The following is a 288358-nucleotide window of genomic DNA, read 5'->3' as shown; positions in this document are numbered from 1 at the left end:
CAATAGAACACAAGTTGATACAAAGGTCTATCACAACATTACATGATAATATGTGTGTTACTATGGATTTATTACAAGTTATAATGCAACGGTCATTTTTGACCAGGAACACAAAACTAGGAAACATAAACGAGCACAATAGGAGGGTTAAGATAAATTGAGTTGTTGGGCTCACACAGAAACACTGAATTATGTGTCATTAGTTCTTAATGTTACACTGACATTCAGTTGAACTATAATTGCCCTTCTACACACACACACACACACACACACACACACACACACACACACACACACACACACAGGCATATTGCTGACCTTGCCTGGACCTTGCTTTGCAGTTCCTCTCCAAATTGAAGAATGGGGTAGATAGATGTGTCTCTTCATATTAGTGTCCTTCTCTCCTCCCCAGAGAAGATGAGACCCCTTTCTATCTCCTGCAGCATGCAAATATACCTGCACAATTAGATATGCACACACCTCTCATACACACACCTCTCTTACAGACCCCTTTCTATCTCCTGCAGCATGCAAAAATACCTGCACAATTATATATGCACACACCTCTTTTACACACACCTCTCTTACAGACCTCTTTCTATCTCCTGCAGCATGCAAATATACAGTACGTGCACAATTAGATATGCACATGTGACAAGTGTAACACAGGTAACAGGGCTTAGGCCCAGACAAGTAGCAGACTACGCCATGATGGGACTTGCACCCAAAGAATTAGTTATTTTATTCAAGCAAGGCACTCAGGTTCGTTGATGGATTAGCCAGAGACAGTAGTCCAGTACAAAAATATAGATTTTTTTATTTTTAAAAACCCAGGGAGCACACACAGTAACTCACTCAACATGCGTTTGGACTTCACAGAAACATATGGGAATTCACAGCAACCAATTGCACTGCACACCAAATCAAACAAGGCACAAACACATAAACAACGTGCACAGACGCACACACAGAAGGGAGAGGGAGAATAGGACTGAAGCTTACCGGTGGGAGGCTAGTGGCCCAAGCAATGAGCATCCATGGAAAGCACCCCACTCACACGTGCCAAGTTCACACACAAACCACCAGGGAGACAGTCACACTTGGTGAACACACAGCCACTGCACACCAAAGGGGACCCACCACCGCAAGGCCACTGCTCCCACAGGCAACCCTCAGGACCTAAACAGAAAGGGAACAGGTGAAAGTCATGCACAGATGTTCGTACACACACACACACACACACACACACACACACACAATAGACCACCCGTTCTAGAGTCCAGGGTACAGGGTTAACAAGAGGTGAACGATCAAACAATAAACCAAAATAAACATAAATAGACAATACACAATAATAAACAAAGAGACGAAACTGCCACACTGGATCAGCAACCTCTAAGGTCTCCTGTCAGTGTGGATAAATCAGGGCAACACAAGATTTCAAACAAATGGTAAAAATCACAAAACAAACAGGCCAATCTCCTTGGATATCAACAGCCTAAAAACGGCCTCCAGACAAGGGTTCAGAGAAATAACACAAACAAGGAAAACATACATATAACAAAACAGAAGAGAACGAAACAAATACAGTGGTGACAGTCCATCAAACACACTACATGCAAACACCCATTTACAAATACAGAGTTGGGGCAAGCATGGGTCAGACAGATCACAGATCCCGTGGGAAAGAGCAGCCGAGCACAACGAAGCCACCCGTAGACGAACTGAAGCGTGGAACGAGTCCAAGCAAAGCAGCAGCCGTTCAGCACCGATGTAGCCAACTAGCGGTCGCACCACGGCTAAATAGCACTCCCTGAAATACATAAAATGTCTACTTTAAAATGTGCCTTACATTAATCATTTAACTGATACGTGGAGTGGCAACATACCTCAGTAACAGCATTGAGTCACAGGCCCTAAACTCTGATTGCTGATTAGCAGGACACACACTCAGCTAGTGAAAGGGCTGCTGCAGCACAGGGGAGTCTACAACACGAAATAATTCCTATAAGCCCAAGTAACAAAGTCAAATGGGTGGAAGGAGAAACGGAGCTAGTCATACCTGCGGTGCTAAGGTGGAACGGATAACTAAGGCCGACGTCGGATCACTGGACAGGTAAACAAAACACTCATGCGTGCCAGTCACAGTCACAAAGAAGTCCCAGTTAATAAAGGGGCTTGGCCATCGCGGTTGGCTCACAGTTAACTGCTACACACACACACCTCTCTTACACACACCTCTCTTACAGACCTCTTTCTATCTCCTGCAGCATGCAAATATACATGCCCAATTAAATATGCACGGTATATCAGCCTAATATCATATCAGTCTGTGATCTGTGTGAATCTGTTTGCTCACACATCTAATAGAGGTGTGTGTGTGTGTGTCTGTCTGTCTGTATCTGTGAGTGTGTCCTTGTGATCAGTAAATAAATGCACTTCAACTGTGAGTTGTTGTGGGCTGTGTAGGCACTGTCAGGGTTGTACCACATATTCAGAGTTTGTGTTGGGCTGAGATGAGGACAAACACAGACTCCCAGGAGGAGGTCAGTTTGTGTGTGTGTGTGTGTGAGAGAGAGAGAGAGAGAGAGAGAGACAGAGAGAGAGAGAGAGTTCTATACCTCGTAGGCAGAGTTAATATGTTGGGCTGAGATGAAGCCAAACACAAGCTCCCAGGGTGAGGCCAGAGTGTGTGTGTGTGTGTGTGTGTGTGTGTGTGTGTGTGTGTGTGTGTGTGAGTGTGAGAGAGAGTTATATATCTCATATGCAGTTCCCAGGGTGAGGCCAGAGTGTGTGTGTGTGTGTGTGAGAGAGAGAGAGAGTGTGTGTGTGTGTGTGAAAGAGAGATGCAGAGCTAGGGTGAGGCCAAAGTGTGTGTGTCTGGCAGTGCAAGCCGACAAACAGCCTCTTAACAAAGCTCAACCAGAAGGAACACAGAGCCGTTCTTCTGCATGAGTAGAGTCTAGACAGGACAGGACAGGACACAGCTACAGAAGATTAAAAGAACAAGCCAACTCTTGGGGAAATGAGCTTACTTGCTGTCTAGCCCACAGTTAGATAGGTAGGATACACACCCTCTCTGTGTGCACAATATTATTATATTATGTAGATATTACTGTACGCTTAGAGAAGAGAAGTGAGTGTATCCTCTTATTTAACTGGGGTAGACGGTAAATGAGATCATTTCCCAAAAGTTGCCGTGTTCCTTCAAGCTTAAGAATCAAAGTGGTCTAGTTTTCAGAAATACACATTTATTCTACCTGCTTTAGTAAGTTACAGGCATAGGATTAATCAAGGATATAAACAGGTTGGTTTGATATATTGTGTCGATCCCGCAACAGCTACAGACATTAACGTTTGTTTGGAATGGGATTTACAACTGAATAAGTGTTTTAAAAAGTATGTGATTAATAAGATATTATTGGTCATGCTGGTCATCCGAATATAATCTGAGCTGAATATAATGAAAGATGGCAATTATAGGGTGAAAGGTAAAGGACAGGTCAAGAGCAGTGGATGAGTTGTTGAAAAAAAATCAGAGGATTAAGCAATTGCATGTATTATTATCATTAATCCATGAAGGTAATAGATTTGGATGGCAATTCCTCTCATCTTGATCCTTGGTGGTGCCCGGTTGCATTGCATCAGGGATTGCCATCCAAATCCTGAGATTTGCCTGAGATCTAAGAGCTTTGGCTGACCTGGCTGCACAGGCTTCATGACAGGTGGTGAGAGGGTCTGGATCTCTGGGCCTGTAAGCACATGGACATAAATATGGATCTCACAATCCTCTTTCTCTGCTCAGGGCGAACCTCACGCCTTGCCTACAGAAAGCCAAGTGTGAAATTAACCCATTTCACACATTAACTCAACAACAAATGCAAGACAGAGGATTTACACATGAATTTCTAAGCCCAAGGTTAACATTATCAAAAAGAGCCTATTATTTTAAGTGAACACTAAAGACTAACGAAACATGCATAAAAATGTGAACACTGTGTGTGTGTGTGTGTGTGTGTGTGTGTGTGCAGCATAAAAATGTTAAGATTAACACTATTCATTCAGCTCTGGTCCAGGGTTAGTTTGCCCCAGGATAATTACAGGGAAACACCTGATTGATGTTGCTGTAAAAAGGTCGGTGAGTCCAGGGCTAATTTGGTCTCTATCAGCCCAAAGATAAGTGAAGTGTGACAAGCCCAAAACACAAAAGTCTCCGAGAGAAGAGTAAAGGGGACGTCAGTGCACTGTGTGGACACATTCCTTTGTGGTGGTGCTACACATGGGAACCGTGTACCCGTGTATTTGTGTGTGTTTGAGTGTGTGTGTGTGTGCACTCGTGTACTGTATCCGTTTGATGAATTAAATGCTCACTTTTTAACCATTTGTTCAGTGGATGCCTCTTGCCCCACAGTAATGTGATGAGACTCTCCAGACTCAGATGTCACCAGCAGGTGGGCTCTGGGCCAGAGAGGATGCTGGGATGCCACTGGAGGACTGAGCTCCATAAAGTACATGGTTCTCAGCGCAGCGTCTAAGAAGACAGTGATGGTAGCACAAGGCAGTGGTGTTTACACATATGAAAATAAACTCATATTTACTGAACATTACAGATTCTTATGCAAATGGTACTATATAGGTGTGTATGTATCTGTTTGTGCTCAATGTGCATGCTCGTGTTTATTTGAATTAAATGTGTAAGTCATTTGTTTGTGTTATGTTGAGAGTCCATGAATGTGTGTGTGTGTGTGTGTGTGTGTGTGTGTGTGTGTGTGTGTGTGAATATGTCCTATCATGTCTCAGACAGTGACGAGGCATGAGATGAGCTGCCAGGTGGCGGGAGTTGTAATGGTGTATTCAGGGCACTTCGGAATGACAAGGACCACCCTCATGGCTACTTTGTTTTTCTGACAGCAAGTGTTCATGTGCTTTGCCGTCGGAATGTGTGACAAACACGGATGCCACAACAAAGGTTAAAACATACACTCACTAATCCTAAACAAACAACTGTATTTGCTTAAAAGACGCTTGTGAAAGAAAGATATGCAGCTTTCAAGTGACAAAACGGCAAATTCCCAAGTTCACATTAAAACGGTTGGACATGAAAGGCCACATGGACTACAAACGAACTACAACATGACAACAAAACTGATGACGACCCCCTAACTCTGTTAGCAAAATCTAGCCCCAGTTTCCGACCTCTGACTCACACATTACGTGACATGAATGACGCGGAATGATGATGTTTTCACTCGGAAAAAGGTTTTTCCGAAGCCCATGAACGCTAGGTAACTGACTGCTGAGCACACGATGACATCATCAGCGCTGGACCTGACCGCATCTGCCCAGGGCTCTGCATGCGCACACACAGAACCACAGCCTCCTCACCTCGGCTCTCACACACACACACACACAGCACCACAGCCTCTTCACCTCGGCTCTCACACACACACACACAGCACAACAGGCTCCTCACCTCGCTCTCACACACACACACAGCACCACAGCCTCCTCACCTCGGCTCTCACACACACACACAAAGCACCACAGCCTCCTCACCTCGGCTCTCACACACACACACACAGCACCACAGCCTCCTCACCTCGGCTCTCACACACACACACACAGCACCACAGGCTCCTCACCTCGGCTCTCACACACACACACACAGCACCACAGCCTCCTCACCTCAGCTCTCACACACACACACACACAGCACCACAGGCTTCTCACCTCGGCTCTCACACACACACACACAGCACCACAGGCTCCTCACCTTGGCTCTCACACACATACACACAGCACCACAGGCTCCTCACCTCGGCTCTCACACAGCACACAATCCTACTGCTCTCTGCTCCAGAACGCACACACACAGTCAGTTTCATCTATACTGCACCAGTTACAGCTCTAGTGTCAGGTTTGTACGCTGCCATTGCCTCAGCAGCCTTGGAATAATATGTGCTGTATCTTTCCCAATTGGTTTTATACCACTGCTTTCAAATGTTGTTTATTATTGCTGTTCTCCTTAATGTAGTCTTACCAACTTTTTAAATTGGACAAGGATTATGAGAGAATATGGCACGCTTGAGAGATCCACTTACTGTAATTCAGTGTCAGAAGTTTTACTTTAAGTTTTACTAGAGCCCTCTGGTGCCCAAAAGGAATTACTACATTATGACAAAAATATACTATCCACTGTGGATGGGAGGCCTTCACAGCCCATCTAACATTAAATAAATACATTTGCATCCACAATTAAACACATGCAAACAGATCCACACACACACACACACACGTCAAGTCAAGTCAAGTCAAGTTTATTTATATAGCACATTTCATACACAGAGGTCATTCAATGTGCTTTACATAAACAAAACCAAACGATAATAACAAATAAAAGCATAGAAGGGCAATATAGTCAAAGAATAGTTAAAAGGTAAAGATCATAATAAAAAAGAAAACATAAAACACAAGGTAAAATCATTTAAAAAATAAAGAATAATTAGTAAGCAAAAACAAAGGCAAAAGTAGTAAAAAAGTAATAAAAAGACAAAGTAGAATAATTATCGAGGCAGATTCAGAATTTGTAACTCGGCACAGTTAGCAGAAAGCGTCTGAGAACAGTTTGGTCTTAAGTCTAGATTTAAAACTGGCTACAGTTGGGACCTTTTTAATGTCATCCGAAAGTTGGTTCCACAGCTGAGCCGCATAGCAGCTAAAAGCTGCTTCACCATGTTTAGTTCTAACTGTAGGTTTTACTAGCAGGTTTTTCACCTGGGACCTGAGAGGACGAGAAGGTGTGTACTGCTGAAGCATGTCTGACAAGTATTTAGGTCCTGCTCCATTTACTGATTTATAAACAAGCAATAGTGCTTTAAAGTCAATTCTGTGACTTACTGGAAGCCAGTGCAAGGACTTAAGAATTGGAGTAATGTGGTAATTTCTTTTAGTTTTTGTTAGAGTCCTAGCTGCTGCATTTTGTATCACCTGAAGCTGTTTAATAGTCTTTTTAGGAAGGCCTGTGAACAGTCCATTGCAGTAATCAACCCTGCTGGAGATAAATGCATGAATGAGTTTTTCTAAGTCATGTTTTGACATCAGCCCTCTGAGTTTGACAATATTTTTGAGGTGGTAAAAGCTGATTTAGTTATCGCTTTCATGTGGCTGTTGAAATTTAGATCACTGTCAATTAATACACCAAGATTTTTAACAGTATCCTTTGCCTTCAACCCTTTTGTGTCAAGGAGAGTGGCAACCCTAAGTCTTTCCTCATTTTTACCAAATATAATTACTTCAGTTTTTCTTTGTTCAGCTGAAGAAAATTTTGAGACATCCAGGTGTTGATTTGTTCTATACACTGACACATAGATTCAAGAGGACCATAGTTGTTTGGTGATAGAGCTAAGTAAATTTGTGTGTCATCTGCATAGCTATGATATGAAATCAAATTATTTTGAATGATTTGTCCAAGTGGTAGCATATAGAGGTTGAATAATAGTGGCCCCAAGATCGACCCCTGGGGAACACCACAGGTCAAGGACGTTGGTGTTGAGGTACAGTTTCCGATGGCAACAAAGAAGCTCCTTTCTTGTAGATATGATTTTAGCCAGCTGATAACTATGCCTGTAAATCCAACCCAGTGTTCAAGTCTGTGTAGTAAAATATTGTGATCAACAGTGTCAAATGCTGCACTAAGGTCCAGTAGCACTAGGACTGAGGTTTTTCCCTTAATGAGAGCTGTTTCAGTGCTGTGATTTGCCCGAAAACCAGACTGAAAGTAATCAAAATACCCATTTGATGTTAGGAAGGTGGTTAATTGATTAAAGACTACTTTTTCAATAATTTTGCCAATAAAAGGTAGATTGGATATGGGCCTGTAATTGTTTAGCATGGAGGCATCCAGGTTATTCTTCTTGAGAAGTGGCTTTACAACAGCTGTTTTCAGTGACTTAGGAAAAGTGCCAGACAGCAATGATACATTTACAATTTGAAGGACATCCGCCGCTATGAGGTGAAAAACAGTTTTGAAGAAATTGGTAGGCAGAGTGTCTAAGACACATGTGGAAGGGCTGAGATTCTGTACCGTTTTTCAAGTGTTTCAGTAGTCTATCAAGCTGAACTCTGACATCAAGTTTAGTTTCCCTCTGTTTGTTGCTGGAATTGTTGCTGGAAGTTCAGGTTGTTGAATTTGTAATTGAGCAGATATGTTGAGTCTGATTTTGTCAATTTTACCTTTAAAAAAAGATGAAAACTCATTGCATTTATTAGTTGAGAGAAGTTCAGGCGCTAATTGTGAGGGGGGATTTGTTAACTTATCAACAGTTGAAAATAGAATACGAGTGTTATTTGAACTTCTATTGATAATGTTAGAAAAGAAAGACTGTCTTGCTTTGCATATTTCAGAGTTATATGTGCGGAGCATCTCTTTATGGATTTCATAGTGGATCTGAAGTTTGTATTTACGCCATTTTCTTTCAGTCTTCCTACACTCCTACACTTCAGTCTTCCATTTTGCCTCCATGGTGCTTTCTGTTTGTCCTTAACTTTCTTGAATTGTAATGGAGCAATGTCATCCATAATGTTTGCCATTTTGCATTAAAGTGATCAAATAAGTCTTCAGAGTCTGACAGTTGACTTGGTTTTTAGTGAAAGTGCTTGCTCAAAGAGAGCACTTGTCTGATCATTTATGATTCTCCTTTTACCATCATAGCTGTGTTTTGAGTGTGTGGGGACATAGACACATCAAAGAACACTTAAAAAATGATCAGATAAGGCCAGGTCTTTAACAGCTGTAGAGACATCGGAGACCCTTTGTGATAACAAGGTCGAGGGTATGGCCGAGAGAGTGTGTTGGCCCTGTACATGCTGTGTTAGGGAGAAAGTATCGATTAGTGCAATGAATTCCTTGGCATAATTGTTTTCAGGATTATCCACATGCAAGTTTAGATCCCTGATATAATAAGACAGTCATACTCTATGCAAACAACTGATAGCAGTTCACCTAGCTCTTCAAGAAAAACTTTAGCTGAATGTTTTGGAGGCCTGTAAATGGTCAGTAATAAAATCTGAGGAGAAGACTTAATGCATGCACACAGATATTCAAATGAAGTAAAGTCACCGAATGACGACTGATTGCACTGAAAAGACGCCTTGAAAATTGTGGCTATCCCCCACCTCTTTTATTTGCCCTGGTAGCACTCAAGAAACTGAAGTTTGGGGGAGCTGATTCGATGAGAGTAGCAGCACTGTTTGCTTGATCTAACCATGTCTCAGTTAAAAGTAAAAAATCAAGGTTGTGTGTGCAAATTAGATCATGAATTAAGAATGATTTGTTTGAAAGAGATCTGATATTTAGGAGTGCTAGTTTTGTTAGTTTAAGTGTTGGGGAAATATGATCCATGGGGAAATCTGAGGTTGATGTGGTACGGTAGGAGATTGGACTGGTTTACCCTATAAGCTCGATGCATTTGTGTTCTATTTCTTGTCAATACAGGAATAGAGAATGTCATGGGCTTACTGGGTCCCGGCATGTTCTCAAAACTACTGTTTTGAGAACATGCCGGCATGCCGGCACAACATATGCTTCCACAATGAAACACATGCAAACAGATCCACACACACACACACACACACATATGCTTCCACAATTAAACACATGCAAATAGATCTACATAAAACCACTTTTATCCTTGTCTTGAGTAACGGATGGGATTAGGTGGTCCTCCATTACACCCCATTTACATGGGATTAGGTGGCATTAGACCCCATTTACACGTAGGCTAGGAAAAACGCTATTATTTTCATGCGGTTTGGCCTTTCATTTACATGAAAACGGAGGTTTTATCACTGAAAACGATCATTTCTGACATGCACAGCCAAAGTGGAGATTTGGGGAAACTCCAGCTCCATGTTAGCATGTAAACAGGGGTAAACATAATTTTTGCATTGTGAGGTGATGTTCCCTCGTTTGTTTGAAATATCTGATTGGCCACCTGTTTGCTCGACGTATTTGCGACACCCTTCTCCCGCTGTTTTTATCATAGGTGTGAACGGAATTATTTTTTAAAACGAAAGAGGAATATCCGTTTTTCAGAATACCCTGCTATGTATAAACGTGGTCTAGACCAGAAGTAACCCAATCAATTAATCAATCAATCAATCAATCAACTCCAATAAACCAATCAATTTATCAATCAATTGACACTCACCTTCTGGAGGCTTCAGTTCATCTGGCTGGGGCACTTCAAAAAGGAAGTGGTCTGTGGTTAGGGTGGTAAGGGAATCTTCTTTGCTTATTTGCCTCCTTGTAGTCCACATGTAAGGATCTGTTCCAGTTTTGTTCTCCCAGTGTGTTTTTGTATTCCATTGTCTCCATTGTTTACCTCCTGTGCCATGTGATCCTGTGTTTACTTCCTGTCCCTGTGTTTTAGTTCCTGTCAGCCATGTGCTCCTTTGTTTGTCTTGCCATGTCTCAGTTCCCTGTGCCTGTGTCTCCGCCCCTCACCTGTTCCTCATGAGTCTGCTAGTTTAACTAGACTGCATTTCCGGCGGGAACTGCGTAAGTGTGCTTGCCCTGGTCCGGTCAGCAATGTCAGCAGACAGTGGCATACGCTATGCTGAACCTGGCTTGATCCAAGCATTTTAACAGTGCCTTTCAGTGTTGGAGCAGTGGCAATATCTCAAAGGTTCTAGGAGAGGGCTATTCAACTATTGGCTTGCGGGGTGAATGCGGTTCATTGGATTTTACCTGTGGCCTGCCTTCGAATTTAGCTTCTATGACTAAGATCAAATCAATAAAATAAAACGACAAAAATAAATAATGTCACGCGTTTTGCCTCTCAAACTGGGCTATCAGGTAACCTACAGAAGAACTGAAATTATGAAATATGACCAAGGCATTAAAATGCTGCTTGTCTGTCAGGATACTTTTTCACTGATTTATTTAAAAAATATATGAGCTATGAGTGTGAATGTTATATATTCCATCCCCTAATTATGTTTTACTGGTTAATTTGACAAATAATCTATATGGATTTGCTCTAAAAAGACATTGGGCTGTATTTTGCACACCAGCGCATGGCGTAAAACTCGTTTTTTCACCCGCGCAAAGTTTAATTCGGTATTTTGCACGTTTGTTTTTTAAACATTGCGCCCAGGGGTGTGGCAATTAACAACCTAGGGAGGGGCCTGGCGCGTTGTCTAAAAATCGCTATCGTACACCACCTAAAACTGGTCAGAAGTCAATGGCGAGTTGTTCATAGGCTATTTTAAGAGCACATGTCAACAGTCATATTGGCAGGTGCACGCACCATCCTTCTATCATTCATGAACGCACACCAGCGCAAGTCCATGCAAAGCATTACAAATTGCACGATTACAATGGGAAACATAATTAGAATAAAGATATTACGAAATACTGTACATCTCATGATGAGTAGTTATTCACCATCATTTGAAAATGGATAATGACGGTTAAAAGTGATTAGGGGAGAGGCTAGAGACACGTGGAGCACAGCTGAAGACGCACTGTCACGAGATATACTGTAAGCAACTCCTCTGCAGGATAAATGTTGTTTTATTCAGTCATTTGAGCAATATTAGGGTAAGTGTTGCTTTTTCCAGCCTATGTTTTCGATGGTAACCCATTGTCAGTCAATAGTGAAAGTAACTGCATATAACTGTCTTCGTTGACTGACACCTTGGTGAAGTTAGTTTCACTTTGCTAATGAGTTCAAATAAAAGACGAGTGCAAATGCGTTAAGGCTATGCTATGTTTTAGTAATTAAAGCATGGTTTATGAATGACTATTCCATACGGTCTTGCAAGCAGCCTCCTTCAAATGCGCCGTTGAATGCCAAAATACTGATGCATTTATTTGACATATCGCGCGTTGCGCCGTTAAAGGGAATGACAGATGTCATTCTCATTGGTTTAAAATGATGTTACGCTACGTTAAAGTCTATTCAAATTTAGTAGGATGTCCAGTTCACATTGGGAGGGGTTTCATTATCAAAAGTGGAGCGCATGGAGTAACAAGGTGTTCCTAGGTCTTTTAATCAGCCATATGGGTGTGTTTGGGGCGTAACATCATTTTAAACCAGTGTGCGGTACTACTACAGTTGGAAAGTGGTGAATGGGTACTTGCAGCATGCGCAGGACATGCATGACATTGACCATTACTACATGGAATCCTCCGGTGAATTAATTCAACTTTTTTTCTTATTCAACAGTTGCATGTCCTCTAGGAGATAGAACTGTACATTAAAATTTAGAGTACATCTGTACACATCTGTTTATGTATAGAAGCCTATGTTACATACAGGGCATAATGTATGAAAGATGAAGAATTGGGAAATACGGTCCTGATATGAGTAGGAAAATGGCAGTAAAATGGGCAAGCATGATGATATACTTACTTGCTTGCTTGCTTTCCCAAATTGTAGAGCCCTATATCTGGGTTGCGGAGATCGGAAGGACAGTGGTTGGACTGGTTGCAGGCCACTGTCTTCAGGATGTCAATATGGAGCTGGACCGCATGTCTGTGGACCGGCGCTTTCGGCGCCAGCGGGTTGGGGTTGCACCAGGAGTATTCCCGGTGGGCCGCTTCACTTTTGGGCCGGTCGAGGAAAAAAATGTTGACATTTGTCACGTTAGTCTATAAGTAGGCTACACGTTCCGCATTCTGTGCATTCCCGTTGCCTCTGCATGGGTTGTAGCCTATCATGTGAGGGAGTTCTCCCCTCCCAAAAAGAGTTGGTTGGGTCCATATAGCCCGTCTTTTCCAAAAGGTTTTCTCAGCCGGGCCGGCCCTACAGTAGCCATAAGCGTCAGGAAGGATGGATGGTAGAAAGAGGCCAGGAGGGACTTAAACGGCCAGGTAGAATGCTGCTAAATGTGCATAGCTTCCAGATTACAGACAAAAGTGGCAACTGGTAAAGAGAGATAGTCTATAGGCAATGATTATTAGCAATGCAATTATTGGGCTGGACGTTGTAGCGTTGTCAAGCTATTCGTAAGCAACATATTAAATTACTTAAAATATAGCCTTTTGTATCCGATTCATAGACTTTGCAGTATGCAAATAACAAAACTGAAGCTTGATCTGTGTAGGCCTTTGCGGTAAAAATTGTAGCCTCTGAACAGCAGATCAACCAGTCGACCATTGAAAATGATGAGCCCTAAATTAGTGATGAGGAGGCCATGACTACAGGGACAAGTAGAGAGGATAAATTAAAGTTATTTAATGTAAGAAAGTGCAATTATGCTACATGATAAACCTATATGCCTTGTTTGCTCAGAAGAGGGTGTAGTAAAGGAGTAGCCTAGGCTAAATCACCAAACAATATAGCCTACCCATGCAAAAAAGCATGTAGCCTAAACATTAGTTCAATATGCCTCTTTGTGGAAGCGTGGGATAGGCTACATTTCAAAGGCTTTCTTTCTTTCTTTCTGTTTTTGTTAACTTGTGGAATAGTGGAATATTTTTTGTTAACTTCTCAGTTGAAGTGAATTATTATATAACCTTTACACATTTGTTGAACCATACTAATAAAAACGACATTAATTTATCCAATTTCCACCACTATGGAAAAATTGGGCCGGTCTTGGGCCTGAAACTCCCGGGCTGAAAAGTGGCCCCACTCCGGCCCTGGTAACCTGTCTTGGGCATTGTGAATAAAGCTTTGAACTCTGCTGTATGGTCGGCTTGCCTGTGTGTTACTTTTTGCCTCTTTTGTGGATAAATACCTATTTTCTACCACAGCTCTACAGAAAGAATTGTAAATAGCCAGGTAATTACACTCAGAACTCCTTGTTTGCGGCATCAGCTATCAATATGTAATTTATATATAAAATCAAATGTAACATTCTGAGAACCAAGAAGAAAAGGTATCCTCCAATTTTTTTTTGTTGTGATTTCCTATTAGATTAGATTAGATTCAACTTTATTGTCATTGTGCAGAGGCAGATGGGTCAGGTCCTTGAGTCGTGGGTCTGCTTGAGGTTTCTTCATATATGTATCTCCAATTCTAGGGAGTTTTTCCTCGCCCCTGTTACCCATGGGCCTTCTCTTCTTTTCTCTGATTGTCTAACACTCTGTAAAGCACCATGAGACGTTTAATGTTTTGGTGCTCTATAAATAAAATTTAATTGAAATTGAAATTATTAATACCATATTAACTGACCCTGTGTATTAACCTTAGCCTAGAAATCTAGACGCACCCTAGCGGCAGCAAATTAATTTGCTCAGCCTGTACGTCTAGTAGCAAACCATAGGAATTTCTATTGGCTATCACCGTGGATGTTATCCAATCACAGCGCTCTATTTTGTTAGAGAGTCTTAGGGAGGGCTTAACAGGATAACGACAGTCCTGCGATGGTGAACAACAAGGAAGGTGGCTATGGCGAACGAAGAGCGTTTATTTGAATCGGCGTTGGCATCAACTTTGGAGGAGTTGGACTTGTGCTTTTCTTTGAAAGTTGAGCAACACAATGCACTTAAGTCATTCCTTTCGAAGAAGGATGTATTTGCCATTTTGCCGACCGGATACGGATATGGTCGTAGCGCTGGCCTATTGCATGCCTAGGCAGTTTGAAAGACAATTCTCTGCCCGCCCCTTGGATTACGCGAGGCTCGATTCCAGACTATACATTTCAATGATATAGGATGGCCCACCAGGCTATATTAAACTCATAGCTGAAGAAAATTTGTAAAATCAATGTATAAGGTGCGGCTTATAGTTGGGAAGTTAGGTAACGAAACAGCATCTGCATTACTTATCCAAACAATGCCAAACTTGACACTGCACTTACTCATGCCCGTAGCATGACACCTTAGCCTGGAGATTCCAGACCCAAATCCGAAAGATTAGGTCTGTCCATGGGGCAGGCACGAGGGGCGGCACCAAGCATGCATTTGAAAATCTCACTGCACTCAATGGGATAACACTATATGACCAATGTTTACTGACTGATTCCGGACTTCAACGCAATTGGATAACACTATGACTGTCATCTGTTTAGCTCGCCTCTGGTCCGCCTATATCAGATACACTGATGTGATTGGTGACTGTCATCTGTTTCAAATTGTGCTCCCGCAAGAACTCTGGACTCTCTGCCACGTTTGAAATCAATCGGAGGAACGGTTCAAGAGATATGCGAATAACAGCCAGACAGACGTTCCTGTAATTTATATATCTCAAATATCTACAAGTGACTTGTTTAGGACTAAAAACAAATAAGGACTTGGCCTTGGTAAGACTAGACTTGGACTTTCTTGAGACTTACTTGAGACTTGGACTTGGCCAGTGACTTTGCATATCAAATATTTGTTTGATTTGTTTGATTTTCCTTGATTACACAAAATGTTCTCTATCAGAATGTTGGTGGCCTTAGAATTCTATCTCAGCTAGGCCCCTTCTGGTATGGTGGGGAAATGATGGCACAGACAGAAATTCACATCCAGAGCTAGTCCTAGGTGGCACTTCCATGGTTTAGTCATTTGGACTGACTACATAGACCTGCACAATGAGAGCTCAGACAGAAAAGTTATATTGGAACTATTTTTTTTTCTTCTGAATTTGTACTGCTGATTGGAATTGATCTCAGTGTGTTGGCCCAACATGCTGAAATGAGATGGATTTCCAAGACGAAAATACTAAACTACATCAAAAATTAGCACTTACTAACTCATCAATACATGGCAATGGGAGAAGCAGAAGCCTCACATTGAGGACATCACAAGGCTGTGATTGGTTAAAGAGTGGTTGGTCCAGGACCGTCTTTAGAATGTTGGTCCAGGAACAACTCTTACTTGAACAAATCACGGTCACCCACAGGCCAATGCCATTGTTTGGGTATTGCTGATGACAAACTGTTTTGCTTATGTGCAAAAAGGCCTCCATACTCAGCAGTGTAACAAAGGGCACATGGTTATTATCTACTATCAAGCTATACCCCAAAGAGAAGCATTTATGTATACCTTTTAAATCATTGCTTCTTATTCTTCTTTTTATATATTTTTCATCATTCCTAACTTTGCAGCTGTTGTTTCACTCTGACTTAGTTTTCTTCTATGTGAATTAGGGCTGAGTCGTTGGCAAAGTCGAGATCGTCCAGCTGTTCTGTCAGGGTCCATTGAATGCCATTTTGCCTTCCCTCTGTTGTCTCTTTCATCACCCAGTCTATCGCCAGCAGGAAAAGAAAGGGGGAGAGCAGACTGCACATTACACTAGAGAGATTGGAGGGGAGGTTAGATGTCTCTGGTTAGTGGAATTCTCCTGCATTTTTATTCCTTTATCTTCCAGATGTGCAGCACATGGGATTGGAGAGTACAGTGTACATGGTATGAGTATTTGAGAAATCCTGACTGGAAACACTATTACTACTAATTGAGTAGCAATTGGCTACTTGTTGAGTATAGAATAAAGTTGATGTGCATAATAGTGTCAAATGAGTGGGTGTTTTTCACCTACATGTCTGTGTTTTCTATATGATGTCAGTATTAGGTGGACATTGTTTATAAACATTTTTGTACTGGCAAGCCCATGCCATATAATTTTTGGAATTAACATTTTAATGTGACTTTGTTGTCACATTTGAGTCACTTGCTCAACCCCGTTAATGCTGTTGCAGTTCTATCCATATGAGGATGTTATTTATAATGCTAAACAAGCTGGACGCTATGGGTCTGTTTGAAATGGAAGACAGCTGGCAGTGTGGGTTTTATCAGCTACACTCGCTACCTATAGCCGCCCACATCAAATTAAAATGACTAATGCTTGCCTACTAAGTTGTCTCCGGTTCTGCACCCACTTACTTGAATGCCCTCATATAGGCATAATATGTTACCTCCCGACTGTTGCGCTCCTCAGATGAATGACGTCTGGTTCTCCCACCCGTATGCTCAGGGCAATCTAAACGTTTCTCATCTGTCGTTCCCCATTGGTGGAATGCACTACCAGTTAGGCTACTACCAGAGCAGGGGCGCCCCTCTCTACCTTCAAAATATCCCTGAAGACCCAGCTCTTCAGAGAGTATCTTCTCTTGTAGCACTACCTACAACTAGACTTACCACCTGACTAGAACTGACACTTGACTGTATAGAAGTAGCACTTACTGTACTGCTGCACTAACTTGTCCATATCTCTATCTTGATTGTTTCCCTTGTTGGATGTCGCTTTGGTCAAGCGTTAGCCAAATGTAATGTAATGTAAAATCATGTCATGTTAAATCCTCCAATTTACTTTTAACATAATCAATTTATCTGTGAAATTTATACACTTTAACAATATCTTCCATACAATTTAATTTATAAATGAATAATTTATTTGGTTCAAAATGGTTCAGTGGTGACATGGATTGAACATCTTTCAACCTATGATTTATTTAACCCATTTCTTTAATTTGAAACCATTTCTGATTTAGGGGTGTGTTGTGTTTCTTTTGTGCCTGAGTTTGATGCTTGCTGTTGACTTCTGAGAGACTGAGGCTATGGAGGCTGTGTGAACAACCCCAGTGGGGCTGACCTGTTACAGTAGTGTTGTATCTGAGAGAACAACCCCAGTGGGGCTGACCTGTTACAGTAGTGTTGTATCTGTGTGAACAACAGTGGGGCTGACCTGTTACAGTAGTGTTGTCTCTGTGTGAACAACAGTGGGGCTGACCTGTTACAGTAGTGTTGTATCTGTGTGAACAACAGTGGGGCTGACCTGTTGCAGTAGTGTTATATCTGTGTGAACAACAGTGGGGCTGACCTGTTGCAGTAGTGTTATATCTGACCTGTTACAGTAGTGTTGTATCTGACCTGTTACAGTAGTGTTGTATCTGAGAGAACAACCCCAGTTGACTGCAGGTATCTGAGAGAACAAGCCAGTGGGGTGGCTCCGGGCCAGAGGGGTTCGGATTAAGCCACCCTTGAGATTCGATTGGCCACCCTAGGTGCCACCCCCAAATCCTAGTCTATGATTTGCCATTAACATGGTCTAAGGTGGGACCTTTCTTGATGCACTTGCAGCAGTTTGAAGTGTCAGACGTCAGAAATGTAAGTGGCAAACACGCTTGCCTTTATTGGCCTACAGGCTATTGTTTGTGCTAACACTCAAAGATATCTATTTATTGCATCTGCCAGTGCCTATTCATCTAATCACACACTTAAGTCGCTGACATTTGCTAGGTCATTAAATGTTAACTGTAGGCTATCCTATATTTTGTAAAAGTGTTTAATGACAATAATGTCCTAATGTAAAGACAACTTTCATTTATGGTTCATCAAGCTTACTCATAAACACTCGTTGCATCTAGGCTACAGGTAGCGATGTTCTGATGACATGTATATGACCATTCAACCAGTCAAGCATTTGTTGTAAAATATTGAAATTATGAGAAGTTTACATAGCTCAGGCTAAACTGTATGTTTCTTTCGTCCCCCATGCCTGTTTTATTCGTCCCGATCAGGAGGGATAAATGAAACATTGCACACGTTCCACTTTCGCTTAAATAATTCCTGAACGCAGGGCTGGACTGGCGGAGGATAAATGAAACATTGCACACGCTCCTTAAATAATTCCAAATAACTCCTGAACGAGGGCTAATGTAAAGAAAACTTTTCATTTATGGTTCATCAAGCTTACTCATAAACACTTTCGTTGCATCTAGGCTACAGGTAGCGATGTTCTGATGACATGTATATGACCATTGATCAGGAGGGATAAATGAAACATTGCGCCATCTGGCATACTTTTTTAATTTTTGGCTGAGCCGGTCTTCATAAAGTAAATTTTCCATAGTAGTGCGTGACAACAAAATCATGCCTTCTTTGCCTTCTTAATCATGCTTTCTCTCTCTATGATCTGCAGCGTTTCTCAAATTATGAGCCTCCTCGGCAAGTAGATTGCTGGTCTACAGAGCCATGTATTTAAAATACAAAATAGTATGTTGTCATTTGTATTTTATTTAGTTGGAAAAAAATGGCATCATATTTTGTATCAAAATACTTTATAGGTTTGTAGTTTAAAAATACTGCCAAATATTTTTGGTAAAACCAATAACCCACTTGGTGATGTGATTATAAAAGTGCAAAACAATGAATGCAGCACTGGTGCTGACTTGAAATTTGCCCAGAGTTGTTGTGATCAGAATATTGAGATTCAGGCAGATAAGTAACATGTAGGTTGCTCACACACACAATACACTCCACCAACCTCAAGTTTCTTGAGAACTTAAGTCATCCAATTCGAACACATGGAACCATGTGGTTGCCCTGCAACAAGTTGCCCCATGTATTGCCTAAAGCAAAACGTTTTATTTAATTAATAATTTGCCCAGACTTGCTCACACACAATACAATCCCTCATACCAGCCTCAAGTTTCTTGATAATTTTAATGATCAGTTTCTTGAGAACTTTAATCATCCAATCGGAACACATGGAACTAGTTATGTGGTTGCTCTGCAACATTGTTCAATCTGGGCATGTATCAACAATGTCAGAGACTTGTCTCCACTTTGTACCGCTTGACAAGTTCAGTTGTGACTTTTAGAGTGCATCTCTGATACAGTATTTAGGCGATGAGATGTAGCAAGCAGGTCAGCATAATTGATCTGTTGACTGTTTGCAGGTTATGGCATGTCTCGTAGGCAGAGAAAAACGAAAAAACCTCAAACACTGTCCACTTAATCAACAGAGTCAGTGTACTGATGAAGGAATAGATTAGATAGATATGGAAGGTTTGCAAAGTGATATCATGCTCCTTTTAAAGAGTATTTTTGGTACTTTCAAAATAGAAAAATACAGTTGATACATGGTGTGGCTATGTATTTTATAGTTTATTGTGATACATTTAAAATTAGGGTATTTGATATTTTATTTTAAAATACATTGATGTATTTTTGCCCATCCCTGCCAACAGCTAGAGTAGCCAGGCAGCTACAGTGCTACACTCTATTGGCTGTAGTGCTACCTAGGGCTGGCCCTGATGCAGGGTACTGTCAAGTAGTGAAGTGATATGCAGGTACAGTAGCCAATGTTTAAGTCACCTAGCTGAGTTAGGCGAGCCCTGCTTGTTCTGTTTAGGTATTTCTGTCCCTCCCAAACTGCGTTAAAATGGGATGTTTAACAGCACCCCTGAACCCTCATAGGCCAATATAATCCTCAATATTAATCAAAATAGTAATAATAACAATAATATCAATAGAATATTAAATAATAAAGAAATAAACAAATAGACAAAAAAGTTGGTCAAAATATTTTAACAGCTAAAAATAGATAGCCATAGATAGTATAAGTTATTGTGGGGGAAAATGTTTTGGATGAGTATATTTGTTTCATTTAACAGAATAGAATAGATGGAATATATTTTAATATCCCCATGATGGAATTTGTTTTAGCACAGCATAGCCCAGTGACAGATAATTAACTTTAATATGTTTGGTTATTTGTATTCAAATACAAAGAAATTTTATGTGAGCGCAAGGTATTTGTGTTTTTTGTCCTTCAATTTATGAGTATGGTGTTTGGTGCCTGGTTTTCCTAATGTATTTGTGCTAATTTCACATCTTGAGCCTGTTTATCAGGATGTTTTGCCTCATGCCACCCTTGAATTAATCAGTGCCCCACTAGTGCCACCCTTGTTAAAAATGTCTAGAATCGCCACTGCTGACCTGTTACAGTAGTGTTGTATCTGACCTGTTACAGTAGTGTTATATCTGACCTGTTACAGTAGTGTTACCGGTATATCTGTGTGAACAACAGTGGGGCTGACCTGTTGCAGTAGTGTTATATCTGTGTGAACAACAGTGGGGCTGACCTGATACAAGCCATTTCTATGTTGGATCTTCTTTTGGGGTTGCATGGAAATCAGCAAACACTACATACACTTTTCATTTTACATAACACTCTGCATACTCAATACTTTTTCAGGCAACTGACTATTTTACATGGTGCTGTGTAAGCTATTATACTAGTATGTGTGTTACTGACATGAACTTGATTGCCTAAAGACTTGAGTCGATGGAGCTGAAATGCAGTCCTGAAGTTGAAGTTTAAAACCTTATAGCTGCATTGGCTCCAGACAGTCTGTCAATCTGAATGGGCAAGTTAAAAAGAAGGTAAGACATTTTTGTCTTTCATTTCAATTAGAATTTCATAATATTTTAATCTGTAAGATGTCCTGTTAATGGCATCAGGCAAATGCAGATCTAATCAAGTATCCTTCTTGGCAATAATCCTTCATTCCCATGTAATTAACTGGTCTAAAAACATCCTTAGCTGTAGGAGTTGATAGGTGTGTGATTTACACTGCTGCTGGACATCTGAGGATCGGTGGTATGCTCACAGTTTTCACACCTGTCAGACAGTCCCACATCTTCAGTCTGACCAGTAAACACACTCAGTACAGACAAGAACAGGTGGAGGTACAGAGGGGTCTCAGGGATCACTCATCACAGACACTCCCCTGTGGTCCTTCCATCTCCTGCCTTTCTGTCTTTTTGTCCTTTGTCCGCACTCAGATTCAGACATATTCACAAACCCAAGAAAATCTCTGACAATCACTTATTGGAAGAAAACATCTAAAATGTTCATCATCACACTGTATGTGTGTATATAATCACCCATCTAAAAAGGAAAAATATTCATTAGATTATTTCAGACTAAATTATGCAGTTGTATATGTGTTGTATGTGTTATGTGCTGTGTAGGTCTTTGAGGAATTAATGTGGAAATATTGTGGGGGCATTTCTGAATAATGGACAGGGGAGGGGTAAGATGGGATGCCAGCAGACAACAAAGCCCATTGGCCTGAGCCAGAAGCTGCTGCCTTATAGAGAGATGGACTTTGGCTCGGACATCTGAGAGCACTATATATACTCAGATCGAGTACTGTCCATCGCTTGTCCATCTCACTGATCCTCCCCACATCAGATCCAATCTGGTCATCCTTCCCTCGGGCTGATAGGTGAGATCTCTCCGTTCCTTCGAGGTCACTGCTTGTACCTTCTCAACTGGACTCTAGGGGTGGTGTGCAGTAATATGGATTTGGAGACTGGGGCGTTGAGTCCCAAGAATTTGATGGTTTAGTCTATGGAGATTGAATGTATGCCACGTAGGTGGCTTATCAGCGTTGAAGTCTGAAAGGGAGATAATGAGGGATAGGTGACTGTAAAACACATATTTAGCTATTCTGAGTGTGACTGACATAATAGCCTATACTTTCCTTGTGCTTGTTGTTTTCTGAAAATGTAGGCTACATTAGAGAGGAACATCTAGCCTACAAGGCATCTGTCATAGAACCTCCCCTGAAATTTGTTGGATTCAGGATGCTGAGTTGAGACTAGAGCAATATTTTTGAGAAACGGTCCTCAATGCTATAAATAGAACTTAATGCTTTGTCAATCTTCCCTGAATAAATAATGGTTAGTTCAGTAGAAACATACTGGAAGTGACGTGTTTTAACTGATAGATGTACATACAGTAGGAAAGAAAACTGAGTCTGTAACTAGAAGTTTGGTACTGTCACTGTGATATATCTATGAACATTCTTGATATGTGTGTATGTTAAACTTTGATCAAAAAGTATAACAAAGTGATTTGCAGCAGTAACCAGGCCGGTAATTGTCTCCCAGAGGCAATATGGAGGCTTGGAGAATACGAAAACATGGAGATTTTGCTTGATGTCTCAGCATAGTTGAGGAAATTCTTTTCTAGGCAGGGCCAGTCTCAGCTGTTGTTGACCTTTTGTTTTGGAACACTCCATAGGGCTGTGAAGACAACTGGTCCCCCTCTACCAGGCCCATTTTAGACATGAGAACTTCCACTCATACTTTGCTTTTGAGAGAGATTAGACTCTGTGGCACCAAAGACAATTTTTGTTTCAGATGGGTTTAAAAAGGAAGAATTGTTTTCAATTCACAGGTTCTTGTAACAACAATCCAGCAAGATGTCTGAGTAAGTGTTTACATCTATATACTTACGTATATGAAACATATTATCTTCTGTGAAATATTAAAAATTGTTGCATTGTATGTTTAATTTGATAGATATTTCTACAATTTTCATTGACTTGGGATATTTATTTTCTAAACTCAAAAGGAAAAAGATGACATCAAGCCGTCGGCATCACCTGAAGGTAAACAAAGAGTGGCAAGTTCATTGAAGAAAACGAGAAATACTGACATCTGATTGCATATACAGCAACACAGCAAAAGTAATGCTTGGTCTTCAAAATGATCTGACAAAACTCGCTTCCAAACTGTCCATCCCTGTAGAGCATGATGCTCCAGAGAGGTCAGCAACTGCTGGAGGCAGATGCCAAGCAGGCCGAAGTAGACAAAGAGAGATACATGGAGGAGAACTGTATTTCTCTTGACCTCCCAACATGTATGCAAGGACTACAGGTACAGAATGAAATGGGCTGCGTTCCTCATAATACTGGGGAACTATTTGATGATGCTGTATACATATTGTTCTTATACACAAGCTGTAGCTTTTAGTAAAACCACTGATTTCCTTGAATTCCCCCTTGGGGATCAATAAAGTATCTATCTATCTATCCATCTATCTATCTATCTGGGGGCAGCCGTGGCCTACTGGTTAGCGCTTTGGACTTGTTACCGGAGGGTTGCCGGTTCGAACCCCGACCAGTAGGCACAGCTGAAGTGCCCTTGAGCAAGGCACCTAACCCCTCACTGCTCCCCGAGCGCCGCTGTTGCAGGCAGCTCACTGCGCCTGGATTAGTGTGTGCTTTACCTCACTGTGTGTTTACTGTGTGCTGAGTGTGTTTCACTAATTCATGGATTGGGATAAATGCAGAGACCAAATTTCCCTCACAGGATCAAAAGAGTATATAATACTTATACATACTATCTATCTATTATCTATCTATCTATCTGATGTTGTTGTTTCCATAATCTGCTCCAGGACCTGTGTAAGAAGCTACACCAGCAGATCGACGCTGTGGATGAGCAGAGATATGACATTGAAAGCAAAGTCGCCAAAGCTAACAAAGAGGTGCTGAAGACAACCCATTAGATATGCCACATCACAGACAACCCTAAACTAAGCAAACATATGCATCCAGCCTCACAGACAACGCACTACATATGCCCACAGCACATTACTGTACATGTAATCCTGCATCACTGATTACTCACTACATGACAGAAAACATAATTCTGAACAACAACAGTTGTGGCACAGGACCAATTTGTGAGGAATGAATGTGTTGTCAGATAGGCCAGGCCGCCAAGGTGACAGGCAGGACACATTTGCAACTCTTGGGGGCAGTTTCCTACACATGGATTAAGCCTATTAGACTAAAAACTTAGTCTAGATTTTTACTTTTACTGCTATTTTCAGTCTAGGACTAGGCTTAGTCCATGTATAAAGTTTACAATGTCTGTTATCAGCGCCTGGCAGACAGTTTGGGTAATCCCTAGTAGTGAGAGCAGTGTCTTAGAATTGACCACTGGATGACCTGTCTGTAAGATGGCCTACAGATCCTCCTGTGGCCACAGCAGTGAAATGATTTGAGCTGTGGCCTTTGTGCTTAGGTTGAGGATCTGAAAATAAAAGTGCAGGACCTGAAGGGCAAGTTCAAGAAGCCGGCCCTGAAGAAAGTGCGCATGTCGGCAGATGCCATGCTCCAGGCCCTGCTGGGCTCCAAACACAAAGTGTCCATGGACCTGAGGGCTAACCTGAAACAAGTCAAGAAGGAGGTGAAAGAAGAGGTGGGTTCATGCCTCCTCCAGTATCTCTTGGTACTGACTTAAGCAATAAGCCCCGAGAGGCCGTAGGTTACACTGATTCTACAGCTAAGGGGCGTTGTTAGGCACGAGTCAGTGTAACCTACGGACTCGAGTGGCTTATTGCTTTTCTAAAACTGTTACTATAAATACCCGGCAAAGTTTCATAAAGTAAAGGCACAGCAACTAGAAATATAACGAGTTATTCCTAGATAATCATTCTTCCTCTATCTGAATGGTTGCCAAGCAACGTCGAGACGCAGCTACTTTAACTTTTGTATCAAGTTATGGTAGCGCAGTAATATAGAACGAAATGCGGTCAAGGTGTATATTTATGCTGCATTTTACACCGGCATCGAACGTGATTCAGCCAATCACAGTCAAGGACCGGAACTATCAGTTTTAGAAATGTTTTTTAGGTTAAGTTGTAGCCTATTCAATCATTCATGTCTGGTCTTCACACAAACAAATTAACAAATACATAACGCAATTAAAGACCAATTACTAAAGAGAGTTCAACATTGAAAATGTATGCCCATGCTAACCAGCTGAATGAATAGTTAAATGGCACTATGAATTAACTGAGCGATGACCCTGCTGTTCAGTTTGTGAATGTTTATAGGGTACTGACAGTAATGACACACCTCATTCCTTAACCACACTGCAACACATGTTTCTCTTATACTAACTGATTCATACTTGAGCAATGTGGACAGCTGGTGCTTGATGCCTCACAGCTGATGACTCACCTTTTTCACCGTCTTGTTTTACACACCCCCTGCCATGTGCCCCCCACAGGAGAAAGAGTCTGTTGGCGACTGGCGCAAGAACATTGAAGACAAGGCTGGCATGGACGGCAGGAAGAAGATGTTTGAGTCTGAGGCGTAAAGTCATTTTGTGCCACCAATCTTCATAGAATACATCATTTTTGTCTAGGTTATGCTGCAGCTGCATGTATCTCATCTCTATATTCACACACTTGGTATGACCCAAGTAAATATGCCAAAACAATCATGCAATTACCCACACTTGGTATGACTGTAGTTGGCCATTGTTAACATTCACTCTGTAACTTTCATATATTCTACATTTAACTAATTGGTAGGTGGCCTTTGTAAATAAACTCTGTATCCGATGACAACTCTCACGTTTCATATCTCTGTCATAGCATGCATTTTCTTTCATGTTCAAAACACTGTTTTTTATTAGACAAGTTTATACATTTATTTGCTTGTAGGTAATGCCATAGAACGGCATTGCTGCAACATTCTTAAAATCATTAGAATTGGCCTTTCCACTTCCACTTGTTCACATACTTATACATCCAGGACTACACGCTAACACTGTTTAAATATTATAATGGCTCTCTCCGTGTAGTTACTGTATAATTGCATCACTTTATATTTTGATTCTAATTGCCCTACTCAAACATACTGTACCTCCAGAGATTGTTTTAACAGACTGATGTAGTGACTTTCTGTACCAGAAGGGGGCGTCTGTTCCTTCAGTTTATTGTGCAACCCATCATCTACATTACACTAAAAGATAAAAATAGAGCAGGAGAAGTGACTTTAGTTGCATCAGGGACAAACATGCAACAGCAATGACCTAAACCAAAACCACAAGCCTTCATCCTGCAGCCTCATACTGTGCCTTTATGAAAACAGTCAAGGTTACAAAGAGTGATGCTTTCAGCTGTGAGCTACTAAAGCAGTTACAGATGTTCAGTTAACAGAATTAGTACTCAAAGACTCAAAGACTCTAATAAGTTTGGCCACTGATCAGTTTCATAATAGCTGTGGTACAGGGCAGAAGGAGCATGTGTGCTGTTCAGCGGATAGACCGCCAGGCTGCGCTATACATATGTGCTGCAGGCATGTGAACTATTTAAGCACATAAACACTGTTTATGCGGGAACGCCTGGCTGGCTTCTCTGTTACCATAGTGGCTTCACAAACAGGACGCGGCCAGTCACCCTTTGCATGTGTAGATTTATGTGTCCTGAGCTAGGAGAGCTGAAAATGCATGTCTAGTATGAGGCCAGATGTGAGACAAGGACTTCTTTCAAGGAAAGACGAAAAGAATGTCCACACGGTGACTCACAGAGTTTGACCTGTCCAAAGCAGATCTTTTATTTGTATCTCATGCAGCATGAAATATTTTACAAATACAAATGCTGAACAGAAAGTAAAATATCTCCCAACTATAGTCTTAATTGTACCTTATAACTAATATATTTTAGTACTGCTTATTATTGATATTAAAGCTGTGGCAAAATTAGATTTTACAATATACTATTTGTTTGTGGTTTATCAGGAGATGAAGCGTGTCTATCCTTACCACAGCAAGGTGTCATGTGGAAACCTGAAAACCTTTCTGAAGCTTTCTAGAGTTTCTCCCTGAGTCACCATAACGGTTATGATGAACTAGGACACTGCCAAGCTAACGACCAACGAAATATGAGTCGGAATTAGCAGTGTGCCAGAAACCACACTGAGTTTTATTGCAGGAAGATGGATGGATTGTTCTGTTTAGGAAGAGTGTATCCTTTCCTGTTTTAAAACAACAGTCGTAAATAAAGGATGGCATATTTACCTTTACTTATAAGGTAATTTGACATTTGATTCTCTATAAGGCAATCATTTAAACTTAATTATGAGAAGCTGATCTTAGTTGAATTTTAGATATTTCTTTCTGTCAACCACAAGGTGGCAGTGCAGATTTTAATCTTGGTAATATATCATCTACTGGACAGCTGAATTAGTGTTTTGGCAAAAGTTAAATCATGCAGTAGTAAAACTTGAAAATGAAAAAGTATACAGCACACAAAATATGTTACAAAAGTCCAGTATCATTCAGGTTGATGCAAGTCCTGGTCTGGTTGTATATGTTTTTTAAAAGGTCTCTGACAGACTGATGGACATCATCATGTGTTTACCCTGCAGGTCACATTTTAATTACATGTATTAAACTATGAACTCCCTACCAGAGCACCCCTCCACTCCTGTCCTCTTCTCTCCTCTCCTCCTCTCCCCTCTCCCTCTCCTCTCCTCTCCTCCTCTCCCCTGTCCTCTCCTCTCCTCCTCTCTCCTCTCCTCATCTCCCACAGTCTTTAGCAGAAGCAGTGTTGACAGGTCACATGTCACTCTGATGAAGATTAAGGTGCTGCTTTGCCCTCCTCTTTGCCAGTATCCTGCCTCGTCCATGGGTGTCCTCTGTTGTCCTTCTACGGTCATTCGACATTTGACTCCCCCCCCAGAAGCCCCCTCCCAACTTCCAAGGCTCCTCCGTGCCCCCCTCCTGCATCTTAAGTTACCACAAGCAGCGCAGATGCATGGCACCAAGGAGAGGTCTTCCTAAGTATAACTGCTGAGAGAGCAGTGGCTAATGCAAGGGCGGATTCCTCGCAGCTAACTTTGGAGTGACTCACTCACATCATCCCTAGCAGACTATTAATGGCAGACTGATTATTTCCTTTAACCAGCAGCATTGTACATTAATCCCTCTGGTTAGATTTGGCTGTGAGTACTGTACTGAGTGCTTGCATATGTGCTCAATGCAAATACTGAAAGGCTGGTCTCCGTTAGTTGGTGTACACTCTCGTTCTACAGTTATAACTTATCTCCACCAAAGAGGTGATGTTTTAATATCAGTTTGATTGTCTGTGGTCCAATGAAGAACTCATTAGGATCAAGGGACGGATCCAGGACCCCCCACACACACACACACACACACACACACTCGCTTTTTTTTTTACATTTCTTTCCCATTTCACCTTTTTTTCACTTTCACTGTACACTGAAATAAAAATGTCCCATACATTAACATTACATTTTAATATTTCATCAATTTTGCTCAAAATACACAACAAATGCATCTTATCTAAATAATCAGCTGCAACTGTCTGGACTGGTAGAGCAAAACATGCCAAAGGAAGTCATTTTTTGTGTGAACCCATAGGAGGTGCAGTCTTAACATCTGATACCATTGGAGCTGGATTAATGCTTAATTTTCATGGGCCATTGGCCATGCAGTTGAGTCAACACCTTATAAATAACTCATATTTACATGTATTGAAAAATTACATCAGGGTTTTTTAAACGTTCTAAAGTAATAATTTTCAACTACAACCTAAAATGAACCCTACCCTAACCTCTCGCAGGGTCAACGGAAAGTTTGTTGATGGTGGCCATCCAAATAAAGAAGGGTCGGGGTTGGTTTGATACAGTAGCTGCTATTTTAAAGCTGTCACCAAGAAACTATATGATCACTTGATACTCCTACTGAACTTGAGTTATAGAGTAAAAAGCCAACGGTACCCTCATCAACAAAACATCGGAACAGTATTGATGTACTGCACCCCACTCTTCCTGTGGCATTCACCTTGTCTGATACAGTGCAACCCAGAGACTGAAGCCAATGCGCTAACAGACACACAACAGACATAGCTAACCATTACTTGAATTTTTATGCAAAATGTATGAAAGGATCCTTATATTTTCAATGAATGTACCCGTTTGGCACATCACATCTTTCTCTACACTTTTGGAATGAGCATTTATGTGGCGTGGTTAAAACTATCCGTTGCAATCTGTAACTCCCTCTCCGGGATGATTTTTTAAAAGTCTTAATTATAGTGATACCTCATCCAGAAAGAGGGAGGTCCACTGAGACTCTGCCCATACACAATAGGCTTGTTATATTTAAATGCTTCCATGTGACTTATTCCCAGTCAATTCATCATGCTCTCGGCTTGTCCATCTAAGATTAGGCTTCCCATCAAAATGGGCTATGGGCAATTCGTTTTTGAAGTAAACCATCAAAGATTTTCCACTCGACTTAATTAGTGACCAACCCTTTCAAATCATATATGTTTTTATTGAGGCATTTGTCTTACATAAATCATGTTTTACAATATGGTGACTGTCATTTTCAACCATAAACAACTACAATGAGCCAGTTAATGCACTGGAATCAGCATTGGTGGAATGTAACACATCCTAACTGAAAGCACCTGCCTGCAACTCCTCTCCTGTAAACTACATACAGTAATCAGTATATATTTTTTTAAATATGAATAGCAGTGTGTAAATAGAAAAGTAGTGTGTAAATAGCAATATGATCCCCATGAGTTCCTAGACATTCTTCAGAGCTGAAATCTGCTGTGAGTCATTGACCAGACGGGGAATTATTGTCTGTACATCTGTCTGAAATAAGGCACTTGTGTTGGTGCCCATCATCTAGGAAGTGATGTCCACATGGTTTCAAACAATGGCTGGAACTTTACTAGCACCCCCACCCCCACACACACACACACACACCAATAACATAAAGACTGATGATGTCGCAGAGTGTCATCTTCACACAAGCCAGTGACTCCCAAGGCAACTGAGTTTTAAAGCTTTCCACTACATTGAGGTAATACTTTGAGGTCACTGTTTCTGATATTCAGAGGTCTTGCCAGAACGATCAATCCATCCACTGCACTAAGAGTACAGTGGCGCAGTCAGATTTATCTTAATGCCTCTCTCAGCACTTCATTTCAATCCAACTGAACAGAGCATGTGTGCAACAGAGGAATGTTTGGGCTGTTGCTCTTCTCACAGTAAATGAGACGAGACATTGACCATGCTTTCTACTGTTGCCATTTCAGGGGTCAAGGATGGCCTGTGTTGCCACTGTTCATGTTTTTTTGCATTGGGTCATTGTAAAACTGCTACAGGGAACGGGATACAATTAACAGGCTTTCTCACCAAGCCTTGGACATCAGGCCATGCCCATGCTGCGTGAGAGAGGCCTGTGAGGAATAGTTAAATATGGTTTCATACTCACCCCTTTCATCCAGCAGCTGCTAAACTATTCCATACTTCATGCATTATCTGCCAGACTGCTGGCACTGCTAGACCGAGCCGTAAACACAGTTTAGGGCTTTAGCTTTATTCTAATGCATGACTGTTAAATAAACCCTGTTGCCAAACATCATTTTTTTTACATAGAACAAATGGGTATTGACTTCAATACTGAACCGGAGTTGGGAAGAAATTGAAAATGAATAAAAAAAATATTGTTTTCACCATGCTTGTCTCCACGAAAGTGAAAGCACAGGTTTCACTGCTTGGATGGCTGGGAAGTGATCCCATTGAATGTGCTTTGGCCATCTTAAGGCCTCTCAGTTGGGTAAGCACCACTTAAACTCTGCAATGTTTTTTTATTTTTTTTATTTTCTATATAGACTGGCCTCCCTTAGCAGTTTTTTCGGTCCACAAATGGCCTGCAACGAGGTGTTAACAGAGACAGAGGGGGAATGGGTGGCTGCCTCTGTCATCCAGAATCAAAGGAGATTTCACACTTCTGCAAACTGGAGCTACATGTTTTAACATTTTCTTTCAGGAACTGCTGCTGTTGTTTCTGTGGATTTGCTTTCATTTATGTCTCCCAGATCGGGGACAAACTTGCAGCTTGAGTCAGAACCGTAAAGTAAAAGAGTAGCTTCATCTGAATGTTTTGCCTTTTTGCCATGGCAACAGACTTGTTGCAGGCTGTGCTCATGTGGGAGAGGGAGGTGTGTGGGAGAGTGTGTTGAGGGGAGTGACAATGTGTGTGTGTGTGTGTGTGTGTGTGTGTGTGTAAGAGAGAGAGAGAGAGAGAGAGAGAAAGAGAGAGAGTGTGTGAGTGTGCACGCGTGTGTTTCAGGGGTAAAGACAAGGGAGGGCACAGATTTAATGGTGTCTTTGAAGTCTTTAAACTGAGTGTTGGTCTGTACATCCAGGCTCAGAATGAACACTTTAGTTTTCATGAAAAGCTCCTATTCTATTCTATGCTTGAGTGATGAAAGACGAAACAGAAAGAGAAAGAGAGAGAGAGAGAGCAAGAGAGAGAGAGAGAGAGAGACAGAGATGTAATGTTATCTGCCCATTGACCACCTGGATCTGCAGGCATTGTGCCTTCAGAGAATGAAATATTGACATGACAGATATAATGATCTCTCGTTCACATGTGGGAGGCCAACTTCATGGCATGCTACAGTATGTACATTTCATTAGGCGAGGCACAATGCCAAGAAATCTAGAAACTGATTTGTTATGGCTGTGCCTAATCTTTGTGAAAAGCTGAATATGTGTATAATGTTCCCTTGTGTGAATTATAGGATGTTTAGGAATTGGATGGCATTGGTATATCTCTCTAGGTAATTGCTGATTGCTCTCATCCTGTTTTTTTTTTTCACAGTATGAGTTTACAGGGTGTGATTTTCCACCTTACAGTTCCAAGATAAATTAAAGGTGCAGTCAGCGATTTTATGCGATTTCAAGCATTTGTCAACATTCAACAATCATCTCCTCACGACCACTAGCTGCCCATTCCGTGAGTACACTGTAAAAGAAAACTCTGAACATGGGAAACAAACAAAGTGGCGGCAGCCTGCCCTCCAAATATTTCTCTGCTATTTCTCTGGTGTGTTTCATTTGGTCCTTGGTTAAAATATAATGTACATTGTTTTAGGAAAAAGCATCTGCTAAAAAAATTAAATATAAAAATAAACAAACGTAATAAATATATAATATAAACATAAACAAACTTAATAAATATAAAATATAAACATAATTTTAAGATATAAACATAAACAGACATCCTGGGCAATTGCTGACTGCACCTTTAAGTCTCTTTATTCAGTACCAGTCCAACATGCTTCTAATATATGGCACTCTTATGTGATAGTAAAGGCTTTTAAACATAATGCCCTGCCTGTCCTATACCTAGACAACAAAAGTGAAGACAACTCAACCAGTGGCCTACTGACTCTACACAGTGTGTCCACACAACCCCAGATTTTCTTTCTCAGTGAGGTGATTCTCATAAGGACTATGAGAAATTTGGGGACTTTCAAACAAGTATAACTTCATAAGTATGCCACTGTTGTATGGTACTGGTCAGATGATGAACGAACAAGTGTGTCTGTGTCTGTGTGTGTGTGTGTGTGTGTGTGTGTGTGTGTGTGTGTGTGTGTGTGTGTGTGTGTGTGTGTGTGTGTGTGTGTGTGTGTTTGTGTGTGTGTGTGTTTGTGCATGCAAGAATGTGATTTATGAGTGCATGTATTAACAAATGCTGAATTGTTGTGGGAGATAGAAGCCATGCTAAAGTATTGAGGGGATATAATCAAATGGTGAAGTATAGTGTGGATATCATCTTACATTCCTCAAGGGAGCAGTCACATGACCCTTGCAGTGTCCTGCCGATTGCAGAATGAGTTGTTGGTGGTGTGTGTGTGTGTGTGTGTGTGTGTGTGTTGGCAGAGGGGGTGGCAATAGGGCCAGGCTTTCATAACTCTCAATAAGAACCACATGCAGGTCTTAGAAAAAAGGGGTGAGGGGGGGAGGAAGGAGAGAGAGGAGAAACAGGGAGGAGGGAGGCTGAGGGGAGGAGGAAATGCATGATGACTAAAGCCTCTCTGGCTGTAAAGAGAGAGCTCTGGGAGAGAACCCTGCCATTCCCAAACCACAGCAAACAGGAGGAGAGGAAACCCTGTGTTTTTGTGTGAAGGGAGAGAGAGAGAGAGAGAGAGAGAGGGAGGAATCACAAAGAAACATCCTTCCTGGAGACTCCACACCTCCTCAGTGGCTGATAGGGGCTTTACATTTCACAGTGTGCTCAAGAGTGTGCTCACCGGGGTGAACGTTTTGTTTCCAGCCCATCTCCTCACAGCTGAGCAGTCGACCGGCAGACAGACTGAAGCCATGTCCAGCTCAATCCTGAGAAGAAATTCCAGCAAACAAGGATTACAGAATCTCCAGAGGTTAGTGAAAAATATAACCAAAGTTATGTCACCTCAGTAATTTGGGGTTATAACACACACCCATAGTAAATGATCAGGTCTCAGGTGTGTTTGCATTTTCAGCTGAGTGTAGTATGTCATGACTTCAAATTGAACAGCCAGATGCTGTCCTTTGTTCAGAATGTTGGCAACATGAGACCACAGGTAACTCCCTAGTGGGATGCATGTTTGGCATTTAAAAGAAATGGCCACATGCCGTCAATAAAGATGAGAATTTCCACAGAATACTCTGCCACTTCAATATAACCAGAAACACCAACCACCTCTGATGTCAACAGTTGTACACTATTCCTCCACTGTGTCTCTTTTGCCTTTAAAGCTTGTTGTTATTGGATGGAGATTCAGGGAGTGTCTCGGAGACTGCTGAGGCTGTGGAGTTATGTGGGTCAGGGGGGCAGCCCCTTGCGTCGGCCCCATTGTTCTAGGACTAATCTGTAGGTGTTTGATTTAGATCTGGGGAGATTACTGTTATTTTTCCAAGGCAGATTATCACCAGCTTTCATCATGTCGGACAGTTGCTATTGACGGTCCATTTTCTGTCATGATTTCCAGAACGGGAGAGGCTGCATTGTGTTGTGTTGTTGGCTGTATCTATCTTGCCATCCACCCCTTCCTCCATGAGCACTTTTTTGTGGTTTCTCTGTGAGTTAAGATAAGGTCTCCTCCTATATATGTGGGAGAGAATATGTGTGTCTTTGTGTAGGCTTTGTATCCCTGCCCCTCATGATTGAGAGCCTTGAGATTGCTCAGCCTCTCAGGGTGTCTTTGGGGTTGACTCAAGGTAGCTCCCCTCTGTAGGGTGGAGTGATCAGTTTGCAGTGCCCTCTGAGCTGCCTCCATCCTGCAGTACTACTGAGGTCAAAGGCCACTGAGACGCAATGTAAACCATGAGCTTTGAAGTGCCTATAGGGTTCAAAGGATCACCGCTGTGTTTCTGTCTTTTAAAATAACAATTTGGACAGAGCAGATATCACCATTTGTCTTTGTTGCAGCTTTTGTTAGGAGAATCTGGATTACATTATAAACTTTAACAACATTAACATTGAACAAAAACAAATAGTTGAACAAGACAATAGTTCTGTAACTGAGCCAGCACTTGAAAAAATGTAGTGGTCTCATTAATTAAACCACAATATATTTATAAGCCACTCTTGGAGGAGACGCTTGTCTTTTATTTTGTGGATAAACATTTTAAAATGTCAGACCTCAAAAACTCTCTGTTGTTGGCATTGCTCTGCTTCAGTTAGGAAACATAAATGACATCATTCATAAACACCTCCCACCAAAAGCTTTCTCAGCATGTGATCCTATTGATGTTCCCATTGGACTGTGTGTGTGTGTGTTAATGTTTTGTGTGTGTGCCTGTGTGTGGTCTTCTTCATGCTGCCCGCCCCATATATTTCTGTAAAGACAGGGTCCTTCTTGCTATCCCTTATGAACCCTCTGTGGTCCAGCACTGTAAAGCCAGTTCTGACCGTCACAGACCACGGCCACCAAACTTCAGGACCCTATGATGCACAGCTGTGCAGACCTGCTGAGCTGCTTAGCCGTCTGATATGTCGGAATAATATGTTCTACTCCAAATGCAACCCTTCTGCTGATAGATATAGGCATACTGCGCCATGCTGTAGCCTACCAGGCTTTCCCAGTCAGTTTCGTCTCATTCCTCTGTCTCTACTGCTTGCCAGAGGTGCCAGCGCAAGGTGTCAGCCCCAGAGAGGCTTTGCACTTTATGATCTATTAGACACGTTGTGTGCTAATCATTACAAGGAGGCCCTGGTTCAAATCAACACTTCGGAAAGACTGCCCCGTGCGCCCTCCCGTTGAGCTTTAAAAATTAAATTGCGGGGGTGATGTAAAAGAAGTGGAATGTGAGTGCTGGCGTGCTTTTGGTTCACGTGGGAGAATGGAGAGTGTTTAACGTTAGCCTATTCTGCCCCAGTATTTAGCCCTGGTTGTGGCCAAGCACATTGAGTTACTCCAGGCTAAGCTACTTATCCCTGGTCTGTCTTGTACAGAAGCCCCATCTAAACCCCCACCTAAAGCAGCGTGATAAGATGAGGGGAGAATGCAGTAAACCAGTACACAAACAAGCTGACAAACTCGGAGAAAGCCCTTTATCTGCTCTTTATCTTGTGCATCAGGGCCTGGGGCAGGTTAAAGGGCAGAGGCTCAGGAAGCGAGGGCTGTTTGCACTCCTATGCTACGTCGCCCTAATGAGAAGCTAATGTGGTGAATTTTTCTCTATTTAACTGCACTGAGAGGCATTGTGAATACCAGCGTCTCACTGGCAAACACGCTCGCGAAAATATCTACATTCTGCTCGGTCAGAGTTATTACCGAGGTCACTGAGGACTCGTGTGTAAAGTTTGCGAGCAGAATCGGCCCCATTATTCCTAGGAGTCAATGGTTTTGCCCCACAGACTCCAAGCGGCCACATGAGCTGTGGTTTCTTTGCAAGCCTGTTGGTGTGTCGCTTTATGACATCATGAAAATGATATTTAGTGTGTCTCAATGGTTTCCTTTATTGCTGAAACCTCCCTAATGGCAATGACTTCATCTAGTCGAGTCCCCCTCCTCCTCCTTCTCTTCCTCACCCCCCCCACACACCCCCCACCCCTCTGTATCTGTGTCACAGGCCTCAGCTGCCTCCTCGCAGGAGTGGAAAATATGAGGGCGATCAGATCAAGCCAAGCCCTCACCACAGAGAGACATACTGCACGTTCGTATCATCAGACCAGCCAGGGATACGTGGAGAGGGGTAGGATAGGGTGATGGTGGTGGATATCATCACTGCCATGCAAAGCAGGCATCTGAGAAAATAAGGCACTCTGTTATTTCCTCCTGAGGATAACCTCTGACATCCCTTGTCAGTGATATGAAAAAGTGTTGTGAATGCACAGGGGCACTTCAGAACAGCATTCTCAAAACAGCACATCACAGAAGAGCTATTTAATGTTGTTTTGAGCTAAATGATCAACTGTTAAGGGAACTAATACTGGCTAATTGGAAAAGGGCAGCACAGATGGGTTCAATTTCCTCTCCCCTTAATATCTAAATTTGATTCACTCGGCTTAAGTACCTCTGATCACTGGAATGGTTGGGTCTCTGTGGTGTGCGAGAACGACCACGATTTAGCCCATAGCTGAAAGTAAACACACAAGAGATCTGATTTTATGAAGGACATTGTGTCTGTTGATTCGGTTTAATGAGGACAATTAGCCCTGGCTGTTTCAGCTCTAAGCCCTAGCTCTAGTCTCAGAACACAACGTCAACAACAGGAAAACAGAGAAAACCTGTATCCTGTCCAGTCATTAGCTGTTGAATGCTGTCAGCTTGGCGGTGCAAGAGATTATGGGCTCATATTGAACTCCAGGTTTGGTGACATGCTAATTAGTTCACACACAACCCTGAAATGAATGCAAGTCACAGATGCATGCATAAAGAGATTAACAGGTTTTAATAAGCACCTGATTGTTGATCAGAGGCTGTGTGGTGGACTAGCCTCTGACGGCTGCCGTTGTGCTCCTGCTTGAACCGGAGGTTCGGAGCGGTGACCTATTTTCCTGTCCAGGAGTTCCTGGACATCGGTCAGCCTCCATCTCCCCCCAGATTTTCCAGTGGAATCTCTAGCAATTAAACGCCCCACCTCAGCTAGAGTTATGCGGTAGTATAGTTGTATTTCCTTTAAAAACTGAAAGACTGACTGTTCACTGCTGAAAACAGTGAGGTTAATATTCATCACCAAGATCTATAAGACCTCTTAAAGCAAACAAATGTGACCCTTTGTACAGACTTAAATAACACTCAAAAGATGCGCAAATGTGACCCTTTGTAAATAACACTCAAAAGATGCAGAGTTGCTTGAGGTGTTGTTTCAAAAAGCTGAACTCCCAACAGCTCCCAAGCTAAAGTTTTGGTCAATTGCTTGGACTTTCATGGGGCTCTAGAGGAAAGTTCTCTGCTCTTTGCCAAACAATTACATGGGATAAGAGGGTGTTTGGCTGGGACAGACTCTCATTTACACAGATGTTTAAACAGAAACAAGGGCCGTTTATTGTTATAGTGCATTTGAGTCAATCAAAAGTACATCCACTGCCATCTTGCAGTTACGTTATGTGTACCTCAGGTAAAACATGTGGCACAAAAAGTCATTTGACCAAAACAGAGAAAGTATGGGTACTTTCCATGATATATGGGTCATCTCTGTCGATTCACAGGAAGTCACGGGGAAGTTTCCTGTAAATGTGATATCTTTGTCAGAGAGCAAGGCAGGACACAGCCGCTTTCCTGGCCAAAGGGACTTCTCTTCCTCCCCTAAAACGTGACCGCCTTCCATTGGCCTACTAAATGGTGAACCGCTGCCTCGCTTGCCGTGGTGACCGAACCCTCTTTCCTCCTTTTTTACGCGCACTGGCGCAGCCAAGGCAATGAGCTAATTCAGTGGCAAGAGCACAGGAAAAAGAGATGAGCAGTAATCAAAATGCAAAGCGCGGCTGGTGACTTTGGACTAAAGGGGCTATATTGAAGCGCACTGTATGTAGGGCAAAAAACAATCAGGGTGACAGTGATCGGGATATTGTGTCGGTGGGTGTTTATGGTCGACAGCGTCACCCCAATAAAAACATGGCAGAAACACTAAAGCAAGCCGGCAGCACGGAGCAGAAATACGATCCACAAACACCATAGCAGATGTCTGATAAATAGCAGCTGTAATCTGATACACTGAGCCCGCTGAGAGCTGTAAGCCCACTGAGGACTCTCACACCTCAGATCCGCTTCAGACCTCTCCCTCTCTCACCCCATTCCTTTAGCCTTTGAGCTGATTTCTCCATTTGACCCGGAGGGTTTGTTTCGCACAGGGTATCGGGTTTCGGAGGAATTGTTATCTGTAATGGTTGCTCAAACAAATGATTTCATCAAGCCCACTGGACTGGCTCCCACTAGTTTAGCTAAACGACAGCACTAGTGCACTGGTGCACTGATCGTGGAAACACAACAAATGCCCAAGGAGTGCAGTTTGGGTAAGATGAGGTGACGTCTTTCACACTTCACCGACCGTGACTTAGGTCCATGAAAACTCCTCGTTTTGGCCCCTCTTCTGCTGCTGAAAGATAAATTGTTGATTTACAGCTCCTGTGTCAGCAGAACATTAAGTTGTTGGACTCCTGTACCCCGAGACACATAAATGATACTTCAGCATGGCCCAGACGCAAGTATGCTCACCAGTCCCTAAATATAGAGCTCCTTGAATGTCACTGGAGTCTCTTGATGTCCAGGTCTTAAGACAGCCATGTAGATGCACTTTGACATCACCAGTATTTCTTGTCCCCCCACATGCATGACTGCTTGACACATACTGTATGCAATGACACCACAGAAGCTACGGTACACTATGCTGTAGCCCCTGCAATTCCCAGTGCTGACACATATGATTTACAGTGAACATCTACTTAGCTCTTGCATGGTACTTTGCAAGGTAAAGTTTGTACGGGATATACACATGGTTGCACTAAGCATCTCATCTCCATAACTAAGCATCTCATGATTTCCGCATGTGTCACTACTTGTAAGATATCCCAAAGGTTTTTAACCCATCACAAAACAAGCAGAGACAGATATAATGAACTAAGTTTGTCCTTCCCTTTTGTAGGATAACGGCCCAGAGGAGTGTTGAGGATGCAGAGGAGATTGAACGCGAGCGGAGACGAAGGGCCAGGCAGAGGTTTGGGGCCCAGAATGGCTCAGCAGGGTCTGGGGAGACCCAGCACAGCGGTGGATATACACTGGAGGACGACGTGTAGGTATCAAGGGTTTTACTGGACCAAGGCTGATGCTGTATGCTTCACTGATCTTGTTACTGATGGCTTGTGGTTGAGCTTTTGGTGCAGGATAACTCAACAAGTATAGGCTGTTGTTAACCCTGTTAGTTTTCATTTCTCTGAAATGCCCCTATGCAATAATTATGAACTTACAAAGAAACAAGGATTACTTCCTATCTTCCCATCAACCTTCATCCCAAATGATTTGGTGAAGTCAGAGATTGATATGGAGATAGAGGAAACACCATACCACAATGAGGTAACCTGACATTTGTGGTTGAATTGCATAATCCCTCAACTTACCACACATCTTTTTTGAGCTCTTCTTGTTTAACACAATGTCCTGATGAGCAAACGCTATGAATGCGGCTGGCACCATTTCACTAGCTGCCCACCGATCACGTCACTGTTAATAAAGTAAAGTTTGAAAATGTCATTATTTAAATGATGACCCACACTAAGATAAGATTGTTTTCTAGGTAAACCAAGAAGGGAAACCACACTGAGTCATTGTGCTGCCTCTGTTCCTAAGTCAAAAAGCAAACACTCCAAGCATCTCTGTGGACATGGCAGAGTATGTGCTCTCTAGGTGGCACTCTGTAAAGGATCCAAATGACTTAATGCTCATTTCAACAGTTTTTGTGCTCATTCTTTAATTTCCCTTTTTAATCATCAAGTGATGAGTGTCCACACTGACCTGGGCTCTCTCTCTCTAGCCAGACGCAAAGGAAAATACAGCCAAGTTGTATGGAGTGTTCAGTCAGCCTGTGTCAGTGAGCAGTGCTGACTACATCTCCCAGATGGAGAGAGTGCATAGTTAGCTTCTTCAGTGGAATATTCTTAATGAAGCATGTAACATGCTTTCATCAGCACTCCAAAGACAACACTACGTATGCTCAGAATAGAAGCACTTTGCTTCATCTGTAATATAATGATCATATGATTTAATTCACATTTTGTTTTGTTGTGGCGTCACACGCACAACTCTGAGACGGAGAAACATTTGTTGGCAGATTTCCCCCCCAAATGACTTATTGCTAAGTGTTTGCTGTAAGCCCAAAATAAAACGTTCTGTTGTTGAGGTAATAACAAGCTAATGATCCATTGGCGGCCGAGTGGCAAGAAAGCAAGATGTTTGGCCTAAATCTGTGGCTCCACTGCAGCTGCAGAACGCTCTTCCTTTGTTACACTTCCAAAAGTATTTGGAGTTTTATATGGGGGAGGGAGGGGAGAGTACTTTTTATATGGGAGCAAAGATACAGTACAGTTGACAATGAAGAGCACAAAGGGTTTTCAGTGTGAGTCCTCAGGGGACAGCCTCTGCAAACTGCTGGCTGAACGAACGGCAGCCCTTTTTTCGGATAAAACGGGCATCAAACAGGAAACACATTTTCCCCTCTCGGTTTGTGTGTATTTCCATGTTCGCTCAGCTTGTTTCCATGGTATCCCAGTGCCTGGCGCACACCTGTTGCTGGCCCCGGCTCTTGACTGCGTGGCACAGCCCTCTGGTTAAATAAACAGTGCCCCAGTGGTGCTCCGTGCCGACTGGCACAGGTGTCGCTTTGTTGGGCACAGTGGGACAGACGTCTGATCACAGTATGGCTGCTGGCTGACCTTCACACATGCAGGGCTTTGTCTATGGCCCTCTGTTTAAACACCATGCTGTCTGCAGCTCATCCGTCAGTGCTTTGTGCCTGCTTGAAGTTGCTTTGGTGATCCACAATAGCGATACCCTGTGCGATTTTAAACAAATTGTATGTTTTTTGGTGGACTGAGAAAAGCTACGTAGGTTTGGTGTATGCTTTCCTATTGTAGATAATAGGAAACACATGGCATATATACTTACACATATGTAAACGGGGCTGAGGATTATAAGTTAGGCAATACTGAAATGTATGGACCCTTTCAAGAGAGTTCCATTATCAGCATCATAGTTGGCCCCACAAGACTTCCTTTTTAACATTCCATATGTTATCTTAATGCAGAGGAAGTAGATTGGGGCCCAAATAGAATGTTCAACCATTGTTTACCTTGTTGAAAGGGTCTATAGAGGTGGAATGTTACAGAATGCTGTAAGTAAACCAATTGGGTAATAGTTTGTATTTAAAACCAGACCCTCGGACACACAGGTTAATTATGCATTGAATTCCGACCATTTTGTCTAATTTTCTCTGTAGCTCTGAGAGTGACTTCAAGCCCTCTCACCAGTCAGCCATGGAGGAGGACGAGGGCTTCAGCGACTGGACCCAGAGGCTGGAGAAGCGTCGACAGAAGCGCATGGAGGAGCACGCTAGTTCGACGGAGGAGGACAGAACGGTACCGGCGCCACCCAGACAGAACAGCACCACCAGACACACCAGCACGAGCGTTTCCATCCTGAAGTCCACCACACACAGACCACTGCAGAACGGAGCAGGAGGAGGGCCACAGGAGGAGGAGGGCTGGAGCTGGAGAAGACACAAGGAGCAGGAGGACACGGGTCACAGAGACTGGGAGGGAGAGGAGGACATCAGGAAAACAGGAGCAAAGGCCAAGGTACAATGCAACAATCAAGTATCAAATAAGACCTACAGAACTGAAGTTCCACCGACTCTCAAATAAGCACATATTTCCTTCTTGCAGGCAGACAAAAAGCCGCTGATAATTTCATACACGTCCAAGCTGGTCCTGCAGCACGATGTGAGGTACATGAACGGCAATGGAGTGACAGACGGAGGGGATGTGACATCACACATGACCACATCCAAGATCATACCAGGGTAAGAGACCATTATAGGCTAAAATGGGCTTCATAATTTCATGTAATTTCAGCCTGTGTCAAGTCATCTCCACTGGTTTTAGCTCAGTCATGTTGCCTTTCATCACTGTTGAACATTATTCTAAAGCACCGGACTGAGCTAATAGTTTCTTTTACAGTCAGGAACAGTAGATATTAGCAGTCAAAATAGGTGACCACATGTAGCCTACCTGTTTTCAACATAATTCCTAGTGAAGGTATAGGCTTTACATGCTCAGACAAACAGATGCAAATATTCTAACATTCCACAGAAAGTTACACATGAGTTGAACACATATTGAGAAATCACACAAATTGGAGTAACTTTCTTGACTTCCTCAAATTTGACATCCTTCCAGTTCCTGTTCAGCTTAGTGTAAACTGAACAGGAACACATAATTATACACAGTCAGTCATGACAGATAGAAGACGATCATCCTCCTCCTCCAGCTACCACAGAGTCAGGTAAACCACTTGGCCACAATTATATCATTTTGGAAATCTAGCCAGATGGAAATTTTAGCCCAAGTGTTGTTGCTTTCTGATTTATGATTTTAAGACTTTTAGAACTATGAAAGTCTCTGCTATGACTGTGTAATGTGGTGTGCAACCTATAGAACAAAACTAGCTCATGCAAATCCGCAGTGAATACACTCATATTTAAACCCTATTAAATACGTAATATTCGTTGTTTTTATATGACCAGCTCACTATTCTCACTCAATTTGCTGTCACCACAGGGCTGAGAGTCTTGCAGAGGATGATGAGGCATTTGAGGCTGCCCAGGAGCGGGAGGCCAAACTGCAGAGCATCCGACTAAGCCACCAGCAGAAGGAGCAGCAGGAATTAGACGAGCTGAGGCAGAAGGGCATGGATGCCCAGCAGGAGCTCGAGGATCTCAACATGAGGAGAGAGGAGCGCCGGCGCGCCCGCGAGGAGGAGGAAAGACGGCGGGAAGAAGAAGAGCAGCTGCGCAAAGCCAGAGAGGAGGTCAAATGAACGCAGCCCGCCCTTGCACAACACACAGACATATCAGGCATATCAAGTTCACACATAAGCTCTTACATAATGCAGGTTTTTTAGGGAACTAGTTTCTATAACATCCTAAAACAGTCAAATCCATTTAAAAAAGATAAACACAACTGTCGTAGCCTACAAACTAGCTAGGCCTACACTAATCTGAGTAGGCCTACCCAGAAGGCCTACACTAATGTGGCTAACATTAGCACGCTAGTTAGTTAGTTAGTTAGTTAGTTAGCTTCTGCTTAGTTGCATCTTCAATGCATCTCATCACACAACGTATGAGTTCTTATGTGAATGCTTTATTTGGTCCATCAGGAGGAGAGGCAGAGGATGCGAGAGGAGATCGAGCGGAGGAGGATGGAGGCCACGGAGAGGAGGATGAAACGCCTGAGCACCTCCAGCGCCGAGGAGGAGCCCTTCAGTCCCCTCAGTCCGAGGAGCCCATCTTTTAAGGTAGGCTAGGCTACAGGCATGACTGATAGCACTTATCATGTAGCCTGATGTCTATTCATACTGTAGCCTACATGCTGAATGCTTATTAAAAAGCTTCCCAATATCTCATTACTACTGGTGGCATTTATGTTCTGTTTTTCATGCATCACATTCAGAAGCTTCTCATTCAGTTCTATCCAGTAAGTTTGATGTGATGATGTAAATGTGGTGGTGAGGTGGTTAGGTGTTTGATCTGTGAAATGCTGTATAATCACAATAAGTAATTGTGTATAATCACAATAAGTAATTGTGTATAATCACAATAAGTAATTGATTTCAGACCTGAGTATTTGGTGTGAAGCAGTGTTGCACATGCTCATCTGTCGTACCCGTTTTGTCCTCCTGACTTGTTGCCGCTTCCCCTTTCATTGCATGTTGACATATCCTCTGTTTCCTTTGCAACATTAGGACATAACAGAATTGGATCAACTGTTCACTGCATGTGTTTGCTGTGCTCTTGCCTTGACTATAGATGATATCTAAACATCTACACTCTCCGGACATAGGTGTAGTCCTATCTAACACTGCATGTGTGCAACCTTTCAGAGACCTACCAGTCTGACAAAGCTATTAGTCGGACAAAAAAGAGATGCTATCTATCTCTCACGCTGACTAATCAAGACTGGCTAAACGTTCTCTGTGACATGGGTTCAGTTTTTTTCCTCCACAACATTTCTAAAATTGTAAAAAAAAAAAAATCCTATTGTGCAGTGTGTCCCTGTGCAAAGTATGTGTGTCTGTCTGCAGCAAGTGTGGTGTCTGCCTTTTTTATGCTTGAATCATTCTTGCTGCCAATGTGCTTCTGCCTGTGTAATTTCAGAATGAGAATGAAGAGAGGGTGACTGCAGAAAGCACATGCTCGGTGAGTTTCTCACTCACTAACCACTGGTTCAGGTGTCATGGTCCCAAGGTGCAGTGGGAAAGAACCAAAACTGTTGTTTGAATGTGGGTGTGACAGGCATCTGCCAGCTCTTTGTGTGCTGCTCTGGATGTGTTGTGCTTTTGTGTCCCTTCAGTCTCTGCAGTAACTTTTTTGAATAGTCGTTTATTTCATAATAATAAAAGTTGTCTTTCAAAAAAGCATATGGTCAACAACAGTGTGAAGCACTTGAAAGTATGTTAAGCACTTTAAAGACTATTTACTGTAGGAGTACTCTCAGAGAAGGGTGAAATGACTGGGATAAGCACTATGTTAGCTTGATGATGACAGCTATCTGACAGATGACAGCACCTGAACTGTGTGATCAGCATGAAGGCATCCTGCCAGTTTCCCTCAGTTACTATGCACATGCCAAGTGGTGATCTGACAGTGAATCCAATCCATTTCTCTCTCCTCAGATTACAGAGAGAACAGAGTCTTTGAAATGCTCGCTTAAGAAAAGGTGAGTTCACTTACATAACCCAATTGTCCTCTTGAATAGGAAGTATACACACTAGGTGACACGGGTGTGGAAACTAGGGATGTGGTCATAAACCTTTTTTTTCTGCCGGTGATAAAAGCGCTAGTTGTGTCTTTGACCGTATCCACATTTGGCTAAATGGATAGTGTTGTGTGACAGTAAAGTTGACAGGAGCCCGGCAATTGGGTGCGACTTTTCCTTTTATTGCGTTACTTTTGTTCAACATGATTTATGGCACAACTAATCCACTCCAGATGTTGCCCTGGTGTTTGCATTTGGTGGTTGGTAAGATATGCACTCACAACCATTGTCAGGCTCCACACTGTCTGAGCCTGTTCACTATCAGTGCTAAACAGCTTGCTGCCACACAGAGATATGTGCAGTAGGATGCTGCCTGGCAGATGTCTTGAAAGTGAATCAGACAGTCACAGTCACAGAGTTAAGATATGTTAAGATCAAGGTTTTAGATGAAGGAAAGGAGAATCCTTGTCTGTATGTCACACGTTTGACATCCAATTGGGCCAACTTAGCTGGCTGAGGGGGGCTCCACTTTGCCATCGGTGTGCAGAGCATCCTTTCATTGTTTGCTGAGATGCCAGCGGCAACGGGTGAGAGGAAGCATCTCACTTCGCTGATGTAAACATGACGGAAGACATCCTGCCTCAGGTCCTGCCGCTGCCGGCGCCACTTAACCCCTCTCCAGTAAAGAGAGCATGACATCATCGGGTCTTATCCAAACACCTTCCCTCACTGTTCATTCATCTCTGTCTCTCCTTAGGACAGCCTCGGTTAAGATTCCCAAATCTTTTTCTAATCACTGCAGCATGATCTCATCCAAGACGGCTGGAGAAGATTCAAAGAGCACATAAAAATGAATACCGGAAAGGAAAAGAAATACAAACCTATCATTTCACCTCCTTTCTTGTGCTCTGTAATTATAGTACACTATTTTTTGCCTGGCACAGATATCAGCTATATAATATGGATGTACTCCTCTGTCTGCAAGCATGATACACATACTTAATGAGTTAGAAGGCAGACTCGTTAGTTTGTATGATTGCTCAAAGTCCTCGATATGAAACAAAGCACCATTGTGAAACCATTGGGAGGTTAAATCCAGTCCTTGGACATTAGTTTGGCAAACAGTACTAAATACAGTTATCATCTCCAAGTCATGAATGGATGACATGTAATATACTTTAGCTGTTATTTTCAAATAATATTTTCCTCCCCCCCCTCTTAAAAACAGCAACAGCCTGAAGAGCGCTCAACCTCCTGTACCAATTGCCAAGATTGACGACAGACTGGAACAGTACAATCAGGCCATTGAGGTAAGCTGTTCTCCGTTTGCTTATGGCGGTTCATGAGGGTCAGATACTAAACACCAGCATGAGTCAAACTTCAAAAAAAAAAGTGCATTTCTCAACGCGTAATTTTCACCTTGCACAGGACCTGTTTCCCAGACACTGTGAAGTGTTCATGCTCTGACATGTTCAATCCAAGCCATGCTCTCATACATGAACTGACGTAATCTGCGTCTCTATCTAACAAATCATCTTGCGTTTCCCCTTGTCAGTGAGAATGAACTAGGAGGCCCTTTGAGCCTTTGAGGTGTTGTCTCGTCTCAGAGTTACAACACGTCATACCTGGGCTGGCAGATTTAACTGCAGGGTGGGGGTGGTACACAAATACCCCGTTTGCCTACCACCCCCCTCAGTTATGGGAAAGCAGATGTGCGGGACTGATTGAGTCACTATCCTCTGTAGCACTGTGATGTGAAGAAATGTCACCACACTGACTCAGAACCAGTAGTCATTCACAAGTTCCTCACCATGTCCCAACATCATTACCTGGAGCAAAACCAGGTCTTACACACTGAACACAGCCCAGTGTAACCACCTGCTCATGTTTTTCACCATGTGCCAGCAGCATCCTCATTTGGAACAAAGTCAGATACACCTGCAAGAATGACAGACCAAAAGTAATATTGTTAGTCATACAATTTTTTAAGCTAATGTCTAGCCGTATGGCTCTTGGGATCCACACCCAGATGAACCGTCTCTGACTGAACATGTGCCAGTACCAATTGTGAAAAATTGTAAAAGAAATCACTTAGACATGCCTGTGTAGCATATGGCCCAAAATAAGTAATTCTATCTCCAATGCCCTTGGCCGTCTTTGGCAAACGCAAAGAAATGTGTGTGCTGTTTTCAAACAACCGCAAGAGTCAGCAAAATGGCATGAATACAAAACATGTTTCATCTCAAACAAAGCCTGTCAGGCCCCAAAATTTATAACACCCCCACTTGTGCTTACAGATTTCCTCAAAGGAAGCCAAAGCAGCCAAGCAAGCTTTGATGGAGATCCCCAGCCCCCCTGAGCCCGTGGCCTCAAAGAAGAGCCTGTTTGAAGCAGGAGATGCCTGGAACCAGAATGCCTCAAAGACCACTCCATCCAAAGTACAGTAGTTTACTAATCCATGGACATATGTACATAAGATATCTGATTTGTTCTGTTACAGAGAGATGTTCTGTTATCTGCCCTGTACATTTAGTGGAGAGGACAGAAATGGTCATGGAATAATATATATGTTGAATACATTAAAAGAACATTTACAGCACAGCCATTTACATTAAAATCTACTAATGTAATATAATTATAATAACACCGTGTTCAATGTCTGTGCCTTAGGATGCAGAGGAGTTGAAGGTGGGTGTGGCTGACCTTATCACCAAATGGGCACAGGGCAGCTCAGACGGGAGTGTGAAGACCTCGCCCTCGAAGGCAGCGGTGAGATGATCTATGAGAGTTATACTTAACAGCAAAAAAAAGTGCAGTTGCTGTGACTGAGATCTGCCACAGTTTTTCATTCATGTGTATGGCTCCGTAACCATAAGAGTGAGTAGTTTATGTGAAGATGACAGCATTTATGTCACTAAGGTAAACACACAATCTAAAATAGCTTGGACAGCAGTTATATGTCTCTTGGCAGGCATGCTAAACCCTTGATCTTGAAACATTACCCAACATTAATAAATACTAGCTAAAGATGACCTCTCCTTCGAAAGTAGTTGCTAGGTATAAATACTAAGACTTGGTAACTGTAAATGAACTTCATTGGTCTATAGCAAGACACTCACTGCATGTAATCTGACATTAATGCACATTTCCGCTTTGATAACATGTAAATTAAATTTGTGTCTTTAGCAGGCATTGAAAACTCAGGTATAACGGATGTATAATACATGTTTTGTTAAACATGTTGCAAAAACAGCTCTTGGGTCATTCTGAATTGTTCAAACTTGCTAGCTCTTCTGCATCTATCTCTCCCCTATTCTCTTCTTCTACTCCCTCAGTCTTCTTATTTCAACTCCCCTGTCTGGTGTTCTACTTACCATTTCCTTCTCAAAGGTAACTGAAACTTTCTTTTTCCACTACATGTATTTCTCCATCTTAAACTTTCTCCATCTGCCATCTCTTTTGCCATAGCTTTTATTGATCTGAACAAGGCCGAACACAAAGTCCAAGTCAGACAGTGCTGCTATTAAACTGAATGAGCACACCAGCTCTGGTTGAACGTTCACAGCTGAGGGAGTCTCTCAACAGATAATCCAGTTTGCTCGGTGGCTGTTATCTGTGAAATTCTGCCCCCTACTGTTCAAATTTTCAATGAACATTATTTGGATGAGACGGGTTGTCATGTCATCAATCAATCACTTAACTAGGCTGCTCTATTCAAATGTCTTCAGAAGGTGTTCACATTTAGAGGTCAGGTTTTGGTTTAATACATTGATGCTCCTTCCTCTATAACAGGAAGTGAAGCCTGGTGATGTATTAAACAAGAAGAACCTCTGGGAAAATCTAGGAGACTCACCTGGAAACTCTGGACCCGGAGCAAAAGTATTGAATTGCTCTTTAAATCAGAATTTTATGTAATCTCAGTCACTTGACTTTTTTCAAAAATAAGACAGAAATATGCTTATTGTGAGATTCTCTTAATGGATATTAGATGCATTAATTGGCATAACGTGTAGATTTGAGTAATAAAACATCTGAATTAATTATTAATGTTATGATTATCTTGACTAGATAATGATTCAGCAAAGTCAATTTAGATATACAGCATTTTCACCATAAGTGTAATTGTTTACTTCATTACAGGGCACTCCTTGTGGCAAGAAGTATAAATTTGTCAAGACCCGGCATGGAAAATATGAAAAGATTGCAGTTGATGATGAATACACATTTGAGAAATCAGGTACGTTCCTTCTCATGTTTTGTTTTTAAATACATTTTTTGATACACCTATCTTACAGTAAATTAACTCATATGACATTACATATCTTTACAATACATGCTTTTCTTGAACATATTATATCAATTTAAATTAATAAAACAGGATTTTTGTAACAATTCCCATTTGAGGTGTCAACAAAAGCATCTACTGTTTCATGACCAAGATAATATCTTTTGCCATTGTCATACTTTGTCATTTGACGAGCCACTTTGTATGTGAAACTAATTTGAATAAATCAGACAGTTGTCATGTTGTGCTGACTTTGATCCTCACACCATGGGCTACTTATCATCACCTTTAATAGGAGAGGTCTGTCACAGCCCCACGCACATCTCTTCCATTAAAAGGGCATGCCAGTGTCTTGTCTGGTTCCCTATACATGTGGATGGGCATTAGAGAGGTTTGCTAATCCCCTGTGACTTTGTGAGGGGAGGGTAGCCAGGTGTGGAGAGCGGAGTATTTAAGCACACTGGGCAAGACTGTCAGGAAGCAGGAACTAGGATTATGTGTGCCTTGACACAAGTAGTACTGTCCTGTCTTTGTGATTATTCACATGCCTGACCAGGATTCTACAGTACCTAGTGCAGGTCACGCCTGCCATTCAAAGACCCACTTAAATTAGGGTTAACTTTAACTTTAATGTATGGTTATAAATTATGAACAAATGTTTGTGGAACAATTGGTGTGGGACAGACTGTAAGCATTTACCGTGTACACTGAATACATTAGCCAAAGTAGAAAGGTTATGAATATTTAAAAATCTAAACCGACAGGACTTTTCAGAAACATTTTCTGCTAACAACACACACAAGCCAAATCTGTACACAACTACAAAACCATACCTGTGATGGAGCCATACTTTATGGTGGTAAATAAGTATTTGTAGAGACTATTGAAACAAGCCTTGCATGCGTAGTCTGGGTCTCTAGATTTTAATTAGTGTAAATTTAAAGTAGTATATATGAAACTGTACTGTACTGTACAAACATGTACTGTACAAACATGGCAAAACACAAAATTAAGACGTTTAGAATGGTTGAAACAAGTATGTGAAATTACTTTAATCAATCCATCAAAAAGCAAATATACTCATTGAAATACAAAACTTTTGCACTTTATTCTTTACTATTCTTAAAATATTGAACATGCAAGTAAAAACAACCATAGATAAAACGTAGAACATCCAAAATTACCCTCCCCTCGAATAAAAATATACTGTACTGCTATTAATGACATGGACAACATTGTAAGACAGTGTCTTCAAAGCCATAGAAAGGATTCCCACAGAAGGCACCTGCATTAAGGCATCCCCTAAATACACTTAAGCCATTCCGTACCCTCAGAGCATCCAAGGTTTTTCTCTCATCTTCTAATAACAACATGCCATCTATGCACAGGATACTTAGAGGACCCTGATCCACTTTACTTGCTCATGTCAAACTACATTGGCTAGTTATCCAATAAACCCTCTGTCACATTCTATGACCCAACTCCATTCCAAATCTAAAACATTTCCACTAAGTCCCTCGTCAAAACATATTTCCCGAGACAACATGATCAACTACTGTACATTTTAAAGTTTGTCCAATTTGCAATCATTTATTAATTTATTGTGCACCTCCGGAAACTGTTTCATGAAAAACCAACAGATTTTACTGTTATACTCAATATACATACTTTAAATATAGCACCCCAGGCCTGGCCTCCAGCCTCCCTCCCCCTGTGCTTATGAAGTCACTGCCTCACACAGCTGTGCTTGTCCGTCTTATACTGTCCTTCCACACTGTCAATCCAGGAATGTACAAGCTCTATTTTCACACAGAAACACCCGCAGTGCCGGGCCCAGTACGGTAGATACTCTGCCACACCCATGCTCAGGTTAAAAGCAATTAGTAAAAAAAAACTGGACATTCTCAAGCATGTACTATGTGTACAGTGTAGCTAAAGCTAAAAGTTTGTAAACGCCTGCTAGCAAATCCTTCTTGAAATGATAGCTTGTCTTTTCTCTTCTTGGTAAACTGATCTGAGTTGGATACATTTAGAAGGTTTAAAAATAAACATCTGAAAAATCCATTGCTCTCAGACATCAGTTGTTTTGGACTTTGATATACCGAATCCTCTCGCTGTTCTGTTAAAGTCCTTGGGTTCCTCTTCTTGAGTTTTGCGTTGTATTAGACCTCTCTCAAACATCGTAGCAATTTTGTTCAGTGGTTTTTCAGCAGCCTCCCTTAGCTTCCTAGCATCAAAACGTGGACTATAAAGAAGGACAGGCAAATGATACATAAACGAAGGGATGTCAACCTGGCTTTCTTTTGAGGGGTTTTTATCCTCTTCCCCACTTTTATTGGCATTCACATGCTTCAAGATTTTGTCTTTGGTGGAGAACATTTGAAAGAGAACTGCATCCCACATCTTCATAGCCCTGGGGGGTGCCTCCTTCTTAGCAATCTCCTGTCCTGTGGGTTTATCTTTGGCACCAGCAGTATTTCCATCTTTGCCCTCACCCGCCTTCTTTCTGTCATCCTCTGCCTCCTTGATCTCTGGATCCTGTTCAGGAAACTTGGGCTCCTCAGGTTCAACCACCATGTGCTTCTTTAGTCTACCCCAGCCGCTCAGCTTGGCCTTTAGTCCTTTGGGTTTCAGTGATGCTTTGGCCTTAGTGTCTGCCTTTGGGGCAGCATTTGATACCTCATCCACCTTCTTCTGTGTTGCTGAAGGTGTAGTTGAGGAGGCAGACTGTTTATGGTTTGTTGTTGCAGTTGAGACCTTGTCCTCGGTGGTATCACCACAATCAGCTGGTGGCACTGTTTGTGCCACTTCCACTATAGGTTGTGTCTGAGATATTGAAACTGGAGGTCGTGTTTTCTCTGTGGATGAGGCTTCTGTTTGCGTTGTTGTGAATAGGTTTTGTGGTTGTGGTGCTGTGGCGGTAACTTCAGATTGTGCTTGAGGAAGGGATTGAGGTTGTGTATTTGTTGTGACTGTAGCTTGTGTTTCCACTGTTGAGCCTGGTGGTTTTGTGGTGGTGACTGTGGTTAAAACTTGTGGCTGTATTGTCACTGGAGATTTGGTTTGATTTTTTGGGAGTGGCGGTTGGGATTGGGCTGTTGTGATTGTAGGTGTTTGCCTATCTATGGCTGCAAGAGATGTCTTCCTTGAATTTGGAGCCTCTGTTTGCATTGTTTTAATGGGGGCATGTGATTGTGGTGTTATGACAGATACTTGCGCCTGTTCTATGGTTATTGAGGTTGGGTGTTTAGAATCAGAACTCACTTCAGTTGGTACCTTTGAGTCCATTGTAGACTTTGAGTCAGATGAAGTGATTGTTGTATCATTTTTGATCTTGTGGGGTGGCATAAGGCCTGTACTTGTTTGTACGAAGGGCTTGTTGTCTTTTGTAAGCTTCAAAGAAAACTTGGTTGATAGATCGAAGTTTTTTTCAACTATGTCTGTGACTTTAACATCAGACATACTGGTGGAAGTAGCATTTTCATCTGTACTCTGATTTGGTTTGTTTTCTAATGAATGGCTGACATTACCATCTCCAGAAGAATTTGTGGAAGAGCCAGTCGCAAGTATGGATTTGTTCTCTAATCTAGGTGAAAGATATTGTCTTGTGTTCATCATTTGTTTAGTGTCAGCAGTCATCACAGAGGCCCTAATGTCCATGGTGGACTTTGCAGATAATCCATTGTCTGCAAAAAGCATGTCAGAGGACCTAATCTCACTGTCAGATTTGATGGACTGCCTGATATCCATGGTTGATTTTGCATAAAGCTTATTTTCTGTAGACAGTGTTGTGTAAGATTTTCTGTCCATAGTTGGAGTTGTTGACAAAGTTGGAGTAGTTACATTTCTCCTGACCATGGTTGGAGTTGTGGATGTTTTCCTGTCCATGATTGAAGTTAAAGGGGTTCTTCTGTCCATAGTTGGAGTTGATGAGGTTCTCCTGTCCATGATAGGAGTTAATAAAGTTCTTCTGTCCATGGTTGGAGTTGATAAGATTCTTCTGTCCATGGTTGGAGTTGAAGAGGTTCTCCTTTCCATAGTTGGAGTTGAAGATGTTCTCCTGTCCACAATTGGAGTTGAAGTGGTTCTCCTGTCCATAGTTGGATTTGAAGTGTTTTTTCTATCCATGGTTGGAGTTGATAAGATGTTCCTGTCCATGGTTGGAGTTGATGAGACTCTCCTGTCCATGATTGGAGTTGAAGTGGTTCTCCTGTCTATGGTTGGATTTGAAGTGGTTCTGTTGTCCACAGTTGGAGTTGAAGTGGGCCTCCTTTCCATGGTTGGGGTTGATAAAGTTCTCCTGGCCATTGTTGGAGTTGTTCCTATGTTTGTTGTAGAGTTAGCTGATTGTTTGACAGCTGTGGTGAGGTCATTAAAAGGATTTGTTAGTGCTCTGGAGTAGATAACTGATTTTGTTAAAGTGTCAGCTTTAGTGTCTGAAGCTGGAGTTTCAGTTCCTGTTTTGACCATGCTAGGAAGTCCAGTCTCTTTGTTATCTGGTTTTGTAGGTGGATGTAAGGGAACTGCACTGGTACTACTGAATGGATTAACATATTTTGATACGTCTGGGGAGTTAATGCTGTCAGCAAGCTTTTTTGATAACTGACTATCACTAGTAGGGATAACCAAAGAATTTAAATCTGTTGCCAAATTGATGGCAGAAGGCATGACTCCAGGGAGTGTTTTGGATGGTTCTGAATTGATCGTTTTTGAAGTGGTTTTAGTATTTGTTTCTATTGTAGATGTGCCTGTAATAGTTTTAGAGACTGTGGTCTCTACACTTGACTTTGTAGTAGCTGCATTTGAGGTAGCAAAAATGCTATGAGAGTTTGTATCAGTGGTCTTTGTCAATTTCTTGGTCTCTGTGGATATATCTGACTGGACTTTTGACAAAGTAGAATTATTTAGAAGAGGTTGTGAAGTTGAATTTGATGACAGTTTGCTGACTATAACTTGCTGTTTAGATGTGGATTCTTGAATGCACAAAGTTGATTGAGGCATTTGTTGTGCCATTTGTTTCACTGGCATTTCTGCAGCATGTGAACTTTCATTGTTAATGTTTGTTTTGAGCAAAGGGTAAATAGGCATACTTTGTCCATGGGTTAGGACCGAAGTTGTCAGTGTTCTTTTGTCTTTCACTGAAGATGACTTCAAATCTTCTCTCACAGTACACCCATTTGCCATAACTGATTCAGTTATTTGTTCAATGGGCTCCTTTGAGCTCGCCAGAACTGCCTGTCTGCCTGAACTTTGCACCATATCTTTTTGTTGGGATGATACCGGTGCATTTAGTCTTGACACACCTTCTGTTGGTGTTTCCTGAGCCTGTCTAGCTAATACAGATGTATCAGGGATTTTCTCATCAGATACTGGTGTTTGTAACTGATTCACAGTGTTGTCAGATGATGTAGTCACTTCTGAAGAGTTCTGAGATGTAGACAGATGGATCATGGAGGTGCTCAGCTTAGTTCCACTCTGTGCCTCACTTTGCAGTTTTGTAGTTCCTTCAAGTTGCTGTGAGTTTTCCTCAGGTTTATTCATAGCATTTGAGGAATTTATATCATGTGTTGCTGAATTGACTGTTCTTGAAGATGACAAATCATCTAGACAACTTTTGGGTGCATCACCTGACTGTGTCTTATTTGCAGAGGGACCATAATAAGTCTTGATTCCCCCGTAAGCAGCATATTCAACAGGAGTCAGTCCGTAATAGGTTGATTTCACCCTAGGTTTGTGGAGCTCACTTGTCGATGCATTCAGTCTTTGATTTCCAAGTAATCGTGATGGAGGTCTTGGTGACCAGTGTACTGGGGTGATCGGGGTCTGATAGGGTGTGATGGGGTTTTGATAGCTCTGAGGGGGAGGTGCAGGGACTGGAAGGCCCTGGCTCACAGATCTTGGTATGGTAAATTCATTTGAGGGTGTCGCTGGTGCAACTGCCTCATATGTCTGAGCCCTGGAAATCTGATACTCCTGTGGGGCCATAGTAGGTACAGGCTCCACACTTACTGTAGCATTTAGCTGAGAGGCCTCTGTCGGTTTTGTTCTCAATAAAGAAACGTCCGATGGTAACTTAGGTATTGACTGGGCCTCAGCGATAACTTTAGCTGCTAGAGTAACTTCTTTTTGAGGCTCGTTTAAGTCAATGCCATTTTGAATTTGAGCTTTGTTTATTTCCTGTGGCACAGAAGGTTTTAGAGGATTAGGGGGTATAGCAGATATTTCGCTTCTGGTGATGATAGACAATGTGGGTCCCTGAACCTCTTTTTTAACTGCATGGTGGACATCCCTTGTGGAGGAAAAGGTAGGAGGTGCAGCAAAGAGCAGTGGGTTGGCTTTAGATATTTCTAAAACTGGAGTTTTAGCCCTAGAGACCTGAAAAGCAGGAGTCTTTGGTCGCCCTGATGGGGTTTTTCTTCCTGTAGGATCATAGGAAGAAGTCACACTCTTCTTCACCTCAGAGGTAGGTGTTTTCTCCCTGTGTATGGTTGAAAGAGATGCTCCATTGTAGGATGTGTTAAGTCCAGTTATGTCTTGAAGAGATGGAGGCTTAGATAACTCATAAAATGTGGCTTTAGATGTATATACTTTCAAGTGTTTTTTCATGGCAGATAACTCTCCAGAAACCATGTGAGGGGCAGAGCCCTGTGAATACATTTCAGGCTCTGGCTTATGGTTTGTGACTGATACTGACGCCAGGACTGGCACATGAGGTTGACTTGGGGTCTGGGCAAAGACAGGAAGTTGTGGAGGAGCAAGAGGTTCTGGAGAGCTTTGAAACGGTACAGGGAGCATTTGTTCTTGAGATGGTCTTGGTGGAGGCATAACCACAGTGGGTCCATATGGGCCTTGTGTTGATTGGTTTGGGAAACTAGAAGCTTGAGTAGCCACAGTGGGTCCATATGGGCCTTGTGTTGATTGGTTTGGGAAACTAGAAGCTTGAGTAGTCACAGTGGGTCCATACGGGCCTTGTGTTGATTGGTTTGGGAAACTAGAAGCTTGAGTAGTCACAGTGGGTCGATATGGGCATTGCGATTGTTGGTTTGGGAAACTAGGAAATTGAGCAGCCGCAGTGGGTCCATAAGGGCCTGCTGAGAGTTGGTTTGCGATACTAGGAGGTTGAGCACTTCCAAATGTTTGTATTGGTTGAGGGGCTGAGGGGGCCATTGGAGCTAGCTGTTGTCCTGGTGGTTGATTGGATAGTGGGATTGACATTTTGTGCCCATAGGATCCTGGTATGGACGTCTGATTGAAAGTACTAGAAACAGGTGGTGGCACTTGGGGTAGACTAGATCCAAGTGTTAGAGTTGAAGTTGACAAATGTCTTTGTAAAGAACCAGAACTCTGTTGTCCGGGCGCTGCTTTTGGAAAAGGGGTAGCCTCAGTGGAGCCATAGGGGCCTTTTGTGAAGGGCTGGGGTAAGGCACTTGAGATGGGGCCTTGGAGTTGAGGTTGAGGTTGAGGGGGGGCTGTGTAGGCTTGGGTTGGAACTGTTGCAGTCAAAGAACTTGGCACAGGTGCTTGGGATTGCTGTTGTAAGGTTGGTGGTGCTGGACAGACCCCAGCCGGTCTCGGTCCATACGGGCCTGGTGTGATTGTTTGACCAGCGGCTGGCTCAGGTGCTTTGGCTGTGGGTTCTGTGATTGACAGCTCAGTGATGGGGGTGGCATCATCAAACAGAAATGAGGAACATGCATACAGGGGTGCGATGTGACACTCAGGCACAGGAGTCAAATTTGACAATGACTGCGTAGATGCAGCCTCAGATCCATGAAAAGGAGAGTTACGTCGGTATGACAAGGGTGTGGGTGACTGCTGGTAGAAGGGTCTGGCTGAGTAGCCGTTCAGGTTGAGGGAATTGCCATAGAGCGGGACATCTGGTGTTCTTGGTGGTGTTGAGGTGTCACTAAATTCTAAGTCACTGATCTCATTAACTGGAGAGAGATTCGAGCGGAAAGGGATGGGTGTTTGGGAACAGGAGGAAGACTTCTTCTTGGCTGACTTCTTGATGAGTTTCTGCAGGCGGGCATTATCCTTGCCTGGCTTGGGAAGCAGTGGGGGAGGGTACTGGGAGGGCTCCAGGTCAGGAAGGGGTCCATTGCTAAAACTGACCGCCATCACCATTTCAACCCCCTGGAAAATAAAAAGGAATATAAAGGAAAATGTTACTTAAGAGTTAAGAGACTTTAAAAGAAATTATGACATACAAATGGTTTTGATGCTGCAACTATGCTTCAGTCCTCCTTTGTAAATTAAACTAATTCAATCTTCTGTCAATTTTTCAGGTGAAGACTTATGAAAGACCAGCTGAGAAGCAGATTCAGAGCATTCAGAGACATTGTGACAATTCTCTCACATTCACCTAGGATATTAGACATTAGATCCCCCTTTTTCAACATGTAATATTTTCCATGGTCATTCGTTATCATTTCAGTATTTCCTATGTACCCTATGATAATGCCAATCTATTCTATCCTTTAAATATGTTTTGCTTTGTTGTCAATATATTTGTTTTGTATTTATGATTACCGTGTTATCATTTTTTTTTGTTATTGACCCAGTTCCAATTTCAGTAATTCCATATGTTATTAAAACACTGAAGAGACTGTTGTTGTTTTAAGTCCCGCAGTTTCTTCAGAAATAGGTATAGAAACAGAATCAGGAGCAATAAACTGGGAATAAGCATGGATTGTTCTTCAGTACGTACTTGTCTGTCTGAATGCCTGCAATGTTTTATTAATGTGAATCGACTGCTAGCTGCGTTTATTTTCTATTCATTTTGCACTGCATGTGGCTTTCAGGAACATAGACTGAGGTTCTGTCACAATGATAAAGACTTGCTTTGACTGCCTAAGCATTTTTAATGTGTCAAACATTCAAAACCACCTTCAAGATATACAAAACATTGTAGTGAAGTGGTTTTAAATAACAGAGTGGAGAAAGTATGCTAGAGCTAAGAAATAAGTCATCATCATGAAAGCCAAGTGAAATTAACCTTGTGTATTTATAGAGGGTTTTTACTTGGCTAAATAAATATGTAGTCCTATTATTAAGTTTACACAGGCTGGCATTGCTAAACATAATTGACCCTACTTGTTGATCATTGTATTACAGACATTCATTTCCTTTTCTTTTTTCGTTTTCATATAAAGCTAGAAGATGCTGGAAAAAAGTTGTGGATTGGGATCAATGATGAAAATAGCACATAGATGATGTTTAATACAATTTGCTTATTGTTTTTCTTTCCTGTGAAAGTTACAAGTGTGGATGAACAATTGCATATGTATAATATGTATACTTTCAGTCAGTCCCCTTTTTCACCCAAGCACTAGGCATAAAACATGACAGGGCAATAAGGACCCTGTCATTTCTGACCTAATTTTAACTTGATCCTTAGAGAGCAGCATAAGTAACTAGCACTAGTAAAATTACCTAACAATAGTATTAATCTTACCAGTATAGATTTCAAGGTTCACTTGAAACACTTAAAGAACTCCAAAATACTTGTGTTTGATCAGTTAGTGGGCTTGGTAAGTACTCAAAGTTGAGGAGCAGCTCAACTTTGTAGGCCTCACCAGAGAGTGCTGGCATAATGTCAGGTTGCAGGACTCATTCTGCATTTGGCATTAACTACAACAGCAGATGTTTCTGACCACAAATGATAAAACATCAACCATTACATATACTGTACTGTATCATGAGTGTGTTGATGATTTGAAATGTGAGGTGTTCAGCCAGTGTCTTCCAAAGCCTCCACGGAAGGATTACATTTGAAAATGAGTTTAACACACAACCAGACACAAGACCCAGACGGACACATGAGTAGAGGTCATCCATTTAAGGCACTGGATATATGGGGCACCACTACCATACATGCTTGAGAGGGGGCAGTATAATAATAGTGGCCATAAACAACAAACAACAACTTGCACAATTCCTTTGCGAAGAAATTGATCGTACAAAGTACAGAATTTGAAAGTATAAGTTGACTAATCTCTTTGGTACATTGATTTATGTATGAGGCCATCAAATAAGGGATGGAAAAAGATCACGTTCTCATATGACTTACCAGGGCTTGATGATGGATGACGACGACCCTTGATCCGTCTGTTGGAGAGAGATTACACTGGTTTAAGGGTTTTAAATGTAGGGTGCTAAGACTCCCAAAGTTCTTACTATTACTCATATCATTGTATTGACAATAATGAATTACATATTACTGCTGTAGAAATAAAGTGCTTGATAGCATATATCGTTCACAAAATTCTTAACATTCTTCAAGGTACAAGTGCAAGATACTACGTATAGCATTCTTTAGCCAACATAAGCAGTGCATGCTATACAATGCAACATGCAAAAAAAAGTTCCCTAAAGGATAAAGCACTTGATATTAGGGCCCAAACCAGTCCCTGGGGGCAAAAGCCCCAGAAACCCATGGGCTCAATACATTCCATTGCCAATTATCTTTCACTGAAACACAGCTTTGAATATATAGATGATTCTTGCATTTTTTCTATTCGGTTTACCTGTGTGAGTGTTGCTTTAGGGGGAAACTGACTGCTCCCTGCAAATCCCAGCCTGGAGTGTCAGAGGGGACAACACAGGACCTCACCCTGCCTACCCATGGGAGAGCAACTACTCCAAAAATAAAACCCTTGCCCTAAATTCATGTTCTACTTTGACAACACGCAGGCAGCAGTAACCAGGCAGGCAGGCGGGCAGGGGGCTTTCCACTTCACCTGAGATATATGGTGGTGTCACTGGCCCCTGCGATACCTCCTCACTCCTTGGCCTGCATGGAGCTACCCCTGCAGGCCACAGGGAGCATTCTGGTGCCTCTCTCTGTGCGTGTGTCTGTCTGTTGAGGAGTCCTTCAACTGGCTGCTACTACATCCAGACTCTCACCACACCCTTTCCCTAAATGAATTAGAAAGGAAGCCCCCGGCGAGATGTTAGGGGCTACATCAGTGGGAGTGTCTTTCAACCATTCAGCTCGTGAATCACTGCCCGGTGGTGTGGATTTTATCTGTTGAGACGGTAAACAGCGAGACGTCAGAGTCACATAATTTAATGACCACAGCATAATTATGAGATAACAAGGTCTATTTGGTGACTGCAATTAGTAGTGAGAATAATTCTATTTTTAACAATGCCTTAATGTATCCCTATATCCCCATATTGTCTACACTTGTTCAGTAAATATATTTGTTTATTATTAATGGACATAATTTGAACTAAAAAACTATGGACTAGAATGAAAGTCAAATCATTCAAATAGTTTGACACACTACAGTACATGAATCAGATGTATTATGTTGACTGGCACTAGGTTATAGTAGCTATTTACATGTGAATAACAATTGGTGTGCATTAATGGGAAACAATTTAAATAAAGTACATTTTACATGCACACAGTTTGATCCCCTTAATCTGTGTTCATGTCAAATGATTCTACAGTGACTTCACTGTGATTATTCCTTAGTAATCTTGCTTTGTAAAATTGTCCCCGAAGAGTACGCATCGGGAAAAAAGCGTGGAATAATTTACCGTACATTTCAGAGATTGTAAATCACTGTTAACAGATTTGAACTTGACCTCAGAGAATTTGATCTCTGGTCATAGGGTAACCTTTAAGCTGCCTCATTATAATGTTATTTTCAACAGTTGAATGACATTGACGACAGTAGACATAACCCCCTATCACAATCTTTTTAGCTTTAGATGTCTTTTACTTCAAGTGATTACACATTGACAACTTCTATCATTGTACCATACAGCATAATTATCTCTTGTTTGCTCTGGAACGATATGTTAGTACAAGTGCTGCCAATCATTAAAACTGTCATGGATCAACACCTATGAAAAAAACTGGTGACAAAATATGAATTGTGAGCTACACTTTGATTCTTTCAGTGAAGACAGTGTCACACATATTCCTGGCCTCATGCATCAGTGATTTTGTTTTACTTGTTGAGAATGCAGTTCATGTATTTTTGATCATACAGTATAGAATATTGCCTGTGTACAAACTGTGTACCAACCTGGTCTATATGTATACAATGCAATACAACGCAAGCCATCACCTGTGTATATACCAACTTGGTTTATATGTGTTATACAATACAAGCCATTTCAAACATCATATCTGCCTGAAAATATTTTTTACAAATTTTTACGTGTATAACACATCTAAGAAACAGCAACCCACAGGTCTATTTACACTATCAGTATCCAGTATCAATCGATTTATGCCTAGTTGTCTGCATTGACCAGGTCCATGTCCTTACGGCCTCTTGGCTAAAATAAACAGAGGCATTATTCAAATGCCAACCTCATGTGTAGCAGTATATTGCTGCCTGTCTGTCTCAAACATCATTTGCTTGAGTACCCCTTGGACTAATTTTTGCTTGCCTTGTATTGCGACAAATATAGCCACTGGCCATCTCGCCTTTCCAAACTTGAGCCTCCTTCCATCCAGCACATTCTACCCATCTCCTTATTCAGTGCCAGAGGAGAAGATGTCTCCTACCCCCCCTGTGCACACCCTCACTCACTCACACCCTCAGCCAATAAGGCTCCTCAGCATATCAAGTATCAGTATAACAGAAGGACTTATTCGCTGTGGGAAGTTTGCAGAACCTTACAGCCAGTCTGCGCCACCAGGACGCTCAACTTCTTTTCGGCTTTTCTGAGGTAAGAGGGGGAAAAAGAGAAAGAACCGGAATAACTCACCTGAGAGAGCTTCAGCAGGTCCATGGATAGTTAAAATACAGTAATTGGTGTTACTGTATCAGATTCTTCTTCTTTTTTTCTTCAAAGAAGCTGGTGGGTAAAATCCCTTTGCCTCACCTGCTGCCAGGTCTATTGCTCTGGCACAAGTGGCATGTTGAAAAGAGAGTAGAAGGACACATAAATCTTTTTATGAGGCGGAATTTATTAGTGCTTGGACAACTACTATTAAGTGTGATACGTTTGTAGGCAATCTGAGCCTGTTGCCTTGGACGGATTTGAAGAGGATTCAATTCTGAATTGGACATATTTCAGACATGAGTTATTGTACTGTTTGGATAGCTATTTCTGGCAGTGTCATCATTACTATTCTGCATGAAATATTAAGATACACAAAAGTTGGAAGTCTGTGAGTGGGAGCTTGGAATACTCTGATACTAAGGCATAGTTTTTTGTGCTGATGAAGAATGAACTGGACTGTTGAGTGGTTTTGGCAACGTGTTTCCGAAGAGCTGCCACAATGTATTTCAAGCTGTGGATTTACAAACAGCCACTTTGAAATCATTGCATTGTTGGGTATGACAATAGAGGCTTATCGAAGCATAGCTGATAATGACTGTAAGAGCCGCATATCCGTAGATGAGCCAATGGGGGATTGAAACAATTGGCAGGTGCCTCAGACAGTCCTAGCAATGAATCTCTCATATAATGCCACTTCACTTCCTTTTCTTGTAGTCTATAGTATCAATGGTAAATTAAAGCCATACCTGTCACTTAAAAGACAAGGAATCAAACATCTAGCACTTCTGGCCTCTCAAAAGTGTCTAAGGCAAAGTTCTTTTTTTCAGACAATTGTATAAAGAATCTCAACTCCGTAGTCCCTCGTAGAGACCGTTACATGTGTGGAGCCAATTTTATGAAAAGTTATTATCACTAGCTTCCAATTATATTATTTTCGTGGCTGCTATGACCACATACGGAAGCGTAATGGTAATTATGACAGCTATTCGGACAAAAAGGGCGTCCGCTGATGCTGAGAAATACGATCCCTAGTTAATCCTCTACAGCTGTGCTCGAGCGCTTATGGCGGGAGTCATCCGGCGGTGGCTTTTCCAACGCAGGCATCAGCCAAGCGCAATGGCGTGTCAGAAGAAACATAGGCCCTATAACAATATAAATCTTCATTTCGCTGTTTAACTTGTTTGATAAAATGGCACACAAGAAGATGTTATTACCGTGTCACCTGTGAGCACCATAGGCTGGCTACTGATAAGAAGTGGCCAAAATCACATCCTCTTGAATGTTGACAGAAACTGAAGTGTTGAAAGCACTTGAAGAACAGGTGTCCTCAGCAAAGTGCATGCGACCTTAACGAGCTCTTGAAAAGATTTCTTCTTTTTTGTGTCCTTCGCTCGTGCTTTTTCAAGATGCAGAAACCGACTTTGAAGTTGTGAAGGTTGGGAGAAGATAAACTAAGCCCATAGGCCTGCGATCTAAAAATATTATGTGATATAATTGCCTGGTTATAAACGTTGTCACATAATCATAGCCTGATGTTAATACTTTGTCATACACAGGTGTAAAGTCTTCCGTCATCATGTCTGATACTGAAGTGTAAGTATATTAATTGTCTGTTTTTCTGCTAATTGATGCATTAATTCGTCGATATGTTAATTTGTCTGTCATGGGTTTAGACAAGTAGGCCTAGGCTATTTTACATTGTTGGCCTGCGTATTGTGTAGGCTATTGATTACATTGTACAGTAAAAACTTTCTTAGACTATATTTTGCTATTATAACTAGGCCTAATTGTTTATGTCTCTGCTTTTCCCTACAGAGATCAGGTCGAGGGTAAGTTGTTTCCAGACAGTTAAACAGAGCATAATATTTGTTCATTTCTTACTGGTATATAAAACATAATTTGTATGATTTTCAACCAATTGCGTTTCCACACCACTCTGTAAACGGCTCTAGATATACGGCGTTACATCCCCCTCTACCGACGGATGTGATACACTGCAACTATGATATCTTAGCCTTTGCATTTCTGCCTTCCTACAAATCGGATACCTCCATCTGTATGCTACATTTAGTTGTAGTGGGTGTTTATGAAAATCTTTTTGGCATCACATTTTCGTCAGCCTGACTTGAATGAAGATGTGTGCCTCTTTGCTACTGTCTGTAGCAATGCAGACACTTGCGCTGATGATATCAGGAATGTATTGTAAAGGTTTTCCTGATGCATAGTCACAGGACACAGATAGGCTGTTACATATATATTTTAAAATCAATAGGCTATTGTTGATAATTCCTGGACACATATTTTGAACGCATGTATTATAATTATAGCCATTCAACATTTCTTAAGGTAACATTCAATTATGTTTAATCTGTTGTCCTGCAACTATGTCTAATAATGTTATGCTCTGCTATTATACTGCCCTCCTTAAACTGAATATGGTATGACTTGTCTTGTGGCCTAAAATTCAATGTTCTGATGCCCTTAAATGATTAAATATCAGTTTTGGAGGCCAGCATATGTGTATGCTCAGCATGACAGCATTGATACATTGTTTTTAAATCATATTATTATTAGTAGTAGTTATTTCATAGCCATAAATATTATTTAATCTTATGCATTTATTGCTCTCTTTTCGGAAATGAAGATTACGAGGGGGAAGGTAAAATCCACAGATGATTAGATCACATTAAATGTCCATACTAATTGTTGTACCACCATCCCACCCTTAATTTCAGATGTGTTTGACACTTTCTAAAATCAGTCATTGTGCTTTCATAGCATTAACACGTCTTCACTATATTCACTGTCCTGTCTGTAATGTGCATAAAGCCAATATGCAAACATACATACTCAAATAATAACAGAATAAAATGAAATATAGCCTACTTAATAAGATTAACATATCTAGCAATAGGCAAAAGCAAATGGCCTTTGATGCAGAGACAAGGTCGTCATCTCAGTGGCTGGGGTCCTATACGTACGTGCATATACGTATCCATGCTACTGAGCCCGTCTCTGGGATGATGGATATTTCTTATCAATCAAAGGCATGCTTCAGCTTCATTAACAGGGCACTTAAGTACACAGCAGGTACACACATCTCCTCATCACACCAGGACACTAGTGGTGCTTGAGACCTGCTCACCGTTTCACAGCCAAAAACACTGAGTTTCCCCCCATTTGTCAGTCCCTGGTGTTGTTTACTGTTTATGTTGTTTATGTGTCGTCACTGTGCACAATGCGTGTCGCCAACTGACATAATCTGCATGTCTGTCAGTTGCATTGCATTGCCTGTCAAACACACTAATTAAGGGTGACATATGCTTGAATGACTGGATGACTTTCTGAAACTCAAACCCTGAGGTCAAATGTAATCGGGCAATGATGAGTTAACCGTGTAAAAAACCCCACTAAAACCCAGGTATCTCCGGTATCTAGAGTATCACTTGTTCATCTAATCAACATCTTGCTTTTCTCCATGTTTGTGTGTGTTTCATTGACTCATCTTTCTTTCTCTCTCTGATGATTACTGCCAGCTGTATTGTTTCAGCAGAGCTGTTTGTGGGCCTTCCCCTTCCCCTAATCTCTCCTCTATGCTCCTCCTCTCCTCTTCTCCTCCTCCTGCTCTCCCTCTACTTACCCTTTTTCTTCTCTCCCTCCTCCTCATCGCTGACCAGTAATCTCTCTTATACTCTAATGCTTTTGCCTCTCCCTTTGGCCAGTCCCTAATATAAACCTTCCTCTCCCTGGTTGCTCGCTGCATGATGCTCTTTAGCCGAAGAGGTAGTGGAGGTAGAAGTAGCTCCCGAGGCAGAGCCAGAGCCTGAGCCTGAGCCAGAACCCGAGGTAGAACCAGAACCTGAGCCAGAACCAGAACCAGAGGTAGAACCAGAACCTGAGCCAGAGCCTGAGCCTGAGCCTGAGCCAGAGGTGCAGGAAGGTATGTGGCATGGATATTCATTCATCCTTCCCCAAAACTGTATTAAGAGGTGCAAAAAAAACAAACAAAAAAAAACAAAAAAATAGATTAACAAATGAATTAAACAAATTAAAAGACAATAATACTTGAAGACTTGTAGTGAACTGTTGTGTACCAACCTTGTAGCATCAACTACCTTGTAGCATCAACTCCCCACCCCCTGAAGTCACTAACAAACACTGGAGGTACCTCCTCTTCATAACTGCCCAGTATGAAGGAGACCTGGTGATATCTTGTACCGGGAGAATTCTCTCTGTTTGAAATGACATTGCTATTCACACCTACCATGCTCCCACAGACTGCTTCTTAGCAGCTTGTCACCAATTGTTTCTGTTTAGTGCCATGAAGATGGTGCCCAGAGTGCCTATGGTTCCTCTGAGGAAGACCACCACTAATACTGTAATTTATTCCCATTTCTAATATTACCATTGAAGCTTAATAGTTCTTAGTGTGCTTGTGACCAAGCTAAAACTCTTCCTGCTTACCCCCACACTTACAAAACAGAGAGCAGTCCTCGCGCTGTTGTCCAGCGAAGCACTGCTCTCTTCAGTTGCATTTGAAGAAAGCCAACTGCTTGTACAGACGTGTAGTTGCATGTGTTGGTGTACTCTTTGCTCTGCAGTAGACCTGAGGGTTTTAAAGCCTCTATGGGATGCTTTGGTGTTAAATGTCAGTGGTGCACATTACATGGTTACAAGCCAGTTCTGGTTTGTTTTCAATTCCTCAAAGGGACAAAGAACGGATCTGTGCATCTCCTTTTTTAGGATGTCCTCTTAAAATGTACCTGCTCAACATGCAAGATCCGTGGTGATCACCGATCACCTTAGGCCTTTACACAGAAGGGTGTCTTGTGTTCCTCCATGACCGCTCTTTACAGCATCTCAGAAGTCACCATCCCGTCATATTTCGCCCAGAGGCATCTATACGTAGCATAGCTCCAAAACGAGATCTGTGTGATTGATGCGGTATGGAGAGAATCCTGGCCATTGTAAAGACTTATTTGTCCCTCTTGAAAGTCTCCAAGCGTTACACTCCTGTCCTTTCTCTCATTACAAGAATGAAATATCTTCTTGAGAGTCGATGAGTGATATTTGAGAAGTTTATGACGTATGAAATGGACTGCCTTTTTTTTAAAAATAATTAAAAAAATGCTTTTCCTATTGAGGTGTCTTAGAGTGTGACTTGTCATAATTCATCATTAATCCATATTCAATTACGACAAATAAACCACCCTTTTCCCCCTATAGACACCTCAATATGGATTTTTAAAGCCGAGCTGAGCACTTGCAGAAGTGCCCGTCATAGCAAGTTGTATGTGAGGTAGTGGCTGTAATCACCTGTTTGAATTGCTAATGTTTTCTATTCTGCTCTTGCTTTGGACGCTTGCTGCATGCAGAGGCCTATGAAGAGGAAGGTATGTTGACACATTTCTTATGTGTGTAATATCTTATTAGCTAGAGGGGCTGTATGCCAGTCGTAGTGTGTGGGGAGGTCGAAGCCACCCCTGAGCTGGTAGATGCCTGCGTCTTCCACCGAGCAAGGTGCACTGCAAATAAAAAAAACAAAAACAAAACAACAATTCAATCAATCAATCAATCAATTGGCTGGTGTCAGATGATGATGTGCCAACATGGAGAAAGGGTGAAAGAATATAAAATGCTCACATTCTGCTTTGACCCGCGCAGTGACTTCACTGCTCATGTACTGTGTGCTTTGCTTCTCTCTTTGCATGACGCGCCAAACCAGTCGAGGAGGGAGAACAAGATGGTAGTTTGTATTTTCCTGCAAAGAACTTTTTTAAAAAAAAAAAAACAAACACTTGGTGTCGCCTTGCTTGTGTCTAGTTTTCTGTGTTGTTTTTCTTTGTTTTGTTTCTGTTTTGTTTTGTTGTTTGGTGGGTGAGGGATGGGTCAACCCAAAATGTATTCTAGTCATCATTGTGATTCTCCAATCACACCCGCATTTTTAATTTCATTGAACCAGGTTATGGTTAACATTAACATTTACATACATGAGAGCTAGGGACAAATAACTAGGTAACACACGATTCATAAAACCCTAACTGTTGCTTCAGCTTCCCTTGTTCTCTTAGTACTCAATGGAGTTGATGCTTTGATATTTGTGCACTTGTATACTGATCCACTTTTGTATAATTTGTTCATGTCTGTGTTTCAATCTATGTGCACTTTGCGTTTTTTATTTACCTCTTAACTGACTTTTGTATATTAACAGCACACAGCTGAAAGTAATACTTTACTTTCTCCATAGATTCTGTTTTAAGAGAACAGTTCCAGTACAATAAGATAACCTGAAATAACAGTCGTTGTCATCATTAACATAACACCCATCGGTAGTTGCCTGAAGGCTACACAAATTCCATTGAATGTGTGACTCTAACACTGTAACATGTCCTTCTCCCTTTTTTATTTTATTATTGATCAGAGGAGAAGCCAAAGTTCAAGTGAGTATCAAATACCAGTGGTGTAAGCAATACATTATTAGATGAAGCTGCTTAAAATTTAGGACAGTGAGTGCTTGTATGCTGTTCACACTGTCTGTCCTATTATATGCTTTAACTGAATTTATGAGTAGAGTTTGATTCATATAATACTGTATGTAGTTTAGGATAATCTCAAATGTGTAGGTGATTTGGCATTATTTAAATGTTATTTAAATGTTTCTAGGCCCAGTGCCCCCAAAATCCCTGATGGCGACAAAGTTGACTTTGATGTAAGTCAGCATTAGTTCTCCTAATGTATACGCTGAATTTAAGATGTGGATATTACACACTACAGTGGGTTGCATAAATGTGACCTTTGCCCTCTCTCTGGCACCACAGGACATCCAGAAGAAGCGTCAGAATAAGGATCTTATTGAGCTGCAGGGTCTGATCGATAATCACTTTGAGCAGAGAAAGAAGGAGGAGGAGGAGCTCATTGCTCTCAAAGAAAGAATTGTGAGGAATGACTTCTGTCGTACTCCACATGTCTTAGGAGCTTGTATGATCAGATTGGTTTCCTAATTCACTGTACTGTGTGTGTGTGTGTGCGTGTGCGTGTGTGTGTGCGTTCCTGTGTGCGTGCATGTGTGTGTGCGCGTGCGTGTGTGTGTGTGTGTGTGTGTGTGTGTGCCGGCGTGTCCAAACCCACAGGAGAAACGTAGGGCTGAGAGGGCTGAGCAGCAGAGGATTCGTGCCGAGAAGGACAAAGAGCGTCAGGCGAGACGTGAGGTGTGTGTGTGGACAACTCGCTCTGACAGACCACTCACCTGTGTACATTTATACACACACACACACACACACACACACACACACACACACATTTCTGATAGACTGCACCCTAATTGCCTTGCAGGAGGAGAGGCTGAAGAGGGAGGAGGCAGATCAAAAGAAGAAGGCTGATGAGGAGGCCAAGAAGAAGTCCGCCCTGTCCAGCATGGGCTCAAGCTACAGCAGCCATCTGCAGAAGGTCAGCCCTCGGACACTCCACTGTCCACTGTACAGACTTCACTCTCTGCATCGTCCCTTGACTTTACTGTTTACTTAGGCCTCTCTATGTTCGTGTATGTATTTTAGATAGAGATAGGTCCACCGCATAACATTAAGAGCTGGTTTCCCATACATGGATTACATCTAGTCCTAGACTAAAAGAAAATGTAAAAGAAGGATTGGATTGCATGGATTACGTATAGTCTTAGACTAAAAGAAAATCTCCATTGAAGTTAGATGAGGAGTCTAGGTTTGATCTATGTGTGGGAGGCCCATTGGGCTCTGTATGTGCCTGTATGGTTTTAGATAGAGATGTGTGGTTTTCTATATTGCTGGTATGGTTTTAGATAGAGATGTGTGGTTTTCTATATTGCTGGTATGGTTTTAGATAGAGATGTGTGGTTATCTATATTGCTGGTATGGTTTTAGATAGAGATGTGTGGTTATCTATATTGCTGGTATGGTTTTAGATAGAGATGTGTGGTTATCTATAACTGCAGGCTGAAGGAAAGAGAGGCAAGAAGCAGACAGAGAGAGAGAAGAAGAAGAAGATCCTGGCTGACAGGCGCAAGGCTCTCAACATTGATCATCTGAATGAGGACAAACTGAAGTAAGTCATTCACCTCAGCGATGATGGCTCACAGTGTTGGCACAGCTGCACAAATTACATTGGAATCAAATTACAGACATTATAGTCAGAGTATATATGATGTAATCAACAGACCATTATTTAAAAAGTATAAGTATATATAAGTATATATTCTCTTTTGATCCCGTGAGGGAAATTTGGTCTCTGCATTTATCCCAATCCTTGAATTAGTGAAACACACACAGCGCACAGTGAGGGGTTAGGTGCCTTGCTCAAGGGCACTTCAGCCGTGTCTACTGGTCGGAATTTGAACCAGCAACCCTCCGGTTACAGGTCCGCAGTGCTAACCAGTAGGCCACGGCTGCCCCACATCTAAGCTATTGCTTCAGATGGTGTTATGCTGTTGTATGCTGGTTCCCCTTGCTGAGTTTGGTTGGTGTTTGAACTGACAGGGAGAAGGCTAAGGAGCTGTGGGACTGGATGCACCAGCTGGAGTCTGAGAAGTTCGACCACATGGAGAAGCTGAAGAGGCAGAAGTATGAGGTGGGTACCCCCTACTCAGGAACACAGGAGAAGAAATGGAGCCATCAATAGTAATCAATTCCATGACATGTTATCTTATTTCAATATGAGCTGTAAATTGATGCTGTTTCCACAGCATTTTGCTCTGATGACAGATGCCGATTGATGAGTTGTGGAAATCCACTACATAGTACCCTTTGCCATCCGTACTATGGGTAGATTTACAAATGTAAACATGATGATGAAAACAAGCATCATGACACATAGAACACAATGAAAAATGCTTTTCAATATTCCTTCATAACAGCATCACGTTGGACGTTTCGGAAACACCACTCTAGTCAACAGCGAAAACTGAGTTTAAATCATTCCTTTAAATTGCAACAAGCTTAAATTTAAGTCCACTTCACAAGAATGTCCACGTATACAGATAGCGTGTATGGCGTACAACCCAAATGTATTCCTGATAACATGTACTGAAGTCCTGGTTGCAAAGGGTTCCTCTCCTAAGGCAGAGCCCCCCCACACACACACACAGCATTGAATGCAGCTGTGCTTTGATCCCCTTCAGGTTACAACACTACGTAAGAGAGTGGAGGAGCTCAGTAAATTGTAAGTAACAGAGCTCAGGTAGCTGAGCACAAGCAGGCGCATCGCTCTGTCCAGACAGCATGGCTGCCTGCATGGGATACTCTCTCAGAAGGAGAGAGCCTTGGACATGGGGGCAACAGGTCATCAAATGACGGGTGGCAGGTTCAATCCAATATAGAAACAGCTGGAGAAGCAGATTATGGCCTCACTGAAGAGTGACTATGCCTTTAAGAAAAAATTGCCACGTTGGCTCATAAAGCAAATGTGCAAATAAGGCACCTGTCTCTCAGTATAAGTTTGTAAAATACCGTAAAAAAAAAAAAACTCTCTGGGCTGGTGCCCAAGGTTTGGTGAGAACAGCCTTTTGCCCCTACAGGTAGGTGGGTGTGTACAGAGTCAGAGCGGCTAAGAATGCTTCATCAGTGCTGAGAGTATGATCCCCTTGTATGCGTATGAGCGGCACAAACAGGTTTGATGGTTCCTCCAAAGATGTGCTCGGCCATTTTTGTGAGCTGGAGAAACAAGCCAAACATACACAGTCTCCCCTGCCTCTTGCTGTTATTTGGGAGTGAGAAAGAGAACACATTAATGTTCCAAGAGAACTCCTCAGCCGAAACCACAAATCTGTGTCAGAGTTTACGCAAGGGCAGCTCGACATAGTGTGTGTGTGTGTGTGGGTTTTAGTTTCATCCAGTCTCTCAAATGTGACCCAGTTCCCAGCTGAAAGGTAGGAGCCCCCTTCAGAAGTGAAGGTGAGCAGTTCGCTGCTGTCGCACCGCACAGCCTGTGTTTATTTAAAGACTGCACTGTGAATGTGTTGCTTTCAGGTCGTCTCTCTGCGAAACCGCATTGATGAGCTGCAGAAACAGTAAGTAATGCTTCCCATCAGATCCCACACCAACTCTCCAGACGCATGGTAGACTAATGCATTTCCACAATTCTGAGAAACGCTACTGCTGCCTCTCCTGAGAAATGCATACATCATCCCTATCTAATAACTTCTGACCAGAAATAGTACTAGTCACTAGACTCACTCTCATGCACAACCACCGACCCCACCCGGACACACACACGCACACACACACCACACAACACACACACACACACACTTATGCAACATGTCAGACATAACCGCACCACACTCGCTGTGGTGAGTCTGTCATTTGCACTAAGGCCATACAAACAATGTCCTAAAGCAGCCAAAGTGAAACACTGCACCTGGAGCCAGTGGTCCATAGTCACAGCACAGACAGACCGTAAGTATTTAGGACATTTTTGTAAAAGGCATGGAAGATGTGGGTGAGACTTAGCGTACTGGCAAACCGTAGGCACTCATTCTTCTGCCGTCTACTGAACCTGGTATCCAATGCCAGGGGAGTGAGTGAATAACCTGGTTACTGTTGCCACAGCAACAGAAAGGTACTTAGAGTGCTGTCCTCATCATTACTACTTGTACCTGCTGTAATGTCAAACGGTCCTTGTGGGACATTACGGCTATCATGCTTTTGGTCCATTCCTGCTCTGTTGCCTTCCATCTGGTAAGGATCGCTCTGAAGGCAAAGAAAATTAAGCTCATAATTTGTACAAAACAAACATTTAGTACGTGTATCATGAATATAGTCTCACAACTGTTGTCATGATGAAGTAAGATGGGGTGCTGGGTAATTCGGTTGGGAAAAAAACTAAATTCTGCTCTGAGCTTGTAATTTTCTTTGCCACCTGATAGTATTATTGTGGTGTGTTAATTATTGTGATTGTGAGTAGTGCTGAGGTCTGTATCCATCTAGCTCAAATGTCCTATCCTCTCCATGACCCTTTCATTGCCCATCTCGTGTGATGAGTGATGAAAGTGTTTTGTTTTTACTTCACTAAGGAATGATGGTAAGTTTTGCATGGTATGACTGCATGACACCATGTGAGGTAACCCTGCACCATCACAGGCTCAACGTGTTCACTAATCAGAGGTTGATATACATATTGTTAGAAGCCATGTGTTTCATCAGGACATGTAGTAGGATCTCTACAGGAGCCATTGACCATAGCCATAGTTTGTGTAAGAAAGGGACAAAAACATATTGCAAAGCAAATGTTAATGGCTATTGAGATGCTTTTTAAAGTCTCTGTCAAGCATTATATTTAGATGCTTTTTAAAGTCTCTGTCAAGCATTATATTTAGATGCTTTTAAAGTCTGTCAAGCATTGTATTTAGATGCTTTTAAAGTCTCTGTCAAGACAATTTGCACACTATTATATTGCAGCATTTTTTATTTCCATCATCAATATATCAGATACTGTAGTTATAATGGATCATTGAGATAGGCAGTGTCTCTCATATTGTGTAGTGATACGATTCCATGTGACAGTGTCCAGCCCACTGCATGACACTAGAGGTCAGTGTGAGGAGCAGGACTCCCTCTGGGCCCCACTCATGGGTGTGTGTCCTCCCCCGGCTTTTCTCACTGTGTGCTCTTCTCTTGCCAAACCGTAGCAGCAAGAAGGGAGCTGCCACCCGCCGCAGAAAGTAGACTGCCAGCTCAGGAGGATGAGGCGCCGGCACGTGACCACCATGCCAGCCGGATCTCTGACCCGCCCCTCGTAGCGGCCCAGAATGCACCTCGACCCATAGCACAGAAACGACCGGCATCGGATGCCTTGGCATCTCTTTTGTGTTGTGTGAAATCCCTCCTACAGGCCTCAATCTGGAATTATAGTAGTAGTCGCCTCTGACCTGCCTCACCCAGGACTGCTGTTAGGTTCTCAAGGTGTTTTTTGTAAATAACGTTTTACTCTTCAGCTATGTCTGTTGCCCTGCTGCTGTTCGCAGTACAATAAAATCCTTCTTCTTAAAACCATGAACTTGACAGTCTTTATGTTCATATTATCTTGAACATGAAACCAAACAATATACAGGTAGGGAGTGTCTGCACTGTGGACATTGTTTAAATATTCCCATGGGAGCACACCAGAGAGTAACAATTAGCCAGAGAACAAGTAAACTGTCCATATTGCCACTACAATAAATTATATATTTTTTTCATCAAATTCTGTTCTTAATGTTTTGTTTCACTTTTCACTTGTTGAATCTAAAACCATAGCTCCATACTGGCTTACTATCTTTCTGTCAGTGCAAACTGGTGAAAGAATACTAGTGGCAAAAGATCATATTCACTTCCTATAATATTCAAGAAATACTGCTCAAAAAATTAGGGGAACACTTACAGTTTTCCACAATTGTTCAAACACATTTTTTTTAAACCTTCCACCCTTTTCTCCATTCTCAAACTACATTCACAGAATGTCTAACAGTTCTTGCAAAATAAAACACTCGCCTCAAAAGTTTTACTTGTGCTCAGAACCAAACAGTGTCAGAGTACCGATACAGTGTATGGTTGAAGTGTTCCCTTAGTTTTTTTTAAACAGTATTAGCCTACAAAAGGTTCACACGCAAAACCCTGTAAACGCCTGTAAAAAATAAGATAACGATGTTGAGTGAATGCTCTCCACACAGTATACGTTAATCAAACAATTTCGCTTCAAAAACCACTAAATACCTCTCTGTTCCTGGTCGGAAATATTGATTTGTGGGCCAAAACCTATAGGAGCCAGACAAAATGATCATTTAAAAGAAAAGTGATCAGACGGATTTAAAGGGTTTTGTATTTGAACTATTACATATTTCATATATGTCATATATTTATATTGTATGTTTATGTTCTCTGGTGATTTCTGGTTATCTCTTTGTCTGTTGTCTGATTTATCAAACACTGTTATCATTGTAGCTAGGTTGTGCTAGGTATTTTTAAATATAATGTTGATTTTATATTCTAATAATATGGTCACGATGAATAATTCTGATTGGCTGTTGATTAAAAATCCAGATGCCTGATTTAAAAGAGGAAGAGCCAATCGAAAGGGTCTCTTGATAAGGTCTACAGTAGGCTACTGGGCTAATATGCAATCTTGTAAACTCCAGAATGTTTCCTAGTATTCAGGTGAAGTGAAGTAGGCCTAGGTTTTTATTATTTAATAGATAATCTTTAAAAAGATAATAGGAGAAACCGTCTATCAAAATGTGTGTGTTGTCTCGACAAATCTGTTAGACCAAGACCGATTATATGATCTGACAGGCCTACAATTTTATAGAACTCAGAGTGAAGTCCTAGCCGTCTGTAGCTATAGCAAATGCACAATTGGTCATGTCCACAATCATCTCCAGGTTCAATCAGCTTTTGAGAGTGATTAATGCATCAATAAAACGAAAATGTAAACTAATCTGTATAAATATTTATTTTGTAAAATGTTGACATACACTCATTTCTTATAAATATAAAGTTTAACATTTGGCACAACAATACAAGCGTTTTTCAACAGGCAACATTAAATAAGTAAAGATTTTGTTTGATTTTCAGCAGTGCTCTTATTTACAAAATCTACAAAAATGGTCCTCGTGTTCCATTCATTATCGTGAGAAATCTTTGTCAAACGGAGGAATCGAAAGATGACATTAATGTTGAAAAAATATTCATTGGTCATCAGCGGGGGTAGTCAGAAGTAAATTCCTCTCGTAGGTTTCAATTATTTCTCTCAACTGCAGGGTAGGCCTAACTGTCAAACATTTACTTCATCTAATCGATTTAGTGCCACCTAGTTTTTAGTCTTCCACAGGGTCGAACATTGACACAGTGCATTCATACACACACTGACAAAGACCTATCATTGCTGAAGACTAAACAGGAATAGTGTTCATTTAAGATATTGGACACAGACTTGCTAAAGGCCGACATGAAACTGAACGCAATCATTCATTTATCTCAACTCATCTCAAAGGCAAGTCTATAACGATAAGTATATAGGCAATTGTCAATAACAATTATGTGAAAAGGAATAAGTTCGTTCTGAAGAATGTAAAGTCAGTTCGTTCATTGGCTTCTCAAACGCTGATATCCTCACAGCACTTGATAAGTTGGGTTGGGGTCGTGCGAAGCAGGGATACAGCTGGTCGGTGACGGGACGGTCGCAACGGGCTCAGACAGCACAGATCCCTCCTGGGGGGAGCAGGGGCTACCCTCAGAGCCCTCCTGAACAGCCGGACACTGAGAGGTATCTGTGGTGATCCTCTCCACAATGCTCGATAGACAGTCCAGACTGGAAATAACTGAGTTTTTGTTGTTTCTGGAATCTGAAAGGAAACAGGTTATATGTTAAAACGATATTCACATTTGGTGACCACTGCCTTCAAGGTATCTCAGTTGTCTTTGCCCATTTAATCTCCATATGTCAGCTTGACTTCACTCTTACCATTTGGTGTTTCGTTGAAGTAAGCGCTGTCATAATTGTTCCTTCTCCTTGAAGTGCAAGCTGGCCCACTGAAGTCAGCCTAAACAGGAGAGAGTAAAATTGTCAGATAAACTGATGCAAGTATACTACAACCCGAGAGAAGACTTATCAAAGCGCACACTGCACACATTTATTTGTCAGAACGGTGTGAATAACATACCATGCCATCAGAGCAGTTGGACCTCGGACTGGATGCGTCAGAGTCGCCACTGTAGTCGAGCACTGGGTAGTAGCTTTCCTCCTGGCCTCCTCCTGCCCTCAGCAATGTCTGTAAGGATTCGATGTAGCTGATGGCATTTCTGAGAATCTCCACCTTTGGCAGCCTCTGGTTCGGGTTTGTGGACGTGCATCTCTTCAGCGTCTCAAACGCATCATTGACTTTCGACAGTCGCCTCCTCTCACGCATAGTTGCGGCTTTCCTGCGATCTGCGTTGGTTGTTTTCCTTTTGCAAGCTTTGCATGCCCACAATAGGCATCTTCCAGCCTGGTGGTGCCCACTTGGTGCGCGGATGTGTTCGTCTTCATTCTGCTGGTGTTCGTCTGGCTTCAGCAGACCAACGTGTACCAACCTGGGATCCAAATCCTCAAAGAACTGCATGTCACTGGTGTTGAAACATGGGTCATCGTAAAAGTCGTCTGCGGAGGTGATTGGGAAAGAGATATCCAACTCCATGGTCCTTATCTGTTTATTTCCAAAGAACTGAAAGGATTTCCGCTGATGTGTCTCTCACTGCCACTGGCGGCACAGAGAATATTTTATCCACACCAGTTGTATGTATTGACACCTATCAGGAATCAGAAGTGTGGGCGTGCATTAGCTGGGGAACCCTCAACTTTCGTACCGCTATGGAAGTTTGGCTCGGATTTATACTGACCAGTTGTTCCAGGGGGCGCGTCCAAACCACACGACAAGCCAATGGCTATGGCTGAGGGGCGTCTTTAACTTAATGACAGAAAGCTTAATGTGCGTAATGCAAATGGTGGTATCGAAATGTCTGTCATGTAATGGCAAAAGGGAATTTATCTTTAAGTTATGAATTGTGGAGATTGTTGTCCACGTTGTCTTCAAGTGACACTGGGTGATTATTTGGTATGGTTTGGACGGTTAATTGAAAATGGAAGCAATCAGAAAAATTAAAAACACTGAGAGAAGATGTTTAATTTACTATACAAATAAGTCGAATGGCCAAAAACGAATGTGTTATCATTATTAGGCCTATTATTATTATTATTATTATTATTATTATTATTATTATTATTATTATTTCACATCAAGTGGCTACGGGATGACTTAAATAAATAACTGAACTGAATAATAGCCTAACTTAATGTTCTGCTCTTTAAAAAGATGGTAAAATGTGGATTATATTAGTAACTGGTTGAGTATATAACCGTGTGTTAAAATTATAGTTGTACGGAGATAGTACATTTCTCCACAGCTAAAATGTCTGACTCATTCCTGCCTTTAGGTTATTGGATATATCAAGTCACTTCTTTACAGATACATTTCCAATGATATTTTCAAGGGCTTAAAGTTGGTCTTCATAAACACTCTCAAGAACAGTCTTATTGTAGTAAACGTCTAATAGATGTAGTTTGTTATATCGGTTAATTACAACAGGTGACGCTGTAGAGCCAAAGCGCAAGTGTAGGCCAGCTCACTGAGTCATGGGTAGATCAATTTGCGCACGGAGGACTACATGCTGCTCACTATTATGAGGTCATTAGTCATGGGTAATTGGAAGACATTATATGAAAGCTTATTTAAGGAAAATGAGAAGATGAAAACCAAAAATATAACGGGTTGCAGTAAACATACACAACCCAGATACTGGGTTACTCTCTGATAAATATGAAAAAGACATATCGTAATGATTGAATAATAATAATTATAGTATTGTTTGATTATATTCTTCTTTTTCTTCTTCTTTGTCTTCTTCTTCTTCTTCTTCTTCTTCTTCTTCTTGTTATTATTATTAATAATAATATTTGGCTGGAATGGTTCATCATATTTTATTCGTGTTCCCTGAAATAGATTATTATTTTTGTATTTTTTTATGAAATGGCTGGTGAAAACTCTCCAAACTTAACCAATTAAAGCCCTAAAGAGAAATTCATATTTTTTAAAACAAAAATTCCCGACACAGTGAAGCATCAGGTATCATACATGACGTATTTCATAGTTGTCTCTCTGAAACTCAATGTAGAAAACATTGCATCCGTGCATCTGATCTCCGCGGTTGTCCAGATTTAAGATGTAATGTACACCGTGCCCAGAGTTAAATCCTCAGGCCGACTAAGCCTGGGCTTTACATGCATCTCTTCCTCCCTCTCAACTCGCAGTCTGAACGTGAGCTTTCATGTTTGTATTTCAGGGTGGGGGGAGGCGGCTGCTGATATGATGAACTCCTCTGCTGACTTTTGGCATTCAGATATGGCACTGCATGGCTTCTCGGGAAAATAAGAAAACTAAACAATACATTTGAACACCTAAAACAATTGGTTTAGACATAGCTCAATATGCAGATCCATTGATAAGGCATGACATACCCAGAAAATGCATTTATTTATTTCAAAGATATATAAAATAAGATAACTATCATATAATATAATAATAGACCTACATTAGATATATAATTATAATATGATAAATATATACAATAATATATATTTACAATTATATATACAATAAAAAATATAATTTGGAGAGACAATTGTTATTCCTTATACTGTAACATTTGCATTTCATTTTTATAAATGCAATGCATCTACAAACCATGCAAGATGTAGGACTTGGGTAGAGTCTGTGTGCTGTAAATGAATAATAACACCAAAATCATGAACACAAACGCCTTATAAATTATAAATCCTTTCTTTCACTCACCACTCAGATCACTCATCTGGTTATTCAGTTAAGACAGAAATAGTGAGATGTGAGTGAAGTGCTTTGTATTTATCAATTAGGCCTAAACACACAACGTTATTATGTGACAGTCATGAACTTTCCATTTAAATTATTGACATATTTTGACAGGTTTCATTTATTTGTTCATGTTAATATTAATACTAATACTGTATAATATTAATACTAATACTGTATAATGCACGAATGTAAAAAAACCCAGAAAAACAGAAAGGCAGGAGGAGAGGAGAAAGGGAAAGGGGAGGGGAGGGGAGGGGTTGGAGCAATCAGCAACAGCCCTGGAGCTTCTCTTCACACCTGCTGTGCTGCGTAACCAGCGCGGGCTGCTCCCCCCGACTCGCTGAACACAGGCATTGTGACCGGCCACAGATTGCGTTACAGCCATCCTACAGCTGGGCTTTCTCCACACTCTGCGCCGCATACTGGGGGATTGTGGCCACGGGCACGAGATGGCCAACGGGTCTTGTGCCACTGCAGCTCGAGGATTAGGGCCAAATCCCTGCTGGCGTACGGACACCCTGCAGACGGAGTCATGACCCGCTCCAAAACAGAGGAAGAGTTCTGTGTCATGCAGCCTGCTTCTGATGCATCTTAGACATTGCTTATACAACAGCATACACATAAATACATTTTGAAAAATATATATGATTTTCAATAAATAGTGTTTATTTTTTAAATGCATTTATTATTATGGTTATGAATCCAACTAATAATCACAACAAAGTATTTTAGTTTTTAAACATTGAGCCAATATAATATATATATATATATATATATATATATATATATATATATATATATATATATATGAATTATATATATATATATATATATATATATATATATATATATATATATATATATATATATATAATGGCCTGTTGCTAAGCATACTATGATGTCACTCTATGTATTATATGGTGTATATCAGTGAAAGGATTGCATGGGTGCAGATGGACCTTTGAAACACATTTTAGGTTTTGCAAGTGCAAAACAATCCTCCCTCTCTGCTGAGATGGTCTTGTGTCATGTTGTGAGCATCTGAAGGCGATTATCATCTTTCTGGAGGGTGTAGGCCTACACTCTGCAGCTGCCTTTGAATGAAGTGTCAGCATGCTCACGCCTGGGCCACAGATACGTTTGCAGGTCTCTCCAACACTTACTCAGCTGAGGATGAGCCACGTTCTTAAAAATGACAAGGGAACATGCTGGAACATCCATGACCGTCGGAGTATCACATGCACTGATTCTCATAATGGCAAGTGGCTGAAGGCTTTTCTCGAAAGTGATCAACAGTGCTTCCTTTTAGGTAAACATAAATGGTCATTAGTAGCTGTGAACAGTTACTAATGACTAGTTTGTACACTATTATGACGGTTGTTGTCCACTATCATATGGTGCACTAAGAGGCAGGAAAGGGTCATTTTAAATTAAGAAAATAATAAGGAATAATGTCTGTAGTAAAATTAGGCTACTGAGACAAGAATTTTCCCTTGGATAGAACTCAGTCAGAGAGTGTCTATAAGAGCCCTCTGCCACCCTCCCAAACCTCCATTTTACAAGTCTCGCAACACAAACATGAAAACACTGAGGCCTCATGGTAGGCCACCCATGAGCCAGAAGTAGCACGCATCACACAGCCGCTGTTTATATTTTGTCTACAAATATTTGCTCTTTGCCTCTCCATGTGTAGTGAGACAAGAGAAGGACAAATCAAACAAACAAAAAATAACAAATCACAGAAACTAAAAATCAGAAAAAGAAAATTCAAAAAGTAACCCCCTACTTTGATATGTTTTCTGCTCATGCTGCTTCTGTTGAAGTTGGAGGAGAGATAGAAAACAAGTAAAAAAATAGCCCGTTATGTTTTGAAGCAGATCCGGATTGAGGGCTGGATCCAGGATTTTATTTTCACTTTCCCTAACATTGTTGTGACATATTAGCTTTGGTGGAGGTCTGCAACTCTGCATTTTCTGAGTCCTTCCAGCTCACCAATCTAGTCTAGAAGCTACTGAGAAGAGTAAGAGAGAACATGCTTATCTGTCCTGGGATTGTATGGAGTAAGGATTGAAGATAGTTTGGCCTGAATTGGTTTACATGGCGTTTTATAGTCAGAAGTTCAAACTCAAACTCTGTTTAAACTCTATTTGGAGACTTCAATTAGTATAATTCTGTTTGTTTTCCAGTGTGATACGGGTGAGTCTAAGGTCTGCTTTTTAGCGACGGTCAAATTGTTTGCTTCTCCTGTGTGGTCTCCATCCTCCCACCCCATCTCCACACTGCAAGCTCATGTGGGTGGTGAATGGGCCCAAATGGAATAATGGTACAGGCCAGGGCAACATTCATCACTTACAGCTCTTTAATTGGTTAATAAGGGACCTCCAGAGCTGGGACATTTGTGTTGAGTTTGATCAGTTCAGCTGTGAGTTAAGCCTGCGTTGTTGGTTATCCATCCTTCTCCGTTTTCAGTTCTGTTGTTGGTCTTTTAGCACTAACCCATTAACTGCTTCTGCTTTCAGTGTTCACAATTAGCTTTAGTGAGAGATTTACATGCAAACAACTGGAGATCACTCTCAGCCAAACAATGGGACATATTTTTGTTTTAATCTCATTCATGTGTACATTATATTGATACATGGAGGACTGAATTTATAAATTGGATTCCAGACATTATATTATATTCTGTTTTTATAAGTTTTTTAAGTCCTACATTGGACAACACAATCATTGTGTGATGATTAGATAAGTATGTAGAGGTTTTCCATCATTTGTTGACAAAAACAAGCAATACTAATTTTCAAAAGCCCAGTAAACTTCAGTGCGTTTCCCATGAAGCGAGTCTAGATCCCAGGGACACTGCATGTCGGCTCCACAGGGGTCCTTGTTTGTTGTCTGAGTGGTGGGCATCCCAACCCCTAAGCATAACAAATTCCCCCCACAGGACTGTGCAGACCGTCCCTGGCCTGGGACAGTGCCGCAGCAGGTGTGAACGCGATGCTGGGGCCACTGCGGCTGTGCCAAATTTAGCTCAGGTGCCTAATGGTGGGGCTTTGGCAGGTACTTACCACGTCTCAATCCTGGGTGGTATAGCCTCCGCTCCTCACCCACAGGGTGGTCTAGTTTGCAACATTTTTGGCATGTGCAAATGGTTTAAATAATCAGGGATCATTGTTTTGGATGGTGACACTCTGAAGGAATGCCATTTGAAGCTCCGAGTTGGAGCAACACTCACGGGTGAGAATGCCACCACAAAGACAATAACAATGCTTACTGTCTCTTTTAAGGAGCTGACAGGGGAGATGCTGGGGGATGCTCTGGGATGGGGATGGGGAGTAGCATGGAATACTCTTCACATTCAATCTATTAGCCACACAGTGAGTTGTGCACCTAGTCGTTTATTTATTAACTTGTGAACCCCAGCATTGGAGCTTAATGCTCAGGCAGTCGTTTGGGTACAAAACAACTGTTGAGGATGATGATTTGTTTCATACATCAAACATTATTGGATGCTATGTGTGGAGTTAAGATTAAGTCAAGTCAAGTCACATTTATTTATATAGCACACTTAAACGCAATGTAATAGATTAGTAGGGAAGGTTTATATGGCGTACATCATTACTGAAAAATAGTTGTGTGAGGGAGCAGGATCTTGTGCATCACAAGATGTAATGTGACTCTCAGTGCTGGTGAGTGTGTAACAGTGGATGTGAAGGTCACTCTGAAGGAGCTGTCCTCCGCCTTTTCATCTTCATACTGATTGGACTCGCTGGTCCGTGCCTGTTGAGTGCAGACCACACCATGCCAGTCCCCAGGGCTACAGCCATAATGGGCTGGATAATTAGAGCATACCTTTCACTTTCTCTGCATTAGAGAATCACAACGCTATTTCAGTTTTTACTGGGTAAAAAAATAGAGATCTTACAAGTAGCACTACTGTATGTGCCCAATTCATGCGTCATCATCTATTTTGATAATCTGACCACTCATACGTTAATGTTGCATCAAAGACATGCCACTAGATGCTTCACGGCTAAATAAAGTTCAATGATGCCCACTTTCAAAATGCTGACACGATCATCCATGTGTTGCTTTGCGTGTAAGCCACATGTCAGAGTATGTGCACTGTTTCCTGGTGTTGTATTTAAGACACACATGCTGGTCTTAGCTGGGAATTACGGCACCCTGAGCAAATGATCCGCTGGCACACAGTGATGTAAAACATTAAAAATTGTTTTAAGTATGTGAGGCGCCATCCAGCCTGCATGGTGCTTACTGCGGGCAGCCCTCCAGGCCCTTTATGGGCAGCGTGCTCATAAAAACAGAGCATGTCCACTCCGGGGGAACAAAGCGCCAGCGGGACGATCAGTCTCCTCTGGTGAAAGACATGGAGAGGCTGGGACAGGCCGGCCATCTGGTGGTCCTCAGCTCGCAGTGACCTGCTGAAGACCAACCACTCACACTGGCCCCCCAAAACAACCAGGTCTCCATCAGCTCATTACAGAGACAGACATCCATAGGCATATGATTAATGCACATGGCAGGTATGCAGTATTTGACCTAATATTTCTTAATGCACATGTCTGTCATAAGGTTATGTGCAGCCTGAGTAAATATTGACACCATCTTACAATTTGGTTTTCTGGAGAGATTTGGTGAATGCAGTGAGAACAGTATCATTGTATTATTTGATGATGAAATTTAGCCTACTGTAGGATCCATCCTCATTTGATGAATTGATTATAGTAATGAATGTGATGTCTGCTTTACATTGGTTGATTACTTAAGAAAACCCTTCCATTAATTGAATAACTTGACTAAGAGCTTCAGTAATTATAAGGTAAACAACTAAGAATTTGTATCACATTAAAATACTTTTTTATAGTTCTAATTCTAATCTAATGGGCAGCCATGGCCTACTGGTTAGCACTTCGGCCCTGTAACCGGAGGGTTGCCGGTTCAAACCCCGACCAGTAGGCACGGCTGAAGTGCCCTTGTGCAAGGCACCTAACCCCTCACTGCTCCCCGAGCGCCGCTGTTGATGCAGGCAGCTCACTGCGCCGGGATTAGTGTGTGCTTCACCTTACTGTGTGTGCGGTGTGTGTGTTTCACTAATTCACGGATTGGGATAAATGCAGAGACCAAATTTCCCTCATGGGATCATAAGAGTATATATACTTATACTAATTCTTTCATAAGCAAATTTCCATTACTACCGCATGTGCTATGTGACAGCACAAGTGACTTCACATTCTGATTCTATTTAGCAACCCTTCTCCTCAAATAGGACATTTCTTATTGGCTAAAATGCTCCTCAGAACTCAAACCCATTTGTTCCTGACTTTCACACTCCTGACCAATCCTCAGTAATTATGTCACCTCGTAGTGGCTTGGAGGTGTTTTCTGACTTCCTGAATGAAGCAGTTCTACACCTTGTTGGAGATAATTGAGGTGTTACAGCACTACCCTCACCTAAAGATACCACCAGCTCCATAAATGTTCCTTTACTCATGGAAGTCAGAGATGGCTATTGTCATCAAATCACACCAGTAAAAACGTTCGCATAGAATGGAAACATTGCAAATATTCTAAAGATTTTTTTTTTTGCCATAGTAATAGATTTATGCATAATACAGTATATGTTCTGCCACAAAGTACTACTTTAACCTTGACACTAAATTCCATTAATGTCCATAGGCTTCACTTTATTCTGACACAATAATAGGACAACTTTAAAAAAAAAAAAGGAAAAATACCCACAGCGAGAAATATAAACTGCAGACATGGATTAAGCCTGGTCTCATTTTGGATGCAGCACGTCCATGGGCCTAGTACAGGGATCAGATTTAATGTTGTTGTGTAGGAGCGTCCCCGGCCTGGGCCTCCAGAGCCAGGCCAATCTGCTGAGGCTCCAGCTCCGGTGGAACCTGAGAGACTGTGAATAATCGCCCGCAGAGCTCAGGTACATTTTTCCGGGGTGGTGGACGCCACCGAGCGAGGACGCCATGCCTCCCTCCCTCCATCCTGGCACCTAGCGGGTCTTAAACACCTCCGGTACAGAGCCTATAGCATACAGACTTCTTACACAGGGCCCAGCTGGCTACCTAGCACAAACACACACACACACACACACACACACACACACACACACACACACACACACACACACACACACATTTTAATACCTTTATTTGTGTTCACACACACACAGAGACACACATGCATGCACACACACACACGCACACACACACACAGAGACATACATGCACACACACACACACACACACACATTTTAATACCTTTATTTGTGTTCACACACACACATAGACACATATGCATGCACACAGAGACACGCATGCACACACACACACACAGACACACATGCACGCACACACACACACACACACACACACACACACACACACACACAAACACACCCTTGCCCCCTTTACCTACCATCAAAAACAGTCTGAGAGCAGTGGTGAGAGGAAGGAGACAGTTGTGAAATACATTTCACTTCAGAGCATCCAGTAAGAGCTTTCTCAGGTCTCAAGTTCAACACTGGCTGCTTTCCCACCGGCCCAGACCCGGGTAGCAGAGTGGGGTGAAGCTCACCAGCATGGATCTCTTTACCTTGCCTCGCTGTTCCAGCCGTTTTAGACATTCATAAAAAGTCCTAATCTGAAGCTTATTTCCATTTTCGCACGAGCGTGATAATTTGGATGTTCTGTCTACAGTTTCACTCTGCTGAGGGACTTTTCACATTAGGGTTTTATGGAGTCTCTCAATATGGAGAATATAGAATTTCTGACATCTTCCTTGTATATTTTATTAGCTCTTTCATGGATTAGATTTGCAGTCTGTATCATAATCACTTTTTCATACATCTTAAACATATTTTTTCATCAGCATAAATTTCAGACATTTTGGTAGCCTTGGCATAATTAAGTTTAATGCTGCATGTAAACATACTGAGAGTAAGCGTTTGGTATTTTTATGATCTTCAGCATTCAATATGTGGTGTTCTGTCATCTTTGGGATGCATATAAAACAGACAAATGTTTTGTGTTGAATATGTTTTCCCCTTCCAATGAGAACGCTCATTGGCAATTCATGATTTCAAAACAGCATGATGAAAATATTTACTCTCAGATGTCATAATTGTCATCCTGGCAAATCAATTTGGCCATCATTGCCAGCTAGATGGATCTGAGAAACTCGGTCAGTAGCCCTTTACATCCTCACTGTCTTGATCTGGGCTCATCTGTAGCAGACGTCCTGCTGAGCGCACCGTAATGCCTTGTTTTGATTCCCACACGTACAAAAACAAACAAACAAACAAGAGCTGCAGGAGACCCCCCCCAGTCCCCCATCACCAGCCACTCAGATGACTTAACCATCACGTCCATGGCCTGGGCTTTGCTATAGGGCTTTGCCATTACAACATGTGGCCACGCAGAGCCAAGTTGTGCCGAGCTGACTCACATCTCTATTACTGCATTACTGTAACTGTGCTGCCCCGTGCTCGTTTTGACCCTTTCCTGACCAGGTCCAAATACCAGGCTGGGGCAGGGCAGGGGAAACTCAGGGCCTCGGAAATGGACAGGAAGACCGTGGCGGGCATGTCGGGACATGCTGTTCCCGCTGCAGGGCTAAACGGGTCCCTCTATGTCCCCAGCGGCCTGGCTCCCAGCAGGGGAGGCTGGATGTGGATTCCAGATGGAGCACTGGCTCCCTGGGACCAGGACCAGGCCCCTGCTGAGACACACACAGGTTTAATGACCCCTAGTTAGTTAGGGACACAGTAGCAGTCCAGCCCCACTGCTGGCCAAACCTGCCTGCTATCAGACAGTATCAGGGACCTAATCACTATCTGTCTATCAAGTCGACACAGTGATTCAAAGTTTTATTTTAGCAGTCCTTTGCTGTTATGTCCTGAATACTGAATTACTGTAATTGGATAGCACAGTATATTTCCTACGCAGAGACAGTAGGGTAGATGGCAGGGGTTACAATTAGGATTAGGATTTATGTTTAGGGTTGAGATCAAAAAAAGAATGCAGTGATGCATGGTGGGTGTGATGAATTTTTATTTATTTACTATAATGCAACAAGTAAGAATAATAGAAATAATACCAACATTTCCGCTGTTCATGAAACCTACAGTATTATTGAGCTCACAGAAATTTACAGTAACTCTTGATTTCAGATTTATCTGAATTTCATTTGAATATTCATTTTATGCAGATTACATTTTAAAAACAATTTGCATAATACCATTGAAGATCAACACAACTTGTTTTCAGTGTAGATAGTCTCACGTCTAATTACAGTTTTTCTCAGTCGCTTTGGTGCTTTTCTCACATCACTATTAACATTTGCACAGCAATAACCTGCAAAAGCACGTCACTTGCTCAAAATAGATAGTCCATGCCTCAAAAACAGGTATCTATGTCAATGAAACTGCCAGTGTCACCAAAATGAGAAGTCTTGACACCATCGTTTATGAACAAGATAGTCAAATGGCTTTGTCATTTTTTCATTACGACAGTTTATGCTCTCAGTGTTTTCCCATGCAAATAAAGGTCAGAACTCGGTGACACTACCTGAAAATGCTCAAGACAGCACTATACAGTACTTGCAGCCATTTGAAAACTAAAGTTACAAATTGCTGTAGTTAGGGGAGTAAGTGAGTACAAGACATTGAATATGTATGTTTCACAGTTTTACTGTATATGCTCTTTGCAATTACAGCATTGTGACAGAATTTGATAAATAAAATTGATAAAACCAATTTTGTATGTAATGACTCAAGCAATGAAATGAAGACTATTAGTTTTATTGGGAACGACTATTCAGCATTCATAAGTATAGTTCATTTTGACTGACATGACAAAGCAACTGATACATGTTCAAAAGCATTTGCAATTTATTCAGAGGAAGGAGAAATTGCTACTATGATGTGCACAAATGACTAAATGTTGTGGAGGTTGAACTAATTACACATTAGGCTACTGTGAAATGTAAAATATTTTCTTATCGCAGCATGTTCTGTGATTTATTTGGACACTTCTAGGAGTGGGTTGAAGACAGCACCGCCAATAAGGGTTCAGGGAGTGAAATCAGATAAGTGATGAGAAGAGAAGTGGTGAGTAAGTCACACAGAAAGGAGGATTGGTTTATTTACTGCCACAACCCTCACGCTTAAACATTTCCCACACTTCTTCAATTACATCATTTGCTTTACTTTTGTAATCAGCCTTCCAGTATCTTTTAGTTGATTTCCTGGGATTACTTGAAACCTGACTTACAACATACATTTTCTGTGTGTTCATTGGTCTAAATGTTACTTTTCCACTTGAGGCTAATAGAAAAACAGATCTGCAACAAGTATGCAAGGCCTTTTTCAAATGATACAACCTCTCGGTAAAAATATTGTTACAGTTACATGCTGTGTAGCCTCCATGTTAAATCATGGGATTCCAGCCTGTCTGAAATTCCCTTTCCCAAACATGGACATGTCCTTTGACCTTTTCCTGCCATGCATCGTATCATATTGTTAATCATACAGTATTTATTTTGATCTCACAGTGTCAAGAGAATGATCACCAACGGAGATCACATTCAGTGTTCTTACAGCAGTTTTTGAATTTAGAGTTTAGAGTTAGAGTTTTTTGATAAATAGATAGATAGATAGATAGATAGATAGATAGATAGAAGGGCAGTTCAATTAAACTAAAAAAGTAAAATTCAAGTTCGGTCAACTTTCACACCTGAATGACATACAGTACATACATGCAGTACATGCTAAGTGACATACAGTATATGCAGTTCATGCTAAGTGACACAGTACATGCAGTACATGCTAAGTGACATACAGTACATACATGCAGTACATGCTAAGTTGTGATTGGAAATGGTTGTGACCTTAATTTAAAAGCTCATTGAACTGTGTGATGATGAGCTTGTGTCACTCAGCCTGATTTATGAATCAGATCCTACTGGACACTCACTCAACCCCTGTGCTTCCAGTAGAGCTATACTTAGCTGGCATGTGGGCGATGCACCGCTCTGCTGGTAATGCACACTCAGAGCTGAGATTTTCATAGTGGGCTTACTGGATTACTGTTACCCGGAGTTATTTTCTGCTGGTCCAAAGTCATGCCCTGTGCATTCTTGCCCACTCTGATGGCCCCTTTTCTGTTGCTCTGTTCGACCCCATCTCTCCTGTGACTGTGCTGATTGCCCCCACCATGGCCCTGATGTCTCTGCATTAACTGATGGCTGGTTTTATGGGTTTCTTCTATTACAGGGTTATGGTCAAGAAGTGTGAGATGCGTAGGAAGCAGATTTTTGGCCTCTGTTTACTTGGGCTGTTATGTGTGTATTCGGCTTCTACTAAAAAAGAATGACAATTTCTAACACAATAATTGTAAAGTAACTGGTAAACAGTCCATTCAGTAGGCCTACAACACTTAGCCTATAGCTCTCCCACTCCTCCATAACATTTGTATAAGCTGTGGTTAGCACACTGGACAAAGAGGAGGGTCATTTCATGGGAGTGAGATTTAGGCAATAGTTAAGTAACACCCTTATTGGATGACAAAGCCTTTATTGCAACACATCCATTAAACAGTTCCTCCTCAACGTTTACTGTTTTGGCACTGGTAAATCTGATGTTGGTTGTCAAACATCCGTCCTAAAAACAGCATGTTTTTTAAAGGAAGTGGCAGCTCAAAATATTTGTTAAAGGAGCGAGAGTGAATACTACAATTACAAATAAATCTGTGTGTGTGTGTCCCTTTGAGGAAACCATGGACAGTTATACTTACAGTGTATGTGATGATATGCAATGTCATCATTAAATGTTTACTTTGGTTGTTGAGAGGTTTATTTACTGTAGATCACAGTTCCATCATTCTACACGTATTCAGAACAGTGTAATGAGCCATTAGCCACTCTTAGTTTATGCTGTGAGATTTCGTGCGCAGGGATATTAAGTTACTTTGTTTAGCTATTGAATCATTAGGGCCATAACATCAGTCCAGATGTGTGCAAGAGTAGGCCTACAGTCTGAAATTCTTCCATTGTTGTTCTATTGCCACATAGAACATTTACTGTACATTTTCATAGGGCATTTTTTATGATTCATTCACTCCATCAAATAGCATGTAGGATTAAGATTACATGGTATTTATACATTTCATTGAGTTCAGGGAGTTTGTGAATGGCATTACAGAGAGTGTGCACCAAACACACAAAACAGCCTCTGTCCATAATGACTAAATAAGGCTTCTATCCAAAAGGCTTGATCTTTCATTTCCTATACGCAACTGCGTCCCACCCCCTATCAGTGTCAAAACAATTACACTTAAAAGCAGTGAGAAGATAATGTGTTCCCAATACCACTCACACGCTAATTAGTTTTACGCCTCAATGACTATCTGCTAACTTTATTAGAAACTTTATGTGTTTTTAGCTTACAATATAATGTCTCCATGCTTTACTACAGTAATTTCCTGTGTATTAGCCACATTGTGTATAAGCCACAAGATAGTGTTTTATGCTAGTTGAAAGAAACAAAACCATATTAATACCATATTAACTGCCCCCCTATACTAACCTCATAGCGGAAGAAATGTTTCAAAATCAATGTATAAGCCGGGGCTAATAGTTATGGTAGTCTTTTTGATACATTTTCCATCTTCTCAACAGTTTTGGTGTAAAATCTGAATTAGAGTTGGTCATGTGTATTGTCCATGCTAATGAATCCCAGGGGTCTTGTAAATAGATTAATAGGTAGCCCTGTCCACACTTGAGAACATTTAAGTCCCCCTACTGGCAAGGCCAAAGGTTAAGTCAATGATAACGGTTAAAACAAAGAGTCCTACTCTTGTGCCTGTGCCTCAATGTAAAAGAGGGTCACTGGTGACTTCCTGAAAGGAGGGTCCGGGGGACAAATGTCATAGACTCTCTCACTGATGTCAGATGGCCAATCACTTATCCACCACAATCAAGCCCCTCTCTCTAGGCCGGTCCTACAGGCCCTGTGAGCCGTTCACATACGTATCTGGCCTTGTCGTTGTCACCACAGACGCCAATCCATTCGTATGATTCTGACATCAGGATGTTTTCCCAAACCGCCCCCCGGATATAAATTACCCATCCGAGTACCCAGAATGCACTGCTGTCCCCATCTTTGAAAGTGGCTCTCGACAACGGCCCAGCCGATTGAAGTCCCTGTGGTGCTGACAGCTTTTACGAACATGGCGACCTGCACAGGAAGCCAGCGCGTCGTAAACGAGTCCAAAACACAAACTGACATCAGCAAGAGCATTTCAACATGTGAGCAAGAAGCGTCACGGCCCATTCCCACACTGCACTACCATACTACTTCTAAGAACTCATATTTACACTACAGCTTCTCACCATGGATCATATCAGCGTTACTGTCCCAAGTGATTAATCATGGAGTGGTTTTGATGTTAGTCCCTAAGCACGTAAGTATCTCAGGCTATGCTCTGTCCAACGGCTCGGTGGTGTGCATGGACAGGTGGATGGGAGATTTATGGGGCTGTGTTTGTGTTCAGCACCCCCACGGCCAGCTGCTGCGTTCCCATGAGAACAGGGGGCAGGACTGTGGGCCGCGGCCACTCAGGCCCTAAAGCCACCCGAGCTCTCCAGACAGAGCAGGTGACCCTGAACTTACGGAGGCCAGAGAACAGTATAAACATTTACATCAAAAAATGAACCAAGACAATACTATGTCTCCTATAGAGCCCATATAGAGCCCATATAGAACACATATACAGTAGAGCACATATTTACAGCACATATAAACATTTACATCAAAAAATGAACCAAGACAATACTATGTCTCCTCTAGAGCCCATACAGAATAGAGCACATATTTAGAATGTACACACATGTAGAAAATTGCTCAGTCCAAAATTAGTTTGACATTAGTGGATATAAGTGAATGCTGTAGAAACAGATCCAGCCCAATATGCTCTTTGTGACATACCAAAAAGAGCAAGGTGCAAAAGCAGCAATTTGGGATGTTTTTCAATCTCATCGGTTCAAAGCAATCTTTTGTGAATGTGAAGATATTCTAGGTGAATCAATGGCAGTGTTAGTTATAACCGAGGCAGCAAGTACTATTTTAACGGTGGAAGGGGCTACTATTATTGTGCCAATGATGGAAAATATACCACTTCAATGAGAGCCTTAAAGCAGCAGTTAGGAGTTTTGGTCAAAAGTAACAATTCAACATCGACCTCTCAAAGGTTTGCAAAATCCTTACAAAACACCAACAAAAGCACAGTGGGTACAGATAAAAGTTTTGCTATCATGGCAAGTCCCGTCTTTTGGTGATATACAGTGCCCTCCACATTTATTGGAACCCCTGGTAGATGAGTAAAAAATCAACTTTTGATTTTTCATGTTAGTTTCACAATGAAAACAATAAGGAAAAAAATAATTATAAAGAATTAAATATAAACAAAATAATACATAAAAAACAAACAAATTAATAAATGAAGTTGTATCAGCCTCAACTGTAAAACACTTAGGGTCAACACCTAAGTATAAGTATATATACTCTTTTTATCCCGTGAGGGAAATTTGTTCTCTGCATTTATCCCAATCTGTGAATTAGTGAAACACACTGCACACAGTGAACAGAAGCACACACTAATCCCGGCGCAGTGAGCTGCCTGCAACAACATCGGCACTCGGGGAGCCTACTGGTCAGGGTTCGAACCTGCAACCCTCTGGTTACAAGTCCGAAGCGCTAACCAGTAGGCCACGGCTGCCCCACCTGTTGTTTTAAATGTGCAATAGAACTTGCCATATAAACAAAATGTAACTGAAACTTCTTTAAGGTAATTAAAGTGTGCATGACCTTTCAAGCAGTAATCCATGATTTTCCATTGTGAAACTAAGATAAAACACCAAAAGATTATTTTCATTGTGAAACTAAGATAAACCACCAACCGATGATTTTCATTGTGAAACTACTGTAAGATAACAAAAGATGATTTTCATTGTGAAACTAAGATAAAACACCAATAGATGATTTTTTTTATACCTTTTTACTCATGTTTACCTTGGGTGGAAATAAATGTGGAAGGCGGTGTAGTTGCACTGTAAAAATCCTTTTTAACATTTCAGTGGGGTGGCAAGACCCAGACCCCAGAACTGCAGAGTGTATAATCTTGTCGAAAAGACACGTGCGTTTATCTGTCCTTCATGTGGCCATATACTGCGGATATTCATTTGAAGATGAAAGTTGCTAGTAAAAGGGGCAAATTGTTTTTGTTATTGTGGCATATTATCTCTTTAAGTTGTGTATATGAATACTCCCTGAGTGAGAAACAGAAACAGGATGTCAAACTCTAGCCACCTCAAAAGCATTGTTTATCTTGTGTTTTATCTCACTGGTCTTAAAGTAGAAGAATAAGTATGTATTTACAGAGGTTTTCTGAGCCCAAAACATTCTCTCACTGTTTCAGTATTGGTGTCATTCCTCTGGCCTTCCAGAAATGCCAGTCACTTTCACTGCTGTCATCTTTTCATAGCCAACAACTTGGTGTGAAGTCCAGTTGGTCTCTCTCTTTCTCTCTCTCTCAATCATCTTCCTTCCCTATGCTTGCAGAACACCTGCTGTCGGCCCTTCAAGGTCAGTGACAATGGACTCTTCACAGATGAGACCTACAGTGACCCCATAATGCTTTGCACCAAGTACATTTAGAATAGTTTTGTACACTTCAAAAAGTCCAGCTAATGCTCTGCACCAAGTACATTTAGAATAGTTTTGTACACTTCAAAAAGTCCAGCTAATGCTGGTTGAAAACAGGCCCTCAGGATAATCATTCTGCAACTTATTATTAAGAGGTTTAGGTTTGTTTTATATTTAGGTAAAAACTTAACAATAGTTCCTATTTCCAGCTTTTAAGATTTATGTACGTAAATTAGGGCTGTCAAAATAACTGATTAATTTTGATTAATTCATTTGAGAAAAAATAACTGATTAAAAAAATTAGTGCAGATTAATCGATTCCATATGACCTTTGACCCCGAGCCGTTCTAGTCAGTAAAAATTAGACTTTAAAATGAAGAAGAGAAGAAAACATGCTGCCTGGATCATTGATTGGAACATTTACTTTTAAAAAATGGCCTGATGATGTTGGTAAAAATAAAGTGTTGAAAATAAAGTCCTTTGCAATGTCTGCAGCAAGGAATTTGCATATCACCGGAGTTCATCAACTCTGTAGTCGCACATCAATGCAAAGAAATAAGTATTGACATTGAGGGGAGTATTAATTTATTTTCATTGTGTCCTCTAGGATATATCTGTGGCCTGAAATGCCTTGTATGTAAAAAAACTTCTTCCCGGAGACCTTTTGAATTTATTTCCACAGCATATTAGATCATATCATAGATTATTATGGCCATTATTTGAACAGTGAAAATAATAATAAAGAGTTTTTGAACTTTAATGTCACTAATGCTGATTATTCAATGATTCATTTGAATTTAAATATTTAAAATACTTTCACAGCAAAAATATATATGCGATTAATTTAGATTAATTAATCACAGAGTATGTAATTAATTAGAATAGTTTTTATGGCAGCCCTAACGTAAATACATCTGACATAAAAATCTTGCATGAACAAAATGTACTTTATTTTTGGGCAACCTACTTCTAAAACATTTGAAGTCTGTATACCTCTTGACTGAAGCATCTGATCCATGCCTGTCTGTCATATAAACTATTATTGTCCACTCAAATCATTACTATTTATGTATCTCAAATTCATTCAGTACGTGACACTTTGGTAGTGTCACTGTAATAGGTAAGTGCCGCTTAATATCCCCTCCATCTGTAAAGATGATAGGGTTCACGCTATGTGTGTTTATGCTGATGAATGAGGATGCACTGAGGCTGTGTGTGTGTTGGACTGTCCAGGTCTTCCAGTAACTTTATCCTGGGCGGCCACGTTAAGCCTGAGTGCCAACCTCTCGGCTCTGGCTCCGTTCCCCATTGGCTGGCGTGCTCACGCAGACAGCAGCTGTCTCTGGGATGAAGCAGTGACTACACGGGTGCCAGTCAGTCTGCCCTGCTGCAACAGAAGACTTCCAGCATCCCTAGTGGCTATCGCAACAAAACAGACTTGATGACCAGCAAAGGTTGTGGACAGTTGCTGGAAGCACCTGACATGTTGCTATGCTAAACATCTTACATCACGTATGTTTTAATCACTATAAAGTGGTCATGTAATAAAAACAAACTTCAACTTAAAAAAAGAAGTCCAATAATACGTTTTCAGCTTCTGCAAAATGGCTTACTATGAAACATAATTACAAAACATAATTTCCAGAAGAAAAATTCAGATTATAAAGGCAATGAGGCCTCAGGTCTAGTCAACTCTCAATATAAGAAGATTTTAAGAAAAACCCAAGCCAAACACCCAATGCCACTGAGGCAGCCATAGCAGACAGGTTCCCCATTTGACAGACAATAACGGCTTGACCAGGAGAGGAGAGGGGTGTCCCAGCCTGGCCGGGCCCGTGTTGGTTTGGTGTGTCACTTCAGTACCCCAACGCACCTGCTGCACAGTTGCAGAGCAGATGGACACGAGGATCTTTTTAAAGGCCAACGCCACGGTGACCATGCCACTCAGACAGCCCGGTAACCTGGGACCGCTCGGCAGGGACGAACGGCTCTTTGTCGTCCAGAGGACTCCAAGTGCGTGAATTAAAACGGAGGGGGTTACCTGACGTCCGTCCGTATCTAGAAGGAGCAGACATGCGGAGGTGCATTCACAAGCTTGGGTAACTTAAGCCTTAACCTGTCACTGTCGCCTGCTGTGAGCCAACGCTTTGTTTGTTGGGAACATGTACAGTACCATGGGCAAGGGTACGGGACTCTGGCCTGCACGTGGTAAAGGTCTGGCAGCAGTAGGATGGCCCTGCTCTCTGCGGGAGCCAGAGAGGGGGTCTGACTCAGTGGTTCATCTATGGGGGATCTTCTCTTCTCATGTGGCTTATAAACTGTACTTGCTTATTGTTGTGTGGGACAGCTTTTTTCCATTTACACTTTTGTTTGTTTGTTTGTTTCTTTGTTTGTATTATTGGTGTTTTGTTGTCTTGTGCTGCTATATATACTTAATTGACTAAGTCATTTATTTTGCTATGTTTCTTTTAAATTCCAAAAGTTAAGATTTTAAAATATGTTGGTTGTTTCTGAAAAGATTTTAAGCAAATTACTTTTAAATAGGGTTCACATAGACTGGGTAAGAGCTCTCTGAGCAGGCTGTTGGTAGGAAACAGCACACAGCATGAGTGTGTTGGTACTATAGGTCTTGTACAAGACAGTATTGGCTCAGCTCATGTCAAAGCTATGTTTTATTCCTTGTGACTTTCTTGCATCTGTCACACACAACAGCTGGCCTTTATAACCAGCCTGTTTTAAGGGGGCAAAAATGTCATACAACCGCCACTCAACATAAAGCCTATCCAACCTGCTGCTGCACACGCACGGCCATAAATGCACGCGAATACTCATACATGCAAAGGTACACGTGCATGCACACACATACACTTTCACACATACTTTTACACACACACACACACACACAAGCATTGCATGCACACCCACCTTCATGACACACATGTGCACACACCCACCCACATACATACACACAGCACACACACACACTCTCACTCATCTACAGCATTCCAGATGGAAAGGCACAATTTAAGTGGCTAATCAAACCCAGGCAGAGCGTGCTCTGTGTGTGTGTGTGTGTGTGTGTGTGTGTGTGTGTGCAGCAGTTGTTGGGCGCCGGCTGCTGTACTGTAGCTCTGCATTAGGGCTCCAGAGGCTCTTTCAGTGCCTCGTCCTAACACAGAAGCCAGGTGGCCTACAGATAGAGTCTGGCTTCAGCCGAGGGAATTAATGACGCTTATCGGCAAGAGCAGCGCGATGAAGGGCCGGATCACAGGGCAGACACCGACTCCAGCTACTGTGGACTGTAGGGCCATACTGGCACGCACACGGCTGGAGCTCCCAGTAAACAAAGTAAATAAATCAGGGTTGGTGTTGGTGTAAGAAAGGGGTAGGGTTGGGTCTTGGGTGGTTCATAACATTGGCTGGCACTGGTGCGCAGAAACATGTATGTCACACTAAACCCATAGCTGTATGTGTGTATGCAATATGATAAAATGTTTACATTACAATACTGTATGTAATACATATACATTTACATATGTAATACATGTTTACATTATGAAAGGATTAGGATTTTTTATTCAACAGTTGTACTTAAAAACCAAAAATCTTCACAGCATTAAAGACTCTGGGCTGGCCAGTGTTCCCGTGCTGGTCAGTTTCTGGAGGTTTCTGGAGGTTTCTGTTTGCGAGTAAAAGTGAAACAGTTACTAAGCTGGCGGTGCCTCGGAGTAACAGCTGCAGGGATTGAGAGGCCTTTCTTCTAAAATAACTCCTAAGCCAGCCGGCCTCAAAACACTCTGTGTGAGAGGAAATCTCATTTATACTCTACATGAGCAGATAAACCTTGCTAATATTCCTGACTGATAGCACTTACAAAACACCCTATGCCTCCTCACCAAGGAGAAATGTCAAGAGATGACTCCTCTCTACACTTCAGTGACACACTGCGGGCGTCATACATGTCCCCCACAGACCTGCTATAATTTGTCGGCTTGCGGCTAAAGAGAGAACGTGTTTGCGGCGTGGTTGAGTTGTGCCACGTCAAGGCTTCTGTCGTGCGCCTCCGCCGGGTCTTCGGTGACATTTAAAACCATTCCGTGAGAGGCACACACAGTCCCTAAACACTGTGCCCAGGCCCAAAATAGACCTGGCATCAGCTTTCACACCATCCAAAAGGGTGGAGCGGCCCATCAATCAATCACAGGGCTGGCTCTCAAAACTGGACAGAACATGTGACCTGGGCAGCCCCCAACTTTATACGCACACAGTATATCTTCCACGTTCATACATGAGATATGCCTGTGAGAGGCCACATGGAAAAGTGGCCATTGACTGAGATAGTATAGGCAGTAAATGGAGGGTGTGCCTCAGTCCACTGGGACAGGCTGAGTGACAACGGGAACAGGTGGAGCGGAGTGTGGGGTTGTGCTCAGAAGCCCCTAAACTGTCCACCTGTTAGTGGCTCGCTCCCATTCGTCTTTGACTTGTTGACCAACTTCCTGTCCCTCCTGGGCTCGGCAAGACCCCTTCGGCGGCCCATCCTACTCCTAGCAACTGCTGTCATTCATAAATAACTCCATCGGTGGCAGTCCTTACCTGACCCTTGCCTGAGCCACCCAGGTTACCCCCTTGTGCCTTTTTCTGGGCAGCGGGGGGCAGGGGGCAGACATGCCGCGGTATACGTGACCCCCAACAAAGCGTCCACAGGGGCCCCTTGCAGTCACCCCATCCTCTGGCCACACCAGCTTACTGCGCTTGTTTAAAGGTTAGCCAGCAGGAGTGAAAAATGAGCCAGTAATAGGAAGGAGAAATGACCAGAAGGTCTTACATCATAATGACAGTTTTATATTAAAGGTCCAGTATGTAGGAAATAATGGAAAATAAACTGTAATCATTCCAAAAATTATCACCATATGTTGTCAGAGAGTAAGGAAACACGATGAATTGAAGTAATGGCTTATTTGACAACATTACTCTAACCCCTAAAACCCATGAAAAAAAATGAGTTACCGGGCGGAATCTCTTGGAATTTTCATTTATGTTTTGAACGATTAATTCTAGAATAGCGTATTAATAATGGGCTAGCGCGTCCTCCTATTTGGGTTGCCAAATTAGCAAAGGCCAACTGTCAACAGCTGTCAGTTGTAGTCATGAACGCCTACGAGAGGCAGGCAAATTTCCAAATTTAAAACAAGAAACAAATTAAGTGGACATCGGAGGAGCTTCCTGAGATGGTGACGTCTTCGTCAAACGAAGAATATCAAGTCTGACGCAGAGCTGGCCATATTTCTCAACAACAGGTAGCCTAGGCTAAACTTTATCTGCATCGCTAACTTCAGCTAAATATGTTACGTTGGTTGGAGAGGTATTTTTTTGTTTTCACTGTTTCCGTAATGTGTAGTTGGGTCATGGTTGGAGAAACGTTAAAGCAGCTGCAGGTCAACTAACGTTAGCTAAGTCTTCATTACATCTGGCAACCCAGAAGAGGCTCACGTCTGGTAGTCTTGAGAACGTTCACCAGTGTTTTGATTTTGGCCTACAGAACGTTCGGTAACAATCCTACAAATCGCTAGCCTAGAAATCTAGACGCACCCTAGCGGCGGCAAATTAATTTGCTCAGCCTGTACGTCTAGTATCAAACCATAGGGATTTCTATTGGCTGACGCCGTGGACTTCATCCAATCACAGCGCTCTATTTTGTTAGAGAGTCTTAAAGCGGGCTTAACAGGATAACGACAGTCCTGTGACGGTGAACAACAAGGAAGGTGGCTATGGCTAACGAAGAGCGGTTGTTTGAATCGGCGTTGGCGTCAACTTTGGAGGAGTTGGACTTGTGCTTTTCTTTGAAAGTTGAGCAACACAATGCACTTAAGTAATTCCTTCGAAGAAGGATGTATTTGCCGTTTTGCCGACCCGGATACCGGATATGGTCGTGGCGGCGCTGGCCTATTGCATGCCTAGGCAGTTTGAAAGACAATTCTCTGCCCGCCCCTTGGATTAAGCGAGGTAAATGGTTCGATTCCAGACTATACATTTCAATGATATAGGATGGCCCGCCAGGCTAACAAATCGCACCTTTAAGGGACATTTACAAGTATATGTTCATCAAATGTAATTATGCTTGCATCAATTAGCCGTATGGATTTGTATTGGCATATGGTTTAAAATACTGTCAAAGTACAACATGTCCTGGCAACAGCCATAGAGTTGTATTTTGTGGTCAAATGTGAGTGAATTATAATAGCTGGCCTTGATAGCTGTGTGGGGCCCTTTGGCTGTTGTGTGGCATTTAGCTGTAATGTTCTTGGCTGCAGTTCAACTTTGCACCCCAGTTTTATTTTCCCTCTGAAATGTTATCTGTAACTGAGAATGAAGTTGGAGCTTAGGTTCCCTATTTATCTGCCCAGTGCATGTCCATGCATCTGTGTGTGTGTGTGTGTGTGTGTGTGTGTGTGTGTGTGTTGTGGGGTCTTTGCATATGTGTGACAGTGTGTACTTGTGTGTATGTGTGTGTACAGTACACATGTGTGTGCATATGTGTGTGTGTGTATGTGTGTCTCTCTCTGTGTGTGTGTGTGTGTGTGTGTATGTGTGTCTCTGTGTGTGTGTGTGTGTGTGTGTGTGTGTGTGGGGGTCTTTGCATATGTGTGTCAGTGTGTGTAAGTGTGTGTAAGTGTGTGTATGTGTGTATGTGTGTGTGTGTGTGTGTGTGTGTGTGCAAGCAGGCGTGCGTGTGGGAGAGAGAGTGAGACAATGTTTAAAATTAGTTAATATCTGAATTCCCTAAAGCTGTCATGGGGTCAAGCAGCACATTAATTTGCTCTATACCAGCATGTCAATTGAATTCTCAAGTCGATGTACATTCCTGAAGGACCACTGTAGTAGATTTTCTGGTTTCTTTTTTCGAAAGTGATCTAAATACATGTTATGCTTCTGTGACTCATAGAGGAAGTAGGAACTGTTTATGTTATTTAATGGTGATCCACTCAAGTACATGACTGCATCATTCTCGCTAAAATACCATTACAGGGGATATTTTGGCTAATTTAGCAGTAGCATGTAATATGCTGTTGTATTATTGCAAATGACATGCAATATAATATTATACTTTGTCATACAGATGTGATTATGTGCCTACTAACTGGCTTTTTTGTCCTAACATACTGACTGTGGCTAAAAAGTATTGCCGTGGCTTGTCACTGCAGCATTAGCGATCCCTCTTGATGTCTCTGTAGTCTGACTCCCACAACAAGCATTAACAAAAAGACAATGTTACAAATGTACATGACTTATCTTGGACACTTCAAAGAACTATTGTTACAAAATATTCAGCATCTCTAGAGGTTCTAGAAAGGAGAGTACAGGCTGCCTCGTATCAAGAACTGCCACTAAACTCTGCCAAATCACTGGACCATCTGGTGGCCATCACAGGGAGCAGGTTTTTTTCTTCCTATTCTCTTTCAACTTTCTCAAAACTTCCCAGTTCAGCCTCAGTAGCTTGCCTTTCAAAAGCAACCAGTATTAGATCTTTTGGAAAAGCGTGCAGTTCCGTATGATACAGCTGGCTCTGAGGACATGACTTTGAAATCAGAGATGACCACAAAGCAATTTGGGGCTCTGATTTTTTGGTTAGCAGCAATAGTAAAAAAAAGAATCTAGACAAGAGGTGATAAACCACTTCAACTTTAAACACCAGTTGTTCACACACTATGTATGATTGCATTACTCAAATTTAAGAAAAAATATAAACAGAAAGACAAATTTACACCAGCTGCTATGTCCTCTATCATGTCTGCACGTATGATATGTCCTGACAATGCCCGGTCCATCTATGCACTGCCCTGTGCATCAGAAACTCGCATGCAGATACAACATGTGCTGAATCTTTGGTATTCCACTGTTGTCCTGGCCGGGGAGGTTTACGCTTCCTCGAGTTCCCCTCTGAGGCGGTCACCCTGATTTGCCACTCCGACCGAGTGACTGACGGGAGGGCAGGAAGGCCGAGCGAGCAGCTGTGTTAACCGCAGGAGCCGTGATCGTGTCACAGCGCTACGCTAAGGTCGGACGTATTTTCGCTTCAGAGGCTGGCCTTAAAATACACGTGTGTGAGTGTGTGTGTGTGTGTGAGATAATGGCCTGGGCCCAGTCAGTGAGTCTGTACATGCATCTGTCTTATTTAGAGTGTGCTCCCCAGAGATGCTGACCTGTAGACCCGTCAGTTAGCGGATTCGGGTTCTGCCCCTTCCTCACATTTTTTAAGCTTGAAGATTTTTTCAGCATAAGGTTATGTGTGTGAATTGAATTGAGTATGTTTGAGTTTGTGTGTGCGCGTGCTCATATTGGAATACTTGTGTGAGTGTGTGTGTGCATATGTGTGTATGTATTTGTGTGTGTGTGTGTGTGTGTGTGTGTGTGTGTGTGTGTGTGTGTGTGTGTGTGTGTGTGTGTGTGTGTGTGCATGTGTACACGCATGAGTGTGTGTGTATCATGTTTTCTGGTAATGTGTAAAAAGCAAGTTTTCTTTTACTCTCTTATCTGATCACTTGAAAGGCTGAAATGGCAAAGCAGAATTTGTCATAATGTTGTACCCCAGTGAACCCCATTCCCCAGGGAACCCCATTCCCTTGTTATCCTGGGCAGATGTTTGCCCTGGGTCTCCCTTTCTGGTGGTCTTGGACATTGATATCATAACCAGTGCAGGAGAGCTTTAATCCATCCTCACACTCTTGGACATAATTGATATCATAACCAGTGCAGGAGAGCTTTAATCCATCCTTACACTCTCCGGTTGCAGGCATATATTAAACAGACCAAGGTAACGGGATACCTGATAATACAGAGCCATAGTCACAATCTGGATTTAAAACTTGTGTGATGTGGACACAGGTCACTTAAAGCCCGCATCCAGCCATATTATTTCTTCATTAGCTTTGGAGAGTAATTCAGAAACATACAGAAAATTTCTCCAGTTCACAGAGCCTCTATCAGTCATCAGCGATGTGAAATACTGGTGTGGTGTTAATAAATCTGAGGATTGAAATGGTCTGACATTTGAAATGGATCCTGAGAGGGAATTATGCTGGAGTGATTGGGGAAATTGGGAGATTAGGAGAAAAGACCGGGCTGAGAGTGTGATGTAGAGGATGGAATGTCAACAGAGGGTTTTGGCATCTGTCTGATGTTTGGGCCAGATTACAAATTTTTATTTGATAGTTATTTCTTTTTTTTAAGTATATTTTTTTGGCCTTTTTATGCCTTTAATGATAGTGACAGTGGAGAGTGACAGGAAGCGAATGGGAGAGAGAGAGTCGGGGTGGGATGCGGAAAGGACCACGGGGCGGGAATCGAACCCGGGTCGCCGGCGTACGGTGCAGGTGCCCCAGCCAGTTGATTGTTATTTCTTAAGTACACAGCTCATCCTAATATATGATTAAGAGGCCTGTTTTGAAAACAGATGGATGATACCACTGTGAAAATTCAGTAGTAGCCTACCCCAGAAATTCCAGTCTTTTTTAGATTTTTTACAATCACATTAATTAATATTTATTGAAGCATTGTTTTGACATAAGTCCCAACTTTCACGTTTTATCTCGCTAATAACTAGTCAGGAGGAGAGTCAGAGAGACTAATAACGTACATGACAAAGACTTAAGTTTAATGTGTCACATGTATTTATATTTGTATATATTTATACAGTATATATATATATATATATATATATATATATATATATATATATATATCTATTATATATAAATATATAAGTCTCTATTTAAGAATGTCAATGTTGATTAATGTTTGGTCCATAAACAAGCTAGACTGAAGACCTTTAACTCATAGCCCATGGGTGTGGTGGTTGCGTTGGGTCCAAAGGGTTCTGGTTGGCTCCGCTGAGTCGCCCACCTTGACCCAGTTGTGCTGACGCGTTACTAAGTGGGGCGACTCCAGTTCCCTGCGTCGCTGTGATAACAGACGCTCATATCTGAGCCAGCAAAGCTATGCGACCTTTCCCTTGCGGTGTCTTCCACACAGAGTGGGGGTGGGCAGCGGGGGTCGCATTTAAACCATCGGCTAAAGCACAAAGTGACGTAGCTTGGAAAAACACTCAATCACAGCCGCAACTATGACGCAGTTGGACAGAGAACTATGTCATGATTCATAGCGCTTCCCTTAGCGGATGATACTGAGCGGCAGAAATGTACGCAATGCAACTACCACCCGGCTGCACTCTCATGAACTCTGATCAGTCCTCTCTGAACTTCTATAGGACACAAAATAAGTACATATGAGAAGATACTGAACTGGAAGGGCAATGATTTGCTATCAGACTGTATCTGCATCTGTGTATCTGATAACCTGACCCAGGAAAAAAACTGTCTGGCCACTAGATGGCACTGATATAAAATTCCTCTTCTGCTGCCAAATGTTTGGCCAAGACTAACGAAAAGTTCATGATGTTTTTAACATACATATTCTGATGTTTACCATTTAATGTATGTTATTCATACATCTAAGTATTGTGTCCTCACTTGTGCAAAAGTCCCTTTTTTACCATAGTTAGTCCATAATGTGCCACTGATGTGAACATACAGTAGGCACTCCTTTCTGAGCGCTGCACAGAGCAGTGGTCGCCATGGCAGGAGGTTTACTAGGGTGGCGTGACACAGAGGCCCAGAGTGTGGCTGCCTGTGTCAACACGCTGAGCCCTCAGAAGCCCCGTGCACCTGTAAGGGTCGGGCTGCGTGGGCCTGCAGCATGGCGGCTAACCGGCGTGTAATCTGGCGCGCTCGGCAGCACACAATGGGCACAGTATCGGTGATAAGTCAGCCCACATCTAGCAGAAGGCTGTGCCCGCGTGCAAGCCACAACTCTGACACGCTCCGCACACTTGGCGGTAATCCATCATTGCTGTACCCTGAGCACGCCAACCTCCTCCTATTTCTCCTCCTCCTTCGCCCCTCCTCCACCACCACCTCCTCCTCAAATGCTGCTGGCAACCACATCCTCCACCACCATCTCCTTCTTCTCATCTGCCACTACTGCTTCCACCTACTCCTCCATGACCTCCTCCTCCACCACCTACTCCTCCATGACCACCACCTCCTTCTCCTCCACCACCATCACCACCACCTCCTCTTTTTCCACCACCAACTCCCCACCACTAACTCATTCTCCTCCTTCGCCTCCACCCCCACCTCCTCCTTTTCCCTCTCCACCACCTCCTCCTGCTCCTCCTCAGTAGCACAGCCAGCAGAGGCACCTTCAGCTAATTCTCTGGGTCCTCCAGCAGTGCAGTGGTGGAAGAGTGTCCTTGCCACTGATCTCTCCACCACAGAGAGGGCAGTCTGTCCTGCCCAGCAGCCCTTGTTGGTGGACATCTTGTTTTCTCATCTGCCTTTGGGGACATTTGTTTTGTGGCTTGACATGTGCAGGACAATTTCTCAGTGTTTCAGGGGAGGACAGCTGCTGCCCACATTACACTGAATCCGTGGCAGAGAGAGCAGTATGGGGATTTCTGTGTCACAATGTGTGTGTGTGTATGTATGTGAATGTGTATGTATGTGAATGTGTGTGTGTATGTATGTGAATGTATGTGAATGTGTGTGTGTGTGTGTGTGTGTGTGTGTGTGTGTGTGTGTGTGTGTGTGTCTTGTGATATATGTGTGTGTGTGAGTGCTTATTATACATGTGTTTGTGCATGTGTATGTGTGTGTGTGTGTGTGTGTGTGTGTGTGTGTGTGTGTGTGTGTGTGTGTGTGTGTGTGTGTGTGTGTGTGTGTGTGTGTGTGTGTGTGTGTGTGTGTGTGTGTGTGTGTGTGTGCTAATGTGTGTATGTGTGGTGTGCATGTGTTCATATGTGCATGTGTCATGTGTGCTGTGGCTACAGGGCCCAGTTAACCCTCTGTGGGCCTCGTGGCTACCAGGGGGAGCTGTTAGTGTGTTAGAGCCACGGTGACTAAACTCGTCTCGAGGATCGAAGGGAATCGACAGGTGGCGTATGAGCATCCTGCACGCTCAAGACTCCTCAATCACTCAAGCCCCTATCGTCGTGTCCAGTCAGTGAGTCAAACAGAGCCTCTGGGGCCTCTAGCTTTATAGTATTACCAGCACGCACACAAGAATGAATGAATCGAATCAGAGCCATTAGCTAATTACACGGAGAATACGATTTCTAGGAAACCATTTGGACCGGAAAGCACGACTCGGTAATAATCTCTTGGAGGAAAAATAATTGTGAATTGTTCTACGGGTACGCTGCGGATTTGATCCGCCACTGGCCCTGTCTACTGTTACATGTGCCGCGTTGAAATGTGATTTTTCAAGTGTGGGTCTCCAGGGAGCTTTCCTCGCTCTCTCTCCACCTTGACATCTGTCCTATTAGTGGTAGGCCACAGAGTCCCTTTCAAAGGTAGATGCAGCAAAGCGTCAGGGGATCAGAAATATTTCAGAACTAGGAGGAGAGGGCCAGGGTAGGCCTGGAGACAGCTGCAGCCTCAGGGTAAACATGAGCACTGCCAGGGCCTTGAAGAGCTGAAGTGTGTGCATGTAAGGTAACAGTGGAAGCCCCTTCAAAAATCAACAAAGAATGAGTTGGTGCAGGAAACATCAAAACAGAGCAATGATTGTTGCAAGTACGAAGATGTTTAAGGTTTTGTGTAAGGTCATTTATTTAATGATAAATTCATATTTTTACTTTATTATTTGTGTTATACGTTATAAGTTAAACGTGTAGGTATATTTGTAAGATATTTGTGAAGAAACTTACAAAATATCACATACAAGCATTAGTATTTTCTAAGGAAATATTTATTGAAATGCAAATATTCATGTAATATGGTACACATATTTTACTATGGGTGTTGCTTTCAAAATTTGTGACAATTACCAAATTCAATGCACATACATATACGCATACACACACAAACATACAAACAAACACACACACACAAATCATGACAAAGCGCTTGTACAGTATGGTGTACATGATGTGAAAGAAATACTGTATTTGTTATGGAAGAGAATTTTTCATTATGGGTGTGAATGTAATGTGATATTAATATTCTTGTCAGCGTATTTTTACAATCTCTGACATTCATTTAAAGTTTGTAAAAAGCTGTGGAGATAAAAGGTTTGAGCCGAAAATAAATGTATGCACGGTTGTAGTTTGAGAATTATTGCTCTATGATGCCAGTAAATAAATAAATAAAGTGCTCAAAATACAGCTTTGATTTGAATTTAACAAAATGTTCCTAATTTGGTTATAAAGCCTCTTAAATCATTAATATACAGTGCATTGAGGTATTATTATAGCTAAGGTTAAAAACATAACATAGTTCATAATATGTCAATGTAGAAATTATTTGAATGGGAACAAAATCCAGTACATTAGTTTATGTACATTTCAAAACAATTGAAGTGTGCTGTTGGATGAGATTAATGTGCTATGATCCTATAAAGCTTCCCTGTCAACCCAGCTAAATTAAATAGAGCTGTTCTGTCCAAATGAATAATTCCACACTGTGCATCGTCATGATCAGGGATCACAATACCTACATCCATTTACAAGTTACCATAGTATGTCAGATGTGGTCTGTTGGTCAAAATTTAGCTCTCCATTTTCATAATGAATATAATATATTATTATTTTATAATAATGTAACATAATGAATGTCCCAGTTTGTTGTACAAATGCCTAGGTTCTTTATCTAACAATGCTGTTTATTTGGCGAGACTTTCCAGATAAGTGCTCTAAGACTAGTTCTTTTCATATTGGTACTGGTGTTGATTATAATATTACAGTTTTTCTTTAGACACACATATACTCCTTACAGAATTCTAAAAATGTGAAGCACCTTCTTTTTTGGCCTCTGCAATAAATGAATAATTAAAATGGTCTTCAAAATTTCTTTTGTGTGTGGATATCCTGGCCTTTTTTCAGACACCACATTTTTGGGGAGAGGAGGTAACCATTAAAATAGGGTTTGCTTTGAATCTAATCAAGGGAAACAAATGTATATCTCAGGCCTGTGGGTCCTGTTTGTGTTGCAACCCCAGTGTGGGCTGAGACCCAGTGTGAGAATCTGCAATTTCAGATACCTGACCTCAACCTAACGTCCAGTCTTACTACCTGTACATTACAGTTTTGAATTTCTGTCAAATAAATACGCCACCATTTCAAAAACAAACCTCAGTGTTAATGTGTCACCAAAAGCAGGCCCTGATGTTCAGACCGGCATGGCATCCCTACTCTGAAGTGTCTCACTTGGCCCTGGCACTAGCTGGTCTGCCCCCCTGTAGTGCCAGCTCTAGGTTGGGATGGCATGGTGTGAGACAGGTGCCCCCTGGCACTGGAAGACCTACTGGGTGGAGGGGGAGTGGTGGCGTACCTACGACCACTGGCAGGAGCAGTCAGTGGGCTCCTGGATGGAGTAGTTGACCCAGGTGGAGTTGCCGCTGCAGTAGAGCTGGACGGTGCGCCGCTGCAGACCCATCTCACGACAGCACTTGCAGAAGCGTGCGTACGTGTTGATGTTGTAGTTGTATATGCTAGCTGAGGGGCACTTCCCGTCACATGACACTATGTTCACCTGCAAGGGGACATCACCAGCAAGCATCAGGGTTATTGAATGACAGCTTGGTGTGGGACATTCACATACCATACTGGAACATATCTCAGGTATGAGGGCTTGAGAGATGTCTGAGTGGATAACATACCGGTCTGTTGCTTCGACAGTCATTCTTTCTGATCGTCATCCTTACAGTTACCTTCTGGCATGACTTGCCATCTTCTTTACCTGAAATGTTATTAAATGGGCAAGAATGTCATTTAAAACAATCACTATTCATCCACTACAACGCTGAGGCACAGGTTAAAGGACAACTCCGGTATTTAGCACTTTGAGTCCCTTTTCTGGTTTGCTTTGGATGAACTAGAGTGATGGACACCGAAATTTTGACGATTGGTCCTGTCTCGACTTTTCTGACTCGTTTTAAATTGCCTTTGACTAGTTGGCATACCTACAGGCATACTCAAACATGTCCTAAAACAACCCTTAACGTTCGTTTTCAAAACTGTGCAACTTACCGAGTGGTTAGTGGTGTTCGTTGATGTTCTAAAACAAGTAGCTTAGCGAAATACAGTTTCTGTCGTGTTTTATTTGGCATTTTGTAAAATCCCATTGATTTCTGTTGGAAGACTCATTGCACGTTGATATTACTGCGCCACCATCTATGCTTCAGGCTCAAATATTGAGCGGAAGTTTGTGAGGTGTCTGAAAAAATAGTTCCACAATAGCAAATAAGACGGCTGGAAATCATACATTGCGCCGATACAGTATATTTGATTTTAATAATCAACAAACATCACTAACCACTCGGTGAGTTGCACAGTTTTGAAAACAAACGTTAAGGGTTGTTTTAGGACATGTTTGAGCATGCCTGTAGGCAGCCACTCTGACTAGTCAAAGGCGATTTAAAACGAGTCAGAAAAGTCGAGACAGGACCAATCGTCAAAATTTCGGTGTCCACCACTCTAGTTCATCCAAAACAAACCAGAAAAGGGACTCAAAGTACTAAATACCAGAATTTTCCTTTAAGTAAACTGTGCATGCCATTACAATGGAGAAAGCCCTCTTATGCATATTACTTTTGTTCATGCTCAAAATGCCTATCATAACTTTTCATCATATCCCACAGCACACCTTTGGTCCAAAGATCAGTGGTATTAAACAAATCTTTCCCCACTTGGCTACAAAGCAATTAATATAATCATGGCAATACTAGTAAATAATATTAAAAACACTTCAGAATAGAGGGCATCGTTGAAGTGGGTGTTTTCCATATTGTTTAATTACAAAATAAGTAATAAAACATCAAATTATGTGCCCTCTGTTCAAAAGTGTGTTTTATACTTAAATGGCAAAATAGATGATCACTATCTACTTAGAAAGAAAATATATCCTACTGGTTTTAATATGATTGTACATTTGTATAATAATTGTAGAAAGGTGTAATTGTTTGGGTAACAAGGCACATGAAGTAGCAAAAAAATGATTTTTTTAGAGAATAAATAAAACCTAAAACATTAAAGCTGATTAAATTAAATTCAAGTATCCGAGTCTGGGTCAGATCCTGTTGTTTGTGTTGTTTGTGCCATATCACCCAATGCATTACAATAGAACCCCCATACCAGACTCTACACAACTAGATGATTGGCTACGATAGTTTCAATCGCACGCTCCAACAAAGACATGCAAGAGCTACACAAATACTCACTACTTGGCCACTACCAACAGTACATTGTTGGCGATCAACAATGCACTGCCCGTACAGAGCAAAATGGGGAAAGACTGAGTCGTATCACAAGAGTCGCTAACAGAGACAAACTAATAAATATGTTGTCTTTTCCAAAGCACGTGTCCTATATTGTTTTCCATTGGTTGGGTGAGATGGAGGGGGGAGTACAGTACATTGTTGGGAATCAACAATGGTGCTGGTGAGCCTGGTTGTCTCATATCTGTCTGGTACCTCTTTCACAGTTTGTGCTAACTGTAGGTTTCAAAGGGCTAACAGGGAATGGAAAGAGGGAAATTCCAGTACCTGGTGGGATTGGTACAGTGCAGTATAGGTTGTCAGTGCCACACATGAGACTAACATGGCTCTGCATTGTTACATTGAGCATTATACATTCAAAGATACAATCACACAATAACATTACCCATGCTGCTGCTTATTAAAAATAATTATGCAAGATCTTTCTCAAGGTATTGCATTTCATCAATAAAATGACCAGGAGGTATGACTGAGAAGGCATGGAGTTGAATGACTATTACAAGTTCATCCTTAGGTGTAGCACTTAATAGAACTACCTAAACAATACAAGTTCATCCTTAGGTGTGGCACTTAAGAGAACTGCCTAAACAATACAAGTTCATCCTGATAAACAGCACTGTATAGTACTCACATGTTCTACAGCATCCATCCATATAACTTACTATGGTACCACCAATCTAGAATAAGAAAGCAAATGTCAAATACTGTTTGAAAGGTAAGATAAAGAGTGCCCATTGATGTCCCCCACAAATAAAAAGGAATGCCACTTGGATATTATATGGATCTATTGAAAGTTTGTAAATGTTCATATTAAAAATAACAAACATGAGCCAACTTATGTTTTCAGAGACATGAATGTGAGTTATTAGTTGTGATAAAGTGCAGGTTACTGCTCTAGCTGCTGGCGTGCTGGGTGTGGTGAGTGTGCTGGGTGTGGTGAGCAAAGATTCTAGAGCGGAGCTCTGTTCTAGAATCTTTGGTGGTGAGTGTGCTGGGTGTGGTGAGTGTGCTGAGTGTGTTGAGTGCACTCCGCTCTACAGGTTACTGCTCTTGCTGCTGGCGTGCTGGGTGTGTTGAGTGTGCTGTAGCTGCTGGCTTGTGGGTGTGGTGAGTGTGGTGGCGTGCGTGGTGTGTGGGTGTGGTGAGTGCACTGGGTGTGGTGGCGTGCGTGGTGTGTGAGTGTGGTGGCGTGCGTGGTGTGTGAGTGTGGTGAGTGCGCTGTGTGTGGGTGTGGTGGCGTGCGTGGTGTGTGGGTGTGGTGAGTGCGCTGGGTGTGGTGAGTGTGGTGAGTGTGGTGGCGTGCGTGGTGTGTGGGTGTGTGTGGTGGCGTGCGTGGTGTGTGGGTGTGGTGGCGTGCGTGGTGTGTGGGTGTGGTGAGTGCGCTGTGTGTGGGTGTGGTGAGTGCGCTGTGTGTGGGTGTGGTGGCGTGCGTGGTGTGTGGGTGTGGTGGCGTGCGTGGTGTGTGGGTGTGGTGAGTGTGGTGGCGTGCGTGGTGTGTGAGTGTGGTGAGTGTGGTGGCGTGCGTGGTGTGTGAGTGTGGTGGCGTGCGTGGTGTGTGTGAGTGTGGTGGGCGTCGTGGTGTGTGAGTGTGGTGAGTGTGGTGGCGTGCGTGGTGTGTGAGTGTGGTGGCGTGCGTGGTGTGTGAGTGTGGTGAGTGTGGTGGCGTGCGTGATGTGTGAGTGTGGTGGCGTGCGTGGTGTGTGGGTGCGGTGGCGTGCGTGGTGTGTGGGTGTGGTGGCGTGCGTGGTGTGTGGGTGTGGTGAGTGTACTGGGTGTGGTGGCGTGCGTGGTGTGTGAGTGTGGTGGCGTGCGTGGTGTGTGAGTGTGGTGGCGTGCGTGGTGTGTGAGTGTGGTGAGTGTGGTGGCGTGCGTGGTGTGTGAGTGTGGTGGCATGCGTGGTGTGTGAGTGTGGTGAGTGTGGTGGCGTGCGTGGTGTGTGAGTGTGGTGGCGTGCGTGGTGTGTGGGTGTGGTGAGTGTGGTGGCGTGCGTGGTGTGTGGGTGTGGTGGCGTGCGTGGTGTGTGGGTGTGGTGAGTGTGGTGGCGTGCGTGGTGTGTGGGTGTGGTGGCGTGCGTGGTGTGTGGTGGTGTGGTGTGGTGGTGGCGTGCGTGGTGTGTGGGTGTGGTGGCGTGCGTGGTGTGTGGGTGTGGTGAGTGCACTGGGTGTGGTGGCGTGTGTGGGTGTGGTGGCGTGCGTGGTGTGTGGGTGTGGTGAGTGCGCTCCTCTCACCTTCATGCACTCGGTCTCATTGAAGGGGGGGCAGCTGTAGGAGTAGGAGATGAGGGTGGGCCCAGACTGGGTCCCTGCACACTCATACCTCATGCAATCGGACACCCACGTCTTCCCTGGCTGGGGTTAGGTGAAATATGCTTCATGGACTGGAATAACATTACACATAACATTAAACATTACAGGACAGTTTTTTTTTATGAACTCAATGGATTAAAAAGCTTTTAGTCTAAGACTAGGCTCGGCTTTCTCATATGAAGTCTAGTCTTAGACTTTGGTGAGGATCTTCTTTGAAGTCCTCTTTTAGTCTAGGACTAGGTTTAACCCATGTGTAGGATGTCCTAATAATACGCATCTCAGAGCAGCCTACCTTATACAGAGTGACGGAGCCATTTTCATTCTTGTAGAGGCAGGAGATGTTCCTACAGACCCCACAGCACGAGGACAGGTCTTTGGGTGGGATGTAGATCTGATTCTGAGAGAACCACAACAAATAACACATCATGAACTAAAAAAACAAGTTATTGTGGATGTCCTGTACCCATTATAATCCATTAATATCCAGACAGTACAAAGTAGTATAGAGTCCTCCATTATAAATTCTGGGTTGTTTTTACAACTTTGCATATGGTGGCAGTGTGCTTTCAGTCATATGTGTGTGTGTGTGTGTGTGTGTGTGTGTGTGTGTGTGTGTGTGTGTGTGTGTGTGTGTGTGTGTGTGTGTGTGTGTTCCCCTACCGGGTAGCACTGAGCAGAGCAGTTAGTGCTGGTGGTCCGTATGAGGTGGTAGCCGGAGAGCGGGTCTAGTGTGTGTGTGCAGTGTGTGGTGGAACACACGCCCTGATCACTGTGCTCCACCAGGGTCTGACCCGGCCGCATCACACCCCTCTCCCCGTTCACACAGACAGCGTCTCGCACTGAGTAATCAAAGCATCACACACACACACACACACACACACACACACACACACACACACACACACACACACACACACACACCATCAGAGTAACATTTACATGAACTTTTACACTGTCACTCAGTGTATGGAGACATAGAGGTGACTGGCTCTACATATAGCTGCAAACCAAATAGAAGCAAGAAGGCAATATTTAATCGATGAATGAATCAATATTTAATCAATATTTAATCAATGAATTAATCAATGAATTAATCAAAATTTTAATTTCAATTTAATATCACTTACAGAACGCCAAAACATTGCACATGTCTCATGGCATTTTACAGAGTGTTAAACAATCAGAGAAGGCCCATGAGTAACAGGTAATCAAAATGTAATCAATGTGTTCAATCTCTGCTTCAGATTCAGACAACAGTACTGGCTTTCAACAAAGTCATAGTCTGATGATTCACTCACCACACTTGTATCTCTTACAACCACACTGGTTAATGGGGTCAAACTGATATGATCTGTCAGGCTGCATGATCTCTCCCTGGACAACAAAAACAAAGCCAACCACAAAGCTATAAATCGCACCGTGACACAAACGTAAATCAGCAGAATTAGAGTCGCCCGCTGGTAAACTGAGTCACACCTGGGTAGTACTTACCAGCGCACATTTCAGACTTGGAAGCTTGTCACATGCACACTCTGTAAAACACACATATCAGATAGATGGTGGTTAAAGAAGACGCACAGCCCGGTGACACAGTGAGAGTGAATGGAAGACAGTGAATGCATTACCACATGTGTGCTGGGGGCAGCAGCGGCCTGGCAGGCTGTCTACAGATACAGCCATACCCAGCGGACAGGAGAATTCTGCACAGCGGAATGGCTCACAAACTGAGAACACATAGTGGAGTGTGATTACCGTACAATAGCAGACTAATTATCAGCTCATGAAATGGATTTCACACTGCATTGGGTAAGTACAGTGTGCCATAAGCATTTCAAGTTTCAAGCATTTGAACAGTTAAGTTGATTTTTAATTGGTAGGCTGTATGTGTAATGCTAACCAGAAGTGCAGAGCAATGAGGTGGCGACAAAATGTTGTACATTAGGGCATTAGGGTGTAGGGGCATGTTGGGTCTAGACAGCATGCAGGGCATTAGGGAGTAGGGGCATGTAGGGTCTAGACAGCATGCAGGGCATTAGGGAGTAGGGGCATGTAGGGTGTAGGGGCAGGTAGGGTCTGCAGAGGAATACAAATCTAGAGTAGAGGGAATCGTGAGGTGGTTATGTCAGTCTGCCTCCCCTTACCACATTGATAGGCCGGGCAGCAGCGATCAGTGCTGTTAGCATCCACCGTCAGCAGCTCCCCCTCTTCACATTTCGGAATAATTTCTGGGCATGTGTCACATACTGACAGTGTTCACACACACACACACACACACACAGAGACATACACAGACACAGACACACAAACACACACGCGCACACACACACACACACACACACACACACACACACACACACACACACACACACACACGCGAGTTACTGTGGTACCAAGACACCTGATAACACCAACACCAAACCTGTGAGAAGGAAGATGTGCGCATGTGGTCTTCCTTGCCAGGCTTCAAACATGCTGTAAAGCTAAATACCATCTCCAGCTACCATCAGGCCATCTCCAGAATGTTGTGAACAGTTTCTTCTCTGTGCACCAGCCTTGAGACATCCTGTTCTGCAGATGTACGCCTGTATATGTATATTTGATGTACGCCTGTACTGTATATTTGTGACTTACTGCAGATGTACACCTGTATATTTGTGACTTACTGCAGATGTACGCCTGTATATTTGTGACTTACTGCAGACGTACGCCTGTATATTTGTGACTTACTGCAGATGTGCGCCTGTACTGTATATCTGTGACTTACTCCAGATGTACGCCTGTATATTTGTGACTTACTGCAGATGTACGCCTGTATATTTGTGACTTACTGCAGATGTACGCCTGTATATTTGTGACTTACTGCAGATGTACGCCTGTACTGTATATCTGTGACTTACTGCAGATGTACACCTGTATATTTCTGACTTACTGCAGATGTATGCCAGGCAGCAGCTCCCATCAGCCTTTGTGGCGATTAGGGTCTGGTCGTCCCGACAGGGTGGCACCTCTGTCTCACACAGCTCAGTGTCACACTCTAAACAGCAGCCAGAGAAATACACGTCATATGCATGAGCTTTAATAGAGAGAAAAATACGTCACATGCATGAGCTTTAATAGAGAGAAAAATACATCATATACATGAGCTTTAATAAATACACGTCATATGCATGAGCTTTAATACTGTAGAGAGAAAAATACGTCATATACATGAGCTTTAATAGTTTACAGAGAAACACACTTTGCAGTCTCTATCCTTTGTTTCATAGACCAGTGGTTCTCAACCTTTTTTCAGTGATGTACCCCCTGTGAAATATTTTTCCAGCCAAGTACCCCCTAACCAGCGCAAAGCATTTTTAGTTGAGAAAAAAATACTTAAAACAGAGCACTGTGCCATCAGTGTCTAATTGATTAAACTTTGGAACTGATAAACACATACAAAATTCAAACATTTGGAAAAAAAATATTTTGAACATTTTAAATTGTAATAATCCATGACTAAATTTATTGCAAATGATTCAAACTAATGTAGTGAAAACAGTGACCAACCATTTAAAACTATAAAATGAACCATTTAAAACTCATATGCAAATATGCAAATATGCAAAACACTCATTTGTAGTGTTCTCTCTTGAATTGTTTTTAAAGTATTTTTGCATGGATTCTACTTTTTAAATATATGTATATTATAAAATCTCACGTACCCCCTAGAGTGCCTTCACGTACCCCCAGGGGTACGCGTACCCCCATTTGAGAACTACTGGCTGAACCACTGGCTGTGCCATTAGCCATGGCTAAGATTCAATTCCAGTAGTTTCTTACATTCTCCTCCGTACAACACACAATATAAAATCTGCTGTCTCACACACTACTGTCAGTTTATAATGAAGCATGCTTTACATGCAGAGGCTCATGTCCGAGCGGTGAGTCCACTTACCACAGGCATAGTCGGGGCAGCAGGAGTCTTCTCTGAAGTACGACACCACCCTCTCTCCAAACTTACACTCAGGAGGTGCAGCATCACAAAGAGTCTGGTTACACACTGCAAAACAACAACACTGCTGGAAAACAGTTTTGCAAAGAGATGCTCAAATCACAAGATCAGATTTCTAACAAATAACATTGTAATTGATGTATATGTATATTATTATGGTTTTAAGGCATATACAGAATTATATTAATGGCAAGCATGTTTGGTAGTATTCCTATTGAACTCTTTTTAATGCAAAAGTCACATTAGCATCACAATCCATAGAGTTCCCTAACTACAACACCATCACAATCCCTAGGGTTCCCTAACAATTACACCATCACAATCCCATTATTGTAGTAAAGACACATGTTTGGTAGCCTGTAGCATTCCTATTGAGCCCTTTGTTTCATCACACAGCCATGTTAGTGCCAGTTGTAATACCCACCACAGGCTTTCTGTGGGCAGCAGCTCTTGTCATCGGCCAGGCTGATGACCACCTCTCCTGCTCTCTTGCACTCGAGCGGAGGCGTCTCCGTGCAGTTGTACTCCACCGGCACGATGGTGTCGTTCTCACACCTGTACATGCAGCAGCCATCTTTGGAGGCCTTCCACACCTCCCCCACGGCACGCGGCGTCCCGAAGCTGTCCGTGCACGCTGGGGAGAAACAGGACACGACCCTCAGCTCGCTTCAAAAGGACAGAAACCCTCAAGGGAGAGTTGTGAAGGATGAGGATCATTCGGCGTCGGCACAGGAGCCATAACAAATAGCTTTCCCTGGTCAAAACAAGTGCTACTGCTTCTTTCAAATACACTATGATACTGTTGGAGTTGTGTATAAGCTACATGGAGGCCTCGACAGTTGGCTGTATGAAAAATTAAAAAGATCTTTACAAACTATTTTACAAACTGTATCCTTCCACATAAACATCATTTGCATGTAAAACAAACACTACATACAAGACTGCTATTTATCTGGTAGATACTGTATGTAAATAGCAGAGTACAAAAAACACTCAGCAACAGAATTGCATTGCAAGCAAAGCTACACTTATAAGTCACTTTGGTCTTTTTGAGCTAAATATGTTGTATTTAAAAGAATGACATTTAATAATATGCCCCAGCCTGTATGAGATTTTAAATCAAATGCCTGCCAACAAAGTGTATTGTCTCTGATCTGCCAAACTGTAAGTAAAAATGTTTTGAAAAAATGTGTTGGTATTGCAAGAAATTGCACAACTGCAGGGTTTTTTCAACTTTCTTACAATTAATAATAATAATTAATAATCCGATATAGCACAGATCTCAGACAGCACAGACAGATGTTAGGTTCTCCATACCACACTTGCTGGGCGGAATGCAGAGGGATGAGTAGGGCCGGTGAAGAAGGGTCCCCTCTGGACACACACAGCCCTCGGTCAGGCCGGAGCACTGCTCAGGGTCATACTCAAACTCATGATTGGGGCACGACTGCGCCGTGCACGTGGTCAGACAGGCCTGGTAGCGCAGAGTCTCAGGGCAGTGGAAGGCTGAGGGGTCAGAAACATTCACGTTTTGAAAATACAGCCCCACAACTCGACATATGAATACGTCTAAATGAGTGTCACTGATGGAATCGGATGTGCAGGAAACAACTTCCTTTCATATCTCAGATACTCGTTTGAGTACGTTTGAGGTTTGGGCACCTCTTAGAATCAGAGAAACGTCTTGAGACTTTTTGACCGCCCCTCCTACACCAGTGGGAGTATTTGTGGACTTATTTATTATTAGTCTGAACTTACGGCAGTAGTCAGGGCTCCTCCATTCAATGCAGACATTGAACTTGTGACAAGAGGCAACATACGCAGCCAGTGCCACACATGGATTGTTGACATACTCCGCATCTCGTACCCACAGTTCACAGAATGTCGCAGGTGGAACCTAAAACCACACAATGCAAACTTGACTGACACCTTTTTCATTCAGAAATAAATCAATACGCATTTTGTGTAGCACAGGGTATACTGTCTGTATTTGATATCTCCCCAAAGTTCCATGTCTGGTCATGAAACACTAAAAAATACAGACAAAACAAAAACAAATCTTACAACACCTCCCACTGTCTTCACACACATCCCACTGTCTTCACACACATCCCACTGTCTTCACACACATCCCACTGTCTTCACACACCTCCCACTGTCTTCACACACCTCCCACTGTCTTCACACACATCCCACTGTCTTCACACACATCCCACTGTCTTCACACACATCCCACTGTCTTCACACACATCCCACTGTCTTCACACACATCCCACTGTCTTCACACACATCCCACTGTCTTCACACACCTCCCACTGTCTTCACACACATCCCACTGTCTTCACACACCTCCCACTGTCTTCACACACATCCCACTGTCTTCACACACATCCCACTGTCTTCACACACATCCCACTGTCTTACGGCCCACTCTTCTCTTACATCCCACTCTTTATCGCTCCTATCAGCAGCCATCTTTGTTGTAGCATTACATTGACTGTGAGGAGAGCGGGAACACGTACGTAGTCATGGCAGGGCGTGAAGCTGTTGTTGTGCAGCATGTCCAGGCACTGGGAGCAGTCGCTGGTGGAGCAGTTGACCTCGCGCCTGCGGCTCTGGCTGACGTAGCTGGTGGTGTTTGGGAGCTGCCAGCTGTCGATGAACACGGCGGGGTCCTCGCTCTCCCCCACCGTGGTGCCGTTGGACAGGGTCAGGTCATTAGCTGGGTTGCCATCACAGCAACCTTCCGTGGGAGGGGAGAAGGAAAGGAGGAGAGACAAGGAGGAAAAGAAAGAAAGAAAGAAACCAACAAAAGAAGATGTTTGAATTCCAATGTAACATCAACTTTATGATTAAAAAATAAATAAACGTATTACCGGTATTAGTACATTTGTAGTACATTATTAGTACATTTGACTAATTTTTGACAATAAAAATCAACCATGGGATATGTACACTTCCATGAAGTACTTACCACATAGGCCCATGGTGGGCAGTTTCTTGTTGTATGTGTCCGTTTCCAGCACCATCATGCCAGTGCTATGAAACCACTGGATCTTCAGTCCTGTAGGAGTCCTGATCAGATACATGTTGCCCGTGTCCAGGATCTCAAACCCATGCTTCCTAAAGCGGGGCTTGGCATACCTGGAGTTCACATATAACTGCAGAATATATTCCAAATAAAGGCAGTTAGGACTTCGATTTGTGAAAATACATGTATTTTATTGACCTAACTTTTATTATTATTTTTTAATGAGCAAGAGGACAAATCTCACCCTTCTCTGGAGTCTGTTGATGAGGACATTGTGTGATTTGTGTGTTATGTTCAGAGCTACCAGACAGAGATTTGTGAAGTTCCACAGTAGCTGCAAGAAAACAATTATTGATGATAACACCTTTCATTCATACTAAGCACAGATGTTTCAGGTAGCTCTATAACGGTCTACTTACCGTATCTGAAACTGGGCACTCTTGGACTAGAATGCTGACAGTCTCATTGGGCAGCTGGGTCACCACATAGGAGGCTGCTTTGTAGATGGCCACGCTGTTGCCATCGAAGGTGATGACATTAAGGTCAGGGAAAACAGAACAGCGACCTGTTGGTGTTAAATCAGAAGACGCCCAGAGAGGATTCAGAAGAGAGAAATAAAGTATGGCATATCAACATCAACATTTGCTTTCTTCTAATGTTTGTGCATGTACCGGTATGTGTGTGTGTGTGTGTGTGTGTGTGTGTGTGTGTGTGTGTGTGTGTGTGTGTGTGTGTGTGTGTGTGTGTGTGTGTGTGCTGTGTTTGTGCGTGTGTGAAGGTGTCTTTGCGTGAAGTACTTACATGGACAATCCCATTTAGGACAGCACTTGTCTCCATTCACGAGAATAGCAAATCCCAGAAGGCCACAGTTAGGGGGAACGGAGTCATATGGGCAACTCTGAGACTTGTTGAACAAAACCAGTTGTCCACCAACACAAATGTACTTGGTACATTCATCAATCATTTCTGAGTACGGTGGCTGAAAGAAAAGTGGTAAAAATAAAGAGATGGGTATTAATTATGGGTATTAATTATGGGTATTAATTATGGGTATTATGGATATTAATTATGGGTATTAATTATGGGTATTATGGGTATTATGGGTATTAATTATGGGTATTATGGGTATTAATTATGGGTATTAATTATGGGTATTATGGGTATTAATAATGGGTATTAATTATGGGTATTATGGGTATTAATTATGGGTATTATGGGTATTAATTATGGGTATTATGGGTATTATGGGTATTAATTATGGGTATTAATTATGGGTATTAATTATGGGTATTATGGATATTAATTATGGGTATTATGGGTATTATGGGTATTAATTATGGGTATTATGGGTATTAATTATGGGTATTATGGGTATTAATTATGGGTATTAATTATGGGTATTATGGGTATTATGGGTATTAATTATGGGTATTATGGGTATTAATTATGGGTATTATGGGTATTAATTATGGGTATTATGGGTATTATGGGTATTAATTATGGGTATTAATTATGGGTATTATGGGTATTAATTATGGATATTAATTATGGGTATTAATTATGGGTATTATGGGTATTATGGGTATTATGGGTATTAATTATGGGTATTATGGATATTAATTATGGGTATTATGGGTATTAATTATGGGTATTATGGGTATTATGGGTATTAATTATGGGTATTAATTATGGGTATTATGGGTATTAATTATGGGCATTAATTATGGGTATTATGGGTATTAATTATGGGTATTATGGGTATTAATTATGGGTATTATGGGTATTATGGGTATTAATTATGGGTATTATGGGTATTATGGGTATTATGGGTATTAATTATGGGTATTACGGGTATTATGGGTATTATGGGTATTAATTATGGGTATTAATTATGGGCATTAATTATGGGTATTATGGGTATTAATTATGGGTATTATGGGTATTAATTATGGGTATTAGGTATGGGCAGCTGTGGCCTACTGGTTAGCGCTTCGGACTTGTAATCGGAGGGTTGCCGGTTTGAACCCCGACCAGTAGGCATGGCTGAAGTGTCCTTGAGCAAGGCACCTAACCCCTCACTGCTCCCCAAGTACCGCTGTTGTTGCAGGCAGCTCACTGCATTAGTGTGTGCTTCACCTCACTGTGTGTTCACTGTGTGCTGAGTGTGTTTCACTAATTCACGGATTGGGATAAATGCAGAGACCAAATTTCCCTCACAGGATCAAAACTTATACTTACTTAATTTAAAACTGAAACTACACTACACTTTATACAGTGCAGTTCCAGTGTAATCAGACATTTAAACGTAATAAAGACAATTAACATACTGACATATCAAAACACCCTTGCCCATACGCCTACAGTATCAGTGTGTTACTAAATTAACACAAAATATTAAATTATTTATCAGTATATATAGGCTGAATGGTATGACAGTACAAGGTGGTGTATTGTGTCTAGTGAGACTGAACTCACTGTGCACATCCTGGTAGACGGGGCAGTCATGGTGGTGGGTTCCCCTGAAGCAGCGGGCGTTTCTGGGGCCTCGGAAGACTCTTCTGAGGTGGACCGAGTGACGGGTGACCACGATGTCTCTGTTGACCTCACGGGTTCGGTTCCTCTGGTGGAGAGTGGCGTGGGAAGAGTAGAGGTCACTGGTGCTGAAGAGGTGGATGTCGTCACTCCGTCAGGCCCAAGAGTGGACTTTCCAGTCAGTGCTGAAGTGGCTTCTGGAGTGGGGCGAATAGCCAGCGTAGGTGTGGAGGCAGAGGTAGTTCCTTCTGTGGTCGATACCTTCTCGGCGGAGGTGGTGGTGGTGGTGGTCAGTTTGGGTCGTGCTACTGTTGATGTCAAAGTGACCACTGGCGTTGAGGATACTGTCATGGTCTTTGTAGGCAGTGTCTCCACAGTTTCAGTCGTGAGCTCCGTAATTACGGATCTAATGGTGGTGCGAGGAGTGTGGGTTGGCGACACAGACTCTGATGCCGTCGGGGAACCGGGGGGCGGCCTCACTGTGGACGTGGAAGACAAAGGCGTTGTTGTTGTTGTTGCTGTTGGTGATGTTGGTGATGTTGGTGATGTTGGTGATGTTGGTGATGTTGGTGATGTTGGTGATGTTGTTGGTGTTGTTGGTGATGTTGGTGATGTTGGTGATGTTGTTGGTGATGTTGGTGATGTTGGTGTTGTTGTTGGTGATGTTGGTGATGTTGGTGTTGTTGTTGGTGATGTTGGTGATGTTGGTGATGTTGTTGGTGATGTTGGTGATGTTGGTGATGTTGGTGATGTTGTTGTTGTGGATTCTGTGATTCTGGCAATGGTGGTGCCTGCAGTGGTTGTCTCAGTGGGGGTTCCAGGGGACGCTGCCGTGGACGGAGTGACTCTGGACGTCGTTCGAAGCGCTGTCGTGGTCCGTGTAGTTTGGGTAGTAGGGGTCACTCTGGTGGTGACCCTCTCTGCAGGAGTGCTTGGTCTTGAGGTCGCTGGGGTGGAGGTTGTGTAGACTACGGGTGACCATGGCGAGGGCCGGGATGTGGTGGCTGCTGTTGTCGACACCTCGACCCTCCCTGTTACTGGAGGAACTCTGGTGGTGTCCGTATGTGGATGTAAGGTCACCGGCCTCACAGCAGTGGTTTGAGTACTGGGTCGAGGTGTCCTTGCAGTTGTTGAAAGCGTGCTGAGTCTATCCTCTGTCGTCACCTCTGGAATTGTTGTTGTGGTTGTTGGAATTCTACTAGTCACTCTCTCCGTGGGTGTTGTAGATTTTGTTGTTGTTGCTGTTGTTGTTGTTGTTGTTGCTACTGTTGTTGTTGTTGTTGAGAGAGTTGATCCAGTGGATGACGTGGCAATGCTTGTCGTAGTCCTGGGGCTTGGTGGAGCTGTGCTGGTCTTCGTGGATGTGGCCTCACCTGTGGGAAAAGGTGATATAAAAGTTTTGGTGGCTGAGGTCACTCTGTGTGTGACAGCAACAGGCGTGGAAGACATTTCTGGATAAGGAGGACGTGTCTGCCAGTCTGTCGTTCTTCGTGTGCTGGGCTGGGACGTAGTGCTGGTGACCTCCACGTGTGGTCTGTATGTTGTGGTCTTTGTGGATGGCACCTGGGACACAGCAGAAGTTGGAGACAATGATGTGGACTCTGTTTGCCGTACTGTTGAAAGAGTGGTCGTGGACACTCTATGAATGGGCAGTTGTGAAGTTGTGGACACTGTATGAATGGGCTCTGCTGTTGTGGGTCTCTCAGGAAGTCTTGTGGTTGAGGTGATTTCAGTAAGAACAGGCTGGACAGGCGTGGCGTGGGAAGTGGTTGCTTGACTGGTCGTAGTCTGCCTCCAGTCCACAGTGACATACGCAGAGGTCTTCGTAATCTTCTCAGTGGTTGACACATCTGGTGACCCAGATGTTCTTGAGGTATATGCAGTGGGTGACGCTGTTTCTCTTGTAGTTGTTAGCTCTGTTGTAGCTGTTACCTCAGGTGGTGGCGTTGTACTACGAGTGGTCAGAGGAGAAAGTGCTGTTGGAGTGACCACTGTGGTAGTTTTCTTCGTGGTAGCTGCTTGCTCTGAGGTAGGCGAAGCAGGCACAGCAATTGTTGTTGTCCTTGTTGGAGCTGTGTAAGCCAGTGTGCTGGAGGATGGCTCAGGAACAACTGTCGTTGATGTCCGAGGCTCTGTGGGGGACGTCCGCACTGTCTGCTCTGTTGGTACTGTGGAGCTGAGAGGCTGGGTTGTCCGCGGGGCTCTGGATGGTGTTGTCTTCACAGTGGTGAAAGCAGCACTAGGTGTGGCTGATTCTGTAGTGGATTCCGGAATGGCCTTGACTGTGGTAGAAGCTACGGTGTGAGTGGGGGAAGTTGCAGGCGAGTATGTAGTCTCTGTAACAGATACAGTAGTCCTAGTCTCAGTGGCATGGGTTGTTGTTTTGACTGATGGTGTAGGATGCTCAGTTGTGCTTTGGGTTGTCTCTGGAGATCTGGTTGTGGGTGTAGTAGAGGAGACTCTGGAGGCTGTTGTCCTGCCAGTCACTACTGAGGGCTCAGAGGCTATGGTGGCCCTAGTGCTGGAGGTGGTGGTGATGTGGGGAGAGGTCATAGCTGTGCTGGATGTGGCTGCACTGGTAACCCTGGTGGTGGAGACTGGAAGTGCAGGCAGAGTGCTCACTCTGGTGGGCCCCGGAGTCGTGCTGGTGGGTTCAGCAACAGTAGGGGAGGGAGGGGAGGGGGGACTGGTGGTGGTAGCGGAGGGAGGTGAGGTGATGCCTGTCCTGGCCGTGGAGGAGGTCAGCCAGAACAGCGACGTGGGGGATGCGGGAGTCGTTTTCTGAGTGCTGGCAGATTCAGGAGTGGTCGAGGGGCTGGGTGTCCTGCTTGTGGTCTCCGTGGTGGTGACCACAGGGACTATGGAGGGAGAGGCAGCCGACGTCCTCGCAGTTGTCCTCACAGAGTCCACCACCACCGGTCTGACCGTCGCTGAGAAGGATTCAAATGTGCCTGTTGGTAGCGCAGACGGCTTGGGGGTTGAGGGCTGGGTTGACCCTGTGGCCACTATGGCGGTAACAGTAGTGGTTGGAGTGACCACTTTGTCAGTGCTGGAGGTTGGGGCACGTACTGTGGTGCTGAAGGTCTCCACAGCAAAGGTGGTGGTTGATGGGGCCTGAGTGGGGACGCTGGTGGTGGTGGTGGTGGTGGGGGAGGGGGGAGTGGCACGTGTGGTGGAGGGGGCCAAAGTGGTTGTGGTGGTGGCAGAAGTGACAGCTGCAGGTGTTGCCGCGGTGCTGGACAGCGTAATGGGCTGAACGGCAACTGGGGGCTTAGTGCCTGCGGACAAACAATAAGGCAACTGTTAGATAAGAGCGCCCATTTAAGAGTGGAAAAGAGGGGGGAGGGAGAAGGGCTAATGCTTCGCCTGTGGCAAGAGTGAAACCCCATCACCAGGAGTTTGAGAAGCCAGATTAGAGCATCAAGCTTAATTAAGCAGATGTTAGGCTGAATATTTCAACATTCAGGTAATGTGATATAGCACTGCGATGATATTATGGGGTGTTGTAAACAGAGCTTGTGAACTTTGCTCGAGAAACAAGGGCAAATGAGGTCTACTCAAACTACAGTGCTCTTCCACTTTACAAACCGTGAATATGAGTACATTTGGTTCATCTTCAACTTTTTATATACAGTACTTTAACAACTAATCTGAGCACATCCCTCTGGCATATTTATGCCAACGTTGTCTGAACGTTTGCACCAGATGCTAATATCTGTCAGTGTCTTACAGTCTTCCAGATGGACACATCTCTGGGTGACCTCATCCAGGACCATGTGAGCTGGACAGACAGGGAGACATCCCTCCACTCTAAACAGAATAAACACACAAAAACAAGATCTTAATACAACTTGATATAACTTAATAGAACTAAAAGTGTTCATATAACTTAACTAGGACTTGGAAAAGTAATTAAGCATTATTTTGAATTAATGAGGTAAAAAAAACAGACTTTTGATAGCATGTTTATTTATAATAGTATAATGACCTTATGAGTACAAAATGCACTGGTCAAAAACAGCATATGAGAAGCACAAAGAACTTTCACTGGACTCAGATTACACAGCTCCACATTGGCCCCATGTTACTCATTCGATGCAGTCATGTCCCCAGACATTCAGTGGATGTCTGATATTCACAGCGCTGGCTTTGAGCGGCCAGCCGTGGCTAGTGAGCCACACAAAGTGTGGTGTGCGGCTGAGCGGGTCACTGTGAGGCGTCTTTCGGGTTCTTACTTTAGAATAGTGATGCAGCTTTGGCCTGACGGGTCGCTGCAGGTCCTGAAGCAGGGGCTAACACATGACTCGTACCGCCACTGGCACCGTGGTCCGATCTGGTACTCTGAAGACAGGGCTTATAAAGAACACAACAACATCATGAGCTTTAGAGTGGATCTTGCATCAAACTAATATCAACATTAGTATTATTAATTGAACGCTGTGAAATGACAAACAATTTGTTGCTATGTTACCAATATAACAGAATCTTCTAACATGCAAATGACATAACCACATCCTAACAATACTATAACAGGCAGCATTTCTTGGCCTCACAGTGGGGCTACACTAGGCACGAAGACTTCCGATCATGGAGCGAATGCTACAACAATTAGCTTCCACTGTAATCAGTGGACCTGGCTAGAGCAGACGTAAGTGCTGTGCACATTGTACACACTACTAAAACTATTTTCACGCTCCACGCTTCAGTTGTGCTCCCAGTGTAACCAGGCTGCAAGTCACTGTGATATCCAGAGTGTCCCTAAGCCCTATACTACAACAATGTATAACACCATGATCACTAATTGTCATGATTAGCATCATGCAGTGATGCCCTGACAGCTTAGTAACATCACGTAATAGGAACTGTTAGCAATCTGTTTGTGAGAGTTGTCATGCAATTACTGACAGCAGTAATCTGAAACCATCAAATTATTTGGCAACTGCCTTGATAACTGGAGCCAGAAAGGGGTATCTGCCATAACACGCTCATGATACGGGTATATCTGTCGGTTGACAGAGGGTCCCACTAAAGTGCTACATGGAATATCAGGTAGCAGTCGTGCATGTATGGGACATTGATAACTATGTACTTCAGTAAGCAGTTCTCTGAAACTCAAACAAAATCAAATCTGTTCACTCAGTCTCAAGCAGATACAACATGAAAACAAACAACCACATAGTATATATTTTTGCATGTATATTTGTACCATTTGTATAAAATAGATGCACAGTGTGATAAAATCACCATCTGATCACCTCATGTTTGGAGTGACCTTTGACCTCTACATGCAGAGGCACTGTCTGTCAGCATGACCCCATGTTTCCACTGGGTGAATCAGCTGAATATCCCTGTCACTCTTTATCCTCTCAACCAATCTGCCCGGCATGCCCCCAACCTCAGCCAGAAACCCAATGCGGCTTTTGCTGGCAAACTCTGTGGATGCTTCAACTTTTTCATGAACAAAAACAAATGCGCTGGTATATTTAGCCAGGGTAATTGGGCTGGCTCAGCAGGCCCTGCTCCTGGTCGTCGTCCAGACAGAAATGATAACGGGCAGTGGATTCTCATGGCTTCTCACGTCCCCGAAACACGAGCCTTCGGCTGGGTGCCCTGATAACACAGCGCTTGGCCGTCAGATGCACAGATCACTTGATCTTCATGTTGCTAAGGGTTTCAAATCTGCCACTACACTTGGGAGATTCTGTACCAGAGACAATGAGCAAGGTTCTATTCTGAGTAGAAGAACGTTGAGTCCGCACACCAGAATCTGCTCCTTAGCGTTTTTTTATTTGTAGGCTATATCACTACATGTGACTTTTCGGGCCCGAGCCCTTCATCAGACATGATGATTTGTCTGATGAAGGGATGGGGCCCGAAACGTCACATGTGGTAATATAGCCTACAAATAAAAAAACGCTAAGGAGCAGATTCTGGTGTGCGGACTCAACGTTCTTCTACTTGCTTGTGCCTTCCTGTCCAGCACCCAGTACTCAACTACTTGGATGTGCGTGCTGCACTCTTGAACTCTCAGGGTTCTTTTCTGCCCTACAGAAAGATATTATTGTCTGAGGGAACACTGTTACCTCCCATCCCCCTTCACTGCGTGTAAATACATACATGTTTGTATAAACACCTGGCAACAAGCAGATAAAGTATTACACACATACAGTGCACAAACATACATACAAACACACACACACACACACACACACACACACACACACACACACGCACACACACGCACACACACACACACACACACACACACACACACACACACACACACACAGACACACGCCTGACGTGGCCGCTGCCGCAGATCTCAACATTCCCCTGATTAAAGCAGTGCCTTGCCATCAGCCACTCGCCATTGACAAAAGCTGTCATTTTTCACCAGGGTGGGCGTGTGCCAGTCAACAGCTGCACGGCTCACCATTACACGCCAAACACCAAACATGGCGGTGCCCACAAAGCGGCCATTAGCACAGTAAATGAGTGTGTGTGTGCAACAGGACAGATGAGAGGCAGCCCGCGGGGGTGGCTTACGGCAAACACACACTTTGTTCTTAGCCTCAGCTGTCTCAGGGCCCCCGCACACACACACACACACACACACACACACACACACACACACACACACCATACACCCCGCTCGACCCCCCGAGGATTTGAGTTTGAGGCCGGCTGACTGGCCCGCATAGTTTAGAGATTTCCACATTTCACTGGATGGTCATGGTTTTAGAGTGTTACTGCTGTGTGCCATGTCTGGTCTCCAAGTAAATAGTTTAGACTTGGACACAAGTGCCAGAATTGGCCATTCCTGCATACGATACAAGTTAACACACTTGAATTAAGACTCACACATCATTGCAACATCTCACACAAAAGCATGTAAACATATGCACTTGCTAACCTTTCAGAACTTCCAAATGTACGCATGCATGCACACACACACACACACACTCTCCCTCTCTCTCTCTCTGTCACACACACACACTCCCTCTATCTCTCTCACATACATACAAGCCCAGAGTGCTGCTGACCTGCTAGCCTGAAGAGCGTGGCCCTGCGGAAGCCGTCGGAGTGGTTGTACTTCATGAGGTGAACCCACGAGACCATGTAGTGCAGGAAGAAGCCCGGCTTGGAGAAGGACTCCAGCGAGTCGTAGCCGGGGATCCAGGTGTCCCGGTGCAGGACAAACGTGCACTGGTTGAAGAAGGCCTCACTGTCCTGCCACTTCGCAAGCCTGAGATGGCCACCCCTGTCCACCCGCAGGAAGTAATTTGGTCTGTCCGCAGCCTCAAAGGACACGAGTGATGTATCTACAGACCCAAAATATGCAGCAATCATCAAAGGTTTCTTGAAGGATCATTTATGTAGATGATTTATTATTATTTTGTGACAAATGAACATGACACATCATAGAATGATTTACGGTAGCAAGATTGGAGGAGTTCTTAATTAAATGATGGACTGATTCATATAAAATATTTCCAAATGAGAGAAACTGGTAAAAGGACTCTAGTCTGATATGACAGACTGGTGATGCACTGCCAACCAATGGCAATCGAGACATATAACAATCCACCATATCTGGCTTTAACCAGGACACAGACAGGAGAGTAGACACCCCCGACCCAGAATACGCATGATGGAATCCTCCTGAGGCATATTCTCTCCCTCAGACTTTTTCCATGAGGCAGAAAGAGTGTTGAGCACACAAGTGTTAATGTACTTTTGTTGCTTTCCAGTGCGTCTCTGCTGGATGCCTGGCAGCAAAGTGGCGCTCTGTGATTTAGTAGAGTCACGCTGCAGCTTGGCGCAGCCAGGAAGGGCTAGCAGGTTGGCAGATGAGGTGGGGGGGGGGGTCAGGTTGCGGCATTTGCATTGCTCAATCTCCTGTTGTGCCGCCTTATCAGTGCCACCTGTGTACTCGGCACAGGCATTCACAACAACATCCTTGCCTCGACCCGTGGTCAAACAGGGAGTTGTGGTCAGAAGCAAGGGGAGAGGGGTGGTGGGAGAACTGGGCTTCTCACCTGAAGTGCCCCCCCACCCCCCCCCCGACCGAGGACAGCGATCTACCATGTTGTTGAGAGTGAGTGGGACAAATACATGATATTGTTTCACCAGATGTTTGTGATATACATTAGCACCAAATATTGATACTGGAACATGGAGGCGCTTTTACTATAATGGATTTCACCACCAATTTGACTTACCAAAGCCATGACTTGACTCAAGTGCATGGTGGCACTTATCTAATGAATGTGGGTAAAGGAGAAAATGACGGACCATGCAAAGGCTCTGTGACACTCTGTGTTGTACTATGCAATTCTGTGTAGATGTGTAAAGAGCCAGAGGGAAGCCTCACCATGCGGCCGCACTCTGCTGAGGCCTGGGGTCATCATGAACGTGGACAGGAGCCCATGGCCTGCAGTGGATCTCCTTCTGGGCAGAACAACCCCACTGGTCCTGTTGGCTGTGATCACTGTGTCCCTCTCCCTGTACGTGGTCAACTGGTAAGGCCCTTTGCCCAGAACTATGGTGTAAATAATAGAATAAATCATCCACAACTAGGTTAGGTGTAAACCTTAAAGAGATCAGTGCACACATACAGCCCCCTAGTGGCAACTTGAGGGACAGATTTTATTTGAGGCTTTTTTTTAATCCAAACTTTTAAAGAGACAATTGTTTAAAAGTACCTTTGTTGTAATATTCACAATCATACGCTGTGAAGACAAAGACAGAGATGTTAGGACAGTGACACAATTTTAAAAGGGCACAACTGACACATTATAGAATGTTCTGATCTCTATCTCTATCACTCACGGCAAACCGAGGGGGTGCGCCAGTCTACGGTGATGCCCTGCTGGCAGCACTGGTGGGCATAGGCTGCCACGCTGGTGCAAAAACACTCACAGTCCCCTCCTCGGTTGCAGCCACAGGTATCTGCCAGGCAGTTCATGTAGAACCACGTCACATCCACCTGAGAGGGATGGCAGACAGATCAGAAACACTATCAACTATGAGAGATACAATATACAATACCAACTAAAATTGTGCTATGGCTGGAATATAACTTTAATGCCAGAGAGTGGCAATTCATTGCAACATTAATGACATATGCTGCGGTGAATAGCTATTGATGTTGCACTGATAGAGGAAATGTTCATATTGATTTTGTAATATCCTGTGGCAAGAGGCTATATGTTAAAATATTTATCAGAGGCATTTCCGGCATATTTTCCCTGAGTCAAACTGTAAAATCCCCACAGTAGACCCATATGAATAATGAATCAAATGACTATGAGTCCACACTGACTCCCCTGCATTCACACACACACACACACACACACACATTCCCATATCTGTCTGACCTCTGTCACTGTCATGGTGTTGCATACAGTCAGCTATATATTATTAACATTAGGGTTATTTGACGGACACATAGTCATATGGTCATAGTCATATATGGCACGAGTAATGGTAGTTCTAATTGGTGCAATTTAAAGGTGTCATGTTCCTACTCACCACTGGGTGGCAGACGTGGAAGACTTCACTGAGTAAAATGCCACACTGCCTTTTAGCAAACGGCTCACGAAGGGGACTCAGGCTGCATGGGTGTCTGATGTCAGGGCTGTTAACACACTGGACGCAAGAACGAAACCACAGAGGGAGGTAGTGAGGCTCGCACACACACACACACACACACACACACACACATAGAACCACATCATATAACTATAGTATAAAACAAAAATAAATAGTATCAATTACTGCTTTAGGATTAGGACACACACACACCTGCTCATTGGAACTACTGTAAGACACCTATTCTTGACACACCTGCTGACATTGTTCCAGCAAAGATCACAGAATAATGTCTCTATTATACCACTTCCCAAAGCATATGGAATGTGTGCTTGGTGACCTGTACTTTGCTCTCTTTCCTTGTACTCCTCTACATTGTTCATTTTTAAATCTATTTGTTTGGATGGAGTTGAAATGACACATCTCTAACCTCGGCAGCGGTCCAGCTGTTTCCAAACTCTTGCGGGGTTGCAGAATCGATATTCTCTGGAGTTCTCATCTCATTCACCGTCCTCAGGTCAAAGTTCCCACAGAGACCCGAGAGTTTACCCTGAGCATAGCACCCCAAAAATCATTAGCAATCATAATCACGTCTCTACTGAGAAACTGTCCAATCATAGACTCATATAGTCACACAGTGATATAATGGTACCTTTGCAGTAGACTCCAATAAGACACATATTTGTGGCTGGCTGTCAGGTCTAATTCAGTTAGTCTTATTTGCTTGATTTGTCATTCTATGCCAAATATACTATGCACTACAGAACATAACAGACACATTGGCAGGTGCACCATCCTAATATGTCATAGGGAAGGCCATTTCATCTCAGTACTGAGCTCTCACTGCTCATTGGCTGTCAGCTCACCTGCCAACGAGGTCCAGCCTGGATGTGGACGGTGGTCTTCCTGTCCCAGAGCACGGTGACATCCGCCTCAGGGATGTGCACAATGGTGAAGTAGCCTGCCTGCCAGATGTACATGCCCTGCCTCCTGTCCACCACGCTCGACATGCTCTACAGAATGGGGGGAGGTCAGAGGTCAACCGGGGGCCGTCATGCGTGACACTAGACTCCTCTTTCACTGAATTGGCTACAGTAGTGAACAGAGGCCCACCTGGCCTCAAAGGGCTGAGCTGGGTTTACAGGCTTCTGTAAGACTACACTACAGGCATGGAAACGATCAACACAAAATACAACACACACTTGGTCTGTTCCTGAAAACCATTTGAAGTGCCACCTATGGTTACTAAAAATGCTATGGTGATTTTCTGTCAAAATACTAGGCATAGATGTGAAAGTGGCAGTAGAGGCCTAACGTTTCACTTCAAGCACCTTTTCAGTAACAAAATGACTCATTAATGAAATAAGATGGAGGTGTGCTATAATCCTTGTGCAAACATACTGTATGGAGTACTTACAGGTTTGCCACTGTCATCATCAAAGGCAATGACAGATCGACCAATGGTGATGAGTAATGACTTTCGGCAGATCACTCCACTTTCATAACAATCCACATTCTCAGCTGACACACTCAGCATTGAATCCACACTACTCTGTAGGACAAAACAAGAAACAGAGAACATATAAATATGTCAGCAAATATTTTCAGAAGAAGATGTTATTTCAAAGCAGATAATGAGACATTTTGGTACTGTTTTTGTTTCTTTGGTAATTTGTAATTTATCATTTATAGGTAGGCTTTTCTGTGTTACAAAAGACTAAAACAGATGCAAATGTCCTGTCATTAGAGCTGGCATTCTTTCATGGAACCAAGAACAATTATTTCCAAAGATTGGCTGTATTATAATTGGTTATGGTTATGGTTATGGGATTTGGCAGACGGTTTTGTCCAAAGCGACATACATGTACAAATACAAAACAATATAATACTTAACTTTAACAGTGAACAATATCAAATGTTGGTCAGACTCCAACATTTTATATTGTTCCCTGTTAAATGTAAGTATTATATTATTTTGTATAGAATAATTACACAACAATTGGTAGACTGCCCTCACCTTCACTAAGTACACCTTGCACACCCCGACGTAATCAAACAGCAGTCCGTCAAATGTGCGGTAATGGCGGTCTCCATAGGCAGTGCACATCGAAGGGCATGGCTGGAAGACACACTGGAACGTCCCATGCTGGCAAACGCTGAAAGACAGATTCACCATCACTGAGCGCTGAACCCCCCACCCCCCTCCATAAATCACTGTAAAAGTGCTGGTCCACTTTTAACCAATTAATGCAAGTGAGTCTGCCAGTTTTAATGGATTCTTTTGTTAGCGAGTTGCAATTATCTGCAGAAGGAGAGCACAGAGTCGGCTGCCAAACGTTGAATCAGCGCTCTATGGATCATTCATCTGTCTTGCTTATCTCTGAGCATCATCATCAGAGAAGAAGGGCCCTGGGTGGAGTGAGTGGGAGTTTAAAAGCCTGTCCCCTCTAACTGCTGGGAGAGTTATGAAAAGCCTTCATCTGAGCAGCCAAAACCAAGTCCAACAGAAATGAAAGAGTATCATACAACGGCTGGCTCTGTCAGCCTGGTGGAGCGAAATCTCTTTTTTTCCCCCCGTCCTGACAGACAATGCTGCACAGGCCTATCAGATGACCCGTTTCACTGAGGAGGCAATCCCACAACTCAACGCTTCAAGCAAAAGATGATTTTCAAAATTAGCTGCGCGGTAGGAGATTTGTCTAAAATCAGACACTTATTTGTTTGCTTGGTGTGGAGTGTGCCAATTTGTCTTACGGTTGCCACGGACGCATGAGAAGTCCTTGAAGATGAGAGACGTGACTATTTCTGTGACGGATAGATTTTGAGGGGGCAAAATTTAATTTACAAAGAGGAGAAAAGAGGAAATTTACATGTTTAAAAAAGAGTTTTTTCAAACACTGTTTGGTTGACCAAGAAGCGGTGTCTCTCCTTACCACTGGTGACATGGGGAGGTGACCAGGTCCCCAGGGAAGTACTCTTTGCCTTTCCAGATGCAGGGGCAGGCTTCAGGCCGGAAACACTCATCTCCATGTTTCAGCAAGCTGGGAAGCAAGCAAGACAAAAACAAAACAAAACAAAACAAATTCAAGAGTGAGTTGCATGGTTAAAGCAATCAAGACATTCGTTAAGTTAAGTGTCCCTCTAAGACAGTCAATTATTAATTTAGTTGAGTTTCTCCACCTGTTATTCATGACATGCATGTAAATATACCCCAAATGAGGTTCTAAAGCCTATAGTGCACCAAAGTCATGAGGAGAGAATACTGTAGGCCAACAGTCTCTGAGCAATACCAGGGTGGGCTTCAGCAGCAGGTCAGATCCGGAGTGGTGATCAGTTGCACAGGAATCGCACCAGTTACATGAGAAAACCAGACAATTCTCATTCTCAGAGATACACAATGAGCTTGCCTTTGTGTCTGCTGTTTCCACACTGTCACACGCAGCCGATAAGCATCTTGTAATATTGAGAGAGAGAGTTATTTCCTCTGGCTGCCTAATCGCAGACAATGAAGCGACACATTGAATGGCCTGTGCCCAAACCTAGAGTCCATCTGTGTAAAGTTACACCCAGATAAAGTGGTGTTAACAGCTTTCTTTATCCCAAAGCCAAGACACTGTATCATTTACTCTGATCAAAGAATCCCTAATAATCCATTCCCTATGTGCCTGGCCTCTGTTTATAAATAGAGCCAAATTAATGTCAATTGCAGTCTTCATCTTATCGGAGCATGTGAGTGGGTGTCTACACATGTACTGTATCCTCTGAAGGTATTTGGCAATTGAAAGATATGTTTTTCTTTTCTCTACTTTTTAAACACATACATAAAGGTCAACTAAAATCTAAAAATATAATATAACTATATGATGATAATTGTAATGGGTAACAAATGGTAATTTAATTGAAATAAATGGGTATGATGGGATTCTCAGAAGGCCTCATAATACCACCATTCCGAGATCCACCTACCTACTGGCAGGACAACATCATATTCCTTTTTTCTATTTTGGGAACTGTGCCATGGTTATGAAGGAATTCCCACAGGCTTTAGACACTTCATTTCATGCCTGAGGAGTTCGAATATGATGGGCGAAGGTTAACTCCACTGCTTTCTTGCTTGAATCCTTTGTTTTTGTTGGTTCATATTTCCATCAGGAATGTGACAACGCAAAGGTGAGGAGAACAACCCTGGTCCTTCCCCGATTGAAAGCTGGCACAGAAACATGAAATATTCAAGGCCTCCTTCTTACACCTTACAACATGTCTATAATAAAACTATTATGATACTTACTTCAGGCTGCATCAAAAGACAAATAATTAAGGCTTCAAATATAATTTCAAAAAAGTGGAAGCAAAATAGCATCAAGTCACCTTCCTTATGGTGCACTCCAGCATAGCATAGAAAACACAGGCTTTCTGGCCAAATGAAAAAGTGATGAATTTCAAACACAGGTTCTGAAAACTAAGCTGCTTAGCAGTCACTTGATCCAACTTTTTACTAGTTTATTGCATAAACTTAAAAAAGTAGTCATTCATCCAACAGAAGGAGAAGGAAAAGGCACAGGTAATTACCCTGCATGAATGACATTCATTAACATAGGAATGCCTCCTTCTTCCAAGCGCAGTGAGAGAAAGTCCCCTGGGAGCTGGGAGCCACAGCGGGGCTCTGGACGTAACGGGAGAGCAGAGCGAACCCGGTGACAGACAATGACACAGACTGCCTTCAGTATTATGCATGACCACCCAAGTGTCCACTATTCAACAACAACTCGACAAGCACAAACGTCCATTACAACCCACACAAACAGCTCTCTCAAGCAACCCACACAAACAACAACACAACCAACACAACACTAACACAAACAACATCTAATGCATTCCCCTTAATACACGACTGCACGCCCGACGGCTGCCAAATAAAGCAAGTCTCCGAATGCACTGCCTTGTGCTCAGCACTCTCCTTACCTAATCTGTGAGTCCAAACTGACATTTGCAGAGGACTTACTACCTTATCCCCAGAGCTCTGCCTTGCCAAGGGACAAAAGGATTCTTTAAAAGGGCCACAATAAGACTGTATAAGGACATGAATGTAACGTTAGCATTATGGCGTCTCCTCAGAGCAATGAATAATGCAGAGCTGCGCTGCATAGGCTACATGGAATGTTTGTTTTGGTCCTTTTGGGAAAGTGATCATACAATATGGTCCTTAAATTTCAAACCGTCTGGGAGTTTAGAATGTTTCCACAAAATAGAAATTTCAACACAAACAGTACTGATTTTCAAAAATGGAAATGTGGATATGATTTGTTGGTACAAATGCCTGAAATTATTAAAGTAAACATATAATAAAAAAAACATATTGCTACTACCCATCAAAACTCTCCTAACACTTGTAACAACCTAACACACCTAACACACACACTGTACTGTGTAAGAGTGTAGTACTTCTTTACATTTATATTTCATGCGTAATATAAATGTACCATAATATAATTTAAATTGAAAGTTGATGCAATAAAGCAAGTTAAGCTTTGCATGACAGTAAGAGAGAGCCTGGTCTTAACAGCATTAACAGAGTTTAAAGAGAACCTTGTCTACAAAACAAGTCCAAGTAAACAAGTATTTATCAAACACTCAAGCCAACATGTCAGTGGAACTTTTTAAATATCCATCACATTAGACAACAGTCCCCTTATCTACCTCCCCTCGCCCCCATAGCATGACAGCCTTTTGTTTCCACATTTACCACAAAAACTCCTCTTGAGTTACAGCTGTTTGACACATTTGTGACAGGATGGATGCACTCTGAGGTGACGTTCACATGCTGCAGGCCAGGTGTGTGACAGGTGTCTGTTAAGGGGATCACTGTGAGTCAGCAGCTCAGGAGTTGAGGAGCGGTGGCCTCCACCCCCACCCCCACCTCCACCTCCACCTCCACCTCCACCTGTGCTCTCTCTATCTTTATCTGCTCACCTATCAGCTCAAATTACAGTTTTTCTCAGTCGCTTTGGTGCTTTTTTCAGATCAGAATGAAAATTCTCATAACTATTAGTTCAACCTCTAATTTATGCACATCGTAGTAGCAATTTCTCCTTCCTCTGAACAAATTACAAATACTTTTGGACATGTATCAGTTGCTTTCATACAATTCTCTGCTGTTTTTTAACATTATCATTTGCTTATGTCATGTCAGTCAAAATGAACTATACTTATGAATGCTGAATAGTCGTTCCCAATAAAACTAATAGTCTTCATTTCATTGCTTGAGTCATTACATACAAAATTGTTGAACTAGTTCTGTCACAATTCTGTAGAATTGCAAAGGGCATACGGTAAAAATGTACGTATTCAGTGTCTTGTACTCACTTACTCGCCTAACTACAGCAATGTGTAACTTTACTGTAGATTTCAAATGGCTGTACAAGTACTGTATAGTGCTGTCTTGAGCATGTTCAGGTAGTGTCACCGAAGTTCTGACCTTTTTGCATTGGAAAACACTGAGAGAACTGTCATAATGAAAACATGACAAAGCCATTTGACTATCTTGTTCATAAACGATGGTGTCAAGACTTCTCATTTTGATGACACTGACAGTTTCATTGACATGAATACCTGCTTTTGAGGAATGGACTATCCATTTTGAGCAAGTGACGTGCTTTTGCAGGTCATCCACTAGGTTTTGCAGTTTGCACTAATTGCTTTGAGAATTGCACTAACTGCTGTGCAAATGTTAATAGTGATGTGAGAAAAGCACCAAAGCAACTGAGAAAAACTGTAATGGTCGTCTAGACATGACCAGACTATGACTCAAAAAGGCGCTAACATCTTTCACCACAATTCATCCTTTCACATAGCATATGAGGTGTATGAATATTTATGAGGGGCTCTGAATTAACAAAGGAAACTATACACCATCAAGCAGTGTGTGAAGACATGAAGTATGTCTCCTCCAATCATATCCAACAGAAGCTGCTACAGACCAAAATACTGTTGTGACTTCTTTGTGTCTGATATTGGCCTCAGAGAATTGGTCTTAACTCGCTCCTAATAATACACTCACTTAACCTTGACGTTGTCTCTCTTGTAAGCGTTTGACATTAAACAGATCAAGTGGCGGTGTTCAGTGTCAGTGATTCACAAGAATGCTTCATCTCTGTGGGTCCTCACTGCTCTTTTAACAATCCTCCCTCTCAATACAAGTCTCCCTTGCAGTAAAGCTATTTGGATCAGTAGCCCTAGACATGAAACACATGACATGACTCAAATCCAGTTCCAGATTTAGTGACAGAACATGTCCTTTACGTATACGAATCTCAGTCAACTTAACTATCCAGTAATATTTGAGGACAGCTCTATAGCATTAGCACTGTAGAAAAGAATGACTCATCATAGGACAGAAACTGGACAGAAACTCTGACTTCAGTGACATTAGAGAGGCCTTTCCACTGAAGATAAACTGCGTGGGGGCCGACATTCACCTCAATGATGCGGACATGGATCAATGGCGCTCGGATGGCCAACCTTTTCCTTCAGCCCAAATATCAGTGCCCTAACTGTGCTGCACATGCTGGGGCCACTCTGAGACAGCACTACGGTTGTGATGACAAACTTGCCAGGAATTTTGACGTCTTTGGCTTGGTGTTATCACAAAGCTATCACTGTGGTGTGAATAGGCAAAGCAAACTTTGAAACATAAAACTTGATTAATCATACCAGAAACCGCTCAAATAAAGGGACCCTTCTGTCCGGCCTCTACACGTAACTTGTGAGGAATAACATTTTCAGGTGGCCACTGTTGTAAATAAACTTTTGAACAAAGTGGTCATTTCTGTGACATGCAGCAAACAACATATTACTGAATTGAAAATTATAATGCAGCTGATCTAGCTTAAAAACTTGCTGAATTGCACACCAAGCACAATGAAGTATTTAACAACAGACCAAAACACCAGCTCCTACTATCCACAGTTAGCTAACCACTGAGTTGTGATTGCTGCATTAACCCAGACTTGTGTCTACCACAGACCCATGCATTTTGTGTTCTAGATGTGTCATGGTTGTTCTGATGTGAGACTGGGATCCAGTTAGCCTAGAAATCTAGACGCACCCTAGCGGCAGCAAATTACATTTGCTTCCAGGGCTAGTCTAGCAACTCTCCGTTGGCTTGTGAGCTCGAAAAATTCAACTTCTATCAGGCCAATCAAATCGTGTATAGAGTCGTTAGGCGGGCTTAACATAATGATTGATGGCAGAGTTGCAACGGTTTGGCTTGAAATCCCTGCTACTTGAAAACAAAGAAGATGGATGTTGCTGTTGGCCAACAGTGTGACACGAGTTAAGCTTTTATTAAGTTGGCAAAAGTTTGAACTAGCCAACTAGCTCCGTTGGTGGGAAAACGCATGGGACTCAGCGCTGTCCTATTGCGTGCAGAGGGAATCTGAAAGACAACCGATTATCCCGCCCCTCGGACTGAGCACTGCGAACAGGTGAGTGCCCAGACCCTACATTTTAATGTGGGTCTGGCTCGTCAGGCTAGGATCCAGTGATTGTCTGGGAGACTCACCCCTCTGGACAGACGCAGCCGGGGATGCAGGGCTCGTACACGGAGCAGGTGAGGTTCAGCAGGTGCGACTCGCAGGTCTCCTCACAGGCCACACCTTTGCTCAAGGCCAAGCTGCCCATCACCTCGTTGCACTCATGATACCGCTGGCCAGGGGGGCATGTCTCATCTGAGGAGCAGATTCAATTAAATTCAATTCAAGTTTATTTATATAGCACATTTCATATGGCATACACAGACTCAATGCGCTTTTAGAAAAAATATAGAAAAACATTATCAAATAGACATTAAAACACATTAATAGTCAAATTAACTGAGATTACAGCATTCTAGTTAAAATGATAAAAGAATTAAAAATGAAAGTCGCCACACCAACCTGGAAAGGCCTTACATTTTAACTAAAAGCTGAGGCAAATAAATATGTTTTCAGTCTGTTTTTAAAAGAGTTCACTGATTGAGAAGATCTTAATTCAGAAGGTAGGGAGTTCCAGAGTGTAGGGGCACCATGGGCGGAACTAGTATTTATTCTCGGGATTAAGAGGAGACCTTTGCTTGAGGACCGTAGGCATCTGGCTGGAGTACTGTATATGCAGTGATCATATCAGAGATATATGATGGAGCTAAGCCATTCAATGATTTAAAAACAATAAGAAGTATTTTAGATATTTTAGTAGATTATGGGACAACACCGCTTATTACACAGAGCAAATTATGGCACAACACCGCTTATTACACAGAGGCACATAACCCACAACATGCTGATGAAGATGAGTATATGATGGCACATAACCCACAACATGCTGATGAAGATGAGTAGGCCTATATGATGGCTAATAATGAAGGAGTGTTAAAAATTACACTTACTGATGAAGGAAATTTGAGACATTATCTTTCCATCTTGACAAACCCTAAATGAGTGAATAGATGGGAAAAGAAAAATGAACATTTATACAGAAACAATATCACAGAAATTACTTAGAAATAATATCACAATAATAAGATAGATACGGACAGAGGTCATTGGCATGAAGGACATTTAGTGTCATTTGGACTGTGTGTGAGGGACAGAAAACGAATGCGTAGATCTTACTGTACACCTGATGAGGTCATGATCTCATCCCCAGGTGCGTAATCCACCCCTAAGAAGGTGCAATGGCACTCACTCCTGTTGAACACACACACACACACACACACACACACACACACACACACACACACACACACACACACACACACACTTTCATGAATGGAGATCTAATGTTAGACTTGAAATGGCAGCACATGAATGAGCGAGTCTATTTTGTTCTATATACTATAAGCATAGATAGATGCAATTAAGATTAATTCAACTTAAGAATTCTATTCTTGTATTTATGCTCACCATGTATTAAAATAAATAAAAACAAGAACATCTAAATCAGATAAAAACAAGGGGTGGGGGGGGGGGGTAAAGAAATGAAGAAACGGTTCTAAAACGGTTCTAAAATGTGTTTAGCAAAGGTAAAAAGCCTTTGTAACATATAGGTCTTAACAACACATCAGCCTCTGTACTACAAATTCTTTCTCACTGGTTATCAGATATCTGTGTCGTCCACAGCCTCAGTGGCAATGAATGGCTGGTTTCAGCGCAAATTCCTTGTGGTAACTCTAGCACAAGGTAAGTATGGCGCAGAGCTGGTCTGGGATGCTAAGACCAGAAGACATTTAAGGAAAATTAACTAGCTTGTCTTCTGAGGTTGCCAAAGCTCAGGAGTGCAGGCAAAGAGCACATCTACAGAGCCATAATGGGGTATAAGTTGTTTGTGAATTACATTATCACATAACTTGACCTGGACTTGAACTTAAAGACTCATTTTCACTACAAATGTATTCCACCGCCCCTTGGAGAGCTCAGAAATTCTAACACGAACAGCTTCATTTATGACATTTATGACATAAGTTTCGTCTCATTTCTCAGAAAAGAAGATTTAAAAAGAGATTTTGTGTATGTTTGACATGACACCTGAATCAGAATCGGATGTATTTGGCCAAGGGAGTTAATAACGTTACACTGCTTTTGCAAATGAACCCAAATGGATCTTCTGTGTGTATCTCTGTCTTTGCCTAACAAAAGCACCTTCTCACACAGCTGCGGGTGCGCGTGTTGTAGAATGTTCCGAGAGGGCACACACAGCCCTCCTCACACTCATCTCCACAAAGATGGGGCATGGAGAGGAACTGGCATCGCCGCTGGCACGCCGACACACACATGCCATACTCCATGGTCTCTGGGCACGTGATCGCTAAAAGAGTCAAACAAAATGAGCACAATAAACCGCAAACAACCAAAAATCCACGTTATCAACAGAAAGACCACTTTCAGCTGCCAATATGGAGCTGTGCTGCTAGGCAGTGGACGCTCTTATAATCTTGAACGAAATCAAAATTACAGACGAAATATGACAAACGGATTATGTATTATGGTTCTTGCTAAATGCATCACATTTTCATTCTTTTTTAGGCATAGACATAAACATCCTTGACATCACGCTACACACTCTCCGCCGCCTCTCAGACACTCACCACAGTCGGCCACCTGAGCTCTGAAGTCGATGATGATGGAGAAGTGGCGGCAGTGGCGGGCGTAGTGCGCCAGGGCGGAGCAGAGGCAGGGCTGCCCACACTTACAGGTGTCTGCCCGGCACTGCTGGTGGAAGGGCACCGGGCTCAGGTAGGCATGGCAGGGCGCAAACAGCGCCTGGTTCAGGATGTCACACATCTGAGATGCGTAGAAGGCTAGAGGGGGAGGGGGGAGGAGGTTAAAGGAGAAATCCGGCCCATTTTTACATGGATCTTGATCGCTAGACGTTGCCGAATACTGTCGATAGGGGAAAAAAAAACAACCAAAATCGGTGCTACTGAACTGGAGTAACTGCAGTTAATGGCCATTACTCCCAGTCAGCTACAATGCTAGGTCTGGGGGCCTCATCTAAACGTGCCTGTTTTGCATCTTAACAGACTCAAAATATTAAAAGGTCTGTACTATATGACAGACAAACCGATGCATTTTCTACTCATTAGCTGTGAAGAAACCATCTAAATTCAAAGTTTTTCCTCCAACAGTATATTTAGTGAAATCTCTGGGGACTATGAAGCTAGTCAGGAAGACACTGGTGCTGACAGATAAGACCAGTCTCACCGATCTGCTGGTGGGCATCGCAGGGGTCCAGCTGTGGCAGGCTAAGACTGGGCATACACGCAGAGGGCACACGCCAGGCATTCCCAAACAGCTGTGGAGTGCTCTCTATCATTCCAGAGGGAGCCCTGCAGACAGACACGTAGTACACAAACACAGGTAGCCATTAACTGCATAGCAAATAGACGGTGAAATATATCATTTGACAATTATAGACTTTAATCTGTATGTGTTTACAAGAAAAAATATTTGGAAGAGGACAAAACTATTTTACACCAGGAAATTGCAATAAAAAAGTGTGATCAAAATACCCCACTGCACAGATCTCTAGTATTTCTAACAATTTTCAAAGTCGAAAGACTCATTAAATCAATCTGGACCATCATCTGTAACTCCACAAGAGTGGACTAGCAAATGAGAGCTTTGTAGAAGACGGCTGCTGACAGTGTTCATTGGTCTGTCTCTCTTTCTCATTCTCTCTCTCTCTCTCTCTCTCTCTCCCTCTCTCTCTCTCTCCCACTGGAGTGAAACGTAGTATCATTTCAGCCTAAAGTGGTGGTACCGGGTGCCAGGAAGAGACTGCGGTTACAGGGGGTTTGCCGTGGCGCTCGGAGGGTCAGCCAGGCAGACTTACAGGAAGTCATCCTGAATGTTCCCATTGAAGGTCCCGCACAGGCCCACCGTGTCCTCCTTCCAGAGCTCCGACACCTGCAGGTAGAGGCGGAACTCCCGCCAGTTGTACTGCAGCCGCAGGCCCTGCGAGGTCTTCACCTGCAGGAACATGGTGGACAGCTCCTGGATATGGAACATCTCTAGGGACACACAGAGCGCAGGAGAACACAGTTTTAATGTAGTTTTTATAGAGTCATGCCTTTCACATCTTTTTATCAGCTCATGCTTGAAATTAGCCACATTGTGGTGTAATACAGTTCAATAAAGTGTCTCTCTTAGATAACACAATAAAAGAATATAAATAATTGATCTACTATATACAACTACCGTAATCATGATACTATGACAGGGTCTGTATGCAAGCAAAACTTCAATATATGAACATCTATGTACAGAAAATTACATTTACAGACTGGAACGAGTGACATTTGCACACAGTGAGTGAGAGCCTGAAAAGAAGGGGGTTTTGTGTGGTGTGCATAATACAGCATTTGAGCATTCAGTCTGGAGTATTGTCCTTTCGCTCAAGTGCTGAGCAGCTGTCATTCAATCCACATCAGGCCTCCCTGGACTCCCCGTCGGCCTGGACCCTGAGCATACAATGTTTAGGCTTCCCACTGAACGTGCAGTTACCGTCTGAATAGGGCAGGGAGATTCGGTACTGGCTAGACACGAAGACCTCGCCAATGTGGCTCATTGTAATCTCCGTCCTTGGATCCTCGTCAACGACCAGGTTAACTGATTGGATGCATGCCCCATCAAGATTCTGCAATTGAGAAAAGATAGTTTCGATAAAGAAGCCAGAAAGAAAAGCATTTGTATGATCACAGGCTTTTCATAAAGGCAGACAATGCGGATAGACCGGATGAATGAACACACTGTGGCTGCTCTCAGCATCCTAGATTTCATAGTGCAGCAAACAAACACATCTTTTGGTGTGCCTTTTTCATTTAAAGATAATAACATTGTTGTACCTTTTCTTTTATGTGTGTGTGTGTGTGTGTGTGTGTGTGTGTGTGTTTGCGTTTCTGTCCGTGCGTGCGTGCGTGCGGTTGTGTGTGTGTGTGTGTGGTGTGTGTGTGTGTGTGTGTGTGTGTGTGTGTGTGTGTGTGTGTGTGTGTGTGTGTGTGTGTGTGTGTGTGGTGTGTGTGTGTGTGTGTGTGTGTGTGTGTGTGTGTGTGTGTGTGTGTGTGTGTGTGTGTGTGTGTGTGTGTTGCGTTTCTGTCCCGTCGCGGCGGCGGCGGTTGTGTGTGTGTGTGTGTGTGTGTGTGTGTGTGTGTGTGTGTGTGTGTTTGCGTTTCTGTCCGTGCGTGCGTGCGTGCGGTTGTGTGTGTGTGTGTGTGTGTGTGTGTGTGTGTGTGTGTGTGTGTGTGTGTGTGTTTGCGTTTCTGTCCGTGCGTGCGTGCGTGCGGTTGTGTGTGTGTGGTGTGTGTGTGTGTGTGTGTGTGTGTGTGTGTGTGTGTGTGTGTGTGTGTGTGTGTGTGTGTGTGTGTGCGCATGTATGTGATTTTCTCTGTGTCTGTGTCTGTCTGCATGTGCATTCACGTGTGAACATGCAGAAGTGCATGCCAGGGAGTACACGTCTGTGTGTGTGTGTGTGTGTGTGTGTGAGTGTGTCTGTGTGCATTTCGGCACGCCTGTGTCTGCTCTTAAAGCAGTGAGGGGGCAAAACCCTTTGCCTGACAGAAAGTGATCCGGCCGAATGAATCGTCTCATTCATGGGAGTCAGGAGGCCAGGGCGCGCAGGTGCCCCCTGTCTCTCCCCGTCGGGCCCCGGGCCCCTTTCAGCAGGCGCTTTGCAGAGCCCCCGCCTTTGTCCCCCAGCACCCTCTTCATCTCTTCCAACTACAAAGACGCTCACTCCTCCCGTCACTCAGGATTCAGATAAGGTAATCCAGGGGAATTGCCCGCGGCAATACAGCCCGCCTGACATCTTACACCGGGCCCACTTGCCGGACGATGAGTTGTGGCATCAGTGGCTCCCAGGCGATGGGAAACGGTGGGCAGCCTTTGAGGATGAAGAGGGTCTCAGGACTTTTGTCGCGTCTCATGTTTTTTTTTTTTATCTGTCACGGGCGCTGGAGAGTTTGATCACGACACAAACCCCAACTCATCGGCCCTTTTATCTAGCCGCCTCACCCCACAGCTCTGAGGGAGAAATCCAGCCAGACCCAATGTCCAATCAGCGCCCACGCTCCAGAGTTGTGGAGAAACATCATTTGTGTTAAATGTACACGTTTCTTTATGTAAATACACTGTAGAACTTTCTAGAAAAGGCCAAAATTATTTTACCAACCACCATTTTGCACCAAAACATTGATTTTCCTTTTCCCTTCTACATGCTTTGACACAGGGCTGAGAAGTGTCTCAACCAGAAATCCACACCGTTCCATACTCACTGGTCCACAAGGCGCATTCTGTATGGTGATGGTGAATTTTCCAGAATTGCGACTCTTGGCCAGAACGTACTGGCAGGTGGCTGGAAAGGTGTAAACACGTCCGTCAAAGGACTGGAAGAACATGTCACCAGTGACGGAGCATTCACCTGTGCAGCAACAGACAAAACACCCATCGGCGTTACATTAACCACTCAACAAGAACCATTTCTAACTTCCTTAAGTTTTCTTGGATTTTTCCTAAACAACGAGCATGTTGCGGGACATTCAGACCTGGACAGGTGTAGTCGGTGCAGTTCCACACTCCCCCCAGGCAGGTGCTGAAAGGCAATGAAACATGAGCGATCACAGGTGGGCTTACACACATAAGTGCCTATGTCGGACTTCACGATAGGGCGACCAGCGCGCCTCGCTCTGCTCCTGCTGGACTGTCCACAAAAGTCAATTATGATCTCACAGTCAGTCGCATTATGGCACGGAAGGAATGTCCGTCATGATATTAACGCTCTGGAGATGTGCTGGGGGCTGTTGAATGTACGTTGACTGACAACACACTTCAATCAGCTGCAGTGGTCTGAGAGTGAGAGTCCTCTGCATGTTTTTTTTTGGTGGGGGGGTACTGACCAGTTGTTGCACTCCTCCTGGACCACTTGACCAGGGGGGTAGAGCATGCCATGGAACTCACAGGGGCAGTCCGAGGCCTTGACACAGCTCCCATCCTCAAAGATCAGATCTGCAATGGAAGAGACACATGGGAGAGTCAGTGACCACCGCAGGACAAAGGGCCTCGTTCAGTGAAACCGGTGAGTCAGCTGAGCAGCAGCCCAAAGAGGCCTTGGAGAGGCTGGTGTTTTCTTAATATGGGTTTAGACCATATGCAGGGCAACTGGGCAACAAAAGGCTGTGACAAGCTGTGGCAAGTAGCAATAGCTATGACAATAAACACAGCTTGTCTCTGAAACCGGCCCTTCACTATTTTTGATATTAGCTCTTTTGTGTTTTTGGCTCTGTAGAAGTTGCGCCTTGTCTCCATGATGGAGGAATCTACTTTTGATTCAGCAACCAATCAACATTAAATCCTTGGTGCATTCATAGACTGAGAAAGGTTCTCTCTCTGTGAAGTAATTAGACCATTCCGTTTCCCTCTGTGGTGCTGTTCTCAGCTCTTTCTGAATTCTCTGGGGTAAGAGCAGAGTTTTAGCCGGGGGCTCCACTAAAACGAACACATTCCACTACACCCTCATACCATCGGGACAGTAGCATCCGTCCAAACCCATTCCACTACACCCTCATACCATCGGGGCAGTAGCATCCGTCCAGACACTGGAGCTTGCTGTCGATGCACATCCTCTCCACTTTACAGGACACTGGGCAGCAGGTGATGCATTCATTGTACACAAGTTCCACTGGGCAGGAGACAGCTAGGACAACAACAGAGATCATTCCACACATTTATGCATACAGTACACTTATCACACACTCTTTGACACTCTTCATACAGTATAACCAGCTTTAACCAGAATAGAAATTGGATTGGGATGCCCCAGAGCACAACTCAGCAGGAGTTAACACATCAAAATGTCTAGTTTGAGGGGGGCGCTGCGGTGCAAATGGCCACAGCGACCATACCATATTTGGGACCAGGTGACCACGGCGACCCAGGTTCGAGCCCGACCCGGGTCATTTCCCGATCCCAGCCCATTTCTCTCTCCCACTCACTTCCTGTCACTCCTCCTCTCACTATCCTATCATGATGAAGGCAAAAAGCCCCACATGGCAGGTGTGATAAATAGTGCAAAACAAATAGTGCAAACCATCAATGTCAACATCAACAAAAGAGGTGACCTGAGGACGCTGACTTTCCAGCCAAAGTTGTAAATGTAACGGAGGCAAACTGAGCTAGCGTGCTAGTTGCCTGTGTAAATCCTCACAGCCCTAACCTTAAGAACGCTTCTAACCGCTGAGTTGGAAGCCTGGGCTTTTAGCTCAGTGGTTAGAGCATTCGACTCCCATGTCGGTGTGTGTTGAGGTGGCAGGTTCGAGGGCCGTGAGCGATGGACAAATTACGACCTCTGTTACATAAAGAAAAAGCTATTTCTCAGATTGGTCAATAAAAAGAAAAGATTAAGATGGCCAAAAGAACACAGACAGTTAGCAGAGGAAGATGAGGGTCTATAATGGAGGGGAATGGACATTTCAAAGTGACCCCAAACTTTTGAACGGCAGTGTAAATACGATGCGTGGGGGAACATACCACAAGCTTGTATGTGAGATCTCCAGTCATGCAGCGTGTGACCTGCGTGGGCACAGGCCCTGGCATACTCTGTAAATACTTGGCATACTTCATCACCACTGGGACCAGACCTGCAACAGAATCAAGACAAACAACACCCTCAGAGCCCTGGGGATTAATTAACCCACCCCCCTACCCCCATCCTAAAAAATAAATAAATAAATAAAAAAACAGTTCTGAGTTTTGAACCCTCTCACACATACGGTACATTAGATTCAGAATGTCACACATTTAATTCAGAGCTGGTTCAGTGCATCATTAATCATCTATGAGCGGCATTGGTGGTTACTCACAGACAAAGGTCGTTTGAGCAGCTGGCCATAAAAGAATAAGGGCTGACAAACTCATGGCATGATTTAAAGGGGCTCTTCAGCAGTGTTGCACAAACTTCTTCAACTTTCTGAAAAGGAAAAACAGAGAGGAACGATTTTTTTCCTCTTCAAAACTATTCATGGGTTTCATCAGGTCCCTTTCCACAGGTGTATTAATCAAGCACCATGCAGTCTGCATTGATAATCAAGATGCTTGATTTTATACACAGATACACCTGTGGAAAGAGACCTGATGAAACCCATGAATAGAAAGAATCTATCCACTAACGTCCAACAATGGCACATCTTTGTAATTACCAATGCTAGTTAATTTCAATAAGTGGGCATGAAAAGCCACTCCACGCACGCAAACTGAACAGACAGTGGGGCACAGTACCAGACGAGTGTGGGCATCCTGGTCAGCACAGGGGGACGGGTACAAGGAGGGCACCATGGGGCAGCTGGCTTGGTGGGGCTCCTCCTCTGTCCAGCTGTTCCCAAACATGGCCACATCTTCAGTGACAACACCTGTGGCAAAATAGTTAGGAAACCTTACATTTGATATCATTAGAAAACAATCAATTTCATGTCTCTATTGAGTTGAGAGAAAGTCAAAAACACGCCTTTAATGAAGTCTAACGAAGACTTTTCAGTAAAGAAACCTACAAATTACAATACACGGTACAATCAATCCTACATACCATAGCTGGTCTTCAGATCATCCTGAACATCTGCGTTGAAATTCCCACACAGCCCACAGGTCCTGCCCACATACTCTGGGCTCATCTTGATGTAGACGGAGCCATTGTAGCCCTCCCAGGCCAGAGTGAAGCCGTGCTGCTGAGTGACCAGGATGTACTGAGATATCCTCTCCAGTTGAATGTCATGGATGTTATACGGGAGCTGAACACTGTGCAAGAGCACCAAATGGTTCACAGAATCACACACTTTTTCAACCTTACATCATTATTCCCATTTCACACAAAACATGCAACTGTGTCTATGAACAGACATATGAAGAAACGTCAGTATGCATTATTCTCACAGCTAAATGCCTCTTTACCATAACAACAGACTTGAGTTGCATGAACAGTAGAGAGGGAATATTCAGTACCTTTGGCCTTTAAAGGTAACTGTGAAGTTTTGCAACCTGATCTCCCCTTCCCATGGCAGAAAGAGGCTGACAGACCGGGCACAAGTGTAGGGAGAGGGCCCACAGTCTGGGTCATTGTGAATCTGTACAGCAAAATAACATGAACCAGCAGGACGTGAGGACAGGTGAACTTACAGAGACAAATACTCCCAAGTATCACAGTACACATGTGTAGTCTAACATAAAAACAATACACTTTCGCCTTTTACAATAGACCAGTTCTTCACTGTTTACAGGAGCTTTCACAAAGAATTCATTCATGAGTAATTCATTGTAGGTCTGGATATGTTATTTAGCTCACAAAAGTTTGCTTGTGTGAGAAAATGATCTATGTTGGTTTTTATTAAAGAATGCTTTGGCAATGGTTTAGTAAAAAATGTTCTCACTGACAGAGCAGTGCCCAGTCTAAGAGCTGGCACTGCCAGGTTAGTACACTGCCCCGAGCCATCCCTTTGATTCATTGACAAATAATATTAGCACTTAGGCTAATAACAGCAATAAACTGCTCACTTAAGCAGTTCCTCCTCTTGTTTCCCAAGGAGCAAGTTTCTGGGAAAAAAGTCAAATCTGTCTTGGATGACAGCTGATGTGGACCGTACAGGTAATTGCTGTATTAAACTGTAATTGACATAAATGACTTTAATGATGAGATCACTTTCCGTAATCTGCTCTGAAAAAAAAAACGCCTGAGGATAGAGACCGCACACCAAAAAGACCCAATCTGATGATACAATACCGCGAAAAATGAAAATGGAAAACCGAAAAAAAATATTTTGCATCATCAAAAATGATGATTAATTACTGTAGTGCTGAAATGCAAAAGCACTACATTAGTGCAAAAATCCATGTACTTTGTGATCATAAGCTTCCTTCAAGGTCTTAAATACGCTGGCTGTTATATAGGTATACCTGGATGAGAACTGTTATATAGGTATACCTGGATGAGAACTATTCTATAGGTATACCTGGATGAAAACTATTCTATTGGTACAGTATACCTGGATGAGAACTGTTCTATAGGTATACCTGGATGACAACTATTCTATAGGTATACCTGGATGAAAACTATTCTATTGGTACAGTATACCTGGATGAAAACTATTCTATAGGTATACCTGGATGACAACTATTCTATAGGTATACCTGGATGACAACTATTCTATAGGTATACCTGGATGAGAACACTGGACTGCGTGGCGTCTTCACAGTCCCTCAGCAGAGTATACGTGCATTTGCCAGGGTAGTAAAAGTACAGCCCATCAAAGGTCTCAAAGTTGTACTGCCCCCACGATCGGCATGTCATCTCTCTCTCAAAACCTGTGTTTGGAACTGAAAAGAAAGCTGGCATTAACGCAGAGACAGATTACACATTGCCATGTTTTTTTTTTTAGCAATTCATGTTAAATTAATGACATTACTGCTAAAAACATGACAATATGTAATCTGGACAACATACCTATTGATTAAATAATCTGTCAAATTATTTTATCATAAAAGAAACCTAGCAGTGTTACAGCAGCCATTTGTACCTTTCTGACACCGCCGCCCAGTGCCTTGATATAAGCTGCAGTTGCAGGAGTCTGAATGAATACAATGGCCTCCATTTAGACATGGGAAAGTGCAGGGACCTGCGAGAAGACATATGGTTGCAATGATAAATGACAGAAAGACGAAAACATTAAACTCGCTATTCTTAGCACATTCATACTGCATTGCACCTGCAATCTACATTGCAAATCTATTGTTCCAGACACTGCATCATGCCCCATGAATGTTAGGGGATATTCTTGATCTAGCACCTGCTTGTGGAAAGAGGGAAGTGGTGGGTGGCAAACTAACTATGCTGACATTTGAACACTGGTGTTACTGAGCAGCAACAAATGGCATCTACTATGAGGGAAAGCCCCACTTCCACTACCCTTAATAACCACCTCCTTACAAAAATGTGTTTCATCAATGATGTAGTATAATTAAAGCTTAGAATTGAGCCGACTCTTAACATATGTTCAGCAGAGAGTCCACTCTCTCCCCTCACCCCAGCTCTCTGGCCTGGCCTGTTCCACACGGCTGGCCTTGAGGCAGTGATACGCCTGACCGCCGGCAGGGCAGCGGGCCCCAGCTGCAGGTGGCTAATCATGGCCCCTTATCTTGGGGGGTTTACAACATATGGCAAGTAAAGGGTGGGATAGTGTCTCAGATCAGCACACTACCAAGGCAGGCCTAGATGACCACATCACCCTACAGAATCCCTCCATCGCACACAGCTTAAGGGATCAAGAGCCGCACCTCGCCCGACACACCGAACTCACACACAGGGGTCAATTGTTCCGCCATCGGACAACGCACAGTCAAGTATGGCAGGATAGATCCCATACATACTAGGGGTGGTTGAACTCGGCTATAAATCTTTTGATACAGACTCACAGATCGGGCATTGAAATGACAAGATGTGGTGAACTAGTCTACTTTCAGATCTACTGTCACATGGGGCACTAATGCTTTAGTGCTGCACCTTTCTCAAAACAAGAGTTGCTAAGCATACCTGTGGCTCTCCGTATTGATGGCTTCAGTGCTTCCTGTGCAGTTGTAGATATATTAGATGTAAGTGCTTTCTGAAAGAAGGAAAGAGAAGAAAAATATTACATTGTTGATGTGAACAGGTGATTCTCAGAGTGCATATAATAATACATATAATAATACAATTCTAATTTAGCTGTCTCATTATAATTATGATATATTCTAATATATTATAGCAATATAGTACATTATAGTAATACAACAGAATAGAAGATTTGTATGGATTTGACATCAAGTGTCTGATTATGCAAAAATTATTATTGCCAGAAAAGCCAAAGCAAAGCCCCAGTCTCAGTTTAACACAACTCAAAGCATTTCCTGTTTGATAAAGATGGAAAAACCAGTCTCACTATGTTTCTGTCTCACTCTCCAAGTTTGCCTCTGACTGAGAGTTTTTAATCTGCGCTCTCATGTGACAGATTAATACAAATTTGATTAAAGCGAGAAACTGAAGCACATTTCGATAATGGTCCAAAGATTAATTTCAAATAAAAATGTTGCACAGAAAATTGTATCCAAAACTGATATGACAAGATTAGAGATCAAACCAGCAGATTGGGGTAATTCTGTGGCACATTAAAAAAGCCCATTCACTTCACACATAATCCCCCTGCTTTTACCACATCCAAGTTACTCGCCAGATCAGCCAGACGGCATATTTCGTTGCCTTTGCTGCTGATAACAGGTAAAATTCATTAATCTATCATGCTCTGCTGAAATTAAGATCCCTTCACCACACTTGTGCAAAGAGAACAGTCTGTACTCAGTGCCTTCAACCATCCAGTGGAAATCCAGCAAAGCTCATGCACCCTACTGTACGGGACCGGTCACCTGAGCCCAGGCTGGGCCTGAGCCGAGCCGCCCGCTTTCATCCCAAAGAACTGGAGCAACGCTAAAAGATGGGAGGTGGCGTTTCAATTATTAACTGTGCCTCACTATTGGAAGTTAATGGCATGAGAATGAGAGCCGGACCCACGGCTTAATTGTTCAGGGATGACTGATGAAAATGCTTCCTTGTTTACTATTGTGTCTTTTCAGGGTCTGTACGGTATTAATAAAAGGAAAGCCCCAATGTGTCCAGACGGAAGAGGGAACTAACATTATAGAAAGCACACAGTAGGAAAGGCATACCACTACAGATGACCTGATGGCATACTTGATAAGGCAGACAGTTGTGTTACTTTTGCTGTCCATAGAGGGGAAATGTGGTCCAGTGTTTTGCCAGTTTTTATGAATGGCAAGGGCAAAACAAAAATAAATAAAAAACAACAGTAAGACATATTTTTTAAAAATATATAAGAGAATAAAAGAATCATAGAAGAAAAATAAATTGTGTTGGCTCTAGCCTCAACACTGTAAGTAATAATACAATATGTTTCGGTGTCCTCTGTAGTTTGTAGGAAATATATCCCAATTGCTATTAGGTTGCTTGGACCTAATTTCCGATTGTATGAATTTAACCTGTGACATTTTAAATACCCTGTTGCATGTATTTGTAGGTTTTCCCAAAGCAGTGCTTCAAATCAGTTACAAGGCTCTCCTACCTGCTCTCCTTGGGAACCCGTATCCCATTTCTGCAGTATTATACTGCTGCTTTCGCTGTTGTAAGAAAGAGAGAACAAGGCGCGGTTTGTTTCTCACAGGTAATCGGCATTTGTGTTAGTCTAGAGAGCAGTACTGCGCAGCAGATAAAGGCTTTTTCCCAAACATCAACAAAGTTACAGAAGAAAGGCTGTCACAGTCCGAAAAGCGAATATTTACTGATATAGCCTAATTCAATGACAAACGTTAGTTTAAACACTAACTTTTTTCTATTTTGTAATGAATTAAACACAGTGGAATAAAACAGACAATTATATATTACAGTGATGCGGATAAAAACTTACTTTTCATAATCATGTTGTCTAGTAAAATTCACTCTGTCCGCGACACAGGAAATTTGTACTAAAATAAAAATAAGAGGTTCATTGCCGGTTATTAAAAAAGTCACTGTCTAATACGAGAGTGTCACTGCGTACAAGACAAACACATGAATGATGTCAAACGTTAAATTAAACATTTACGCAAACAAAATCGAAATCGCGTCATATACAAAGATTTGTATCACATCATATTGATTCCACAAGGCAACTATCTCATATATATTTCTGAACTACATAAAATATTCTAATACTTACCTTGATATGTAGAAAATAAACACAATAATGAAAACCACAGAATTATTTTCTTGCCGAACCTTAACGTAGGATCCATTCGTGACTCATAGGAACCACGATAAGTGGAATCAATTTCTCCCCTGACGTTTAGGTTAGTGTTTATCGATCTGTACTACCGACACATTTTTCACATCAGCTAACTCTTCTCTCCACGCAGGATCCCTCTCCGTCACTTCAGTGCTGCTTACAGCATCCATCCCCTTTGGTTAAAGTCTGAACTGGTCCTCCGGATTAGCATAATATATGCAGAATGGTATCCCCGCGAATGCAAATGAGGCGCTGTACGCTCTGCCATTGAGTGGTGCGCTGTGCTTCTACATTTGAGTTCGATAAATGTAATTAAATTGCTTATAAAAACTTTTTTTTTTTTACTTTTTGCTTTTCCCCCCTTTGACTGAGTGTGTAAATGTAACACCTGTAAACATCTAAACCATAACTGTCAACACTCCCGTTTTTCCCGGGTTCTCCCGGTATTTCAAGGTCATCTCCCAGCACCCTCCCGTTTTGTTATTTCTCCCGGAAAACTCCTGCATGGCCATCAAACTTCATTTTAAAATCATTGATCCATTGATTTTTTCTATTAGTCTGACATCTCCCAGGTTGCCAGATTGTTTATGAAATACACCCTACACATACACGATCACTTAGTTTCAATTTCAACCGTTTTGTCATAGGCTAAAACCAGGCAACCCAAAACCCAAATAAGGAAGCAGGTGCCGACTCCGCCTGAGTCTCGTCGTGCAAGCGGGCTAGTTGAATGGCCTAGGCCTACTCCAGAACTAGCTGTTGTGAAATTGTTGGGAATTTAATTGATTAACACATTACATAAACTGTTGAGTGTTGTTGATACACTGAACTTGTGCCCTCGGAACCAAATCTGACAGCTGCAGCTTTGGAGTTTTGGAAGCAGGCAGGCAGCTGGTGGATACATAACTGGCATGCTTTGTAAGGTAATGGTAAGGTAAAAGCAACGACCGAAATGCAGTGTTGAAACACGTGTATGAAACGTATTAAATATGCAAACACAGATCCGGTATAAACACTGACCCCCAAAAAAAAAAAATCTCCCGTTTTTAGAAAGCTAAATGTTGACAGGTATGATCTTCACTAGGCTACAAATAATTCTGGCGCCCTCCACCGGAACTTAACCCGCTCTTAAAGGAAACCAATTGGCTCGTAGGCTATTGGTTGCCAAGCTAAATGAATGTTAAAAGACAGTTGTATTCTGCCCACTTTTAATAGTCACACTGTGGGGTCTGAGAGATGTTCTCAGAGAACACCAATACCAATACGTTGTGAAGCACTAAGCATTATGAAATTATTGTAGCATTATGAAGACAAAGTACTGCCAACTATCAAATTGAAAATAGTGTTTTTTCTATGCAGAACAATTTGCTGTACATTGAACATTTTGTATGTGTTATTCTTCACTCCAAGGCGTTTTCAGTTTTCCATTCAGAGCTTCCCTAAGGTTCAATTAGTCTTGTTAATGTTTTACTGAGGCTCTAGAACAAACCTTGTGTAGAGGTGCAAATACCCTGATAAAAAGGCATTGTCAAGGCATTAAAGGACAAAACATGACCGTGTGAACTCATAAGAGGTGGGAACTTTTTACAGGTTCCACTTTGGAGACAAGCAGATTCAACCTCTTGTTTTAATGACTGTAACACGGGCCACTTTGCAGAGGTAACTGAAAAAGTGATCAGAAAATGTCCACAATCTCTGAAAGTCCACCATTTCTCCAGACCATAGGCTACTAGCTGCATGACTGTGTTGAGATTGTGAAGCCACCCCCCCTGCGATACCGGCTGACATCCGAAGCACCTCTGGCACAATTAGAATCTGAATGAAGATGTTTGACATGGCTCATATTTCACAGAGGAAGTGACCTGATGTCCGTGTGACACATAAAGCAGGGCTTGCACAGAGAGGGCTTTGATTAAAAAAAACCTCCGCCGAGACGCAGGGGTGCTCCTGTGTCCCACATCGCCTTTTGTGGACCAGCGCATTGTGCGTCCGCTTTTTTTTCATAATAGTGTAACACGACCTGGATTCAGGGTAAGCAGCGACAGGACCCTGCGGAGAGCAAGGGAAGCCACAGCGTCGCATAGAGAGGTTTTGTGAGGACCCCAGTGAGAGTGTGGGGATGAGAGTGGAGGCAGGACCCCCACCGTCCCTCACCCCCACACTCAACCACAGCCTCCATCCCCACTGCAACCACCACTCTCCCCATGAAACACCCAGCCCCCTGCCTCATAAAAGCTGCTCAATGTCTGAGGGGCGCAAGGGTGAGGCGCACTCAAAACCGACGTTTCACAGTCTGCCGCGGGCCGATGCTGGCGCCTGTGTCTGGGTCGCCTTTGTGTGCCCGGGGCCGTGGTGATGGCTGATGTTGGGCGCTTAAACTGTGGGAGGGAGCCATGACAGATGGCACAAGTGATACGTGGACTGTTTAGACACACATGGGTGGTTACTCATTCTTTCCCAGAAAAAGCTGTGTGTAAGGTATCCTTTACATCTGCAACAATGGACCAGGTCCAGAAAGTGACCATGGATATCAACTAGAACACTTGATGTCACTATACAGTCAAGAGATGATAGTGTATGTGAGAGATGTCATAGCACATTTTTTTCATCCATGTTATGCTTTAATTAGTCATAACTGAAAATATTTATTGTATATTCAGTCTGATTTCCTCATATTATCAAACTTGAGAGCTTTTCATAATTTCCATTACGAGTGGATCATAGCTAGATATGGTCATATCAGTAGCTAATTCTCTGTTTAATAATTATTTATACACTAAAGGTTTGATTGGGGTCAATAGGGTCATCACATTGTGATCTTAAGTTAGCTATCAATTTCCACCAAGAGATGGCAGTATAGCATGTTCTCCAATGTGCGGCATTTTTTTGCCTTCATCTCAGCCTCTCACAGTGTTTTATAATTAGGCTAGGCTTTTGTAAAAACGTAAAGTAATGTGACAAATGTATATTGATGGCATGTATTCATAGGTACGACGCTTAATAGCGCAGGTCTATGCCACATTCAGAGATAATAGTCTTCTGATATTTGGAGAATATACTGTCTAGTGGTTATTTGTATTTTACGTGGGAATGCATACGCTAAACTATTGTATTCCTAATGAATATTTAACTGAGCAGCACACTAACTGAAACCGGATTTCATTAGTTTGTCTTTTGAACTTGTTTGATAAAGACTTCGGGGATTTGCCACTCTTGGCAAGAATACCACGTGTTCAATCATAGGTCGGTTCAATAATGTGCCCGTCAGAGAGGAAACCCTCAAAGCAAAGCAGATCAGGATTTGAAATCCAGGCACAGACCTTGCGCTCCTCTTCAGCATCGTAGCCTACAGCCAGTCGCTCCACGGCGGGCTCCATCCCCGCTGCTCTTGTCTGTCCACGCCAGCACTCTGGACCATATCACCGAAGAATCGACAGCTTGGTAGGATTCCTTTACTGATGCACTCATATGGCATCGATTTGTCGTCAATCGGATAGCCAGACTTGCCAATTACGCGAAGACGGAATGCCGTAAATTTCACTACAGTTTTTACATTTATTTAAAATTAATTTCGAGAGCTGACTCCTCAATGCTCGAGAGAGTTTATGCTGGATGCTTCTAACATAGGTCAAGAAGATGTTCCGATATCAACCGGTAAGTAGCTAAATATTCTGTGGAAGAAATCTGTATTAAATAACTTATTTTCATTGAGGAAACATGACTTTTTTACTCAAGTTCAGCATTCAGATGTCATCAAAATAGTGTTTGCATTTGCTCTTTAACCTCATGCACTTTGATATTGTAGGGAATATATATTTTTAGACACGAGTTGTTGTTTTTTTAATCTTCTTACATAATCTGTCAGTCTTTACGTAGGCTACTTTCAATGTTTAGGCTACACCTGCTTAGTCCTATAAGGCTCCAGCAGTGGTCTTCTCCACAAATCTATGTTTTAATTGGCATTGAGGTAACATGGAGTTGCAGGATATGGTTTAAAAAAAAGCATACATCAATACCTAGAAATTCACATATGTACATTAATTGAGTTGTAATTACTGCATGATGTACCCTATGCATGCATGTTGACCAGACCTTTATGTTGTAAGAGAAAAGAGAATGTCAAGGACTTTAATATTCTTTTCAATAAACTATCCATTACAGTAAGGCAGAAACTCGTGTTGTAAATATAGATATTACATATCTGTGAATATAGACTATATAAAACTATAGAATAGGGAGTGGATGATAGTGATAACATGTGGTGATGATAGTATGTGTGTGTGAGAGAGAAAGAAGAGATGTAAAGAAGAGAGAAAAAGAGTGAGTGTGTGTGTGTGCGTGTGTGTGAGAGAGAGAGTGTACACTTGTGTGTTTACAGTGGTCCACATCCTCCCAGTAAAGAGAAAGAGAGAGAGAGTGCATGTGTGTGTGTGAGAGAGAGAGAAAGAGAGAGAGAAAAGAGACAGAGTGCATGTGTGTGTGGTTGAGAGAGAGAGAGCATACATTCTTGTGTTTACAATGGGCCACATCCTCCCAGTGAAGATGACAGTCAGAAGTAGCTGATGTGCTGAGGGGCAGCTCATGGGCTGTAAAGTGTGTCCTGTTGTCCACTGCCATCTTCCCTGTAACGCCTCTTAGTCATAGTGAGCAGCTTGTTTACAGGCGTGGTAGTGTCACATGGGGCTGACCAGGGATTCCATAGTAGACTCTCAGCTCTAGTGTTTGTGTGCGGCCATTCTTATCTCACTATGTATGAAAGCAATGGTCTAGACGCACAGCTGTGCATGACTCTGTTTCACCTCAGTCACTTCGGTTTGAACCCATAGGATTACCAATAAATGTGTCAGCCTAGTCAGAAAGCTTGGTTGGATCTGGAAGTCATGTGATGTACTGGATAAATATATGGGGAGATGAGACATGGATGGAATCCATAGTGGTATTGGACTGTTCCTACAACACCTTTGGGAAAACTTAGAAGATGCGATTTTATCATCACCGTCACACTGCATTGTAGCTGCAGTATGTAGATAAACATGTTTGTTGTGTTCGCAGCATAGTTTACATAATGTCTCTTAAAAATCATATCAGGAGTATTGCTTAAAAGAAATCACCCATCGTTCCTTTTTTTAAACCTACTATCAGATTTAGTCGATTCAGTTAGTTTAAAATAGCATGTATAACTCGGTGGGTTAATGTAGTAAACATTTTTTTTGCTCAGAGCACTGGTGGTGCTACAGAGGTTGATAGTTTTGTAGCACAATCCCAATAATCTCTAGCATCAGTATGTAGTTACAAACACCTCATCTGTAGGCTACACTCTAGACAACATTTTAAATAAGTTGTCACCGGCGCTAAGCTGGTAAATCATCCATAGCACAGAATGTTTATTTTTTTTTGTAGCTTTTGTAGCACTGTACACAGTCCTGCATTTAAAGATTTTGTTTGTAATAAAAACACATCAGACATCGCAGTGTGATCTCTTCTTGATGCAAACACCCAGTGAAAAGTAAAATTTGACATGACTTATAACTGAAGATTAAGATATTTTGATGACGAGAGAGGTCTGATATGACCTCAGTAATGCAGTAATCCTGAGATTATGCGTTGAGTATCCCACATTAGAGAGCCACATCCACAGAGATCCTCTGAAAACCGTCTTTACTGAAGTCATTTTTTTTTTTTAATTCTTGTTTTGTTTGGACTAAGTTACATTTTACATAATGCTTAATGCTCAAAGTACTAAAAGTCCCTAAATCCTGAAAAAGTCACAAAATTACTAACGTGTCTCAGCTATTGTTGTTGCTGATTGTTTGTGTTATACAAGATATTACTTCAAGTGCTTCAATCTAAGTTGGGTTGGGGTGGCACAAAACATAGACACAGACACACCGGTAATTTTGCGAGCTGCTTCAGTAGCTGGCATTTCCATGTTTTTGTTGAATTATTCAAATGCATAAAATGCATAACATCCTGTTTGTCTTATGTATCTACTCCATAATTTGAAGTCACAAAGCGCTGGACTATAAAGTGATGTGTAATATTCAGTGCAGTAGTATTATCCTATGGGTCCAGAATGTGTGTCATGACCTGTAAGTCTACACATGTTAATGTGCAGAAATCCCCTCCCATCTCTATAAGCACATCCACCATCATAATGCTGACTTGAACCCGTTGTCCCAGATTGTCATTCTCATTCTGAAATGCTAATACATCTGATTCATAGCAGCTGGGATGACAGACAACAAGGCACTGTGTGTGTGTGTGTGTGTGTGTGTGTGTGAGAAAGAGCGAGAGAGAGAGAGAGAGAAAGTGAGAGATAGAATAGAGAGAGATGTGATGGGGTGGTAGATGAGAGAAAGTGAGAGAGACATTATTTCATTAGATCAGACTGATGTGTTTGTTCCCACCTGGAGCCCTTTCCTTCCCAGAACGTGTGGCCAAGCTGAGCTGGAGAACAGCTCTCCCCGCAGGGCACACTTAGGAGGACCAATTGGCCCATTACACCAGGACACACTAAACTAAAGGAACAGAAACACTGCCATTTTTTCAAAACCTTTAAATGTGGGGGTGCTACACATTGGTGATGGTTGAATGAGGCACTTTGGGTACCTAGATTAAATGTTATATCATTTCAATCTGTTGTTGATGTTATTTTTGTTGAATGTTTAGCAGAGGAGGAAGAATTATATATATTTTTTGCATTTACTTTTCCATTCCACACACAGTTATTTTTTGTGTTACTGCATTGCGTTGTGTTGTGTTGTGTTGTGTTGCTGCATTGAGTTGTGTCGCGTTGTGTTGTGTTGTGTTGTGTTGCTGCATTGAGTTGTGTTGTGTGTGTGTTGTGTTGCATTCACCCAGATTCCTGCTGTTATCTCCATCTCTAGTAATCTTCTCCATTCTTTCTATCCTCCACACTCCCCCTCTCCTGCCCACCTGCCACCACATGAAGACACGGGTGTCCAACTCAACCTTGTCCTTCTGTGGAAACGACAACAACTCTGCAGCCTACAATGTGGACCGCGGGGTGCTGAACAACGGCTGCTTCCTTGACGCTCTCGGCCTGGTGCCACATGTCTTCCTGTTCTTCAGCACCTTCCCCATCCTCTTCATCGGTGCGTGCCTCGTCTCTCCATCTGTCAAAGAGAAATCTGAGTCAGATCAAAGACAAAGAACGTGTCAGTGTTACTGACTCACGGCTCTGTTAGAGAACACTTGTCATGGAGAACATCATGTATGAGCTTCGGCTCTGAATATTCATTCAGTTATATTGTACTTAGATATGCCAGATATACTATCAGCGATGATAATACTCGTTGAATTAGAGCTGAAGGGGATCTACCATGTACTTGTAATGAAACACACTCTGTCTTCAATTTGTCTGTGACAAAGTTGATAAAGCTGTGATGTTGGTAGAACAATGTTAATGTTTCTTGCTAACCATGTCAGACAGTGACGTTGTGTTGAGTCTACCTCATCCCTTCAATGTGTGGGCCAAGAGCAGAATAACTGCCAGACAGGGATATTAATCCAGTTAGATGTATCCTGATTGGTTAATATCGTCTGATAAATTTGATATCGCTGTTGGACTCCATGGGCCTATAGGAGTATTAGAGCACCAATTTTCATAATAGCAAATTAGTATACTAACAAAACTGTTAGTATTGTTGACAGCATATTTTAGGTTAATAAGCTTTCCTGATGGATTGGTTCAAATATGAGGATTAATCCCAGAAAATCTTCGAAGGACCATTCAATCAACAATCAGCAAAATCAACAGTTTGATATGAAATTATATTATTATAGAAATTGTGGATGTAGTGAATGTATTATTCTGTTACAGTCATGACATGAACACGACATAACACATCACTGTCTGACTCTGAGGCACAATGTACTGTAACTGCTTAGTCTGTTTTCTAACTCTTATGCAAGGTAGTACTTATTATTACACTGCTGTCTGTTACTCACACTGTGTCTTGAGTGTTCTCTATTTGTTGTAAGTCGTTTTGGACAAAAGCATCAGCTAAATACTGTATGCTACTGCCTGATCACTGAAAGGTACGTAAACTTCCTCAGGAGAAAGCCAAGACATAATGTGATAGTGTGACTGTGAATAGAAGCCAGGAAGTAGCAGCATAACCTTCTTATGAACTATTTCTTCTACAGCGTTTTGTCTAGACAGAAGGTGACGTCTAAGACCATGCTGCCCTTGGGTAAAAGCTAATTCACCTGGTTAAAAGTTGTGTGTGTGTGTGTGTGTGTGTGTGTGCGTGCGTGTGCGTGTGTGTGTGTGTTTGTGTGTGTGTGTGTGTGTGCGTGTATGTGTGTGTGTGTGTGTGTTTGTGTGTCTGTGTGTGTGTGGTTGTGGTATTTGCAGGCTGGGGCAGCCAGAGCTCAAAGGTCCACATCCACCACAGCACCTGGCTGCACTTCCCTGGACACAACCTGCGCTGGATGCTCACATTCGTGCTGCTTTTCGTGCTGGTGTGTGAGATCGCGGAGGGAATCGTGTCTGATGGGTCAGTGCCACCAGTACTTAAACACACACTCTCTCTCTCACACACACACACACACACACACACACATGCGGGCAGGCATGTACATACACAAATACACACACATGCACGCTGCCACGCACACACACACACACACACACACACACACACACCAAGCACACACTGATACGCAGACACACACACATGCACACTGCCACGCACATACACACACACACACACACACACCAAGCACACACTGATACACACACACATACATACACACACACAAACACACACATACAGGCTGGCACATACACTCACAAACACAAAGACACACACAAACACATACACCCACACATACACACTCATACATACACACACACACATAGGCAAGCATGTACACTCACACACACACACAGACACACACACACACACACACACACACACACAAACCCATGCAGGCATGTACACTCACATGCATTCAGGTACGCACATACACACACACACTAAACACACTAAACACACACTGATACAGTACACGCACACACACACATATGCATACTCACACACACACACACACACACACACACACACACACACATGCAGGCAGGCAGCCAGGCATGTACACACACACACATACAGTACAGTACATAGTTTGTCAGCCCTAAAGGGGATTATGACAAAGGCTTAGAGTAAACACACAATGGTTTGCAGTGCAATGGGTTTGCTGTCAAGCCCCTGATGCTCTGAAATATATTCAGGTCTATTGTCAACAGAACAAATGATCTATTTGAACGTTGACTGCTATCATGTGATCTCCACTTTGTCATTAGGTATATATGCTATACTATGTACATGAGTCTGATTGGTGGTGGTGCTGATTTGTGTTGATTCTGCAGGTTCAGTCAGTCTCGTCACCTGCATCTGTACATGACGCCAGGACTGGCCTTACTAGCAGCCATCACATCCATCATCTACTATCACAACATTGAGACATCCAACTTCCCCAAACTCCTCTTCGGTACAGTATGCTTGGCATGGACACTAAACATTAACCAAATGCAAAATGCATAGAAGTATGTGACATCTGTAGCCACTTTTTTGTGATTTTCTTTTTTTTTTTAAAGCATTTATTTAAAATACAGCATTGCACATCACCAATGCAATCAGCATGGAATCAGCATGCAGTCTAACATATTAGATGATTCATTTTGCACTTATGCACTAATGCATTGCTGTAGCACTGACGCAGTTTGGCTGGCAACATGGCATGCTCATATGGTTCTGGGAGAAAGAGGTTTCAAGGGACAGAGCTGCATTAGGAGTCGGACATCCCCATGCAGCTGCTTATCGTTTTAACAAACAAACATTGAAGAGGTCAAACAGCGGCCATTGTGTATAGACAGATTTTTAGGCTTTTCCACAATAAAGGGAAATCTCCTGTTCTCCTAAAACTCTAATTTATTTTGTGAGAGAGAGAAAGAGCTCTAACAGATGTTCTTGCATCCCCTGCTTGGTGGCTCTCTGTGACTGCTGCTGTTTGCTTGTGTGTGTGTGTGTGTGTGTGTGTGTGTGTGTGTGTGTGTGTGTGTGTGTGTGTGTGTGTGTGTGTGTGTGTGTGTGTGTGTGTGTGTGTGTGCTTGCCTCCCTAAGCCTTGCTCATGTACTGGATGCTGGCGTTCGTCACTAAGACCATCAAGTTCGCTAAGTACGACGGGCATGGCATCGGCCTGGGGCAGCTGCGCTTCTGCATCACCGGGCTGCTGGCGCTCATCTACGGGCTGCTGCTGGCCGTGGAGGTCAACGTGGTCCTGGGCAGGGTGAGCGTGCGCCAGCACAGGGCCGTGGGAACGGGTACAGGGCACAAGGCACAGGGCGCAGGGGCAGCTGGGAAGTGGGTGGTTGGCTGTGGGTCAGTTAGCAGAGAGTGTTGGGTACATGTGTTTGCGTGTGTGTGTACATGTGAGTCTGTCTCTCTCTCTCTCTCTCTCTCTCTCTCTCTCTCTCTCTCCATCTCTCTCTCTCTCTGAGTGTGTGTGCCTGAGTGTGCCTGTGTGTTTAAGTCTGTATACATTTGTTAATGTGTTTTGGCCTACTGCCTAGTAGTAAATATAAACATGGAAGTATACCCTTTACAGGTATTCTGAAAATCCATACCTCTGGGAATTAAATCATCAGACTCTAGTATAGTATATAGTATACAGTATATATAATTTGTGTACAGCCTTTGTTGGTGGTTCCGGCTACTTATGCAAAGTACCCAGCTTAGATAATACACCCCTGAATAATAATCGAAAGGAAAGGAAGACAGCAACAGCCTCTGATCACGTGTTACGCAACCACACACAAGGGATTAAAGTGCTGTAGCGGCATGGCCATGCCTCCGAGCTAAGTCAGGAGACGGGTGAACTCGGTGTGCGTTTGCCAAGCTGCGGACTACCGTTTGCAACGTTACAGCTGTTGTCCCCGGCCAGTGCAAATCCCTGCTGCTGCACAAAGCTGTTTAGCCGGGGGAGCGCACCGCCGTGATGATGGGGCCTGTGGCTCTACACGGCTTCTGTCACTCATTGTACTGGCGCAGTGAGCCAGGGTGCATCGCCCATCTGCTGAGGACACCACCCGCAGTCATCCGCCCTCACCCCACCACCCGCAGTCATCTGCCCCCACCCCACCACACAGCAGCCTTGCAAGGGGGAGAAATTGAGAGCAGCAGGCAGATAGACCGTCTAGGAAAACAATTTTCATCATCAGACTACTGAAATATTTACAATGAGTAGTGTGTGTGTGTGTGTGTGTGTGTGTGTGTGTGTGCGCGTGTGTGTGTGTGTGTGTGTTAGGCATTATGATACAAGCTTTTTTAATAAAGGCACATAAATCACATCCTACTGTAGAGAAATGCAGAGACAAACCCTTGCAGGAGGAAGGAGGCAGATGTAAATGGGAATTTCCATGTAAATCAGTGATGCATAGTCAATGGCAGAGCAGAGCCTGGTTATCAAGCCCCTGTTCTGAATAGCTACAGTACGACACTCAATACATAGCTCTGAGAGACAAAAAAGAGATAGTGAAGGAGATTAAAGATAGCAGTCACATTGTCAACATTAGCTAAGAAGTATAAAGCATTCCCCAGAAAAAAAAAAGATAAATAAGAAATAATAATAATAATAATAATAATAATAATAAAAATAATGATAATAAAGTCTACACTCAGGTCAGAATATTCTGTTTCACAAGGAGATCTTGTATGGACCGTGTAATCCACGACCATGCCTGGATAGTTGTCAGTTTGGCCTTGTTGAAATACCCCACACACTTAACCTCATGCTCCTCTACTCAATGAGATAAAAGACTCTAATATGCTACTGCTCACCCTCGACAGTCGACAGCATGGTAAATTCATCTTCTAATGCATGTCCTTGTATGTATATGTGTGTGTGTATGTGTGTGTGCTTTTTTCTCCTCCAGCGGTATCTGTGTTTCACCCAGCCCCCGGAGGCGAAGCCCCCAGATGACCTGCAGGACCTTGGTGTCCGCTACTTGCAGCCATTTGTAAACCTGCTGTCCAAGAGCACCTACTGGTGGATGAACAAGTTCATCACGTCAGCACACAAGCGGCCCATCGACCTGAAGATTCTGGGGAAACTGCCCATCGCCATGCGGGCCATCACCAACTACCAGCGGCTACGCAAGGCCATCGAAGCTCAGAAGGTATTAGGATTGACTGGTATTAGGATTGACTGGTATCAGGATTGACTGGTATTAGGATTGACTGGTACCTGCAGTTGTTCAACAGCCTTTGACTTGAGGCTACAATTAACATTCAAACAAATTTGGCACCTTAGGGTGTTTAAAAGTGGGCGGTATTTTACACTACTTACTGTATGTAAATTTGTTGACTAGGCAGCAACAGCAGTGCAGCATTTGTTTCAAGCAGTTTATATCCTCTATTGTCCTGTTGCTATCATCATCATCATCATCATCTTATTGTTGGATCCACGTGAATAGTATTAACTAAAAATAGCCTGAAAGTGCTATGCCATTTACTCACCCTGTCTAACTGTGATCTCTTAGGGGATCCCATCTCTCAGAGATGTCACCAGGGATTTTAAACTCTTACTACGGTATTCAATCAAGGCGCAAAGGCAGACGCAGTTCTGCTGCTAAGCACGTTGTACAAGCTGAGTGTGTCAGATTGCATGCCTCAAAGTGGGAATTTACACATTCAGTCCATTCAAGCTTTTACACTCTCTAACTGATCACCCTATCTCCCCAAAACGTTATGCATTGAGACATTTTATTAATAGCTGTGTATTGCTTTGAATGCACAATTAAAAAGCCAGTGGATAATTATATGATAAGGAAACATGTTGTTGAGTAGAGTTATTCATTATTTCCCATACACAGTATACTTGGGTTGAAGTTGTTAAGTTGTTACCATTGTGTGAGGAGATGCAGTAGGAAGAAGTGCAGTGCAAGTTGTGTTGTGCACCGTTGTGTTACGCTGTTTTGTGTGCTGAAAAACCTAAATGATGAGGGACTAATTTGATTCTTAGAACACACTCACACATAAAACACACACACACACACACACACACACACACACACACACACACACACACACACACACACACACACATTACACTGATCAGCCAGAGAGCTTCACCCTCGCCTCACTGTGATTAATCTGGTGGTGACCACCAGCTGCACCAGAACCAAAGCTAAAGCTTGTAATACTCTCTGTCTTACGCTTTCTCTCACTCTGGTGACTTTCATCTTTTACACCATTCTGCTTGGTTTACTGTCTCTGTGTGACGCTTTAGTTTGGTCCCAAATGCACAACACTCAACATACGAAGCTCAGAAATACTCTGAGAAATCTTGACTTATTGAGAACATAAGGGATAGGATAAGATCAGCAAATCAGCATGAAGATTCGCAGGTAGAATAAAGACAAATTCTAAAGGACAAATCTAACTAACAAGAACTGCACAAAACCCCGGGATGAAATGTACAGGGCTTAACAAGATCACAAGAAAGAGGTGGTAAGGAAATGAGACACACCAGGCAATAAATAGAGGGGCATGAACAGAGCCTCCGAGAGGAACTAGGGCAATTGGCTGAATAAACATAGGAACACATGGCAGACAAAGTAAATACATGTGACCCTTATAAAATGCAGGACAAACATGGGGTACCCAAGGAAGGAACGAAGAGAAAGGAGAATGTGACAGCCAGTCTTTTCTCCTCCACACAGAAAGAGGGCGCTCCTCTGCCCCGCGGGCCCCAGTGGATCTGGAGGGCCATGCAGCTGGCTTTTGGGAAGTCCCTGCTCCTCAGCATCACCTTCCGCTTCATGGCCGACCTGCTGGGCTTCGCCGGGCCCCTGTGCATCTCGGGCATCGTCCACCACATAAGCCGAGAGAACCACACCATCCCGCATCCCGTAAGCGCCGACTCCACCACATCACACTCTACAGCCGACTCCACCACATCACACTCTACAGGCGCGGGGCGTAAGTGCCGACTCCATCACATCACACTCTACAGGCGTGGGGCGTAAGCGCCGACTCCACCACATCACACTCTACAGGCGACTCCATCACATCACACTCTACAGGCGACTCCACCACATCACACTCTACAGGCGACTCCACCACATCACACTCTACAGGCGACTCCACCACATCACACTCTACAGGCGTGGGGGCTGTGACTGAACAATGCGGACAAATGTAAACGTCTGATTCATAAGAGTAAGAGTCATCACGTGACGCGTTGAGGCGGATTGTGCCACAGTAGATTCTCGCAGCCTGATCATCCAGAAGCAACCAGAAGTGACAGAGTGAGAGAGCGAGGGTGCTTGAGCATGCAGCCAACATATGGGACTCCACTGTGTCCATCAGGCGATAAGCATCAGGACATTCATGGCAAACATCACAGAGTGTTGAAACACTATGGGGGAGGATGAAACACTGTGTTGAAAGGGCAGATGTTTCTAGATACAGGACTGATATAACAGCTGTGCATGTTGATTGTTGACAGCAGAATGTGAGGGTTTGCCCGTGTTCAGCTCTTCTCTTCTGTTGCCTGTGTCAAAGGTCAAACTGCTGGGCGTCCACTTCATCTCCTCCCAGGCGTTTCTGGCCAATGCGTACGTCTTGGCTGTCCTGCTGTTCCTGGCCCTGATTCTGCAGAGAACCTTCCTACAGGCGTCCTACTATGTCGCTATAGAAACAGGAATTAAACTTAGAGGAGCCATGCAGGTATTTCCCTATATATTGGGAACCCTAATCTAACCATTTGCTATACTGTGTTCTTAACATAATCAAAATAAATAGAAATAAATTTGAAATAGCTTATATCTGTGTGCTGGTGCTTTATTTCTACATTTCTATAACTGACTATTGCTCCCCCCTCTACAGGCAAAAATCTACACCAAGATTATGCGTCTCTGCACGTCCAACTTGTCAATGGGAGACATGACTTTGGGACAGATCAGTAACTTGGTTGCTATAGACTCCAACCAGCTAATGTGGTTCTTCTTCCTCTGCCCCAATCTGTGTGCCATGCCAGTTCAAGTAAGATATCAGCCATTCTGATTACACCACATTATAGTGCTGTAACATTAGTGGATGCTTTTACACACATCTGATTCCCAGGAGCTCCCATACTGCTGGACTTTTGTACTGTCCCGTTTCTCACATGTTTGGATAAGAATGTCTGTTAAATATAATACAACTGTAATACATATTTACAGTATAGGAATTCTTTTAAATGCTTTAAATTACACATTCACTTACAGCAGAAAAAAGTAATTAAAAGTATGTAATATAAAAAACTAGGGCTGTCAATCGATTAAAATAATAATCTAATTAATTACATACTCTGTGATTAATTAATCTAAATTAATCGCATATATAATTTTTGCTGTGAAAGTATTTTAAATATTTAAATTCAAATGAATCATTGAATAATCAGCATTTGTGACATTAACTTCAAAAACTCTTTTATTATTATTTTCACTCTTCAAATAATTGTCATAATAATCTATGATATGACCTAATACGCTGAGGAAATAAATTCAAAAGTGCTTCGGGAAGAAGTTTTTTTTTCACATACAAGGCATATCAGGCCACAGATATGACCTAGGGGACACAGTAAAAATAAATTAACACTCCCCTCAATGTCAGACATTACAGAGGACTTTATTTTCAACACTTTATTTTTATCAACACCATCAGGCCGTTTTTTAAAAGTAAATGTTCCAATCAATGATCCAGGCATCACGTTTTCTTCTCTCCTTCATTTTACAGTCTAATTTTTACTGACTAGAACTCGGGGTCAAAGGTCATACAGAATCGATTAATCTGCACTATTTTTTTTAATCAGTTATTTTTTCTCAAATTAATTAATTGAAATTAATCAGTTATTTTGACAGCCCTATAAAAAACACAACTAAGCAATAAGGACAGTAGAAGATAAAGAATATACTAAATATACTAAAATACAAATTACCGGTATACTAAATAACACTTAATCTAAATCAATTCTAAAAACAGTATCCACATAGTGGGTTATTAATAAATCAAGACGCGCTTGCAACGACTGAGGCAGGGACTGAGTCTGTTTAAATTAATTATGTTCATCACAACAAACCAACAGCACCCCTCCCCCTCTGTTGCTTCTCACATATGATGAAAGACATAAAGGATGAGTGCTGAATTGTAGATGAATGCTGATTGTAGATGAATGCTGAATTGTAGATGAATGCTGAATTGTAGATGAATGCTGAATTGTAGATGAGTGCTGGATTGTAGATGAGTGCTGAATTGTAGATGAATGCTGAATTGTAGATGAGTGCTGGATTGTAGATGAGTGCTGAATTGTAGATGAATGCTGAATTGTAGATTAATGCTGGATTGTAGATGAGTGCTGGATTGTAGATGATTGCTGAATTGTAGATGAGTTTGTAGATGAGTGCTGAATTGTAGATGAATGCTGGATTGTAGATGAGTGTTTAAGCGGTGTTTGACATCTCCTCCACATTGCAGGTGGTCATCGGCGTGTTCATGCTGTACTACCTCCTGGGGGTCAGTGCGCTGATAGGGGCCACGGTCATCATGCTACTGGCCCCTGTGCAGTATCTGCTGGCCACCCAGCTCTCTCGGGCACAGAAGAGCACCTTTGTGAGTAGAGTGGTTAACTCGTTAGAATAAGCTGGTTTAGAGAATGATTGGAACAAAAATGACCTGTACTTTCTGACAGAGTTTTTTCACCTCTGAGTCTAGGACACTCATGCATATGCACCCTGGACATGTTGTTTACACATACAATGTAGCACTTCTCGGGCATAGCTTATGCATATGCATGCAAATGTGAATTGGACTCTGAACTAATATATTATATATCAGTAAATGTGTTTGGAAATGTGCTTGGACATGACCTCTCTGGGGAGTTGCAGAATATTTTTTATGTTTGTTTGAGGGTAGATCCCCAGCTCTGTATGACAGAATAGTGTAAACGAATGCAAGTAACTTTTTTAAAAGACTGTAAAATGAGAGCAGACTAAAGCGCATGTCTTGGCTCTGTCAGGAGCACACCAGCGAGCGCCTGAAGAGGACCAATGAGCTGCTCCGAGGCATCAAGCTGCTGAAGCTGTACGCGTGGGAGCACATCTTCAGGAAGGGCATCGAGGAGATGCGCGCCAAGGAGCTGACCAGCCTCAGGCACTTCGCCCTCTACACCTCGGTGTCCAGTAAGCCTCATGTTAATTAATTACTCCAGGCCAGACGTCCGCTTCTCAGACCTCTTATCCCGTCTCTGCTTCACCAAGTCCCCAGGAGGCCTGCATGGCTATCTCTTTAAGCATCTGACAAATATACGCTTCTTTCTACAGCTATATTATTGCACAATGGAACTCCTCCCGCAGATGATGTATGTTAAAATATACATTTTCAACATTACCTTTTTTTTCAGTTTTCCTGAATGCAGCTATTCCAATTGTTGCAGTTCTCACAGTAAGGAGAAACACACAGTCTATATGAACTAATATGCATAATAATTCATACAGTATAATGTATGTAATGATTTTATTTAGTGTCCTTCTTTACCAATAAATATCCAATATCGCTCTTCTCTCCTGAAGACATTTTTGGTCCATGTCTACATCTCGGCCAACAGCGAGCTGTCTCCTGACGTGGCGTTTGCCTCCCTGTCCCTCTTCCACATCCTGGTCACACCCCTCTTCCTGCTGTCCAGTGTCTTGCGCTCTACAGTCAAAGCCCTGGTCAGGTAGTCAGCTGTCTTACTTGAGCTCTACTGTTAAAGCCCTGGTCAGGTAGTCAGCTGTCTTACTTGAGATGTTTTTGATCACCGAAAAGGGGGTAATTAACCTAAGATGTCAAAGGGCAATGAAATTAAACTGCTCTTGTTTATTCTCATTTGGGATAAAAATACTAATCAAACAGACACACTGGTGTGTCTGTGTGTGTGTGTGTGTGTGTGTGTGTGTGTGTGTGTGTGTGAGTGAAGCAGCTGCCCTCATTTGGCACGAACACCACTACCATGTGGTTTTCATATTTCCAAGCAACCATAAAGTTAAAAAAGCAATAATCTGGAAAAAATATTGAGTATGTCACATCTCAGATCAATTCAATCAAATCAATGTTTGGTCCTTTATGTTATGTTGATTAAAAATGTTATGATAATTTCGCTGTGAAAAGGCTTTTTCAGATACAAGTACAAGTCCACTGTACAGTGATTTAATGTATTATGAAGCTCTGACCCGTTGACAGGAATTAGGTTGGGTTTAGGGGTTATTTCTGGTGTCTAGCAACACCATAAATTTTCACTCTGACATAACGTGTCATGCAGTGATGATCACTTCTTAACTTACCAAGACTCTTCATCTGGACATGAACATAATTCTGGAACATAATTCAAACATTCTCTCGTGACTGCCATCCAGTGTGGGGATGAGTCTCAGCTTTCCTGTCTTTCTCAGTGTTCAGAAACTCAGTGAATTCTTCTGTGGTGAAGAGATCGAAACAGAGCCAGAGCCAAAACCCACCACTCCAACCAAATCCACTACCAGTAACCAAAACAACATCAAGTCAGTAGTGAGTACACAGCACCTAGCTCTCTTCTCATCCTCTGCTCGTTTTGTAATGAGAGTGATCGTTGGGTTCTCTGTTCATCTGACACGACTCCCTCTTCCTCAGTACCTGTGTCAGCTCCAGGCCAAAAACCTGCTGAACCGCAAGCGCAACGCAAAGAAAGATCAGAACAACGCCCCGGCCAAGAAGAGTCCAGAGGAAGAGGCGCCTGTTGACCACGATAACAATGTCTGCATTAAGGTAAAGTGGGCAGTACCGCTCCTGAATGGTTACTCTGGCAGAGATTTTGTATGTTGCTCAATGGGCAGTGAAAAAAAAAAACAATATAAAAAGTTCAACTGATGATCAAGTGGGATTCACCACTTAGTCCACACGGGGGAGAGATTAGGATGATTCAAAGTGCATCTGGATCATTTTTTTCTCTGAGAATACTGCTGCATGATGGCAGCCGTGTAACATAGCATGAGAGGGCTTGGAATTCTCAGCCAGTGCAAAGCTGCCAAACACTCCCAGGAGTATCACTTTAGTCAGGCATTACTTAGACACCTCTTATACAGTGCAAAGGTCCTTGGTCAAAAACGTTTAGGTGTCTCATTTCAATAAGGCATTACTGAGGACCCCTGCGGGTATCATTCATTTCAGTTGGTCACTATTTTTACAACAGGAAGAAGGGGGTTAAGTGGGCTAGCGTCTGTAAGGCAGCAGTCTCAGAGACATTCTAAGACGTCATGTAATGAATACGTTTTTTAAGAAGCCGTCTGGGAGGTGAACCTGTAGGCAGCAGTAAAGTGTTCTCAGAGAACAGCTTTCCATTTTTCTACTATTTGCAAACCCCACCCACAGTATACCTTTTCTTTCTGAAAGTAATGTGTCCTATCTTCAAATGAGGTGTTATGGAGAAAACACATATCACCTTCCTTTTCCTGTTTCCATACATTAATACTCAATCAGCATGATTCTCTGTTTTGTCTTTATAGATCATAAATGGCTATTTCACCTGGACACAGGGGACCCCCACCTTGTCCAACATTGACATCAGGGTTCCATTTGGTGAGGAGAGCTCCCGTTATCTATCACAGCAATGACTCTGTTGACATTTTAGTTTGTATTCAGAGTTCTCTAAGTCTGACTGACTGTGTGTGTGTGTGTGTGTGTGTGTGTGTGTGTGTGTGTGTGTGTGTGTGTTGTCTCTCTCTCTCTCTCTCTTTCTCTCTCAGGTCAGTTGACGATGGTGGTGGGGCAGGTCGGCTGTGGGAAGTCCTCTCTGCTACTGGCCGCTCTGGGAGAGATGCAGATGATCTCAGGTAGTGTCTCGTGGAACAGGTGAGTGGGCGAAAGAAGAAGACGTTATATGCCCGCAGGGTTTTTTTGGAATTAAATTAAAATTATTGAATGTAAACCAGTTCTACAGCATATCATGGGCCAGTTTAACATACAAGAATTAGCCTAGTCCTAGACTTCAATGAAAATCTCTATTGAAACTAGATGTACCGCATAGCGGTACAAAATATGACCGCCGCTCAGTCCTGTACATCCGTTCCGCGAAAATAAATCACACTTCAATTTGTCTCCATATTTTACTCCATCCCCCACTCTTGAAACTTTTGTGTATGCTTGTTTGGCATGCCTGAGTGTGTGTGTGCGGCTGCACAGAAAGTACCCTACTGGTGCTGAAAAGGTGAATAGATTGTAGAATAGCCAAAGAAGATGTAGAATTGTTATAAAACCTTTAAAATCTCTAAACAATCACAAGTAGGGCAGTTCATCACAGTTCATCCATTGCAACTGGATTGATGAAAGGTCACTTACACCTGTAGGCTACATTGTATTTGGGAAAAGCAAAAGGTATCAGCATAATGTTATTTATTTTATTTTTTTTTATGTATTTATAAACAAAAACATCTCTGTCAGTTCCATGCCGTTTTCAACAGCTATCAAAAACAAAGGTCATTTTTGGATGGATGGATTTTTTGTGAATGTTTCTTCTTCTACATAAGATTTTAGTCATCTTTAGTTCATGTAATACTTTATTGTCAATGCACAAATTAAGTAACAGTAGTCTGAAACGTTATTGTTAATGCACAAATTAAGTAACAGTAGCCTAGTCTGAAGCGAAATGCTGTTTTACATCTAACCAGTGGTGCAAATAACTGACATGTCCAAATGGGCCTTGATGAAATCGTCGCTAGACTGTTCATACACATTTTAACGGGCCAAAGTTGAAAAAGCTTTTGTCCGTTATTGTTAGAATGCAAATATAGGCTGATTCATGTTCCCTTGCATTGTTTAACTGAGGTCCATGGCTAGTCTGGCTTTCATCAGACCAAGCTCAATCTTTTAAGAAATCAAAAAAATAAATAGCGGGCAGATCAGGCTGGGTTCACCCAGCCTAGTCCATAGGCACCGATATTGTTTAATTTTTCGATTGAGATATACACGCTCTGGCTATTCTAAATGCAAAAATGCATCAGGGAGTTATGACAAAAGCGGTAACTAACAAACTAGATCCTAATAGAAAGTTGTTAGCTTCCCTAAGCTACAGGTAGGATTATAAGGTAGGCCTATTGACAACATAAATTGTCAATAGGCTATGCTAGCGACACAAATAAAATCTCCTTTGGAAACCAATGGCTTACGCCTTACAGTATCAAGCGGACTTAAACTGTCATATCGTGGCGAAAAGTTGTAATAACATTCACGCAGCTCCATGAGTCAAGGAAAGCTTGAATGAAGTAGCCACTTCTAAATGGGACCCACTACACAGTAGCTTAAGGTGTTTTGCTAAAGCAGCCATAACGAAATGAAGGTGTCATTGTTTGGATACTTCACACTGCGTGCTTTTTAATTTCACAGACTACAACTACCAAGCTGTAATCAAAGCACATCGATTCCCCTCTCACACCCTGCACGCACTTAAAAACAAAATAAACAGGCGTCTCAGTCTCACGCATGTATAGGCAAAACTGTATCAGACCCGATTGTAGCGTTGGTAAATCTTCCATTGCACAGAATGATTTTTGTAGCACGTGCAATAAATGACAGTCGAAAGATACAAACAGTGCTGCTATCAATTTGCTTGGTATAACCGCATTTATAGTTTTCTACAAATGCAATCAATCAAATGCCTCCATCACTCAACCAACGCTAAAGGTAAGATTACCTAGGTCCTTATTGATATTACAAGATTAGCATTACCTGCAGTAAAACCAAGCATGTCCGAGAAACATCCTTAGATTTATTTCGGCTTCAAGAAGAAATGGGAATTACACTTCATGTGAACATCGTCCTATCCTTATTAGATGTTAAGCTGCGGTAAATTACAGTCCTTGTATGAGGCGTCCATTGTTTTTCCAACCCACTTTTAACTTCCAACAAAATTACGTCTCACTGCAGCGATCGCCATCTAGTGGACAAGCGACTACTTTCGCCAATACTGAAAATGCAGCCATGATGATGATGATGAATATTTATTTTGGCTTTCTTTTAATCCTACTGATTTTCATTTTTTACCGGGGGCAAATCACAAATGAGTGATTATGAGCCAGGTTGATGTGGGCCCTTGAGACCAACATACCATAAAAGATTCACAGAGAACTGTGTCTGCCCTACCCTCCTTTGGGGGTCCAGTCCAGCGGGGGCTGCAGATGAAAGCGAAAAATGGCGGTTCCATGCTATCCATGTGGGGTACATGCTCACCAAGTTTTGTGTACCCGGTCTTTCAGTGTCCGGGAATCCTTGTTGGTGTATGCGTCACTAAATGTACACATAAATTATTTTATTGTAAGGCCCCCATGAACGAAAGTACACAAAACTTGGCATGCATTCAGAGGGTGTCATAATGATCCTACTCTTTTAATTTCGTGCAGTTTTGACCTTGTCAGCCAGAGATATTGAGATGAAAACACCTCATTTTTTGCTTTTTAATTTTTAACTAGGTGGCGCTATACATGAAATAAGTGGTAATGGGATGGGTTGACATGCCCCTTAAGACCAACATACAAAAAAAAAGGTGGACCTCCTAGGCCCTACGGTTCTCGAGATATTCACAGAAAACTGTGTCCGGCCACCTACAGGCCAGTTGGTGTATAGTAACATAAATTAATTTATTGTGTGGCCCCCATGAACGGAATTCCACAAAACTTGGCGTGCATACATAGGGTGTCATAATGATCCTACACTTCCAATTTTGTGCAGTTTTGACTATGTTAGGTCACAGATACCTTCAATTACACCACCTCATTTTTACTTTTTGTGTTTAACTAGGTGGCGCTATACATGAAATGAGTGGTTATGGAATGGGTTGACATGGCCCCTTGAGATCAACATACAAAAAAAAAAAAATGGTCCTCCTAAACCCTACGGTTTTCGAGATATTCACAGAAAACTGTGTCTGCCCTACCCTCCTTCGGGGGTCCAATTCAGCGGAGGGGCTACAGATCAAAACGAAAACGATGGTTCCATGCTATCCATGTGGGGTTACATGTCCACCAAGTTTCGTGTACCCGGTCTTTCAGTGTCCGGGAATCATTGACGGAAATTTGGGCATGCGAAAAAAAAAAAAAAAAAAAAAAAAATCTAAACCTATATGACCGCCGGCCCGGCTGTAGCGGCGGTCATAATAAAGCTTTTAATCTAGAACTAGGCTTAGTCCATATGCTGGAATCTGGTTGGATATGTTTTAATTAAAGTAGTGTCTGCTACTATAGTCTGTATTGACAGTGAATGTTGGCTATGAAGAGCTGTCCGGTTGTGAAAATCTCTGCTATGTAATCTGGCTTGCAAAACAACAATAATGGTTTTAATCTGGTGTCCCTGTTGTTGCCTTTCCAGTCAACGCAAACAGGAGGACAGCGAGGAGAGGTTTGTGTTTGTGATGTAACACATAAGCAGTAAACAAAATCACACTGTCCACTGTTCTAATACTTTCTCCAAGGATATGTTTATGCTTAGTCCCTGTAAGCCAAAAATAAATGTGTTTTGAGTTTGTCACATCGCACAAAAGGGTGTCCTTTGTCATTCAGAAAAATCTGCATGAATAAAAACATTGACAAGTTGATTGTAACCTATTACATCACGAATATCTCTTTAAGGACCAATCAAAGAGATGGAACACTGGAAATGATGATGTTCTGTTTAATGGTCTAACTCCACAATTCAGTACCACACAGTGTACTAGTCTTTCAGGAATAGTTTTCTAAACGATACAAGGCATTTCTAAACACGTTTACAGGAACTATACGCATTTAAATAACAGGAACTATACGCATTTAAATATGCATAATATTATAGTTTATACCTAAAGCATATGAGAACAAGTTTTAAAAAATAAATACCATTGTTTTTCTCTTTTCAGCCCTGAAAACCATACAGCAGGGGGGAAACCACCAAAGTACTGTCTGCTCACCTCATAATGTTTATAGATAATACAGTAATGTCAGGCTGGGGGGTCAAGGGACTTCTTATGTGAGTTCCTAAACTCTCCATATAGCATGTGTAACACTGTGGGTCTGTGTGTGCGTCACAGGAAGAGAGGCCCGGTGGCCTTTGCTTCTCAGAGACCCTGGCTGCTCAACACCACGGTGGAGGAGAACATTCTGTTTGAAACGGCCCCTAACCAGACAAGGTAAAGGCATCACCAACCCCAGGCTGTGTCTCAATGCTCATACACACAGATATGGAGATCATAGCATGGAGCTATTGTCCTCTAATCAGAGAATTTTACAACATGTGACCCAGGACACACACATAGTCATTGTTTACAAATACACATAGTTGAAGAATTCCACATTTATCAAGGACATGTTTCTCTTCTTGAATGTATCCAGTGTCTGGCTTGTAGCCTGACTTGCTCCCAGTCTCTATCACTCTCTATTTTCTCTCTCTCTCTCTCTCTCTCTCTCTCTCTCTCTCTCTCTCTCTCTTTCTCTCTGTCTCTCTCTCTCTTTGTGTTTTTACAGTATACAGTATGTAGCTTGAGGCTAGGAAGGTGTGTACATCTGAGAGAAAAAAAACATAAAAAAACATCTCTCCTAAAATCCTGAGTCCATTTGAGGTCCTGTCTGGCCCATGGCTAATGGCCTGTCTTTGAGAATGCATTAAAGGGCTAAATGAGTGCGGGCCGGTGCGGCGGATCTGCAGGGCCGTTACGTAACCGCACAGATTTCACCCCACTCTAACGGTCCTCGCCGAGCAATTACTGTAGTTCAAGTCTCGGAGCAAAGAGGAAGGCCCTGCCACATTGGCCTGGGCTTGTGACTTGATTGTGTCTCCTTTAAGGAATCATCAAGCATGACAAATCCTTACATAGAGGTCAGGAGCTTTGGCAAACTCCCTTTCCTGTGGAGAGGGAAGATAAGCACTTCCATATTTTAACTATTTGATAGATGTCTGGATTTCATGGGTTTTGAATGTCTTTCTCCAGGTACAGAGATGTAGTTGATGCGTGTTCGCTGCAGCCAGACTTTGACTCTCTACCACAAGGAGACCAAACAGTGATTGGAGAGCGGGTACGTGCAGTCATATACTTAACTGTAGAGAACTGGAATGTACATATTTTGAATGTGACAAAATGAGTGAAGCTATCCCAAAGCCAGTTGTGGCTTCGCTGTGTTACTGTGATCAGATCTGTGTGAGTGTGTGTCCTTCATGTGCGGACCGATGGCACATTATTCCATTCCACTGGCCCTTCACAATCACACAGAGGACTCGGGAAAGGGGAGCTCTGCCCCTTGAGGCACTTCCTGCTCGAGCACCAGCCCTGTCTCTCATGCAGCACAGCCCAACACGCAGCCTCCACTTCCTCTCCACCTCTCTTTGTGCATCAGCTGACCTCACAGTCACCCCCCCCCACACACACACACACAGCACACCCCCCACACCCACACACACACACACACACAGCACACCCCACACACACACACACACACACACAGCACCCCCCCACACACACACACACACACACAGCACCCCCACCCCGCACACACACACAAACAGCACCCTCCACACACACACACACACAGCCCCCCCACCCACACATTCACACACAGAACCCCCCACCCCACCTCTCCGTGGCCACCGCAGAGCATCATCAGGAGACCGCAGTCATATCAGCTAAACTCAAAGTAATGTTTTGTGTCTCTGCGTCTCTCTCTGTCCTCCACTATTTTTCCTGTTTGTTTTCTTTTTATTTGACTGCCTTCACACACTGAGATCTCACTGTCCTGTTGGTCCTGCTGGTAACGTGGGCATTTACTCTCTCACCAGGGCATCATTCTGTCCGGCGGGCAGCGCCAACGCATCAGCGTGGCCCGGGCACTGTACCAGCAGACCAGCGTGGTGTTCCTGGTGGGTGATGATGGGACTGTGCACTTATGTTTTACATTTTCCCCACCAATGCATCTTTTCTAGTCATTAAATAACAGCGTTAAATACTCTACACTAAATCTTACTACAGTATAACCACGCATGGGCCGTTGGCACCGATAATAATATATGTAGCACAGGAGACTGGATACCTTTACAGGTGTTTGCTGTTGTCCTCAGGATGACCCTTTCTCCTCCCTGGACATCCACCTGAGTGACCACCTGATGATGCAGGGCATCCTGAGGATGCTGAGGGGGGAGAAAAGGACCGTAGTGCTAGTCACCCACAAGCTCCACTATCTACCCCATGCTGACTGGGTATGAAAATATATTATATTAATATATAATATATATTATGAAAATATAAATAGATATTTTGGAGGAAGTTGAGCTCTGGATCATATGCAGTTATCATTAAAGGAACACACCTGCAGTATACGAGCATAAGCTCAAAATAGACTTTTTTCTCTGCATTTTTACATTGTATATTCTGTGTGGTAATAGTCTTTTTGCCAAAGTTTCACAAAGCATACCTCGCCCTTGGCTGTTAACCATTGTCCCTTAATACAGATCATTGCAATGAGAGATGGAACAGTGCAGACCCAAGGCACACTGAGAGATATCCAGTACTCAGAGCCAGAGCTGTATGAGCAGTGGAGGGCACTCATGTACAGAGAGGTACGCGCCGCGATGCACCATACTGAGCCACGACATACAGTACTGAGCCATGACATACTGAGCCACGACATACTGAGCCATGACATACTGAGCCATGACAGACTTGACAGACAGTCAGACTTGAATTTCCCCTTGGGGAAGTATCTATCTATCTATCTATCTATCTATCTATCTATCTATCTTCACCCTCTCCAACCTTTTCAACTCTCTCCAGCCACCATGAGCTGATTGTGTACTATCAGTACTCAATCAAATATGGTATACTATTGTGTTACATTAATGGCATTATTACAGGAGGACGAATGGACCCGCATTAGCAGGGGACTCTTAACTTTTCTGTTTGTTACAGGAGGCTGGAAAGGAGAGTACGAGTGAGATGAGGAAGAAGAGCTTCCGGAGGAACATGTACTCAAGAGACATACATACCAGAGACGAGGAGGAAGACGATGAAGGTGGGACCACCTTCATCATGATCTGAAGGACTAGATATCTTTGGCTTTTGGTGTTGGTTTCTTTGCTGTTATTTTGATAGTGCACCATCTTTGCCAGAGGCAACTAAATCTTACAAATAATATGTAATTGTACATTACATATAGCATTGGCTGTCATTACATAGAGCAATCACATTAGCAGTGCAAATTGAAAGCAACTTCAAAGCAAGTCCACTTACATGGACTCCAGTGCATGAATTCAGTAGCCTATGACACTGCCCTGGCAGATAGTACAGCCACGGTCAGATTGGTTACAGTTGACCGAGGTTAATTAGCAGCATGACTGAAGCCCAGCAAATCTGCACTGCTAAACTGAGTCACGTAGCCCGAATCCCATTTGGTTATTCGGGGCTGCTTTTGCTGTAGTGCTAGCCTGTTGATGTATTTTCTGTGTAATTTCTGCCGAACCCTGATGTTGACTTTTTTTATTGTTGCTGTTGTTGTTGTTGTTGTTGTTGTTGTTGTTGTTGTTGTTTTCTACGTCTCTGTGTGCTTCCCATGTGTGGACATATGGGATGGCTTCAGCACCTCGTGTTGATAGTAGTGCTCAGAAAGGTCTGGAATGAATGGCATGGTTTTTAAATGGCATTTCCCCCCATACGCATCCAACTGGATGAGGGACATTTTCACAATCATTAATATTAAAATATAGGGTAACTTATGAACTAGATACAGTTCTAGTCTAGATACAGATTAAATAGGCTGCATTTAATTCAATTCAGTCAAGATACAGTTTAGACTAAAGGATGTTCAAAAAGTAAAGACATTTAGTGCCAACAGTTCATATAGGAAACTCAAAATAAGTTACTTTATTAAGTTACTACTAGTTATTTTTATTTTTGTAAGTACAAGGTAGTATGCTTGGTCTTGGCAGACTAAGTCTACTTAAGATGCTGTTACTGCTGTTAGAAGCTGGTACACCAACCTAGTGGTGATGCTGCAGAATTGCTGCTGCATTAAATAATACCATAAAAAACATCAAAAGCACCAGATTTAGAGAAGAGACTTAACACTGTTCCCGTAACTGATTGTGAAAATGGAGGCTTGTTTATTTTAATTCTCATGGTCCATCAACTAGATAAATCCTCATGTAGTCAGAGTAGTTAAGGGATGTTACAGTACTCTTAAAATATTCTAAACCTCTTTCAGTGGGTGAATGTTTTAACGTTTAAACGATAACAGTACCAAAACGTTTGGGACTCACAATGAATTCAGACAGATAAGCTAGGCCAGTTGCAGAATGTGAACAAACCGGTTGGCCAAGTTATATTTTAACAATGCTAATCAATCGAGAAATCAAGATGTTGCCAAGTCTGAATAGTATTCTAATTTAATACATTTGCATCTTACATGATTTCTTCAATTTTACTTCCACTATCCTATATTACGAAGCATAGTATAATTATTAAGTATAGTATGTGATTACTCATTTAAGAATGTAAGAGACTGGCTAGTACAGTTTGATAATATAGTGAAATGAGTGCATTGGAGGATTACAGTAAGTAGAGTTATACAGTAATAAAATTTACATCTAAAGAGACTTTTAAGAACCATCAAAATCCATTTTATCGTTTAAACAGTAACTGATAAACATCCCATCCACAGCCTTTCATCTCTGGTTCCTAAATCAATCATTTAAATGCACGATGCCATTGTCCTATAGAGTATAGTATTAAATCCATTGTCCTATAGAGTATAGTATTAAATCCATTGTCCTATAGAATATAGTATTAAATCCATTGTCCTATAGAATATAGTATTACATTTAAGCTGTAAAACTCCCTTTGTATGGAAACAGAACTAGGTCGTGTTTTGTTCCCTGCATCTATCCTTTGAACTCAGCTCCTTTGAATGCATATAGAATGAATCTAAAGCATGCTGCTGTAGCCAGGGTCAACCTAGAATAGCCCTCTGCTGTTAGTCCCTCACTCTCACCACAAACAAACAGCACGCACCTGTAATTCAGTATCAAGCACACTTCTCACGCCCCCTTTAAACATCTTCAGCTGTAGATGGGGGATGAGCAGAACACCTATAGTATGTAGGACACACAGGTCTGCTGAGGCAGGTAGAGAAAGGGAAAGTAATGGAGGGTACATTTTATCTGAATAATTTGTTTGCCTGTTGTTATTGTTATTTACCCTAATAGTATTACAGTTCTCTGTATTCTGTGCAGTTGTGTGTACAAGAAGGTTATACTACATGAAGTGGCAGGGCTCTAGTCATTAACTTGATATCTCTTTCAATGCTAGTGATTGGCATAGCCATGCAGGTATCAGAGCGCTGTGTTGATGAGATGTGATTACGTGTCAGTGGTCGTGTCTGTTCTCTCGTGTGACGGGGTCTGGTATTCTCCGCAGAGTCTACGACGGATGAGGACAGCCTGGCGGCGGAGCTGCGTCACAGGGAGACCATCCCGTGGCGCTCGTTCAGCGCGTACCTGCGGGCGTCCGGCCTGCTGCTCCTGCTGCTCTTCGTCGTCTCGCAGCTCACCAAGCACTCGCTCATGGTGGCCATCGACTACTGGCTGGCCCACTGGACGTCCAGTGTCATCGTGGCCAAGCTCGCCGCCGCCGAGGGCAACTGCACGTCCGAGCAGGTGCGTTATAGGCAGGTGACTTTGCGGAGTCCGCTTGGGAACTGACACTCTTGACATTTTGTTGCAGCACGCAGCACAGTGAGTCGGACGGTCCACTGGGGAGTTTGGGGCCGAGCCGGCCGACTGGCTCTCTGGACGTGGGAACAGGTGCACGGGGGGTCTCGGCGAGTAGTAAATAACTTTGCGAGGCACGAGTTGTCCTCACATTTCACACAGTCATCTCTTCAGCTCCACAAAGTGCCTACAGCACAGTTGGTGCATGACAGAGTGACAGACCCCTCTCTGCCCACCCCGTCCCACCCAGCTCAGGTCATTGGTCCCAAAGGAATCAACCATACAGGGTGGGAGTGGAGGGCCATGGCAGGGCGACACGCGAGCCCAAAATAAGCCCTATTAGAAGTTAGGCAAGCTGCACTGCACTGCACCCAGAGCTCTCCTGGTTGTGTCCCTGGACCCCTCCGTATGCTTGCCCATGTCCCCCAGGCCTTTGGGTCTGTTGCACAGCTGTTCCTCTCTCTCTCTCTCTCTCTCTCTCTCTCTCTCTCTCTCTCTCTTTCTCTCTCTCTCTCTCCCTCTTTTGTAACTCTCTTCTCCCTCTCAGAACATGCTGTGTCCAGTGTACCCTCACTAAAGGGTCATGTCCCAGCAGCGCTAGCTTTGTGCCGGCTGGCAAATAATCTTTTGTGTATGTTTACATTTTCGTTTAATCATTATTCTATAAATACATCAGTTCATCTAGATCAAATCTATACCACTGTTATAAATCTAAAATGCCGCAATGTAATTGATGATGCAGTTTATTTATGTTTGTCTTGAAATTTGTCTTGATATGGATAAAAAAATCATAAGACGTCCAGATATATATACATAGGTTATTCCTGATGGGGCTGGCAGCTGCGTATAACCCAGTGTTCAAACACAGGTTTGAAAAACAGATGCACTGTTTTATGGAGATCAACAGTTTAATTGCATGTGTTAATCACCCTGGCAAACATCCTCTCTGGTTTGGAGAGGAGAGTGTTTGTCAGTATGCCAGCATGCCTTAAAAGGCACAGCGGTGATAAATATGTTAGCTTGTGGAGGCTTTTGTTCATTTGCTGGAAACCTGTGCTGATCTTTGCCCTCAAAGGGGTACAGTGACTCATGCATGGACACGTGTTCTCAAACATACATCTGCTGTGTGACATTGAGTTCATTTAGGAGATGTGGGGTCTTACAGCCAGGCCAAATAAACAATCCTTTGTAAATGTACCTTCTCGTCTGATTTGCCCCCATCACATCCATCTAGAAGATGTTTCTTTTGTTGTACTGGATGTTGATGAAAGTGTTCTCCTTTACGTAAACAAACAAACAAATAAACAAACAAACAAACCAACAAACCAATAGTCTAATCATGTTCCTGACTCGGAGATGTCTTCCCCTGCAGGCCTGCGTCTTCACTCACTCACCCTACCTGCTGGTGTTCTGCGTCCTCTGCTGTCTGGGTATCGTCCTCTGTCTGGTCACCTCGGTGGCCGTCGAGTGGACAGGACTGCGCGCTGCCACGGAGCTGCATGGCAACCTGCTGAAAATCATCATTCTGGCCCCCATGAGGTAGGCCAGTGTATGACCAGAGCAGGGCGGGGCGTGGGTGGGGTGGGGGTGGGGAGGTTGGCTGTCTCCTCTACCTGGGGAGGTCATACAACTCAGTAAAGAGAATTACAGGCCAAGCTCAGAGGTAAACATCTATATTCTGTGTCAGAAAGTGAAGAGATTAGCACTCAGATGTAGTAGTCAGTGATGCATTTGGCACTATGGCAGCAGTGCTCTCCCTTGCACTGCATTTCTCTTAACTCAGCGAGCAGAGGAGAGGAGATGAGAGGAGAGCAGTGTTGTCTCTGGGCTTCACAGCCCCACCATCTGCTTTTTAGGGTAATGGACTGGACAAGGGCTGTGTCCTGGGAGGCTGTACCGTACCCACTGGTCAGATAATGAACTCCATTTATTGTGCTTCTCTGGCAAAGTCAAGGCCATTTGGCTCAAGCTGTTTATGCTGTCCTGTGATGTTTTTTTCACCAGCTGAGGTTGAGGGTGGAGGGATACCAGAATATTGACAAATCCATGACTGCAATCATTCTGTGTCTGTGATCTGTTTATTTAACAGGCTTTTTGAGACGACTCCCCTGGGTAACATATTAAACAGGTTCTCTGCTGATACCAACACTATTGACCAGGTAAACAGTTTTTTAATGGAGCTGAGCACACCACCATTCACATATCAGGCACTGAATGGAACATTCAGCTCAATCTAAACACACATGCTCTGATATTATAGTGTCCCAGCAAGAAGTACACAACACATGATCTCACATACCACCTCCACACTAAAGGTGATGATATGTCAACTTTTTATGCCTCTGCGCTGGCGATTGTATTATGTTTTCGGGTTGTCTGTATGTCTGTCCATCCCGATCTTCTGAACACAATATCTCAAGAAGGCCTCAAGGCACGTGCTTCAAATTTGGGATGAATGTTTACTTGGACTCTATATTCTATGTATTAGATGCCTCGCCACACAAATGTTTGTCAACCAGAAACCAGTGTTGCTGGGCAGTAACATGACATGTTTTTAATGTTATGATTGGTTGATCAGAAGTTGCATGCTAATGATTGAAGTTGTCCAGATAATTTTTCATTAGTAGAAAGTCATTGGTCAGTTACATGGCTGGGCTGCATTGCCCAAAACATTGCTCTGTGTATCAACACCATCAGTTTGGGCGATGCAGACTGTTGTTTCTGGTGTGTGTTCTGCAGCACATCCCCACCACCCTGGAGTGTCTGAGCCGCTCAACGCTGCTCTGTGTGTCTGCGTTCGGGGTCATCGCCTACATCACTCCGGTCTTCCTCATCACTCTCGCCCCCCTTGGCATCGTCTGTTACTTCATACAGAAGTACTTCCGGGTCGCCTCCAGGTCAGTGCCACTCTAGTCACACAAGAAACTTCTCAGTTTATTCATTCCTCAATCAATCAATCAATCAATCAATCAATCAATCAATCAAGCAAGCAATCAGTCAATCAATCAAGTCAATCAAATCAATCTATAAATGAATGAATCAATCAATCAATCAAGCCAATAACCTATAGCATCCCACTTGACTTCATCTATACTGTACGCCTATAATGTTGTCAAAAGGAATGCACACCCCCATTTTATATTGGTTACCCATGTGGGTTAGAAAGCTACAGTATGTTCTTCAGACAGACTTTAAGAATACGTGTCAGTGCTAATGTATCAGCATTGCCTGTGTGTAGGGATCTTCAGCAGCTGGAGGACACCACCCAGACCCCTCTGCTCTCCCACTACACTGAGACTGTGGAGGGACTCACCACCATCCGCGCCTACAGGTGACACTACCACACACCAGCCAGCAGAGCAATGGAGGCTACAGCTGGAGTTGGAGCTTTGTGGAGATTGGAGAATAATCAGGATGTTTATAAAATATTTTTGAAAATGTACAGAATGAATAAAGAAACTGAAAATGAATGAACTGAAAATAACATTTCCCATGTTATTATTTATTGTACTACAGGTATGAACAAAGATTCAAGAAGAAACTCCTGGAATATGCAGATGCAAACAACATCGCCTCCCTCTTCCTGACCACAGCCAATCGCTGGCTAGAAGTTCGCATGGTAATACATCTCAGTCATTTAATTTTTTTTTTGTCTTTTATGAATAGCTGATTTATAATAATTTCGTAATAGTGATATTCAAGTTTGTTTTATAATATATTGAAATGATGACTCTTATTCTTTTAAATAATTCATCATTCAGCAGTGTGTTGGCAAATGTTAGGAGTCATTTATTTTGTACTGAAACCCCTGTGTGTCCTCTGTATAGGAATATATTGGGGCTTTCGTTGTTCTGATTGCTGCGGTGGCATCCATTAGTAACTCCCTACATAGCCAGCTCTCAGCAGGGCAAGTTGGGCTAGCCCTGACATATGCACTCATGGTACAGTATGTCTCTAACTCAATGTCAATTCATGTCATTATATTATATATTATATTAATCTACATGATTGTATAATCTAAACAGTTACACCAGGCATTTTATAGTACTCATCTGTGAAAGCCTTGTGATAAGCCAATGGCATGTGATAACTTAAGCCACTGTTTATACCTGTAGGTGTCCAATTACCTGAACTGGATGGTGCGTAACTTGGCAGACATGGAGGTGCAGCTGGGCTGTGTGAAGAGGATCAGCAGCCTCCTGCAGACGGACCCAGAGCCCAACCAGGGGCTCATGAGTGAGTTACAGAGCAGACAGTAGCTGTGCTTACTGACAGTGAACAGGAGTTCTGTCCTGATGCTGTGAAAGATGCTGTGTCAATGAAGTGGTGGTGGTGGAGTGTTTTAAGAGCCTGCTAAACAATGTGCCATCTCTCATAATTGTAACAGTACTTCACTGAATTTCCTTTTGTGTTTTTTGTGTCTTTTGTGTGTGTGTGTGTGCGTGCGCGTGCGTGCGTGCGCGTGCGTGTGTGTGTGTGTTTGGGGGCGGTGTTTGTTGTGTGTGTGTGTGTGTGTGTGTGTGTGTGTGTGTCTCACAGCACCAGCACAAGTACCAGCCAAGTGGCCGCAGCGCGGTGAGATCAACATCGAGAACCTGAGTGTGCGTTACGCCAGTGGACTAAAGCCAGCCCTGAAGCATGTCAACACTCACATCCGACCTGGTCAGAAGGTACCAGACAGAGGTTCATCCTTGAAACACCGGTGAAAATATGGTCACCTTATTGTAGGAGTGACATTACTGTACAAATGTCAAGAATTGGTATTTACCCCTTGTTGTCACTTTCAATGTACAGGGTACCCCTTTCAGTGTAATATTTTAAATGTGCAGGGCAGTCCAGTAGACCTTCATGGAACCCTGTTCATTAGAAAATGATGCTCAAGTGGGTACCCTACCCAGTATGTTAAAAGATGATGAAAAGGGTCAATTCATGACCTGCTCCACCACTTTACAAGTTACACAGTGCAATAGCACTTCATGACCCACTCCACCACTTTACAAGTTACACAGTGCAACAGCACTTCATGACCCACTCCACCACTTTACAAGTTACACAGTGCAGGCATTCTGAGTATGCAGTGGCAATGACAGAGACTCAATTCTCCCTACAAGTCAGTGTACCAAATGTGTTCACAGTGAGTTTGAAACCATAACTTTAAGGTACAAAACTACAGTGTGTTGCTTTACTTTAAACGTGTGATGCAGTAAGTGACAGACTAAACGTGCCTCCGTAGGTTGGGATCTGTGGCAGAACAGGAAGTGGAAAGTCCTCTTTCTCCCTGGCTCTGTTCAGAATGGTGGACACGTTTGAAGGTTTGTATTGCTTCACTGGACATCAACTGGACTGGACTGGACTTTCATGCTTTTACAGTAAAATTAATAAAAACGTTTGGGCGTATTAGAGAGAAAGACAAAAGACAGAGATGGAGAATTAGTCTCATGTTTTCTGTTTGGTTGGTGAATTTTTAATCCAGGTGTTTTTCATATCTTCCTTAGGACAAATTATAGTAGATGGGATCAACATAGCTAAGCTCCCACTCCAGATTCTAAGGTCACGCTTTTCAATCATTCTGCAGGATCCTTTCATGTTCAGCGGGACCATTCGGTGAGCATTTGGAAGTCATTAATCCCTGTTGTGTGCCCCGGCTCTACTCCAAGCTAAAATACAATAAACAGCTATGTTAACTGCCATGGCCATTCTGTCATCACTGTGCAGGGTAGGAAATCCCTCTCTGGTGTGAGATTAGAATAGGCCTCCTGACATAACAGGGAAAATAAAGGCATGAACACTCTGAGAATTTTCCAGTAGATCATAACAAACTGCCTGTCGTCTATAGCATTCAGTAAGCTATTTATGTTAGCCATATACCCATACATATTCATAATTTCATATATAAACATAATTTCACTACTGTGTCCTAAAAATATAACCTGAAAAGAATCTATGCTACACCTTCATACTTTGCAACATCTCACCCATGGATAACATACAGGCTCATTCACACATAATTTTGTTCATGTGTTTCTCTCTCTCTAACCATCCTCACATCCCCTCTGTCTGCTCTGTAGGTTTAACTTAGACCCTGAGAGGAAGGCCTCAGACAGGATGTTGTGGGAGGCTCTGGAGATCGCCCAGCTCATGCCAGTGGTCAAGGCTCTGCCTGGTGGCCTTGGTAAGACAAACGTGATGACCAATAAGATAAATTTACATATTTTTTGAAAAATTACTGCATAAAAATATACTTCAGTAGCATTAGTATCCATGGGCTATTTTAATACACTACTATGTTACAGATTGTTCCCTAGGCCTGAGTGGGTTTCAAATCCTCACTCTTTCAGAGCCTTTAGTAAATGTCCTAATGTCATAGAGGAGGATGTCATGAACTGTACAGGCTGATTCAGAACAAAAACAATGCTTGAACGTTCTATTTGGGCCCCAATCTACTTCCTCTGCATTAAGATAACATATGGAATGTTAAAAAGGAAGTCTTGTGGGGCCAACTATGATGCTGATAATGGAACTCTCTTGAAAGGGTCCATAGCCTTAGGTAGAGTTGCCACAGAGATTTAATAGTCTGTGTGGAGTGGTTTGTTAGAGCTTGGAGTTATTACAGAACATTAGGTTACAGAACATCACTGCTGGCTGATCTGACAAGGTGGCATTCTTCTACATGACTAACCTTCAATACACACTGTGCTTCTACCATCTCCTTAAAAAGTTGTACTTGATAAAAGTTAGATGACACTTTCACTCTGGCTATGTGCTTTTTGTACAGTATTTTTTGTCAACGCCTCTTCTCTCGTGTTGTAGATTCGATGGTAACAGAAGGGGGAGAAAACTTTAGCCAAGGTCAGCGTCAGCTGTTCTGTCTTGCGAGAGCATTTGTGCGAAAGAGTAGCATCTTGATCATGGACGAGGCCACTGCTTCAATAGACATGGCCACGGTAAGATGCATTTCAATATTACATGAACATATTATATGAACAGCCACATCTGCTGGTGTCAATATGTTAGAGCATTACGTAATTATTACATACACAACCCCAAATCAGACAAAGTTGGGACGTTGTATAAAGTTGGGACGTTGTGTTGGGACGATGTGTAAAGTGTGAATAAAACAGAATGGAATAATCTGCAAATCTCATAAACGTATATTTTGCCGCAAAAAGACACAGACAACATCAAATGTTGAAAATGACTAATTTCACTATTTCATGGAAAATATATGTTCATTTTGAATATGATACAGCAACATGTTTCAAAACAAGTTGGGGCGGGGGCACCAAAAAAATAGCTGGAGGCAGAGTCTCTCAGGAGTAAAGATGTGGAGGTGTTCACAAATATAGTTGCACACGAGTCAACTTTGGCGAATTCGCTTCCTTTGAGTATATTGCCCTCACTCTGAAGGCTGACCCAGCTGTACTTCTATTAACCTTATACCGCCCTCCTAAACTATGGACTGGCTTTCTCGACCAGTTTTCTGAACTTATGTCGCTCATCATCACTAGCTATGATCGGATAATTGTAAATGGCGACTTCAATATTCATGTCAATAAGACAACTGATGCTAAAGCCAGTAAGTTCCTTAATGTGTTGGACAGTTTAGAGCTAAAGCAGCATGTTACAGGACCCACCCACAACCTTGGCAACACCCTCGATCTAGTCATTTCCAGAGGGATAGAAGTCACAGACTTATCAGTAAATGATATAAATATGTCTGATCATCATTGTGTATCTTTTAATATAGTACTACATACTCCAAAAATTCATCCCGAAATTGCAATCAAATGCGACTCTTGGACATTAGAGCAGAACAGCAGTTCATAGCTCTTATAGACTCCATAAATTTAGATATTTTACATCATCCCATTGATCAAATGGTAGAGGCTCTCAATCGTGAATTAGGGCTCTGCTTGACAGAGTGGCACCCTTAAAGACTAAAAAAAAGGCCCTGTAGCAAACTGACACCTTGGATGAACGAAAATATCCATGATCTAAAAAGATCATGTAGGAAAGCTGAGAGAACATGGAGAAAAACTAAGTTACAGGTTCACCGTGCCATTCTAAAAGAAAAATTGCAAATTATAATAGAGCTATTCGGAATGAGAGGAGGAACCACTTCTCTAAGGTAATTGCTGAAAACAGTGGAAACTCTAGGGTGTTGTTCTCTACCATTGATAGGCTATTGCATCAAACACCTTTTGATACACTCAGTCAGGCATCCTCTCTAAGATGCGAAGAATTTGCAGACTTCTTCAAAAACAAAGTCATTTCTATAAGGGAGGCTATTGGTAACACAAGTAATATGTTTGATAGTACACCCAAAAACAGCCCCCAAAATTAAGGTCCTTTAGCACTATTACTCAATCTGAGCTTGGTAAAATTATAACTCAAACCGGCTCCTCAACATGTGTTTTAGATCCAATCCCTACTACATTCCTCAAAAAAAGTATATGATGGCTTAGCTCCCTTTTTTCTCAAGGTAATAAATACCTCATTAGAAACAGGTATATTTCCAACTGCTTTTAAAACCGCTGTTGTGAAACCTTTACTTAAAAAGTCAAATCTTGACCATACCAATCTGAGCAACTACAGGCCTATATCAAATCTATCGTTTTTGAGCAAAGTACTTGAAAAGTTGTTTGTAATCAGTTAAATACCTTCCTCAACGAAAACAGTATCCTTGAAAAATTCCAATCAGGTTTTAGATCAAATCACAGCACAGAAACGGCTCTAGTAAAAATAGTCAATGATCTCAGACTAGCTACCGACTCAAACAAAGTCTCAATCCTTATTCTTCTGGATTTGAGTGCGGCATTTGACACCATTGATCATAGCATCCTAATTCACCGCCTTACTTGAAGTGGGTGGGTCTCTCTGATAATGCTCTAAACTGGTTTCAAACCTACATTACTGGCAGAATTTTTTATATCAGTCTAGGAGATCATGTATCTGAAAACATGACTTGCCTTTTGGTGTGGCCCAGGGAGCTGCCTTGGTCCCCTGCTATTTTCTCTATATATGCTTCCATTGGGAAACGTCATAAGTCAGCATAATGTAAACTTCCACAGCTACGCAGATGATACCCAATTGTATCTTTCTGTGGAGCCAACTAACCCAGATGGCCTTTGCTCCCTCACTGCATGCCTAACCTCCATTAATCAGTGGATGAGCAAAAACTTTTTTGAAACTAAATGACAAAACAGAGGTACTTCTGGTTGGACCAAAACTAAAGCGAGATATTATTCTTAGTAATCTGGGGAACTTGGCACACCAGGTCAAACCAAAAGTAACAAGCCTCGGTGTCATCTTAGATGCAGAGTTAAGTTTTAAGCCCCATATCAGTAAAGTTACTCAGACAGCCTATTTCCACTTGAGAAACATTGCCAAAGTGCGGCCCTTTTTAACTCAACAAGATGCAGAAAAACTAATTCGCCTTTATCACTAGCAGGTTAGACTACTGCAATGCACTTTTCACTGGTCTTCCCAAAAACATCTAAAGAAATTGGCACTCATACAGAACTCTGCGGCTAGACTTTTAACTAAGACTAAGAAGAGAGAACACATCACCCTGTGTTGGCTGAACTGCACTGGCTCCCTATTTCCTATAGAATTGATTTTAAGGTTATGTTAATTACTTACAAAGCTCTGAATGGCATAGCACCTTCATATATCTCTGAGCTTTTAATATCTTATCAACCACAAAGGAAACTTAGATCATCCAATTCTAATCTTTTAATCGTACCCAAAGTGCTCCACAAACAAAGTAGAGAAGCTGCGTTTATCCATTATGCCCCCAAACTATGGAACACCCTGCCTCTGTACATCAAGCAGGCGAGTTCAGTAAATATTTTTAAAAAAGATCTGAAAACATACCTGTACAGGAAAGCTTTTAGTTAACTCATCTTATCCTGTAGACTACATTTTCAGATTATTCTACATCTGCTACTATTTGAGGGCGCAGCCAGCCAGAAGCAGATGGGCTCCCCCTATTAAGTCAGGTTCTGCTCAAGGTTTCTTCCTGGAATATGGGAGTTTTTCCTTGCCACAGTTGCCATATGGCGTGCTTGTGGGGGGTAAGAGGGTTAAGGCTGCCAGTCTTATGATGTCATTTTCTATATTTTTGATATGTTGCTGAGTATATCATAAACAGCAAAGAAAAGTGATTGATAATGACTGACTGACTATTATTGTGTTACATGCTTCAAATGTAAAGCACTTTGAGCTGCATTCTGTGTATGAAAGGTGCTATACAAATAAAGCTTTATTATTATTATTATTATTATTCATCACTCTGTGAAACCTGTGGGGACAAATGATGAAATAATGTCATATTAATGCTTCTTAACATTAAATTGTGAAATATTTGGGGAGTTCATCATCTACAGTAGGCCCTACATAATATTATTAGAATATTCCGAAAACCCAAATAAATCTTTGCAAACAAGGGATAGAATATTTTTTTTTTATTGAGAATCATTGTATGGGCTCACACTTCTGATAACCATTGTCTATGAGCACTGTTTGACACTCAATTCAGAAATGCTAGTGTAAACTTTACTTTTTTACTTTTTAACAGCCAAACTTGTATTTATACATGATACAGAAATACCACCATCTTATCTGAGCCTGAGCTTGTTTATAATGGACTGAGGTAACATGAAAAAAGGTCCTGTGATTAGACCAATCAAAATGTGCAATTCTTTTTGGAAATCATGGACTCATCCTTTTTGCTGCTAAATATGGGTTTACAAGTTTTTATTTGCATTTTACACAATGTCTGAACTTTTTCTGATTTGGGGTTATATATATAGTGAACCATGGTCAATTTAACCATTGCCTCTATATGAATTTCACCTTCCATTGCATTAGCTAAGAGTAAGACAATGAAATGACAGACTGTAGGAGGTCAGCATTGTGGACAGGGCTTCAGCACAGCCTTATGTCAATCAGCTAATTATAGACCCTATCTCTGCTTCAACAGGAAAGCATTCTGCAAAAAGTTGTCATGACGGCCTTTGCAGATAGGACTGTCGTCACCATAGCGGTAAGTAACATTTGCTCTATACGCTGTATTAGTCTCTATTGCAACATTTTGTTATCAGTATTCTATTCACGATACATAAACTGAAATCTTTGTGTTTTCAGCATCGTGTCAATACCATACTGAATTCTGATGTGGTGATTGTGATGAAGCGTGGAGTCATTGTGGAATATGACGAGCCAGGAGTACTTTTGGGACAATCAGACAGTGTGTTTGCGTCTTTTGTGAGAGCTGACAAATGATGGATTGACTGAGAAGAGAACTTTTTTTAAGATAACATTTGTTTGTATATTTGTTGATCATTTTGTATATTGTTGGCAATAAAACATATTTTGTCTTTATACAATAATGTTGTTGTTAATGCCCAGAGGAAATAGACTTTGGACTGGAAAATCAGGGAGAATAGCCTATACATTTACAGCTCAGTTAAGTTGTATATTAGTAGATTCCCAGACTCAAGGACAGGTGGTCCGACATGTCATGAGTCTGTTTTTGGGACAACTATTAAATAAACTAAGTACTGCACCTGTAATGTGTGGTCACTTTCACGTCACACGCGTCTTCTAATAGAAGTGAGGAAGCCAAGATTGTTGGATAGGATTGGAGTCACTCAGCACCTCAGCTGCCTCGGATCACCAGCTCAGCTGATAAGCGACTAGACATGCTAGGCAGGGCAAAGTAAATTGCACCGACCAACTGCATGAAGACTCTTTAAGGCGAGACACACTCGCAGGAGTCACTCTCCATGGGAATACTACGGACAAAAAATATTGGAGTGGATTTCTATCCACTCATGTGCCGTGGTAGAATCACATAGGCTTATAGTTTTAGTTGGCATGACCACACTTTTCTGAGTCAGCGGCTACTTGGATGAACAAGTTCGTGAAAGAGTTATCCAGAGTTGGAGACGCGCATCGCGAGCTTTATGAAGCCGAACTATCTACCCTGCGCAAACTGCATTACACGTTTCTGCCTCCTGTAAGTTATCATGTTGTCAAGAAAGGCTCTTATTGCGGACGATTTTGTCTTGACTCGATTGGCAGAGGACGTCTTTCAGACAAGGTTTGAAACGAAGCAAAGGAAAGCCAGATTCGTTGACAAGAATGGGACTTGCAATGTTGCTCACACGAATATAAGAGAACAAGGACGCTTTTTGCTGGACGTCTTTACTACTTTAGTCGACCTAAAATGGTTACATACTCTTTTGATATTTACCATGTCATTTCTGTGCAGTTGGTTACTGTTTGGTATGATTTGGTGGCTAATTGCTTTTGCACATGGAGACTTGGACCAGAAAGACGATGATTTTATTCCGTGCGTCACGAGCATTAATTCTTTTGCCTCTGCTTTTCTATTCTCAATAGAAGTGCAAGTTACTATCGGTTTTGGCGGGCGCATGATCACCGAGGAGTGCATCTCTGCCATTGCAGTGCTAATTATCCAGAATATAGTGGGTTTGGTGGTTAATGCTATTATGTTGGGCTGCATTTTCATGAAGACCGCACAAGCCAACAGGCGAGCGGAGACGCTCATTTTCAGCAAACATGCGGTCATAGCAATCAGGAATAATAAACTATGCTTCATGGTTCGCGTTGGAGACCTGCGGAAAAGCATGATCATCAGTGCATCTGTCAAAATGCAAGTAATAAGAAAAAACACCACACCAGAGGGAGAAATAATTCCTCTCAATCAAATAGACATTGAGTTAGATAACTGTGCTAACGGTATCTTCCTCGTTTCCCCTCTAATCATCACTCATGTGATTGACAAAAACAGTCCTCTGTATGATTTGTCAGAATCCGACCTGGAAGACGTGGACTTAGAGGTTGTTGTGCTTTTAGAGGGAGTGGTTGAAACCACTGGTATCACAACCCAAGCAAGAACATCTTATCTGTCAGATGAGATTTACTGGGGACAGAGATTCGTCTCAATTGTGACCGAAGAGGAGGGAGTATATGCAGTGGATTACTCCAAATTTGGCAACACGGTGAAGGTGCCCACGCCGAGTTGCAGTGCCAGGACAATAGACGAAGGGGGAGTTTCCTTCCGTCTCAAAAGGGGGGAGACATTGCGGAATACTATCAGACGTCGACCTCCCGGTGTTGCCCGGGAGACCATGAACTAACCAGGACTTTTGATGATCAACGACGAATGAAAGGTTTTTGTGCCAAGGCAGAACCCAGTCTCTTCCAATTGGTGGCCTATTTGTTGCATGACAAATGTTTCCCCATTACGTTTTTTTCGCAAATAGGCCTACTTGCACTGATGATCAGGGACTAAGTATATTTGTACCGTATGTAGACCTATGGAAATTTAGGAGTGAAACCCAATGGAATACAGCTGATTGCGTGTCTGATTTCTTTGTTTTCTCTTCCAATTTTTTTGTTGTTGTAAAAGTTAACAACTTTCATCTGTTGATTTACTTTGTAAGGAAACACTGATGATCAGTTAGGGTACTATAATTATAAAGTAAAAAAAATAGTTGGAAGTTGGAGTACCCCTATGTTCCCTTTAATAGACAAAGAGAAAACAGTTACACACAATGTCAATCTCCTTATAAGAACCACACATTTGCAACATTTTTAAATATTTTATTAGGTTATAATTCGCAGAGCTTAAAATATTAAATTGCTTTTAACTTAGGCATTATTAAAATACATACAAATGAAAGCCAGAACTGAAGACCCTGCAAATGTCAAACTAAAACACTTTAAAAATAAATAAAACTGGGGGAAAGGGTGCTTATCTTTATAACACAAACCAACTCGCCAACCAGAATCCAGTTTGTGACGCTTTGTACAGTGATGCAGGGTAAACCTCAATCCTCTCTGTTTTGGGGATATTACACTTCCATACAATTAGTTCTGTGAAGACATGATTTAGATCTATTTATATCTATTATTTTAAATTTAACATGTTTGTTTTTTTCATGATCGAGAGGTAAAACCATGTTTTAACTCCAATCATGAGAGAATGTCTGCATTCTCCTGCATTCACAATGCGCCACCATCCCCAGTGTCCACAGACAGGATATTGCATCCGAGGAAGGGCTTCTGGGCTTGACCGATTCCCTTCGACCCCACTTTGACCAGGGCTCTTCTCTCTTCTAACATTCTAATCTGCAGACATATACCAATGTCATTGTCATTGTGCCTGGCCACTCCAGTGGGGTTTCAGGATGCCCTCGTGTGCCATCTTGGGTCAGACAGCCCTACAGACAAACACTGGTCAAAGTCCCACAGCCTAAGAGCACAGCGCAGTGCAGCGCTCCAATCTTCCCCCAGAGGTCCAGCGCAAGCTGGGCAGAGGGCTGTCCACGTGGGAGGGGGTGCACTGGAGGGTGGGGTGCGGTGCGGTGGACATTGGTCGCTGGCACGGCCTTAAGAGTGACAAGGGCCTCATGGGACCCCAAAGTTGCTCACATGCCTTAAAGAGGAAAGGAAGTCTAGCACACACACACGCGCACACACACACTTCCATTGTCCCAAAAAACAAAATGAAAACCAAAACGAGGGATGGGGGAGAGATAGTGAAAGAATCGTTGCTCCCGTCAGGAGCGTCAGTAGAGATGGGTGCGGTTGGCATGGTGCCACCCCCCCAATCCTGGCACCCGTGCCGAGATATATAACGCCGCCATGGCAGAACCAAAACACCACACTGTCAGGTCTCGCAATCTAACATTACACGACAGAACAACAGAAGAGGCAGTGCCACCACCCCAACAGGAGGGGAGAAACGTAGAACAGACGCCCTCAGAATGGGAAAAGGAAAGAGAAGATCAGGAGGTGAGAGTAGGGAGAGGGAGGGGAACAAAGATATCCAAACATAAATAAATAAAAGTGGGAGAGAGTCTAGGATGGTCTGCAGTTTTGACCTGGCTGGGTGGGTCAGTAGGTGGGAGGGCCTCTGTGGTGGGGCAGTGGGGGTGGCCAGGTGGGCGGGCTGGTAAAGTGGGTGAAAAAGCTCACAGCGTTTCCTGCTGCCCGGCCAGTCCCGTCTGCTGGCAGGGTCCTAAAGATAGCAAATGAGTCGGAGAGTGGAAGGTCTCTGAGTCCCCCTCTCGGCCGCGAGCAAGTCTCGGGGCTGGGGGTGCGCGCTGGCCTTCGTCCTCCGGGGTCCTCCTCCTCCTGCGGCTCGGCAGGCGTGCACCGGGGGCCCGGTTCATCTCTCGGTGACGTGGTTCTGTGCGGGGGGTAGCGGCGTGCAGAGGACCTCGGACAAGTCGTCCATGATGGAGGTCTCCTTGGGGTCCACCAGGTTGAATTCCCTTATAAATACAATAAAATGTGTGTAAAGTGTGTTCAAGTGTCCGTGCAGGTCCATGGCCACCGACTCCCTGTAGTGGGACCAGTAGATGTGAGCCAGCACGTGAAAGAGATACCGACAGATCTTTTTCACCAGCGTCTCAAAGGCATTGGGGAACTCTTTACCTGTGGGAGGCAAATTAAATAGCTTGGATTAATACATTTCACAGTAAAAACTGTACTTTCAAAACTGGTAGTACCTTTCCACAAAGTGAAGTTGCTAGAGTTTGCCACTAGAGGGCCTTAGAGATTACAAATGTAATAGTATTTTCCGACAACCTGGGTAATTTTAAAATCCTGTGAGTAATGTTAACTCCAATGTGCTGCACATACAAAAAATAGGCAGGAAGAGATCTCCAATCCCTTGTGTTTCCAACATCATCATACAGACAATTAATTCACACAGTATGAAATATTGTCAGTTGCTACATACAGAACTCCATTTGTCCTCTGTATTTGACGTTACATAAGGATGCCAGCATTTTCAAACCCTATTAATTATTATTTTGTCTGGAATTGTTACTTATGAAATAAGTCAAATTGCTTGCATTTTAGACTTGAATCATTGCTTACATCACTGAATGTCCATTGACATTGCTGGATTGGCACACTAGGTGGCAGTGTGCACCAACACTCACCATATTTTGTTGGGAAGATGTCTTCGTCTGTGACCAGTTTTTGTACCAGGCTCATGACAAAGTCTACATACTGTGGCGCTGTGCATTTCGTCTTCTTCCCCTTCTCATCATACCAGTAGTATACCCTGAAAAACAAACATTTACATTGCATGTAGTCATTTACAAGACATTTTTATCCACACCAATTTACAGTGAAGGGGAGATGCTGTATACATGTTTGCTTACACTAGGTATAAATAAACACAAGGGCACACTGTAGACTGTCGACACTTGTTTAACTAACAACACCGAAATATAAATGTACAGGCAGAAATGTGGTTAAGTGAAAACAGAATTAGCCTTAAAATGCAGACACACACACAGAGACACAAAAGTAGTCTGCATTCTTTTGAGCATGGGTTATTTGCAGTCCAGTCCAGGTCTAGGCCTCGAATTACGTTGTTAGCATTTCTCCAGACAGGCAAGCCGCACTCTTTCAGGGTGCTCAAATGGCAGCAGTGCTGGGAGATCTTCTCCAGCTCCACCACTGTTTGGACTGGCCCCTCTTAAAAAGCTACAAGAAGCTGCAAAGTGCCAGAAAGAGCTCTGGATTCTTGCTTCTGTTCCAAACAAGAGAGGGGGGGGGGCACGAGAAGGAACACCTGTCTATGGAGTATGGACACGCTCCCTTTCTTACTCTTCTCGTTATGGAAATTCCATGTTAAAAGGAGATCTTGCAGACACAGTGAGGAAACGCACTAAAAATACACGTCCACAACAAATAAGTGCCTGGGCTGATGGCAAGGAGATGGAAACACCCATTTGATTAGAGGCTCCAGCCCGGCCCGAGGACTGTTCCCGTAAGTGCTTGCGGGCAGGCCGATAGCATCGCGCTGATCTGGGCAGTGCTGAGTCCGACTCAGTCTATTAGCAAGATCGGCCTACAGGGGGGCCCAAACACACATACCCCACCACTCAAACAGATTCTGCTGAGTCTACTCCGACAGGCTTAGGAAAATCATTTTCCGCGCCCTATATATTCTAGAAAACAATACAATTGAGCGTACATCAGAAACGATTACCTAATGAACCACTGACTTTTACAAGTCAAAGGCCATTTATCTCCAGCTCTCTCCATGTGTGGTGGCCATATGGTCTTCATAAAACAGAGTGCTCTTGACACAATGGCTGCTTTCACCTCAGGTCTAGACGTCATCCATTGACGTCTCTACGTCTCGGAGACCAGGAGCGGGCAGCAGCAGGTAAGGAGCCCTGGGGCAGGGGCAGGAGCAGTGCTCTGTACGCCGCCTCTGCAACAGCGCGAGCACATCTGGCTCTCCTAAATATAGCCCCGGCTATCCCATCAGCCTCAGCAAGCAGCTGAGCACTTCCCGAACAGACCGCCTTTCACAGCGTCGATCTGCGAAGGGGAACATTCCTTAGCTGTTGGGTAAGGGGATGGCGTGCGTGCGTGTGTGTGTGTGTGTGCGTGTATGTGTGTGTGTGCGCGTTTGGCTTGGCGAACAGCAGCAGTGGAGGCAGCAAAAGGAGATAAAGGCCCTGCTGGAAAACACAGGATGGAAAGGTGCTCCACCTGTGTGGCCTGGCAGCGTGCCCAACGGGCACAGCCTCGAGAAGAGGGCATGGCACAGCAACGCACCGCACGGCATCACCCTGCTCTCAAGTGTAAGCCAGTTTCCTACTATTCTTAATCCTGCAGTCTTACATTTAATGTTTAGTTTTCTTTGTCCAGGGAGGGATCTTAGTGGTCAGCATGAGGTAGATTTAGAACATGTAGTCTATTCGCTCGCTCACACACACACACACACACACGAATACTCTTTTTGTTTTTTTCTAATGACTTGAGTAGATGAGTGACAAGACTGTGTGGGTGATTAGGATGAGACCGGGCAGAGATATCCATCAGTGCTGGGCAGGGTCCTAATCCTGCTCCTGAGTGATGGGTCGGCCTCGGTCAGGGGAGGTGCTCACTGACCGCCACATTCTCAGACGGTGGCTCACGTTCTCAGACTAAAACTTCCCCACCCTGCACAGCGCATATCCCCCGACCTATCACATGTCGGTATCGCAACCTGCTGTTAGCCGATTGGTGGACGTGAGCAGTGGGGTCATTTGGTGGGTTCATCCAGGGCATTGTGAAGCACGTCAGGACAAACATTTGCGGTCTGGAGGAAATTGCTGTGTTGATAAATGTCATCTGGCAGATTTCTGCATAGCTCATGTTTTAATGCTGCAATCATGTTTGTGAAGTAGCAATGGGAAGAAGTGCTTTTAATGAGGGAAAACATAAAGCCACAATAAAACTGTTTTTGATAAGACATTACTAGCTTGACTACTACTCTTAAGACTACCAGGTGAGTTGGGAAATATTGTGGGCGGCTCATTAGGTACATGAATTCTCTCTCAAGGACTCCCACTTTAAAAAAATAAATTAAAAAATCTGCTGCCAAGTGAACATTTAAGATAAGAGCAAGATGTGTAGGATCTCACTATCAAGTGTGTAATCTATGTTTTTCTTTAGCACACTGACAGCATGTTCATCTTAGCCGTCATAGCTGGAATTCCTCATGGTGGTGAGAAGATTAGGACAGTTTGTCTTTGAGGAGGGTAGACAGCTCTTCTGGGAGGAACCACTGGGCAAGTGTGCTCCAACCTGTCAGGCCAGTTGAGAAAACAGTTCAGCTTTTTGTAGTGAACCATTTTCCCCCAGGCTACAGTCCACTTGCAAGGTCCTTTTATTTGCGGTGTCAATTGCTAAGTCACATATATATTTAGCTGTCAGAAAGTGGCTCATGACAGAACAAAGGCATCCCAGAGACTGAGAAGTTGGAGTAGATTCAAAAACTTTATGAGAGATATTACGAAATATTCTTCCCCCCCCCCCACCTTTTGGCCTCCCAGTAAGAAATTACAGGGTGGCCTGTTCAAGAACACTCAGGACCTGTTTCTTATACGTGGATTGAGCCTAGTGCTGGACTAAGAGCTCTTTTTCAGTCGAGATCTTCGCTGAAGGTTTCTTTTAGTGTAGGACCAGGCTTAATCCTTAAGGGCCCCAAACTGGCCCTATAGCCAGTGGTCGCAACCACACTTATATATTTAAGCAGATTTTCCCAGACTACAGCAACTCTTCCATCCCTGGACACTGTGCACACTTACCACCATCAGCAGGAGGACCCACCATCAGACCATCTGCACATTTCCTGTCACCTCTGTGCTTGCAGGAAATATTTCAGGAAATGGCTAATTGTGCTGACCCGCTGACCCCAGCACGTCCCGTGGGAGCCCCTTCTTATCTAGACCCCTAATCTCTCTTAGCAGAACAAGGGCAAGAACACAGAGTTCCACGCTCCCTCATCGAGGTCAGTCGGACGGACACACAAGCGAGTCCCTGTTCACCCCCGCCGAGCCTCATCTCAGACTGTCACCCAGAGCAGGGCAGCAGGGTGTTCTGTTGCCTGCTCTGCATGGCTCAGGAGGATGGAGGGATGAATAATGAATCGGTACACCGAAGAGGAGAGGAAGAGAAAGAGAACGAGAGAGGAGTGCTACTTACGTATTGCAGGCCGTCATGGCTTGACAGGTGTCCCCCGTGCAGAACTCTGAGATGGTGCTGTACTGGAGGTTAATGAGATTGAAGAAAGTTGTGGCTGTTTGAAAAAAACGAAGAAGAAAGAAGAGAAAGAGAGAAGAGAACTTTACTTTCTACTCCTCAGGAAATGGGACGGTGCCCCTTTTCACCATGGTTTTTATCAGGGCTTTTCAACTGCACTATCTGTTTCCATTAATGCAAATTAGAGGGATAAGAGATCTGGAAAAGAACTTCACTGCACACAGTAGCCATGACCTCGTCCATCAGGTCAGACTGGTGGTCATTAAGCATTTCAATGATATTTTAGCCATACTATACATCAGCGTATCAACTGCATTACCATAACACACCTTTAATTATATACGCTCTATTTGCTACACTGGATTTAGTGGCGTTTATGTAACTTGTGCAATTACTAAGCTGAAAAGTATGAGATGATTTTATCCCAGTGATGGCATACCATGCCCAACTCACAACCCTTTACCCATATACAGTAACACATTTTGTTCATGTTGTTATAACATGAGAACATCTTAGAAAAACAGCTAAACAGCAAAAATAACCTGCACAATACCATTCCACCATGTTTTTCTTGGATGTTCTCCCTACGATAACATCTGGGGGAATGTAAGCAATGTTGTGCTCTTTGGAATTCTAATCTTAGCTGGTCTTTATCGCTCTATTATGCAAGTCAGAGACGTTTTCGACATCGCCCTGCAAAAAATTCCAAAACTTCAAAAGACCTTTCCAAAACTATCCAGGGAACTGCAGACAAAATAAAAAAACCCCTCTTCGACATTCCCACGCCTCACTCATTCAGCTTACCCATAACAAACCTCTGAGGGGAAATGAAAATGATAGAAAAAAGAAAATGGTGGTGTGTGTGTGTGATGATTTCACGGTGTTCTATGCAGTAGGTATGGGTACATACTGTTGCTGGCTAGCCATTCATTGAGATCGATCTCCCTCGGCAACACGACCAGCTCCTTGAGGTCGAAGTCGACGACCCGCACTTTGGTGTACTCCACCTCCAGGTACTGCTTCTTCTCCTCGGTGGGTGGCTTCTTTCCATTGGGCTTTCCTTTGGACTTCCTGTCGGCAGAGAGGAACAGAGAGGGACACATGTGGTCAGTACGAGGCCTCGGGACACAGGGCAGGGCCACAGAGGCCAGTGGAGCATGGCACACAAACTGTGGGGGCTGGGGGCAGTCGAAAGCCTAAAGGGGGCTTATGCAACGCTACGGCCCACATGTGGAGTCCTGACGCAGGCAGAGCAGGGCAGTGCAGCTCATGGGCCTCAGAGTTCCTCAGAGCCAGCAGTCTGGAAAAGCGAGGCGATTTTCCACTGCGGGGCCTCGGAACGCTAACCTTGCCCTGTCATTAAGTCGACGAGACCACGGCCTTTGTGGCTTCGACTTCCAGATCTATTTTTAGCCTCCCACCCGCCCCCAAGCGTCGTGTTACAACCAAGCACAACCTCAGAGCCACCGCTCCCCTCCACCGCACCACACCCCGGCTCTCAAACATAAAACCCACCACGGCGTAACTGGAAAACCTTTGATGCACGTCACAGAGCACGGCTACAGGAAATGTTCAGCGGGGAACGCAGCTTTCTACACCAGCTAGCGGAACCTGCCTGGCATCACACTAATGAGAGGAATAAAGTACAGCCAGCACAACAAGACATGTCACGGCCTGGGCCTACGTCAGAAAGTCATATAATGGACCGATGTCCAAGATCTATCCAATCAGGCGCAGACATGAAATACCTGAGAAAGGTGAGAAGATACACATGAATAGAAAACTTGAGAACACAACACAACACAACACACACACACACACACACACACACACACTCTTTCTACCTCCCACTGGTTCAACTGATCCCTATCACAAAGTAGGAGCTCTCAGACATCAGGTTGTATTAATAAAGTCAATGACCTCTTTCACTGGAAAGAAAAACTGCAATTGATTCCCACACTGGCAGCGGATGAGGCTTTTTTTGTGGGGTGGGGTGGGGTGGGGGCTGAGAGAGCATGCTGCTGCCCAACAACAACAAGCAGCGGTCTGCTGACGTACCAGTGGACCTGGCGGTATAAAGCCCCGTCTGTCCGTTGTGCGGACGGGTAGACGGGCGGTCGGGGGCCGGGCCTTTAAACAGCTGTGCCAGTGTTGTTCTGCTGCAGGGCCCACACTCCTGCCGGCCCTCCGCACACACAGGCTGGCCTTGTTGCGCCAAGGCTCCAGTGCCGTCTTCTGCTGCTGCCGCCGCTGTGTGTGTGTGTGTGTGTGTGTGTGTGTGTGTGTGCGCACTGCCAGAGGCAAGGCCCACTAAATACATACAGTTTCACACACACACAAACACACACCCCTCTCCTGCTTATCCCCACCCTGACCACTAACCTAGATATACAAGTCACAGTCAACATGGACCCCTCCATCAGCCCCTACAACCGCACTCTCACAGCCAGAGGCAACAAGTTTTGCCAGGAGCTTTCGCTAAGGCCACTTTGTCAGTTTTGGCCTCTCCCCATCTCTGCCCCCCCCTCACCCCCAATCCCTCCCTCCAGATAGCTCTTCTCCAGTGGGCAGGGTGGGTCATCATTGCTAAAGCCCCAAAGCCTCCCAGCCCAGCTGTACATCTTGCATTCAGGGAGCCGTTTCAGCAAAAATCCTAGAAGTCAGAAACAGCGGACAGCATTGAGAGCGGTTCCAAGGAATGCAGCTTGTGTTGAATCTAATTGGGCTTGGTCCACTTGACAAAAACCTCTCGATCCCCCCTCTCTCTCTCCTCACATCCCGTGGAGTCCGCTGGCACTGGACTGGCCCAAAGCAGAGCCAGGTTGTCTGAGGACAGGGCAGACGGCCAGCGGAGGACGATGATTTCAGTTATGAGGCTTTTTTGTCAACCCGATTTCCGGCCCCAGCGCTCCACGCCCTCTGTGGAAACACAATGGAAGCCCCCCTGCAGCGTGCTCTTGGCTTAGTCCAACCACGCTCTACTCCGCTCTGCTCATTCAGACAGACTGCTCCCAATTCCTGGAAGGCCACTGCCACCGAGACCAGGAAACGGCCATGTCCCTCTCAACCTTAACTGTGGAAACACTAGACCCTTTCATGCAGAATACACAATGTACAGCAAAACTATCTTTATTGTTTCGGTCCTCTCTTATAAATCCATTTGGCTCCTCTTTCTGTACTGTACCTAATCTCCTACGCACACATTTGGCTTGGAGGATAGAAAAGTACAAAAGAGTTAAAATATTCAGGCTAAGAAGTCATGAGTCAGTCTACTTCTAGAGGGCACACTAACAGAGGATATGAATGCTAAGCTTGGGTATGTGGACAAGAAAATGCTGATGGCCTGCTGCTTCAAACTAAAAGACTAAATGATTAACAGAGAAGACCGTAGGACCTAAGCCTCCACTCCAAACGTCCCTGAGACAGAGGTACACACAGGGAGGTAACTGAGGAGAAAGTGAGGAGTGGAGTGGGGCCGGTGTCTGTCTGTGGCCCTGCTGAGGTCATGACCCCCAGGGGACAGCTGCCAGCCCAGCTGGCGGAGCGGAGAAAGTGAGATTGGACGGAGCCAGCTGCGGCCCATGAGATAGAGTGGCCAGACCAGGCCAGGCCAGGCCAGCACTAAAGTGCCCGAGATTGACTGAGCATCACAGCTGAGAGCTCCCAGCATGAAACGGACCAGCAGACCAAGAACACGTTCTCCAATAATCAGGGCCAGGGCATTCAGAAAAGGCTCACTCCACGTTCTCTGTTACTGGTCCATATGGTTTGTGTCACTATGATAACTCAGCTTGTGGCGTGGATATTAAGAGGAATGCTGTGCTACCTTTGGACTGATATGCATAATTAATTGATAACAAATGACAATAAAGTCAGCATTATACAATACATTTCTGATAAGAGTGTTCTTACCAAGAGTGCTGGATGTCTGGTATGAGAGGTCTTCGTGTGATTTTTCACATTCAGATTAAGTATTGTACACATAGGCAAAGGTTGCTTGCATTCCATTGAGATTAAGGAGGGTTCTTTCATGCCTGTTCAATCCTGCCCATGTTTCTGCGATATACACGGAGGAATCCATTTCCTCTGACTCATCAAAGAGTGTCAAAACAAAGCTTAACAGAATCATGGATGGACAAAATATTTTCCCTTTTATCTCCAACAATTTTCAACAAATGGTTTAACTAGATCTAACAAAATCCAACTGAAAACATTCCTTGCCTTCTGGTAAAGTAAAGTACAGCACATCACGTCAAAGAATTGTTGGCTTCTTCTAAGTGGCTCAGAGTAATCTAAGAGCAGAGTGGCTGAAGAACAAACTGGACATGTTAATCATTAACAAAGGGTTTATTTTAATAATGCATTTCTGGACATATCGTGCATTATTAATGTGCATCCCCATAACCTTGATGACCCAGGCTTCCTGGGCTCAAAGCTGCTTTTGGCTCTGGGCACACACACACACACACACACACACACACACACACTGGTGTCCTGGTCTGGGTGCATTCAATACCTTTTAAGGGTAATCATTAGTGAGAAAGGGCGGGGTGCACAACACAAGACTGTTGGCAGAAGGGGAAGTTTTCTTTTCCTTAAAATAAACTAATGATTCAAGAATGTCTGCAGTCTTTCAGGAAATAACAATGACACCAAACAATGGGGGAATTCAGTCAAAGTCACATTAGGCAAGAGGAGTCATTCTCCTCCAGAATATACTGACTGATGAAAATCTACAGCAATTTAAGCTTGATGGAAAGTGGTCGAGTACAATACGCTTTGAATGGCCATTGTTGCCGAAACGCCGATAAGACGGCAAAGGCTGCCAAGAACGGAGATCGGCCTGTAAGAGCCCATAGGACCTCCAGTACACCCGTGTGCCCATTAACAGTCCACCACGAGAAACCCCACTCCCAACGCAAGCAGCAGTGTAATGAGAGGAGCCTCACATTCCAGCCAGACACCCTCTCTCAACTCCCCACTTACCCCACTCCTCTCGGCTGGACCAGAACACTGGACATGCAGAAAGAACAGCGTTCTATCTTTGGTTAGAATTCTAGAATCTTTGACTCAACACAAGTAGCAGAGTGAGAAGTTTTAGCAAGCCAAAGCCTGGGCAGAGAATGGACACTTGATCGATATGGCTATGGGGTGAAACAGGTGATAACAGCAACAATAACAACAGCAACAATAATAACAGGGCAGAGTCCCACCAGCCCATCCTCTCATTTAAGAAGAGGAAATGACCTGTGCACCTCTGGTATCTGGGAGCCTCCCATTCCACAGCAGACAGCCAGAGGTAGACTGTGAGGTGCAAGTATGTGGGAGAGAGGAACTCGTAATGCTTTGCACAACCCTTTGGAGTCGGAAACCTCCCAATAATAAATGTCAGATGAGGGAGGTTTCAAGGCTTGAAAAAAAAAAAAAAAAAAAAAAACACTCCCTGAAAAGCAGAACAGCGTTGCATGATCACACATATAAGCCGATGCAGGCATACGGGACACGTTAACGGGATGATTCCCGGCATAACAGCATACGCTCCATGGAAATCTGGAGGATGGCTTTTAGCGCCAGCAACCAAAATCCAAACGAGCAAAGCAACATTCCGCTGGGTCTGCTGACGCATGTTCTTACTTTAGAAGTCAAAAGGCAAAGATCAAATAAATTCCTCTATTTATTGATGCATCATATAACCTCTCTACTTGCTGAAAAAGTGGGAAAATGGAACACGCTTAGCTGGCCTGAGACCATCTAGCTCCAGGGCATGACTCAGTGAGGGCCCATCTCACTGAGTAACACTAGGGTTGAATACAATTAAACTGGAGAAGACAGCTGGGATGACACAAGGAGACAAAACACTGGGAGAGAAAAAAAAAAAAATATATATATATTTTTATATATATATATATATATATATATATATATATATATATATATATATATATATATATATATATATATATATATATACACACTGCGAATTAGTACAAACAACTTGCATCAGTACTTCACATGTGTTTAGGGAAGGTGTTCAGTGCTATTGTGGCAGAGCTCCTTTTGACTGTTTTTTAACCTGCTGAGGGTCTATCCCTTCAGAATGTAAACTATTTAAACAAGCCAGACAGAAGAGAACACTGTCCTGTGACACACTTTGGATGCTTTGGATTATCCCTGACTGCAGGGGTGGGAAAGGAAGACGTGCGAGTGCTTTTCCATGGAACAGGGAAATTAAAGCCATTACAAACACCAGACATGGGGATTTCCGACTGAAATGAATAATAACTGTCAAACTGTGATGAAATCAGGCCAAGGTAATGATTAATCACTTATACTCATAAAGGGGGCGCAGTCAGCCAGACTAGGTCAAAACCATCAGTGGGAATGGTACACATGTTTATTAAGCCCAACACCAGAGATAAGAAGGGGGAGAAAAACAAAACCTTGCCATCAGGCCATGGAGGCATCAGCTAAACACTGACAAAATCCCTGAGACTTCATTTTGTTCATCCTCCTGGCCATGGCTGGTTGGTGCCGTGCTCACTCAAGGGCACTGAAACTGCTATTTAGATGCCTATTTTAGATGCTAAAAAAAAAAATCAGCCCTCTCTCTGGAAAGCCACAGACTGAACCACCATGCCAGCAGAGGCAAGGCCAACACTGCTGTACTGCTAAACACTGAGCAAACAACAAATGATTAAACTTTTTAATTTACTATTGTCTAGCATACATATATTAATTTAATATTATGTGCAATCACATGGCAGCCTAATTTTGAACACTGACTGCATAACCACACACAAAAAAACTCCTATCCTAGACTACACAATTTCAGCAATTTGCGTATCTGCCGAGATGCTGTACTTCCTAGAGATCAACTGCTTAACCCGGCAAAATACCAGAGGCAGGTGGTCCTGGGACAGGTATCGGACAGCCTGTAATTTCCCTTTACAGGCACCAAACCATGCAATGAAAACATAAAACACCAGAGTATAACAAAACAGAAAATGAAGAGATAGCAGACAGGTCATTCACACACATACAACGCAGATAGGTTTAACGGAGTCTACGTTCCTATTTGACTGTGTCAAGCTATAGCCAATTAAAATTCAGTTTGACGGCCAACGCAATTTTCCACCTCTGGGTGTACAGGACATTATACGAAAATGTTAACTTAGACTACACGCACATAGTTATCACAGCAGACAGCACTTTCATAAATTCTCAAATACAAGTTCATGAAATCAGTTTACCATTGCGAAAAGCACAAGGATTGATGTGAAATCTACATTTTCCCCACCGGCGAATGTGTTGTGTTCGCCTTATAAACGATGCTATTGGTCTAGGCTACATCATTTCTAACTGGTTACAATCATAGTTACAAAACAGTCGAAAGTAACTTGCCTCAATACTTTACCAACTGCCTGCAGGACCATTTTACAACTTAATCCACTTTTGGAGGTCCTCTGCGAATGGAGAGACGAGCTGTCTCCAGGGATGGTGAACTGATCTCCAACCATTTCTCCACTTCAAAGTTTCTTTGGACTGAACTTCTCTGCTGCGATACAGAACTAGCATGGGTTCAGCATTCACATCTCCACTAAAAGTAAACTTCAGCCGGAGTCTTGTTACTTACCCTCCCGTTGCTCTCTCAGCCTATCGGCAGCATCCGAGGCGGAGCCGAGCGCCAGCAGGCAGCAGAACTTTACTCCAGGGTGCGATTTCGCACACGAGCGTCACGAAACACAGATACGACCCAGTGTTTATATTTTAACCACCGGCTATTTTCGAGCCGACATTGATGAATTTTACCACACAAAAAACAGCTTTAATATATTGAATATGACGTTTAGAGGAGTGCACGAGACACGAGTACATTTATCAGCAAATATGAAATGCACATCCTCTACCATAGGGTCACATTATCTGCAACTCATGGGTTTTAAATGTTCGCTTCAATGTGATAGTAAGGTTTATCACTTCCGAGAAATAAACCCCGTTCATATTGCCCCCTTTTCCTCTTAAGCAGAGATGACCACAGGGAAAAGCAAATGTTTAGCACGTCGTCATTCTCTTCATAATATTTACATGTTCCTGTAGCCTTCACTTAAAAGGCTGAATTGCACATCTGTTTTCAATGGATGTTCATCAGTTCGAAACAAATCACCATTTGAAATATTACAGAAATCGACAGGGCATCTATGCAGCATCTCATGATGGTATGGTATGGTATGGTATACAACCGTTTTTTTTTCCCATATATAAACACACAACACTGTAGCTTGGAATTCCCCTTCAGTGCTGAAAGACAAGTGCAAACTTGACTTCGGAAGGAGCTGGAGATTTGTTGCAAGTCTGAGCACAATGCCTGGAGAGGCGAATAGCTGAACAGCCTTTGGCTTTATCAGAGAACCTGTGGAAGTGAGAACCAAGGTCCTGGAGACCTGACTGATAAGACAGACGCTCCAAAACACTAGGCAAAACATTTCATCACAAAAGTATTCCAATCTTTACATTCTATTTTACCCAGTCATGGACATTTTGTCAAATTTCTGACAGTACAATCACAGCATGTCCCTGAATGCATGGAAAGCTTCCTGGGACCATTTAAACGTACAAAAAGGCCCAATGTGTGACATAATGACGCCGAGAGCAAACCTGGGTGGTATGTTTCTACTTATTGTGCCAAAAAACTGTGACTATAGCAGAATGACATCTAAGTGATCATTCTTCTCAGTTTAAGCTATTTTGGGTCATTTTAAAACTCAAAACACAGCTGTTTCAACTGCTTCTATAAATACCCTAAACCATAAGAGTCATGATTCACAGGTTTTCATATAGATGTGATAAAAACAGAATCAGCATAGAGACATCACACTTGAAACTTCTGGAGTAGGGTGGAGGTGATAATACCACACTCATCGTTAATCAAGCACGATCACTGTGGTGACGTTACTGATGATCAAAAGTCTAAAGTTAGCAGCCTGTATGCCCAAAGATCTAGAGCAGCGATACCATAACCACCAGGACAGCCTCCGTGAGCATTTCACTTGAATTCTCAAGAAGGCACCTTCTTCCTTCAGTGTTTCGTAGAATTCGGCTCACACACCTCCATTCATGATGTGTTCTCATGATGGATTCCCATGAAGTTAAGAAGCCATTGCTTCCTCTTTGTTGCTCATAACCAACATAACCAGAAAAATAAAAAAAAAGATGAAAGACTGTTGTTTCCGGTGTGGGATTTCTTAATAAACAGGCTAGTGTTGCTCTAATGTGGTTCAGAATTAGTCACAAGATATTGTATTCATACCAACTGACTAAGTTTCAAGCCTAATGTATTCTTATGTATATCTATACTTTGGTTTAGCCTAATGACTTGCTTTAAAAATTAAATTAGGAAATGGCAGTATGGATGATCCTCTCCCAACCCTTACAAAAAGCTACTCTATCTAGTGATTGTGCGATCATGGTGAAGTGAACCTGAAAGAACTGACAGTGAAGAGTCAGTTGTCTGGAAAAAATAACTATGTTTACAGAGAAAGGGTGGAGGTGTTAGCTGAAGAAATATGGAGGAACAAGGGGATAAAAATAGCTGCAGGTCTGTCACCAGGCCCAGAGACCCGGCACTGGTGTTTTCACAGGAGCCAGACCCACAGGCTGGAGACGTGAGGGAGAACAGAGGCAGCTTTCATGACCGCACAGGTGAAAAATGGGGAAAAAAACAGGGCCTTGCGTCACCACGGCTGTGACGACATAGGCGTGAAAGGTCTAAAAACGGCAGTGAGCTATACTCGTTACCCTTCCTCAGCTTTGGCTTGTTATAGAAAAAAAAAAAAAAAACTACCAGCTTCCAATTAAACAGAGGCTGCCATGCCACCACACCCATGTGCCCTCAGAAGAGGCAGCAGCGGAAACAGCACAATGCCCAGTCTGTTCAGCATAGCTGCAGGTCAGTGGGCAGCACCCATCAGCTCTGACGTGAGTGGAGGGTGGAGGAGAGCCAAACAAATTGACTGAGAAGTCCTTCAACGAGACATGAGAGGTACGTGAATAAATAGTGGTGGGTTTGCTACGCTTACCTGGTGGCCATATGGTGAGCAGTATAGGCTAATAGTAAAGTAGAACTCAAATACAGCATGATGGATAACCATTGTAAAATACACAGTGATGATCAGTCCTTCCTTTTCTATCTAAAATAAATGTTCCACTAATGCTCTTTAAACATGCAGCACAAGGTTACAACATTGTTATGAGTCTGCAGTGACAGTTAGCAGAGGCTCTAAATAGGTCCTAGGAATCAAACACAGAAGCAGCCCACAGGGCTGTCGGTCCAGTACCTGTGGAAGAGGGTCTTGAGGAGGTTGCGTGAAAAGTCGTGGCCGCTGGGCTCACCCGTGGGGTCCCTGCTGCTATCCTCTGCCATCTTGCCACCTGCCACGGGGCATACCAAGCAGTCGGACACACCAGCTCCCTCCTTCTAACACTCAGTCGGTGAAGAATCCCAACAAGAGTGTATGCGTGCACTCACGTCCGCACACACACACGCACAAACAGCAACACATCCAAGAACCCTACTCGGGACAAATGGCTCTACATTCCTCACAGTGAAGGGTGGAAACAGCTCCCTGACTGTAGTCTGAGGGTTGTGTGTGCTGTGCTGTACTGTTCTGTGAGGGAGAGCATCGACCATCTGCTCGGGCTGATAAGGAGCCGCTGCGGAGGCCTACGCTACGCAGATTAGCGTCTTGTGCCTGCACTGGACGCAGGGGAAATTCAAAGGCGTGCTCCGGCCTAGGCCTATCATCACCTACCACACTCGTCACCCACAGCCGCCTGGCAGGGGTCCCTGACCAGCTAATAGGAGCTAACAGCGCTAATGGGACGCCAGAGAAGGGGTGCTGAAGGGCAGCGCTCAGTCTAATTGCTCAGTAATTATGAGGATGACCTCAACTATTTGCAGGAACTCTGAGAAACTAAATGGACTGTAACTGCAGAGTGAAATCACCTGTTCAAAAACAACAAAGTAAAGTAGGCTGTTTAACACTCACACAAAGGCCACGCTGTTAAGAAAGTCTGTCACTATAAACTTAGATGCATAATAACACACTTAATCATAGCTATTAATTGCATGATTACTACAAAGTTGGAGCAATATTGCCATGCTGACAAGCCAGGCATGATTGGATAATGTTGGTGAGAGAAACCTTTAACATATGAAGGCCAACCATGCCAGCCTGTGAGTATATAAAAAAAAACTGGCACCAACCATTTCTCTTTTTGTCAACATGGGCTCTTTTGGGGTAATTTGTACCCAATTCAACAAAAATAAAATGCCAGACACTGTTGAAAGTGGCCAAGACCACAAGTCTACACTTGAGTCTGTGACAACACTCAGGCATGCAAGTATGGTATAAGTCACTTAATACGGCTCGGCTCATGTTCCACTCGCCCATCAAAATACAATTAAGCATTATGGAAACTAGGACTCCACTGCAATACCAACTACAACCATATTGGTAATACCAATACCAACTACAACCAAATTCAATTACAACTAATTTAGAAAAAACAGAGCTGATGGGTTTTGTGAAAAGCCTAAGATATGTTGCTAACCTGACAACCAGTGACAATCTACCGACTTGCTTTTGGATTTCTCACATATTTTCGGACTCAAAACAACAGCATAAGAGGCTGCATTACATAACCACACTGCCCCCCTGTTGATGTGGGAATACAAGGACTTTGTGTGAACACAGTGTAGGGTTAAGAAGCAACCCTTGGGAGCCTCCAGACTTTCACCATTTCCTGCTCCTGGAGAAGCATACGAGGAGAGAGAAAAAAAAACACCGCCCTCAGGAATCCACGGCTGCATTGTGTGGCCCTGTAGAGCCGGCTTCCTGCCCCGACCCCTGGCTTTCATATACACAGGCCCTCTTCCTGTGTTTATGTGCTTTCTCGATAAGGGCTCCGTCCGGGGCTCCCGCGCCAGTGAACGCACCCCATCGTATACCTTCCTCAAATATTATTCTTAATGAGGCAGCTGGTGGCTTTCCGGAGGCAGCAGGCCCTGGAACAGAATGTCTCGGCAGAGGCATGGACTATGGTGCCCAGGCTGTGGGGGGTGGGGCTGCAGGGCACAGCAATCCCCCCTCCGGAGGGGGAGGAAGTGTGAGGAACAGTGGTCAGAGTGGGCCCTTCACCACCCAAGATCTTGATCTTAATTACTGTCAGAGAAAGAGGAAGGCCTCACATCTGCTCTAGGGAAGAAGCGATGCTGGTGCAGCACACTGGTGCTTTCACAACATTTACTGGAAACAGAGGGCTGCAAGTCTTGCACAACCATCGACAATCCAGAGATGTTTTTTGAGCTGGGGTTGGGAGAAGGGGAGAGGCTGGGCTCCGCTCGTTCACTCGCTCGAGGATCACAATGTTCCCTTTTTTAGCAAAACGATGTGCAGAGATAGGGGCTATCAGGGCTGTCACCTCCCAAGAACGCTCTGCTGGCACGAGAGGGAATGGTGTCAAGAAATACGCTTGGCTTTTCACAAGCGGTCAAGAGATTTAAACAAACAACAACATTCCATAAACGATTCCAGAACATTTAACAGCCAAGGCCTGAACACCAAGGAAATGTCCAGGCAGGTCCCTCTTTAAATGTGTGTGTGTGTGTGTGTGTGTGTGTGTGTGTGTGTGAGTGTGTGTAAGTGAGCGTGTGTGAGTGAGTGTGTGTGAGTGAGCATGTGTGTGTGCGTAAGTGTGTGTGTGTGTGTGTGTGTGTGTGTGTGTGTGTGTGGCAGGCACAGCTCATGGAAACAGTGTCTTATCTGCTTATCGGCTTACCGAGCCAGACAGGGCATTGAGACGGCCATGGAAATGGACACAGCAAGTCTTTTAGAGACACACAGCCCACTCAGTGCTCCCTTTCCAGCTCTTTGATAGGGCAGCCTGGGAGAAGCATTTGAATATCCCTTAGCCATGACCACAGTGCATGAGGTGTTACCGTGTGAACTGATGGACGCCTGACAGGGCATAATTGCCGCTGCGCTCAATGGAAGGAAGGAAAGTGAAAGGTTAAGCCAACGTGAGGAGTCCGTGAGGTTTAGAGACGCGGCCAGGTAAGCGCCGGCCAACTGGCCAACAGGGATGATGGCCGGGGCGGACACACTGGGCGAGGCTGGCCAACGTGCTGACAGTTCTGCTTTTGGCCATGACAGGAAAAAAGTGGCTGGTTTTGTGAATGACTAGCGGGGCTATCTAAGCACTCGCTGCTCTCACCGCTGTTGTTCTCATTGCTCTGCTAGGTGAGAGGGAGGCTTAAGAACAAACACGGCAGGTCTGTCGCTATTATTTAGTCATGGGCCGGGCAACATGCTCCCAGCAAACAGAGCAAAGAGAGCCACTGACCTCAGCTTTAAGCTACATTCCATGGTACATTCAACCATCTACATCAGTTTACCTGGTTTGTCCTCTCACAGGATACCTAGTGACCATGAGGCCTCACAACTTACAAGGGAATGTGGAATGTTGCAAACTTGGAAAAGTCAAATGACCATATGTATGCAACAAAATCCACAGGTGTTAGCGGTTAGCAACTACTGGTATATGGTTGTGACATCAGCGCTCCCGCCTCATTGAGGACACCAAGAATGTCCTTTTGACCAAAGAAGTCTGTTAAGTGTGCTGGAGCAGACTCTTTTGCAGAAGTGAAAGCATGAGGCAAAGCCCCCCCCCAAACCCCCGAGGAGAAGAGGACTGTCCCTGTTTGACACAAGAGAGCAGTCACAGAGACAAGCAACAGGCACCCGCTAATACGGGACACATGGAAGTTGGGTACACAATGTGCAACTTCCCATCAAAGACTTGGAGAGCGTCAGCCGTAAGTCACATCTCTCTGGCGGACAAACGCACAAGCACACACACACACACACACACCACATGCTAAACACAGCAAACAGATGGAGACACACACGCACACAAAATGTATGCAAAAAAACCAAAAACAAAAAAACATTGTTGCCTGCAACAAGGGCAACAAATCTAGTCTAGTCTACAATCCTCGACGTGTTATTGTCCATGAACTAACATGCAAAAGCAATGGAAATTCACAGAGCAAAAAAACAACAGTGATCTCAAGCAAACTCAAACTTCCTGAATCTCTCTATCAAAGGAAAGCTCCCTTGAGTTTTTGCACAAAGGTCAGGCTGGTCTGCAAACATTAAAGAGTTCCCAGCGAGAGGAAGGGTTGGGGAATAGGAAGCACACGCATGAAAAGAGGCAGAGAGCAAGCACTCCGCAAACTGTTTGGACCTAGTGCCAACTTTCTCCAGGCAGGGAACAGAGAGACCAACAACAAACGACCGCGTGAGGGAGTGGCGTCCTCCTGAGGTGCAAGCCTGTGACTGTCTGCCTCCTCCCTCTTCTCAGTCTCTTTCTCGCTTTCTTCCTTCCTCTCTCCCTCCCTCCCTCCTTCACCCATCACCCCATTCTCAGGGGGCAGAGCAAGAACAGTGCGAAAGGAGGGAGCGCCCTCTGCCAACACAGCCTTTTGTTCGAGTGAAAATGTGCACGGCTCACGTTGACCTGCCATCCGCAAAACATCCGGGAGAGAAACTGGCTCTCCTGACCACCTCAACCCCAACCACCCCAACCACAGGGAAGGGACATATACGTCTACAAACACACACAGGAGAAAAAGAGAGAGGGAAAGAAAGAGAGATGAGAAGAATAAAGAAAGTGAGAGAGCAGCTCTGAGAGCCTCAGCTCCTGCTGCTGAGGGCACTGCAGTTTGGATGCCACTGCCAAAAACTGAAGCTGCAGTAATCCATTATCACTAGACAAAGAGAGTGTGAAGAGCGATCCTCTGCCTGCACACACACACACACAGGGAGGCACAGGGAGGGAGAGGCAGCATGAAAACACCCCTCACAGCAAGTTTAACAGAGTTCAAGACAAACAAAAACATTCCCATACTGACTAGCAGGATCAAGACATTCACTCCAGCACACCAACTCACACTCTCCCACAGACAGATGCACAAACAAAACTGGAACTACTCTTTCTTGACTAGGACACTGGCAGAAGCAAAGATTCATACAACCCCTTACACTAGACACCCACATTGCAGCAGCAGAAAGAGTAAACACTCTACGCCTGTTATTCATCGTGATAAACATCCCATATAAACAAAAGGCATAAAAAGCAGCAGATCCCAGGATTCTAAAAAGGAGAAAGGAGCATCTGTTGTACTACAGATATACAAAACAATAACCTGAAAGCTGCTGCACAATTGCTAGCCCACATTTGAACAAAACACAATACTGGTACCTATAGAAGAAGCAGTCACAACAGATCAAGACCCCCATGGAGTCGGGAGACAAGAGTTTTCCACGCAGTTGTGTCCACGTTGTTCTTCCTCTCTGGTTGCGTGCAGGAGCCCACTGTAGTCACATAGTAAACATCTGGCCGTGAAGCACAAGTGTGTCTCTCAATCAGAGATGCTTCTGTTAATGGGGCTGACTGGAGCAGTTGAGGGAGGGAGGGAACCAGTCCAGTTCAGTCGTACCGCGGTGTGTGTGTGTGTGTGTGTGTGGTCACCAAACAGAACAGCTTCAGACAGAACATATCTTATCCATCTCAATCCCACCCTTCTATCTCTCTGCCTCACGCTCAGGATACACACGCACTGTGCACAAATAAACACTGTCCACTCTTCCGCCCCCCCCCCCCTCAAGGTGATTAAGTTGTCCGTTGCGTTGCATGTGCATAAATAGACTGCTGACTCCGTTGCACCGACTCGAAGCAGGGTGGATGTGAAGGGGGGGGGCAAACATAATGAAAACAGCTTTAAAGGAAAAACCTATTCTCCAGACTGCAGCTGCCTCTCTTCCTCACGCTGCTATGCACGTCCCCTGGCGCGCTGACCCACAATCATGCTGCTCTATTACTCAGAACCCATTACTCAAAATTGAGGCCAAATTTCTTAGGGACGACGGAAACTAAGCAACCATTTTCTGCTAATGATTTCAGTAGTTATCCAGACAAAATCAACCTGAAATTATAATTGTCTTTAATGTTCTCATTCTCACCAGCACCCCCACTCTATCAAGCTGAAAAATACTGTTGCTTCAATACAGCATGTCAAGCTGTGTACACAACTGGTGTATTAATCACTAATTAATTAAACAATAATAACGATAATCATCATGAGCCACATCATCAATACTGAAATAAACACAAGCTTGAAAACAGATGGATTTAATTTTGAAGCATTTAGCTTACTAAATTAATAAACCATTAGGTGAAATGAAGTGTGTGTGTGTGTGTGTGTGTGTGTGTGTGTGTGTGTGTGTGTGTGTGTGTGTGTGTGTGTGTGTGTGTGTGTGTGCGCGTCATTTCATGGAAAAGAAGCCATGACTGATGCTCTTCTGGTTCTAGAGGTAACCTCATTTGCCCTTGTGTAATGACGACAATAATGGGCGGCTTGGCATACAGGCTATGCTGGTAAGGGTTCCAAAGCAGTGAGATGATACAGGAGGCAATACTGTGCTTAGCGAGAGACAATGTCATCGTTTGTATGTTGTCTCTCCAATAAAAATGTTTAAATAACCAGGTGACATTTTCTGAATTAGGTAAAATGTTTGGCTGATAAACAAACTTAAATTGCAAATGCATTATCATTAACAACTTTTAGCATGGCCTTTGTCACAGTCAAGAATAACGCTGGCAAAATGATCGCTAAGATTACCTACTTCTTATTGTCAAACAGGGATCAACAATCGAGTAGGCTATGATCTGAAGACATAAGGGCCGTTTAAGTCCGCATACACGTCTGCTGTTATTTCATAAAGGTTATAAAGGCAGCCTGATAACATACCTATTTAATGTATAGGAGCCGTTCCTCTTCAGCCTCATCCCAGCAGTCAGGAGTCGAATAAAGTACTCCAGAATTGGCCAAATCTGATTTTCTTTGCCTAACGAAAATGGTCTTTATAACTGACAAATAATAAAAACAGGAACAACGGAGAGCTTTCCTATGACGAATTCCTTCCGTTTCAATGAGTCGTTTCCCGAACTCCGCCTGGAAAATTGTATGCTGCTCTGTTGAAGTGTTTCTGGAGAGATAGGTGCCAGTGTCAATGAGACCTTCAGGTATCTTAATGCGGAGTGGTTATACTTAAGTTTGAATATCTGCATAGATAAGACAGCAGACTGTAGTCATTCCCACAATTTACCGTGTTTGAACACAATGCTGGTACAAGCCTCAACCTAACGAGACATGCTGGTTACTAGCCTATCCACGGGAGGAAAGCGAAGACTATTAGCGCTGTTATATCAGAACTGTCAGTATGCTTCAATATTTGCTTAGGTTTGCCTTTATAGCTCACCGTCCTCATTGTAAACAAACGCGATAATCGCTACCCTTCTGTTTCTCCGCCTACCGTATAGCCTTCCTCATATATCAGCATTAGTGATGAATCTTAGCCTCATCAATGAGGAACAATCTCCGGTGCGTCAAAGTACCAGCCTACCTACAAACAAAGACCTTAGTGCTGCATACAAAGCAAACGATCATATCTAAACATGCAGAACAAAATGTCTTAATCGGTGGTAGATTTTTCGATGATGGCTTCAACCTGCTATTATAACTTGTGCCTAAACTGCCTACAGCTTGCCAAGCTCGCCTTTCCCCAAAAACAAAGTTAAACCAACATATCAGGTTTCAAGGCTTTTTTCTGTCTTTGTCTGCCTTGTATGTTATCCTGCTGGAAGATTAATTCCCTGTTGCCGGAGTGCTTTTCTCCCAAAGCGGCCAGACAGATCTCATCCTAAGAATAGATCTATGACAACGACTTAACCCCTAACTGCCTTGCTTCCAATATCAAATCTTCTGTGTATGCAGACTGGAATGCAAATATTTCATAGCCTTCAGCTAAACCACTTTACTCAGTAAGTGTCCTTGGAGAGAGCTCACATGAGAAATGGAGTCCTTCAACAGCGGCTGAATGTCATGAAGTTAAACTAAAATCAATCTAAAGTCAATCTAAAGTAAGATGGTTTATATCAGTTCACACCAGAGATAATGTTTGGGAAACAGGATAATATGACAGTCGTTAAAAAAGAAATCTCACATATGTAATAGCTGTTGCAGGCAACCTACATCAGTTTCTTCAAGTTATTACAGAGAGAAAATAATTGACTTATCTCCCGGTCAGTCTCACTCACACTCAAGTCCAGCCCAGTGGCTAAGGTGATGAGTGGACTTCTGCAGAGCGCCACCCAGCAGGGCTGCAGAGTTTAGCACTTCTAGTCAACAGGGCCAGACCAGAGTGAAAGTGCCAGGGGAAGGGAGGGTGGGGTCACTCAATCATTCCCAGCAGACTGTAGAAGAGGGCAGGTGTACAAAGACCCAGGTTCTGGATCCTGGTGTGTGGATTAATGCCAGCCTGTGGCCCACAGAGACTTGAGACCTCATCAGTGAGTCCCTTAACTCCACCACCCAATCATATCTAGCCAGTGGCGTAACTATAGTAGGTGCAGCAAGTGCAGTCGCACCAGGGCCCGTGACCTCCCGGGGCCCGTCGCTACCCCCGCAATCCAATTGCTGGAAAATTCTATACAGGTCCTTTCTGACTACCGGCGTGCCTTTGACCAGGCCAAGGCTACAGCGCAATGTTAGAGCACGGAGAGTGAAGCGTCACTTTGACGAACTATCGGAAGATGAGCGCTTAACCGATGCAGAGAGATACTTCAAAGCGCAGGTATTTAATGCAACTCTGGACATCATAATCAGTCAGCTCTCCCAAAGATTTGCAAGTATGCGGGAAACTTGTCATGTGTTTGAGTCTTTACGTCCTATGACCCTTCAACTCGCAGGTGATGATGAACTGCTTGAAAAGGCAAGACGTTTGTCAGACCATTATAGCAGGGACATTGCAGACATTCCCAACACAACTCCTCTCATTCAGGTCTTGCTTTAAAGCAGAGATTTCACAGAAGTCATCTATTTTTCAACTTGCCAAAATGCTGGTGGTAGATTATGACAGTGTAACATCAACATTCGGGGAAGTGTGTACTGCTCTCATGTTATTTCTGACATTGCCTGTGACTGTGGCAACAGCTGAGCGATCTTTTTCCAAACTCAAACTTATTAAGACCTACCTAAGGAGCAGCATGGGTCAGGAGAGGCTCAGTGGGTTAGCTATCCTGTCCATTGAAAATACGAGAACCAGAGCATTAAATATTGGGAACATCGTTAACGATTTTGGACAACGAAAGGCTCGTAAGATGGCCTTCTTCCAATGGCCTAATTCACGCATATTGGGGATTGTATGCATATGAATGATTTTATTTGGTTTCTGCACGGTTAAATAAGTTAGGCTACATTAAGTTTTGTTTCTGCGCAGTGCGAGCTAAAAAGCAAGCAACCCTTGCAGTTTCAGCAGAGGGTTGAAGAAGCGCATTGAGTATTCCCATAATTCAATGCGAGTTGATGTTAATGCAGTAATATTAGATTACCATGGCCTGCAGGCTGTTAATAAAATTATTTTTAATGTTTTCACATGTAATGCATCCTATGTAGTCGTGTGTTTTTTTATTTGAAATTGTAATATGTAACTACTAAACTACTTCGGTGCCTCAGGCCCTTTGAATAAACAATTGAAGTCACCCTTAATGTGTATTGCATGTATCAGAGCTAATTCATCCTGGGCCAAACTATGTTGATATAAGCCCGCATAGTGCTTTCGCTCCTGGACCCACCATTGGTTAGTAACGCCACTGTATCTAGCGTCAGTTAGCATATTTGTGGTTTCCCATCGAAAATGACTATGACACCCATGCTAAATATATTCAGGTGCTAATGGCTAGAACCGCACCCTTGGTTGGGAGAATGATCTAAAACTGTGCACAGTTCATACATCAGGGGCTCAGTGCTTAGTACAACCAGGTTAAATAACTACACAGCTGTGTGATAATCAAAAGAAGTTCTGCAGATTGAACTCATGTGAATAGCTGCATTCAGAACTGTCTGATTCTGAAGTGGATACATCCATAGCATGCCAACCATTCAGTTAAATACTTCTACATGTTTAAAAACAAAACAAAGCTTGCAAAAATGCAGACACGTGAAGCCGAAATAATCAGAATACTTAATTTTCAAGTCCCCGCACTGTAATTTGAGGCACAGAGAAAATGGCCCATCAATCTTGAGCAGATTGATGTATGAGGTCACTCATCTCTCAGATTGTCTGGGAGAGATTGAGGACGCCAGCCCTCACAGGTCACATCGTCACTTCTCTTATGTAAGCGGGTCTTTCACCATCGCTCTCAAATTGTCAGACCATCTTAAATATGCATGTGGGCAGGAGTCAACTGCTTTCTTCAGTGGATGTCCCTCAGCATCCAGAGACACCAAGAGGTCCTCTTTACATGTCTGAGAGAGGAGCTGTATCAACTGTGCGAGGCAAATCCATTTGGCCTTGAAGTTGACCGAATAATATGCATCTTCATTATGCATCTTGTGCACTGTGCAAGTTAAAAGCATGCTTCACTTCCTGTTTTATGGGCTTAGGGCTCATTTAAGATGACTATACCATAATGGTGGAGGAAGTCATTCTTGTGGTATACACTTAACTGTGTGCATACACCCTTTGATCCAAACCACCTTACAAAGACTCACAATGCTCGAGATTCAAACCTGGACAGCCTGCACACAAAACAGCAACAAAATAGCAACCATTGCACCACTACGCCATATGTTTGGAGTTCTGCTAGTTAAATCGAGAGGTACTCAGTCATATCTGTGAGAACATTCATAGTAAAGGCTCTGAATTATTGGGAAACAGGGTGATCAAGAGACCCACTAAAAAAAAGCACAGACTGCATTCACCAACACCACTGCGTGCGTTACGCAATCAGCAGCCTGGGCACTTGCAGAGGCATCCCATCTTTATTTATCGAGCGGCCCACACCAGCACAGCTCTGAGGGCTCTGGGCGCACTGCTGCGCTCTCTGCCTTGCGTGTTCTCAGGAATGCTAATGAGTGAAGTCATCTGCTCCTCCAGGTTATCTAATCAGCCGAGCTTTCGGCAGCCCGACGCGGCAGCAGCCTCACGGCGCATTTTTCAGATGACTCTCTCAGGCCGTTTCGTTTCAAGTGGCGAGTGGCTTGCTTTGACGAACATCAAAGGGGATGCTGTCACAGCCATCACCAATTAGGCCGCGCCTCTTCGTCACTCTTTGTTGCTGTGTTTCTTCTCGCCGACACTCTTCTCCGCTCGGAGTTGCAGAGCCGGGGTTTTGGTGTGCTGGGACGGAGCTAATTTGAGGAGGATGACGGTGGCTAAATGTGGCAGGGCCCCGATAAGAGAGGAGGTTGCTGGAAGGCCAAGGATCTGAGCGAGGAGTGTGATAAGCAGTGTCTAATGAGGCCTCATTTATAATCCTGCCACCGCCTCTGCACCAGTGACCAGCTTACCTCATCAGGAGGAGGGGTCTGTGTGTGTGTGTGTGTGTGTGGATTAAGTGGACAGGCCTGTGTGTGCATGAATGGGTGTATCCTTTACATCAGTGGTTCTCAAATGGGGGTACGCGGACCCCCTGGGGGTACGTGAGATTTTAACCCTTAGAACCCGATTGACGCAAAGTGTCAAAAAAACACACCCTTTCTTCTCTGTTACATTGCTCCGCAACTGTTCATAGCAGCGAGAAGCCTTTATTGTGTGACCGAGCAGAAGTTGGGCTTTCCAAAGAGACCACGCACTTGTCTGTACGTTAAAGTATGAAGATTAAAATAAATCATGAAATTAAATCAAATTGTATCATATTTACAGTCTCTGCGTTCACCTGCGCACCCATTACTCTCGTTTGAATTACTCACGGACCTGTGATCGGATAGATATGCCACGCATGTCAGATGAAAGAGGATCATTTGATACCAAGTACATCCTTCTGGGTCATAAAACAGACAAAGTGACAGCAAAATAATAACTTCAGATATCTCGACTTACCTCACGTTTTTGTCTGTTTTTGTGGCAAAGCATGTTTATAATCCAACGCTATTGTGTGTTTCTCTATGGCAAAGAATGTTCATAATCCGGTTTTGAGATCCTAGTAAATTCCTGCATGACATTCAATTCAAGGCTCACATTGCATCCCAATTTGTTCGACTAAGAAACACCTTTTTTGCCTTTACTTTGTTCATGGCAACGCAGTAAAAAGTTGTAGAGAATCATGAGTGTAGACAGGCACACACACGTAAACTTGGGTCAAATCAGGTCAGATCAGTTCGTGTTTCAGATATGGAGCGCAGAAAGGTCATTTTTAATCACTAAATAAAAAAATGGCATTTATTTCTGTAAGGCGCACACCACATATGTCTGTAAATTGCTCAGCCCCAGAGAATCCCTCCACCGTGGCAATGATACTGCCAGATTCAGGACAGTCTGCCCTACACACACATGAAATGCATGTAGAGCTATGAGCTTGCTGTGGTGAGATACATGTCCAAATATAAGATTTTTTATAATACGCTTTTTATATTTTAATTCTTTAAAAATCTAAATAAAATCAATGCTAGTACTAATACATGAAATGATGGCAGATCTGGATAGCCTAGACTCTGCCGGAAAAAAACAATATATAATATGTGTGTGTGGCACTTACAATGACCAGAATAAATCCTTATGAATAAAGGTAGTGAAACTGCGCTAAAAAAAACTAAGGGTTAAAATATACATATATTTAAAAAGTAGAATCCATGCAAAAATACTTAAAAAAAACAATTATTTAATAAATATTTTAGGAAAATATAAGTTGTATGTGTTTATTAGTTCCAAAGTTTAATAAATTAGACACTGATGGCACAGTGCTCTGTTTTAAGTCTTTTTTTCTCAACTAAAAATGCTTTGCGCTGTTTAGGGGGTACTTGGCTGAAAAAATATTTCACAGGGGGTACATTACTGAAAAAAGGTTGAGAATCACTGCTTTACTTCATCGGAAGGGTGAGGGTTCAGCCTAGATACTCTCACACACACACACACACACACGCCCCTGGTTGCCAGTCTGGAGAATAATGGTGTCTCGAGGATTGATGGCTAATTAAACTCTATTCAGGGAAAGAGGCGTGGGCGTCTCCATCACTGCCAGTCTGTCTGCATCCCCACGGAGGCTGACGTGCAGGCAGCACTTTCTCTGAGCCCACCAAACATCCAGCTCACTTCCCCAAAACCTCGCCCCTCTGAGCCCTCCAAACATCCACCTCACGTCCCCAAAACCTCGCCCCACAGAAAACAACTCGCACTGCATTAAAAGCAGCCTCGAAGCATCTACGTCACCCATGGACACTACTGGTGATCTTCAAGGAGATGACACATGAGGCGATGTTGCCTCTTTGGTCAATTTTGCCAGGATGTCACATGACTAGTCCCTAGTGCTCTGATTGGATGTTGTGAAAAGCTACCCACTGACAATTAAAATTCTTTTGATAAATATGTGTTTGCCAGTATCGATGGAAACATCGCTGAACATCACTCAGCAACACTGTCCAGCAACATTGCTCAAAAAGCCCCACACATTGGCAAGCGGTAGTGCTAGTTTGGTTGCCCACCGTAAATTTGCCTGACAGCAGTAATCATGTTTCTGAGTGCGCTCTGCTACGAGATTTCCCAAGAGCCCTTTGGGTTTGGCAGCGAGCACACCGTCACCCTTGTGCAGTGCTCCCTCCCGCCCACTCCTTCCTGGCTGTCTCCAGTGCTTCCTGTCTCCCGGGCCGCCCCTGCCCTGCGCCGCGGAGGACAGTGGAGTGGAGCGGAGCGCTCTTGGCTGTGTGGGCCTGTGTGGGCCCGTGTATGCCCATGGAGACAGCCGCATACACAGCCCCGAGCCCACAGGTGACACAGGAACAGGAGCACTCGCCTTCAGTCAACCGCAACTACACTACTCCACCGACAACTGCTCTATAGCCGTTTGCTTTTATCGCCCTCTGAGCTACTGATCTCCTTCTAGCACTATACGAGAGTAAAAGCATTATGTGTGCAGTGTAGAGGCATAGGACTTCTAGTTGTAAAAAATAGTGTGTATACACTCAGACTTCGGTTATAATTCAATGTTCAAATGTACTCTAACACTACATAGTAGCTTTGCAACCTTCTTGGAATGCCCAACAGACGCCCTAACACAACACACAATGATGTCGTAACCTATGTTTAACTAAGATTTAAACTAACTACATACCATAAATGTGGCCTTAACATAAGTATTTGGGAGTGTCTAGTCTCTACTGTCACTCAGCAGAACTCTATGATACAAAAGTCCATTTAAAGAAGAACTATGCAGGTCTGGTTATTCCTTCGCTGTTTCTGGGTTTTCGACAGATTTGGGCTCGATTTTTTCACGACACAGCTCCCCCTGCAGCGTCGGTAGCAAGTGAATGCTACGCTCAACCCCGACTAGCTAGCGAGCTAGCCATCAAGAAACCAAGCTAAACACATACAGGGTTCACAATAAAACGGCCGAGCAAACACATTGTTCAAGAGACTATCAAACCACATTACAAAAACGAAGTTCACCCAAGGGTAGGCTACTTACAATTTCAACAGCAACAAAGCCAAGTCGGCGTCCATTTTGCTGTCTTCTTTGAAACTACAATCTGACTACATTTTTGAGGCGCGATTGAATACTTCCGCTGAGTCACATCCGGATTTCTTCAGACCGGGAACAGAAAGTTGCATATTCGGTTTTTCCGCAGAGAAGTGATACGGAGAGATGAAGCACCCACCAAACGACCCAGAAAGTGTAGAACCATCAGAACGACTTTCAACCTGCATAATTAAGGTCATTTTTGCTAAAATTGTAAGGGTAATTTATGTTTAAATGGAATAAAGATTGAGCTGATAAACTCCCATACACTGTCTGTTTCACTTACAATACTGAATGTATTATAAACACAACATCTCAGTCAACAGACCTTCCTCGGGCCATTTCTTTATTTAAACGCAACAAAGAGAAAGGGCAGAGTGCCGAACCGAAGAGTCCTAGCTGGTTCCTTTCTGTGCTCTCGGCACGAACAGCAGGCCTGAGTCTGTAAACACACAGTCCCCGTGTCCTCCAGCCTTGATGAGGAGGCAGTAAACAAAGGCCATATCAGGCCTCTTCACCCAGCACCTGCAGAACACTGGGAACACAGCAGCTGCTATCATCAACCCTCACCCACACATTCCTCCCTCTGTCTCAGGCTAGTGGGCACACACACACACACACACACACACATCGTTCGTTCCCTCTTTTCTGTCTCTATAACACACACACAGTCACAGGGACGGAGCGCCACAGCACGAGCGAAGCCTGCAGCACCAGGCCAGCACATGTAAAATGCATGTTATTCCTACGCCGGCTGTGCGGAGTGGAGGAGATCACATGGCTGGGCAGCACAGTGCTGGGCTGAGAGACTGGTACTGAGGCAGTGACCAGTGCTGACCAGTGCTTCTGGGAGGCCGGTGGGCTGTGGGCAGCTGCCCTTCAGGCACACAGCTGCTCAGGGAGAGGAGAGACACAGAAGGGCTGAAGGAAGCCTCAGAGCAGAGCAGCCCAAGGCAGACACGGTACCAGTCACTGCAGCCCACTATCCGTCTCAGAGAAGAAACACAGCTAAGAAGCTATAAAGATATGCTGCTATACACAGACATACAGGTAGATCTTCTGCACATAAATACAGTTTAATCTCTATACTTTAATCTTAAACAAAAATGAAAGTCAGTGGAATGTTTTAAAGCTACTTTAAAATACATCCTTTCAATGTCTACTTTCTTCTTCAATAGTTCAGATACATAGCGGCCCTGACAAACATGGGTCTAATCATGGGTGAGTAAAATTCCATTCAGCGCATATATGATTGGAAGATTTTACAAAGCTCTGGCACCACCTAGTTGCTAAACTAAGAACTGCTGTTCTGCCTGTAACAGGAACCACACTCACTCACTCACCACACCGCTAACTCTCCAGTGGGAGAGGACCCACACCACTAACTCTCCAGTGGACCTGAGCAGCCAGAGGGTGAGTGGGGCTCAAGGGTGAGATTACTACTGAGAGAAGAGGAGAGAGAGAGAGAGAGAGAGAGAGAGAGAGAGATAGAGAGAGAGATAGAGATAGAGAAAGGAGAGAGAGAGAGAGGAGAGAAAGAGAGAGAGAGAGAGAGATCCCCAGATACTTTATTGGGGAAATTCAAGGTCTCAGCAGCATACAGACAACACAAACACATTATTTAACAGCAAAGAGAGAGAGAGATTCTGCGTAACAAGAGGGAGGCCCCCCAGAAAGTTCTCTTATGTAACGAGCTGATCTGATTTCACGCTCAACGGCTCACTCATGTGTCTCTCTCCCACTCCAATAGCTCACTCATGTGTCTCTCTCCCACTCCAATAGCTCACTCATGTGTCTCACTCCCTCCAATAGCTCACTCATGTGTCTCACTCCCACTCCAATAGCTCACTCATGTGTCTCTCCCACTCCATCAGTGCCCAGAGAGGAGAGCCGCTCGACCACTTGTCCGCTCGGACATGAGGGTGCCCACTGCACCTTCCCGCTCCGGCATCTGCTCGGTCATCCCATCACTGCGCCAGACGTCACCACCATCATGGTGAGCAAGCACACAGAGCTATTCCTGTGACCCTCACAAATACAGAAAGGTCAAAGTGTTATCTAGTGCAGAAATATTAGCCTGTTCTATATGCAATGCAGAAGTCCTACTACTTCCAAACGTATTGCATTTCATCTCTAATACATTGAGAAATGCTGGTCCACACTGCAGCTCAGTACTGAAATCAGGACTGAAGTTGAGCCTTGTGTTTGTGTGGTGGATTCCTAGAGACATTCTCCGGGGTGGTTTTTAAGGCCATGCTCGTCAGGGAGGGCCATACAGCCACTTACTGCTGTACATCATCAGACTGGCCTCATTCCTCAACCTGTGGTGCGCGCACACACACACACGTGGGTGGGAAAGGTCAAGTAATCACTGAAGTGTTTGTGTGTGTGAAAAAAAATGTGTGTGTGTGTGTGTGTGTAAGTTAGAAAGAAACTAAAGAAAGAAAGAGTGTGTGTGTCTGCAGTTAGCTTCCACTGCAGAGCTGCATGGTATTTAGCAGGTCCCTCCAGCAACAATGGGAAGCTTAAGTATTGCAAAACAGCTAATTACGTCTCCGCCTCTGTGGACACGCAACGGCCTGGCAGCCTGGCCGCACTCTGCAAGGCCCCCTCCTGGCACCGCCACCACAGGACAGCACACAGCCAAGACACAGCCAGGAGGTGGAGCAGCATACCTTACCACACACACACACACACACACACACACAAAGACACATATACACGCACGCACACACCGAACGAGTCAGACCAGAAACGGAAGAAGAGAAGTCAACAAGCGAATGCAGCACCAATAGAATAGGGACCAAAAATAGGCAGCACCCTGAAATCCTGTATTTCAGTCGCACAGCTATCCTATTAAAGAGCGAACAATTTTTGGCTGTACACTTTTTGACCTGACTTACTCTGTGTGTGTGTGTGTGTGTGTTTTCTAAAAGCACAGCCTGGACTGCTCTGTTGGTTAATCTCAGGATGCGCCGAAGCCCCCTGGATGCGGAGCGGCCACGCAGGGTCCAGAGAGACGCGTCCACGGCAACTCTGGATTACAGATGCATTAAACAAAGTGCACTCCACAGCTGGCCATGTTGCATAACACAGCCATGCAGCGTCCACTGAGTGTGTGTGTGTGGGGGGGGGGTGTTGCAGACAGAATAGCTAGCCTCTACTGTCACAGAGTTAAGAGGAAAGGCTTCAGATTAAAACAGCACAAAAGAGCAGCACAGCACAAAGGCAAGGGGTAGAGGAGAATTCAAAGCAACACACACACACACACACACACACACACACACACACACCTAATGCTGCGTGACTGGCACGCATTACTTGCACAGGTCAACAGGGCATGTGTGGTCAGGACGAGCTTACTCGCTGCTCATTAGGTCTAAAAACACCTCAGCTGACCCGTAGCTACTGTAGAGCCATGTCCATCTCTACTCAGGCACAGGGCAGCTGGAAATAGCACACAACTAATCTCTCTCCATCTCTCACTCTCTCCCTTTCTCTTGTTCCGTCACTGTTGCAGGCTAAATGGCAGATAGGCAGTCGGCTGGCTAGCTGGCTGGTTGATTGACAGACGGCACGCCCTTTGTCGCCAGCTTACCTGTTTGTCTACATGCATGTGTGTCTAGGCCTGCGTCTGAAGGCAGACAGTGCAGAGATAAACTTCCTGATTTATCACTGCCGGCACACGCTACCACACACTGCCATAAAGACACACACACACTAAATACACAAAGACATGCTTTACACATACACTCTTCCTCTCTGAGTGCACACACACACACACACACGTACACGCACACGTACACGCAACCGCCCCGGAAACAAGCCGCACGCGCTCAGGATCAACCTCACCAGCCCACTCCCAACATCCTTCCTGTGAACTGCACCCATGACCCTCTCTGCTCACCGGCGCAGCCGGCCTTCACTTGACCTTTCTCCACGTGTACTCACCTCACGCTGGAGATGACGGCACTTTGCCCCCAGTCTGCCCTGTGAGAGAAGAGCTACACCATGCTGCAGCAGGAAGCTCTACAGTATACGTTCAAAAGAGTGGGAAGGAAGGAAGGTGTGTGTGTGTGTGTGTTGCGCGTGTGTGTGTGTGTGTGTGTGTGTGTGTGTGTGTGTGTGTGTGTGTGTGTCTAGACCACAACTTGTGTTCTGACTGGTGAGCGACATCAGCACGCTATGTGCGGTGAGCACTACAAGCACGTCCGCACACACACACACACACACACACACACACACAGACACACACACAGACACACACACAGACACACACACAGACACACACACAGACACACACACAGACACACACACAGTCTACTTCAGGGAGTGTGTGGAGCGTGAGACTGACATGTCCACCCTGAGAGACTGACACGGCAGCAGACATGAGAACCGTCGCACTTTCCCAGAGATCAAAGAGACACGCGATAGCTAGAGATGCACGATAGCTAGGCCTACTAAAGTAAGAGTAAACCACACTGCTGCATGCAAGTTAGATATCTGGTGCTGACTGGTGTTACAGTTATTTGGATCCCTGGTGCTGACTGGTGTCACAGTTATTTGAATCCCTGGTGCTGATTGGCAAGACCACAGTCACTCATCTGGTAGCCATGACGGGTTGCACACTAAAGCTTTGCAAAGCACATGTGGTTACCTGGTGCATTAATTTGTTTGATAGAGCACGAAGCAGACGCCGAGGCAGTGAGGAAGTCAGATGTGCCAGCATGCAAAGTCAGGTAGCTCTGTGGTTCTCGCTGCTGCTAAGAGACGCTGTGGCCAGACAGACACCGGACATGACGTGCTCACTGGGGAATAAGGCCATCACCACTAAACTATCACACACACACACACACACACACACACACACACACACACACACACACTCCCAAAGCTCCTTGGTAAAGAAAGCCATAATCACTCACCTACCCTTCATTAGACTGCAGCTATATTCATAGCAGGACACACACAGGCAGAACAGGCTGCAGGCAGTGGCACCACCACCAGACTGAGCATGAAGTGCAAGGCACATGGAGCTCTGTGCAGTAAGACTGGCATTTGGCTGCCTTAGAAAAACACACACAGTGCCATACATCAAGACTACAAACACTGTCCACATACAGTTAAAAACTAAATTATTCATACCCCTGACAAATATTGATATAATGCTGATTTTCTCTTTATCAATATGTTTGTTCTGACTGAAAATGACACTGTCACAGGGGTATGAATAGTTTTGTTCTTAACTGTAGTACTAAGTTATAGATCAGAACTAGGCTTATGCCTCCATATGTTGCGCATCATTTCTAACATTGGGACATCCTCCTGCAGACCTAGCTAGGTCATTGTGGAGGTTATGCTACAGTGTCCTGCCAATGGTCTCGCATTTATGAAGGAGAACACCCACACACGAGTTGAAAATTAATTTAGCCGGCAATGCTTCAACAACATGGCCCAATACATGGAAGCAATGCATCATTTTGTGGAGGGTTATTTTCTGTGAAAACACATAAATGAATTCAGAGTGGATGAGTCGTATAGAATTTCTTAACAAGGTGTGTACTTCCTCTTCCTGCTCACTGCCAAAGCCAAGAGGCTACAGTGGGCCAATGAATAAGAATAGTTAGCATGTTCTCGCATTTATGAGGAGAATACACACACACACACGCTCACGCACACACACAGCATCATTTTGTGGAAGGTTATTTTCAGTGAAAACACATAAATGAAGAGTGGATGAGTCATATAGAATTTCTTAAAAAGGTGTGTACTTCCTCTTCCTGCTCACTGCCAAAGCCAAGAGGCTACAGTGGGCCAGTGCCTCTACTCACACGGGACACTTGCGGCTGGACACACTAAGCTCATTTAGCACACTACATGAACAGAGCAGATTTGGTGCAGTGCACCTGAATGTGTATGTGTGCTTACACCTGCGTGTGTGTGTGTGTGTGTGTTGTTGTTAGTTCTAGATCAGGATGCTGCACAGTATTCATTGTGTGAGTGAGTTGTGCGTTGTGCGTGCGTTGTGTGTGTGGGTGTGTGTGTCCTGGTGCAGTGTCTCCATTCTGGGTTCGAGTTCAGCCTTCAGTGTTGTGTTGTGGGATTGTCAGGTGGGGGGCGGGGGACAGCTCCCAACAAGCGCTCTGATATGACGTGCCCTAATCCAATTAAAGAGCCATTCTGCTCCTTGCAAGGGCAAACACAGGCTGCTGCTGCAGCTCTCCAGCCAGCATGGCGAGTTCAGTGAGCCTGCACTGGCCCCCGCGCTTAGCTTACCTTGCCTCTCTTCCACCATCTACCCATTCAGTTTATTCATTTATTCAGTCATTCATTCATTCATTAGGCCATCCACATATCCTGGTGCACATCCATCCATGCCTCTTATTGGCACTTCCACACACTCTTGTGTTCCCTTGATGCTCCAGATACAGATATGTAGAGTGGTGCTGTGTAGGAGTGCTTGTTAGACTCTCACACACATGCACATACGCACTTCTTTTCTCCCAATAATGGAGCTCTTTGGTTGCCTCTTTTTTTACAGGTCATGCTACACTTCCTCTTTTGGCCGTCAGGGGCTATTTTGAGACGTGAAAGCACAAGTGTGAGGGCTGCACAACATGCAGGAGGACGGGGGGGGGATGCATAACGCCAGCGACGGAGAGAACATGAAAGCCCCCAGTGAAGATGAGTGAGGACACTGCGCACACATCTCTCTCTCTCTCTCTCTCTCTCTCTCTCTCTCTCTCTCCTTGCGGGGCCAAGCCTGGGCTCTATAAAAAGCTGGCCGTGGCCTGCGTCCCTCTGCTCTTTCTGTCTCTCTTTCCTTCTTTCTTCCAGAGCAGAGTCAGACTGGGCACATGGAGGCGGCAGAGTGCCCCGAGCGGCCCGAGGGACCCACAGTGGCAGCCATGCGCGTCACCACCAGGGTCAACGCTGACTCACCCGATGCACGCAAGCAGCCCATACACCCCCGCCCCCAACCCCCTCCCGAAGTCGAGCAGCAACAGCCACTGCCACAGCAGCCCCCGTCGACGTCAGCATCTCGCGTGCGACCAGTGATACAGAGGCAGCGCATTACGCACGGCCATGACAGCCACCGCAACAACGCCGCCACGCACAATCAATCACACTGACAGATACGCGGGACATAATCACGTGTTAAATACAATGGTGGAGGCAGACACAGCATTAGTCTGCTTGTTAACATAATGTGTGAAGGCTTAATTGAGCAAGCCGTGTCGGGCACAGTGCAATCGATACGATGTAATGAAGTAATCGTTCGCCGTGCTCAATTCAGATGAGATATTAAGATGGTGGTTGCACAAGCAAGAGGCCTGGAACCAAATGTAAATCAGGGACGCCGATGGAACAAATCGCTTCATGTCTGAACACATCTGGAAGACAAACATGGAAAAAAAAAACAACAAAAAAAAAAACACATTCCAGGTGGAGCCCTGACATGCTCTCCTCCACTCACTTTGCATGCCTCACCGCAGGGTGACCTTGCCCAAAGACATGCACCATGCTAGCTTAAGGCCTGCGCTAAACAGTTCATCTCTGTGCCCAAAGACATGCACCATGCTAGCTTAAGGCCTGCGCTAAACAGTTCATCTCTGTGCCCAAAGACATGCACCATGCTAGTTTAAGGCCTGCGCTAAACAGTTCATCTCTGTGCTCCAGCCTAGCCCTCTAGTAGCTTTCTCTGCGTTCACTTGAGTTCTGGCTTTACGCACAAACACAAACACAGATTCAGACAGACAGACACAGACACACACCATTTTCCATCTTACATTCTTGGCTTTACATTGCCCAAGCCTCCCTGCTCTGTTGTAAATAATACAAAGGATTAGATTATCCGCACTTAACACTGCAGCATGGCTTTTACACACCAAATAACAAGCTGCCCTTTCAGTGTTGCCTCACAGACTGAGCGCAACCAGAAATAAACAGGTTCAGCATTAGAGTACTGTTCAGCATGCGCAAGGGTCCACGATTAGAAATCATTAAAGCCACACCAGCCATTCTATTCTTAAAGCGTCATCTGCATGTCGTTTTTCTTCTAATGTCAAGATGTTGTGCTTGCAATGCTGACCATACCTCTACCATCCGCACTGAAAATCTGCCTAACCACACATGTGCTTTCTGTTCTTTCACCTCCTTGCCACTTCCTGCTTCATTCTCTCCTCACTCATGTCGGAGAGCTGGTTAAGCACAATGTCGGTCATCAGCACTACTGAATACAGGCAAACACCAACGGGCTGAATCAACACAAGTGATCTCTACAGCCACACTGCCATTACGTCCTCACTGCAATTTGATTTATGTTAAACATGAGACTGTAGGGTAAACACCTGATCAAAACGAAAACCCCATCATAATACACACCAGTGTTTCAAACACATATTTGCTTTTGGGGTGGGAAATTAGATGAGGTCACCACATGAAAGCACACAGATTTCAGTTCAGCAACAGCAACTGAAATTCTATAATTTCTTTTACACCAATATCATGGATACGCTATAGCCTATCATGGCGCCACTGGCTGCTTCCTTCCATCTGACATTTTAGTCCACACACTTATCCCATGGCTCGGGCTGCTTTCCGCACCTCAGGGCTGTGTGTGCTGCTAGAACGCAGACAGGAAGTGACAGCAACTGAGCCCTGTGAACATGACTCTAACATTAGCATTAGCTGTTAGCAGTGCCAGGTCTGGTTGCCCTGCTGAATCATGCTCGGCAGGCATATTCCCTCTTTAAGCTTTCAGCCGCAGCAGCGGCCTTCATGTGGCATGACCGCGTCCACATCAAAGCTCAGAGGGAGACAGACAGCCTCTTCATGTCCCTCATGACACAGAAAATACCCCCATAGTTCGTCACAGACCGGCTTTTCACAATTCAAGTGTGAAAGAACAAAACAAGTGGACAGAGACAAACTGTTATGTTATTCATTTTGCCATGCGTTTCATATTTTAACTGTGCAGTGGTAATCAGAATGACAAAACCAAAACCCAAAATCTAATTCCTTCTGCATTGGCTCCATTTTGCCAGAATGAGCACATCTGTGAAGGATTTGAGTGGAGTTAGTGGCGCTGAATTGTCATGTTAGCATGAGCCGGGGCTTCGCCAGCAGGAGTCCTGCTCACCGACTACTCGCCCCCACTGGTCCTCAGCCCAGCGCCAGGGAGCATGGGCACAGCTAGGGCATGGGTGCCCTCTCTCTCTCATCTTCCTCTCTCTTTCGTTTTATTTCATCCTGCCATCACTCTCTCCCTCTCCCTCCATCCGCTCTGCTCCTTCGCTCAGTGCAGCGTAGCCGAGCCTCTCTCACCATCCTTCCTTCCTGAATGTGTTACGCAGGGAGGACGCAGGGAGGACGCAGGAGGACACTTGAGGCCCTTGAGTCCCTCTTGCCCCATTATTCCTGAGAGCGGTCATCGTGTAGCCCTCACACTAGTAGAGAGCACATCACTGAGAGCGGTCATCTTGTAGCCCTCACACTAGTAGAGAGCACATCACTGAGAGCGGTCATCGTGTAGCCCTCACACTAGTAGAGAGCACATCACTGAGAGCGGTCATCGTGTAGCCCTCACACTAGTAGAGAGCACATCACTGAGAGCGGTCATCGTGTAGCCCTCACACTAGTAGAGAGCACATCACTGAGAGCGGGCATCTTGTAGCCCTCACACTAGTAGAGAGCACATCACTGAGAGCGGTCATCTTGTAGCCCTCACACTAGTAGAGAGCACATCACTGAGAGCGGTCATCTTGTAGCCCTCACACTAGTAGAGAGCACATCACTGCGCCGCTGGCCTCGCTGCCTCTCGCATGAGCACACAGCACAGGGCAGCGCACGTCCGCCCGAAGTCTCCCCCCTCCTCTCCTCCATCCTCCTCTCCTCTCCTCTCTTCTTCCCCATCCTCCTCCAGCTGAACTGTACAGCCTTTGTCAAATTATTCAGATTTATTATGACACAGCCCAAAATATGGCCATCTTTCAGAGTAAAAATATGGACATGTTTCAGAGTAAATATATGGCCATGTTTCAGGGGTTTGGTCATGGAGTGAGATGTGATTCTAACAAAGACACAGATCACAAAATACAAGAACAACACTAATATTACCTACAGTGGTCTGTATAGATAGTAAACAGATAAATAGTATAGAACAAATAATTATGGGATTATTTAATCAATAAACTTAGCCGCATATTTTAAGACATGATGACAAAGCATGAATGTTGCAAAATGTCCTATGCAAATATGCAAGTGCTTCAAGACACGCAGTAGATGCCCTCCAATCCACAACTATACTCGTGCCTTTAACTGCAAAGAGGCAAAGGCATCACACAGGTCACATCTGACTGCAGCTGGAAGACTGGCCACGCATCTGACATGGCCTGGAGGCAAAGGCACAGAGCGGGCACGGACACAGGTCACATCTGACTGCAGCTGGAAGACTGAGCCCCACGTCTGACATGGCCTGGCCTGGAGAGCGGCACGAGAACCAGGAACCAGACAGGGGCGGAGACAAGCCGGGCCGATCTCGGCTAATCGGGCAGAGGGCCGGAGACAAGCGTCTCGGCTAATCAGCATCGGCCCAGCATCCTCACCGTGCAGCGCAGGCTCCTCGTAAACACCACCTAAGAGCAGCGAGTGTTTCTATTCCGGGACGGCCAGTCACTCGCAATTACAACTCATGCAGAGGGACAAGGAGAGGCATGCCAGCCAGGGCCACTCTCTCCCTCTCCTCCTTTCTCCCACACCTCTGCAGGGCTGGGTCCTGAGCTCCTCCAGGAGCTCCAGAGCAGCTGCACTCACTTCAACAACCAGGCCCAGGCGGGAGGGCATACCCAGGAAGATTCCCCGGCCGAGGGCAGCTTCCATGCATCGCAGCAGGTACATCAAGGCAGCACAGGCCTGCAAGTAAAGGTCACTCCTCTGCACACAAGCCAGAGGACATCAGAAATAGCCTACAAACTACCCAGGCTTCTATGAACCCAAAAACTGGAGGGGGAGGGGGGATGTTTGGGTTGTGCATCAAGCAAGCATGACAGTACTATGTGCCAGGTCTGGGTTCACCTGTCTCTGAAATACACACCTTGGTGATGGAGTTCTCCCCTTCTGAAAGTGCATTTTAAACATCAGTGATCGTATTACACCACAGGGAAATTTGAACTGTGATGCCAAGTCAGTTTAATTTAGGACGCTCCCTACACTGCAGGGCACATTGCTGCTGCTCTTGTCAAAATAATAATAGAGATTTAGGTTTAAGGCCTGCATAGACAAGTGGTGCACTTAGACTTACCTTTATTTTGGGTAAGCGAGTGCTTGCACACAACAACCAGGCAACAATGATGACAGAGACCTGGGCTACTACACAACATGCTGCTGAGACCCAGGCTAAACACTGCACTTGCTGGAAAGCCAGTCGTCACTCGTCAGACAGACATGCTGAGATAAAGATAAGTCTGTGCAGACCTAATTACACACATGATTACAGACCGTTTCATACCTCCCAACCAACATCTGTGACATGTGAGAAAGAAAGCATGCCGGGCTGGTTTACATGGCTGTTGGCTTGCATTCCTGTCACCCCCCCCACACACACACACACCCCCCCCACCCCCACACACACCCATCTACCTCTCCTCCTCACACACACACAGTTTAAAACATTGAAAATGTGAAATCGGAAGCACATGTGAACAGGAATTTGAAACATTACGCCATCTCTTCCACATTTTTTGAGGAATGCACAAAAGCACACAAGGAAGAGAGATGTAGAGGAACACAATATTAAAGTTAAGTCCATATTCCAGATTCAGAATTCTATTAATATTCTGGATTAAATACCTCTGACAGGAACAACTGATTAACATCGTAAAACACAATGAATATGTGCGCTATGCAGGACTAGCATCAAAATTCAATAATATTTTTTTTAAATAAAAAAACGATTCAGAATATAAGGTCTTGAATTGTCCATTAGGAAAAAAATAAAACATGCATAGTTAATGAGAAAGAATAGGCTAACCCTATTAAAGGACTGCTTACAAATTACAACAATGCTGCTCAAGCATAACAAGGTCACACATCTTGGGTATCCAAATAATCCTCAACATAAAACCTATTGTCACCCAATACAAATGATTCAGGGTAATTTTAAAACAGTGACAGACCGTGTTATGAGGTACTAGGGAGACTCAAACAATAACACATAGACCTAGCTAGCACACAAGTTATTCCAAACCTCTGTAAAAGCCTGACACCTAGCAATTTGTCACTGCAGACTGTTTTGCATAATAAATCATGCGTAACAATGAAATGAGATGAAATAGGACTACCAAGGAGCAGATACCACCGGGTTAATAATAGAAGAGACCTCTCTAGCCTCATCAAGACTCCTTTCCTAGTGAACAGGTTTCAGGTAAAGAGGGTAACCTGACATTTCTGAAGCATCTCAGAACAATATAGGCTGTAGAAGGGCAAAAATAAAACCAATACTTAAACAAGCCATTTAGCGTTGAGTCAAACTGCAATTTCGTTGACATAGCGTCAGCATATTTCCACCACTTCTACAGAAGTTCTCAACCATGGAGACGCTAAATTACACCTCGGGGATAAACAAAAAAGCATGACAACGCAAAATAAATATCAAAACACAGTATGTCTTTTCGGTATAATGCAGTTATATGCAATGAAAGAACTATAAACAGATTGGTAAGGGAATAGCCTAAAGGAGGCCTGGCTGGAACGTTACGCATGAAATGCACCTTGCAACAGCCACAACTTAGCCTAGCTCTGCTCCTTGCTAGCCGCCAAGGACTGCCTTGGAGATGGGCTGTTGTTGCCATGGACAAAAATATGCATTTCAAAGCCAAAACGAAAGTTTCCGTTGTTTATCTTCATCATAACCAAATGTTGACCATAAGCGACGAAATTGCTCATTGACGTAATGCAAAATGAAAGCATCGCACAGTAGCCAGTTTGAAGTTCGAAGTGATGAGACAAGTGAGAAATCCAGATATCTCTGCTGGCTGAGAGTCGCGTGACGTTTGTCCGTAGACAAACCAACGTTTTGCTGATTATGTTTTGTTTGTTTACGGCTATAAATAAGTTCATCATGCAAACTACGCAGCCACACCCAGGGAAAATCCAATAATGTATGAGACTACTCACCCCATTAACCAATCCATAATGGTCGAGAGGATGAATCCAACGAAAGCTGGAGGCGTCCCCTTCTATTTATTCGGGTACCCCCAACTCCCGCGTTTAATCCTCCTCCGTTCGGATAGGTTTTGGTCGCCTTCAGGCTCTGATGATGTTAAACGTTTTTGAAAATCTCTGAAATAAAGGTCTGTAATTAAAAAGAGCATGAACGATTAGAAGCTAACAGCGGGACCGGTGGTGCAGCTCTTCTAACAACCGTTCCTCGGAAGGACAGCATTGACTTTGAGATTAGCTCAAACGAAGGGTTGCAACTCACAGTGTCTAACCCGATAGCCGGGACTGCGAAGCCTGTACGCTCTGATTTGTCCAGGCAAGCGGTTGTTCAAAAATGGAATCAAAAGGCATCCAGTCAACTGCTAGCACAACTGAGCTATCGGTCATGAACCCTTGGAGAGGTTGTTCAGCTGCTAACGCTACCGCTGCTGTGATCAAGCTCTGGCACATACAGGAAATCCGGAAGTAAACACTGGTTCGCCCCTCTCCCGAAATCGCCATGAAGACCCGGAAGTCCTAGCTGCTCATTCATTTTACTAATGGGCTTTTATAATATAATACTCTGACATTCCCTTATGACTAGTATGAACAGTACAGTTGTTTTACGTACAGCATTAAGATAGGCATTTGAAACAGGTGCGTTTGCCTTATACATTTCCGAAATATCACATAATAGACACAATTGCTCAGTTTTCAATTGTCCAAAAGAACTACAACTCCCGCAGGCCTACTCTAGGAAAAATATATGACGCACGCGAATACGCAGCAGTGAAGCGCACCAGTCTCAGTGGTGCTGTTGTTTTCATCGATTGAGAGAATGGTCAAAATAAATATATGCCTATCTATTTAACGTATAGGATTTGGTATAATGAGTAACATTTTACACAGTCGTATTCAGCTGTTTTTGGTGACCATCTTCTGTTGGTTAGGCCCACATAAATAAAAAGGGGCGATATCTCGTTGCTGTCACCTCTGAATAACAGTAGCCTCATCATCATAATATTATCATCATCATTACATCGTGAGCCTGCAAGGCAATGGCCGCTCAGTCGACTTGTCTTCTATCAGCAATGCGTCATAAATTAAACAGCATTGATAAGTAGAAAGAATCGGTGTAACATGTAGCCTAAGATTGTGACATTGTAACATGTAACATTAACAACTTGTCTTGTGTTGTCATATTTGACACTATGTTGCCACATGAAGGAGAAGTTGTTTTAAGATTAAAACATAAAATGCTCTTCCAGAAGACTTTGACTTCAATTAGCCTAGGGCTATGTTCATATTCCTCTGACCCTCCATGAAACAGCAAATAGCCATATCCCTATTAATCTTTTACAGGGTATATACCGTATAATCATATAGGCTGGCTAGCCTACCCAAAAGAAGATTTTCATATCCGTTATAACTGTTACCCCTCATTTATAGTCTAGCCTATGTCTTACCACTGCAATACACTAGAGGGCACTGTCTGTCTCTGTTTGGGATGAGAAGACCTTTTCTCTCACCTAACACGTTGAGAATGAACCATTTTGGACTGCAGTTAGATTATGGATTATTTCTCATTTTCTACATATAAGATCTAAAGCTATCATATCAGATATGTATACATCCATGTTTTAATGGCATGGCCTAGCCTAGAGTAAACAGGTCTGTCGTCAGGAGGAGGTGGGGGAGAGGTCATGCTTTCGATGGACAAAAATAGGCTATGGCCTGATGCTGGCAGTTGCATCTGCGGGGGACACATTGTCCCTCACTTGGCCTCTGCAGTGAAGCCGTTTGTTTATGGATAGACAAGGTCATTCCCTTGGAGCCTTCCTGCCACTGATACAGAGCCTCTGATCGATATGAAGCCATCAGCACGCGCAGTTCTCAGCACTCAGCAACACCTCACTCATTCACCACGATGACCTCACTGCAGAACGGGGATAGATTTCCAGCGCTCATTCACACAGCTTCCGCAGGTTTGCTCAGTGCATTTCCAACAATCGCAGTCTTTCGATCGTTATCAATGGGGGAATTCAACACAGAGAAAAACGCAAAGCAATGCCAGCACAAATTCTAAAGCCTGAAGAGCAAAGCACAAGCACTGCAGTCTATTTTCAAGTGACGGTGAACTCAGTCGTTTTCATCAGTGTTTTGTTTTTATTATTTATATGCATTTAGATATTATTTATGCCTCTTGGACTGATTTGCTAGAGAAGGACGATAAGTGGAACAGATGAGAACGAAGAATATAGGCTGAGCCAAGGGGTTATCGCCTCATCAATAAATAATTAGGCCTACGGGTTTATGCATGAATCCAAAAAGGGACATTAACAAGTGTCATCTTGCATTACTCTCATAAATAAGAAATGTGATGTAGGCGTCACATAAACTTTTATTGCCAATGGGTAGAAAATAGATTGTGAAATCAGCCTTGTGACTTTGGCCATAGGCCTACGCTCCAAAAACAGAGGACTCTTCTTTTGAGGAGGCATGGAGACGGACTGCATTTAGCACTGGGACTGTTTTGTCCTAGCCTACAACGGAACTGGCACTCTGCTGGTAGATCCCCGTCTGTTAGCCTGACGAGCCAGACCCACATTAAAATGTACGGGTCTGGGCACTCACCGTTCGCAGCGCTCAGTCCGAGGGGCGGGATAATCGGTTGTCTTTCAAATTCTCTCTGCACGCAATGGGACAGCTATGAGTCCCACATGGCGTTTCCCACCAGCAGAGCTAGTTGGCTAGTTCAAACTTTTGCCAACTTAATAAAAGCTTAACTCGTGTCACACTGTTCGCCAACAGCAACATTATCTTATTTGTTTTCAAGTAGCACGGAATTCAAGCCAAACCGTTGCAACTCTGGCATCAATCATTATGTTAAGCCCGCCTAACGACTCTATACACGATTTGATTGGCCTGATAGAAGTTTAATTTTTCGAGCTCACAAGCCAACGGAGAGTTGTTAGACTAGCCCTGGCAGCAAATTTAATTTGTTGCCGCTAGGGTGCGTCTAGATTTCTAGGCTATCTTGAGGTGGCTACTCTGCAATGAATCTGACCTTGTTGTTGATGCTGTTGCAGTATTAGGCCTATTTGGCTCAGGCCGTTAGCACTGTGGTCAGCGTCTGATAGTAATAGTAGGCCTAATATCAAAGCACCAAATGCTCTGGAAAAATACTGTAATGCACTGTTCAATAAGAGTGCAACTTTATTTAGTGCAGATTTAGCTTGTTGTGATGGATACAGGTATACAAAATACAAACGTAAATACACAGTAGGGAAAAGCAACCAACTGAGGCAGTAGACTAATCCATAGATATGTCTGCCATTCTATTTCTCTACCATTCAGATTCGACTGTGATTTAAAAGAAGGTTTTGTTGATCACTGAGACATACTGTCACAGCACTATTTACAGTAAAGCAAGGAATGTATAGAAAGGGGCCACATGATTTTTACCAGCATACTTCTACAGTTCTTCTACTATTAATTGCTGGGATCCATGTATTAACCTCTGTAATGGTCAGTAGGCCGATGACTTTGGCTGTATGCCTAAACCTTTGCAGTTAATGCATGCACCATCCTAAAGGTGTGACACGGCACAGGTCAGAAAGTGCAGCATTGTCTCTGAGATGTTTTAGGTGTAAGTGACCCCTGAGTGTCCTCCCACAGCCTTCCGTCCCATAGCTGCAGATGTGCTGTTATTGGATAGGAGCAAACAGACCTCTTCCGTAAGATACATGATATCCCAGTCAGGACCAAAAATCTGATTGTTAGCGGAGCAGGCGTCAGCAAGTCATCCTCACTTGTCAGCTCTCTCTCTCTCTTTCTCTCTTTCTCTCTCTCTCTCTCAGTCAGTCTTTTCATCATCCAAACTCCATCACAACTTAAATGTGAGCAGACCAAAACACAATGTTGTCAATAACATAAACAAAAAATTAATTACACCAAAATGTGATTACATTTACACTGTATTAATTAATAGCAATAGTGCTGAATTGTAGAGGAAATGCTTATGAAAGGCCTATGATGAACAATTCAAATCCTAATTTTCTTAATGCAACAGTAGGTGGCAGCACTAAATTACTGCAATGAACAGCAGCCCTTTGCTCTCTGTTCCAGGGGAATTGTGTCCAAGATATTTCAAAATCCAACTGGCTACTAGCTAATATTTTTTAATTTAAAAACAAAAAGAAAACTTCTCAAGTTCCACTCAAAAACATTATATCCACGACCATTTAAATGTTTGTTGTTCAGCCTGTGCATGGCACTGACTCTCTTTGGAGAGGTTCACTGATTCTAAAAAGACTGAGTCCTTTTCAGCGCCAGCTGGAGTGTGCAGTAGGCTTGCACAAGGCGAGTGTGCAGGGAGCATATTTGCTTGAGTGTGTATAGGAGACAGCTATGAGATCAACACATTGCAAAAGCATGAGAACGTGTCATCATGACCAGATTATCCACGGACTCGAGCGTAATTTCTGCCAGATACCTTTTTTTGGCCGGCGTTCACCGTTCTCAGCTGCTTTCTCATCGCCCAATCACCCTGATGTCATCTGAATTTCGTCTTGTTTCTCGACTGTCGACATGTGGACATACTCAGGGGACAAGCGGAAGAAAAAAAGGCCCTACTCCACTCACTGCCGCTGGGCCCCGTGGCCGAGGAGCTCCAGCAGGAGCCAGGCTTACAGAGGCAGGGTTATGTAAGGACGCAGAAAGGGGCGAAAAGGGAAGAAATCCTGTTTATTTTAGAGGCAGTGTTAGTCACTTGCTCCAGAACGAGGAAAAGAGAGAAACATGGTGGTGACGTAAGAACTCTAACAGTTTCCATATATGAGGCCTGGGCTCCAGGCGCCAGGCAGGCACGTAACATGGCCACGTCTGGAATCAATCAGCTCCCTTAGCTGCTCCTTCCTCTATCGTGTGTGTGTGTCTGTGTGCTTGTGTGCGCATGCATGCGTGTGTGTGTGTGTGACAGAGAGACTGTGTATGAGTGTGCTCTATGTGTGTGTGTGTACTGTATGTGTGTGTGTGTGAGCATGCTCTCGTGTGTGTGTGTGTGTGTGTGTGTGTGTGTGTCTGTCCACACACTGTGTGTGTACTGGTCTGCAGACTCTTTGTGCATGCACATGCTTTTTCTCTGCCGTTAGCGAATGTGTAAATCTGCCTGGGTGTCAGTGGGCAGCGGGACAAACAGTGGATGAGTAATGTCTCTCGTTGGCCTACTATAGCTTCTAACTCTTAATTGCCATCAAACACGGAATTTGGCACTCAATATAAAATTACCATTCATAGATCTCAGCCAGTCAGTTGCACACTATTAAGACCACGCAGAGGAAGAGGGCTTCCTGGTGGGTCATATTTTTGGCTGGGCTTTTTTGTAAGTGAGGCCGCCTGTAAACACACACACAGACACACATACACAGACACACACATACACACACACTCTCTCTCTCACACACACACACAGTGAAAGCAGATCCCGCAAGGTGCCGTCAGGTTAAGCAGGGTTTTGGAGAGACGAGCAGATCCTTACCAGGTAGCAGGTAGGACACCTTGAGGACTGCTGAGCCCGACTGTTCCTCATTCAGATATCCATGACTGCCAGGACCCTATCTCCAAACATACACACACACACACACACACACACATGCACGTACATACACTGATGCACACTGCACGCAAAGATCCACAGAATCATACAAGCACAAAAAACCTGCACTAACAAGCAAGCTAAAAGTGCAAAATTGCACACACACACACACACTGACGCACACTGCACACAAAGACCCACGCAATCACACACGCACAAAAAAAACCTGCACTAACAAGCAAGCTAAAAGTGCAAAATTGCACACACATGCACTAGCACACATTCAAACGCCAAACCCTCCCTCTCCTTGCCATTCAGCAGCGTCCCATTTATCCGGTTTAGAATGACAATGGGCCGCTCATAATCGGACAGCACAAAACCATGCATCAGCTTCATTTCACAGGGCCGTCCGACATCTCTGCCAGCCGCTTCGCGCGCCACTGTGATTACCACCTAGCCCATTGCAAAGCCGCCTGCTTTTAGACTTGGCTGTTGGCTGTTGATTGCTATAATGGAGGAACAATCGGCAATTAACTCCAGTGATCTAATCCCCACCCAGCCACTTGTAGCCTCAGTTAACCGATGACAAGTAAAGTTGTGATGTGGCAGGGGAGGGGGATTTACATGCTGGAGTGAATTCTGGCCCGTATATCCTGTCGGTTTTTCAAAAATACACAAAACAAAATGCAAAGAAATGTGTTTTTTTTTTTTGGTGCATGACATGGTGATGACCATGGTAATGACATATCACAAAACTGTTGCCCTCTTTGGGTCAGTTGAGTGTAGTTGAAGTGGTCTGTCTGTACAATAGAAGTGCTATGAATGTCCTTCTGCTGTTTAAGGCTGTTTATTACATGCATTTGACATGAAATATTTTTGTTAGATTTATGTGTGGGAGTGAGAATATATGGACGACTCGTGATTCCTCCTGAGCTTTTTGTAATGTACTGTATTTGACAGAATGACCTCATAACAGGAGAGTGGACTGCACGACTTAAGTGGGCCTCTAAAGATCTGTCCACGAACAGAGCTTTCTCTGTGACTAACAGGGCCCAAAATATCCACTAAGAAAACATTACGTTACGAAAGACGTCACATACTCAAGCTTTCGTCAGTCAGTCACTCAAGCACACATACACACACACACACACACCACACACACTTTCCCCTGGGGGAGATTTTTCTAGGCCTAGGAGTAAATCTAGAACATATTACATCATCAAAGAGGGCCTGCTCCCACGACCCACTGCATCACAGCTGCCCTAAAGGTCGGGCTGGGATCGCTACTCCAGTGACTCCATCGGCCCTGCACCCCACATTAACTCCAACCTCCTGCACCCCACATTAAAGGTGTAGGTTTTTGAACGTTCTAAGTTCTGAGTTCAAAATTCTATGTTGAATTCAATGAACCCAGATATTCTTTAGAACGTTCATTTCTCAACATTCTCCTTTAAGGGTTAACTCCAACAAACTCCGCTGTATGGAGCTAACCAAGAGGGGAAAAGACAACATGGTTCAAAGTGGCCTGAACATGCTTTGTCACTCTACGGGTGAGAGAGGGTAGAGCTATTAGGAATTGCACACAGTAGTTTTACATCAATTACTCTTTTTGCACGGTTGTGAATTCTAGATGAAGCTTTTATGATCCTGTAACAGTTGGCCACAAAGTGTGAGGGGTGATATTTTAGTGTTAAACTTCTTGAAATGAAAGATATTGGGGGAAAGTGACAGTATCGTGAAAGAAGGCAAATCTGTAGTAAGCCAACAGTCGAACAAAGATCTACATCTTGTAGAAAAATGTATTCTTATCAGTGAAGAATAAAAATGGCTTCTGAATAGGAAAGCTATTTTACAATGATGGAAATCACATGAACCTACGGTTAGTCTTTACACGGTCACTGAAGTATTTCTGTTGGTACTGGTGTGGATTTCTTACATACTTGTTGTATGTGAGGACTCATGAATGCATAAAGGCAGTTAATTTGAAACAGGGCCAGGCCTTTTTTGTCACTCATTGGAAACATGTCCTCATATGTTCCTTGATAAGTCATATTGTGAGTGTATTCTGAGTCATTTTCTAAGGAAAGTGAGATATACTGAACATATTTGTTTGGGGCACCAGGCAGTGGCAAACTGACAATGTATAAAAACACACAGTAATGGTGTGTATTATGTATTATAAGTATAGTATAAGTATACAGTACCCTACAGAATAATTGGCACCTCTGCTAAAGTTGACTAAAAAGGCAAACATTGGCATGGTTTTATTTCAGTTAGCCTATTACAGTAGCTGGTTTGATATGCATTGAGCGCAATGAGCATCAAACCAGCTAATAGGCTAACTGAAATAAAATCATGCCAATCTCTAGGTATGGTGAAGGGTATGTGATGATGTGGGGCTATTTTAATTCCAAAGGCCAAGGGAACTTTATCAGGATGCATAGTATCCTGGATCCATGAAATAACTGGCCTTTAAAAACAAAAATATGCCTGCCTCTATTGGAATTTAACATAGGGGTGCCAATACTTATGACCCCTGTATTTAGAAAATTGGTGTCCTTAAAGGTTGGATATTTCCTCATTTTTTTACTTAAGGCATTTCCATCAATTTCCAAAAGATTTCTGGAGGGTGCTGTATATACTTATACTATACTTATAAATGTTTTAACAATTTAAGATTAATCCCGATCAATTTTTTTTTTTTTTTTTGGGGGCACAAAGCAACTGGCTTAGGGCACCAAAATGGCCCCAGCAGTGGCACTGCTGGCAAAAATAAGTATGTAAGGGCACTGTAAGTGTATAACCAACTGTGATAATAATACCCTAGACTATTAAACAGGCTAAATGGTCTCCTTATGTGTAAGGTGCTGCATGGCAATTAAACTGTCATTAGGTCTATAATCAGAGATACTCCAGACCAGCAAAATTACGTGATGCTTTCTGTCAAGTAATTGTGTGTGTGTGTGTGTGTGTGTGTGTGTGTGTGTGTGTGTGTGTGAGTGCATCACAAGAAAAACACAGAGAGGAGAGCATGTGGTTTTGCTTGTATTTTGTTTCATTTCCACAAAACAGGTACAAGGGGAAGAAAAAGCATTTGAATAGAACCTGAGGTATTTTGCATCAAGCAGCCTAAGGTATCCATAATGTTGCTATTTACAATATCAAAATGACCAATAATAATAATAATAATAATAATAACACGAGGATCGCCTGCTTGTTCTTCCACATTAATAGGCTGAGGATAAAAAACAGAAAAGAACACAGTAGACCCAGCAGCAGCAGGAGGCTTACTCACAAGCGAAAGCCAACAGGAGAAAAGGAAGCTGCGATTCTGCGCTGCATATTGAGTTATCCTGTTCACATTTGTGCCGAGCCAAAGCCCTCTCCCCACTCCACAACACACAGGTGAGAGCGCAATGGGTACTGATAGATTGGGGAATAATAATAGAGAGAGAGGGGGAAGGAAAGAAATGATCTACGAGGCCTTTATTGTGTCCGTGTGCTCAATGAAACCAATTGATCCTGGGAGTTTCCCCTGAGACTGAGAATGCCCCCCCACCTACCCACCCACCCCTGCTAGACTTCCGGTCTATTCCACTGTATGGGCGCCGGGGACAGGTGGTGATAAATGGGCACCTGAAACAGGTGGTGTTAAATGGGCGCCTGAAACAGGTGGTGTTAAACAGTCGTTCCATGAGTGTTGTGTGCTTCACTGGTGTGTGTAAATGGCGGGAGGGGGGGGTGGGGGGGTGTTAGAGCACAGTGAGTTTGGAGCTTAGTCTGGATTCTCAGGGCAGTGGGAGTGTTTCCCAGGCGCAATGCTGAGGTTCGAAAGCCGCACTGCAACCAAGTTCAGAATAAAAAGGCAGTCTCTGCCTCTTCTCATGTTAAATATGATGTTCATTCTTCGTTATGTGCATACCTATAGCCAGTATATATTGTATAGTAGAGACAACAGAGGGGGAGCTCTAGTCAGGCAAGGGGTTCTCGATCATGGCATGCATGTGGAGGTTATGAAAGACTGGCACACAAGAGGAGGTTTGTCAGACTGATAGAGACTTTTAAAAATCATTTTGTATTGCTTGAAGTTTGTGTTTTGTTTGTAAGTGTTTGCATTCTTATAAATACAATACAGTTAAACTGCAAGAAATAAACAACATGAGTTCACAAATATTATATTATTTCTCATTGCCAGAATGAAACAGATAAAATAAATTAAAACAAAAATAATGGATAAAACATTTGTCCATTAAAATTGCAGTATGATTTTTTACATATGCATGTATATGTGTATGGATATATATATTTTAATATATATAAAGCTTAGTGCTGTGGGTACACAGCTTGTCTGTCTGTAGGTAGCCAGCCACTTAGAGCATGCTCAGTGTACATTTGGAGGAGGAGTTACAGTAGTTTGGTTGAGAGTGCGCCATTGGCACATCTCCTACCATAAACACACAGGATATCATCACAACTAATACTTTTGCGGCGCATATAGCTGTTAACACTGACAAAATTGACAGTATGTCAAAAGAAAAACAAAACTGTATTTTTGAAAAGCATCTTTTATGTTTTCACCTGTGGTTACCCACAGTTCTCTTCATGTTAATTAATTTAGGCATGCTGGGAGCTTGAGCTCTCCCCAAAGCGCATCCTTCATTTCGAATGGTACAGTAGCACGCCTTGTGTGTGTGTGTGTGTTTGTCTGTGTCTGTCTGTGTTTGTCAGTGTGTGTGTGTGTATGTTCATAGCTTTCCTTTGGTGCTGGAGTATGGCACTTTTCTTTCAAAGTACTGCAGTCCAACATTAGGATAAACTGAATGTCCTTCTTTTTGCCTCTGTCAGTACGAACTGTCCATCGAGCACATGAGAGCAAATTTCCCTTTGCCATAAAATCCAGCTTGCATTGCATTGGCCTGCCACTCTGTGACAGTTGCAGCCTTTTTCTCATAGTCCAACCTGTCCAACACAGAGACCCTAATATCTGAACTGTCTGTCTGTTTGACTATCTGTCTCTGAGAGGCAGGAATCTTCCAAGCCAACAATCAAAGTTGACCTGAAAAAGGCCCGTGTAATAGTGTAACCACCAGGTAATTGAAGTCTTCCTGTCTGTCCACTTCAGGTCAGTCCTAGGTTGTGGCGTCAGGAGACCTCGATGATCTCCATGCTCCCAGAGAAGCTCGACTGCTTGCCCAGCTTGCCCAGCTCCTCGCGGGAGTGCGTCTCCGAGATGCCCTCCTCGAACTCCATCTGGCAGCTGAGGCGCTTGAACTGCTTGTCCACCACGCTGCTGCCGCCGCCAGCTGAGGCGGCGGCGGTGGCGGATGAGTCCTCGTGCCAGCTGCCCCGAGCGTCCCTGCCCTCCTGGGGCTTGTCCCGCAGCTGCACCCGCTCCTCGCCGGAGCCCGCGCGCCCGCTGCAGCCGAACGCCACGTACGCGGAGCTGCTCCCGAAGCGCAGCGTGGAGGAGGACACCACCGAGGAGGAGGAGGAGGAGGAGGAGGAGGAGGAGTTGGAGGCGAGCGCCGACGCGGGACCGCAGCCGGACCCCAGGAACCATGGGCACTCGCCGGTGGGGGTGCTGGGCGTGGTGGCCTGCACCGTGTCCCTGTGCTGGGTCCAGATGGGGCTGGCGCCAGTGGGCAGGTTCAGCAGCAGGGAGCTCCTGGTGCTGCCGCCGCCGCCCAACTCCGAGGGGTGATGGGGTCCGAGCAGTGGGTGCGGGAGGCTCAGGCTGAGGGAGAGGGAGTGTGGGGGTGTAGGAGGGGTGGAGGTCTCGCTAAGGGTGCTGCTACCACTGCTGCTGCTGCTGCTGCTGCTGCTGTTGCTGCTGCTGCGCCTCCCCTTCCTCCGCTGACGCACGCGGGCCTCGCCCGGCCCACCTCCGCTGGGCGACTCGGCCGAGCCGGTTGGGCTGTCGGGCACGGGCGAGCACTGGCCGCCGCTGCTGCCGGGGCTGTCCAGCTTGCACAGCTTGGGCACGTCCTCCGAGCTGATGGGCGTGAGCGCCAGCTTGGGTGGCGAGAGGCGCTGGCACTGCCCGGGCGCGTACACGGACTTGATGTCGAGAGAGAAGGAGCGCTTGAGACGGTTGGTGTCGGCGATGTGCTCGGCAGACAGGTCCAGGCCGTTCAGGCCCTGCTTCAGAGCACCGGGGACAGGGAGTTTGGGTTCAGAGCCGAGCTCTTGGCCGTCCAGAGAGGAGCTGGCCTCCCTCTGCTCCCCGAGCACCTCGCGCATCTCCTGCTCCTCCTCATGCCGCTCCGTCAGCGTCCGCATGGGGTGGCAGGTCAGAGCCTTCAGCACCTTCAGGCCCTTCTCAAACTCCAGCAGCTGGCCCAGGAAGTTAAAGTTGGGCGAGATCGAAGGCCTCCGGTCCTTCACAAATCTGCCAAAACAAGCAAGCTTTTAGAGACATGTCTGACTTGCAACATGGTTTAGGTATAAAGGTTATGCTAAAAACAATTCAACAAGGTAATCTAATTAGGATTGTGAGCTGTACTGTAAGAGAGTTCTAATGTAATCTTGTTATTATGAACTATAACTGTTCATTATTAATGAGACTAAGTGCATAAGTGTGTCTGTCTAGGTATCTACCTGTAGGCATCATCCGATGACAGGCCCATGGTCTTCATGATGTAGGCGATGGCGATGGTGGCCGAGCGTGAGATGCCGGCCAGACAGTGGACGATGACGCGGCAGTTTGACACCTTGGCTTTGTCTGTGGAGAGAGAGGAGAGCGAAAAACACACACGTCAGGTCAGGGCACGCAGGGAGGCTCTGGGACTCGGCCGCGGAGGACAAGCACAGCAGTCCGTTAAGAAAATAACAACAACAACAAAAATTCCACATCCTGCTTTACAAGCCCACCATCAGCAGACCTCCCACTCAGGTGCTTTACAGGATGCTTATTCAGAGGGATCAAAAACACACACACACACACACACACACACACGCACACACACACGCACGCGCACGCACGCACGCACACACACACACACACACACACACACACACCCTCACGCTGTGTCAGCAGGATGTAATAGCATGCGGTTTCCCAGTGGAGCCTACTTACCGATGAAGTCATTGGTTTTGTCTAGCCAGGGCAGCAGCTTCTCACAGTAGTTGTCATTGACGGGAATGCGCATGAAGTGGCTCTCGCTTATGAAGTCTGGCTTGGGACAGGTGTTACTGGCATTCAGCACGTAGGTGATGCCGTTCTGGGCCATCAGCTCCTGGACCAACAACAGAGACAGCCATGAGTCCACCATGTCATGTCAGATTTCACAAGAAGTGACCTCACCCCTCAGTGACGTCGTAGGAGTTTTCTTTCTTTGTTTAAAAATGAGGAAGTTAGTGAAGCTTCCTTTAACTTGTGGCTGTTGAGAAAACCCACCATTGTTGGCAGCCGCTGTAATCTTATCTTTTATTTATGCCCGCGGTGTGAGTGCGTGAGAGACTAACAGAGATGGTATGCGGTGATAAAATGCTTTCGCTAGGGAGCTCAATAATCACTTTGACGGGGTCGACATTTGAAAACAAGCTGTGGCTTCAAAAGAAGACAGCCGTGCGGAATGCCACTCATTGCTTATCTGCGATGATCTCATGGCATTCCTTTCTCACAGCACTAATGCTTTACCTGGGTATGCAAACAGCCCCAAGAAGGAAAAGTATGTTCTAACATGTCATTACACACTGGGAAGAGATAAAGCGCAGCTTGTCACCAGCCTCCTGTTATTCTAGACTTCCATACCTGACATTTTAGATCATGAGAAGATTCTAGCTCTTTCCTGAGTAACCCCACCCAAGCAGGTGTGTGAGGGAGGCCGTATAATAATAAAATGCATATTTGCTGTCACGATACGTTAATGTCATGTTCCTCCCACTTGTTTCCGTATGTCACTCTAACTGAATAGGTGCTGACACTAACCACATATTTGCATTTCTGCTTGACTCTGACCAGTGAGTGCGGAGAGAGATGAACGTGTGTTTTGAGGAGCCAACTGATCGGTGGGTGGATGGACTTGTGGGTGTAGGGGGAAGTCTGCCTCAATGCGTTCAATTCTGCCCTCGAGTAAGTGTGGGGAGAGTGAGCAAGTGTGTGAGGGAGCGAATGTGTGTGTGAGGGAGCGAATGTGTGTATGTGTGTGTGTGTGTGTGTGTATGTGTGTTCTGAGGAGAGCGGGAGGGTCCAGGGGGGGGGGGGGTTACCTTGTTGAGGACGTCCCTCTGGGAGCCCAGATAGAGGTGGGGCAGGATGCGGGTGGGGCCCACGTTGGCGACGGGCAGGCAGGGCTGGGATAGGCTCATGGGGAGGATGGTGGCCTGCTTGCTCTCACACAGGCCGGGAAAGCAGGAGGAGAAGGCTGCGAAGCCCCCTAATGGAAGAACAGAGAGAGAGAGAGAGAGAGAGAGAGTGTCTTAGTCATCAAATAGAAAATAAACATGGACTTGAGCAACAGTCCCTTGACCTTTTCCAAAAAAAGCCACCATTGATTATTTTTCCAAGTAAAATCCAGGTCAGTGTTGGGAGAGCTCCCCTAGCAGTGGCGTAAAACTTGCCTACTGAGGCACACGGTGGCTTGTGTGCTCTGAGTCAGTCCTGCTGTGGTGTAATATGTGCAGTAATATGCACAATTGCGGGACACCCAGGTTTGGCGGAGGCCTTGGACACGTCCACAGTAGCACAAGCGGGGGAGTGCTGAGTGCACAGCTGAGCCCTGGCAGTGGTGGTGGTGGTGGAGGGGGCTTCCTCGCCTGTTAATCTCCACACACGCACCCCTCTAACCCGCCCCCCCCAGCCCGCAGCCCCAGCGTGCCTCGGCAGACACAGAAACATCCTGTCTGCCTTGGCAGGCCCACACAAACGACATTACCAGGCCTGACGCACACTTTACATGTGCCCTTTCACCCAGAACACAGACCTGACCACGGACACTCAGGACGACAAGAAAGGAAGGGGAGGAGAAATGGAGAGAACAGGAGACGGACAGAGAGAGAAAGACGAGTGGAGAGGAGTACAGAGACAAGAGAGGAGGAAGAGAGAGGAAATGAAGAGCTGGCCCTTTAAGAGGGAGCTAGATCTGGTGTTGGCGTCTGTCTCTCACTCCCTTTTCCTGCATGATGTCATCTCTCCTTGAAATCGGCATGAGGGAGAGGGAATGAGGCAGGCCACAGGTGTGGACACAGACACACACACACACACATACACCTACACACACACACTACAAGTCCCTGCAAGGCTCAATCTAAGTAAATAAGACCTACTTCAGCAGCCAGTGGCCCTGAGGCTAAAAAGCATGATGTTCTGCACACTTAGTGGTGGATTACCTCAAATCTAAACATAGCCACACATTTAGCAAGACCTTCTGTACTGTTTGTGCACTAAAAGTGACCAATTGCCTAATATCCTAACTTGATGATCTCAGCGTGACTCTTAGCCACGAGGTGCCTCCATGAAGACAAAGCTCGGTTCTGTGCTGATCGATTGAAACATCGCCCCCCCCCTGGTTTCTCCAATCGCTCGCGCAAATCTGGGATACATTAGCTCCACTTCCAAGTAAGGCAGGCAGGCGTCTGGAGCGATGACATCACCCCAGGATTAGTGCTCACCCTCGACCTACTCCACTCCGCCGACACCAGAGGGAACACAGACAGCAGGCCAGGGAAAGAAAGACACAGAGAGAGAAAGGATAGAAAGAGAGCGGGAGCAGGAGAGATGAGGATTGAGAGGAGTTGAGGAGAGGCTTGCGCTGCTGAAAGGCGTTAAGAATGAGTGGCGGGCAGGCCTGAGCTCTCTTAACAAAGGATGAAAGCACCAGGGCCTTTAAAATAAGACGGCTGCTGGGGTATATATTTGACAAAGACAAGCTGCAGAAGGAAGAGAGTAAGAAAAAGAAGGAGACTAAACAGAGGTCCCTATCTCTATCCTTCCCCCTGAAACTCTTTACAATTTCCCTCCTTTCTGGTTCCCATTCGGTGTCTGGCCACCTGCTCGAGTGTCACTGGCCCCCAGCGCGCCCCGCATCCCGCTAGAACAAGACGCCGCGCTGGCAAGGCCTTCCTTTGGCCGGGACGCCACAGCTGCAGCAGAGAGTGTGGCTGAGGCTTTTGTGGGCTCATAATCAATGAGCTCTTGTGCACTCACTAAATGCTCACACACACACACACACACACACACACACACACACACACACACAAATACACACACACACACATACACATACTGTTACAAACACACATACACACACACATACACAAAGTCACACAAACACATTCTCTCTTCCTCTGACACAAACACACACATGCACACACAAACACACATACATTCAAACACACACACATACACACATGCAAACACACACAAGCACACAATGCCTGCCTTGCTTCTGGCTATGTTGGTCATTTGGTGTTTTTATCTTAGATAAGGGGTGAGATCATTGGGTGCCGCAGCGTCAGCTCCCAGCCGTTACTAGATGCAGGTGTGTGATTGTGCACACACATGGTGGGCGTGTGTGTGTGTGTGTGTGTGTGTGTGTGTTTCTCTGATATAACCACCCAACCACAGGAGCCTCCCTTCAACACCCATGGGCGTGTGAGTCAGAGCAGACAGACCTGCTCCCCCACTCCAAACACTCAGTGCTGTCATAACGGCAGGCAGGCTACACCACCACCACCACCACCACCACCACCAGGAGCCCCCGTCTTACACGACATCTGCCTGTTTACGTTCTTCTCTTTCTGTTCCTGGGCGTAGGACAGACACTTCAAACAGCAGCTATGTGACAGCTGATTGAGAGTGGCAGCACTAGTGAGAGAGAAAGGCCAGAGGGAAGCATCTCCTCATTCACCACCTCCTCCACCTCCTCCTCCTGCTCCTCCTTCTCCTCCTCCTGCTTCTCCTCCAGGGGCCCAGGAGTAAACCATTAGCCAGAGACTGACATGAGAACGGAGCGAGTAAGTGGTGTAATGACAGCTCCAGTCTCTGGCCTCCCCAAGCCTGCTCTGACTGGCCCTTTAAGTCCTCACTGAAGGCTTGTCTGTTTCCAGCTATTAATGGCAACTGCCAAACAGGATGACATCATCTCTGGGAGCTGGGGTGGGCCAGCCAGTGGGCTGTCTCTGGGCCGGCAGTTATTGCTCTCTTTCTCCCTCTCTTTCTCCCTCTTTTTTTCTCTCTCTCTTTCTTTCTCTCTATCTCTCACTCCTCCTAGGAGGGGGTAGGAGGTTATGTGTGCAACCCACTGAGTTCTAACCCTCAACCTCACTGTCTGTGCTTTACTAGCTTCCCACATGTTAAAACACACACACACACACACACATACACACACACACAGAGTTCAGCTGCCATATGTGGCCCCCTTTTTTGTTCATATCAACAGAACCCTCTGCAACACACATCCCCCTCCAGACAGACACACACACACACACACACACACACATATATATATATACACAGACTCAACCCCCCTCCTCTCACACCTGGTGTAACATCCCCGGAGCCCAACTAGCCATGGGTGACATCATGTGCCCCGGGGGCAGGGCTGGTTCTCCTGCTGACAGCGCCTCTAATCCAGTTCAGCCCCAGGCTGCGCGGGACCGGACTGGACTTGGTGTGTGAGTGTGTGACTTGGTGTGTGTGTGTGTGTGTGTGTGTGTGTGTGTGTGTGTGTGTGTGTGTGTGTGTGTGTGTGTGTGTGTGTGTGGTGAGGGAAGAGGGGCTCCGGCCTGGACGCTGTCATTCCACAGCGCTGATCTCACTGGCTGCAGGCCGCACCGCAGGGCAGTCTGGGAAAAACGATAGCCCCACCTCTTTCTCTCCTCTCTCTCTCTCTCTCTCTCTCTCTCTCTCTCTCTCTCTCTCTCTCTCTCTCTCTCTCCCACCTCACAGAGAGGCAGCGTGCCGGAGGCTCCATAGCCCACATGGAACACAGAAGCACGGGGAGAAACGGCCACAGAATGGAAGCATGGAGGGGAGAAGGGAGGGGAGAAGAGAGTCTCCCTACGTGTCCATGTCGTAATGGAAAAGCTGAACATTTCCCTTTTAGCAGATCCAATATGTGAGAGATTCCAAAGGTCTTTGGTCTCGTGTGAAAGAAATTATTGATATGCAGGAGGCAATGCTTTAAAAATATCCAAGTTCTAATGCATCAATTACACAGTGAAAAAATCTTTGCAACTTAACACACACACACACACACACACACACACACACACACACACACACACACACACACACAACTGAAAAAAGAAGAAAGGGAGGGAATTGTACTAACCCAAATGAAGTCATCACATATAAATGTGTGTGTTCATGTGTGTGTGTGTGTGTGTGTGCAGAGGGCTAAATACAGAAATGAAGTGAGGTCCTACTACAGAGACTGTGAAGTGTACTTTGCTAAATCTGGACATGTGATATTACAGACTATTACCAGCAAGTGCAGCGCAGGCATGCATGGAGGGACTAGCACTGGTCAAACAACACAAACACACACACAGCTCACACACACAGCGCTCACATAACCTTCTGCAGCAAATGTGCATCTCAGTCTCCACCACACAGCCAAAGAAATTAAGTTAGAGGACTTATTTGTGGACACCCCCAGCCCTCTCTCACACACAAAAACACACACACACACACCCTTATGTACACACACACACACACACACACACACACACACACACACACACACACACACACACACACACACACACACCCTAATGTACACACATGCACATGTGTCACCCTCACGCTTCTCGTCTGGAACATTTTCACACATTATCACCGCCTCACACAAGCGGAGAGTGACATCACTCTCCTCCTGTTGCCTAATTTAGGGAAAAGAATAATTTGGGACAGGGGTCTGGGTGGACCCCTCCCCTCCCCTCCCCCCCCCCCCCCACTCGTGGCTGTGCAAACACTCTTGAATAAATCAACCCCCCCACCTACTCCCTCCTCTTATTGCACACACACATCAATTACCAGCCAAGCTCGGCCATTCACCATCCAACAGTAACCATCCACACGCAGCAGGGGACCTCAGATGCCCTACCCTGTGGGACTTTGTGTGTGTGTGTGTGTGTGTGCGTGCGTGCGTGCGTGCGTGCAGTGGGGTCGGACTTTGTCCTCTCTCTTTACTCTTTGTTTCGTGCATGGGGGGAGTCCACACTGAGTCTTGGGTGTGTGTGTGTGTGTGTGTGTGTGTGTGTGTGTGGAGTGAGGCAGAGCAAGGAATAGAGGGCACTGTGCCGTGGACGCTGACTGGCTTTTTCCAGCGCTTATGTAAGAGCCGTTTGACTGGGCTCCTCCCCTTTGTCCACGGCAGCCTGCCTGCCTTTGCCTCATTCACCGGTCTGGCAAAGCCACAGAAAAGAGAGAGAAAGAGGGGAGAGGCCCTCCCTCCCTCCCTCTCTCTCTATCTCTTCCTCTCTCTCCCTCCCTCTTTCTCTCTTTCTCTCTCTCTCTCCACACAGTTCAGCAGCATCTGCACAGGCATCATCATCACACACTCATTAGAGCATGAGCTCATGGTTGAACCTGTCTGAGACCTGTCTCCACCGCACGCACGCACACACACACACAGACACACACACACACGAATGTGTAGAAGATATAATTGATATATTACACATACACACACACACACTTAAAGTCTTTGTCTCCCAACCACTCATGCACTAATACTCAAAGATACACAAAGAAACAAGCTTAATCTTGCTTTACCACCGCCAACACAGGTACAGGCACACACACAGAAACACACACACATGACAGAACTACACCCACACACACATTTACACAAGCACACACAGACACACTCTAACTATCCTGGTGCATCTCACCCCAGCCTATCCTACCCTTGTGGCTCCTATTTATAGCAGTTAGCATGAGCTAAATCAGTCTGCTGTGCAGCCTTTGTTGTCACATGCATTTTTAATATGCCAGTCCACCCAGAAGCCAAACGTCAGGCGAGCGGCTGCAGCTCGACTCCGACTTGGGTGGACGGAGATGAGGCAGCGTGCTGACAGGCCCCAGAGTTGTGTAGCCTCTCCAAAAACATCCTCCAGCAGAGATGCCTTTCAGCGGGGGCTAAGTGGTGCTGGTAAAAGTAGGGAAGGGGGCAATTTTGGGGTGTGTGGAGAGGAACGCTAGCCTCTCAGCGACTGCCCTGATGCCCTAAATAGCCCCCTGCCCCAGTACCCCCCCCCACCTCTCTCTCTCTCTTTTGGGTTGGGGGGAGAGATGGGCCCTCCATCTGTCTCTCAATCAGCTATCTTTCACCCAGCAGGCAATGACATACATTACATCACCACTGACACACACACACACACACACACTCACAGACAAAGGGCTCTGGCTTGAATGGAAATCCATTGATTTTGTGAGTGCCTGAAATACACACACACACACACACACACACACACACACACAGACACACACACACACACACACACACCACACAAACATACATACAAATACACACTGTGCATTCACCATACCCATTCCCCCTTCATAGCCCGGGGTCTGTTCGGTGCACAATGAACCCGCATTACCTCAGAGGCAGAATGAGTCGCTATTTACCAGCCTGGCAACACGAGGGGTGACCCTGTCTCCTGACCAGAAGCTCACACCTACGCCATGTCTATTCCTGATCAAACGCAGACCAGTGCGCCCCTGGCTGGCCTGGTGGACAGCAGGCGTTTTTGAGTCCAGCCTCGCCGGACAATCACAGCTTTCCACATGAAGCAGACATTTCCATCCATGCATCGCACGCGCATCGGCACAATGATGAACATACACACAAAAACTTGACCAGATTTGTCACGGAAATGACAAATCATCCGGCAGAAATAGCCAGAGTTGTGTGTGGAGAGAGTGAGTCAATCAAGCAGAAGCTCCAATCATCACGCGTGACACATTTAAATGCACTTGGCTTTAGTCACATGGACAGGAAGAAATGCTCACTGACATAATTTTACTGCAATCATACATGAATTAATTACACTCTTTATTCAGATAATACATGTATTAATAATATTATAATAAAATGAATAAATACTACTGTATATGTATAAATCCACTATGACATGGACACATTCAGACTGCAGTGTAAAGCTGCAACTCCTTTCTTGCAGAGGAAGCAGCTCTAATTCAGCTGGAGACAGAGTATCCAATCCCTCCCTCACACACCTCACACACTCGCACTGCTGCAGCTCCCTGGCAGCAGGTAGACTCATAAAGCCAGGCAGCGCCGTGGCTCCATCTGTGCCCTCCTCACACACACACACACACACACACACACACGAGCCCCCACTGGGCAGCAGACAGGTACAAGGAGTCCCACTGATGTGCAAGCACGGGCTATGAATAAGATCTGACAAGCACTTCTGCTGCTATCAACACAAAGCAAAAAGCTGATGATTTTCTCATAACCCACGGGCTGAAGCCATTGTTCATTTTTTGGATGTTACAGCGCACTAACACACTATGTGTTTATCATCTAGCAGTGCTGTGTATGTGCATGTGTATATGTGTGTTTGTGTGTGTGTGTGTGTGTGTGTGTGTGTGTGTGTGTGTATGTGTGAGTGTGTGTGTGTCTTAACTCATACTGCCCTTATATCCTAAGCTCTCTGCAAGTCAGTCTCGACAGAAGGTCTCCTCATGTGTGTCCACCACTCTGCAAGCTGACCACTGAGCTAATGCTAGCCTGACACAAAGCACTGATCCAGGAAGGCACACACAGACCCAGTGCACAGTGGATGTGCTGCTACCAGCCCAACAAGAGAACAGGATGTTTATGGCTGCACTGTACCCTGTACAGTATTCACAGACTGTACCTTTGTGCCTCTTAAAATATACATAGAGACAGGCACACATGCACACACACACACACATACACACACAGTACCATGAGCACACTCAGACTCCAAAGCTAGATACACACTTTGCAAAAAAGCCTTTTTAAAGGGAATATGTCACACACTCTCACACACACACATACACACCAGCACACAGTCACACACCTACACACACACTAACACACACCTCTGAGGTCGCGTCCCTCCTTCACCCTGCGCACTCTGATCTTCAGCTTCATTTCACTCTCGTGCATCTCCGTCCAGAGGTGCCGTGGGGGGGCTATGACCACGTCCACGGGCATCCAGGCAGACCGGCACACTCGCCAAGCAGCAGCGGCAACACCGGCAAAGAGAGGAGCGTTCAGCAGCTAGAGCCGCGCACACACACACACACACACCGCTGGCTCCGCAGCCAAACGCTCGTACACTTCCACACAGCTGACACAGTCACTGTCACTTGGAGCCACTCTTAACAGCTCAGGGCTGCGGGAAGTAGCAAAAAAAAAAGTTCAAAAATAAATCTTTAAAAAAAATTAAAAAATTAAAATGTAAAAAATGTGGGTAAAGAGTCCTCCAGGAGCAGTGAGGGATGAAAGGAGAGAGAGAAAAGTGTTGTGGCTGAGCGGAGAGGAAGAGTGTTTTCCTGCTTCAGTGGCAGCCCGCGGCAGCGACGCTTCTCTCCACGCTGCGTGTCTCTCGCCTTCTGTCTCCAGCTGGAAATGCAGCTCCCTATTGTCTGTGCGCTCTCATTCGCTCACGCTCTCTCTCTCTCTCTCTCACTTCCCCCTCCCCTCTCTCCCTCTCTCTCTTGCTCTCTCGCTCACTTACCCCTCCCCTCTCTCCCTCCCTCTCTCTCTCTCTATCTCTCTCTCTCTCTCTCACTCGCTCGCTCCCCCAGTGAATGAGCTCACTCTGCCGTGCGCGTTGACTCTGCTCTCTAGTGGCGCTCGGCTGCGGCTCGGTCATTGCTAATGTGTAAGGCATGTTCCCGCATTCCTTACTCACCACACAAATATGCGGCCACCTTAGGGGCCGGCGCTGAGGCTGGGGGCAGAGAGAGGGAGAGAGAGAGGGAGAGAGAGAGAGAGGTAGGGAGGGTGAGAGGGAGAGAGGGAAAGAGAGAGGTAGGGAGGGTGAGGAGGGCTCCTACGCTTCCCTCCTTTTACTTGCTGACAGAAACACACAGATTTTTACTCCCCTGAGACACACACACACACACACACACACACACACACACACAGCATGGCAGTGTGTTATTTTGTTGATTTTTTTTTCCAACTCAAGGAGCCAGGAGCCCTCCAGGCTAAGAGCGGAGATTGTGTGTTTAAACTACTCCACAGAGCCGTAATCTCCTCTCAGCCTTTACAGACCAGTAATCTGAGTTACAGCTGCATCAGACTGTCTGTGTTAGAGCACTTAAAAAGTAATAGTCTGTGCTTGCTTTTCTTTAGGGTACATTCTTTATTACAGGGACATTTTACTGAAGAGTATGCATGTTCTGAGGCGCAGGTATTTTTTATAAAATCACTTAAAGGTGTTTTATTATATCTTTACGATATTCCTTGTTGCATTTATAGGTTGTTTATGGGGAGCACCACTTTTTTTTTTGCTCTTGCAAACATGAGGTTACCGTGTTCAGCCAACAATCTCTGTTGGTTCCCCCTTTGGGGAAAAGCAAACAAACAAAGCAAAAACAGACTTTATGAGGACAGCATGTAGGCCCACAAACAGCCATTAGAGTGGGGCTTTAACCTGTGCCCAGCGGGGACACAGAGCAGGTCCTGTGACAGCCTGCCTGTTAGCGCAGGCTAGCAAGGACCCAGCGCTGCACTAACCCTTGCCATGTGGTGACCCACGGGCTCCTGTTGAACAGACACATTCTGTCAGGGCTCAGGAGAAAGAAAGAGAGAAAGAAAAAAAGAGAGAAAAGAGAGGTAAAGGAGAGAGAGACAGAGGTGGGAGAGAGAGAGAGAGAGAGAGAGAGAGACAGAGGTGGAGGAGAGAGAGACAGAGGTGGGAGAGGGAGAGAGAGAGAGGTGGAGGAGGGAGAGAAGTGGAGAAGAGAGACAGAGATGGGAGAGAGAGAGAGAGAGGTGGAGGAGAGAGAGACAGAGGTGGGAGAGAGAGAGAGAGAGAGGTGGAGGAGAGGGGGGGCAGTGGGAGAGCAGGGATCAGAACAGTGAGAATTCACACAGTCATGGGATTTTACTACCACACAGTAAACACACACACCAGGCATCTGTGTGTGTGTGTGTTTGAGAGAGAGAGGGAGAGAGGGAGCCTGTATCCTCATGTGTGTGTGTATTAGCTTTTCCTAGTCACACAGAGACTGAGAGTGTCAAGAGCACCACTGTTGCTTGTTAAACACCAACAGCGGAATGACCACAGAGCATTTAGCTCAGTGACACTCGACCACTGGCTGCTTGCTGACTCTATTTTTGATGTGAAGTCACTATGCGGGTGTTCTGTTTCATAATACAAAAATAAACACAGCAGCCTAGAAAGAGAGAGAGAGCGTGAGAGAGAGAAAGAGAGAGTAGGGATCGACAGAAAGAAGGGATGGAATGAGAGAAAGAGAGGCAAACCTCAACTCCCCTCTTGTTTAAACACACCACCTTCTCCACCCACATGGGCCACTGATGGCTGTTGTTCATTAAATAAGCATTAAAAAAAACCTGAACAACGTATTTGCCGTGTAATGCTGGTTGAGTGGAAATGGGTCACTTGGAAGCAGCCTAGCGAGGAGGGGATGTTCCTTTACGACGTTGTTGTAAACTTTTCCTACGCTTGCAAACCCTCAATTACCAGTGCGCCGCCCCGGCTTGAGCAGAGGAGAGCAGAGGAGAGGAGAGGAGAGGAGAAGATAGCAGAGGAGAGCAGAGGAGAGGAGAGCAGAGCAGAGGAGAGGAGAGGAGAGGAGAGGAGGAGGAGAGAGGAGGAGGAGAGCAGAGAGAGAGAGCAGAGGAGAGGAGAGGAGAGGAGAGAGAGAGAGGAGAGGAGAGGAGAGGAGAGGAGAAGAGAGGAGAGGAGAGAAGAGGAGAGGAGAGGAGAGGAGAGGAAAGGAAAGGAGAGGAGAGGAGAGGAGAGGGGAGGAGAGGAGAAGGGAGGAGAGGAGAGGAAAGGAGAGCAGAGGAGAGGAAAGGAGAGCAGAGGAGAGGAGAGGAGAGGAGAATAGAGGAGAAGAGAGGAGAGGAGAGGAGAGGAAAGGAGAGACACAATGCAATACAATGACAAACAGCTGCCGGCCTCAACAGTCCACCTGTTGGAGGTTTGCAAGCAGAGCCAGAGGGCAGAGGAAGAGGAAGTGCAGGGAGAGCAGAGAGAGTGATCTCTCCATTTACAAACCACTATGGGTGTGAGCGCTTGCTGACCAGTGATCACACACCAGGATGAACTCCTGGCCTTTCAATCTGTGTCACCCCGTGTGTTTGTTTCGCTTGTGACATATTTCAGCAGAACGAAAAACAGCACAACGCCCGCAAAGATCACAATCATGTCATCACAAAACAACAAACCAACTTGACGATAGAAGGAACACAGGAGTCTCACTGTCACCATGGAGGCTCTGATGTGTGGCTGTGTCTGGGGGGATGGGGGGGGGGGGGGGTGGAGGGTGTGGGGGAGGTGTGGAACGCCACATGAGCAATTCTGGTGGTGAGCCTTGGCCAGGTCAGGCAGAGGAGAGGTCAGCGCTGACAATTGTATCAGTGTGGCTTTGCGAGCGCCTTCAAACATCCAAGCACATGCTTGTGGGATGAGGTCATGTGACTGCCCCGTCCTGAGGCTGAGGAGTGAGCACATACAACCTCACAATATGGTGCTGTGCACTCCAGGCCTGCCATTTGCTACATGAGTCAGTGTGGGCCATGTGTACACTTGTGGGCAAGACTGTGTGTGTGTGTGTGTGTGTGTGTATACTGGCAGATAAGAATAGATATAGATATAGTCAAAATATATGTTCTACATAATTCTACAAAAATATATATGTTTTAAAATATATGTTTGTATACATGTACAGTATGCATATACTGTATCTAAAGTATAACTATGAAATGTCAATTATCCATTTTATATTATGCTATTAAAACAAATATTCTATTATGAAGTACAGTACGCATACAGAATATGTACTATGTAATGATGCTTAATGTGTGAGTGTGTGAAAAAGTGTGTTATGGAAAGTTGGCAGGAGTTTGAGCATGTGAGTGTATGCATACATGTATGTGTTTACATGTGTGTATGTGTGTGCTTGTGAATGTGTGAAAGCAAGTGTGTGCTTACAAAGCAATAGAAGCCCCACGTGTGGGTGTGTGAGTTTGTGTGCCTCTGTGAGTGTGTGTGTGTGTGTGTGTGTGTGTGCCTGTCTCACATTTGCGTGTGTGTCTTGCTGTCCCAAGCAAGTGGTGAGCGCGGTGCATGCCCCTAAAGGACATAATCCCCTCTGATATGAGCGCAGGACTTGTGCCTGAGCCTGGACACTACTCTCCCCTGATCAAGGGGGGAGGTTAGCGGCTAATTTACTGCCCTCTTAAAGAGCAGAGTGTCAGGGTCGAGGAGCCAGAGCCAGAGGGGGACGGAGGGCCAGGGCCAGGCCGGAGGGGGACTGAGATGGACACACGCGGCCTGTGTTCCTCTGTTGACAGTGCTTGTTGTCAAGGTATCAGTGACAGACACTTAATGTCTAATTACATCAGTGACGTGGAGCATGCTCAATCCACAGCTGGCATGCCTGGGATGTGAGGTCTTGGGCTGTGTGTGTGTGGAGTGGGGGGGGTTCATTTGCTGGCTGCGAAATGGAGGTGAAAAAGAGAGAGGGAGAAATTGAGAGAGAGAGCACCCTCACTCTTACACTCTTATACCCCTCACTTTTATACCCCGCTACCCCCCCCCCTTTGCTCAGCCCCCTCGCTGCCAACAGAAACCCCCTGCAGCTGCAAACAGGGCCTACAAGAAGAGGCTTGTCTCACGGCTCAAACATGGCAGGGGTGGCGTCGGTGTCCAAACCTGTCCCCGAGGCATGGCGACCTTCATGCGATTCGCAGAACGCAGCATGTGCATCAGTTCCAGAAAAGTTTAACGTTTCAGCGGACGAATCCTCGCTCGTTAAGTCCTTGTTGAGATTCTTGGCAGCGTGGGCGTGTGTGTGTGTGTGTGTGTGTGTGTGTGTGTGTGTGTGTGTATGTGTGTGGAGAGAGCACTGGTGTTCTCACACTTTTGTTGGTCTGAGCCTGAGAGATTGAGAGGCGCTGAGCGGCAGTCAGTGTGAATAGATTTGTCTATTAGTGATGATGTGTGTGTGTGTGTGTGTGTGTGTGTTTGTGTGTGTGTCTATGTGTAAACTTATCACCCGGCATGAGCTCACAGCCGTACACTTGCTCCAAGTGACTAACCCATCACATGCTGCACATGTCATCTAAGATCTCCGTATCAATCACTCCCAGCTGATCCCACCATGACAGCACAAAAACAATACAGGCAATGCACACACAAACACACACACACACACACACACACACACACACACACACACACACACTCTCTCTCATGGACTCCTTATTATTTCCCCCAGAGCGCGTGTACAGTTCCACTGTTCGTCTCCCCTCCCCTTGCACCGTGCGTCAGTCAAAAGCACCAGATACATAACTACGGAGAGCGAGGAGACATGATGTTATTGCGAACAGCATTGATAACCCACAGTAGGAACGTGAGCAGCAACACACACAGGCCAAGAGGATCGTGGAACAAAGCACAGCGAGGGTCTAAGAATGGTGGATAACATCAGTTCAGAGTGAAAAACCACAGATGGAGGCTGGTTAATGTAGTGTGCAGAATGGGCGATCCACACATTTCCTCTTCCTAGAGTGGTGTTAGACTTGCATTCAATCAGTTTTGCAGTTTTGGGGAAAAGATGATTAAGGAAGTTAATGGAGCAGGACTTTACCCAATGGCGGGATGTTTGCTTCGGATAAAAATGGAACAAGCCTTATATCTAGATGCTAGATTATCATTTAAACATGGTATCTGAGCGTCTGCATTTAAGCATCTTTTAAATAAAAGAATAGGCTTCCATAAGGCTTTGGAGTATAGCCCACCTAAAAGGACTTTTATAAAAGATTTCCCTTCTTAAATTCTCTGCCCCTCCAGCTGCACAACAGTATTTATTTCTGTCAACATCTACAGGCCGTCATTTCGATATAGGAACTTGTTTTTCCTCGATTAACAGGGCTCAGCAGTGGATCACATAATGTATGCTCACCCGCTATTAATACGCCGTGCCTAAGACAGTGCATAAGGTGTAAAAACATCATCAGTGCTATATTTTTTCTTCAAACTCAGAGCCTATTTATGGGCTCACACCTTCTGCCTCACTCTGAGATGAAGTAATTAGCGCAATAGCACCTCTATAAAAACTACAGAGCGCAGCCAACGCCTGTGCTGTGCTGTGCTGTGCTGTGCTGTGTTGTGCTGTGTTGTGCTGTGCTGTGCTGTGCTGTGTTGTGTTGTGCTGTGCTGTGCTGTGCTGTGCTGTGCTGTGCTGTGCTGTGCTGTGCTGTGCTGTGCTGTGCTTCCACCCTCCAATATGAGCCCCAAGCACACAGAGACGCACAAAAAAGGCCCAGTGGTTTCTGTGGGAACCACCTCTATGACATCATCTCTTATTCTTTCTCCCCACCCCTAGGGTTGTAAATACCGTCCAATGGCTGACCAGCGGGGCTTTTTTTTTTTTTTTTTTTTTTTGAAAGTGCAATGACATAAATTATTGGCAGCCAAGGCTGTCTGTCAGGGTACGGTGAGAATTGATGCCTCGAGGAAAGAGCTCCAGGTCTGCTCACTCTTTCAATTTTTAGCATCTTACACCTCTGCCACCTGAGCTGGGCTGTCAAATCACGATCTATCACCTTCTGTATGGCAATACTACTCATCCAGTGCCAGGCTGCAGCCCCAGCGGCTTCAGGTAACCCAATCCCATCAGAGAGGCAGCGGCTCAGCGGCTTATTTTAGCCGCTACGCCGTCCTGCGCCGAGCGCTCACTGGGCTTGTCTGGGAGCCGAGCCGCTGAAGGAGAGCAGGAGAGAGTTGTTTCTCTGTTTGGTTGCTCTGGTGAAGTGTCAAACAGAGAGACACGGAGCACCAGGGTGTCTGCTGAATCAGAGGTCCGAAGAAAGTCCCCACCACCGCAGAAATGACACCAGGTACAAGGCTGAACAGATGCACTGACATCACTCCTGGGCCACGGAGGGTGATGATGTCGCCCCCACGGGGAGGAGGGGGCAGAGGCGGGGGAGGGGTGGGTCAGAGGGAGCTGTATAGCCAGAGGGAGCCCGACCTCAAACCACAACCTTCACATCGAAGCAGACGACACAGTTGAAATGTGTATGGCCCAGAACGTATATATTTGCACTCTTCAACCCCAAAACACAGTTTCTCTCCAACCAAAGGTATAGATCATAGGTCTTGCAGAATGATGGTTAAAGGCCTCAGACAGTAGAGTGTGTGTATTTGTGGGTTGGGTGTGGGTCTTCAATTTGGGTGGAGTCTCCTCACACAGGGTCATTTATCAGATGTGCAGGTCAACCACCAACCCTGCTACTGAAAAGCCTCATTCCAGGAAGACTAAGGGAAACAGTAATGAGGTGGGGTGGCATGTTCTCTCTCTCACACACACACACACACACACACTAGGGCTCTCAATAAACATGGGATTTATACACACACACACACACACTCGCATACATGACCGAGCAGCACGCACGCAGTAATGAGGATGACCGGTGGCTTGAGTCAGTGCCGCCAGTCAAACTGGGAATTTTCCACTCCGTTCTGGCCGGGGGCCCTGTGTCGGGGAGTGGCCCAGTGCAGTGGTGCTGCTGGCTTGCCGTAAACGCCGGCGCATTACTCACTCACAGGAATGACTGCTGCTGCTAATGATGCACGATGGGTTTATTGCCTGTGATTGCCCCAGCAGTATCCGTCATGTCTGCAGCGCCAGTCGGCGCCGTTTGACCCAGTCAACAGGAGGTGAGCACATGCCCCGGCCAAAGCACTCTGTGTCATACACACATACACTCAAGCTCTCAACGCCCAGCTCTTAAGAGCCTAACGCGTCTCTCAAGAGCCCAAACTCCCTCCAAAAGTTCTCGAAGCAGTGAGTGATGGGAACCACATACACACACGCCTGATGTAATTGTTATCTCACTTGGCAGAGTACAAGGAGGCCATGTCCCAGTGAAGTGTTGAAGCAGAGTGCCGAGGGTGTGCTTAAGACATGTTGCTGGATCGTTCGGAGATGCCTTCTTATGGTGACAGTGCCCTGATTCTTCTCCTGAAGATCGGTCCGACTAAAGAGGCCAGGAATGGGAGGAATGCATCACGTCACTGGAAAGGGCAGGGTGTCTCTGTGATCTAGTGCTAAGCTGGCTGCCCAGGAATGAAGGGAAAATGTAGGTTATCTTCCTCCCTGGCAACTCCCTCGCACGCACACACACCCACACACACACACACACACACACACACACACACACACACAAACACACACCCACACACAAACACACACACACACACACACACACACACACACACACACACACACACACAAACACACACACACACCCCCCACACACACACACACACACACACACACACACACACAAATAATATCCTCCTCACATGCATTAGCTCTTTCACTGCCTTCACCTGTTACAGCCTCTGATGGCTGCACATCACAGTGTTCAGAAAGGCACCAAAGTACAGCATGTGTTTGTGGACAAACAGGCAGACTTCTCAGTGAGAACATTTTCAACTCAGCTGAACCTCCTCCATGAAATTAACCTTACCAACCAACCAAGGGCCAATCATGCACAGTATGTGCTGCATGGTACTCCGCATATTGTTTGGTTATCAATGAATATAATTTAAAAGACTGACGCCAAAACACTGTATGAGTCATGGGCTAAATAAGAAATCCAAATCCAAATGTAAATGCTGCCTGCTTTGGCATCAGTATACGGGCAGATACAAGTCTGTGTTCTCTGGAAGATCATCCGCCTTTGTTCTGATTCAGGAACAGTGCATATGATAGCATGTAACAATGAAACACGCGCTATTACCGAAAGGAGGAGGAGGGATGGCATCCACAGCCACAGCGACAGCATTAACATGTTTGCTGAAATAAAACTGATGAATTTATCTCATTACTAATACTGTAGGGAGCCCAGCATGAGGTTAATATGGCCCAAGGCAAAGCCATTCCTCATTCAAACAAATGAGCTGACATTAAAGGACAAACCAAGCACTAGGCACCAGGCACCAGCACAAGCTCAGCCCAGCCGGCCTCCACTGGCTTTCCTTTGACGGCAGAAGCAGGGGGAGAGGAGCCGACAATGTCATTGCAAGCTGGAGGGCGAAACCCCCTGAAACTCTAATTTGGGAAAGACCTCATTTTAATGTCTGGAAATGTTGCCTTCCAGCTGATCCCTCCACCTCCAGCGTCCCCGAGGAGAGGGGGATGAGAGAGAGAGAGAGATGAGACCCAGGAGACAGATGATCCACACCCCCATCCCACCACAGAGGGCACAGGGGCATTAAAGTGGGGGGTATGAGATGTGTGTGTGTGTGTGGGGGTGAGAACAGCGATGATGTAATGCCCCAACTAGCCCAACACAAAGAGCACAGTACCTCCCCTCATGCCTGTTCCACGTCTATGTCTCTCAATCTCATGTTCTTTTTATTTCACGGTTCGTTTTCTGGGTATTTTTAGAATGTTTCTCTCCTTGTCTGCTCTAGGTGTGTCACTTGCTATGTCTTTCCTTCGTTTGTCTTCTCTCTTGTAGTTCATCTCTCTGTTCTTCTACAGCAAAACCCCCTTTGTCCCTTTCTCTCTCTCTCTTTCTCTCTCTTTCTCTCTCTTTGTGTGTTACATCACGTTAGAGGAAGCGTTCCATGCCTCTGGTTTTGATCAGGCAGGAATGAGGACAGCCCCATCCTGTGTGCATAGCTGACCGCTGAGACCATGACAGGAAGACCAGGAGCGACCACAGCCCTTACTTCTACACAGCTCCATGTACCTTTCAGACCACCGTGAATGTGCACAGCCCAGTCAGGCACCCATACACGTCTATAAATATTGTGGAGAAATGTAAACACACATAAACATTCTTGGTCTGGTTATAATCATTAGGTATTGCTACCCTTCATGCCATACATTTTCCAATGGGGCTATAAAGGTACCTAATATGAAATATGAATCATTAGAGTAATATAGGCCATCTACTTTAGTGATTTCAGTATTACATGATTCAGGGATGTATGTAATATCCATTAATTTGTACAATGTACTTTTATATAGGTTAAGATGCACTTTAGGGCTAGGGTTTGCAACCTATTCTGATGTATTTCTGATCTCGAACAATGCACACAGGAGAACACTTTCATATAAAGAGGTGCATGTTTGACTGTCCAGCACAGTGTATTTCTTGATCTTCTGATTCATCTAAAAAACTCATGCGCATACATGGTCGTTGTCTGTGTTTCTCTCTCTTTCTCTCTTTCTCTCTCTCTCTCACACACACACACACACACACACAGAGAGAGAGAGAGAGAGAGCGAAAGAGAGAGACAAAGACCCACTCTTAAAGCCAGTAAGAGGTATGGGACTGTAGTTTATTTATACTGAACATAGAATTTCTTTGGAATGCCTATGTGGTGAAAGAGTTTATAGAATGAGGAAGGGAAGAGGGCCTCTGAAAGTAGTCTTCATGCTGTGAACGTGTGTGTCTGTGTGTGTATGTGTGTCTGTGTGAGTCTGTGTGTGAGCGTGTGTGTCTGTGTGTGTGTGTGTGGCCTACAGTGTGTTTTCACAACCATGTATTTTGTGTGTGTGTGTGTGTGTGTGTGTGTGTGTGTGTGTGTGTGTGTGTGTGTGTGTGTGTGTGTGTGTGTGTGTGTGTGTAATGTGTGTGTGTGTGCGTGTGTGTGTGTGTGTGTGTGTGTGTGTGTGGTCATGTGTGAATGTGTCTACAACAGCTTGTGTGTATGTGGGTTGGTCCAGGGAAATAAGAATGCAGTGATGTAAAACAGTGTGATCACACAGAAGCCTGCAATCCAAATTTAGCCACATCAGGATGGAAAATATCAGGTCTTTATCAGGAAACCAGTGAGAGAGTGAGGGAGAGAGAGAGGGAGAGAGAGAGAGAGAGAGAGAGAGAGAGAGAGAGAGAGAGAGAGAGAGAGGGAGAGAGGGAGAGTAGAGAGAGAGAGAGTAAAGAACAGGAGAGTGATGCTGCTGTGTGGAGAGAGGGAGAAAAGAGGGAGAAAGAGAACAAAAGAGAGAAAGAGAGAGAGCTTATGTCCAAGGAGACCAGGGGGAGAATAGTGTCACTATGATGGAAAACTCATGTTCAGACCTCTTGTCCTGGAATGGAATTCCAGTTCACTAATGTACTAAAAACATTTCACAACTGGTTGACCTGTATAGTCAGTTTTACAGCCTCAACTCTGTACATAACCCCTCCCCCCCCCACACACATCTCTCTCTCTCCCTTATTCCCCCTCTTTCTCCATGCGAATGTGTAGTTCACAATTCTAGAGACGCCACTCAAAATACAGAAATCTAAATTAAAGAAATACTTTCAGTTCAGCTATTAGCAACTATCAACACCATGCCAGTCCAGCCTGTGAGCTATGGCACGCTACAATAAAATATCCAGCCCACGTATGCCGTGTATGGCACACGCGCCAGTGCCGATCATGTCGCAGGTAAAACACGCCCGCCATGTGCCTCTGATTACATCTGCTATTCCTAGCATCCAGCAAAGAGCTGGGCGTGGGCTGCTTGGGTTCACCTCCGATGGGCAGCTCGAGCACCACTGCTAGAGCTGGTGGTGCTGCTGCTGGTGGTGGTGCTGCTGGTGGTGGTGGTGGTGCTGCTGGTGCTGCTGGTGGTGGTGGCAGTGGTCGTGGTAGTGAGGGTGGTGGTAGTGAGGGTGGATGGGCATTACAGTCATACGGGGCACGCCAGCTATTCTGTTTGCCCGTGTTGTGTTGTGTTGTGATGTTGGAGGATGGAGGGGAGTGAGGAGAGACTGGTCTGGGGGTATGGGGCCTGCTTGGCCTGCTGGCAGGGCAGCTGTCGGGGCCGGAGAGGGGGGGGGGCTGGAAGTGTGGAGGTGGTGGTGGTGGTGGTGATGGTGCTGGTGGTGGTGGTGGTGGTGGTGGTTGTGGTGGTGGAGGTGGCGTGGTGGCTGGGGGTGTCTCAACTCCATTTTAAGATGGAACGATAACCGTGTTTGCGTTTCCTCGGCAACGCGGCGGGGAGAAACAGAGCGAGCGAGGATGCCGCACATGCACTGTCAAAGCCACCAGATGCAAGTCTATTTCCAGCAACATGAGAGAGAGAGAGAGAGAGAGAGAGCAAGAGAGGGAGAGAGGGAGAGAGAGAGAGAGAGGGAGAGAACGCTATCGTCTTTCAGTGACTGGCCAGGGGACAGGACTTCTTTTCCATGTCCTGAGGTTGCTCTGCTCCCCTGCAGTCGGCAGCTCTCTCTCTCTCTCTCTCTCTCTCTCTCTCTCTCTCTCCCCATCTCTCTCTGTCTCAGGGCCATTCTGCTGCAGGCTGTTTATGAACTGAGATTAACTTGTTATCAGGCTTTTCCCCTCTACACCTCCCTCCACACCGTAAATCACCGCTGGAGGCAGGCACAGACGCCACATACTGTAGGTGCTCCTCCACCCAAGTCTGTGTGTGTGTGTGTGTGTGTGTGTGTGTGTGTGTGTGTGTGTGTGTGTGTGTGTGTGTGTGTGTGTGTGTGTGTGTGTGTGGCAGAAAGCCGTGAAATACACCCCAGTCACGTCACCTCGGCCTGTAGTTCACAGGCACACACCAAGCAGATGGACGTTTGGCATGCCGAACAGTGTTCCAAGACAAAAACAGTGTTGCCTCAGTGCTACCTGCTGGTTGTGAGTGTGTCAATGTAATAAAGACGAGGAGGAACCAGGCTGGGGAGGGTGAGAGGAATGATGGTAAGTCACAGAGCTCTGCATCTCAGCTGCTAGAGGAGCAGTCTGTCTGTCACCTGTTTGATTCCTATGAAGTGCTCACAGTGCTAAAATGAACATCTTCTCGTGGGCTTTAAGTCACTTCGGCATCTGCTGCATAAATGAAATAGTAAAAGACAGGGCACGGCTGAAACTGTGGGTCAGGGATTCGGAGCGTCTGGGGTAAGCGATCTGCTCATGGCTGACCCCACTGGCGGCCCCCCCCTCCTCTTCTCATCGGGCTGTAGCCGGGGAATGGTGTCAAGGTGAGGGCCCCTTTAAGAAGACCACGGAAGAGGTTAGGGAACAGTCAGCACAGCTCCAGCAGGAATGTAGCTGGATCACGTCATGCTGGAAACATTTGGCACTGTCCGGCTGCTAGCTTATTTTCATCACCGCTGGAGAAAAAAAAAGAAGCCAAAAAAAAAATTAAAAACCTGCAGAAAATGACAAATAACAAGAAGAGCGCTTGATGAGAGAGACCTCGGAGACGCGGCAAGAGATGTTGACTTCCAAAGCTGTTTTGGCATGTCGGAGTGTGTCGGTCTCTCACTTGCAAATGCATGAGTGGTTGTAGGCCAGCTGCTCGGTGTCTCTCACAAGCATCCGTCTTTCAGCGACGCAGGCTTAGCTGTGAATAGTTAGCAGCCCTAACAGGCTGAACAGCGACGTTTACCGCACGCATTAAGATCTCGACAGCCCTCATTCTGCAACTATGGAATACATCTCAGTCCCAAGTGGGTCATAACAATATCATAACAGCACGCGATGACCCCCACCAAAAATCTGTGTGCACATATGCTCCTGTCTACACATACTGTTCACACACACACGCACAGAAACACACACACACCAAACCTACTTATACATACAGTGAGTCTACTAATGAATAAACCTCCTCACATAACCTACTGAGTGGTTACCTAATCAATAATACAGTAAACCTAAAAGCTACTACTGCTCTTTTCCACAGATTTACGCGTTTACTTTGATGTTTAATTATGGACGGCGATGGCGGTCACTCCACACTTTCCGATCCTCATCGTCCAACATTCCTATCGGTACTCCAGCTAGGTCACAGGACCTCTTTCCTCTGTGGGAAAAAAGTCCAGCCAAGTGCTTGTAAAATAAATAAAGGCACCTGAAGGAGCATTGCCTATTTTGGACAAGACAACAAGAGAATGAGAAAAATGCCGATCTCCGCAATCCCCGATGCCAAGATGCACAAAGGTCTGAAACACCACCTACACACACTGACCTGTCCTCACGGAAAAGGCATCCTCCAGCCCCTGCATGCACTACCATGTGTGTGTGTGTGTGTGTGTGTGTGTGTGTGTGTGAGAGAGAGAGAGAGAGAGAGAGAGAGTGTGTGTGTATGTGTGTGTGTGTGAGAGAGAGAGGAGACAGAGAGAGAGAGAGAGAGAGAGAGAGAGAGAGAGAGAGAGAGAGAGAGAAAGTCATCCAGTCGTGGTGACGCAGGTAGCTGAATAAACACCGGTGTATAATGTGTGAGCCGGGACCGCTCATCGCATGGAGACGGCTTTCTGTTTACCCATCACATCCTGCACTGCTCGCTCTCTCTCTCTCTCTCTCTCTCTCTCTCTCTCTCTCTCTCTCTCTCTCTGTCTGTCTTTCTCTTTTAGACATAGTCACACACACACACACACACACACACACACACACACACAGACTCTGTCTCTCTTACATACTCCTCTCTCTCCCTCTCAGCAAGGGTCTCTCCATCTATCTCACTCTAACTCTGTGTAATCAAACTCATATTCCAAGTGGTTGCATGGATTGTTGTCTTGTAACATTTCCAAACCAATAAAGAAATAGATAATGAGAAGTAAAGTATGAAGATTAAAAAAATATTTAAAAACCACTTGTGTCCACAAGAAATGCTCTCTTGAGCACCTCATGTGCTTGAAGGGTGTACACTACATAACCCTCTCTCACTTCTGTTAACTGACTGAAATGACTGAATTTGTGATAAAGTTTAAAAAAAAAATCATGAGGTAAAAATTCTTGGTAGACAACAATTTCAGGACTAAATGCTTCTCTTCCAATGACAGGACTCCTACTCAACATGTCCATGTTCTTCTCTATCTCTCCATACCTCTCTATCTCTCTCTATCTCTCCACACCTTACTTGTCACCATGTCCATGCCCTCTCTCTTTCTCTCCATACCTCTCTACCTCTCTATCTCTCCACACCTTACTTGGCATCTGCTTCTTGTGTCCAGTGCTTGTGCCCATTACTCTCCTGCACTGGCCCTCACTATGTCATCCTCCTTTTTGGCTACTTTCACCGCCATTTCTGTTGTCCATCTCATTCCCCCTCATTAGATTTCCCAATTTCATTCTTCCAGGGCTTTCAGGGGAGTAGTATGGGTGAGAGGCATGAATGTAACAACACTGTTGAGGTTTAAAAGGAAAATTAAATGACACCGACACCCTCTCTGAGAGGACACCATGTGCAGCACCAGTGAAGGGTCACCATGGGCTCTGGTAGGCAGCGCGGTCCGTCCAGGCTCTTCTGCGTGTCGGCCCAGTGGCCCGGAGACGTGCAGGGCGTCTGCCTGTGAGAGTGACTGGGCCGGGGTGCTGAGGGGAAATGCCTGCGTGCACGGAGCTCCACCACCGGCCAAGCCTCAAACACACAGCCCCATTCATTCACAAGAAGCCCAGGCCCATCATAAGCAGCCCCTCCTCCTCCTCCTCCTCCTCCTCCTCCCCCACTGCCCTGCCCAGTATATCTCAGCGCTCCCGCTGCACAGATAAAAAACCATCACATGAAAACAAACACGTCACCAAGACGTTACGTCACACTAATACATCATGTGTTTGTTCAGAGCTGGGGACGAATGCATATAAATATATGTAAATACATTACAGCTTGACACATACACACTGCCCTCACCCTGCCTCTCTCCCCAGGTTGCAGTGTGCCTTTGTCTCCAAACAAACACAGCACAAAGCGCTTCCACTTGTCTGTCACAATCGAGCTCATACTCATCCACCAGCGCCACTCCCTCAGAGCATATCCTCTTCCTCAAGTTCGAGACTTCCTCCTCCCAGGGTGTCAGTGTGCCTCTGTTTCCTCTTGGCAAACGCCCACCTCACACTGTCCTTTCTTTATCGCAACAGAAACACATCCATTGCCCACTAGTTCTACCTCAGCCGTTACAAACTATTGACCTTTACCATGAACACATGATATATGTCCCTCACTGCAGACAGTGGTTAGAGTGTATGTGGTGAATAAACCCACCATAGACAGCCCATTTGTCTGAGGCAGAGCCCGGCTCCCTGGGCTGGACCGCTGGCCAAGGCCGGGCTTCCTCAGACAGCCCCATTCATGTGCGAGTGAAAACGTTAGTCTAAACCCAGACCTGACGGACAGAAAGGCAAACACAAGGCATATTAGCCCAAGCATGCTCTCAATGACATCACCGATGGTGCGGTTGATAACTGGGGATTCTATAAGGGACCCATTGTCCCCGCACCCCCCCTCTTTCTCTCTCTCTCTCTCTCTCTCTCTCTCTCTCTCTCTCTCTCTCTCTGCTTTTCTGGTCATCAGCCACAAACAATGATAATGATTATACGTGCTGATCTCAGTTAGTGTCATTAAAGATTAAGGATATAAAAAAAGGATATAAAGGATATAAAGCCTTCATTGAAACGACTCAATTCAATGAGCTCAGTTTGATCACACTAATTCACATACACACACAGGACGGAGGAGAGAGAGAGAGCATCTGCATAAAAGCACATGATGAATGGGCTGATATACTGCTGTTTATCTCGTAGAATACTGTTTTGTGTGCTCATGTTATTTCTCACTCATAGCCCTGTAGCTCTGGAGCCTAGTGGATGCCAGATGTGGCTGCAACAGAGTAACACTAAAAATAGAGAGAGAGAGAGAGAGAGAGAGAGAGAGAGAGAGCGAGCGAAAGACCAAGGAGAAAACTAAGAGGAGAAAGAGAGAGAGAAACAGAGAGAAAGAGGGAGAGAGAGAAACAGAGCCCAGAACAATGGGCAGAGGAGGAAGCCCGTGGGAGGTTACCTCACTTCCCTGTTGTGCCCACAGCTACACACACACACACACACACACACACACGCACACACCTTCTTCTCAATGAAATCATCGATCCAGGGCTGGGGGGCAGCCTGAGCTCCATAGCAGCAGCGGGCCCAGGGGAGTCTGAGTGCACCAGGCTCAGGCTAGCCAAGCAAGGGCCAACCACACATCCACTCCTCAATACACACACACACATATGCATACAATAACACACAACTGTTTTCTCTTTCTCTCTCTGTGTGTCTCTTACACACACACACACACACACACACACACGCGCACACACACACACACACACACACACACACACACACACACACACACACACACACACACACACACACACACACACACACACACACACACAAATAGAGTTATATTTACATTAGTTAAAATGAATGATTCTGCCCCAGCTGTGGCACAACTGGCTGGGGCACCTGCACCGTACACCAGCGACCCAGGTTCGATTCCTGCCCCGTGGTCCTTTCGGATCCCACCCCTGCTCTCTCTCCCATTCGCTTCCTGTCACTCTCAACTGTCACTATCATTAAAGGCATAAAAAGACCAAAAAAATATACCTAAAAAAAAAAAAAGAATGATTCCACATTATTAATTAACTGAGAATGACTTGCTATATTTCAATGTAGAGTATGAAAGAATTACAATAGACTATGTACGTTTGTTTCCGGTGGAGCCAGGTGTGTTTTAACCTGCCGCTATTGTTAATGTAATTAGTGTCCAGACGGACCAGGTTGGGTGTTGCACTAGGGAATCAGTATGGTACAATAAAGAAGGATTTATGCGTGTGTTAAAACTGTTATTATTGGGCAAACAGGATGTAAAAACATGGCAAGGTACAAACAGGCCGCACTTGGGTTAAAACCGCAGACTGCCTGTCGCAAGAGCTGAAAATGGAAAATTGTGCTTTCCCGTGTCATGCATATGCATTCATAGGAGGGTCAGGGGAAAGTGGGAGCTTTGTGTTAAAAGATCGGAAGAGAAGCGTAAAATGCGCCTAATTAGGTATTCACCTGTATTTACGAATACCTTGGCCTTTCAAATGTCTTACTTTTACTTTCACGTCATCCACTTAAACTTTCCTACTTGCTAGATTTGACTAATCTTCCATAGCCTGCACAAGTAGTTTGAGTAGTACTACTCTTCAGTATCTTGCTGCTTGTTGACATCTTGTCATGTATTATTTCATGATCGCTAAACGTTTGATTCTTTTTAATGTTGCCATCAGTTAACTTCATTCAACTGCGCTTGTGATCAAAGTATGCCGTTCAGTTATGGCCGTTCGTAAATTGTGGTAGGGGGCAGAGAAAGGCGCTGATTACCCGATGAACTGCAGGTTTGATAAATACCACGCTGTTAACGCTAGACGCTTGAACGCTTGAAGATGTAACAAGCAGAATACAACAGAAGATGCTGTTAGAACACAGTTAACACTCCACTGGAAAGCCTTTCATGCACGTAGTGATTCAGTGCTTGTGTTGTGTTACTTTATCTGATCTGACTTACATAGCATCCAGTAAGTCACATGACCACGAGCAGACAGACAGACAGCTCAACGTGGCTTTGTGTGGTCTCCATGGAGACTACTGGGGGCATATTCAGAGCAACAACAGGAAAAAAATCTTACAGACAAACAATTCTGTTCCACAAAGTTTGTTGCCCTCCAAATACACAACCGCTCTCAGGAATGCAAACACATATACAAACACACACACACACACACACGTGTGCGCGCACACGCACGCACGTACAGTGAGGAGCACTATGGAGCACACAAAACAAGTCTTTTCCACAAAGGGCAATGCCCTCTTCACGCATGCACTCACACACACACACACACACACACATACACACACACACACACACACACACACACACACACACACACACACACACACACACACACATATACACACACACACACACACACAAACAAACACACAAACATTACAAACACACACACAGAGAGAGTTCACATGGGCGCGGGCTCATGAGAATCCACCCCAGCAGTGAGGGGTCCGGAGCGGAGTCCAGCAGCGGCCCTTTTGTCTGTGGGCCACGTCCTCCTTTATGGGCAGCCGTGGCCTACTGGTTAGCACTTCGGATTTGTAACCGGAGGGTTGCCGGCTCGAACCCCGACCAGTAGGCCATGGCTTAAGTGCCCTTGAACAAGGCACCTAACCCCTCACTGCTCCCCGAACGCCGCTGTTGCAGGCAGCTCACTGCGCCGGGATTAGTGTGTGCTTCACCTCACTGTGTGTTCACTGTGTGCAGTGTGTTTCACTAATTCACGGATTGGGATAAATGCAGAGAACAAATTTCCCTCACAGGATCAAAAGAGTATATATACTTATATAGCCTGATGTAGCCTGATGTGGGAGCAGCGGCCCTTTACGGTGGGTTTCCACACACAGAAATTTCGCGTCACTCTCATTGAGGTTGAATGGAGACGAAATTCGCCCTGGTTGGGCGAAATGAGAGTGAATCGCCGAGGCAGGCGAAACAAAGTTGGCGAAAGTTTAACTTTATATATTTAAATGAGGACCATTCGAGAACCAATCAGGTCCGCATGTTTGTGTTTGGAGGCGGGAGTTACAAAAAAGTCTGACCAAGATGGCGGAGACTACCTGAGCTGTAACATGAAAATTGTATGTGATTAAAATGTTTCTACACGAACATTGGCACTTGTATCAACACGAATTATGGGTTAAATGCCACACGAACTTAGTCAGAGCACATACACCACTGAACAGACCCCTATATATGTTATAATAATAATAATAATAATAATAAAGCTTTATTTGTATAGCACCTTTCATACACAGAATGCAGCTCAAAGTGCTTTACATTTGAAGCATGTAACACAATAATAGTCAGTCAGTCATTATCAATCACTTTTCTTTGCTGTTTATGTTATACTCAGCAACATATCAAAAATATAGAAAATGACGTCATAAGACTGGCAACTCCCATATTCCGGGAAGAAACCTTGAGCAGAACCTGACTTAATAGGGGGAGCCCATCTGCTTCTGGCTGGCTGTGCCCTCCAATAGTAGCAGATGTAGAATAATCTGAAAATGTAGTCTACAGGATAAGATGAGTTAACTAAAAGCTTTCCTGTACAGGTATGTTTTCAGATCTTTTTAAAATATTTACTGAACTTCGCCTGCTTGATGTACAGAGGCAGGGTGTTCCATAGTTTGGGGCATAATGGATAAACGCAGCTTCTCCACTTTGTTTGTGGAGCACTTTGGTAATGCGATTAAAAGATTAGAATTGGATGATCTAAGTTTCCTTTGTGGTTGATAAGATATTAAAAGCTCAGAGATATATGAAGGTGCTATGCCATTCAGAGCTTTGTAAGTAATTAACATAACCTTAAAATCAATTCTATAGGAAATAGGGAGCCAGTGCAGTTCAGCCAACACAGGGGTGATGTGTTCTCTCTTCTTAGTCTTAGTTAAAAGTCTAGCCGCAGAGTTCTGTATGAGTGCCAATTTCTTTAGATGTTTTTTTGGGAAGACCAGTGAAAAGTGCATTGCAGTAGTCTAACCTGCTAGTGATAAAGGCGTGAATTAGTTTTTCTGCATCTTGTTGAGTTAAAAAGGGCCGCACTTTGGCAATGTTTCTCAAGTGGAAATAGGCTGTCTGAGTAACTTTACTGATATGGGGCTTAAAACTTAACTCTGCATCTAAGATGACACCGAGGCTTGTTACTTTTTTTTTTTGGTTTTGTGCCAAGTTCCCCAGATTACTAAGAATAATATCTCGCTTTAGTTTTGGTCCAACCAGAAGTACCTCTGTTTTGTCATCATTTAGTTTCAAAAAGTTTTTGCTCATCCACTGATTAATGGAGGTTAGGCATGCAGTGAGGGAGCAAAGGCCATCTGGGTTAGTTGGCTCCACAGAGAGATACAATTGGGTATCATCTGCGTAGCTGTGGAAGTTTACATTATGCTGACTTATGACGTTTCCCAATGGAAGCATATATAGAAAATAGCAGGGGACCAAGGCAGCTCCCTGGGCCACACCAAAAGGCAAGTCATGTTTTTCAGATACATGATCTCCTAGACTGATATAAAAATCTCTGCCAGTTATGTAGGTTTGAAACCAGTTTAGAGCATTATCAGAGAGACCCACCCACTTATAAAGGGCGTGAATTAGGATGCTATGATCAATGGTGTCAAATGCCGCACTCAAATCCAGAAGAATAAGGATTGAGACTTTGTTTGAGTCGGTAGCTAGTCTGAGATCATTGACTATCTTTACTAGAGCCGTTTCTGTGCTGTGATTTGATCTAAAACCTGATTGGAATTTTTCAAGGATACTGTTTTCGTTGAGGAAGGTATTTAACTGATTGCAAACAACTTTTTCAAGTACTTTGCTCAAAAACGATAGATTTGATATAGGCATATAGAAATACACCTGTTTCTAATGAGGTATTTATTACCTTGAGAAAAAAGGGAGCTAAGCCATCATATACTTTTTTGAGGAATGTAGTAGGGATTGGATCTAAAACACATGTTGAGGAGCCGGTTTGAGTTATAATTTTACCAAGCTCAGATTGAGCAATAGTGCTAAAGGACCTTAATTTTGGGGGGCTGTTTTTGGGTGTACTATCAAACATATTACTTGTGTTACCAATAGCCTCCCTTATAGAAATGACTTTGTTTTTGAAGAAGTCTGCAAATTCTTCGCATCTTAGAGAGGTTAGTTAGTTTAGTGTTAGTTTAAACACTCAAACTTTTTAGCTAGCTAACAGGCTAGTATGTTCGGACATAATTGCATTGTAAACCTAGCTAGACAGCTAGGCTACATGCTGCAACAGGTATGAAATATATTATGTCTTATTGACCTTGTTGTTTCTATGAACATGAATTGTTGTTTATAGGCAACATCAACTTAGTTGAGGCATAAAGACCCCTGGATATCTCCATTAAGTACTTAAACGTTTGAACTAGCTGATTAGCCTAATTAGCTCGCTTGCCACCACTGGCTAGACACTGCAGTCAAAAGGTTAGCGGTTTGGCCGTCACGCCCCCGAGGCGAAATTTAGCTGGCCGAAATTCGTGAGGTGTTTCGCTGTGTGGAAACCCACTGTTAGTTTGTGAGCCACGTCCTCCTAGCCTGATGTGTGAGCAGCGGCCCTTTCGTCTGTGGGCCACGTCCTCCTAGCACGTCCTCCTAGCCTGATGTGGGAGCGAGCGAGCTTAATGCCTCTGATGTCATGGCCCACTACACTGAGAGGCTTGTTGCCCCGGCGGCACTGGGGTTGGGGGGGGGTGTCAGCGGGGCGGCTTCCACTCGCGAGGAGCCGCTGGCTGGGGACAGAATAAAGACCCCACTGTGCTCCGACGGCGCACATATAGACAGACCCGTCCATGCAGAGCCGAGAGCGTAAAAAACGACACGCCCACAGAAGCACGAGCGGCCCCTGCCATATGTCACATATATGCGCGGAAAACATGCCGGTAATGAATTTAGTCAGCAAAAACCATCTCGCAAATATTTGTGAGGAGAGGAGGGAAGGCTTTAATTATTTCAGCCTGCTTCAGGCAGGGAAATTACCAAACTGTGTGTGTGTGTGTGTGTGTGTGTGTGTGTGTGTGTGTCTGTGTGTGTGTGTGTGTGTGTGTGTGTGTGCGGGACCCTGGTGCTCCTATAATAATCAGCTCCTGTGATGCTGGAGACGCCGGCGCTGTTTTAATTATCATGAGATGAGAAAGGAGACGTGTGTTTGATGTAAATAAATAGTGCCGTCTGCAGAAGAGACAGGGGAAGAGGAGGGAGGTGTGAGGGGGGGGGCTGTCAGTGCTGCTTTGTCTCCGGTGGCATTTAAACGAGGCAGGCGCGGGCGGTTGGTTGGTAGTGACTCAGGGCGATGGGCAGACTGTGGGCAGCAGTGCCACCCTGGCTAGCGCCTCTCACTGGACTTTCCTCTGAGTCCAGACTGGCACGGACGGCCACTGGAGACTCTTCAGCTGCAATTACTGGTGCAGCAGGCCCACACACACACACACACAGGCACAGACAGCCAGGCAGACAGACATACACACAGACACAGACACACACACACACACACACACACACACACACACACACACACACACACAGGCTACATACCTACATGTGCAGAAATGAAAAACTGACAGAGTGAACAGTGTGCTCTGATGTGAAGAGGTGAATGAACATGCTCAGATATTTAAGTTTGATGTGCTTTTGCTGTAATTTATTTTGTTTGATGTGCTTTTACTGTAATTTATTTCTATAACCTTCAGCGGAGGTATATTACCTGCCTATCACAGCGATGCTGACATGTTTTGACAGAAATGATTTTGCCCTGTCCTTGAACTCATCTCATGCCATCTCATTTATAATCAATTATATCACATTACACTTTTATGCACCTTTGAACATGCCAGGAGCTCAATACAGACATATCTTCAGTGGTTCCATGTTGGTGGAATGAACTGCCCAGTGCTCTCCGTTCCTGTGGTCTAAAGACATTCCTATTCAACATATACTTAGTTGTTTAAGCGCTTATGTGTTATGGTTTATATAATGTTGTTTTATTTTAATTGGGCTGTTAATTAATTTGACATTATTGTTTATTATTGATATTCTCCTTAATGTAGTCTTAGCATGTCATTGTTTTTATATTATTGATTGAATTGACATTATTGTTTTATTATTGCCTTTCCCCTTTTTACATTGCTTTTTTATTAGGCTATTGCTTGAATTGATATTATTGTGTACTACAACTATTCTCCTTACTATATTTGACCTACATTTTAATCTGTTCCCTGTTCAATTTTAAATATTATTATGTTGTTTTGTATTTATGTGTCGCTTTGGACAAAGGCGTCTGCTAAATCCATAACCAACCATAACCATAACCATATCTCAGTGAGGAAACGGAGGAAATGGTGCACAGTAAACATCCTGATTTTCATACTTTTTTTTAAATCATTGAGATTGCTCATCATTGAGATGCTCTGAGAAAAAAATATTTAAAAAAAAACTATGCAAAAAAAAGGAGTGATAGGGAAAGAGCAAGAAATGAGATGCAGACACAGAGAGAGAGAGAG

General features: G+C 44.0%; 10 protein-coding genes across 26 annotated transcripts in view; 5 read left to right on the top strand and 5 right to left on the bottom strand.

The window, feature by feature from the left end:
• The first annotated feature begins 21060 nt into the window (after nucleotides 1-21060).
• Nucleotides 21061-25874, top strand: LOC125306777 (troponin I, fast skeletal muscle-like). Of its 2 annotated transcripts, none has more exons than XM_048262312.1 (7): nucleotides 21061-21103; nucleotides 22908-22940; nucleotides 23085-23121; nucleotides 23261-23389; nucleotides 23913-24002; nucleotides 24545-24721; nucleotides 25535-25874. In XM_048262312.1, exons 2-7 carry the CDS (start codon nucleotides 22933-22935, stop codon nucleotides 25622-25624), a joined length of 531 nt encoding a protein of 176 aa, XP_048118269.1. In that variant the 5' UTR covers nucleotides 21061-21103; nucleotides 22908-22932; the 3' UTR covers nucleotides 25625-25874. The 2 variants fall into 2 exon arrangements, with proteins under 2 accessions (XP_048118269.1, XP_048118268.1); XM_048262311.1 differs by lacking the exon at nucleotides 21061-21103 and adding an exon at nucleotides 21886-21951.
• Nucleotides 25875-33208: 7334 nt separating this feature from the next.
• Nucleotides 33209-59633, top strand: LOC125306751 (caldesmon, smooth muscle-like). Of its 4 annotated transcripts, XM_048262258.1 has the most exons (16): nucleotides 33450-33527; nucleotides 38700-38782; nucleotides 39220-39366; nucleotides 41566-41923; nucleotides 42011-42147; nucleotides 42905-43154; nucleotides 43503-43640; nucleotides 43796-43819; nucleotides 44500-44541; nucleotides 45018-45061; nucleotides 46329-46410; nucleotides 47398-47538; nucleotides 47771-47869; nucleotides 48893-48979; nucleotides 49241-49337; nucleotides 57671-59633. In XM_048262258.1, exons 4-16 carry the CDS (start codon nucleotides 41603-41605, stop codon nucleotides 57682-57684), a joined length of 1476 nt encoding a protein of 491 aa, XP_048118215.1. In that variant the 5' UTR covers nucleotides 33450-33527; nucleotides 38700-38782; nucleotides 39220-39366; nucleotides 41566-41602; the 3' UTR covers nucleotides 57685-59633. The 4 variants fall into 4 exon arrangements, with proteins under 4 accessions (XP_048118214.1, XP_048118211.1, XP_048118213.1 ...); XM_048262254.1 differs by lacking the exon at nucleotides 38700-38782 and having other exon boundaries at nucleotides 33210-33527; XM_048262257.1 differs by lacking the exons at nucleotides 38700-38782; nucleotides 48893-48979 and having other exon boundaries at nucleotides 33209-33527.
• On the bottom strand, nucleotides 50413-60457 carry LOC125306732 (mucin-17-like). Its single transcript, XM_048262196.1, has 3 exons — nucleotides 59912-60457; nucleotides 59455-59492; nucleotides 50413-57518 (listed from the first exon to the last, which is right to left on the bottom strand). The coding sequence occupies exon 3, from the start codon at nucleotides 57507-57509 to the stop codon at nucleotides 51456-51458; it is 6054 nt and encodes a 2017-aa protein (XP_048118153.1). The 5' UTR covers nucleotides 57510-57518; nucleotides 59455-59492; nucleotides 59912-60457; the 3' UTR covers nucleotides 50413-51455.
• Nucleotides 60458-61953: 1496 nt separating this feature from the next.
• On the top strand, nucleotides 61954-74155 carry LOC125306769 (troponin T, fast skeletal muscle isoforms-like). 6 transcript variants are annotated; one of them, XM_048262292.1, is made up of 16 exons: nucleotides 61954-62078; nucleotides 63692-63728; nucleotides 63951-63964; nucleotides 64780-64794; nucleotides 65911-66075; nucleotides 67511-67528; nucleotides 67861-67881; nucleotides 68557-68575; nucleotides 68799-68844; nucleotides 68954-69070; nucleotides 69266-69343; nucleotides 69468-69581; nucleotides 70102-70211; nucleotides 70643-70733; nucleotides 72131-72171; nucleotides 73792-74155. In XM_048262292.1, exons 2-16 carry the CDS (start codon nucleotides 63712-63714, stop codon nucleotides 73826-73828), a joined length of 903 nt encoding a protein of 300 aa, XP_048118249.1. In that variant the 5' UTR covers nucleotides 61954-62078; nucleotides 63692-63711; the 3' UTR covers nucleotides 73829-74155. The 6 variants fall into 6 exon arrangements, with proteins under 6 accessions (XP_048118249.1, XP_048118248.1, XP_048118250.1 ...); XM_048262291.1 differs by lacking the exon at nucleotides 72131-72171 and adding an exon at nucleotides 71284-71324 and having other exon boundaries at nucleotides 61960-62078; XM_048262293.1 differs by lacking the exons at nucleotides 64780-64794; nucleotides 72131-72171 and adding an exon at nucleotides 71284-71324 and having other exon boundaries at nucleotides 61960-62078.
• Nucleotides 74156-75567: 1412 nt separating this feature from the next.
• Nucleotides 75568-77488, bottom strand: LOC125306770 (myoblast determination protein 1 homolog 1-like). The gene is made up of 3 exons (XM_048262298.1): nucleotides 76801-77488; nucleotides 76602-76680; nucleotides 75568-76482 (listed from the first exon to the last, which is right to left on the bottom strand). The coding sequence occupies exons 1-3, from the start codon at nucleotides 77311-77313 to the stop codon at nucleotides 76250-76252; spliced, it is 825 nt and encodes a 274-aa protein (XP_048118255.1). The 5' UTR covers nucleotides 77314-77488; the 3' UTR covers nucleotides 75568-76249.
• Nucleotides 77489-107100: 29612 nt separating this feature from the next.
• otog (otogelin) lies at nucleotides 107101-158840 on the bottom strand. The gene is made up of 56 exons (XM_048263687.1): nucleotides 158784-158840; nucleotides 157387-157512; nucleotides 153186-153255; nucleotides 152173-152271; nucleotides 151815-151972; nucleotides 150605-150726; nucleotides 150192-150400; nucleotides 149888-150018; nucleotides 149473-149579; nucleotides 149141-149250; nucleotides 148182-148307; nucleotides 147511-147619; nucleotides 147160-147206; nucleotides 146890-147035; nucleotides 145124-145256; nucleotides 144453-144630; nucleotides 143822-143946; nucleotides 143206-143418; nucleotides 142760-142925; nucleotides 141734-141808; nucleotides 141508-141551; nucleotides 140647-140812; nucleotides 135020-135127; nucleotides 134104-134242; nucleotides 133504-133638; nucleotides 132953-133099; nucleotides 132517-132636; nucleotides 132027-132143; nucleotides 131325-131481; nucleotides 131198-131224; nucleotides 130867-131034; nucleotides 129516-129814; nucleotides 126728-126825; nucleotides 126223-126302; nucleotides 123201-125770; nucleotides 122436-123047; nucleotides 120762-120939; nucleotides 120380-120525; nucleotides 120205-120294; nucleotides 119904-120090; nucleotides 119452-119672; nucleotides 118688-118826; nucleotides 118247-118435; nucleotides 117354-117563; nucleotides 116873-116977; nucleotides 115868-115972; nucleotides 115080-115181; nucleotides 114564-114662; nucleotides 114430-114470; nucleotides 114237-114312; nucleotides 113599-113777; nucleotides 113231-113335; nucleotides 112861-112980; nucleotides 111264-111309; nucleotides 109016-109095; nucleotides 107101-108888 (listed from the first exon to the last, which is right to left on the bottom strand). The coding sequence occupies exons 1-56, from the start codon at nucleotides 158838-158840 to the stop codon at nucleotides 108688-108690; spliced, it is 10113 nt and encodes a 3370-aa protein (XP_048119644.1). The 3' UTR covers nucleotides 107101-108687.
• Nucleotides 158841-159027: 187 nt separating this feature from the next.
• Nucleotides 159028-196723, top strand: LOC125306784 (ATP-binding cassette sub-family C member 8-like). The gene is made up of 40 exons (XM_048262321.1): nucleotides 159028-159117; nucleotides 162416-162578; nucleotides 163844-163985; nucleotides 164861-164982; nucleotides 165615-165781; nucleotides 167427-167669; nucleotides 169215-169403; nucleotides 170059-170223; nucleotides 170383-170538; nucleotides 172012-172146; nucleotides 172553-172715; nucleotides 172937-172977; nucleotides 173106-173251; nucleotides 173964-174078; nucleotides 174181-174315; nucleotides 175053-175125; nucleotides 175293-175398; nucleotides 178906-178935; nucleotides 179429-179464; nucleotides 179600-179698; nucleotides 180497-180581; nucleotides 181339-181419; nucleotides 181618-181755; nucleotides 182008-182115; nucleotides 182465-182567; nucleotides 184967-185205; nucleotides 186632-186798; nucleotides 187349-187418; nucleotides 187999-188156; nucleotides 188498-188590; nucleotides 188776-188878; nucleotides 189087-189200; nucleotides 189375-189495; nucleotides 189799-189929; nucleotides 190493-190571; nucleotides 190755-190863; nucleotides 191328-191431; nucleotides 192070-192203; nucleotides 196244-196306; nucleotides 196408-196723. Exons 1-40 carry the CDS (start codon nucleotides 159100-159102, stop codon nucleotides 196543-196545), a joined length of 4782 nt encoding a protein of 1593 aa, XP_048118278.1. The 5' UTR covers nucleotides 159028-159099; the 3' UTR covers nucleotides 196546-196723.
• A 261-nt stretch (nucleotides 196724-196984) lies between these two features.
• On the top strand, nucleotides 196985-198751 carry LOC125306766 (ATP-sensitive inward rectifier potassium channel 11-like). The gene has a single exon (XM_048262289.1). The coding sequence runs from the start codon at nucleotides 197292-197294 to the stop codon at nucleotides 198426-198428; it is 1137 nt and encodes a 378-aa protein (XP_048118246.1). The 5' UTR covers nucleotides 196985-197291; the 3' UTR covers nucleotides 198429-198751.
• Nucleotides 198752-198878: 127 nt separating this feature from the next.
• Nucleotides 198879-243148, bottom strand: LOC125306773 (MOB kinase activator 2-like). Of its 7 annotated transcripts, none has more exons than XM_048262304.1 (6): nucleotides 242972-243148; nucleotides 242665-242842; nucleotides 205766-205926; nucleotides 204799-204892; nucleotides 201246-201370; nucleotides 198879-200733 (listed from the first exon to the last, which is right to left on the bottom strand). In XM_048262304.1, exons 2-6 carry the CDS (start codon nucleotides 242679-242681, stop codon nucleotides 200465-200467), a joined length of 666 nt encoding a protein of 221 aa, XP_048118261.1. In that variant the 5' UTR covers nucleotides 242682-242842; nucleotides 242972-243148; the 3' UTR covers nucleotides 198879-200464. The 7 variants fall into 7 exon arrangements, with proteins under 7 accessions (XP_048118261.1, XP_048118263.1, XP_048118262.1 ...); XM_048262306.1 differs by having other exon boundaries at nucleotides 242665-242829; XM_048262305.1 differs by having other exon boundaries at nucleotides 242665-243148.
• Nucleotides 243149-251316: 8168 nt separating this feature from the next.
• The window catches only part of LOC125306744 (dual specificity protein phosphatase 8-like), a 53513-nt gene continuing 16471 nt past the window's right edge, over nucleotides 251317-288358 (bottom strand). The window contains exons 1-5 of one of the 2 annotated variants that reach the window (XM_048262240.1): nucleotides 264327-264924; nucleotides 256496-256662; nucleotides 255360-255519; nucleotides 254882-255005; nucleotides 251317-254672 (exon numbers count right to left, since the gene is read on the bottom strand). In XM_048262240.1, the coding sequence (XP_048118197.1) occupies nucleotides 253427-254672; nucleotides 254882-255005; nucleotides 255360-255519; nucleotides 256496-256662; nucleotides 264327-264441 (1812 nt within the window). In that variant the 5' untranslated portion in view covers nucleotides 264442-264924 and the 3' untranslated portion in view covers nucleotides 251317-253426. Of the gene's footprint in view, nucleotides 254673-254881; nucleotides 255006-255359; nucleotides 255520-256495; nucleotides 256663-264326; nucleotides 264925-288358 lie in introns of those variants that run through there. The other variant, XM_048262239.1, reaches the window with a different exon arrangement.

The sequence above is a fragment of the Alosa alosa genome, chromosome 14 (assembly GCF_017589495.1).
Source record: "Alosa alosa isolate M-15738 ecotype Scorff River chromosome 14, AALO_Geno_1.1, whole genome shotgun sequence".
Lineage (NCBI taxonomy): Eukaryota > Metazoa > Chordata > Actinopteri > Clupeiformes > Clupeidae > Alosa > Alosa alosa.
This window is presented reverse-complemented; position numbering and strand designations above follow the sequence as displayed.

Excerpts from the sequence above, each read along its gene's own strand:
- otog (XM_048263687.1), bottom strand. The coding sequence starts at position 158,840 with ATGGAGCCCGCCGTGGAGCGACTGGCTGTAGGCTACGATGCTGAAGAG. Across the intron at positions 119,673-119,903 it reads GCCCACCATGGGCCTATGTG|GTTGCTGTGATGGCAACCCA; the intron begins GTAAGTACTTCA and ends CTCCCACGGAAG. Across the intron at positions 115,182-115,867 it reads CTGCCTGGCATACATCTGCA|TATGTGACACATGCCCAGAA; the intron begins GTAAGTCAGAAA and ends GAACACTGTCAG.
- LOC125306784 (XM_048262321.1), top strand. Across the intron at positions 164,983-165,614 it reads CTTCCCCAAACTCCTCTTCG|CCTTGCTCATGTACTGGATG; the intron begins GTACAGTATGCT and ends TGCCTCCCTAAG. Across the intron at positions 172,978-173,105 it reads CAATTGTTGCAGTTCTCACA|ACATTTTTGGTCCATGTCTA; the intron begins GTAAGGAGAAAC and ends TCTCTCCTGAAG.
- LOC125306766 (XM_048262289.1), top strand. The coding sequence starts at position 197,292 with ATGTTGTCAAGAAAGGCTCTTATTGCGGACGATTTTGTCTTGACTCGA.
- LOC125306777 (XM_048262312.1), top strand. Across the intron at positions 24,003-24,544 it reads TCGCCAAAGCTAACAAAGAG|GTTGAGGATCTGAAAATAAA; the intron begins GTGCTGAAGACA and ends CTTTGTGCTTAG. Across the intron at positions 24,722-25,534 it reads AGAAGGAGGTGAAAGAAGAG|GAGAAAGAGTCTGTTGGCGA; the intron begins GTGGGTTCATGC and ends TGCCCCCCACAG.
- LOC125306751 (XM_048262254.1), top strand. The coding sequence starts at position 33,469 with ATGTCCAGCTCAATCCTGAGAAGAAATTCCAGCAAACAAGGATTACAG. Across the intron at positions 43,155-43,502 it reads TGCGCAAAGCCAGAGAGGAG|GAGGAGAGGCAGAGGATGCG; the intron begins GTCAAATGAACG and ends TTGGTCCATCAG. Across the intron at positions 45,062-46,328 it reads AAATGCTCGCTTAAGAAAAG|CAACAGCCTGAAGAGCGCTC; the intron begins GTGAGTTCACTT and ends TCTTAAAAACAG.
- LOC125306773 (XM_048262300.1), bottom strand. The coding sequence starts at position 212,372 with ATGGTTGGAGATCAGTTCACCATCCCTGGAGACAGCTCGTCTCTCCAT. Across the intron at positions 204,893-205,765 it reads TGAATGGCTAGCCAGCAACA|CCACAACTTTCTTCAATCTC; the intron begins GTATGTACCCAT and ends TTTTTCAAACAG. Across the intron at positions 201,371-204,798 it reads GCCATGACGGCCTGCAATAC|GGTATACTACTGGTATGATG; the intron begins GTAAGTAGCACT and ends TTTGTTTTTCAG.
- LOC125306769 (XM_048262292.1), top strand. Across the intron at positions 69,071-69,265 it reads TTGCTCTCAAAGAAAGAATT|GAGAAACGTAGGGCTGAGAG; the intron begins GTGAGGAATGAC and ends CCAAACCCACAG. Across the intron at positions 69,582-70,101 it reads ACAGCAGCCATCTGCAGAAG|GCTGAAGGAAAGAGAGGCAA; the intron begins GTCAGCCCTCGG and ends CTATAACTGCAG.
- LOC125306732 (XM_048262196.1), bottom strand. The coding sequence starts at position 57,509 with ATGGTGATGGCGGTCAGTTTTAGCAATGGACCCCTTCCTGACCTGGAG.
- LOC125306770 (XM_048262298.1), bottom strand. The coding sequence starts at position 77,313 with ATGGAGTTGGATATCTCTTTCCCAATCACCTCCGCAGACGACTTTTAC. Across the intron at positions 76,681-76,800 it reads CCAACTGCTCTGATGGCATG|GCTGACTTCAGTGGGCCAGC; the intron begins GTATGTTATTCA and ends TCTCCTGTTTAG. Across the intron at positions 76,483-76,601 it reads CTTCAACGAAACACCAAATG|ATTCCAGAAACAACAAAAAC; the intron begins GTAAGAGTGAAG and ends GTTTCCTTTCAG.